Consider the following 284,637-nt stretch of genomic DNA (forward strand, 5'->3'; position numbering starts at 1 on the left):
AGCCGTAGCAGCCCGGGTAGTGTAATGATGCAGGCCAGAAACTTTTTGTATATTCTACCTTTCTGAATGGATTTCTAGTAAATTTTGGTATATATACACACAAGGGAGTGGTAGAATCCTCATTGTTTTGAACAGTGGTTGACAGTGGTCTCTATACCTAGCCCCAGCTAATAGTCTTATTGCGCGTTTTTGTAACCTGAATATTTTTGAGGAATCAACAGCATTACCCCACAGAATCGCACCATAGCTGATCACAGAATGAAATAATCCAAAATAAACATTTTTTAACATGCTCGAATTGAGGCAGTACCTGAGCTGTCTAAGCAAAAATAAGAGACTGGATAGTCTCTTACTCAATATATCTATATGAGGAGTCCAGTTCAAACGATCATCTAAAACAACCCCAAGCAATTTACAATGCTTACCTAACGTGATCTGATTATTACAGGAAATTATGAGGTTTTGTGTCTTCCCTTTATTCAGTCGAAGGTTATTGGCAGAGAACCAAGCTTCCGCTTTAGTCATCAAGGTTTTAGCATTATCAAGAAGACGTGAAATGTTGTTGTTTGAACTGATGAAAGAGGTATCATCCGCAAATAGGACAATTTGACATTTCGTCCTACTGTGAAAACATAGGTCATTAATTTAGATGATAAACAACAGGGGTCCAAGAACAGAACCTTGTGGTACTCCATGTTTTATGATTTTCAGTTCTGAATCAAAACTGTTGTTAAGATGGACAAACTGAATAGTATGATTGAATTTTATTATTTTTATAGTATTAAGATGGATGCCGCAGCAGGTCCAAGTAATGTACAAAGAAAGCGGAAGTTTATGTCGTTAGAAGAAAAACAGATTTTCTGTAGGGTGTACGAAAATTTTAAAAATACACTCCGTACAGTGGAAGCGGTAGCCCAGTGTTCATTTTAAACGGGAATATCCGAGTCGACAATTGAACGCATTGTACGTGAAAAAAGGTTACTGGGATTGTGCAAGTTCCAAAAGTACATTGTCGTGGTAGAAAAAAAAAATTGATTTGGACGAGGACCAGAAAAATTTTGTACGCTATACCATTCATTCTTTCGTTTTTGAGAATAAAGCGCCAACCCTCGAATACATTATTACAAAGGTAATGGATAATGATCTCGTTCCAAAAATGAGCAAAGTGAAGTTAAGGAATATAATAAAAGAAGATTTAAAATTTATATATGCCAAACGATCCCGTAAATCTGTCTTAAAAGAAAGAGAAGATATAGTCTCATGGCGACGGAGATATCTTCGCTCTATTTGAGAAATGCGTTCTGCTCACAAAAATATTCATTATCTGGACGAAACGTGGGTGAATGCTGGTCACGCAGTATCTAAGATCTGGCAAGATACTACTGTAACTAGTTATCGTCAAGTATTTGCGGATGGTTCATCAACAGGGTTACGCGCACCAACGAGTCGACTAATTACAATACAATTCAATACAATACAATACAATACAATACAATACAATATAATACTTTATTTTTCCTGAGACTTTTTTACAAGCATGGAAATCGTCATATACACAGTAAAGATTTTAGTTGAAAAATATCATGTGATAAATTATGGAGCATACATAAAAAAAAATTAATCAATAGTAGATGTAGGAGATAACTATATAAAACAATAAAAAAATACATAGTATAAACAGTAAAATATTAACAAGCAAACAATCGTGATGTCAAGCAGCCAGATCAGTTCGAAAATATTCATCGAGTGACTAAAAGGCATTTTTGTAGAAAATATTTTTAACGCTATTTTTGAAATTAATGGGATTTGAAATTTTCTTAATGAATGTTGGAAGTTTATTGAATATTTTTATGGGCATAACATGAGGTCCGTTTGACACAGATGTTAATTTGTGTACAGGAACTATCAGATTATAATTTTGCCTGAGGGTATAACCAGCAGCTATGCGGATAATATTCCTTTGCTGAAACTCATGGTAATGATTCTTAATGTAAATGACACAATACAAAATATACATGGTGATCACAGTTAAAATTTGTAACTCAGTAAATAACCGCTTACAAGAATCACCATATTTTTTGAAACACATGGTTCTTAGTATCTTTTTTTTGAGCAATCAACAGATCATTCAATTTGCTGCTATTACCGTAGCAGACTAAGCAATAATTTAGACTTGAGTGAACATAGGCATATTAGTAACTTAATAAAATATTTATAGGGACAGAATTTCTGAGATTCCAAATGACGAAACAATGCTTGGATAATTTTATAAAAATAGAGTCAATATGATCATTCCAGGAAAATTGGGAGTCAATGTTCAACCCTAAGAATTTGACTGATTTTTTCTGCACAATAGATTTAGTATTATCTCTAACTAATATACTGCAGTCCATTTCTCTAAAAGAGAAAACAATGGTATCAGATTTATTGCTATTTAGTACGAGGCCGTTTCTGGCGCAGTAATTAACCATATTAGTAACTGCAATATCAGCCCGGTCAGATAAACCTTCACAAGAAGAACTCAATAAGAAGGACGTATCATCAGGAAACTGCACAGTACAATGTTGTTGATTAATATTAGAGATGTCATTGACGAATAAGAGAAAGAGAGTAGGACCCAGGACACTACCTTGGGGAACACCTGTTGATATGTTACGATTTTCAGAATGATATATTCCAGATTTGAGCCTAACCTTAACAGATTGTGATCTGCCAGTCAGATAAGTCTTAATCCATTTCAGACTTTGGCCGCGAATTCCAGTATCATAAAGTTTATCGAGGAGAAGTTGATGGTATCAAATGCACGTGACAAATCAAATAGAATACTGATCGATTTTTCGCCATTTTCAAATTTGGATAAAACATGATTAACCAGAGAAAGAGTAGCATCTTGGATGGATAAACCAGATTGGAATCCATATTAGCTCTTTGCGAGTAGGTTATACTTTTTACAGAAGGATACACGCCTGTTGAGATAGGATTTTTCGAAAATTTTTGAAAATGAAGGCAGCAATGCAATACCTCTGCAGTTGGAGATTGAGTGCTTATCATTTTCTTGTGAACAGGAACAACAATAGCATGTTTAAGACACGAGGGAAATGAACCCTCAAGGAAAGGGAGATTGAGTAGGTATGTAAGTGGTTCAATTATTAGTTCAGCAACATACAACAATACTCTATCTGGTAATTCATCAATGCCACTAGAGTTCTTAGACGATATGGACTTGATGATATCAATAAGTTCAGTTTCGTCTAAAGGATGAAGAAAAAACGAGTTTGTTTTTATATCGTGATGATGTTGTCGCCCATATTGGTAGCGAGAGTGGCTTTTTAGACGATAGTTCACAAATTTTTTTATCCAAAAAAACGGGGGATTATCACGAAAACATGGACGCCCAACGCTTTGAAGGATGGTTTGAATCCCTTCTTTCACGAGTCGAGCCAAAATTCGGTAATAATAATGATAATAACAATAATTTATTAAATCCTTCATGATCATAAGTTGATATAGGATACGCCGACATTATACATACATAAAAATCTTTACAAAACGTGAGACACAACAAATAAATACATGAAAGTGTCACAGAAACACAAGGAAAACAGAAAAAAAAAGTATATTAAATAATTATACAATACACTCTCATCTACTAAGATATTCAGCGACATTGTAAAAAAAACCGTTGATTAGGAATTTTTTCAGAGTTTCTTTGAAATGTATTTCTTTATTTTCCCTTTTTATGTAATCGGGATGATTATTAAAAAGCTTTGCTCCTACGTAGGATGTACTGTTCTCATATAAATTAGTTGAATGTTTTTTCAACCTAATGAACCATTTCTTGTTGGATATGTATGAGAATCTGAATTGCGGAGATGTTTGTGTAAATGTAATGGATAATAATAGTAATGGATACCGCTTCTTATCACAGCCGATTAGTAGAACAGCTGCCAACTATGACCACCAGAAAAGCAGACATGCAGAGTTGGTTAGGACAAAAAGGAATTCCATTTTTCGAGGACATGGTTGAGGCCGAGCTTATGAGTGTCAATAAACAGCATCGTGACAGATATCGCCAGCATGTGGTGGATACAATAACTCGTGCTGAAGGCATCACCATTTTGAGACTTCCTCCTCAGCATTATAGAAATAAAAGACTGGTATGATGCTAATCTCTTGTCATTTAATATCTCAAAAACTAGCATCGTCACCCTCCACCCTCCTCCAGTTCTCCACACTAGATATCTACCTGGGTACTCAATTAATAGAAAACAAAATGTCAGCAAAATTTCTGGGATTACAAATTGATAAAAATTTGGATTTTGAAGGTCACATAAGTAACCTATGTACAAACATTTCATCAGGATGCTTCGCAGTCAGAGTATCAGCAAATGAATTGGGCACTAATATGGCCCAATTCATTTGCTCTCATCGATTCCCATCTGAGATACGGTTAACTGTTTTTGGGGAACAAGTTGCCAATACATGTTTGATAGGGTGTTTGTACTACAACAAAGAGGAATTAGAAATATGTGTAGAGTTGGATTCAGGGATTCCTGTCGACCTTTATTCAGAAAGCATAAAATCTTGACCTTGCCTTCCATACTTGTATTGGAAATGTTATGTCTGGTGCAAAATAAATACAGGAAGAATTTTCATTTCTCCACGACGAAATACCAGAAATAAGCTCATTATAAGTTTACCGATTCCAATATCATCAAAAATTGAGAGGTCTTTCACATATAATGGAAAACAAATGTTCAACTATTTGCCAATTGAGATCAAAGGCATAACATGTACCACTAAATTTAGAAAGTATGTAAAAAAGCTTCTGATTTCAAAGGCTTTTTATTCTTTAGACGAATTCTATTCAGACAGAAATTTAAATTATATTAACAATTAATTTTAATTATTGTGTTTGAGTACCTACTGGTATTTAAACTAAGTGACTTTTTTAACTTTTTGTTTGATGTTTACATTTAGCTCTGAACTGTATAGTTGAAAATGTTTACCGAGTTGATACTTACTGTTATTTTCTATGCATTCAATTTATGCATCTATTTTATGCTTTATAGTTTTTATATTCTCATACTTACATTTATGTGTTGCATGAGAATATTCATTATTATTATTACTTCAATATGTAGCATATATATTATTACTTTCTGACTACTTTTTCACCCCAAAATGCTGAAATAACCAAATGTTCAAATATTACTTTCAATTTGTATAACTTATATTCTTTAAAATAATAACACCTTTGACAATAAATTTCATCTTCAACAATATCTTTCAAGTTGTGTAGGTATCTTATATTTCTTAGAATAGTAACACTTTGTCAATGAGATTTCATCTTCGACAATAAAGTACATTTTGATTTGATTTTGATTTGAATTAATCTGGGCTCAAATTAAGGGTTACGTAGCTCGTGAAAACGTGACATATAAAATTTTTGATGTCGAACGTTTATTAGAACTCGCAATGGAACGGATATGGAAACAAGATTGGGCTAATGCTGTAGCCCATGTGATCAAGGAAAAAGAGAAAATGTGGATATTGGACGGGATCGTAAACACTGTTTTCGACCAAATAATAATAGATTTAAGTGTGACTGGGGATTCCTCTTCGGACGAGTCAATGGATTCTGAAACTTCATAAGCATACCATAGGTAATTATTTCTTTGCTTTGTAGTTTTCTTTCTATATAAAAGGAACATAATAATTGTTTTGTAAATTTTTCTGTTTTTTTGAAGTAGGTACTGTATTAGGCATAACAAGAAAATGTAATGATTTTTACCATTGACACCAGGTAGCGCCACCTACTATAACAATTTTTACGTAATTACCTGTGTTCAAATAAATAAAAATATTATTTTGGTACGCCTCTGCAGAGTTGGTAAGAGGATTATCCGTTGGTCACTTCAAGTGCGACGTTGCTATTGAATCACCTTCAATTGAAAATTGTTATAGTATGAGGCCTTTGACCATGTGTTCCATGATGATTTGCTGGCCAAAGTTTGATACTATGGCTTGTCGTATCATTTTTGTTTATGGATCTTCAGCTTCCTGAAATAACGTTTCCTGCAGGTGGTCGTCGATAGATATCTCACGAATATCTTCACTATCAACGCTGGTGTTCCTCAGGGATCCACATTGTCTCCAACCTTAAATAACAATAACCTCCAAGGGGCTATTGCTACAACTGAGGCCTATTTTGAGCCAAAAAATATATCGTTCTACAAAATATACCATTGGGGACTTTTTTGTAGACCTTTTTAAGGTACAATTTTTGAACTATCTCGTAGGGTGCAGCCAGCGTTTGCAATGTAAGCGCAAAATATGTGTTTATTTACGACATCACAACAGAAACCTCTGAAAATATAAATGTTTCACTACTATATTAAGCATATCATGTACATAAATATAAACGTTCCTCTTGAATTCCTCTATTTATCAAAAAACCCGCGTAGTTTTAAAAATCCGATGCGTAGTATTAAAGATCTAAGCATACATAGAGACACACTGTGGAAAGCGACTTAGTTTTAAACCATGTAGTGATTTACCTCATTTGTAATATATTTTGTCATGAACAAGCTTTAGATCCCTATGGCCTCTGTGATTATCTTGTTCATTTTTGACTTCACTGCATTTCCATCAATGAATACGAAAATTAACATTATTATTATCCTATGTGACATTCAATTATTTGAAATGTTCCCAAACACTCGTATACGTAATCATCTGGGTCTCCTTTATTTTCGCCGCAGGAAAACGAATGATTGCCGTTCACCAAAAAAAGACGCAAGACGAGAAAGTGGTTATCCAATATTTGTCTAATACAGGGCGCCTGAATGTGAAGATGACCTTCACCATTAACACATGCAACCTTGTGAATGTAAAAGTAGGTATTCATAAAGATGGGTATTAATGTCTTCCTAAATGATATAAATTTAGGTGCAAATTGGGAAGTCAGTCATATTGATTCAAGTATCTCAAATACAAAACATCATGAAATCTGTGGTGAGTACTCGTAATCATTGTTATCTATTAAGTTGTGTCAAAAGTTTTGTCCGCTTTCACGAGCCTACTTCGAACTATAATATCTCAGTGAATACTTATTCGACTTGACCGAAATGATGTCTTTTAAATCAGTACACTTTTACCAACGCAACACAAGTCGATTAATTTTGTCAGCATAAAAATTGCGTGATCGGGATTCGATGCGGTCGATGAATGCCTTTTTTGCCTGGTCCTGATTGGCGAAGGTTCTACTGGTGACAAACTCATCGAAGTGCTTGTAAAGCAGGATCGGATCTCTTCTGTCGACCAGTGCTGAGTGCTGCTGATACAATTTTCGGTACATTTTGTCGATTTCCTTACAATAGGACTGTACTGTGCCGGTTGCAGAAAGTTATAGTGAATCACACCTGCTGCCAGCAGCACCATTCAATGACCATAGTCTTTTTTGGTAGGTTTTCGCCTTTGAGAAGTGCCTGGGTGGTTCATTGGTGTCCAACCACTGTCCTGAACGTCTCCTGTTGTCATAGAGGATCCACTTTTCATCACACGTGACGATCCGATCTAAAACAGGATCCTTTTGATTGCGCAAAAGCAAAGAAGAACGGACTTCGAAACGTGACAATTTCTGTAGATAGTTTTAATCGTGATGCACTCACTTTTCTAGCTTTTTGATCTTTCCAATTAGTTTTGAAGCGTCAGAAACCGCATGAGTCCTGACCCTCAGTTCTTCAGCCATTACACGCACTGTTGGTGATGCGTCGGTCTCCACCGCGGTCTTCAAATCCTCGTTCTGGATTACTGAAGTTGGACCACTTAAAGGTTCATCTTTGGAACGAAATTTCGCAAACCGACGTCGAACAGTGGGTTTATTAACATCATTGCCAAATGCCTAGTTGATTTTTCGGGCTGTTAAGGCAGCGCTTTCTTCAAATTTGAATTTGTAGAAAAAATTGGCCTAAAATCGCTCGTTGACATCATTAATAAGTAATATTACTAAGTAATATTATTAATAAGTAATAATAAAATAGTAATGAGCTGAAGAAGAGTAAAACATTATTATTTGGAAACAAATTAACAGCTTTAGTGTATACAGGCCGTTTCTTTCATCATGTGGTAACATTATTATATTCCAAACCGTAACAAATACGAAGACGATTAAATGGGAAAAAAAGTAACTATCATCAGGAACAATACAATGGTCGATGAAAATTTACGAGGATACTTGCCGTTCTCGAGTTATACGGGAAAAACCAACAATGCTGTTTTTCGTTTTCTTCGAATGGAATTGTTATTTCGGAGATTATCAAAAAATGAAGAAAAATGTTATTGTATTCGAAGTGTTATATAAGGATGTAGTATTAAATATTCGATAAACCGTTTCGTGTTAAAATTGCCACCATCAACTATTTTTTTAAATACGGACCTGTCTTTTTCATTACAGATATTGATTGAGCAATAAATTCATAGTCCAATGGTGTATCACATTTGATATTTTCATAGCGTTTCATTTGAAATTACTTCCATCATCAGTGACAACAATTTAAAATTATACGATCCTGTCGTTTCATCTTTTATGAATTGTTTCGATTTCTCCGAAATATAATTCAAACAACCCAATAAATTCGACATGTAGGTATCCTAACACGATGAAAAATCGTACTTTTTGGTTTTGGAAATTTGTAATCCTTCTTTCAAGGCTTATTTATTTCTCCCTAATCAATCATAATTCGTAATATTTGTATAATTCTCAATCCTGGAAGTAACGAAAAGATCAGTTTTTGGTCAAAATTCGATTGTTGTATAATTAGGTATGATCAAATAGCATCTCAATTCATTTACCATAGGGATATGGAGCCACAAAGACATTGAAACAGACAAGATTTTGAAACTACACAATGATTCAATTTGAGCATCTAATTGCTCAATAGATTACTTGATAATATTGACGTTTTGTAATGAAATAAATTTTTTCTTATTAGTCTATCTAGTTTGAAAACATTGTCCAATTTGGGCCACTCTGAACAATTACTGGAAGATATTTCCTCATATTTCGAAGACTATGATCATGAAAATATCATTTTTGCTTTGGTATTAACTACTCTTCTGAACAGTGAAAGAGATTCGATGTTTAATGATTTTTACAATTTCAAGGCATGAGAAATTACATAATTAAACAAAATATGAGAACTGACATTGAAATTTGTTGCAGTACATCACATTGGCTTTTTTGGCTGTAGCATATGGCGCCACTACACCATTGAAGGATGCACCTTTGATACCTATTCTCAAACAAGACGCCGAGGTTAACTTTGATGGAAGTTACCACACTTCCTTCGAATCAGCTAATGGTATCGTTGCTGAAGAACACGGAGTTCTGAAAAATGCCGGTGACGAAAAGAATCAAGCCGAAGAAGTAGTCGGTTCCGTTTCCTACACATCACCTGAAGGAATCCCCATCGTACTCAAATATATCGCTAATGAAAACGGATTCTCAGCTGAAGGTTCCCATTTGCCACAGCCACCAGTAGATACAAACACTCCACCAGCCATCCCATTGGCAATTCTTCGTTCTTTGGAATGGAACGCCGCACACCCTGAACAAGAAAAAAGCAAATCCGCCTAAATGTTTCAACATTCACTGACTGAATTTTTATAATGAAATAAATAGAAACTATCAAAAATAACAGTTATTGTGGTTTATGGATTCTGAAATTCAGAGTATCTCAATCATTTTTGCATGTACCCGAATATAAGAGTTGAGTTGCACTGTTTGGAACCTTTGGTGTAGTAATGAATATTACTGAAGTTTTTTCCCAACACCAAATCGTTATTTTTAACACATCGACACGTGTTTCGATCACCAAGTGATCATCTTCAAAGAGGAAGATTAAAACTGTTTACTGATTCAGTAAACTCTCATGCCACACCTGGTTACTTTCACCACAATTCGAAAGTACTTCTAGATCCTCATTGAGATATGCAACCTCCTGCTGCCGGTGAAGATGTGTATCTGTGGTCGATGTTCTAAATTCCAAATGGAATGACGAAACATGTGTGCTGTCGTCAGCAAAGCAATATATTGGATTCTTGGATTTTTCCAATAAGTCGTTGATATACAATGGAAAGAGGGCTGGCAACAATATAGATCCCTGGGGAACACCAGCGTTGATGGTAAATCATTCGAGAGAAATCCATCGACGGCCACTTGCAGGAAACGTTATTTCAGGAAGCTGAAGAGCCATACACAAGAATGATCCGATAAGCCATAGCATCGAAGTTTGCCCAGCAAACCCTCATGCTACACACTTTCAAAGACTTTAAAAATATCAAGCGTAACAGCTCCTGATTCTCCATGTTCTTCGATTGCTTTATTCCAAATATGGGTGACATACGATAGAAGATCGTATGTTTGCGAGCGCTTTCGACAGTTGGTAGTACTGTCATCATCTGGCACTCCTCAAACTGAACTGGTCATCCTGTTATCTGTCTCTTTATACGGTCAGAGCGTCTTAACTCAGGTATTTCAGGTACTTTAGGTAAATTTGCCTGTATTTGTTCTTCATCAGGTACTCTTCTTCGTGTTAGATCTTCTCTAGGAATGTGTATGGTTTTGTTTTATATATTGAATGTGAGATCTTGTTGTGTTGTGTAAACAACTGTCGAAAGCGCTCGCAGATAATTAATAGAAGATATAAAGCCTCAAATCCTTTTTGTAGAATTTAATATTGAAATACTCAAAATAAAGGAAAATTACTTGCATCAATCAAATATATATATATATATATATATATATATATATATATATATATATATATATATATATATATATATATATATAATAGAAGGTGTTATCGAGTGTCTATGATTTAATTCAAAAAGGAAATGATTAGTCGGAACAACACTCAAGAAAAATTATTGGCAAAACCGCGGAATCTTAATAATTACAACACGAACACTATCAAAAATTAATCAACCTAACGCTCTTGAATGCAATCGGCTTTTGGTTCTTTTGGTCGAAATCCATGAAAAACCCATACAGGAAATATTGGACTTTTCGATAACTACCGCCATCTATATAAGAAGAGTTGGACTCTCTCTTCAATAATGTTTATATTCAGAACTGTATTGAAGTGAGGTGAAGCATTTAACTAAAAGATGGAGTTCGCTGTATTGTTTGATTCATTCTTTGAAATGAGATCAAGATGAAAATGTTTGGTAATAATTACTGATGGTGGTAACCATTATCGTGTATCGCGAAAAACGGATATTTTTACCGGTACACATCCGGTGGCTTTGCTATCAGTGGCATCAAATATCATGGAGAAAGCCGTACAGCACCTTAACCTCAAATATTTGGAAGGCTTTGAGATCTTGAGCGACCATCAATATGGCTTTCGTTAACAAAGATCAACAGTCGATCTTCTATCGTATGTCACTCATATTTGGAATAACGCAATCGAAGAACATGGAGAATCAGGAGCTGTTACGCTCCTGATTCTCCAGTCTTTGGAAGTGTGCAGCATGAGGGTTTGCTGGCCAAACTTCGATGCTATGGCTTATCGGATCATTCTTGTGTATGGCTCTTCAGCTTCCTGAAATAACGTTTCCTGCAAGTGGCCGTTGATGGATTTCTCTCAAATATTTTACCATCAACGCTGGTTTCCCCCAGATATCTATATTGTTGCCAGCCCTCTTTCCATTGTATATCAACTTTATCAACGACTTATTGGAAAAAACCAAGAATCCAATATATTACTTTGCTGACGACAGCACACATGTTTCGTCATTCCATTTGGAATTTAGAACATCGACCACAGATACACATCTTCACCGGCAGCAGGAGGTTGCATATCTCAATGAGGATCTAGAAGTACTTTCGAATTGTGGTGAAAGTAACCAGGTGTGGCATGAGAGTTTACTGAATCAGTGAACAGTTTTAATCTTCCTCTTTGAAAAGGATCACTTGGTGATCGAAACACGTGTCGATGTGTTAAAAATAACGATTTGTTGTTGGGAAAAAACTTCAGTAATATTCATTACTACACTAAAGGTTCCAAACAGTGCAACTCAACTCTTATAATCGGGTACATGCAAAAATGATTGGGATACTCTGAATTTCAGAATCCGTAAACCACAATAACTGTTATTTTTGATAGTTTCTATTTATTTCATTATAAAAATTCAGTCAGTGAATGTTGAAACATTTAGGCGGATTTGCTTTTTTCTTGTTCAGGGTGTGCGGCGTTCCATTCCAAAGAACGAAGAATTGCCAATGGGATGGCCGGTGGAGTGTTTGTATCTACTGGTGGCTGTGGCAAATGGGAACCTTCAGCTGAGAATCCGTTTTCATTAGCGATATATTTGAGTACGATGGGGATTCCTTCAGGTGATGTGTAGGAAACGGAACCGACTACTTCTTCGGCTTGATTCTTTTCGTCACCGGCATTTTTCAAAACTCCGTGTTCTTCAGCAACGATACCATTAGCTGATTCGAAGGAAGTGTGGTAACTTCCATCAAAGTTAACCTCGGCGTCTTGTTTGAGAATAGGTATCAAAGGTGCATCCTTCAATGGTGTAGTAGCACCATATGCTACAGCCAAAAAAGCCAATGTGATGTACTGCAACAAATTTCAATGTCAGTTCTCATATTTTGTTTAATTATGTAATTTCTTATGCCTTGAAATTATGAAAATCATTAAACATCGAATCTCTTTCACTGTTCAGAAGAGTAGTTAATACAAAAGCAAAAATGATATTTTCATGATCATAGTCTTCGAAATATTGGAAAATGTTTTCAAACTAGATAGACTAATAAGAAAAAACTTATTTCATTACAAAACGTCAATATTATCAAGTAATCTATTCGGACAAATTAGATGCTCAAATTGAATCATTGTGTAGTTTCAAAGTCTTGTCTGTTTCAATGTCTTTGTGGCTCCATATCCCTATGGTAAATGAATTGAGATGCTATTTGCTCATACCTAATTATACAACAATCGAATTTTGACCAAAAACTGATCTTTTCATTACTTCCAGGATTGAGAATTATACAAATATTACGAATTATGATTGATTAGGGAGAAATAAATTAGCCTTGAAAGAAGGATTACGGCAATACAAAAATTTCCAAAACTAAAAAGTACGAATTTTCATCGTGTTAGGATACCTACCTGTCGAATTTATTGGGTTGTTTGAATTATATTTCGGAGAAATCGAAACAATTTATAAAAGATGAAACGACAGGATCTTATAATTTAAAATTGTTGTCACTGATGATGGTAGTAATTTCAAATGAAACGCTATGAAAATGTCAAATGTGATACACCATTGGACTGTGAATTTATTGCTTAATCAATATCTGTAATGAAAAAGACAGGTCTGTATTTAAAAAAATAGTTGATGGTGGCAATTTTAACACGAAACGGTTTATCGAATATTTAATACTACATCCTTATAGTACACTTCGAATACAATAACATTTTTCTTCATTTTTTGATAATCTCCGAAATAACAATTCCATTCGAAGAAAACGAAAAACAGCATTGTTGGTTTTTCCCGTATAACTCGAGAACGGCAAGTATCCTCGTAAATTTTCTTCGACCATTGTATTGTTCCCGATGATAGTTACTTTTTTTCCCATTTAATCGTCTTCGTATTTGTTACGGTTTAGAATATAATAATGTTACCACATGATGAAAGAAACGGCCTGTATACACTAAAGCTGTTAATTTGTTTCCAAATAATAATGTTTTACTCTTCTTCAGCTTATTACTATTTTGTTATTACTTATTAATAATATTACTTAGTAATATTACTTATTACTGATGTCAATGAGCGATTTTAGGCCAATTTTTTCTACAAATTCAAATTTGAAGAAAGCGCCGCCGTAACAGCCCGAAAAATCAACTATGCATTTGGCAATGATGTTAATAAATCCACTGTTCAACGTTGGTTTGCGAAATTTCGTTCCAAAGATGAGCCTTCAAGTGGTCCAATTTCAGTAATCCAGAACGAGGATTTGAAGATCGCGGTGGAGACCTACGCATCACCAACGGTGCGTGTAATGGCTGAAGAACTGAGGGTCAGGACTCATGCGGTTTCTGACGCTTCAAAACTAATTGGAAAGATCAAAAAGCTATCAAAGTGAGTGCATCACGAATCAAACTATCTACAGAAACTGTCACGTTTCGAAGTCCGTTCTTCTTTGCTTTTGCCCAATCAAAAGGATCCTTTTTTAGATCGGATCGTCACGTGTGATGAAAAGTGGATCCTCTATGACAACAGGAGACGTTCAGGACAGTGGTTGGACACCTATGAACCACCCAGGCACTTCCCAAAAGCGAAAACCTACCAAAAAAGACTATGGTCACTGTATGGTGCTGCTGGCAGCAAGTGTGATTCACTATAACTTCCTGCTACCGGGCTAAACCATCACAGTACAGTCCTATTGTAAGAAAATCGACAAAATGTACCGAAAATTGTATCAGCAGCAGTCAGCACTGGTCGACAGAAGAGATCCTATCCTGCTTCACGATAACGCCCGTCCGCACGTTTCACAAATCCTCGTCCGAAAATTCAACGAATTTATTTGAAGGTGGTTGACAATGTTTCGTGGTGTATTTCATCAGTTCGGACTTTCATTGTCCAAAATAATATGAATCGATTTGAAATTCGTGAAAAATATTAAAAAGGTTAACCGAAAACAACAATTTTATTTGAACAAAAAAAACTGAAATTACAAAAAAAAATTATATTTTTCAGGAATTTCAAATCAATTTATATTATATTAGACAATGGAAGTCCGAACTGATGAAATATATCAACGAATTTAGCTTCGAAGTTTTGTTTCACCCACCATTCTCCCCAGAACTCTGGCCAACCGACTACCTTCTTTACAAGCACTTCGATGAGTTTGTCACCAGTAGAACCTTCGCCAATCAGGACCAGGCAAAAAGGCATTCATCGACTCCATCGAATCCCGATCATGCAATTTTTATGCTGACGAAATTAATCGACTTGTGTTGCGTTGGTAAAAGTGTACTGATTTAAAAGACATCATTTCGGTCAAGTCGAATAAGTATTCACTGAGATATTATAGTTCGAAGTAGGCTCGTGAAAGCGGACAAAACTTTTGACACAACTTAATAGATAACAATGATTACGAGTACTCACCACAGATTTCATGATGTTTTGTATTTGAGATACTTGAATCAATATGACTGACTTCCCAATTTGCACCTAAATTTATATCATTTAGGAAGACATTAATACCCATCTTTATGAATACCTACTTTTACATTCACAAGGTTGCATGTGTTAATGGTGAAGGTCATCTTCACATTCTGGCGCCCTGTATTAGACAAATATTGGATAACTACTTTCTCGTCTTGCGTCTTTTTTTGGTGAATGGCAATCATTCGTTTTCTTATATATATATATATATATATATATATATATATATATATTTAATATATATATATATATATATATATATATATATATATATATATTTATATATATATATAAAGAATACTCTTTGTTATATGGTCGAGCTTTCGAGAATGTTTATTCCCTTTATCAAGACATCTACAATAAATTGATAACATTGAAGCAAAATTGTAAAACAATAGATAAAAAGTACTTACTAACTTGAGGTTATATTAAAAAGTCGAAAATTTCACTGAGAAACACAAAAAAGTCCTTTTCATTATGTAGAAAAGTGTCACACATTAAAATTTTTTATGGTTTAAAGAAAATATATATATAAAATTTATACAGAAATAACATTTAGAGAATTTGAAATTTTAAATTTTATTTTAACGGCCATGCATGGCACTTACTAGTGGCGTGGTAGCAACTAGAAAGAAAGGAAACAGGAAATATCTGCAAATTGATAATTGACATTATGACATTTGAAGTTTAAAATTTGAAAATTGACAATATAACTAAACCAGGATTACCAAAAGGTTTACCAAACACTGTTGTTTGGTACAATGAAACATACATAACATACAATAAAACAGATTTACACTACAAATTAATAACAAAAATTCAATTAACACTGACATTAGGAATTTTATCTGAAAAATGGTAAGAACACTCAGTACATGATTTGGATGCAACTAAAGAGTAGCCAATCAGATTGATGAATTGAAAAGGAGGTGTTAACTTCTGAAAAATGATGAATTTTGGATTCAAAATTAGAAAAATTCGAAACAAAATGTGATGAAATGTAATCAAAATCAATCATTATTAGTATTGGTGAAAATTGGGTAACAGAAATCGTAGATATAATATGTGTGAACAGTAATAAGTGTCAAAATTGAAAAAATTTCAAAATTATTGTCATGAAGAGTAGCAGGCAGGAAAATTTTGTCTGGTTGCCAGGGGTGAATCAATAATGAGAAGCTTTTGAATTGACGCGAATTTTTTTGAAGAGCTGTTAGAAATAAAAAGGGAAAAGAAAGAGACAAGGCCGTTTTGCATATTTTTATCAATATAAAACCATCAATAGGAGCCAGAGTATAAATAATAATAACGAGAAAGGATTTTAGAGTGTCTGGAAGAATTCAAAATTCCAACCAGGGGAAAACCAATCCAGAGAAGCTGTACCAGTTTTGAGGTATTACAATATCATTTATAATTCCCAATCCATAAGAAGAATACATTTTGAAAATCTTGAACAATTCATAACCTCCAAATCGAATCAAAAGTTTTCCAGTCACAAGGAACTTCCAGTGTGAAAATCACAACTTCTGAACTTTTATTCATCAACGAACTTCATCATTTTATTTACAAGAACTATTATTGGATTTAATATTAGGAAAATTTGAAAAATTCACTGACATTTAGCACAGATATTTTTAGAATCGTTTCCCACGCACGAACCACAAACATCTTAAGTTTTCAAGTAACTAATTTGCCGTTACACGTAAATTTAACTGTACGGAACACAATTCTAAGAATATTTTTGTTTCAAATTTAACATTTACTGGAACATTTCTTAGCATAAGGTATTTTGGCGCAGTTTTAGGGTAATTTAAGTTTGATTTGACAAAACATTTACAAAATTTTACATTCATTATATTTTTTTTAACTTTGAGACAAAGTTTTATTTTCAAAAAACACAGACATACAAAATTTTATTCATAACACCTTTCCAAGAATTCTACTTTGAGAAAGAGAGCTGCATGAGCTTCGATTGAGCTGAGCAACTTTAAAGAATAGAGGTAAGATTTAGAGGTAAGGACAGGTATCTGCCATAGCACTAAGAATTTTGATATCACAGAAAATTTTCAAATTATTTGAACTATCAGAATAACAATCAAGAATCAAATTAATTAAATTATAAATACTCTTCTAATTTTATATTTTTATTTTGATCACTCTCATATTGATTTCAATCTAAGAGCCACCGGTAGACGTTTCAGCCTATTGGGCATCGTCAGTACCGAGCAGGCGGTCTTCGATTGAAGACAAAATGTGAATAGCCAAGTAAAGTACTGAATAAAAATAACTTCGTGAACGCAAGCGAAACATAAGTGGAACAACTTATTGGTGTGACACCCAAGTCAACTTGCCAAGTTTTTTATGTCAGTGTTGGTGGTTTGACCAATCAACCGACAACTGCAGTTGTTGAAATTTATTCATAACAAATATTTAAAATGTTATGAACTATATTAATGAAAAACCAGAATTATTACTGGTTTGGAAATCATGTAAATTTTTATCAATGTCTAATATGAAGGCATATATTTCACTGATGTGATCAATGTCTGATCTTCTATCAAAGCAATTATTTGATTTTAATATAAATGACATTTCCAAAAACAATCTTTTAGATGTATTTCTTTTAGTTGATAAAATTTGAGTTGAATTATACCCCATTATTATGACCTTCTTCTTTGGAGGTATAATTACTAAGAGCACATCTCTCAGGATAGGTTACTACCAAGGACCGTTATATAACATAGGATAGCTGGATGACTACAGATTTTCGCCAGTCGAGTAGAGCTCGGTGACGTCACCGCGGACCGATCTCAAAGTGTTCTCCATTACACATACGGAGCGAATATTACATTTTATATTTTTTGTTTTACTTTTGGGACATTTTTGTTCATTTAATCAATACAAATTGAGAAATTGATGTAGTAAAGTTTTTAAAAGAAAGTACAAACTTTATTCACGAAAATAGAACAAAAACTACATTAGGAAAGAACAATTAAATAAAATTCTTAATGGGTGCTTACTTTAACATACGTTCTTCGTTATTGAAAAATAAATTGTAATAAAGAAGTTAACTACATTTACATACCTATTACTATGTAATGATTATTTTTGAACATTAAAAATATAAATAATAATTTTAAGAATTATTACATAATAGTTTTTTCATTTTTTTAGCTAATTTCCGTTTCACGTCAGAATTTGGGGTACTGCAAATCTTGCGTTTACCTGCCCTTTTTAACTGACTGTCTAAAAACTGTTTTGTGTTTAAATAATTTATACGAATAACAGTCCTCAGTTTACAGAAGAGTTTGATTATATCCAAAGGTAAACTTTCTCTTTTTTTAATTTTTAAAGATAATTTTTTGACAACCATTGGGTCTCTCTCTAGTTTGTTGTCGCCATAGTAAATTTCAAAGTTCTTGTTCCACTGTTTAATTTTATTTAAAAATTCACTTGAGGGTTTAATAAGACCCCCAAATGAAAGCTGCTGTACCCATGATGGTATATTGGGAGAAAAATCAGATTTAATCTTATAAGTAAAATCACCTAGTTTTGGATGAGTCGTTTTAAATTTCTTTGCTATAAAACCAGCAATATACTCATAAGCATCATCTGTAGTTTCTGGTGATTTTGTATCGAGAGTTCCTGAAATGTCAGATGTTGAAAACGAACTTCCACTGCTACTACTTTGAGTTACTGTGCCATTAGAGGTGCTATTACATGCGTCTTCTTGAGGTAACTCGACAAAAACCTTAGCTTGTTCCAAAACTCTAGCGACCATATACTCCTCAGGAACCGTTTCTTGTGTGTTTACCTTGAAAACAAAAGTTAACATGCACATTGAAGCAATAAAAAATAAAATGTTTTTTATTACCCGAGCCTCTAAAATACCAGGATTTTTTCCTAAGATAATCATCCTTATTCTTTTCATGGCTTCTAATGGTGACGGGTGTTCATTTGGGCCTTGGCACCGTAGTTGGGAAAAAAAATTCCAAGGCAATCCTGATTGAGTTTGTGAGTACAGATGTAATGTACATCTTTACATTCGGCTGTGATATCCCGGTACAGTAACTTTAAAGATTCAATGGATATTATCATCCCTTTCTGAAATGTTTGTAAACATTGTTTTCCTTAGGCTCTCATGTCAAGTAGCATAGTTTTAACTTTATCTAAATGGTGTTCTTGTTCATTTAAATAAATTCCATAAGGAGCTTTCAAACGATTGGGATCAGGTGGTGTTTTTACATGACTGTTGAAAATATCAAACCAAGAATTAACATCGTTTATAAACATGCCAAGGTCTTCAGCAAGTTTTTTGTCGGGGCCAGGTTTGTATCGTAACAGAGCCTGTGCTGTATTGCGGGACAATAATTCGGCTGCTAGTCTTACGTTTTGTCGTTTACTTTTTTCAACAGTAATTGTACAGTGTAACAGTAATTTACCTGTGTATCAGTTAACTCTATTAAATTTTCCAACGATTGTTTACATATTTTAATATTTCCATCACTGTCTAGAACAAATCCTCTGTACGAAAGCCAATTACGGATGAGTTTAAGCAAATGTGGAGCATCCGCAAAAACATATATATTTTTTTCCGTCTGTGGATGGTTGAAATAGGTCTCATTTATATCAACAGATAAATCTTTCCACAAGCCAACATTACTGCTTCCACAGTCGCTGACAATTGCCACACACTGGTATGATATTTTATGCAATTGTGTAATAATGTTCATTAATATATCCTTCGTCATTTTTTGGTCGAAGCCTATATAAATAGGCTGCTTCCAAGTGGAAAAAAGGCTCCGAACCATACACACTTGCATTAAATTGTAGTTGCCTAGAACTTGATCTTCGCCAACATCATATTCTAAAGTAGATTTAACCTTTACTTCGTCGAAGGAAATTACTACATATTGTTCCATGATCGACATATTTTCTCCAGCTACTTTCAAAAAAGTGCACATCTTTCAATAAGCCTGGCTTTATAGTAATTTTTGATGCCCAACTCCTTAAAGTGGACAATGCTAGTAAAGGAAAATTTAGTTTAGTTCGCAAAAATACATAACATTTTCTGCTAAGATAACGAAGAGTAAAAGCAACAGCAATCTCTTCTGTAGTCCAATTCACGCGTTTCTTTTTGTTTAGAAGAATGGCAATTTGATTATCTGTCAAAAGTTTTTTCAATGCATTTAGGGCCTCTTCTTTCTGAGGAGATTTTTTTTCTTACTTTTCATTTTATAATAAACAAGCTGTTTTCTTTGTAAATTCAATCTTCGCTTCATATTTTCCATTTTTTTGCATAATTTAGAGTAATTTTCGCGGAGCTTTTCATACCGAATGGATATATCATTTTCTGATGCAATTAAAGCGTTGCTGATTATATGAGATGAACCTGCTAATGAGGATGGTTCACTTGAAATGGTAAGGTTCAAGTCGACTGAAGTAGCTTCTGGCTCCTTTTCGAAAATCTTATCCATTTCTTCTTTGTGACGTGTCACCTTTTCCTTTTTTAAATACCTTGCCTCTCGCGATGAATTTTTTGGTACATATGTTGTACAGGTTTGGGGCAGATTTAAACTAGGTACAGCACTTTTTTTTAAGCAGTTTCCTTACAGGCAATCCTAATAATTCGTTTCTCAGATCTCTTTCGTAATCATTGCTAGTAAAATGAACGGAACAAATTTGACTGATATCAGGATTCCATTTATCCGCTCTTTTGCAGCGTCTTATCCATTCTTTTCGTACAGTACCCGATACGAAATCATTTGCTTTAGGAAAGTTGTGGTAAACAATGTCTTTTCCGGTAAGTTTTGTTGACACACGGCAGTTGTTACAAACAAAAACAGCGCAACGACGTCCTGGCATGTTTATTGTAAAGAAATGCTTTCATTTACTAGATGCACGAAGAAGTATAAACACAAAAACCGTCACTTAACAACGTGTCTCATCGCGTTCACAGTCACACACCGCGATATTTCAACGGCTACGGGTCCGCGGTGATGTCATAAAGTAGTGGGGACTCGGTTCACGCACGACAACGTTGCTGGTATAGGGATCTGGCTATCCTATGTTATATAACGGTCCTTGGGTTACTACTATCACTTTAATGTGAACTGATTCTGTCTTTGAGTAGTCTTGACGTTTGGCCAATATATTCCCTACCTGTTTCCTGGCCTGTTTCCTGGTGGTATTTGAAGAGAGATGATGCTGGATGTACTATGCGAACAGCTAGTTCATGTTCATAGGCTCTGTTGGAAATTCTTCTATTGATCTGGCCGATGTAAGTTCTGGGATAGTTTGAACATGGTATTTCGTATATGCCCTATGCTTCATTGCGTATCGTATTCTTGGGTGTTCTTAACATAGTGGAGGTTTCGTTGTTGGCTGTGAATACTTTACGTTATGTTTCTTCAGAATTCGGCAAACTTTGTCAGTAACCCCATGGCTGTAGGGGAGAAAAGCTTTTGTCTGACTGGTCTGTTACTCGGGGGTGGGGTTTGTGTTTGGAGTCGTTGGATGGATCTTTGTATTTCATCATCATCATCATCATCGTTTATTTACACAAAAGAAAAACAGCAACCATAATAAGGCTATACATTTTGCAAATAAACATTGGGAAACCCACAGAAGCAACAGGTGTTGCTTGTGCGTGGTGTAAATAATGAGTATAAGGTTAACAAAAGGGTGAAATAAATATATACAGAACATTCAAAAACTTTGTAGACGTGTAAGTAGATATAAAATTAATCATATGTGGTATAAATAAAATAGATTAAAATAACCATTATAACAATCATAAGAACATCCGAGACTTTTATATATAAAATGAATCACATGTATAAGAAAAATCATTCGGATCACAAAACAATTGGACACGTGTAAGGATGAAATAGATCACATGGGAAGTGTAAATAAAATTTCTTACTAGTTGGAAATTGTCTTGCGAGAGCGTAACGGTTAGTTATTTTTTTTTTTTAATTTGAATAGAACATTTCAAATGGCATCATAAAATATTTGACCAATTTTCTCACGACGTTGGCTTCTAATTAATTTATCGACCGCTTTTGTCAGATGTGAAAATGATTCTAGGGAATGTATGCTATCTGGTAGGGAGTTGAATACAGTTGGTCCCAGAAAATTATAGGACCTCTGACCTACATTCTTGGATGCATATGGTATAATATATTTATTTTTGTGACGTGTGATATACTCATGGCTCGGCCGACTTAGTTTTCTCTTTTCCTTGAATTGATTTAGCACAAGTGTCTTATAAAATAATTGTCTTAGGTCGAACATCCCAGATTCCTCATACAACTTGTCACTACTATAGCGGAGAGACTTGTTCAACATTAGTTTTAAGAATTTCCTCTGTATTACGTTTAACGGATACAGGTAAGTTTTGGATACTCCTCCTCATCCTATTAGGCAGTATGTCAAATGACTTTGTACCAGACTATAATAAACAATTTTTTTTGTTTCAGATCCAATCTGTTGTTAAGTTGGCAGAACTTATAAAGAATAGTTCTTAATTTTTTCACCAAATAATTTATATGGAAGTTCCATCTCAAATGAGAATCTATTAAAACTCCTAAGTATTTTATATTTATTTATTTTATTTATATATTCGGGATACAAACAGAAAAAAATCCACTACAGTATCCACATAATTAAATTAATATTAAATTAGAGTAATATCTATACTACACATGTACACAGTGTCTAAAGTAAGGGATGAATTAAAATCAAATACAATAACAATAAAAACTGAATAATAGTTATTGACGAAATGTGGTGATTATAATTTATTAAAATAATCTTTCAATATTTTTTTGGCAGTAAGCAAAGAAGTATTAAAAATTTCGAAGTAGTTTGCGAGAGAATTACCCCATTTAACGCATCGACATAGAGGAGAGTTCTGCGAACAGTTTGTTCTCTTGAAAGGTAAATTAAATAATTCATGTGCTCTGATTGTTCTATTTGGAACATTTAAGTAAATGATTGATAATAACGATGGACAATTTATTTTGTTTGTTATTATTTTTTGTAAAAATAAAATATCTGATATGTTACGCCTATGTTCCAACGATACTAACTTGAGGTCTCGTCTAATTCGCAAAGTATCACTGTTTTCAGTAATTCGAATACCTTGTTTGTAAGCAACGAGTTTTAAAAATCGATTTTGAATACGTTCTAATACGTTCTAATTTGTCGTTGAAGATATTCTGAATGTATTTTGAATAGTTATGAATTGATATTGTGGCAAGGAAGATTTATAATTACAGAAAGGTAAGAAAAATGTCTTGTTGAAATTTAAGGAAAGTTGTTTGTAATCAAACCAATCTTTAATCATTTCCAGGTCTTTTTCTGCTTGTTCTTTGACCTCAAGCCAGGTTTCCCCAGAGTAGAAAACCGCAGTGTCATCTGCAAAACTAGTTATTTCACCTGAAGATCCTATAGAAAATAATTGGTTCACATATATACAGAATAGTACTGGACCTAAAACCGTTCCTTGTGGTACTCCATATTCAATTTTCCTTTCAGTACTTTTTATATTTTGAATTCTCACGATTTGTTTCCGATCTGTCAAATATGATTTCAATAATTTGATTGCGTTCCCTCTTATTCCAATGTTCTCCAGAGTGGTTAATAGTATGGAGTGGTTAACTGTGTCAAATGCTTTTGATAGATCGATGAAAACTCCTATTGACGGTTTGCTTCTATCTAGTGCTTTGTATATGCTATCAGTTAGCTGCAATAGTGCATTTTGGGTGCATTTCCCTTCCTGAAAACCAAATTGTGATTTTGATAATATTTTGTGTTTTTGGATAAATGAATTTAGTCTGGATTTAATTAACTTTTCTATAATTTTGCTGAAGTCTGTTATTAATCAAACTGGCCTATAGTTAACCACTTCATCTCTGCTTCCACTTTTATATATTGGAGTTACTATCGATGTTTTCAAGCATGATGGAAAGTGTCCAGTTTCTACAGCCTTGTTGAAAATATGCGTTATCGGTTCAGCGATGAATTCAGTAACTAATTTTAATGTTTCACCCTTTAAATTGTCAATTCCAGGTGCTTTTTGATTTTTAAGTCCTTTTATAATGCTTGAAACTTCTTTAGGGGTTGTAGGACTCAAAAATATAGATTTTTCGTTTATATATTCAGTGAATTTATGGTTTGATGCTCTATTGATTTTTTTTGCAAGTTCTTTTCCTGTATTGATGAAGGTACTGTTAAAAATGTCTACAATTTCATTCATATCATTAACCATGTTTCCATTTTCATTTTTCATAGATTTTATTTCAACTTTTTTCTGATCTCCACCAAACATTTCATTTATGTTTCGCCACAGGTTGGCAGCATTATTCTTGTTTTCATTAATTTTCTTTTATAGTATGCATTTTTTGTTTTTTCTATTATCTTTTCAAGCGTGTTTTTGTAATTCTTATACTCATCTTTGAGTCGTAAATTGTTTGGGTTGTTTTTGAGTTGTAGGTATATACTATTTTTTTATTTACCGATTTGACCAAAGATGTAGATATCCAATCTTTCCTTTTTTTTGGTTTCTTTTTATTGGTATATAACTGGTGCATTGCTCAGCGCCATATTGTAAATGTGCAACAAATCTCTCAACTACAATATCCAAGTTACTATCTGAGAAAATATTTTGCCAATTTGTGTTTTTTATATTTTCAATAAACTTTTTTTCATTGAGCTGTCTTATGGTTTTTTTCTCATATTTTTTTGGTTCAGTGTTTTTTCCGAATACTTCTTGAACAATAATGGTTGAGTGATCTGTTATATCTGTGAGAGTAACTATCGGGATTGAAAATTCGATATCTTGTATAGTACAGGGTTTAATAAAGATGTGGTCAAGACAAGCTGCAAGGCGCGTTGGTGCATTTATGAGAGATTTGTACCCGTACTCCGCCATGACTGTTAAGTAGTCATTGACGCTTTTGTCATTTTCGTCGAGGATGTCAATGTTCATATCCCCAACAATGAAATTATATTTATGATTATTCAATGCCTGGGTATCTAAGTAATTCTGAAGGTTCTGGTTGAACTGGTCTATACAAGTGGAGGGAGACCTGTAGAAGGTGTGGATAACTATGGGTTTACCAAAGAAATCTACTTCTAGTTTTAATAATATCGAACCATTGAAATGTATTAACTCGTGATCTTTGTAAATATCTGTCTTTATATATACGACAGTGCCATCGTTCTGGTTCAAATTTCCCTCATTATAAAGCATTTTATACCCTGACATGTTAAATATACTGTGATCTTAGTAGTTAGTTTAAGCCGATTTCAGAACCTCCCCCCACCACTTTCAACCTTGAAATGACCTCTACGTCACACGAAGTTGCGAAGGTGACTTTGAGGAGGTGTTATGAGTTTGTCCTTGAACGACCTTGACATGCGTCATACGGCAACGCAGACAAGGTGACTTTGAGGTGCTGTTTTGGGTTTAACCTTGAATGACCTTCATTCTTTTCCCATATTTTCGACAGGGTGACTTTGACTTCCAATGAATTCGAGCCAGTTTGGCACCCACACGATCTAACATAACCAAGGTGACTTTGAACGATTGTTTTGAGTTTGCCCTTGAACGACCTTGATCAACGTCACTCAACGCAGACAAGGTGACTTTGATGAGGCAGTGTTTTGGGTTTGACTTTGAATGACTTTCATTCACTTCCCATATTTTCAACAAGGCTTTCTTGAAGTTTTGAACCTACACAACACAACATAGTCAAGGTGACTTTGAAGGAGTGTTTTGCGTCTGACTTTGAATGACCTGCAACTACGTCACCCGATAAAGACAATATTATTTTGGAGTAGTGTTTTCGGACACCCAGCTTGTGGTGAAGAAGTACCCCCTCTTCTTCAACCACGTTCTATAAATGTTCGGAGGATCACCATTTCACATTCAGTTTGAATAACCCAACGTACTCGAATAGATGAGTGAAAGTAGTGCTGCAAAGTGACAGAGAGTATTACGTCAGGAGTATACACAGCAATCCAGGTGAACATATTTTATATTTGTATACCATAATTCCACTATATTCGAAATGGATCATTTGAAATTCAATATCGAAAAGATCAATTCTGCAATAATTCAACAAACTGTGGCTATGGAGCAGAAGCCTTTAATATCTTTGACTATCGATAAAGGTTATAAAATTGAAAAGATGTCGATGCTATCCACACGATATGGTAAATCCATTCAAGTAGTTTTGTTGGACGAGGAAAATAATACTTCTTTTAAATCATGGCTTCCAAAACGTGTCTCAGAACATTTTACGGAAGAAATGATTCACGAAGTGAATTCATCCAAAGCCAAATTCATTTTTACATATATCGGTCAAAGTTCTCAGGATTATCCTGGTGCTAAAACACGCTCACTAGTCAAATTCGATATTTTAGATTGAATATAACTTCAATATCTTTGTAAATAGTAGAAATATGGTATATTAATGTAAAATATGGATTAGCTCCCGCGCTTCAAACATGATAAAATTTCAAGTGAGTGTTTTTTTGCAGCATAATTTTCAAACTAATGAATGCATTTTGTGTATTTCCAGAGTACAAGCATGTGGATGCAATATTCAGCCGAAGAGTGGCCGGAAGCAGTCAATTTGGATTCTGCAATAAGGAGGTTGGCTTGGGAATTAGCCGACTTGAGTTTTGACGCTCTTCACTCATCAAACTATGATTTAAGTGTATGTTATGATGCTGAAGAGGTACGAAAACTTTTGGAGCTCAGTGAGAAATATGAACTTGGTGTGGCACTGTGCCATAAATATTCGTATGGAAGCGGAAATTTGGATGAGTTCTGTGAGCTAATGATTGAAGCAGACTTGAAGCATTTCCTTCACAGCATATCCGTTTACCTACCACAGAATATCATAGAGAAATATCAATTGGAGCCACAGAATCCCAACCCACAACCGGAAGAATCTTCAAATAATGGTGTTGTGAATATTTGAAATCTATTGTATACATTATAAAATCATGTTTCAATCCATGCTTGTCTATATCTGATTGTTTGGTAAATAAAAGGCAGAAGATAATTATTGAGTGTTTTATTATTTATCAATATCGAATACTCCATGGTGAATTACATGTCAATCTTATTACAATCCAGTCTGAACAGAGCCATTTAGGGCATTATAGGACAAAACAGCATCGTGTAGGATGAGTGCATATACTTTGGTGTTTGCTGGAAACTTCACCTTGCGTGTTTCGAATTCTATTTTGATGTCGACAGTAGATGACTTCATAGCATCGGGTTGGTGAGAGCAGTCGATGATAAATAGTGGATTGTTGCGAAAGCTACCAATATCCATCATGGGCTCACTCATAGCTTTATCGTAGTAGCTGCGTTGGAAGTTTTCATATGCATAGTAGGCTGACGAGTCTAACTTTTTGTCAAAATCTAGATTCCAACGCTCATATGGGTATACTTCAGAGTTTAGAGATAGTCGAATATTATTAATATTCGCATGTATGAATTTCGTCACATCTTTTGATATATTTTCAGATTGGTCGGTGCTTTGAAAGCCGATGATGATGTATCGAGGTCTTTCGAGGCTGTTGGTTGTCTTCACGGCCCAAATATCTGAGGATGTATCACGAAGTGTGGGTAATTCATAAAGGTCCCATATACGATAAGCCACCTTTACTTTTGCATTATTCGCATTTTTATTGATGCGGTTCAATAGCTTCAGTTTCTGACGATCTTCCGGCACGATGTGTCTGATTCTCCATTCTATTTTGTTGATTTCCAAATGAGCATCGACTTCTCCAATAAACGAATTTTTGAATGAGCGTGCAATAATCAAAATGAGCTCTTGCTTGACATTCAATACTCCTCTGTTGTAATCTTCAGCAAAACCCATGAGATACTTCAAGGGTAATTTACCGCTGAATACATTGCTGACGGAATCCAATATATCTTGTTTGTTCACATCAAGACCCCATCCTATTGGTAGTAGGGAATTTGCATGTGTTTGTCCAAATGATATCATCGTTTTCATTGTGGTAGTTATGCCGGGTTTTCGAACAACGGCCACTTGCTCTCCACCCATTTCATAGCGAATTTCGTCGAAGAGGAAGGCGAGGGCGTTATTGGATAGGTAGCACTGCTTCGTGTCATCAGATGGTGTGAACTTCCCCTCGATATAAATGTAACTGTCTGCAATATCGAGTATAAGGTCTTGAAAATTGATTGGAATTCGGATTTCATCTGAATTTTTGTAATATGGTGATCCATACGGTTTATATGTATGCTCGTGAAGGCTGATTAGGGAATGATCAAAGATGGGCTCCTCGAATACCTCCAGCTTATCACTTGTGGTTATGGTCGCCATGTTATTACTATTTTTTATATCGCACCTTCAAGCCAATAGATTTGAGAAAGTGTAAACTACTAGCGCTTAGTCTATATCTTGACCGTTTGGCGGGCGTACGTGGAATGAATCGACTTTTAGATTTTCTCTTCTTTAAATGCACATTATCATAGTCTCCACCTGATACATTACGCTGATTCAACTGCTGCCGCTGCTGTAATCGCTGGCTTTTAAAGCACAACCCCATTTTTTAGAAAAAATTATGGTGAAATCAATAGCCTTATCAATTATAATCATCTGCTCAGCGTTATGAAATGATAAATACTGAGTTAAAATTTCTTCAGCTCCTGCTTCATACTGATTTTTTTCACAGATGATCATCGCTCACCATCGTTTTTGCTCAATTGTTTGAATGCTTATCGAGGGTTGTTTTTTCATATCAGATTGCATCGATTTGATATCCTTCTCCATATGTTCACACTTTTTTACAATTTCCACTAATTTCAGCCCAAGCGTAATGAGATCTTCCCTGACTGATGCGGAATATTTTTCTACTCCATCTAATCTCAAATTGATTTTATCAATATCAGAATCTAATTCTCCTCTGATCTTTGAGATGTAAAAACCAACATATTCTCGATTAACACAATCCGTACTCTCTTTAGGCTCGGCTACATTTTTCAAACGTTTATTTTCCATATCAAAGTTTCCATCGGAAGTCAATTTGAAACCAACTCCAGGTCGTCCTCGCAAAACAGTATTTGAAACTGCCTTACTTCTACGACCAAACTTATCGATGCTTCCACCACTCATTTTTGTGATACACTTATGACGGTCGTCGATGTTGTGAATCAACATATGAGAAATGATGATCGTTATATCCTAATCAATTCCAATTTAACTATTATTTTTTCACCATTGAAATTGATTAGATTACCATTATCATCCAATATGCGTAAAGTGATATTGTCGAGGTACTTACGACCGCCAGGCTGGATTGGCATATAAATAATATTTTGCGGTTCCTTGGTGAGTTTGTAACCGGGCTCTACATCAATATCAAATTCAAAGATGCTATGGATTTCATCACCATTTGAATATGCTCCAGCTGTGACATTACAATCCACACGAATAATTCTCACCTTATTGATATTTACGGGCAATGTTGATTCATGAGTTTCATCGATGCCAAACACATCGGCTTCGAACCCTAAAAGTTCGGCAATAGTGTTTTCATGTTTGAGATGGATGTAATATTTCGACCCCATTTCACATTTCAGAGTGTTGTTGTTTGCGTGTAGGAGAAATACTCCATCGATATTCTCCTCAGCTCCATTTTCCAATTGCATTTCTTTGGATTTGATGAATTTTTGAATCACCTTATTGATTTCATCAATTTCATATGCTCCAGGTGGAATTTTTATAATGATAGGAGGTGAGTTAGCTTCTTTAGAATAGGCGATAATATTATTTTTCACATCCACATTGAATATGGAGTTGTAGGAATAGAAACCGTGTAAGCCCAGACCATAATTAGCGCCACTATCCAATTCGATGGGTGGGTAGAAGTTGGCGCTCAACTCGCTAGAGTGTCCCGACAATGAAAACGTGCGTGACATGACTGATGAATTTTCACTGACTCATGTCAATTTATTGCTGGCAGCAGAAATTGTGGAGTAATCGTCGTTTTTTAGGTGGTCTGTCCAGATGATCCATCCCATTATGTGTGACTACATTCACATCATTCACTTTACAATAACAACAGAAAATTTTTCTTGTAGGTGGCCCATCATTCACATCGGAATTATTGCTGTTGCCGCTGGAATCATTCTGATGGTCTTGCCAGTACTGATACTTTAAGACATCAATATCATTTTGTAGATTTTGTGGTAACTTATCCCATACAGATGCAATTTCATGCGATGCACACCCAATCAACACCTCTTTCGGCATATTAGCGAGTTGTTCTTTACTCATTTCTCGTAAAGTGCGTACTCTGGAATATGCGATCAATGAATTACTCATCCTCTTGATACTTTCCCTGTCCTGCGCTGGTGTTATCTCCATGTCTTGCTCTGTAGAAATTCCAAACACAAATGACCATACCATACTGTGTTGAATTGTTGTTTACGCTCATAGTTATATTTGATAATAGTGGTAGGATTTGAACCCCTATGAAAATAGTGAATCAATTCTTTTGGAGGGGGTAAATCACCGAAACTATCGAAATATTTCACAGAAGTGCTGCTTTTTCTGTATGCTACCCAATGCGTCCCTTGACCATGTCGACTATCCAAATTTACTACGGCAGATTCATATCGGAGTGGTCCCGATTTTGGCAAATCGTCACGCATATATACCCCCCGAAAATATGGAATCATCATTTTCTTAGCATGATAGTTGAGGTCGATGTTGGAGAGAGCTCTTTGAGGTAGCAAATCTATGAGTTTTTTGAAATTTGAGGTTTCAAATAGACTCCTAATCCTTTACGGTAAGGCTTCAAATAGATACCGCTTCCTCGTTTACCTAGAGCGATTGCCTCCATATTTTTATTATGTCGATTGGCCTCACTCAATTGTTCCCTACTCGCTTTCGCTGCTTGTACTGCTTTTGTTATGCCAGCTGTAGCACCAGCTAAACTACCTAGCGCCGATAAACCAGCAAAAATTGGAATGAGTGGTAGTATTCCACCAATTTTAGGAATTGGTATGATTCGCGGTGTGCGAATTTTCTTTTTCCCACCCGCAGCCCTCGTATATTTGCGTGCTGCTTTTAGTGCAATTTCAGCTGCTCTTTTAGAATTTTTGACAACAAATTCACTTCCGCCCGCTTTGTGTAGAACATCACGCACTTTCTTAACGATTCCAGAACCAAAAGCTGTCACCTTAGAATCTTTCAATAGTTTTTTTGATTTTTTTTTCTTGGTAGGACCCTTTTTTTTCTGTATTCGTGACTGCTTGGCTGCTAATTCGCAACCCATACCAAATCGTCGTTTTCCCTTCATTATATTCGTAATTAGCCAAGCGGCTCCTTTCTCTCCAATAGATGCGTCTTTTGCCTTGAATCGATTCCAAGCACTTTCTGCAAGCTCTTGATCTGCTCTGTGTCTAGCTGGAAGATTGTTAGGATCCTGTGAATATGCAATATCGTGTTTTCGGCATGCAGAATCCAGTTGATTCACACCCGGATCACCTCTCGCCAATCTTTTCTGCAATTTGGTGCCAGGGCCGCAATACTGATAGCCAGGTAAATGTAATTCGAAAGGTAGACTATTGATGAGGGAATTGACCAATCCCGTACCAGCTTTATTTGAATGTCGCTTAGGAGATCTGCATCGTCTCATAACCCCCATTTAAATAAAGGAATCGATTTGGAGACGTGCTTATATAGTCTCCAACTGTCATACAATGCGCATACTAAAGCAGAAGCACCAATTTTCCATCGATAATTTCGATGAAAAAGTGGGTAGCGGATCTGAAAGCGGTGTGAAACAGCGTCATGGATCCTTACTTCCACTATCCATTCGCGGTCTGATTATCGGACCTTCCAATTGCGGCAAGACAAATGTTATGATTTCTCTACTGACTCACCCTCTAGGATTACGATTTGCAAATGTTTATCTTTATTCAAAGTCCCTTTATCAACCCAAATATGAGTATTTACGTGAAGTATTAGCTCCAATTGAAGGGTTGGGATTTTACACTTTCGCCAATAATGCAACTGAAATAGTAGAGCCTTCGGATGCCAGAACCGATTCAATATTCATTTTCGATGATGTGATGTGTGAGAAACAGGATGTTATACGATCATATTTCAGTATGGGACGTCATAAAAATGTGGATTGCTTCTATCTAGCCCAAACATATTCACGAGTCCCGAAACAATTGATTCGAGATAATGCAAATTTTATTGTGCTGTTCAAACAAGATGATATGAATCTCAATCATATTTTTTCTGACCACGTGTCACCAGATGTGACATACAAGCAATTTAAAGATATGTGTGCGAGATGTTGGGAGAATAAATATGGATTTTTAGTAATTGATAAGGATCGAGAGGTGCTAGATGGACGTTATCGAAAAGGATTTGATGCTTTCATATATCCTTGACGTTCTTGAAACAATTGAATCATTCGAGTGCTAGATAGTGTGGACGACACTTCATTGCACACACATTTGAAGTGAATACATTATGGAGAGAAAAAATGATGATGAAATGTGTTTGAAAAGAAAGTTGATAGAAGCAACAGATGCCGTTCGGAAGAAATTTAATTATATCAAGAATAGTCGCTTAGGTGATCAATCAGCACTCGAAAGAATATATGAGCCAATAATAACTCCTTTGAAAGCAATATCTGCCAATACTGAAGGAGCATCTCAAATAAATCAGGTGATACAGACAACAAAGAGTGCTACACCATTCACCGCCAAAAATATAGTTGAAAGTGAGCTAAAACCGGAATTTGAAGAGGCTTTTTCGAAGGATCTTCAAGCTTCTTTATCGACAACTTCAGATTTAGAATCATCTAATGTGCTTGATAATGGTGATGAGGTACAAAAGCACATACAAAAGTTACTATCAGGAAATCCCTCATACGATACCGTCTTTGGAGTACACATGAACACTGAAACGGGAAATTTACAAATGGGTGTAGCTGATGTGGAGTTCATCAATGAGAAAATTGTGTTCAAGAAAAATGGTAAAACTATTGCCACTTATCAGGGTACCCCAAAACTATATAAATTATTATTCATGAAAGTACCGTCGGGAAATATCCCCTCTTCCGATATGATCACTTATGGTGATATACTCAAATTAACGAAGGCAGCATATAAATACAATGAAAGAAAACAGGGTCTATTATCAAATAATTGGAAGAAATATCGAGAAATAATCCTACCACTATTATCCAATGGAGACCCACTGCAGAACCCCAGTAGAGAAGGTGCCGGCATAATAAAAATGCCCACTCAAAAGAAATATATCAGAAATAAGCATATAGATTATGTTTATTGGAATAAACTCGAAGAACTGGTTGATCGCCTTCGATTGCTTTGGAGTTCACGAATGGCTGGTCATACCGGGCACGATAATGAAATATTGGCCATAATTGAGGAGTTACGTGAAGAAGGATTAGTCTATTGACCGTAATATAATGAACACAATGTATGAAGCTGACTCAGTTACTCACAGACGATCTAACTATGCATACCACAATTGATAAATTTGGGCGTAGAAGGGGTGGTGTTGGTAAACCACTTGTTGGAAGATCGGGTGTTGGATTCATTCTCACACCACATGGTGATTATGACATTCAGAATAAGCGGCTACAGAATATTGGTGAACCTGTAGACGATGAAGACTCTGTCACTAAAAGATATGTTGACAATCACATTAAAGAAGCCAAGGAATCAACCCTGAACTATTTCCAAGAATTCATTTCACCAGCGCTACGATACGTCAGAAAAAACATTGATTCAAAAAATACCGAACTGCGAATCATCATTGACAAAAATGCACTCATCACTTCAGCATTAGCTGATCGGTTGAGTAATGTGGAAAAGCGAATTGGTGTTGTAACCGAGTTGGTTGATACTTTTACTGAGCGAGTTATTGAAGTTGAACAGTCAGTCGTTAAACCTGCACGTGAACAGTAGCGAACTGAATCCTCAACTTCATCATTTCGAAGAAGCCATACAGCAGTAGTATGAGTGATGCAAAATGGCAGGTTGTGAAGGAAATACATAAGTCGGCGCGTCGAAATTTTCCCCGTCGAATGACAATAATAAAGGGATTTTATGACTTGTGGCAGATGGATCTGATGGAAATGCAACCATATGCTAAAGAAAATAATGGTTATAGGTACATCCTCATAGTAATCAACTGTTACTCAAAGTATGTATGGTCAAGACCGCTGAGAAATAAAACAGCTGATTCAGTTACTGCAGCTATGGCGAGTGTGTTGAAAGATGCGAAGTATGTCCCAAGGAACTTACAATCTGATCACGGTACCGAGTTTTATAATTCAAAATTTTCATCGCTAATGAGAGAGCACCGTATCAATCATTACTCAACATTTAGTACAAAAAAAGCTGCAATTGCGGAAAGAGTCATCAGGACGTTGAAAAGTTGGCTTCATAGACAATTTTCACTTCAAGGCAATTACAGTTGGTTGAATATTCTTCCTATAATTACCAGTCAATATAACAACAAAGTTCATCGTACCATTGGCATGAAGCCTGCAGAGGTAAAACCATCCACAAAATTGACAGTTTATGCAAGATCAAAGAAGCAGCGTGGAAAACGCGAAAAAAAAGAATTTAAAATTGGAGATATGGTGCGAATCAGTAAGTTTAAAGGCGTATTCGAAAAAGGTTATACGGCAAACTTTACAACTGAGCTTTTCAAAGTTGTAAAAGTAAATAGAACGTATCCTATAACTTATGCGCTCGAAGATGTGAACGGACAGCCAATTAAAGGTTCCTTCTATGGTATGGAATTGAATAAAACCCATGATCCCAATACATATTTGGTGGAGCGAGTTTTGAAACGAAAAGGACGTCGTTTATATGTAAAATGGCTCGGATTCTCCGAAAATCACAACTCGTGGATCAATGAAAATTCATTAGTGTAATAGCATTATTATTGTACTTGATGAAAAATAAAGTGGAATGTAATAAATTTGAATTTCATTATACATTTTCTAAAACTGTGGAATCTTTTATTCTTCGCTGTATAAATAGTTTCGAAATACCAAAAATTATACAAGTAATATTGTAGCAATGGATTTATTTATTTTATAAATCAACATACACTAAAATGATTTACATGAACAAAATGGAGTTTAAATCAACAGGTCTGCCCAGGGCCTATCTGGGTGTATGTCGATGTACGATTACCATGGATTCCTCGTCTCCTGATCTGCACCTCTCGTGAATTCGACTGGGCTGCCATATGCCCCTCTCTTAATCGTATAGAGCGAGAAGTGGGAGTAGTGTGGGGGGCGCTACTACGACCACAACCGAATCATATAAAAGTCGAGTCCCGATCCTGAACCTCACTCAGTATATGAGAGCATATCGAGATGAATTCCGAAATAATTGCCGCTGTATTAGCTAGGATATCACTTGATGATGAGAATAATTGGACGGATGAAGAGTCATTGAATGGGGATGAAATGGCTCCCAACATAGAGGGAATTGTAGAAGAGGAAGTTGAAATTATTGGAGGCGAGGCAATGACCTGAGTGATGAAGGTATTGTGGCTGATTCATCTGAAGATGATGGTGCCTTAATGATCGGCGTCCGATGGCTCAACGTCACCGACACATTAGAAGATCGACTGGATCTGTATTGTGTGACAGATGCCCACGTAAATATCAGAACGATCGATGGCGGTATCCAGAAGTTATGTTGGTGCTGTTTTCGATTTTACTCGATACGTAACAATAACGGTGGCTGGTATCAACATGTAAACACCCATGATACGGTCTCTATGATGCAGCTGGGTCAGTATTGGTGTGAGGCATGTGAAAGGCCGCTCACAAATTTCACAAGAGTATCAGCATGCATAATATGCAATAGTGTCAAACCTGTGACACACTAACCGTGGGCCTTCTGGTCAAAAAAAAAACAGCCCTTTTCAGGGCTACATTATTCATACAAACAGTAGTAGTAGTAGTACACCGGGGAATATCGTCTCGCGACATGAGATTCTTCTTCTCAGGTCTGAAAGTTGGAAAATTTCCACTTAGTAGTAGAATATGAAACTGGTTTACAGCTGAAAATATACATTTTCATTGAATAACTAGTATATTTTCGATTTTACACGGAAAAAAGTTATGACGAAAGTTGTATGAAATTGGATTTTTTACAATTGAGAATGAATATCAACTACACTCTGCCCCAAATATCATGATCCGCGTAGCAAATTACACGGCTGCCACTGAAATAATGAAGCAGCAACCGCGAATCAACGGCTGTGACAGAATAAATAAATTGATCCACGGATTAATCGCCACTGTCGCGGGCCCGCGAATAGTAAGCGGATCCATGATAATCCGCGGAATAGATGAAAGTTTACGATGTAGGTGAGAAATTAAATACACTCTGTTTTAAAGTTATGACGCGGTTTCAACCGCGGATCCGCGACTGCGGCGGAATGAATCACGACTCAATCCGTTGAATGAATCATAATTCGCGGGATGAAGATAGGAAACAGATGTGGTCCGCTTCGCTCCGCTTCGCTCCGCTCCGCTTCAAAAATTTTTCGACACGCGAATTGAATTAATTCGTGACCGCCGTTGAAATTATTCTGCGGATTAAATCGCGGATTCGCGGCCACGGTCGCGGATCCGCGGATAATTCGCAGATAAAACCGCGGATCCGCGGCCATGGCCGCGGATCCGCGGTTTTATCTGCGAATTATCCGCGGATTCGCGGCCGCGGCATACTTCAAGAGAATGAGCGATGAAGATAGGATGACCATCGTCTGTGTGATTGTACAATTATTTGTGAATGATGAGATTTAGGGAAGAGTAGACACTGCCCCAACCACGCAGTGCCCTGTGTACACCAACCAACAGTATGTGTACTCCTAGGAAAGGAATAGGAATGAGGAATAGAAATTAGGATTATTCTATAAGGATAGGGGATGGTGGTGGACTATCCTCGATGGGGATTGGTGGGTCAGGAGGAATATCTTCATCGTCCGAATCAGAATCATCCGTCTCCCTAGGAAATAGGTCCCACATCACTGATGGCGCGTCATAGTCCACCTCGTCGTCATCCCACAGGCCATCATACAGGTCAGCGTCAGAATCAGTATCCACGTTGGGATCCAGGAACTCGTTTTCGGAGACGTCCGCATCATCGGTGCTGGTAACTTGCATCACCTGCAGTCTGGTATCGTGCCATGCTCCGGGCTGCTCGTAGTGATGATGCCCTGTGGTGGAATGTACCTCACCTTCTTCGACGGTCCAGTTGTCAGGTGACCTTCTGGGCTCCAAAAATGCGTGTGGCTCGGTGGTGGAATCCGCTTGTTGATAAGTAACTGCCATGTTGAAGATATCTTATGAACGCTTCATTCCACATCATCCCCACTCCTCCCCCACTCCTTCCCACTCCCTCTCGAAAGTATAAAAGTAGAGAGTCTCCGATGGAACATTCAGTTGCTAAGCGGGATGAAAAGAAGAGAGGGAAGTGGACACTGCCCCAACCACGCAGTGCCCTGTGTACACCAACCAACTCACGTGTACTCCATGAAAAAAAAAGGATCTAGGGAAAGGAAATAGATGGAGGTTATGTCCCAACAACGTCAACTTTCTTCCTGATCCGCTCCCTGAGAGCCTTAACACGCTCGGCCATTTCGTCGACCTCCATGCGGTACCGATTTGTTGAATCTGCCTCAACACGGTACTCCTCATCGACCCCATTGATGCTGATTTCCACCTCAGCAATTTCAGCCAACAAACGCCGTTTCTGTTCGACTAGCTGCGCCTGTCGAACTTCAAATCGTCGTTTACGTGATGCAATTTCCGCCAATTTTGCATCGCTGCCCTGGATCGTCACCAGCTTCACCTTCCTCTCTTGGCATATTCTGTCAAGCTCAAGCACGTCCTCGACTAAGCTAGAGGTTCTCTGCGATGACGGTAACTCCAGGTGGCGGCCAGAGGGTTGGGCAGAAGTTATCTGCTGAACACTTGGCGTCGGTGGCGGAGGTGCTATGGGGCCGGCTGGTGGCTGATGAGATGGCTCGGTCGTGGCCTCCGAAGATGCCGTGATGGCTGGCTCAATGTCGCCCGCAGCAGTTAACATCTGCGGAGCCGTCGGTGACTGCTTTCTCGTCTTGGTCGCCTTAGACGTCGAGATGGTAGTATCTGACGTGGAAGGGGCCCGCCAGAGGGTCGAGGTCATAGGCGGCCGTCGATAGGGGTTGGACTCGTCCCACATCTTCATGTACTTCTGCAGCTCCGTCTGCTTTGGCTTCACCGACGACGCCACCTGTTTTGGCTTAGCGGAGGGCCTCCTCTTCTTAACGGGTTCGGGAGCAGCAAAGTCCTCATCACTACCGCTCGGAGCCGCTCTCTTACCGACAATCTTCGACCCCTTCTTCGCAACTTTGGCGGTGCTCTTCGTTTCAGAAGAAGGGGTGGTCGAAGGAACATCCTCCATCCAGCTGCTTCCGGGTCTTGGATCCGCCGTTACCAACACAACTTCTTCTGGAAGGGGGCTAAGTGGAGGTCCAAGTTGGAATTCAGTCAAGAAGTCCACTATATCCTGTGGTAGCTCCGATTGCTGCACCACCACGTCCTGCAGGATGTTGACCTTACCCTCCACGGATTTATCAGCGTCAATGATTGAAGACATACTGCACACTAGAAATTCACAAAATATTAGAATAAAGCATAATAATCAACATTACTTATATACTCACAGTTTTTATTCGAAGAAGATGAACACAGCTAGAGACCCAACTAAATTCGGTAGATATTCGAAGGCTAGAAGAAGCAGTTCGAATGATGAGTGCTCCTGAGCAGTCCCGCTTTTGTTACCTAAGCCACTCCTCCTCAACCCCCCTCCACTTACCACCTCCACTTTATCTAATACGGGGACTAAATGATGAGTCTGGCAACACTGTTATATTATATTCTCGCAGATTATGTGGATAGCTTGATATTATATATTCCAATATTATGAAAAATAGTTTATACCTCTTCAATACTTTGTGTTGGAATTGTAATGAAACAAGATGTATCACTGATATATTTTATTTCATAATCTATATCATAATTGATATTTACAATGGGAATAATATATATTATAATTTCAGAGCTTCGTAGGTATAGATTTACCACATTGAACTAACTAATCATCTGATTGTTCCTCCAATAATCTTATGAGTTGATCCAATTTTTCATCAGAATCCGCCTCATGATTAGGCACAGTTTTGAGGGCGTCGATAAGGAATTTGAAATTTACCTCAGGGCTGGTTTGGTAGAACTCAATATCCTTATGCCCCCACGGTAATGTTTTTGTGGTATTGGGGATGATGAATCGCTTATCATCCTTGTATGATAGCGCAACTTTATTACACATTAGAGTATACACATCGTGTAACTCACTTCGAAAAGTGCTCATCTTACGCAATATGGTACCACCTGATTCGACTATTTTCCTATAATCGTCAAGTGACATTTGATTTTTTATGACCGACTTTTTTATCCCTTTTGCCTTCTTCAATTCATCACTAACGGACTTGACATGATATGCTTTTGCGCCGGTACCATAAAAACTGATAATTGGATCATTAGGAAATTCGTCTTTCATATTTCCCAATATTGGTTCAGTTATAGGCATAGCAAACTGATTTTCAACTTTGTAGTTGGATGTATCGAATTTCTCTACATTGTCCCTCATGAAATCATAAAAGTTCTCCGTGAAAATTTTAAGAATGAGAGAGTCGGTATCGGTGTAGAGGAGAGAAGCATTTGACCCATAATGTTTTTTTATGAATTTATAAAAAAACTCATACATAACTGTTTTAGATAAATCAAGAATACTGAATCCAAGATATAGCGGTTTATTGTAATTTATTTTCACTTTACCCATATGAATGGCGACAAAGTCCTCTGAGAAAATTGAAAGCGTTTTAAAATTTGGCCGAGCGATGAGAGCATTTGCACCAGTTGCACGCTTTATAGACTCCCAATGAGTCACAAGCCGAATGTCATTTCTATTATCAACGTTTTCCATTGTTTTTCCAAAGACAGCATTTGTTCTTGTCTTGAAAATATTTTTATGATAAACATTTGTAGCTTGATTTCTCATTAGGGTATTAAGGTCTACATATTTCTTCAACCATGGTGATTGATTGAATGAGAGAACTCTGTGAGTCCTCATCACTATCAGTCCATTTTCAATTGCCTGCCTCAAAGCCCTATAATGAACAATGTATTTTCTCTTATCATTCAGATTAGGTATTAATTTGGGTATTTTTGAATTTGAACCGGGTGGAATTACGCTCTCTACAAGGAATGGCAGATCCGAATGTGCATCGTGAAGTTCTTCAGGGTAATGGACATCTACTTCCAGAACATAACCCTTAGGACCATCGTCTGGAACACCCATGATATCTAGTTGAAGAATTTCTTGTTCGGATAGCCATGTAAACCCATCTGTCGGTAATGGTTGGGACATACTGTGACCATAGAGGTTCGTAGCGTCCAAATAAGTGATGAATGATGATGCTTCATTTTCATCATAATCGGGTAGAAAACGATTATTAGCAACATGCTTTCTTTCAGAACACTGACTAATACCCCCACGAATACCCTTTTGGAAAAAAGTTATCATGTCAATATCCGTAAGCAATTCCAGCTCTACACCGGTGTATTTGAGCATGGCATCCCAAGAATGGCCAGGAGAAGTAAAATAGTGGGCTGGATCTAATTTATATTTATCCAGACATATATTACGGAAATTTTCGAAAATATCACATAAAATCAATACATCTGATTTCAAATACAAATCTGAATAGTCTCCTAACGTTTCACACTCGAACAAGGACCATACACGTTTTGCCCTCTCATAATCATCCTCAGATATGTGTTTCTCGTTCAATTGATCATAAAAATCGGATTTTGATGGTAGCTCAGTACAATCTAACGTGGTCAAATTTTTAACAAAACTGTAGGGAAAAACTCCTTTCTGTCTCATCAAAAGAAATTTTTCATTTTCCGGAAAACATTTTCGTGTTTCATAACATTGCTCATCTGACAAGCTCTCCCCTAACTGCTGCAGTGATGACGCCATGAATCTAAAGCTATCGATAAATCTCAGCTTTAGGAATTAGTTTTTCAATTTACCAAATTTATCTATTGTGGTACCCATCAATAGATGCTTAGTGAAAGAAATGTAATTTTCCTTTGTTTGACCGATAACCTCCACCTTGTTCTTATTAGTGCATAACTCTTTTATGAACAAGTGGCAGTCATAGCCGCTCAAGTTATGGAAAATTATTGGAACGAAATTTGGTAACTTGTAATTCAAATTACATCGAGAATGTGCAGCTCCATATCTTTTCTTTCCCGTCAAGTGACAATGATCTCTCACTTTGACGTCACCCAATTCGAAGGGTTTCTCACAAATACCGCAACTATCAGCAGTTAAAAATTCATTCTCCTCTGATGCTGTTAATGGCTTCATTGGCACGATACGATTCAAATATGTATAGTAGATGGCCCTCAGGTCAGACTCCAGCCTGGCTACAAATACTTTGGCAGCGTCCTCCCCACGATAAAGAACAAATTTGGAGGCTAAATCATCGAAAGAACAACGAATTCGGTATGAGAATGAGTATGGCTCGTGAATAAATGATTTATTTGTGAAGGAACGTATTGGATCCGGTTCATTTGTATGTATAGGCTTCAGAATTGATTCAAAATCAGCGTATACCACGAAGGGGACTTTCAACTGCCTTTCAAAATTTTCAAATTTTAATATATTTTCCGGTATGGCCCTACCACATTTATCAATTTTGATTTGCGTTGTGGGAATGGTGGTACAAATAAAATTGCAATCATTCAACTGATGTCGTAATAATTTGCGTTCGTCTGAAAAATACATCAAACAACCATCACAAAAATACATTCTATGCCCGTGGGATGAAATTTGTGATGAAACTAACCTTGATAGATCCTTTATCCAGCAATAGTGGCTATTACTAGATTCATCGGTGATGTTCAATAAATTTACATGGCGACCGAGTTTCCGCCGTGCGTAATAAAGAGGACCCACAATTTCATATTTCGGTTTGTTGTTTTCAAAAGTTGTTTCTAACCCATAAACATTGACTGAACAATCATTCATATTCTCAAATTGTGGAATATCACGTAATTTCATGGGAAAATCTATACCTTCAACATTAAGTACATCTCTGAAGTCTGGATATGAGCCTACTTCAGAAGTTCTAGTTTGCGCTGGTCGCAGAGCTGATGTCACCGCCCAAGCGAAGCAAAAATGGTCTTCATTTCTCACATTAACTACTGCCCTCTTCAAAGCGATTAATTCTGGAAGCTTGATGTAGGAGGATCCACTGAGAGGACTATATTTGTTGATGTTTACTTCGATAAAAACAACTTTCTCCAGAGTCCAACCTGTAAACACATTATTCGTTTAATGACTGAAATCTTTCATATTTATGTAGATAATATACCTGAGTCGCGTTCTTGAAATTCCACAGCTTTTGCAGACAACGTGTCGACGAATGTCCTATAAACCTCTTCAAGGTTGTTCGATTGATCAACAATTTGGTTTTGGCTGTTGAAAGACTTCACCTCTAATATTTCCTGCGTCTGAAGTATGTACCTCCCAAACAACTCCATGTTCACTTTCAAGGTGTTATGAACTTGCACCATTCGATCAATCAAAGTCACAACTTTATGCCTCACTTCATTAAAGAAAGATTGATAGTCTGAATGTGGATTCTTACTTTCGACCCTGTAGCTAACAATCCTATATTTAAATGCGCTGTTGATGATTTTCACACCATCCTCAAATTCCGTACAGGAATTTGTTCTATGCTCCAATGTTTTGAGGTGTGAATTCATCCTATTCACAGGTACCATTCTATTGCAATAGTTGCACAATTCCTGAACTGCACTTGGTTGGGCAGAATCCACTCTGGGCCGTTTTGCTGGAGGACCTGCATCATTATCCGGCCTGCAGGACTGCATTTGATGACGACGCATGTTATCTTTACGGCTGAAACTTTTACCACACCTATCACAGTGAAACATATTTGTAGATATATTCAATACGCGCGATATCAAACTAACTCCTGTGAATGAGTAGCACCTCTTTTATATGTTCATTCAAAAAGTGGGGGAGGGAAGGAGAATACACGAGCGCCCTCAAATTTACATCAGCAAAGACACATGATATTGTAGAAGGTCACTCAAAGTCAAACTGAAAACGCACTCCAAAAGTCTCTTCGTCCATGCGGCTGAAGGTCGTTCAAAGTCGAATATTCTAAATAACAACGTGGATCAATTAAGGTCGTTCAAGGTCAAACTTGAAACATTACCTCAAAGTCACCTTGCTTTTGTCGCGTGATGTGTGTCAGGGTCGTTCAAAGGCACTGCCTCAAAGTCACCTTGCCTGCCTTGTGTAACGTTGATCAAGGTCGTTCAAGGGCAAACTCAAAACAATCGTTCAAAGTCACCTTGGTTGCGTTAAATCGTGTAGGTGCAAAACTGGCTCGAATTCATTGGAAGTCAAAGTCACCTTGTCGAAAATATGGGAAAAGAATGAAGGTCATTCAAGGTTAAACCCAAAACAGCACCTCAAAGTCACCTTGTCTGCGTTGCCGTATGACGCATGCCAAGGTCGTTCAAGGTCAAACTCATAACACCTCCTCAAAGTCACCTTCGCAACTTCGTGTGACGTAGAGGTCATTTCAAGGTTGAAAGTGGTGGGGGGAGGTTCTGAAATCGGCTTAAACTAACTACTGATCTTGGATCTTTCTTGTTTCTGTGAGAACAATGCAATCAAATTCGAAGTCAAACTGTGTGATAAAAATTTTGAATTCGTCCAAGTTTTTTGCAATACTTCTGATATTATTGTGTATTATTTTGAAATTTTGTGTTTGATTGTTAATTTTCAGAACTTCATTTGTTTGGGATATTGTTTCTAAGGTAAAAGTATCTATTTTTGTTATTTCAAAGTCTCGAATATATGGATCCATTGCAGCCTACCTCAATAATATTTCAGAGAAAAATACATTTATATAATTTGCGAATCTGAATGTGTGCAACTTCATCTAGCTCTTAATTTATGCATCAAGAGAAATCTATATGATACAAAGGAATAGAGTCATTAGTTCAAAACGTAGACAAGATTGAAAGAAATAAATGTGAGGGAATAGTAACAATATCTACAATTCACTTATTGGACCTGAGTCTACTCTTAACTGCTTTTTTGTTTAATGGCCCTGTGGTTTGTTTAGTTGTTTTTTTATTGTACTTGTTTTCGGGGTGTTGTGAAGTTCATCCAAATCCGACGATATTTTTTGTTCTTCCTTTTTTCCAATTTTTGCTTGTTTCTCTTCGGCGTTTATGTTAGGTTTCCAGATTATAGGTTCTTGCGCGTCTATTTCAATTTCCAGTGATCTATTCAGGCAACTGTTTGGTGTTGGAGGGGCACTATTATGTTTTGTTGTTGTATCTTCTTCGTTTTGTAAGTTTTGTAAGTCATCAACAGTATAAGCTATATCATTCACGTAGAGCTTGTTTCCTTTAATGTAGCTCCGATCGCTGGTACTTCCTCTAGCTTGATTGAGGTACGTTCTTAGAATTTTATTTTAAGATCTTTGTTTGTCTGTTAAATCATGAGCGATGAAAACTTTCGAGCCTTTCAGTTTGCTGCAATTCTGAAGGATCTCATTTTTTCTTAGCTGGGATACCAATTCAAGTTTAATCGGAGAGTTATCAGCTTTACCCAGTAGAAATATGTTACTTATGTCTGATTCAGTTATGTCAACTGCTAGTAACTTTTTTATTTCACTACAAATGAAAGCAACAGACACCTCTCTAGAATTTCTATTGAGGCCAAAAATTATCAAGTTTTTTTTTCTGCTATCTCTGTCTAAAATCTCGACTTTATTTTTCAGCTCGGTATTTTCGTTCTGCAATTTTTCAATTTATTATTCAAGAATTCAAGTTTCAATAAAACGCGTGCTTCACTAGCCTCAACTGAGTTTTTCAGTTCTCTCCTATTTCTCACGATTTCATCAAATAACTGCTTTATAGTAATATCTGTTCCATCGCTGTTCATCTTCACGTGATATAAACTGTCGTGCGTGGTCGCCTTTAGTTTTATCGAAAGTTTGTCGATTATATCTGTCACTTTTTAGAGGAGACACTATTTGTTTACTGATATAAATTGTTGAAATTTGGCGTTATATTCAATATTATGGATATGAACTGAATATATTTAAATTGTTAGATGATGTTGATCATTTGTCTGCTTATCTAGGAGTGTTTCACTATTTAATACTCATTTTAACATACCACTTTTGTGTTTTCTAGCAAGAACTCTCTGCGATCACGTCTTTTCACTTAAGGATACCATACCATATATACCATACCATACCATATTTAGGAGACGGGATAGTCGTTTTGGTAAAGTACGGCTTTGAGTTCGTATAGTTCCCTGGATCTGTTATGGTTGTCAGTGAGTCTTGTAGAACGATGTATGAAGGAATTCAGAACGGAATTCAGCTGGGCAGGATGATGATAGGACTTGGCATTGATGAGGTAGCGGTTACTATGGATAGGTTTTTGGTAGACCGTGTGTGAGAAGGAGTTGTTGGACTTTGTGATGTGAACTAGCTAAGCTAGCTGTTCGCAAATCAGATCAAGCATCATCTCTTTTCAAACACCACCAGGAAACAGGCCACACAATAAGTTTAGAAAACACCAAGACCATTGCTACGGAGAAATATCTTCTGGCCAGGAGAATTCGGGAAGCAATCAAAATTGAAAAATGTCACAACTGCCTTAACAAGCGAGATGATTCGCAGAGACTACCACAAACATGGAGAACATTGTTGTCACGCAAGATACCTGAAAATAACTAAGGTAGCCGGTCAGGCAGGCCGGATACCTGCTACAACAATATACATATGGGCCCCGAACAACAGAGTGACCAGGACCTCGACAACCCTGCCCACCAATACATGGCGAGCAAGGAATTGTCTACACTGACCGTGAAAAGGCGGAAGCATTCGCGGACAACTTCGAAAGGCAGTGCAAAGAGAATGACGTCCCGTTCACAGACGAGGTAGAAGAAATAGAAAACCAGGTGGAAAGAACGGTACGGAGGCTTAATCGACGGACAGATAATGCGCAACCCCTGGCCCCGACATCGCCTGAGGAAGTGAAGGACATTCTGAGACGCCTTATCACCCGGAAAGCACCAGGCCCAGACAATATAACAAATCGAGCACTGAAAGTGCTGCCACGAAAGGGTATAGCAGCCATAACCAACATCATAAATGCTATACTCAGACTGCAACACTTCCCGTATCAGTTCAAAGAGGCAACGGTAATCCACATACCAAAGCCCAAGAAGAACCACTTGTTTCCAGCGAACCACCGGCCAATTAGCTTACTGCCATCCGTAAGCAAAGTGGCGGAACGTGTCATCCTGAAGAGACTAGAAGAACAAACCAGAGAGTTAGGGTTTTAGATCAGAACACTCAACAGAGCTACAAGTCCTGAGGGTAGTGGACTCTGCGACAGAAGGCTTCAACCTTGGCAAAGGATACAACACCGGAGCTATCTTCTTAGACGTCTCCAAGGCGTTTAACAGAGTTTGGCATGACGGGCTACTGGCCAAGATGAGCGATTTTGGATACTCAAATGGTAAGATTAATTCAGTCTTTTCTAGCTGACAGGCGATGCCGCTGCAAAGTAGCAGACGAATTATCAACAGTTCGACTACTGGAGGCAGGAGTCCCGCAAGGTGCAGTCCTTTCGCCACACCTCTACTCCGTATACACGGCAGACGTGCCCAAACCAGAGAACAACTTTAACAAGTTGGCGCTCTACGCGGACGACACGGCCCTGCTGGCGAGATCTAGGAGTCAAGCACTCGTTTCGAGGTACCTACAACAACAGGCAAACAGATTGGAGGAGTGGGCTAACCTGTGGAAGATCAGTATCAACCCTGACAAGAGTCAGGCGATACTGTTCACTCGCAGGTTCGTACAACCGGAAGGCAACGGCATCTTCAACGGACAAGAAATTCTCGGGGTCATCCTAGACAAGAAACTAACATTCCAGTACCACGTACAGCAGAGAATAGGAATAGCCAAACAGGCCAGAAGACGCCTGGCGCCGATCATAAAAAGAAGTAGTAACATGGCACTGAAAGTCAAGTTACTAATGATCAGAACGATTCTAATGCCAATAATACTGTATGCATGCACTGCCTGGGGCCAGTGTGCGCAGACATACAGAAAGAAGATCCAATCATTCATGAATGCGAGTGTAAGGGCCGCTGTAAATGCACCTCACTATATACCAACTAGATTCATATACAGAGATCTAGACCTGGACCCGCAATATGTGGACGTGTATATGAGAGAACATGCAGAAAGCACGTTCGATAGAATCAGATCGCACTTAAATCCAGCGTTCCGCGATCTACACGATGCGTTGAACATGGATGACCCCAGGTTCCGAGAAAGGGACAAACATCCAAGGCCAACGAAGCAGAATCAGAGACCGCCCCCACGAGTCGCCGTAAGGCGACTCCGGTAAGCATACTAAATAGACTTTCTTTCAGCAAGTTCACCGCAGAACAACTCGACCGCGATTCTAGTACTCTTATTAAGGAACGCCCGGCATTAAAAGTAAAGCCGCCGGTTAGTTTTTGGGGGCCCCCATGCGTAAATTCAGTTAGGAATAGAGAGATAAAATAATAATTCGATAAGAAGGTAAAAGCACCTAAAGGCTGACTTTCTACCAAAATGAGGATAGATGTCAATCTTGCTGAAGTGCCCAGCAGTAAGTTGAGGACCGCTCGGAGAGCGGGGGTGGATGGAGTGAGGTAGTAGGTTCTCCTCGCTAACAAATGAGGGGGGAAGCTCCTACTTCAGGGCACTCAACCCGGTGGGGGGGGGCATGGGGGGGGCAGAGTGACCAGTGCGAACTTGAAGTGAAACACACCAAACTTAGAGCTAGTAATGAGACTTGGGGACAAGGGAAATTACGACCTCGTCCTCGAGTCGACCTTCAGGCACTCTTTCAATTGTATTGCTAATTGCATATGCAGGAAATTTTCTGTGAAGATTCTTGCACTGACGCCTGTCGGATATAATCATCGACATAACCTTAATCTAGACTGCTAATCCCATATAACAACAACAAGTTTCATGACATTTCCAAATCACATGGGCGTATCGCAGGAAAGGGGGATTTTTTAAGGATATCAAGTGAAATACTTGGTTTTCTGCGAAACAAAAATGAACATTTGTATTATAAAAAGTACTCTGTATGACTGTTCCTGTTATCTATTGGCGAGTAGTAATAATAATAATACCGAGCAAAGCTCGGTCACCCAGGTAATCATAACATAAACATAAGTATGTTGTATGTTATGTTTTTTTTTTCAATACTTTGTTCTATAATAAAAGTAACTATGTGTTTTTTTAATTTATTCTATTTTTTATAAAACTTTTAATATTGTGATACCTTGATACTTGTCGTTTTCATTAACTCCTTTGCTTTTATACTTATAATAGCTTTTTAACAATTGCAGTTATGACAAATTTGCTTCAAGTCTTTTTTGTTTTTTCAATTGTCAATAAAAAAATAGAAAATAACAATTTTTTTATTTTGGCAACGGTAATCTATTTTTTTGCCTATTAAGGATAACTTCACCAAAGGAAAAAAATGCCAGGGATTTAGTTTAATAATTATGGGAATTTTTATAATCACTTTCAATTCAGAAAAATTTATTAATTAACAATTTTATAATTAACGTTAAAATTGGGATAGAAATTTTTTGACTGCGGATTATTGTTTATTCACATACGGGAGTCGGGACTATTTTTACGCAAATTTATTGATCTTTTCAAATCTTTTTTCAAATTTGCAAAATTTTGAAAATTTTCCGAGATATCAAGAAAAAACTAAAGCCCCATTTTTTTTCACTTAAATGTTTATCGGCGCGTTTTCGGACCCTTCTTTAAACTTTCTAGGCAAAAATACGAATCGAATGAGACCTTGGTCGTAATTTTTGGACAGGGCTGAAACATGTCACCAAAAAAGAGCTAAATCGAGTACATGTGAACCAAACTAGTGTAGGTATATCTGAGACTGGCTTCAACGTTTAAAGTTCATTTCTTGATTTGAAAATATCACCATTTGCGTCTTATATCTAAGAATGAATTCATACATATCCTGAAATCTATTGGAACTCAACTGTTGGTTTTCATCTGGAAGTGCTCTTTTGATTCTGAATTCCTCAAAGTTTTTCTAAACCAAAAATTAGAGTTTCGAATAATAAAATTAATATTCAACAATTTTTATTATAGATTAGTCTTCATCATTGAAATGACTAGAAGTCATAATTGTGATCATAAAGTGATTATATCAACATGGTAAAACTTTATAGGGATTCAAAATTCCATTGGGATCCATCATAGCCTTCAACTTTTTCATCAGTGCAATAGATTCCTTACTTTTGGAAAAGTGAACATACTTCGTCTTTTTGAATCCTATCCCGTGTTCAGCGCTCACGCTCCCTCTCAATTTTGAAGTGTATTCAAATACGAATGGTTCAATTTTATCCAGCATTTCCTGGCTGAATTTTCTGGTCGTAACATTAAGATGAATGTTTCCGTCACCTAAAAAAACATTGCAGAATTTATTTCAAGAATAGTTGGTCATCATTTTGAGAAAGGAAAAATTAAAAATATATGGGAAGAAAATATGGAAGTCAAATATAGTGAACAATCATCGGAATGCATAGCAGTTTTCCTAGACCTCGCTAAGGCCTTTGACACAGTATTACACGAAATTCTACTAAACAAATTGAGTCACTACGGCATTCGTGGTCTCGCACAAATTCTCATGTCCAATTATTTAACAAATAAAGTCCAGAGAGTAAAAATTGGGAATGAGATAAGTACGGAGTCAATAGTGAAAATCGGGGTGCCTCAAGGAACAATGTTGGGCCCAATACTTTTTCTTGTGAACATGAACAATATAGCAAAGTGTTGGAGTTAGCAGATCTGTCTAAATTGACCAACGGAGTGGAAATGAAATACAGCAGTGAAATACTCAATTGCAAAGTTATTAAAAAAACGTTTGGTATTATAGGACATGCATTGTTGCATTTTATAAATACAGCTTCGAGCACTGGCAGATTCCCGAAGGAGCTCAAGACCAGTGTCTTTGTGCCAATTCAGAAAGTCCCTAACACAAATAAATCCTGGGAATTTAGACCCATCAACACTTTTCCTTGTATTGAAAAAATATTAGAACTCGCAGTTTATAATCGACTTATTGAATATACATCATTCAAGTGAGTCTGCATTACAAGTCACAATATCAAAATGGAAAGAATCAATAGATAAGGGACATTATACCATAGCCGTATTTTTAGATCTTAAAAGAGCTTTTGAGACAATTAATCGCCACATATTACTAAATAAACTGCAAAGTATTGGTATCAGGGAAACTGTTTTGTTATGGCTGACTGATTATTTATCACAACGCAAACAGGTAACCAAAATAAAGGATTTAGTGTCATTAGTGTTATTTTCGGGGTACCTCAGGGGAGTGTTTTGGAACCTATATTATTTTCAATCTACCTGAATGATATAGATACCGTCCATGGTTGTGATTTCATGAACCTTTTTGCAGACGACACTTTGTTATCAATTTCAGTACGAGTTAGCAATGATATTCATTTTCAAACTAACACATAACTTGCTTTCAACTTATTTTGAAGAATTCAAATTCAAAATTCAAATTTCACATTCCTAGAACTAATTTGACTAGTACGATGAAGTCTATTTTATAAAGGTTTGAATGAGTATAACAAACTCCCACTTTCGTTGAAAGATTCAATAAATGTTTTCCAATTAAAAAAAAAACTCATGAACTATATAAAATATCATACTTGATTTTCGTTTTTCTGTTTGGTAATATATTTATTATGTATACCCTCATGTTGAAACCATTCTGGAATCATTGAAAAATGGTTTTTATTTTTTCTTTCTTCTATCATGTCATCATTTTTGTTATTTATGTCATTTATTTATATATTTTCAAAATAATGTATGTATATTAGGATGTCCTAAAGAAATCAATAAATATTATTATTATTATTAAAAATAGACACCTTATTTGTTATGCTGGGAGGATGTTGAACACACAATGAAACAAATTTACAGAATATATATGCATAGTTGAATTTAAATAAGCTTACCCTAAATATTAATAAGACTAAATTTGTTGCCTTTACACCAACGGTCAATAGTCAACCACACAATTTGTCTTTGAAACTACACTCTATAACCTGTCACAAACATGTATGTGGGTGTTCTACTATTAAAAAAGTATCATCAATTAAATGTTTAGGGGAAGCCCTAGACCAACACATACGATGGTCTGATCATATCATGCATGTAAACAAACGCCTTAGAACACTTATACACAGTTTTTATTCTGTAAGAGACATCCTCTCCAGAAAACAACTCATGATGCTCTACAATTCCCTAGCCCAGGGGTCTCCAAACTACGGCCCGCGAGCCAAATCCGGCCCGCCAGTGTCATCAATCCGGCCCGCGACAGCCATTGATTTACTGTCATCAATCTGGCCCGCGACAGCCAATGATTACCTAATTGTTGTTACTATTGCTGTGATAAGTTGAAGAAGAAAACACAGAATGATAATTACTCGGTTTTATTTACTTGCAAGGTAAAACTTAACGACAGAAATGATGACAAAGAAAACTCAACTTAAGTATCTAAGTTTAAGCATATTAATAACTAACAAATAATTGAAATGAATCACAGTAAAACAAAAACACTAATGAGATTTATGTAATTGTGATTTTCCACCGACAATACTTTGTAGTTGTGGATCAATTTTACTTGTACCAATTATCAAAAGAGATTTAAGATACTCATCGGTTAATTGAGATCTGTAAACATTCTTTGTGTACTTCATCTTGGAAAACGTTTTCTCACACAAGTAAGTAGTACCAAAAACAGAAAATGACCCACGAGCAAATTGATGCAAATTATCAAATTGTTCCAGTGGAAGACTCTTATAAAATTCCAACAAAGATGAATTTTGATATTTGTTCTTAAGCATATCACTGCACCGTAAATCAATAATTTCCATTTGGACTTCCGGAGCCAGGGTTTCAATGTCAGAATTAAAAGGATTTTGAAAAAGCTTAATTTCATTCGCAATGACATCAAAATCTGAAAAACGAGTATCAAAATTTATCTTCAAAGAACTCAAAGTTTCGATTGCAAAATTGACGGGAAATTCAGTCTCTGTATGCGATTGAAATAGTATTATTTTCTGCCTGAAGGATTTGGTATTAGTGTATAAATCAAGGAGAAGCTGATTTTCTCCTTGCAATCTCAAATTCAGTTCGTTCATATGATTTGTCAAATCGACATAGAAGGCTAACTTCTACATCCATTCACTATTTTCAAAATCGGCAAAAGAGCGCTGCTTCTCATTTAAAAAAATTTCGATCTCTGCTCGAAGATCAAAAAAGCGCTTAAGGACTTTCCCGCAACTAAGCCAGCGTACGATATGGTAAATCATTTTCTCCAATCTGTTGAATAAACTCGCGAAATTGTCGGTGATTCAGCCCAGTGGATCTGATGAAGTTACCAACTGATATGACTGGTTTTAGAACTTCAGACATATCCAAACATTTTCCGCACAAGGACTGTTGATGAATGATACAATGTAAGACTAATGGTTTTGAACCACCATCATTTTCTACAGCCTTTGACACAAGTCCACAACTCCTTTATTTTTACCATCCATCCATTAATGGCATTTAAAATATCTGCAACTCCCTTAAAAATATCTGCCTCAGTTGTCGTGCCGTTAATACTATCAATATCAAGTTCTTCATACACTTCATAGCTTTTATCTACTCCGCGAATAAAAATCAACACCTGAGCAGTATGTGACACATCTGTTGACTCATCCAATGCTAGAGGAAACCACTCATGATGTCAATTTTTGTCAGACAGTTGAGATGATATATTTTCTGCGATGTCTTGCACCCTCCGAGCCACGGTGTTTGCTGACACACTGACACTTTTAAATAAATTTACCTTTTCGGGGCATATTTCTTCGGCTACTACAATCAAGCATTCTTTTATCATTTCTCCATCGGTGAATGGTTTGCCACGTTTTCAGATTTCAAGAGCCACACGAAAGCTGGCGCGAGTTGCAGACTCTTGTTCAGTATTCGCTTTGGTAAACAAATATTGCTGCGATTTGAGTCCGCGTTTCAAAGCTCCAAATTTTTCCTTCCGCAAATTTCCTGTATACTTGGAGTAACTTTGAAGATGTTTCGATTCATAGTGTCGTTTAATGTTATAGTCATTGAGAACAGCTATGGTTTCATTACAATTTAAACATAGCGCCTTATTACTGGACTCAATCACAAAATACTGAAACTTCCATTTTTATTGGAACGTTCTGCATGCACTGTCGATTTTTCGCTTCTTTTCCATACTAACAAATCACACATAAAAACAATAAGTCAAATCCAAATACTTTTATTGGCGGGTGTTACTTTATTTCACAATAGACAGTTTCGCTTCCTTCGCCTTTCCAACGCAGACTAACTCGCAGTTGCGCCGCTAGCCTTTTTATATGCATTCATTACTGCCTTCTCGAGGTGATCGGAATACACTAGCTAGAACCAGAACTTTCTCGAACCAACGCGGTAATTCCAACTATTTAATTACGCCTAATGCCACCTAGCGGGTAGCTGAAAAAGATGGTATATAGTACCACTACTCGCCACTAGATGTCGTTAAGTGTCACAATACACAATAATAATTGAAATGCAAAAAAGCGTAAGTTTTCTTAAGTCACGCACTTTGCGACTATCCTAGTCTAGAAATATAGTTGAGGGCAGAAATTGACCCTTGGAACAAACTGAAAAAATAATTATGGCCCGAAGGCTTCAAAGTTTGGAGACCCCTGGTCTAGACAGTGAATTATATCCAACAGACAGAGGTTGTCTCGCAGATGTTACTATAGTTACACAATTACTCACCTACATGACCATACCCACAAACTCGCTGAGCAATATCTCCTACTCTTTCTCTCAAAACTGGTACTAAAGAGTAGAAATGTTTTGTTGGGAGGGAGATGTCATATTTGAAAGCGTACCCATCCTTCATAAGCCCTTCTGTAATACTCTCCCTCAGATCCCAAATAGCCTGTAAATGAGTCCTTTGATTATCATCACTAAATAATTGAATTTCAAATAGATAATATTTATATTTTCCAGTAATGTCCCCAGTAAAAATAGGACATCATCAAACAGTTTTGGAGACTGTGTGAGAGCCATTTTCCGGGTTCTCTGGCCGTTTCGTCTACTACTGTTATAGGCATTATCAAAGGCGATGTAACTCAGTTGTTGTTCCCGTTATTACGACAGCATCAACTACGATGTTCGTATTTGACTCGGGTTTTATATCATTATTAGTGGGCATGGTTTGGTTTCTCTTAATTGGACTACCTTTCATTGTTCGTGTACCTGCAGGTCAGGTAGTCAGATTTTTTTGAAGTCCGTTACCTTTTCATTTGTATAGAAATTATCCCCTACACAAATATTACAATAATCTATTGTTCAATTCTTCAATGACTTTTGATGAAATAGGAAGAATGAAAATTGGCCGACAATTTTATTTTTCATTGGGTTCTCCACTTTCAAAATAAGGGTGAAATTTTTGCACGCAATTTCTGAAATATATTTGTTTCAAAAGATGTATCAATAATTTTTTTCATGAGAGGAATCAATTCGTATTTCACTATTTTGACAACTTTTACTTATGAAATGATGAAACAACAAAAAATTAATTGGCATTCGACAATTCAGGTCATGCAAATGTAAAAGATGTGGAAATCTTAAATTGTAAAAAGTTAAAATGTAGTATACAAAAATAAAATGCAAAAAGAGTAAAAATGGTAAATGTTGAAATGAAAATGTAAACATCTAAAAAGTATAAAATTGCAACAAATGTTAGGCTGTGAAATGTGCCATTATTAGGCATGATTTTACAATATTAATAATGGAAGAATCTTATACAAATATTTGGCTAAAAAATGTTCCAATTTACTAGTTCCCATTTTAGAAGGTAGTTTCAACAGTGTTCTTACGTGGTATAAATAATTTTAGTGAAGAAGGAACACTTAGTAATGCCTTGCCTGGGCTAGGTGTTCTGTCATCGTATATGGTTATTGAATAATTCTGTTTGAAATCTGTCTTTCCGTTAATCAGCTGTCGCCCCCATATACAAACGACAACTCTCAGAAGTTGAGAAACTTGTGCGAGCTAAGGACTAACGAGGTCTTACCTTTATACTTAATTATAGGTATAATATCAATAAATACAGTTTAAAAAAAACAAAAAAACACGCTTTTAAAGAACATCGAACTAAAAAGTTGAAAATAATTTTTTAAATAAGCTTAAAACAATAACGAACGAAAAATACTAGTATTATTGTGGAAAAAGCGTTGCTAAAAAATGCGTTTGTTAATTAACAAACGCATTAGCGTCATGATTTTTAGAAAAAAAAAATGGTTTCTTAAAAAAATTTCTTTGTTGCTAAAAATGCGTTTGTTGATTAACCGCATTAGCAACAAAGAAATTTTTTAAGAAACCATTTTCTTTCTAAAAAACATGATTTTTTTCCATTAACATAATGCAAAAAAAAAATTCGAATTGCTTATAAACAATGTATTTGTTTATGATAAATTCATCAACAATAGCTGTAAAAAATTTAAAAAATATATTAATAATTAGTTTTTAGCCATGAGACATTGAAACAATAAAAAATTAGAAAAAAAATTTGTAATGTATTTTTTATAAAATTATAATTTTCAATTGTCAATAAAAAAATAGAAATTAACATTTTTTTTATTTTGGCAACGGTAATTATTTTGTGGCCTATTAAGAATAACTTCACCAAAGGAAAAAAATGCCAGGGTTTCAGTTTAATTATAGGGATTTTTATATTAACTTTCAATTCAGAAAAAGTTATTAATCAACAAATTTATAATTAACGTTAAACTTGGGATAAAAAATTTTTGACTGCGGATTATTGTTTATTGATATATCCCAACATTTCATGAATTTTTTCATTCCTCAATATTTACATTTAATATGTTTAAATGATTTTTTTTGTTTTTATGTCAGAGTGACGAAAGGCGCGCGGAAGCCAGACTACCCGCTTTTGGCTCTATTTTCAGGGCTCTGTAAAAATTATAAATACAGTTTCGGGAGTCGGGACTTTTTTCACGCAAATTCATTGATCTTTTTAAATCTTTTTTTCGAATTTCCAAAATTTTGAAAATCTTCCGAGATATTAAGAAAAAACTAAAGCCCAATTTTTTTTTCACTTAATTGTTTATAACTTTTGTAATTTTTATCAGCGCGTTTTCGGACCTTTTCTTAAACTTTCTAGGCAAAAATACGAATCGAATGACACCTTGGTCGTAATTTTTGGACAGGGCTGAAAAATGTTACAAAAAAGTACATGTTAACTAGACTATAGAATTTGAGACCTCAAACTTTATCATGTTGTTTGAGAGGAATTTTACATTCGTGAGCCGTCTGTTGAAGATTTATAATACTAGTGTCTAGAACTTAAAAAAATTATTTTTGACAATAAATCGGACTAGAAAGTGAAAAATAAATATAGTTTTGAATAACTAATACGCTTTCAAAGAACATCGAGCTAAAAAGTTAAAAATATTTTTTTAATAAACTAAAAACAATAACAAACGAAAAATACTAGTATTATTGTTAAAGAAGCGTGGGCGCTTTGTGCCATATTTTTGTATATCAGGCGCCCGTCGCTTTTTTCACAATAATATCAGTATTTTTCGTTCGTTGTTGTTTGAAGCTTGAATAAAAAAAAATTCAACTTTTTAGTTCGATGTTCTTTAAAAGCGTGTTTTTCAGTTTTTTATAAACTATACTTATTTTGTATAAACTTAATTCTGTGAATTGAATTGTATTTCATGATTGTTTCAAATAGTATGATTCTAAACACTCAATCATCTACATTCACTGTCTTACACTTACCTTCATTTTACTAGGTTCGTTTGTGGTAGTTCCATCTAGAGCCAACCCCTCCTCCATGACATCCTCCAAAAATTTATTCATCTTCTCTTCATCGTGTTCTTTATTGCTGCCATGAGTTTCAACAAGCATATAGAAAGGGTGTATGCTCAAAGGCGATTTCAACTTCAAATTTTCCGTTACTGACTCCAAACTCGATTCGTCAATCATTTCGCATGAAGACAGAATTTCTCCCAAGTCTTTTTTTGCTTTTTTCAATATTTTCAATACGTTTTCGAATGACTTCAAACCTAAAACGCAAACTCTAGAATGACCATAATTTTAAAACCATACGATTTCAACAAACTATATGAAAAGAAGAGATTGTCAAGTAGCGGAAGTTTATGGTTTTAATGTGAATCATCTAAGGATGAAGATCTTTTACCTAGAAAGGCTAAATTGACAGCTTTCGGTTTTGGTGGACATTGTATGGCTATTTTGGTTATAATTCCGAGGGTTCCTTCGGATCCGATGAAGAGATGTTTCAAGTGGTAGCCAGTATTGTCTTTCTTCAGGGTGCTCAAACAATCAATTATCTCTCCATCTGCTTTAACCTATACAACAAAATAAGTGAACGTCTCCAACATTAATTCATCATGTCTTCATGTAGGACATCCAATTAGGATATCTTTCTACCGTATTCTACTGGTAGTTGTCCATTTATAAGTCAGGATGATTACTAAGATGAGAGAATACCATGCTTCATGTCTATATTGACTAGGGTAAGTAATACCTTCATCATCAACACCCATCTAGACTAAGCCAAAAATAATAACTGAACTAACTGTATTTTTAGTCTAATCAACAAGTTCAAAAACATGAAAATGGAGATGAAGGTCCTAAAGAAATGAGCGATAGCTCATTCGATTCGGAATCACCTCTAGAAAAATGGTTTTGAAGGATTTTGGTGCAGGTGAAAATTGCAATTGTTATGAACAAAATAAGATTAAAAAAACTGGTATTTAGTTTTTCGTTAATGAGTCAAAAAATATTGATATTTGAGCAATTTTGAAAGAATCTCGTTAAAGAGGAGGAAATTTTCGATTAAAAAGTCATGACTCTCGAAACTGTATCTCCATTATTTATAATTTTAATTTGACGTTGAAAATAAGGTTCAGCGCGGCTGTTACGGCATGCGCGACCTGCCGCTAAAGAGAGTTTATCAAAAGAAATAAATTTTTTATAACATAAAATGTCATTTTGAAAATTTGAAAAAATTCTAGTATCTTCTTAACACTTGAATGAATCTAGTCCCGTAGATAAAAAAGTTTCATCACCATTTTTCAAAAAGTTATTCAATTGTTAACTAACAAATTTTCTCCCAATCTCCGTTGGCGTAAATAATGGGATAAAAGGTATAAATAATTGGCCTATAAATTTTAAACTTCGTGAACCCATTTTGATATATACACTGTGTCCGTAAAGTATGGAACAAATTCATTTTTAGCTGAACAGGTCATTTTAAGAAATAATCCTGAAACACGTCGATTTTTGATGTTAATTTACCGTATTTTATAATAATAATCTAATATACAGGGTGAATTACGTTCGAGTAATGACGTCACCGTCATTTTTTTTAAATGGAACACCGCCATTTTGTCTCAATTTTCGGATTACTCTAGCTGAGCTGATTCCAAAAATGTATCACATGTTGATTCCAATTGGTACAGGGTGGACAAAAATACAGTAGTTGTGTGTGTGCTAATAAAGTAACGCGTAACATTCTTTAGTAGGTAAATTAACAATATTATCAAAAATACTTATTGTCTAGCGGCAATTGGTTTAAATTTAACACCCCATAGTTTGCTACATGTTTAGAGTAATACAAATGAGCTGTTTCCAAACATGTTTGGTACTTGTGGTCTAGCAGACAGAATATGAAAGAAATTATTTCTTATCTACATTTATAAAAAACATAGTCGTCTAGTTTTTTGTGAAATATCATTATTTGTTTAGTCATTTATTGATGTTCAGTGACAGTTTAGAACTACAATATTTTTGGTATTCGTGAATATTCGAATGATTGTTTGGATTTAATTGGAAGCAGAAATGGAGTTAAGTGTAAAATAAATAATTGAAATATTTATGATGATTGGCTATGGAGATAGATCGCGAACTCAGATAGAAGAGTGCAATTTGTTCAATGATAAATATCCAGAAAGACCTATAACGCGTTCAACAGTCAGTAAGCTGGAAACGAAATTTCGAGAAACTGGTACGGTTGCAAATGTACGCAAATCAGGTCGTCCCCCTGCAAATGCTGATACAGCATTAGATGTTTTACTGAGTTTTGAAGAAGATGCGCACACTTTTGTTCATAAAATTAGTCGCGAAATCGGTGTTGGCAAAACAACGTTACACAAACTATTAAAGCTTGAAAAATGGCATCCTTATAAAATCAAACTTGTGCAAGAATTAAACGAAGATTATCCCGATAGACGACTCCAATTTTGCGAAGAAATGATGGATGAATGTCACCCTCTCTTGATACAAAACATTATTTTTTCTGATGAGTCCACTTTCACGTTAAATGGTGAGGTTAACCATAAGAATTGTAGATACTGGGCAAAAGAAAACCCCCACTGGATGCGTGAGCATCATACACAATACCCTCAAAAGGTGAATGTATGGGCTGGAATTGTGCGAAATCGAATCATTGGACCCTACTTTATCGAAGGTAATTTAAATGGGGCAAAGTACCTTGAGTTTTTAAGGGGGTATCTCGTACCTACTTTACGTAATTTATTTCCCAGCAGACGTAATCCAACAGGATGGTGCACCTCCATATTATGCTGTAGATGTTAGAAGGTACGTAGATGAAATTTTTCCGAACAGGTGGATTGGTAGACGTGGACCCACTGAATGGCTAGCGAGGTCACCAGATTTAAATCCTTTGGATTATTTTCTGTCGAGCCATGCTATTTATAAAATGAAACCAGCAAATATTGAGGATGTACAAGTGAAAATTCGAACAGAAATAAACAATATTACGCCAGAAACCATACAAGGTTCATCAAGAATTTGTACACCATTTGGGTTACTGTCAAATACAGCAAGGGCTGCAGTGCGAACATTAAATATAAAATCATGTATTCCAGCATATTCTGTCCGCTAGACAATAAGTATTTTTGATAATATTGTTAATTTACCTAATAAAGAATGTTACGCGTTACTTTATTAGCACACACACAACTACTGTATTTTTGTTCACCCTGTACCAATTGGAATCAACATGTGATACATTTTTGGAATCAGCATAGCTAGAGTAATCCGAAAATTGAGACAAAATGGGGGTGTTCCATTTAAAAAAATGACGGTGACGTCATTACTCGAACGTAATTCACCGTGTATATTAGATTATTATTTTAAAATACGGTAAATTAACATCAAAAATCGTGGTATTTCGGGATTGTTTCTTAAAATGTCCTGTTCAGCTAAAAATGAATTTGTTCCATACTTTACGGCACAGTGTATACTTCATACGATCCTGCGATAAAAGTTCGGGGTAGAACAAAGTAGCTGCAACAAATATGCTTGCCGTTCCAATCTTACTCTACTCGTTTGGAGCAGTGAAGTAGACTCGGGACGTAAAGACCCGAAAAATGATGCATCTCTATAGGAGTTTGCATCCCAAATCGTCCCTTCCACGGTTGTACTTCCCCCGACAACAGGGAGGTCGTGGACTTTTGAGTTTGGAGTGTCTACATGACAGAATGGTGCTGGATACAGCCTGTAAAGTCGTCAGGAGTTCGGATCCCCTTCTCTGCATGATCCGTGACCATGAGAGAGCAGGAATTGGAGCATTTCTCTTTAGGGCAGCTGCCCGAGCAGCCGATGAACTTGGTATAGTTTTCGACACTGGACGAGGTGACCACAACTCTGTCACCGAGTTGGAACCTGACCTTCGCTTTTCTCAGGTCGAGTGGGCTGAAGTCGGAAACTGAGGGGTTCATCATGGCTTGCCAGGATGGTGTCTTCAATACCTTAGTCTACCGCAGTCGCGTAATGGGTATAGAGGTTCCTGACATAAGGTGCAGGGCCTGCCGCGAGGCGCCCGAGACCCCAATGCACTTGCTATCAGCATGTCCAGCATATGCGGTCTCAGCCTATATCCATCGACATAACGCGGGCCTAAGAGTGCTATATTACCATCTACGACACTCTTACGGTATGAATGAGACACCGGTGTTGCCCTACGCTCCGGAGGATATTGAATCCGTTGTGGGGAACGAGAAGTGCCCCGACAGTTCCGATGACCAGATCTGTCGAAGTTTGTGCTGATACTTGCCGCGGAGAGAATTTTTCACTGCTGTTACATCTTGTAAGTGGCGTTGTTCCACCCCGAGGTAAGTATACGTCTCTTCGGCATCCAGATGATGTAGGTAGGATGCTTCCATCTACGAGCTGCACATCCTCTCCGTAGTCCCCGCATCGTCCTCTTTTGAGATAGACCACTGCACATTTGTCTATTCCGAATTTCATACCGATAGCATGCGTGTACTCTTCCACCACTCTCAAGGACTGATGGAGATCCATCTCTCCAGAGGCATAAAGTTTAAGATCATCCATATAAAACAAATGTGTGATCTTGTGCCTCCGGTTTCCGGGGGGCCACAGTTATACCCTCGAGTGTTTCTGAGCGCAACGGATAATGGCAATAGTGAGATGCAGAAGACAAGGGGACTGAGGGAATCACCCTGAAATACACCCCTTCTGGAAGAGATCCACCCTGTTTGGACTCTTGCTTGACCAGATGTTATGGTGAAGCAAGTTCGCCAAAGTGGTATCAGTTGTTCAATGCATCTCACTATGTTGTCGGGTACCGCAAGGCATCTGAGCAAATGCAAGATGAGCTCATGCGAAATTGTATCAAATGCCTTACGGTAATCGATCCAGGCCATAGAGAGGTTACGCTTATATTGTATCGAGTCCTGCGTTACACGTCTATCGATGAGCAGGTTCTCTTTACATCCATCGACTCCTCTCTTCGACACTCTCTGCTCATATATCCGTTCGAACACTCGGTCAACTGCGGTGAGTATTCATGTATATAAGATGCTCGTGAACAACTTATAACACAAATTCAAGCATGTTATCGGTCTGTAATTCTTAGGAATCAACAAATCGCCGCTCTTGGGGATAAGAACGGTCCGCCCCTCGACAAACCAATCCGGAATCGGCTGCTCTTCATCCAGCCATGAGTTAAAAACTCTGGCCAGATGGCGGTGGGTACTTGGTAGTTTTTTCCACCAATAAGTGTTCATCCCATCTGGGCCTGGAGCAGCAAAGTTCTTGGAACCAACAAGGGCCCTTCGAACGTCATCCGGGGTTATCGGGTTGCGCAGTTCATTGAGCTCAGGCTGTCGAAGCTCTCTGTTGAAAGCTTCGAACTGCGCTAGGGCTGGAGTTTCTAAGTTGAGCGGCTGCGGGTGTTCATAGATATCCTTCCAGAAGGATTCCACCTGATCAGTGGCCGGCGGATTATCCACAACACATGGAGGCTCTTGGAATAAGCTAGAAGGTTGCCGCGGAACCTAAGGTTTTCCGTGATACTTCTCGCTCGCCTCACTAGTGACTTCTTAGCAGCCACTAGCATTCGTATCCTATCAAGGCAGTGCTGTTTGGTGGTCAACAGCATGCCTTGACTTAAAGTGTGATGGATACGTCGTAGATTGGCGGCTATTCGTCGCACTGTGGGCTTGAAAGGCCTATTGGCCGCCTTGCAGTCCATCACACATTGGATACGAGACGCGTGTTGTCTCGCCGACGTGATCGTCGGCGTATTATTATCATTATAATTTTTTTTCCACCGTAGTATGCGCTGGTCTGGCTCTATAACCCGATACATTCGGGAGGGCGCGCCAGCATTATCAACCAATGACCACTCCCCACACCGTGGAGTAAGTGATCATTCGGTCCGAGACAAATCAATTATTATTATTATTATTTATTATATTGGAGTGCAAAAAATCATATCACACCTAAAAAGTTTCAGTAAGTGGAACAACAATAGCAAATACAGGTATTTACGTTTCCATTGAATCCGATATCCTTTGAATACGTTCTGGTTATGAGAAATGAGAATTGAAACTTCTTATGTTTCATATTACGAAAATAAAAAAAAAATAGCAACACTCACTGCCTCCACCCCCAAAACAGTTCCGTGGAGATTTCCATAGCGGAGTAACCTTAAACCTCCGGCATTGGTGGAAACATTACCTCCAATATGACAAGAACCTTTGGCTCCCAAATCTAGAGGCATCATCAAATTCTTTTCAGCTAGTTGGTTATCAAGATGTTCCAAGATGCAGCCTGCTTGGCAAACCAGAGCACCTAAAAATATGTCCCTCTTAGAAACAGGAAAGTACTTCAAGTAAACTTGGTCAAAATTTGACATATTTCGAGAATAATAATAGTTGTAGGGGGGTACTGTATCCATCAACACCTTGAAATTCCCGTCAAAATATTTCACATTGATGAGTAATATGCCTGACATATGAAAAAGAAACAATTGTTTCTGAAACCTTGCAACTTGGGAAGGTAAAACCGACAATTTCAGATCAGCACCAAGTTTTTAAAATATTTCTGTCGAACTTACAACGTACCCACCTGAGGTTTCATCAATGCTCATGACATTGTTCATCAACCCAGTCCACAATACCACCTCATCAAAAACTGGAACAGAACCACCAACTAAGCCAGTATTACCACCTTGCGGGCATACAGCAACACGATTATCGTTGCAGAACGACAATATTTTGGAAACTTCCTCGGTAGTTTTTGGTTTCAAAACGCACTGACTATACCCTGAAATTAAACAGAAAAAAGTTTCATTCCACCTTCGTGACACCAGCAAATGTTGAATCATAGTACCATGGTACACTGAATTGATAGTTTCCACAAATGTATGGCAAATTCATCTCTGCCCAAGATGAGTTTTTGTTGATTCCATTGATCTGTACCAATATCATAAATGTGAAAGATTAACTTGACGCAACACAGTAAGCCATTACGCGTCGCGTCTACCGTAAGACGACGGGGCATTATGCCCTGGAGAAAAATAGAGGTTCAAAGATTGCTTTGAATTTCGTCAGTATTGAAGATGGAAACCCGAAGTTTCGGGTTAATAAAAAAATTTTGAAACTTTTGTTTAAAGGTGTCATCACTTATACGTCCTGCGCGGCGAAATGAGTTAGTTGTACCAATTGTCTATAGTTGCGTACTATGAGACTAGCAGTCGTCAATATTCAGAGATTTGTTGTTCAGCAACAATTCCACCCCAAGGAGATTGCCATCAAGATAGGTAATCAATGTAACACTTTTCTGCTTCTACTGCCGAAAGCATTCTCCTCCTTGAGCAAAGACGATAGAAAAAGCGATGTGTATGCGGAAAATAAATTCATGGTTTGAACTATTCTTCAGGCTTCGTGGAATATCATCTACTGGATAGCATCCTCAAGGAATATCTACATGATGTTGATATCATTTATGTGCGTGATCATCAAAAGAAAGCCTTTCTGGATGACAGACTGCACCTTTTCAGTATACAGTGTGTCCAAGATAAGGATCCTAAGCATGGGAATCTCAGTACCTGTTGGAGATACAGCTTAGGTTAAATTAGGAAAAAGTTGTGTTCTTTAAAGCTTATTTACATGCCGTTTAGAAACTTGAAGAATTTTCATGGCCTGCTGAGATATTTGGGAAAAACGAGAATTTGACAATATAAATTTTATTTTTTTCTGACTTTATTTGAAAAGATATCAAAAAACGAATAACACTTTTCCATTGGCACTTTCAAGGTACTACACGATGGTATTTTTAGTTTTTATATCTGACGTTTCGTTTTCAAAAAACCATCATCAACTTTTATTTTTTTAAATAGCCCGAAAAAAAAGTACACCCTGTATCTGATTCCATTTTTTATTACGAATTCAACGATGTAACACATGCCATTGTTTTCATTTTAGTTTAAGGGAAAATTGCATTTTTTCTATTTTCAAAATGTATTTTTAAGTAGGTTAATAATGATTTTTTTAAAGTAATGAAAACAACAAAGAAATTAACGCATTTTTTATTTAATTCAAAGGAGCTGTTCAAACAGGTTTCCGTTATTTTCCAAACATAAGTATGATCTTCTAACTGTAGAACTTAAAACATCACGTAACATCTCTGGTGTAATACTGTTGAATGCGACAGTTACACATTCTCGTAACTGCTGTTCAGTTCCAAAAGAATGTTGGTAAACCCGGTTTTTAACAAAACCCCATATGAAGAAGTCCAGAGGAGTTAAGTCAGGGGATCGCGCTGGCCAAGAACTTCACTGAAGGTTCCAATCCACCTTCCAGGAAATCGCTGCGAAAGATACTCTCGAACTTATCTAGAATTATGTGCAGGAGCACCGTCTTGTTGAAACCAACAGTTATTGACCTGTGCCAGTGGTAAATTATCTAAACGGTCTTCTACATAGTTTTGCAATAAATGATGGTATCGTTCGGCGGTCAAAGAATTATAGTAAAAAAACGGACCTAGTATTTTAGTTCCTAAAATTGCACACCACATATTAAACCCAAAACGTTCTTGATGTCTTGATATTTTCTTAATACGCGGATTTTGCTGAGCCCAGTAATGCGTATTGCGGCGGTTGAAGATACCATTACTAGTGACCATACTTTCGTCGGACCATATTATTTTTGAAGGGAAATTATAATCTTCTTCACACGCGCGTGTATACCATTCGCAAAAATTTCGGCGCCGTTCGAAATCCCCTGGTTTAAGTCCTTGGCAAATCCTAAATTTATAGGGGTGATATCTATTTTTACGCAAAATAAATTGAGCTGTGGATTTGGCTACTCCTACATTATTTTCGATTTGCCTAGTTGATATTTCAGGATTCTCAACAACTGCTTGTAAAACATTATTTTGGGCTTCTTCTGATGATTCCTTTTTTCGAGATAAAACAGGCTTTTTAAATGAACCACATTCTTTTAAATTTCGAGTCAGCTCTAAGAAAATGGACTTACATGGCTGCTTTCTTTCTGGATATGTATTAAGATACATTGCTGCTGTATTTACAGTATTTTTGTGGCACAAAATGTAGCACGTTAGCATGTCAAACTTTTCTTCATGGCTATAATGCTCACCCGGCATATTCGACAATAATAACACAATATTATCTATTCAACAATAAACAATAATAACGACAACAGTAACAATAACTCTAAAAACAACAACTCGACAAACAGGCTAACAACAACGACAATTACTATTTTATCGTGTAATTAAATAATATTTGACAGGCTCGGTGACAGGTATTTACGTCAAAGCATTTGTTTGCAACGCCTACTTAAAGATTTTTTTTAAAATAGAAAAAATGTAATTTTCCTTTAAACTAAAAAGAAAACAATGGCATGTGATACATCGTTGAATTTGTAATAAAAAATGGAATCAGATACAGGGTGTACTTTTGTTTCGGGTCATATAAAAAAATAAATTTGATGATGGTTTCTTGAAAACGAAACGTCGGATATAAAATCTAAAAATACCATCGTGTAGTACCTTAAAAGTGCCAATGAAAAAGTGTTATTCGTTTTTTGATATCTTTTCAAATAAAGTCAGAAAAAAATAAAATTTATATTGTCAAATTCTCGTTTTTCCCAAATATCTCAGCAGGCCATGAAAATTCTTCAAGTTTCTAAACGGCATGTAAATAAGCTTTAAAGAACACAACTTTTTCCTAATTTAACTCAAGCTGTATCTCCAACAGGTACTGAGATTCCCATGCTTAGGATCCTTATCTTGGACACACTGTATACATAACCGTAGTGAATTTGGAAAACTTTGAAGATTCATGGTGGTGTGTTTCAAAATTGGAGAAAAACACTTCGTTCTGTATGGATCATTCTAAAGGGAATTCGTTCAGCTGCAGTCTCATTAACGTTTATATCTTATTTGATTGACTTTACAATATACTACCAAAATGAATATAATGCATATCACACTCATCTTTGTTTGAAAATGGAAACTTATCTTATACAGGGAAACTTGTCGAAAATATGCAATAACGGAAAATTATGTACGAGAGTTTATAGTGATGAATAAATATCATACTGAAAGATACAAGGTTGACAAAAAACAACTCTCATACATAGGACATTTTGGAAGTGAAGAAAATGATTCAATTCAATCTGTAACATTTTTTCATGGAATAATTTAATCATCTGATTGTTTTACCGCTTCTTTTTTTAAACTTTCACTACCAGTTAGCTGATCTATTTTGGAATCAATCAATTCTTTGGAAAATCATGTCGTGAATTGTACAAATATAAATCATTTTCTATATATGTCTGCAATTATACCAGAAATCTCAGAATAACATAAATTTCACTACGAAAACATAATTCTATTATATTTGAATATGAAAATCTTTAGACTGAAATGTCGACTTCACCTGAAATAATCCACTTGCCGAGTGAGTGAAATAACAGGCTGCAAAGATGTCTTGTACGATAATGAGATGAAATGTCGAGTTTTAATAACATAATATATAAAATTCTTTGAAATCTCTAAAAGAACCAATACAAATTAAAAATTTAAAAGAATAGCTCAAAGTGAAAATTATATTAAGCAAAAAAAACCTGAAATGAAATTACAATGAAATAAAATACAAGTAAAAATGGAACGTTTAAACAAAAAATAAAAATAAAAAGTCAAACCAAGTTACTTCACGTTTCGAATGTTAGTATCCACTATCATCTTCGCGTGATGACTGGACTAATTCCTCCGAAAGATGACCATTTCTGGGTCATTCGAGTACTCTCTCTCATCTCCTCTTTCCTTTCTCCGCTTCATCAGTTTGGTGGGAGGTGGCCGTTTGGCGGCAGTTGACTATTTCTCGCTTGATTATGGGTTTCCATATGTTGCGTATCTCTACGCTAGCTTGTCTGAATACATTGTTGGATAACATGTATGCGGCTTCTTTGAATTTCCTCCTTAACCAGTGTTCCTCCCTGTATATGATCTGAGCTTGGGACTACTCGATTTTATTCTGATGAGTCCAAACATGCTCTGCTATTCCTGATTTGCTGGTTTCTCCTCGCTGTGTGTGTTTCTTGTGCTCGGCAATGCGAACATTCAATGGCCTCTTAGTTTCACCGATATAGGATTTTCCGCGCTCACAGGGTATCCGGTAAATGCATTTCTTGGAACTGCAGTCCACGTTAGGTGGCCTGGTTTTCGTGAGGTTGCTACGGATAGTGGAAACTCCTCATGTCGTACTATTACGCCGACTAAGATGGAAAATCAAATTATTGGGGCGTAATAGAAATAACTCAAAAACAAAACTCTAAAATCAAAATTAGTCAGCCGGTAGAGGGTTGGTGGGTAAAATAAATTATTTGACACTAAATATAACAAAAAAACAATGTTTATTAATTTTCCTCTTTGGGTAAATACCCTTTTCCTGTAACAATGTAACCCTGGATAGAATTTCCGAAAGTTAGGGCCGTCGGTATATCGGAACGTATTCTTCTACTCTATAAATCCACGGTCGATCAGCTGATCGATTTTTATATTCTTAATATATATATATATATATATATATATTATATATATATATATATATATATATATATATATATATATATATATATATATATCAATAAATAGATGTTTCAAATAATACAAGAATGATATTATTTACGAATGTTTTTCCCCGTTAGTATATATACTATTGGTTCACAGACGTCTTGGTAAGTAGCTAGTTTTGATTTAAAATAATAAAGGTGTCAGTTCAATGCATAAGGTTAATTGATAACTAATATTTACTATGTTCTAGGTGGTAACTACAAAATACCACTACTTGCTCTTACGAGTTCACGGAGTATTCTTGGTGATATGAAATGTTCCTTATATGTTAAAAAGAAGCAAAAGTTGTACAAGGCAAAATTAATAAATGAAGTAGATCCTACTTGTATATTCCTTTGGAGGTTGTCCTTTCTTTTGCAATCCCCAACAATGGCTTTCTATACAAGGTCCGTTCAGTTTACCAGGATTGGGGGAAGTCTATACTTTAACAAGCAGAGGAAATCAAGCAAGCTCTATCTACTAAGCAGGGATGAAGCTGTCTCCAAGCGGTTAGGTGTAAAGCAAAGTTCTAAACATGCATGCTAGCTGAATTGGTGTATAGCTATAGGACATAATGATGTGGGAGCTGGTAATATCCTTCGTACAGAGAAAACGTAAAACTAGGTACTAAACAAAAAGAGACCTTCGATGGAGGGTGGTCTCGGAGAGAGTTTCGTCAGGAAACGTTTAAGGTTAGTTGAAAACCAAAATTCACATTGGATGGTTGAAATATCAATCCTATGACAATTTTCTTGATGGTTTTACAACTACTTTTTATTTTTCAGACTCAGAAAATCCTCTACAGTGTCACCGATAAAGTCCGCATCAAATGGAAAACTTTTTTATTTATCGTTTTATGTGAAATTTGATTTTGGCAGTAGATTTTGCTTAAGAAATGATGTCAAATGGCGTCTACAAAATATGTCACGTGATTTCCTTAACCTGTCAAAATTGACATTTAAAAAAAGAAACATCGAAAAATGACATTATTCTTCAAAATATCCAAAAATATCAAAGGATAAAAACATTTTCTTTTGTAATTTTATACCCACACACCAAGTTTCAAACCCATAAGTATTTTATATTTTCACTATTTTTCCGCACTCCTGCTTTTTCTACTTATCAAAATTTAAGCACACCTGTACTAAATCATTTATTTTAACTAAACTCGTCACCGAATTTCTTTTTTTGTAATATAATAATATTTTGAGAGCCTCTTTGATGTTAAAAACAAATTTTGAAAAATGAAAGTTGTCAAACTTGATGCAAAGTTCATCTAGTTTCAACGGGGCTTTCAAAACTATACAGTACTTGAGTTTTTTAATGAGCAAATGGCCTCACAATATGAATTAGAACAAAACGGAGCATTAGGAAACATCATTTCGTGATTCTTGAAGCCCATTCAATAAAAGAAAAAAACTCATAGTATTTACATTTACCTACTCCGCTAACAACACCAATTTAAAAAAACTGGGTAGGCTGTGAAAAAATATGAAACTACATAATGTGTTTTAGAAAACGTCACTGTCACTGAATAAATTAATGCCCGTTAGTTCAATGTAATGTATGCAAATTAAAATAATATGTTATCTTTACAAGAAAAAATTGAAATTGTGCTAATTTGTGGTGAAAACACATTGCATCGACAAGTGGCTGATATTTTTAACGCAAGACATCCTGGTAGACATGTACAGCAATCCACTGTAAGTAGGATTTTAAAAAAATTTAAACTGACTGGTTCAGTTGAAAATACTTTTAAAAAACGTCATAATCCATCACGCAATAATGATGAGGTTCAGTTGGCTGTCTGCCTGGATGTTATCGAACAGGGAAAATCAAGTATTACCAATATTGTAGATAGAACTGGCGTTAAAAGAGAAAGCGTAAGAGCAATTTTACATAAAAATAAATTCAAACCCTACAAACCCAAATTTATAAATACCTTAAAGGAAAGAGATTTCGATGTTCGACTAGATTTCTCTTTCTGGTACCAAGGAGAAGTAGAATTAAACAGAAAATTTCCTTACAAAATCCTATGGACCGACGAAGCTACCTTCACATGGTACGGCGTAGTCAGTTCCCAGAATTGTAGGTGGTGGGCTCAGGAAAATCCTCATTTTGTGATAGAATGTCGGGACCAATATTCATTTAAAACAAATGTATGGTGCGGTGTTTTAAATAATCAGGTAATGGGACCATTCTTTTTCAGACACAATTTAACTTCTCAGGATTATTTGCAATTTCCAAATACTGAGATCAGTGATATAGTGGACAATATGCCGGTTGAAATAAGACACAGTCTGTGGTATCAATGTGACGGGGCTCCTATTCATAGTTCAAGACAAGCCAAAGAGAAACTATTAGAAATGTTTAGGGGCAAAGTTATTGGGCGAAATATGGAGCAAATATGGCCGCCTAGGTCGCCAGATTTAACCCCACTAGATTTTTTCTTGTGGGGTTACTTAAAACAAATCGTTTATAAACAAAGACCTTTTTGTGACGTGAATCACCTAGAAACTGTTATTAGAAACTCTGAATTTCACTAGTTCGGACTTCCATTGTCTATTATATAAAATGATTTGAAATCCCTGAAACAAGTAAAAAAGGATAATTAAAAAAGAATAGTTGAAAATAACAATTATATTAAGCAACAATAAACCTGAAATGAAATGATAGTAAAAAACCTACAAGTAAAAATATAATAATTGAATAAATAAAAATTAAAGGAATGCAAAAGGAAAATAATAAAAATAAAAAAGTGTAGAGATTCCAAGTCACGTTAGTTCACGACGTTTCGATTGTTGGTATCTACAATCGTCTTCGGGTGATGACTGGACTAATTCCTCCGAGAGATGATGGTCCCAAGCTGAGATCTTGCACAGAGAGGAACATTGGTTCAGGAGAAAATTCAAGGAAGCCGCATACATGTTGTCCAACAACGTATTCAGCCAGGCCAGCGTAGATATACGAAACATATGGAAACCCATCATCAAACGAGAAATGACCAACTCCCGCCAAATCGGTCATCTCTCACGGAATCAGTGAAGCGGAAAATGGAAAGTAGAGAAAGTGAAAGTATTTCAACGACCTATAAAATAGTCATCTCTCGGAGGAATCAGTCCAGTCATCACCCGAAGACGATTGTAGATACCAACAATCGAAACGTCGTGAACTAACGTGACTTGGAATCTCTACACTTTTTTATTTTTATTATTTTCCTTTTGCATTCCTTTAATTTTTATTTATTCAATTATTATATTTTTACTTGTAGGTTTTTTACTATCATTTCATTTCAGGTTTATTGTTGCTTAATATAATTGTTATTTTCAACTATTCTTTTTTAATTATCCTTTTTTACTTGTTTCAGGGATTTCAAATCATTTTATATAATAGACAATGGAAGTCCGAACTAGTGAAATTCATCACGAAACATTGTCAATCACCTTCAAAATATTAGAAACTCTATTTTAAACATAAACCCTGTGAGTATTATCTGGAGTATAATCTGGACAATTATCTGCATAGAACGCGATGGAAGGCATACAGAAATGTAGTGTATTTAATGTCGTGAGTCTTTTTTTCGTGTTTTTTTGCTATTAGGTATAGGTACATGTTTATTTTCAGTTCCTTTTAATTAGGATTAAATTCCACTGTAGTTTTTGTTAAAAAAAACAATAAACACTCTAAGATATTGTTTCCTAATTTTCCGTTTTGTTCTAATTCAAATTGTGAGGCCATTTGCTCATTAAAAAACTCAAGTACTTTATAGTTTGGAAAGCCCCGTTGAAACTAGATGAACTTTGCATCAAGTTTGACAACTATTATTTTTCAAAATTTGTTTTTAACATCAAAGAGGCTCTTGAAATATTATTATATTACAAAAAAAGAAATTCGGTGACGAGTTTAGTTAAAATAAATGATTTAGTACAGGTGTGCTTAAATTTTGATAAGTAGGAAAAACAGGAATGCGGAAAAATAGTGAAAATATAAAATACTTATTATGGGTTTGAAACTTGGTGTGTGGGTATAAAATTACAAAAGAAAATGTTTTTATCATTTGATATTTTTGGATATTTTGAAGAATAATGTCATTTTTCGATGTTTCTTTTTTTAAATGTCAATTTTGACAGGTTAAGGAAATCACGTGACCTATTTTGTAGACGCCATTTGACATCATTTCTTAAGCAAAATCTACTGCCAAAATCAAATTTCACATAAAACGATAAATAAAAAAGTTTCCCATTTGATGCGGACTTTATCGGTGACACTGTATAATTTGAGAAAATCAGAACCAATGTTCCACTTTGATAAGCCCACAATAAAAAAGAAAAAAGGAAACAGATAGATTCTGGAGGTCAAACTAGGAATATTAGTGACATTTCATCAAAGTTGAGAATACTGACGATGAATGACATCCTTTCTGTCAAATTTTGAATATTTAGCAGGGTTGGATCTTTTAAATAACATCTATCCAAACAATAACAAACTAACCTATATGAAAATGGAAAGTTAAGGAATGGTGATAAAACAGATAATGTTCTTATTCTTTTCGGAAATTCACAATGAACTAAACTGGTATCTTGAATGAGAAAGCATTCAAAGTAGGAAAAGTACTTCTTGTGCTCATTGAACATTTTTTAAAAATATGACTTTATTTCAGATATTTTTCTGCTGTGCAACATCACCGAGTGACTTCAAGTTATTCATCCTGAATGATTTAATACATTTTATAATGTTTTGGCTTACGAGAGCGCTATTAAAGTTACGAGTCAACTAGGAGGTATCAGTATAATTGAACCCGTAACAGTACTTGTTCTCTGGAATTCGCCATTCTTGCTCTGCCTCGATTTTCTCTGGATCTGTTTCAACTTCTTCCGAGGACACGACGTGCCCGAAGAAATTCACCTTTCCCTGGAAGCAGCACCTCTTGGAATTGATCTGCACATGAACATTCTGCAGCCTAGAGAGAACACTCTTCAAACTCGACAGATGTTTGTCAAAACTTTTTCCGTTCACTATAATGTCATCAAGATACACCAAGCCTGTTTTCGAAATAAGTCCTCTCAGCATCAATTCTATCAAGCCTTCAAATATTGACACGGATTGCCTGCCACTTATCTATGTTATTCCTTTATTCAATATTTCTTTGTTACAGGGATACTGTTACACAATTTTCACTGTGTAGAAAGTCGAAAGCTGAACATGGACGATGATTAACGTTTCCGATAAGCTCCCCTGTCCAATTCATCCCAAGAATAAGGGAACATGTGAACCTGAGCCGATTCTGCCGTTACGATGGCCATAATCCATACTTGGCTATAATTCCAATTTGATATTTCATCCTTCATGAAAGCGATGGGGATCTTGACATCCACACCGTACAAATTACCGATAGTTTGTAACTCATGACAGGAACAATGGGAAGGATGATCCTTATACAAGGCGATACGTATTCAAGGGTACCCTTATGCATAGGCGTAATTCGGGGGGGCACGGGTCCTCCTCAATACCTCTCACTTCATTCCTTTACTATTACGTTTACCCGTAGGTTTATTAATTTCCAGATATAAAGTAGTTACTTTTTGTTTTGGTTGAAGTACGGTCGGTTTAGTTACCAACTCGAAACATTCAACATGGCCGTGGATCAAAGATGATATTACCAATAAAATAAAAGATTTCTAATCAAAATGGGCGCCAAGTGATTTGGCCGGCTTTTATTACAAAAATCACTAAACTATACAAGAGATAACTACAATATTCAATCCTAAACTAATACCCAGGGTGTGACCTAATATATATATATATATATATATATATATATATATATATATATATATATATATATATATATGGATATGATAAATCACGATAAAAAAAAAACTTCAAGGTCACTGAGTCTTAAAGTTCTACTCAACGATATAATGGGCCGATTCTTGCAACAACTTCGGTGGGAAGAATTGAATGTGAACAGGCAACACATCAATCATTCAATTCTTCTCAACTATGAATACGGTTCCTAGTATAACATAAAATATAGGCATCGGTTTGTCCTTAATTAATTCACTTCACAAAAATATGATCTTTCAATTCTTATGTTTATTGCTTCCGTAACGATTTTTTTTAAAGGAAAAGAAAATCCTCTACGAGGTACTTATCCTCGTCGATTCTATTATCCAAGTCCGTTGCATATAATCACCAGGTAAAAAGGTGTAGTAATACCAAACTTTAAGTAGTCGCAATACTTCGGGAAGTAAAACAGGCTAAAACTTCCTTCTGGATACACAACAAGTGTAGGAAACTCATAAATATGGAACGTGGTCCGTGAGAAATGAAACGTCTCCTTGTGTCGAGATCCCTAGCACAACAGGAGACGTTTCGAAATCAATGTATTATCTTAATCCAAACTCGTTTGAAACAAAGGTTGAATTCACTTTCAAATAACCCAAAAATGAACCAAACATTCAACCCTTAACAGCCTTTGAAATGTATATCCGCACTTTTGCGAAAATCAATCAATGATAGTTAAAAACACATTTACTAGGCAGATATCTTCATGATTTTTTCCAGAAATCGCTATCTCATTTACGTCGTTTCCAATCAGTACCGAGCCCAAGAGTTTTTGTCGCATAGAAAAAAAAATTTATGAAGAAGTAACTACTTTTATAGGGTGTTCGTGATACAGGAAATATATTCAATTGAAGTTGAATCGATGCAAGGAATTAATTAAACAGAAAATATCGTAACATTACATAAAATAAATTAGAAAATTTAATAATCTTTTCTAGTCTATCAATTTTGTTTTTTTTCTTATTACTGTATGATGGAAATGGCGATTATATTGTACCTATATATGTTGGGAATCCTAGCGGCCACAAAATTTTTTATCCCATTCATCCTATGGGATAAAAAATCCTATTCATCGGCACAAAATTCTCTTGAGGTCTGTCATTAGATAACCATATTGAAAAAATATATAATCCGCTATTCTGTAGCGACGACCATCTTAAATTTGCATCTTTTTGAAAGTGTACTACCATTCTAATACTCAATCCCTGTCATTTAATACCTATACTGAGGAAGTTGTGAAAAATGCGTAACCCACTATTTTGTAGCTACGGTCATCTAGAATTTACAATGATACAGATTTCATTGAATTGTATTGTCATCAAAACTAAATGTGTGTACCAAATTTCAGTTATCGAAGTGTTCGAAAAGATGGTAGTCGGTTGACGCGAGGTCTGGAGAGTATGGTGGATGCGGCAGACCTTCGACGCTCAATTTGTTTAATTTTCAGATGATGCTTTTCTATTGATCAATTCTAGTTCTTGCAGACGCAAGTTATAGTGATACCTCATTTTGAAGGGTTTTCAATTTTCTGTACAGCCATATCTTCATTTTTCAATTTCATGCATGCTTAAAAAAACAATTGAATAAATTGTGTTTATCTAAATCATTTATTGAAGCGGTAGCAATCAATGTGCAACTAACGGAAGTCTTTAGATCAAATGTTCAAACTGACAGCCATTTGTTTCTTGACACTAACAAAGCCGTTGCTGAAAGTTATCAACCACATCTTGAATGGTTTCGGGGTAATACGTTCTAGTTCTTCTCTAATTCTAATTTGCAAACTTTCAATATTGTTTGGTCTGCTGACTTATACTTTAGATTTTAGGTTACCCCACAAAAAGTAGTCAAGCGGTGTCATGTTGGGAGAACGGGCTGGCCACTCTATGGTACCTCGTCTACCAATCCATCTGTTGAGAAAAACTTCATTCAGGTATGCACGAACGTCAGCTGCAAAATGTGGTGGAGTACCATTTTGCTGATACCAGATACTCCTATCTATTTGACTAGGATTATCATTATCTGGAAAGAGTCTTTTCAGCTTTGGAATTAAAAAATTAGTCAAAAACTCCAAGTAAAGTTCACCGGTTAATGTTTCGTTGAAAAAATATGGTCCAATTATGCGATTATTCATAATTCCTGCCCAACGATTCCACTTAAAAAAAAAGCTGACTCGTCGGAAAACAACATATTTTTCTCAAACGAAGGATCCCGCAGACACTTGGCTTCCATTATTTCGCATTATTCTGCGATCTGAATCGTCTTCTTTAAGTTCATGTACTAATTGTACTTTATAAGGATGATACTTTTCACTTTTAAAAACACGCAATATCAAACTTAGACTTATGTCGTAATCGGCGGCAAGTTGTCGGGTAGGTTTATGTGGATTCTCCTCGATGTCTACCAAAATATCCAATTTCTTACATTCAATACACTTCTGCCTGGTTTTGAAATATCTTTGACAATCCCAAATTCACGACATTTCGTTTTTATTCTACTAACGGTACATTGAGAAATGTGATGATCAGGATATTTATTATTGAACATTTTACTTACATTCTTCTGGGTTCTAGTTTTGTCCCCACATCCTAGTAGTATTAACATTTCCTTTGACGTTGAATGAGACATTGCTAGAACTTTTAGCCTATTGTCTGAAAGTAATACTGAACAAGAAACACAAACAATAACTGCAAAACTGTTTCTCATCAGCAAGTTCACAGAAAATATACAATTTCTTACTGAACTTTCACGGCTGACAAACAAAGGTTGGTAAAAACAAACAAAAAAATTGAAAGTGCATGGCATATTGTACAGCGGACAGATTCAATGGAATACCTACGTGATACCTTTCAACAATTTGAATTTTTTTATTCATTATGACGCATGCACGAAATTAAAAAATAAAGATATGGCTGTACAGAGAATACCTTTCAAAATGAGGTATCACTTGACCCCCTTTTGCATTTAAAAAAATTGGAGGGGTGGCTGTCACGTTGAGGGGGGTGAAGGAGGGGGGGATTTGTTCATGTCACAGAGTGTCTTTTCGAATACATCATTCGACGTGTTTCAGGGTTTTTCTTGAAAATGGCTAATAACGTAGAAAATGAATTTATCCGTGTTAGGAATCACACGTTAAAAGGTAAGACCTCGTTAGTCCTTAGCTCGCACAAGTTAATCAACTTCTGAGAGTTGTCGTTCGTATGGGGGAGGCAGCTGATTAACGGAAAAACAGATTTTAAACAGAAACAGATATAGTGCTCAATGTAAACTGATATTATGTCAAAACAGAGCTGACCTCATTCAGAGCGCTGGGAAACAGTAGATATGACACAAGAAATGCAGCAATCCTGGATGTGCCGAATTACGGTCCCCAAAAAACAGAACGTTGCCCAAAATATATGGCATCAACCTACCAAACTACATTAACGTTAAAACTAAGTGAAACAAACAATATATCATACAATAATACAAAATCCCTGATATCTTTAACGAAATAAAACTGAAGGCAGATCAAAATTTGCTGTTTTTACATCAAAATTCGTAAAAATTATGAAAAAACTAATCGATAAAGTTTATTGTATGATTTTCACTATAAGGGTTTTACAAAAACCGAGACACGTGATGACCAGTCATCACCCGAAGACGATTGTAGATACCAACAATCGAAACGTCGTGAACTAACGTGACTTGGAATCTCTACACTTTTTTATTTTTTATTATTTTCTTTTTTGCATTCCTTTAATTTTTATTCATTCAATTATTATATTTTTACTTGTAGGTTATTTCACTATCATTTCATTTCAGGTTTATTGTTGCTTAATATAATTGTTATTTTCAACTATTCTTTTTTAATTATTCTTTTTTACTTGTTTCAGGGATTTCAAATCATTTTATATAGTAGACAATGGAAGTCCGAACTAGTGAAATTTATTCATTTCAGTTTGATCGTTCATAAGGGAGTTTTTGAATTTGTTTATTTCCATACTCTCTCACAGGTTAAGTTTCGAACCTTTCTTCTGGAAATGGAGGGGTTTGTATTCATGGTTGAACTCATGTCCCTCTGAGACTAGATGAGCGGCATATGTGGAATTTATTTTTCCGTTCTGATAACTATATTTGTGTTCATTTATGCGGGTTTTGAACGTTCTTCCAGTTTGACCTATATAAAACATCTCAGCCAGAATAGAGCTGAGTGGGTTTCCCATTATGAGACCTCTGCAAGATGAGTAAAACTTTTCATTGAATTGGACGTAATTCTGTGACAAACATACCGTAAGCAAGTCTAATATTCCATTTCAGTAATCGTTTCATTCGGTTGTAATTTATAAGTAACTCTCAGTTATGCTTGAAGAAACTATTGTATAGCGAAACACGTGTCGCGGTTTTTGTAAAACCCTTATAGTGAAAATCATACAATAAATTTTATTGATTAGTTTTGTAATATGGATTTTCATCAAGTATTGGCCAGTTCTATTCAATTATTGAAAATTATGAGTCTGGTCCGTTCTACCTGCAGGGTCCGTTTTACCTCCCGTTCCCCTAACTATATTAATTATATTGACTACAATTTGTGTAAAACATTTTCAATATTAATTCATCTAATAAATATGTTTATAAACTGTACTATACTGACTCGTTCTATATTATGCTAGACATAAACTAAAGAACTAATGAACTATTATTATTATGGAGCTACAAGAACACATGACATTAAAACGGACAACATTTTTGAAACAACCTACTATAATAAACTCTACGACACTGGCCAGGTCACCAACAAGAATTTACAAAAAGCAAGCATTACCTCTGACATTCCTGATCCAATCGACATTGAAACCCTCGCAGTCTGATGGATCGGTAATCACACGATCCGGACCGAGGAGATCCTTGAAGAACCCCAAGTGATGTTGGTCTAGCTTGGCGTACTCGCCCCTTTTTACGTGAGGATATCGATCCTGAAACGAGAAATTCGGCAAATTTTCTTTGTTCGCAAACTCCTACACATGTTCGATGTACAATGGTGGCAATTATCGATATGTGGGCTGGCGGAAGGAAAAATAAGGGGAGAGGGTCTAATGAGACAAGCGAGTAAGTGCGTTATCCATGGGGATAAGGCGTGTGTGCCGGAAACAGTTTGAACGTGTTTGTTTTTAAAAAAAACATTTCGAACATTCGGTGCAAAAAGAATCTATCGCACTCTTCTTTCACATACCAGAACTATAACAGTATTTTTGATAACTATTTGGCCAAACAAGTTGGCCTCATCAAATGTACTAATACACTTGTCAAGTACAATTAGCAGATAATTCACTGGTGAAAATCCCGCTCATTTAAGAAGAGTGGTTTGAAATGGAATCTTTATGTCCGTTAATAGTTCTTTTGTCATACTACCACTCTTAGTTTTTCTGCAAACACTTGGGATGACGTTATTGATGATGCAAATAACGGATTGGAACAAGTTAAAAAAATGACTAGACCAAAACCTACTCAGCTTGAATGTAAAAAAAAACTAAATCCATTTCATTTTCTCTGATTTCAGGTGTGAAGAAAAGTATTAATGTACAGGAGAATAATTGCCAAAAATGATTAACATGCAATTGTCCGAAAGTAGAGGAATGTAATAGTAAGTAATTAGGTTTCACTATTTCGGACATCCATTGTCTACCATATGAAATGATTTGAAATCCCTGAAACAACTAAAAAAGAATAATTAAAAATGAATAGCTGAAAATAACAATTATATTAAGCAAAATACACCTGAAATGGAATAATAGTGAAATGAACTACAAGTAAAAATATAACAATTGAATAAATAAAAACAAAATAAAAATGAAAGAATGAAGAAGATAAAAGTGAAAAGTGTAGAGATTCCAAGTCACGTTAGTTCACGACGTTTCGATTGTAAGTATCTACAATCGTCTTCGGGTGATGACTGGACTGATTCCTCCGAGAGATGACTATTTATAGGTCGTTCGAGTACTTTCACTTATCCCCGCTTTCCATTTTCCGCTTCACTGGTTCCGTGGGAGATGACCGTTTTGGCGGGAGTTGACCATTTTTCGCTTGATGATGGGTTTTCATATGTTGCGTATTTCTACGCTGGCTTGGCTGAATACGTTGTTGAACAACATGTATGCGGCTTCCTCGAATTTTCTCCTAAACCAATGTTCCTCTCTGTGCAAGATCTCAGCTTGGAACCACTCGATGTTGTGTTGATGGGTCCAAACATGGTCTGCTATTCCTGATTTGCTGATTTCCCCTCGCTGTGTGTGCTTCTTGTGCTCGGCAATGCGAACATTCAATGGCCTCTTAGTTTCACCAATATAGGATTTTCCGCACTCACAGGGTATCCGGTAAATGCAATTCTTGGAATCGCAGTCCGCATTTGGTGGCCTAGTTTTCGTGAGGCTGCTAAGGCTAGTGTTACCGGATCTGAAGCAGGTTCTGATGTTGTATTTGGAACCAATTCTTCTTATCCTCTCCGATAATCCTCTGATGTAGGGGAGGGCAAGCACTGGTTGTGACGGCTTCTCTTCCTTGCGAGGCTCCTGCTGTCTTCTAGCCAAAGTCTTTTCTACCATTGCTTTGGAGTAGCCATTCCGTTGAAGATCATTTTTGATGATGTCTAGTTCCTTCTCGAGACCTTCCTTCGTATTACAGAGCCCAAAAGCACGGTCTAATAGAGTCTTGATGATTCCTCTTTTAGTCGATTGATGGTGGTTGGATTCGTGGTTCAGATACTGTCCCGTATGAGTGGGTTTTCGGTATACAGATGTTTCCCACTTAGTGTCGGTCCTCTTCACCAAAACATCTAAGAATGGCAATTCGTTGTGGATTTCCTTCTCCATTGTAAAAGTGGTGGAAGGTCTCACGCTGTTGATGTGTTTCAGGAAGGCGTCTAGTTCAGTATTCCCATGGTTCCATATTATGAAGGTGTCGTCAACATATCTCAACCAGACTCTAGGTTTCTTGTGGGCTTCTTCAATGGCCAGAGTTTCAAACCACTCCATATATATGTTGGCTATGACTAGTGAAAGTGGTGATCCCATTGGCAGTCTCTCATCTTGTGTAAAGAATTCGTCCTTCAGTTGGAAATAACAGTTTCGTACACATCATTCTAGTAATTCCATAATTACATCTATAGATAGATTCGTTCTCTCTTTCAGGTTCCCGTCTTCGGATAGCTTTCTCTGTATGATTTGGAGTGCTTCTTCGACCGGAACGTTGGTGTAAAGGCTTTCCACGTCGAAACTAATTAGTTGATCTTCCTGTGTGACCTCAATTGACCCTAGTAGTTCGACAAAATGCCTTGAATTCTTCACAAAAGACGATGTTTTTCCTTGTAATGGTTGTATTAAGGAAAGTAAAAATCTAGACAAGTTTTGAGTAGCCGAATCTCTAGAGCTGATGATCGGTCTAAGTTTTAGGTTTTATGATAGACCAAAATTTATGATGGAAAAAATATGTTGTACCTTTGACTGACATACTAAGACAGCTGAATAGAAAAATGTGTGGATTCAGAGATCAAATTTTTGTACTCCAGAATATTTCTCAATTCATAGAATTTTTCAGTTAAAAGTCTGAGTCGTTTTACAACAGTTTATGTACTCATACCATATCATATGCCGATCCACAATAACTCCCAGATACTTAACCATTTTCGTTCTTTCTATAAGAAAACAATTGCAGTCTGTTATATTAGTACAGTCTGTGTCATGTATAATACGGATTATGTTATTTCCAAATTGATCATTCTGCAATAGGGTGAATGTAATAAATTTAGTTTTTTTACATTCAGACTCAGAAGGTTGTGATCAAGCCATATCTGGATATCTTTCAGTCCCTTTTCTGATTTTTCATATGCCTCCTTCCAACTACTACCGGTGCTACGGTGCTGTTTAAAATCTGTTTAAAATCTGTTTTAAAATCTGTTTTTCCGTTAACCAGCTGTCGCACCCATACGAACGACAACCCTCAGAAGTCGAAACTTGTGCCAGCTAAGGATTAACGAGGTCTAACCTTTTAACGTGTGATTCCTAACTACTACGAAGCAAATAACTCCTTAGAAAATAAGGTTCAACTGGACACAATATTCATGGACCTTCGACAAGGTGGACCATGGTGTTTTGCTGCAAAACTTATATCGATTTGGACTATCCGGCAATATCATTATTATTTTAGGAGCTATCTTCAGGATCGATATTTTGAGGTTTGACATGGTGGAAATACCTCAGGCCAATTTCATGCTCTTTAGGGGTACTCCAAGGTTCAAATTTGGGGCCCTTGTTCTTTTTGTTATTCATTAATGACTTGCTAGATTATATCGAGCACTTAAAATGTCTGCTTTTTGCTGATGATGTGAAAATTATCGAACAGGTGAGATCAATCAGAGATTGCTCCGCCCTACAGAAAGATTTGAATAGTTTATTGGGTTGGAGTGTTCGATGTAAGTTAGATTTCAACCTAAAAAAATGCCAAGTTATGACAATTACCCGCCAAAAGGACCCCATTTCTTTTGACTACCGCGTGAACGACGAATCGCTAAAAAGAGTGCATGAATGTAAAGACTTAGGAATAACCTATAATTGCAAATTATCATTTGAGAAATATGTGGAACATATAAGAAATACCGCAAATCGAGCTTTAGGATTCATTTCAAGACAGACTTCTCTTTTCAGTAACAAAGATTCCATAAAAGTACTCTATTTCACGGTAGTGAGATTTAAACTCGAATACGGTAATGTAATTTGGAATGGAGAATACCAAACAACCTTACAGGAACTGGAAAAAATACAGAACAAATTTCTAAGGTACCTATATTATAAGAAATATCGTAGTAAACCAGATTACAACAGCATCAGAACATCACAATTGAAAACTCAATTTGAAATAACCTCCTTGGACTGTAGGCGAAAAATCTTTGCACTAATTTTTATATATAAAATTATTAATAACAATATAAATTCTGCAGAATTATTGTCACTATTACCAATTAATGTACCTCCCAGACCTACGCGAACGAAGCTTAAGTTCAAGACTCCCTTCGTGACTGTTACTTCCACATCCCCCCTCTTAATCATGCTCCGTCTGGCAAACGACATAAATTGCTTGCAAGATACTAATTGGAATATGTCTATCACAGAATTTAGATCTGTATTCCGTAGAAATGTTGAGAATTCATCAGTTTAGCAAATAGTTTTATTTTTCTTGTTGTGAGATGTAATAAGTACTGCTCGTTGTTAGATATTAATACATCCCCATAATATATTTTATTGTTTTATACATATAACATATAATTTCAAGTGCTTGTATATTCATGTATATTTCTTATAAGTCATCCTTGTAATGAAGCCATCAGGCCTGTTAGGGTGAAATAAATAAGTAAATAAATAAATATGAGTGCTAATCGTCCGCATATGAAATGAGATGACCCCCAAAATTGCTAATGATAGTAAGGGGCCTTAAACTGTTTCCTGTGGTACTCCTGTTTTAACTTTCATTGCTTCACTCAGGCTATTATCATCTTTGAACTTTTGTGTCCTATGTGATAGATAGTCTACCAAAATAGTATATGTTAGGCCACGTATACCATTCCCATGTAATTGTTTTAATAGCATGCCGTGATCAACGGTGTCGAATGCCTTAGCTAGGTCTAGAAATATAGCTAAACATTTTTCTGATCTATACAAAGCTTCAATTATTTTTTTGTACAAAATCTAGTACTGCTTTTTCGGTATTGGAGTTGCTAATGAAACCGAACTGTCTGTTGGTATTTTTTTGCATTGAGGTAATTCATAAGTCTACTTTTTAAGGATTGTTCAAATATTTTAGCAAAATTATTGATAACTGATATTAGTCTATAATTTCCAATGCCATCAGGCTTACCTGTTTTATATATGAGGATGACGATTGACTCTTTGAATTGAGGTGGTAGTTTACCATTTTTATAGATCGAATTCATCCTGTGAGTTAATGGAGATATAATGAATAAATGAATATTCTTTTTTTAGCTTTCGTACAAAAATATGTTTATTTTGGAGCTCTCACAGTTTCGAGGAAATGCTATCAGGACCAGATAAACAAATGATTTTTAATTTGAATATAATTTCAGTCAGCTCATTTTCTGTAACTGGCTTCAGAAACATGGATTCCTGTTGCATGATGTTTTTGAGAAAATGATCAAGAAAGTTTTCAGTTTTTCAATTTTTTTTGCCATTTCAGTTCTCATATTATTGAAGTAGTTGTTAAAATTATTAGGATTATCTTTTTTATCAGAGATTGGTTTTCCGTTTTGATTTTTGAACGTTATATTACCGATTTTTGTTTTAATTGAAGTGTTTTTCTAGTAATTTCATTTATGAGTTCCCATATTTTCTTGCAACTCAATTTATTTCTATAATATTGATTTTTCGCCAGCTTTATAATATTATTTAGTCGAATTTTGTATCATTTTCCTTTTCTGAGGTATATCTAACTAATCATTAATTTTTCAGGTGATCTCTTTGCCATATTGAGGTAATCAGATCAGTAGTGATCCATGGTTTGAAATGTGTCTGCCGCAGTAGCAGATGAAACGTCAGGTATAAAACCTGCAGATCACGGCTAATGAACCGAAAAACATTGGACAATTTGTAAGCCTTCAGACAATGGGAAATACAAGAGTTACTATTTAACTACCTTCTTTCATGAACTAAGTCCATGGCTAGGTTATAAAAACAAGTGTTGAACTGGATTGCCGCAGATCATTTGCCTGGTATATTTGTAATTGGTATATTTGGAAGAAAGAGATTTATTGACAACTAATTCAGAAAATTTTTGAGTGAGAAAGTTTTAATCATAATCTAACAATCTCCCTCTCTTTCCCAACTCTCCAATCATTATCAATAATCTCAATCCGATTAAACGCACACTCTACTACAAGAAACAGTTATTTATGCAGCGTTGCCAAATCTACAGCAATCACTGAGTATTTTTCTGGGTTTGTTAGTTTCCACAATCTGAGAAAAAAAGTGTTTATCGGTCAAGTACAAGCGACTGAATTTTAGATTTTATGCGAACACCACAAGTCAAATGAAAAAAAAAATGAAGACCCGATTTGCTCGAAAAAAATGGGATTTTCAAAAACTATATTTACTTTAGGAAAAAGCAGTGCCGTAAAATTGTTTTTCTACGGATGCTATTCACATATCACATATTCACATATTCATAAATTATCAAAGCGACTATCCACGTGTATATACATGATAATACAACTTAGAAACACAATAACAACGGATTGTTTAAGAATAGCTTGTTTCGCCATTTTTCACAGCATAATGACATATGGACTAATAGTTTGGGGTTCATCATGTCATCTAGATATGATATTTAAACTAGAAAAAAAAGCAGTGAGAATTATGGCACAGGCTTAATATGACGATCATTGTAAACCTCTTTTTAAAAATCTCCGTAAATTAATTCTGCGATCTTGCTTCATATATGAATGTCTGTGTTATGTTAAAAATTTAATAAGTAAGTGAAAATAAATTGACTAAGTAGGAGGACATACACTACCATGATACCAGGGCCAAAACAAATGTAAGGCTGCCCAAATATAGGTTAGGTAAATCGCAAAACTCTTATTTATATATGTCTTTGAAATTTTTGTTATGTTACCATATGAATTTCAGACTCGAAGTCTGAAACTCATATGGTCTTAATTTTTAGTCCATGAAAATTAAGAATATTCTTTTACAGAATTACACATTCGAAGAATATTTTAATTATTTCGACGGCGTGTCTAATAATTGTGTTACATTTTGTATACATTTACGTACTATTTATCCCACTGACGTATGCGAATACTTTTTATGTATGCATTGCACGAATAAATTCTATTCTATTCTATTCTATACAATGTACCACTTCTCTCATCGCTTTCACATGTTCAAAACGAGAGATTTCTCACACAGTCAAAAATATCCGCCATTACAGTGAGAAATAATTTCTCACTGTTATCACGATAACCCAAGTCAGTCATAAATTGTTACATGTCAGATTGATATGACACATTCTACATGTTGACAACGCTACGCCAACGATTCGCGTGCAATATACAAGTAACCCATTGTCGGCGTTTCCATAACAACAAAACCGAAGCACTGCATAATCAACTTACCCAACGAATATAGTTTTATTGTTGATTGTTATAGTATAAACAGTTCAGATTTATTAAATATTGAATATAATGGAATTACAGGAATTACTTTACAAAATTGTTCAAATATAACTGTTAATTACTATTTTAAATTAAATGTAAAAATGATTTAATGACATACAAGTATTATTAGACATCTACTTTATTGTCCAAGAAAATACAATCTTATTGACAAAGCTTGTTAAAAAATCTGGTATATATAGCACTACAAAGAATAAGAGAAAAGAAACAATTCACAATTTGAGCAAAACATTCACATATCTAATAGATAAAATATATCAATAGAAATTAAAATTTAACAAATTGTAGACAAAATAGTTTGTATAGTCCCTTTTAAAAGATGTAGATAACAAATATATACAATTTGAACATAAGTTCACGTGCCATGGCAATAAAATAATATAATTTAAAGTATAAGTGTCAATATAAACAAAAAAAAACACCTATATTAAATCACTGCAAAGTTCCATTGTAATATTCATCAAGATTGTAGTACGCTTTAGTTGCAAGGGCATCTTTAACAAGATTTCTGAACTTTTTATAACTTTTCTCCTTCCTAATTTCGTAAGGTATGTGATTATACAGCTTTTTACTTTCATAAATTAAAGAAGACTTTGTCTGGCTTGTTTTTGGAACAGGAAGATGTATTTTATTTTCAGTTATGTGCCGGGTTATATAACTTGTAGGTTCCGGAGTTCCAACCATGTTATGTTTTTTCTAAATCAAGCAAACAGTTTCAAGAATGAAAATACACGTAACAGTGAGATTTTTTTTCTCTCAAAAATAATGGTCTGCATGACTCACTTACCCCCACCTTGCATAAGTATCTAACCGCTCGCTTTTGCAAAACAAACACTAAATGAAAAAGTTATTGACTGCAAAATCTCCAGAAGGCAACACCATATCTCAAGTGAAACTCAATCAGGGAATGATATACTCTTTTTGTTGTGGATGAACTCAGTTCATTTGAAACGATTCGAAGTGCAGAACATCCTGATGCCAATTTTTAATTCAAAGCTGAAATATGTTGATCAAATTTTAATTTGTTATCCATGAAGATTCCCAGGAATGTGGATTGCTTTTTATTCTCAAGAATTTGTCCATTCAAGTATACATTGTTAATATTACAGCAGAAGGTGAGTAGGTTTGTTTTTTTAATATTTCAGCACAAGTAGTTCGCGTCACACCATTTTTTCACAACTTCTAAATCACTAGAGATAGTTTCTTTCATATTAGAAGTATTTTTTCCATGCCAAAGGAGCGTGATGTCATCCGCAAAGATGGTTAAACTTCCTTGAACTGAGAGAATCACCAGGTCATTTACATAAATAAGGAAAAGAATCGGGCCTAGTACTGATCCTTGTTTGATCTTACTAACTGTTTTCTATCACTTAAGTAATGCCTGAACTAGTCATTACACACTCCTCTCAAGCCATAGTAGTTCAACTTTTGCAAAAGAAGTTCATGATTTACACAATCAAAAGCTTTGGAGAAGCTGATGAATGTATTTTAATTTTCATTACTTGAAAACAACGCAACCGTAGAAAAAGTACAGTGTACAATGCGTGAGAAAATAACATATTTCTAACCCGCTTCTGCGCTCGTGAGAAATATGTCGTTTTTCTCACTTGTTGTACAATATACTATTCATTCAAAACGATTCAGTACAAATCCCGCATGGACGCCACTAGCATGAGTAAAAAACATGTACAGAAAATCTTTTGATGTATGAAATATGTGTACTACGTTTCGCGTAAAAAAGATTTTTTCTCAAAAGCTCAGCACTCTGTAGTACAAAAGTTAAGAAGTTCACGACGTATGTTCATATGAAATTTTTTCTCAAAATGATTCAAAAAATAACCTCTTCGAATGACAATCCCAGTTCTTTTTATCGAGTTTGAAGATCGTCGTACTGTGTGGAATTTCATCCTGACGTTTCACTAGATACTTCAGAGGTGCTCTCCTTTCGGATATGATTCAATATCCAGCGTGGCATTACCCTTGCAAGTAGTTGTCTTCCGGTAGGCATTCACCAGAACATACTGTGTAGGTTCGTTGGGAGGGTTGAATGTTTCGAAGTTTTATTGCGGAATATGACTTGTTTGGATTTTTTTCCAGAGCAAGTTAACCAATATTGCAGAAAACTGCTTCATCCAGAAAAAAATCACATGAAGTTACTATGGAACGAATAAAACCGGCAACACCTTTCTACAAACCCTGACCTACCTTAGTAAGCTGCGGCAAAACTTCGGCACTGGCGAGTTCCCTTCGCTGAGAAGAGCATACGAACGAGGGTCGGATCCCTAGGGAGACGGGACGCAGGCCGATCAACGGTATTATTCCCCTTGGCAGCATGATTCGCGATGCAAGGATAACTTGGAAAAGGCAGAACGATCCGTCAAATCCTAGAAGAAAGTTCATAAGTAGATTATAACTGCATTTTAAATATTTTCCTCACAAATATGTGGTTGGTACAGAATATATTTATCCGCCACAAAATTCAGTATTTTTTCTTCGTTACAACAATTAATTCGTTTCCAAACAGCATAAAACTTCATAGTTGTCCTGAAAACAGGACAACTATGAAGCCGCCAACGTTATCAACATGAGTTCCCGCCCGCTCACGGGAATAGAGGAATCCTTGTTGAGAAAAGATCTAAATTTCCCATTGCGCCAAAATCTGCGTCCACTTTGGAGATAATTACTGCAGTGGAATCTACCAGTTCCCTTATTGACCAGACCGAGGCAGAAGAGTTCAGATGCAAAATTAGAGAACATCTGGATCGAGAACCAGTTCCAACATCTAACATCAGCAATGAAGAACGTAGAGCTCTGAACGGCCTACATAGAGACAACACCATCAAGATCCTACCTGCAGATAAAGGAAACGCTACTGTGGTAATAGATACCGTTCTGTACGAACAGAAGATCGAAGAGGTTCTTCAGAAGGGACGATACACAAAGATCGTACGGGACCCTACTGCATCAATCGAAAGGAAGTTGTACCAGATTTTGAAAAAACACCAAGTCTATTTTTCGGACAAAGAAAGATCATCGCTAACACCACTTGTATGGACTACCCAAAATCCACAAGAAGGACGTTCCGCTTAGACCGATCATCAGCTCCAGAGATTCGGCTACTCAAAACTTGTCTAGATTTTTACTTCCCTTAATACAACTATTACAAGGAAAAACACCGTCTTTTGTGAAGAATTCAAGGCATTTTGTCGAACTACTAAGGTCAATTGAGGTCACACAGGAAGATCAACTAATTAGTTTTGACGTGGAAAGCCTTTACACCAACGTTCCGGTCGAAGAAGCACTCCAAATCATACAGAGAAAGCTATCCAAAGACGGGAACCTGAAAGAGAGAACGAATCTACCTATACAAGTAATCATGGAATTACTAGGATGCTGTGTACGAAACTGTTATTTCCAACTGAAGGACAAATTCTTTACACAAGATGAGCAACTGCCGATGGGATCGCCACTTTCACCAGTCATAGCCAACATATATATGGAGTGGTTTGAAACTCTGGTCATTGAAGAAGCCCACAAGAAACCTTCATAATATGGAACTAGACGCCTTCCTGAAACACATCAACAGCGTGAGACCTTCCATCAATTTCACAATGGAGAAGGAAATCCACAACGAATTGCCATTCTTAGACGTTTTGGTGAAGAGGACCGACACTAAGTGGGAAACATCTGTATACCGAAAAACCACTCATACGGGACAGTATCTAAAGCACGATTCCAACCACCATCAATCGACTACAAGAGGAATCATCAAGACTCTATTAGACCGTGCTTTTGGGCTTTGTAATACGAAGGAAGGTCTCGAGAAGGAACTAGACATCATCAAAAATGATCTTCAACGGAATGGCTACTCCAAAGCGATGGTAGAAAAGACTTTGGCTAGAAGACAGCAGGAGCCTCGCAAGGAAGAAAAGCCGTCACAACCAGTGCTTGCACTTCCCTACATCAGAGGATTATCGGAGAGAATAAGAAGAATTGGTTCCAAGAACAACATCAGAACCTGCTTCAGATTCGGTAACACTATCCGTAGCAGCCTCACGAAAACCAGGCCACCAAACGCGGACTGCGATTCCAAGAATTGCATTTACCGGATACCCTGTGAGTACGGAAAATCCTATATTGGTGAAACTAAGAGGCTATTGAATGTTCGCATTGCCGAGCACAAGAAACACACACAGCGAGGGGAAACCAGCAAATCAGGAATAGCAGACCATGTTTGGACCATCAACACAACATCGAGTGGTCCCAAGCTGAGATCTTGCACAGAGAGGAACATTGGTTTAGGAGAAAATTCAAGGAAGCCGCATACATGTTGTCCAACAACGTATTCAGCCAAGCCAGCGTAGAAATACGCAACATATGGAAACCCATCATCAAGCGAAAAATAGCCAACTTCCGCCAAAACGGTCACCTCCCACGGAACCAGTGACGCGGAAAATGGAAAGCGGGGATAAGTGAAAGTACTCGAACGACTTATAAATAGTCATCTCTCGGAGGAATCAGTCCAGTCATCACCCGATGACGATTGTAGATACTAACAATCGAAACGTCGTGAACTAACGTGACTTGGAATCTCTCCACTTTTTATTTTTATTTTCTTTTTTCATTTCTTTATTTTTATTTATTCAATTGTTCTATTTTTACTTATATTTTATTTCACTATTATTTCATTTCAGGTTTATTTTGGTTAATATAATTGTTATTTTCAGCTATTCATTTTCAATTCTTCTTTTTTAGTTGTTTCTGGGGTTTCAAATCATTTTATATAGTAGACAATGGAAGTCCGAACTCATCATCATGAAACATTGTCAATCACCTTCAAACAAAAGCATAAAACATATATTGGATAAACAAGTAATGGGTGCAATTTTCTTTCTCTCAGCAGTTTATAATGACTTTTTTGCCAGACGAAACCCTTACTAATAGAGAACTAATCAAACCTTTACGCTTTCCAGTATTCTAAAGGAGAATCTGAATCGTGATTGATAGATAGGCTTTTACTTTTATAGGACATGTACAAACAAAATCTGAATAAACAAGTAATGGATCCAATGTTCTTTCTCTCATCAGTTTGTAATGATTTCTTTGCTGGACGAAACCATTACTTATAGAGCTCCAATCAAATCTTTCCACTTCCCAATATTCTGAAGGAGACTCTGAATCGAGATTGATAGATAGGCTTTTGCTTTTGTAGGACATGTACAAACAAAATCTGGATAAACAAGCAATGTATCCAATTTTCCTTCTCTCTTCAGTTTATAACGATTTTTCTGCTAGACAAAACCCTTACTAATAGATCCCCAATCAAACCTTTCGGCTTCCCAATTTCCTGAAGGAGACTCTGAATCTAGATTGATAGAAGCTTCTGCTTCTGTAGGACATGTACGAACAAAATCTGGATAAACAAGTAATGGATCCAATTTTCTTCTCCCATTAGTTTCTAACGTTTTTGCTAGACAAAACCCTTACTCATAGAGCTGCAATCAAACTTTCCCTCTTCCCAATATTTTGAAAGTTACTCATTCTAAATCAACATGCATTTCGATCAGACCATTTCACTAATCAGTGTCACATACTCTTATATGAGAAAGTGATTGATAGCATCGAAACCGGATATAATTTTTAGGAAATTTATTTGTTCTCAGTCCAGTTTTCAGCTGCGTGTCGCATGACGAGCTGCTTCAAGGCGTATATAAGTATTTAAAAACACACTTTGATGTGAGATTTTGACTTTGAACCTTCAAATTTTAGTTTTTTTTTTTTACTTTTTTCAGCTCATTACTATATGATTGAACCAAAGGTCTACCAAAACAGACCAAAAACTGCCCCACCCCTTTTCGAGTTTTGAAATTCGAGCAATTGAATAGTAACTAAATCTTCTGTAAAGATCAAAGGAAAAATGTAAAATGTATAATTAATATTTGAAATTTCTAGGGATCGGCACGAGCAACAAAATCGTTGTTTTGGCAAATAATTAGCAACTATTTAGCTACAAATTGATGTATTTTTTTGCAATTTTGCTGGATTCGCCATTCTTGCCTGATAGGGCTCTACTTTTGATGCTTTATAAAGCTCAGATCATTCCTTCTTTGGAGTATTGTTTTCATACATGGAGCTCCGCCCTCAAACATATCCTGAAACTGCTGGATCCTATCCAGAAAAAAGTCATCCGCCTGATTGGAGACGGAAATCACCTGTACCCTTGATCGGTCGGAACAACGAAGAAAGGTGAGAGATTTGGTTCTCTTCTATAGATACTTTCACGGGAAGTCTTCAACTGACTTGGCATATTTGATTCCACCAAGAGCGGAACATATCAAAAATACGTGACAGACTGTGGCTGCTCATCGTTTTGAGGTTCAACTCAGTACATCTCGAACTTCACTGTTTAAGAACTCTTTCATTTGGAAAACTGCGTTTATGTGGAATTAATTTCCTGAGAAAGTTTTTCCAAAAGAAATTAATCTCCAGTGATTCAAATCCAACGTGAATTGCCAATTTCGCACAGGCGTTTCAAGAATGTTCCTTGAAAAAAGTGTACACACCTTATGCATTTTGTACAGATTTCAGCAAAATTTCTTCTTATCATTTATGACTGAAAGCCAGTGAAACTAAAACAGTATTGCTTTCAAAAACAAAAAGTTTTGCTAAGCAACAACATCGGCCAAAAATGAGTAAAAGGTAAGTTGATTTACTAGACAGAATGAAATACAATAGATTCGAATGAATCCAGTAAAATGTGGGTAAAATGTTATCACGTTGAAACAGAATTAAATTCGTTTTTGAAGAAAGTCAATCAAGGGAAATGTTATTTGAATTGATGGGGTTATATTTTTAGGAGTGATTAATTTTTAGGAAAGAAAGTTTTTGGCTTTCTACTACTCCATTTTGATACAAAAAAAGGAAAGAAGATGTATCAAGATGGAGTAGTAGAAATCCAAAAACTTTCTTTCCCAAAAACTAATCACTCCTAAAAATATAACCCCTTCAATTCAAATAAGATTTCTCTTGGCTGGTATTAAATCAAATAGGTGAATGAATGTCATTACGATGTCATCGATGACATAAGCAGATCAAGCTTATTCCGTGACATTGAAAATCGTAATTCATGAATGAAGTGTGTGTATTTTCTATAATGTTATCCAATTTGGTACTGAAGAGCCTTAGGGCAAGTGTCTCAAGGCGAAACATCGATGTATACCAGTGAGGATGACAGTGTTCCATGTAAGTGCAATTTGTTACCATTCATTTAAAATAGAACTCATGTGAATGATATCTGATTTTTATTCCACAACGAATGTTTGAAATACAAACTGAGTAGAGAAAAGTATCTTTTGTATAATTCAGTGTTCATTTGTTTCGAAAGATTTTTTTCTTTCATGTAATTCAATGTTTCTGGTTCTGTCTTTCCTGGAACGGCGAACTGGACGGATGTACCAATAACACCCTCACAATATGACTGGCAATATGCTAGTACAGTAATTGATGAGGACAAAATAAGATGGGCTATATCGGGCTTTTCCCCCTTCAAGTCACCAGGGTCTGACGGTATAAGACCAGCCCTACTTCAGTGGAGACTGGACACTCTTATGCCACACCTGGTTGGAATATTCAGAGCCTCTCTTGCTCTGAGGTATATTCCCAGTAAGTGGAGAGAAGTAAGAGTAGTATTTATACCCAAACCAGGTAGGATGGACTACACCCTACCAAAAGCATTCCGACCAATTAGTCTCACATCGTTTTTCTTAAAACCCATGGAGAGGCTATGTGAGCGGTACATAAGAGATGAAGTACTTGTTAACAACCCACTTCATCCAAATCAGCATGCATATATCCCGGGAAGGTCTACTGATTCGGCCCTTCACTATGTGGTTGGCAGAATCGAGAGATCATTTGACAAAGAATCCACCCTAGGTATATTCATAGATATTGAGGGAGCGTTTGATAAAACAACCTCTCCAACAATTACCCAGCAACTACACTCCAGGAATGTACCCCTGGTAGTAGGAGAATGGATACTCCAGATGCTCTCTAGCCGAGCAATAAGTATTAATGTAGAAGACATCACAGTTAAAGGACTGGTCATGAGGGGATGTCCACAGGGAGGGGTCTTATCACCCCTTCTCTGGAACATAGTTCTGGATACCCTAATTAATCACCTTAACAAAAATGGATTCTACAAAATTGTATACGCAGATGACATAGTTATCTTGCAGACCGGCAAATTTGTAAACACACTGTGCGATAGAGCGCAGGATGGGCTCAAATTGATAGAAACATGGTGTAAGGAACACTCACTGTCGATCAATCCCAAGAAGACTGAGATGGTCCTTTTCACCAGGAAAAGAAGTTTAACGGGCTTAAAACCTCCCGAAATCTTCAAAAGCCAACTAAACTTCTCTGAAGAGGTGAAATACCTTGGTATTATCCTCGACAAGAAGCTAACATGGAACTCTCATCTACAGAGTAGAGCAAAAAGAGCATACGTGGCTTGTGAGCAATGTCGGAGGACAGTGGGACGCGCATGGGGTCTTTCACCCCATGTAGTCGCCTGGATCTACACTGCAATAATAAGACCTATGTTAACGTATGGAGCCATTGCATGGGGACCGAAAGTTCTACAAGCAACGGCCATCCAAAAAATATATCAAATACGGCGACTGGCTTGTTTAAACATCACAGGAGCCATGAGAGCAACACCAACCGTGGCAATGGAATTAATCACGGGTCTGACCCCACTGGATCTGTACGTTAAGGAGGTTGCGTTAATGGACATGATACGATTGCACACGGCTGGTGTAAACCTGGAAGTAGGAATGGGTCGATTGAGGCTGGGCTTATGGCGGGAAGCGCTTACTGCGCAACCTCTGCTGCAGGCAACAAGTGATGCAATTGAACCCAGGTTTGTGTTTAATAAAACCTACAAAATACAAATTAAGCAGAACACAGAGTCAGATGCTACAAATGCAATACGGATTTATACAGATCACTACTCCAGATCACTAAACCTAAGGATTAAATGGGGAATGGGAAGAAATACCAGCGTGGTCCAAACAGAACTGGCTGGTATCTCAATCGCCACAAAAGAAATAACCAAGAAACGAATTTCGGGCAAAAACATAACAATCTGCACTGATAACAGACAAGCACTTGAACAGACACCGTGTTACTTCAGGGCTAGCACTAGAGTGCCACCAAGATTTAGCCAAAGCCTCGGTAGATAATAACATTATCCTGAGGTGGGTTAAAGGGCACGAAAGAAGTAAAGGTAATCGCATTGCCGACTCTTTAGCCAAGGAAGTGACTGGACTAAGAATTTTAGGACCAAACGGCACCCACGGCCTGATGACTTCGACAATTGCGGAACTAGTCAAATGTTACACCCATGCTCAATCTTTAAAGAGATGGGATGAAATCAAAGGATGTAATCTTGCCAGGATCACCTTGGGCGACCCTGGGAAGCTGGCGCCGAAGAAATATCTGGCGATGACCAGGAAAAATCTACGCCTTACAGTAAGATTTCTGACTGGCCACTGTCAGCTAAGGAAACACCTACATAATATGGGGCTAGTGGACACACCTCTATGCAGGATGTGTGAACAGGAAGATGAGACTGTCAGGCATGTCCTGTGCGAGTGCCCGGAGTTATCGTCAATAAGAGAGTGTGTGTTCGGCGAGTCTTGGCCTACACCTGCCGATGTAAAGGAGATGTCTCCCAGCGACCTGTCCACCTTCCTGGAAAGGACAGGATGGACGACGACCTAGGAGGACAACTCCTTGGGAGGATGTACAATGGGTCACATGTGGTCTAAGTGCGTGGGCTTACACTCACCCTCCCTACTCTACACATACAGATTCAGTTTGTGTCTGAAAGTTACTTCTTTGCATGATTTACATATCCATGTGTAGGGTTACTTTTTTTTCAAATTGATTACTTCCTTCCTTTCTTTGGAAGATTCCCTCATCCTTTTTTTGTATCAAGATGAAGTAGTAGAAAGCCAAAAAGTTTCTTTCCTAGAAAATATTATGTTCTACTCCGTTATAATAGTTCATTGAAAATGCAGATGAAAAGTTTTAGAAATTTGAAATTTATACTAACTTCCAAAAAAGTTTCATAACATGGTGTAATGTTTGTTTGAAGGTGGTTGACAATGGTTCGTGCTGCATTTCCTCAGTTCGGACTTCCATTGTCTAATATGATATAAATTGATTTGAAATCTCTGAAAGAATCTGTAAAACAAATTAAAAGGATTAGCTGACAAAACAAATTAATTAAGCAAAAAAATGAAAATACAATGAAATAATATACAAGCAGCAAACCAAAAAAACAAATGTTATTTATTTTAATTTCAGTTTTTTGCTTGATAAAATTGGTTTTTCAGCTAATCATTTTATTTTTTTTACATATTCTTTCAAAGATTTCAAATCAATTTATATCATATTAGACAATGGAACTCCGAACTGATGAAATGCAATAGGGTAATGAATATAAAAACATAAAATACAAAAAAAACGAATTTTTGTATATCAGCAGAAAGGTATCATCAAAAATATGTATGTTTATTGGGAAATTGTATAGAATTTAAGAAGTGGGTTTTTAGTTTTTCGGCAAAATTCAAGAATTAACATAGAAATACTTACCTCAGCGAAAAAAAGGGAAATATCTTTTAGAGAATTAAAAGTTACTTAATTTCTGATGTCTGATGTTAGGAAACATATTTGGTAAATTACCTGGTATCTAGCTCATTTCTTCAACTGTCTGATCAGAAATCTTAGAACTATAATTTCTTCAAACGATCCTAGATTACACTGTGTGCCAATAGAAAAACAATGTGCCTGTTGTAGAAGATATTGTTCGAAAATAAAGTTATGGCATCTTCAATCCATAGATAAGAATCAACTAGCCATTAGGATATTTAAAGATCGTAGTCTACAACAACTGAAACGTATACACTTTCCAAACTTTTATTCAATTCACTGTTCACATTCAAAGAACAGTCTACCAAGATGATTATTTCTCGATAATTCTGTTTAAACATAAATAAAGGACGTCACAGTAACCTTTGTAGATAATTCTAATCGTCAGTAAATATTTACAATTTCAAATATCTGCAATTTGCATTACTGAAGAAATGTTTTTTATCAAGAGACGTTTATCTTTTATTTATAAAGATAATGTAGTTTGTTTCAAATAATGAAAAACGTATGTACGAATGTATCATGCTGTGTTATTAATTATCCATGTTATAAAACTTTTGATGTCTGCTTCGATAAAAATGAAAATACAATATAATATTAATTCTCAAGGGAACAAAAATCAATTGCATTTTTGTTGCGTGGAATTTCATGGCTGTTTTTTCCAACAGCTCTAATTTTTGAGATACAACTATTGACCTATTAGTGTACTTAACTTTCATAAAACCCAGTGATTCTTTTACATATTAATTTTTTGTAACAATGACTACATCGAGAAACATCTATACAAACGATCCCGTTTCATTTCGATTAAATGAAATGAGTATTCACATACCGTGTGTAAAAGCCAAATGGAATCTGTTTTAAAATCTGTTTGGCCGTTAATCAGCTGCCGCCCCCATACGAACGACAACTCTCAGAAGTTGAGAAACTTGTGCGAGCTAAGGACTGACGAGGTCTTGCCTTTTAACGTGTGATTCGTAACACGATTACAGAATCATCCCAGCTTCAGCCAGATAAATTCTCTCGAGATAAATATTTGGTCGAGGCGGGAATCGAACACACGGCCTTCCGAGCGTGAACCGGGCGCACTACCACCGCGGCCAATTCTACAACGAATAAATTCATTATAGTTCGGTTGAATTAGACAAAAAAATAAGAGTGACGGTATATAAATTTACAACAAGCACAACTTTTTGATTCGTCGTATCTCAGAAACGGTGGCTCTAAGAAAAAAAAAAGAATTGATACATTTTTTTGTAGAGAATTTTATGATCTACAATTTTTATCTGAGGTTATTTTTTGATAAAACTTACCGTTTTCCTGAATATCGCGACAAAACAATTTTTTTCGAGATTTTTGACCTTTGACCTCGAATACATTTTTTTCCAGGCATCGCAATCATTGGAAATTTTGAAATCTTATTTTTAACTATGTTTTGAACTATAACACACGTTTGCAGCTTGTTGTAAATTTATGTAGCTTCCAATATCTAGATTGACCGGATTATTATTTCGATTACGGTTCATATCGGAAAAATGCTACCCTTCCTTCAACCCCCGTGGAATGACAGGTACAACCCCCAATTTATTCTCTTCATTCTCTATTCAAAAATGTTATCGTTCTCAAGTTTATTGCATCAATTAAGATAAAATAAATTAAAATCATTCGGTTACTGAAATTCGATAAAATACACTAAAAACTTATTGCAATATATAGAATAAAGAAAATACTTTTGTCTAGTTTCTATTGTGTTTATTTATTCGTTACGACCGGTTTCGGCTTATAAGGCCATTTTCAAGTAACTTGAAACCGGTCGTAACGAATAAATGAACACAGTAGAAACTAGACAAAAGTATTTTCTTTATTCTATATTCAACATGAATTTCTACAAAATAAATAATCGAACGAGTTATTGCAATATACTAAAAGTTATTTTATGTTGAGGTATTGATAATAAGAAAGTAAGCAAAAACCATAGCAATGTTCTTTTTAGATGGTATCCTTTAAAACACTGTAAATAATTTTCGTGGCCACGTTAGTTTAAAATGTCTTGTCAACTTGTTTCGCATGTTACATTAGTTGTCAGTATTTTAATTTATGTTTAAAGTTTGTTAACTTCAAGTCTGATGAAGTAGCTCGCCTATTTCATAAGAAATTTCCTAATTTACCGCCCATATCTCAAGGAGCAATAAGAGAAGCAGTTTCGCGAGCTGGGTCCATGTGGGGCAGATAAAGATGCAGCTGCCAATGCAATGAGTGATGAACTCCAATTAGATGTGATGCTTGAGTTTGAGGAAAACCCACAAACATCGAGTAAAAAGGCATCCACTATATTCAATGTTAGCCATACATCGATAGTTAACATGTTAAAAAAAATGAAATGCATTCCTATAAAATGATACCCACTCAGGAGCTCGTGGAAGACGATTTTGATAGAAGAACTTATTTTTGGGTGCAAATGATGGACATGTTGGATAACAATATCATTCAATGAGAAGACGTTATATTTTATAATGAGTGTACTTTGTCTCTTAACGGTCATGCTAATCGGTAAAATTGCCGCTACTGGTCAACGGAAAATCCTCACTGGATGAGAGAAGAACACACGCAATTCCCTCAGAAGGTTAATGTTTGGACAGGGATTGTAAGAAACCATATCATTGGTCCCTTTTTCATTGAATGGCAAAAATCCAAAATGATATCATTCCAAGTTTAGCAAATTCATATCCATTGAATACGATATGGTTTCAGCAGGATGGAACACCATCACATTACCAAGTTAATGTCCGGCAATACCTCGATTCAACATTTCTCAATCGGTGGATAGGGAGGCGAGGATCGATTGAATGGCCAGCGCGATCACCTGATCTTTCATCATTAGATTTCTTTTTATGGAGATATGTGAAGAGCAATGTGTACAAAACTAAACCTTCAGATTTGAGTGACTTAAAAGAACGAATAACGTTGCGATTAGGTCGGTCACGTCTGATTTGTTACATAATGTTAGAAAACAGTTTTATTTGAGATTAGGATGTTGCCAAGACGTTTTGCATTACATTTTAGTTTTTGAGTGTATTTTATCGAATTTCGATAACCATATGATTTTAATTTATTTTATCTCAATTGTTGCAATAAACTTGAAAGCGATAACATTTATGAATAGAGAATGAAAAGACTTTTCAAACGATATTTCACAAACCTATACCTCTCATTTGAAAAATTGGGGGTTGTACCTGTCATTCGACGGGGGTTAAAGGTAGGGGTAGCATTTTTCCGTCAAATTATAATATAAATTTGACGTATTTCGGGATTTTGTTAAAATATGTACGGTAACCGAAATAACGAATTTATTCCATTTGGCTTTTACACACTGTAGATCTTACAGTTCAAAGTAGACTTATAAAAACAGACTTTCGAAACAACCTAATATTAATAGATATACCTATATTATTATTATGCAACGGTTTTTAGATATATCAATCTGAAGTATTCCGATTTATCTCTTATCCTAATCAAAGTATGAAGATCAAGTGGATGTGAAAGTTATTGCAATACAATTTATATATGAATTGGAATATAGAATGGTTTCTATATTCATAATCAATTTAAAACTCAAATTCCGACAGAAAAATATTAGGCAGAGATTAGTTGACATATTGAAAAATGGTATTTCACTACAGAAAATCAACTGTCAACGGTTTTTATTTCTTCACTAAGTAAGTGAAGTAAGTTAGTAAGTGTATATACTAATATGTATACATTAATAATTCAATGTATAAAATTTACAAAATGACTATGTTTGATCAAGTTTAATGTAGTAAAAGTACGAAAAAGCCTAATGCCAACTCCATCCACCCGTCAATAAAATTCACCACTGAGAGGGAGGTAAATAATTCAATAAATTACCTGGACTTAACCATTACGAAAAATAACAATAAACATGAGTTTGCAATTTTCCACAAACCATCGTACACGGACATTATCATACATAATTCCTCCACACACCCGTACCAGCATAAAGTTGCTGCATTCAATAGTATGATTCACAGATTATTGAATATTCCACTGTCTGATAGGGATTTCCAGAAAGAGCTGAATTTGATCAAACAAATCGCGATTAATAACGGTTATAAGGTAGATATTGTAAACTCCATTCTTTCCAAAAAACGACAAAAGCAAGCCATGGATCTGGTCTACCCATATTCAAGATGCGATAACGTGAGTTATAAGACATTGACATATGTGGGGGAACCAAACAGGAATATTGCCCGTTTTTTGAAGAAAGAAGGCGTAAACGTAACTTATAGAACGAATAATAACCTAAGTAAATTTATTAAAAACAATAAGGACAAAACTTTGGTGTCGGATAGATCAGGAGTATATAAGCTGACTTGTGGCTCCTGTCCAAAACTGTATATTGGGCAAACAGGAAGAACATTTTTCCAACGAATTAAAGAACATAGGAGTAGTTTTGTAAATAGAAAGACCAATTCCACATTTGCAAACCATCTTTTAGCAGAAGGACACGAGTTCAATCATGAGTACGAGGTGTTACATTTAGAAGAGAAGAGTTTGAAACTTAATCATCTAGAATGTTTAGAAATCAATAGATTCAGGAATTCGGGTAATTTACTGAATGATCAATTAGAACTCAATAACTCTCCGTTACTGAATATATTTTTTCAAATGTGAAAATGGAACATAAGTGCAGGTAATTTAATTCGTTAGAAACTCAGGTAAAATATCAGCTACTTAAAATTCAGGTACTTCGTTTACAGGTACTTTGATTTCAGGTACTCCATAAACTATATATATATTTAGTATTGAATGTGTAGAATTAGTTGAAAGACACGCCAGATGAAGCCATTGTATGGCGAAACACGTGTTGCGTTTTTGTAAAACAATTTAGTGAAAATCTCACAATAAAGTGTTTTTGGAATACGTTAGTTATGGATTTTCATCAAGTATCGGCCGATTCCATCATATATCATAAAGCCTAATGTAATTTACTAACAAACAAAGAGATCAATTGTGTTGATGAGACGTGAGAAGTGGTGCTTCCAAATATTCTCTCACTTCATAGAAACTATGCCTTCAATAAGATATTTTTCACTTCACGTTTGAAATGATAAAGATTGGAATTTTTGATATCTGTATGGAGTTTGTTGTAAAGACTCAAGCCCAGAGAGTTGCGAGATGAAACAAGTAAGTCTGTAACGAGGAGGTTTCAACTGAGTTGCATTTCGTGTTGGATAATTATGCAAATCAGAGTGTGTCATATATTCATTTATCGTTTTGTGAATCATAAATAAACAAACAAGGTAGGGTCAATATCCTATATTTTTTAAACAGTGGTCTGCACGTTTCTCTAAAGGGAGCACCATCTAAAATTCTCATTGCCCTCTTTTGGAGGCGAAAAACTCGTTCTAACTGAGTAGAGTTTCCCCACAATAGTATGCCATAGCTCAAGTGGGACTTAAACCATTTTGAGAACATGGCCGTTCAGAATTTTTTTCAATTGTCTCAGGAGAAATGACTGACTGAAAAGTTTTTTGCAGAGTTACTCAATATGAGCTGACCATGAGAGAGTGTCATCTAAAATTATACCTAAAAGTTTTGTACTACCTTTTCTGACTCATCAACGTGTGTTTTAAACGTAATCCTTTGAGATTTCTCGATATTTAGTTTCAAATTGTTTGACGCAAACCACTTCTCAGCCTGCTTGCCAGATTCCTCAGATAATGCGTGCAACTTCTGAATGTTTTTATGGTGATTGATGATCATCGTATCATCAGCAAAACAAATGCAATGTTTGGGAGAAAATTGATAGAATATATCGTTCACATATATTATAAACAACAGAGAACCCAATACAGAGCCCTGGGGAACTCCATGCCTGACTATTTCGTATGTTGAATTTACGTCATTTATAAATACTGTTTGCTTTCTGTTATTTAAATATGATTTCAGTAGTATCAGAGGTACATCCCTTATTTCATAAAACTCTAACTTCTCTAGAAAGAGATCATGAGATACACAGTCAAACGCTTTCGAAAGATTAAGCATAGTGACTTCAGTGTGCACACCCTCTTCAAATCCCTTTACTATAGTATCAACTAGTGGTCTAATTGCTTGAGTGATTGAACAACCTGGCCGAAAACCAAATTGCCCCTTATTAAGTGGTTCGTGTCTCACAAAGAATTTTAGTAATCGTTTCTTCAAAATTATTTCAATAATTTTCCCAAAGATGGGAATTATTGATATCGATCGATAGTTCTCAGCCAAGTTTTTATCACCTTTTTTGTATACCGGTGACACCTTTATTAATTTCAGAATGTTAGGAAACACTCCTTCACTGAAACAACGGTTTATTGAACATAAAAAAGGGTCCATGAGAATATCGGTAGTTTCCTTGACTACCCTAGCATTAAGACAATGTACATCAAAACAGGCAGAGTTTTTTAAAGTTTTTATGGCGTGCAAAACCTCACTTCTTGTAACTAGTGCTAAGAAAAAGGAGTTTTTGGTTTGGGAATACCTCGAAGAAAGTTCATTGCATGGTGATTCGTCTGCGGTAAAGAATTTATTATTTCTTCTGCAATACCACTAAAGTGGAAGTTGAATTGATCGGGGCTTATAGTTGATGGGGTGGTTTTGATATTTTGATTTCTCTCATAATTGATCAGAAGCCACGCATCTTTGGCCCAGTTCTGTGAGTTTTGAAGAAATTGATCGTAGGATTTTTTTTCGCTTCGGATAAGGCGGATTTATGTTGTTTTTTAAAAGCATTGAAAGTATGAATATTACTGGAGTTTTTTTCCCAACACCAAATCGTTATTTTTACACCTCGACACGTGTTTCGATCACCAAGTGATCATCTTCAAGAGGAAGATAAAACTAATAACTAGTCAAAACTAAAGCTACTTATACTAATCAGGTACATCATACAGGTAGGTAACCAGTAATACCACCCATACAAGTGTACCACCCTAAATTAATTTTACAATTGGCCTTTCTATTATTAACAATATGTCCTTATGTATGTTTAAATGTTACAGCTATATATAGAACAATTTTCAGCTATATAAAATTAGTTTCACAATATTGCCTATCTAAATATATTTACAGTGTGTCTTTTTGTAGTAATCAGTAAACCCAACAATATTATTTCAACAAGCTATATAGTATGCTATTTGGTATTGGTCCGTTGTCGTTATTCATAATATTATTACGTTTACTTATTTCCACACTCTCATAGGCATCTAGTTGCCTGTTGTTGTTAACTTGTCTAACTAATCTTAATGAACTAAAGTCTATGGAATGGTTTTGTTGCAAAATATGATGGGCGACTGCTGATTTTTCAAATCTTCCATATTTTAAGTGTGCTATGTATTCCTTATATCTCACTTTAATAGATCTTTTTGTCTGTCCATAATATTTTGCATCGCAGTCCTTACATTCAATTTGAAAAATCAGCAGTCGCCCATCATATTTTGCAACAAAACCATTCCATAGACTTCAGTTCTTTAAGATTAGTTAGACAAGTTAATAACAACAGGCAACTAGATACCTATGAGAGTGTGGAAATAAGTAAACATAATAATATTATGAATAACGACAACGGACCAATACCAAATAGCATACTATGTAGCTTGTTGAAATAATATTGTTGATTTTGCTGATTACTACAAAAAGACACATTGTAAATATATTTAGATAGGCAATATTGTGAAACTAATTTTATATAGCTGAAAATTGTTCTATATATAGCTGTAACATTTAAACATACATAAGGACATATTGTTAATAATAGAAAGGCCAATTGTAAAATTAATTTAGGGTGGTACACTTGTATGGGTGGTATTACTGATTACCTACCTGTATGATGTACCTGATTAGTATAAGTAGCTTTAGTTTTGAGTAGTTATTAGTTTTATCTTCCTCTTGAAGATGATCACTTGGTGATCGAAACACGTTTCGAGGTGTAAAAATAACGATTTGGTTTTGGGAAAAAAACTCCAGTAATATTCATCACTACACCAAAGGTTCCAAACAGTATATCACAAGTACATTGGAAGTATGTTTGTCGAGGGGATCACCAGACGAATCACTAACAATTTTTATGGAGGCTAGGGTGTTTCTCATTTGCGCTAGTTCTTTTGTGAAGAAATTAACTGGATGACTTTTTTTATTTTTGATAGTTTTTAGAGGAAAGTATTTTTGGACCATTGAACTATATGTATTGACTGAATTAGATGTGAGGTCTTGTAAGTTCATGTTGTAAAAAAGATTCCAATCTATCTCAGACAGAGATTTTCTCAACAATTCTATACCTTTATTAGTAATGTTCCTCTTAAACTTACCGTCTGTTGTCGAACGATTCTTATTATTTTTTAAAACAATGAATTGCGCAGAATGATCAGATAGGCAAGGATCGACAATACCCACCACATAGTCAGAGTTCAGAACATTTGTTAATATGTTATCAAAGTTGAGGATCTTTGGTTAACTCTGGTATAATCAGAGATTGTCATTTTGAGCCCAAAAGAATCTACCAAATCTGTCCACTCTTGGGAAAACCTTGTTTGTTTACTCAAGTCAATTTTAAGAGCGATAAAAATCGTTTCAGTTGTGGATGACACTTTTAATGATATAAGACCAAGAATTACTTCATGATATAACACCAAGAAATACTTCGTTTTCATCAATCTTAGACCGTAATCAGCTCTTTATTATAAAAAAACATCAGATCTCACTCAAACAACTTTCATTTCCATCCAACCAAACTTTTGATCACAAAATCTGATAAACTTTCCTCTGCGCCATTTCCATTCAACGACGGTTTCCAATTCTTTCAGTAAATCAAGTTTGCATTAAAAATTATTCAGACATCTGTGCGCCTCGATACTGCTAAATGTGAAAGAGACATTATACGGCACTTGCCATAATGAGAGGCAACCCTTTGAAGAGAACGAGGGAGAGACAGGAATATTTATCTCATTCCTTTGATGTTTTTATTGAACGCGGCACGTGACTGTGACACTCGGGCACGAGACGTCGGTTGACCAAAATAAACCGTCACTGACAAACAAGGAAAATGTTTGGTAAAACGATTGAAATTGGTGCGTGAAAGCATATTTAAATAATGCATTATTTTTGCATAAACGAAATAAAAATGGAAAAAAGCCAGCACTTACTACAGAAACTGCGAAAAAGAAAGTTGACCGAAAAAGGAAGAAATCACATGACGGAAGAAGAAGGCTAGGGAATCTCCTCTCAAACTGGGATTTTAAAGAAGAAAAAGTATAAACTGAGACAGGAAAAGTCAACAGATCCATTGTAAATAGCAGTCCCGGTAGTTTTTTTTCCTGAGGGTAACGCTCCTGCTCGAAGTGTGGGACTCCATGGCTCTGTCACAGCCTACCTACTAAAACCCCTCTTCAGCATTCAAGTGGCTCTTTCTGGAACTGCTTTGGAGCAAAGTCTACTAGCCTGACTCCATCCGGGGTTTGGATACTGAAGATGCTGTCATAGTAGAGGTTCCATAGAGTAGGTCCTAATACGGATCCCTGAGGAACTCCACAGGTTACTTTCATTTTTGTTTCCACTCCTATCCTTAGCCATCTCTCTTCGAAGTAGCTGATTAACATTTTAAGGAGGTACGGGGTGATCTTTCTCCTGTGGAGCTCCTACAGTATTCCGTTCCACGGTGTTGTGTTGAATGCGTTCTGCACATCGATGCTTATAAGAGTGCACAGCTTCCTCTTATGGTATGGACCGTCTCTGGTCCCGGTAGTGGCTTGGAAGATGCCATGTTGAGTTCACGAACACATCCGAAAGGAAGAACCAAATGATCTTAGTTTACAAGAGGAGATGGCAATGATAGAACCAGACGAGCATATCCAGGAAAGTCGTGAATGTCTCGAAACACAGTCTGAAAAAGGAACCAAACATAATATTCTCATTGTAGGCGATGAATATGCTAGGGACTTTGCAAAAGTCCTGAAGACCATGGTGAAGAACAACGAGTATGAAAATAGACGAATCCATTGAAACAAAGGTAGAAATTTTGGAACTAACAAAAAATACTTTTATTAAGACTACACAATATGGACAGAGTGATTTTGTCTTCATCATGTTCCACTCTAATAATATGAGTAACAGTAAAGCTTTAAAGTCGAGTTTGAAAAACGTACTTCCAATTGGAAGATATTTACATTATAATGGAAAAACAGCAATCGGTAGATCACAAAATTGCTGATGCATTTGTTCAGGCCATAACTAATTATATTAAACTCAATAGGAACTGTAATATCAGATTTGTAGTTGACTCTAAAGTGAAAAATAGCAAAATGTGTGTCTGTGGTTGTATTAAAAGTTTTATCTTAGACTCTAAGAATGTACATCATACCCTTAAAACAGTGAAATACTATCTAACAAACCATAGTGTAAATGATCCAACGTTTTTTCGTGAATACAATACAAACATACAGAAATGATGACATTCTTGATACCAATGTAGAAAATGCACAGTATATTACCATATGCCATCAAAATGTACAATGTCTCTCTAATAAAATATTACTCTTAGATAATTATTTCGATACAGAAAAATGTGATCATCTGTCACTGTCTGAACATTGGCATATCAATGAAGCAATTGATCACTTTAAGTTAAACAAATTCTGTCTGTGCTCATCCTTTTGTAGAACTACAATGAGAAACGGTGGTGTTTCTGTTTATAAAAATGATAATTTCAGGGGTAACGTTCTAGAGCAGGGGTCTCGAAACTTTGAAGCCTTCGGGCCATAATTATTTTTTCAGTTTGTTTCAAGGGCCAATTTCTGCCCTTAACTATACTTCTAGACTAGGATAGTCGAAAAGTGCGTGACCTAAGCAAACTTACGCTTTTTTTGCATTTCAATTATTATTGTGTATTGTGACACTTAACGACATCTAGTGGCGAGTAGTGGTTCTATGTACTATCTTTTTCAGCTACCCGCTAGGCGGCATTAGGCGTAATTAAATATTTGGAATTACCGCGTTGGTTCGAGAAAGTTCTGGTTCTAGATAGTACTCCGATCACCTCGAGATGACAGGAATAATTGCATATAAAAAGGCTAGCGGCGCAACTGCGAGTTAATCTGCGTAGGAAAGGCGAAGGAAGCGAAACTGTCTATTGTGAAATAAAGTAACACCCGTCAATAAAAGTATTTTGATTTGACTTATTTTTTTATGTGTGATTAGTTAGTATGGAAAAGAAGCGAAAAATTGACAGTGAATGCAGAACGTTCCAAGAAAAACTGAATTTTCAGTATTTTGTGATTGAGTCCAGTAATAAGGCGCTATGTTTAATTTGTAATGAAACCATAGCTGTTCTCAAAGACTATAACATTTAACGACACTATGAATCGAAACGATATACAAAAAAGGTAACCAGAGTGATCTGAATAACTATAGATCAATTAGCATTATTTCTAGTATTTCAAAACTATTCGTGCTGAATATGAAAAACCGGCTGTGTGCTTTCTCCGAAAAATATAATCTGCTTTCTTCATCGCAGTATGGTTTCATTAAAAAGAAAAGCACAGAATCTGATCTCTGTGAATTCCAGAGCCATGTGATGAAACAACAAATTTGTGATGGGCCTATTTCTGGACTTCTCACGCGCTTGTACCTGCGTCGATCATAAACTACTGATTTCTAAGTTATCGAGATATGGTGTCAGGGGAGTACCCCTGCACCTTCTAGAGTCTTTTCTAGATAATAGAAAGCAAGTTGTGAAACTTAATCAGTCTTACTCAGATACCTCAAGGAGATCCGCAAGGCTCGATTCTGGGACCATTTCTCTATGTAGTTTATGCAAATGACCTCATTAGATATCTCAACATGACTGACAACTATAATATACATATGGTGTGTTATGCCGATGATACTAATGTACTAGTAGCCCAGAACGACCTGAATGCAATAAAAATTGTAGCCGAAAATACTCTGGAACATGTGCTGAAGTGGTCGAGAAACAATAACCTGAATTTAAATACATCAAAGACTAATGCTTTGTTAATTACTCTGCGTTGGCACAATCTAAACTTCAGACTTTTTGATGGTACCCCCAGTGAAACAGAAATGTCAAGCATCGGTTAGAATGCTGGGTATAACTTTTGACGCAAACTTAATCTGGACTCCACATATTGACAATATATGCACAAAACTGCGAAAATCGTGCTACTCTTTGAGATTTATGGCAAATCATTGTAGTGAAGAGATGCTGCTGATCCTGTATCATGCTAATTTCCACTCCCACCTGAAATATGGCATTTTAAACTGGGGAAATTGCTCCTGTGTAAGTGTTTATTTACTCTGCATAATCATGCCATACGAATATTGGCAAAACTAGGCTCTAGAAATTCGTGCAGACATTTTTTTTCTAATTAAACATCCAGCAATATGGCTGAGGGCAGTAGGATGGCCTCCGCCATAGTACTGTCCTCTTTCACAAAAGTTATTTTTTAGTGAATGAGTGCAAATTATTTGATATTTTACCCGAGACTGTGAAAAACTGTAAAAACATATATGTGTTTAAAAAGATGAGAAAATTATCCATATTACTAAAAAATTGTTACACTTTTGAAGAATTCCTAAACTAGAACTTTTTTTTTCTTTTTTAATCTTAGTGACTTGGTAAATCATTTATTTATTACGTATTGTATATATACAGCTATATATTATATATTATGTAATGCGCCCATTGACGTCTTTCACAATAATTCTGTCATTTAACCCATTTGTGTCATTGTGTACACCCTTATTGATTGAAATAAACTGGTATGATTATTATTTTTTCACCGTAGTGGGCACTGTTCAGGCCCTATCCCTCGAAGCCCCGATACATTCGGGAGGGCGCGCCAGCATTATCAACAAATGACCACTCCCCGAACCGTGGGGTAGGTGATCATTGGGTCCGAGAATCATGTGCCCTGAGCAAGCGCAGTGAGCCAAGAATGACAGCCTTCAGCATCTGTGCGGATAGGATTTCTGCCTTAGTGCGGCAAGCCGGTATGATCTTAAGATTCGAGAGTAGAAAGGACATCATTCCACCAAGGACTCCAATAATCAGAACAACCATCTTGACAGAGTGATCTGGATAGAGTCTGCGGAGTTCGAAGAGAAAATCTCGATATTTTATCCGTTTTTCCTTCTCTTTTCTGACGATATTCGTCTCGCCAGGAGCTGAAAACTCAACGACAAATATCTTTTTGCTCTGGTGGTCGAGAAGTACCACATCAGGCTTATTAGCTTGTATGAGCCTGAGGGAGGGAAACGAATAGTTCCAATAAATTCGGCACTTCTCGTTCCCCACAACGGATTCAATATCCCCCGAGCGTAGGGCAACACCGGTGTAGGGCAAGAGTGTCGTAGATAGTAATATAGCACTCTTAGGGCCGCGTTATGTCGATGGATATAGGCCGAGACCGCATATGCTGGACATGCTGATAGCAAGTGAATTAGGGTCTCGAGCGCCTCACGGCAGGCCCTGCACCTTGTGTCAGGAACCTCTATACCCATCACGCGACTGCGGTAGACTAAGATGTTGAAGACACCATCCTGGCAAGCCATGATGAACCCCTCAGTTTCCGACTTCAGCCCACTCGACCTGAGAAAAGCAAACGTCAGGCGCTTTAAAAAGCCATGGTCTCCAATGTTATTGAAGAAGACCCCATGCATTGGCTTATCCTTGTGTTTCCGCAGAAGTAAGGTAATCTCTGCGGCTTTTATCTGAGTTTTTTTCTGAACAGGTTCCAACTCGGTGACAGAGTTGTGGTCACCTCGTTGAGTATCGAAAACTATACCGAGTTCATCAGCTGCTCGGGCAACTGCTCTAAAAAGAAATGCTCCGATTCCTGCTCTCTCATGGTCACGGACCATGCAGGGGCGGGAATCCGAACTCCTGACGACTTTACAGGCTGTATCCAGTACCATTCTGTCATGCAGACACTCCAAACTCAAAAGTCCACGGCCTCCCTGTTGTGGGGGGAAGTAAAACCGTGGAACGTACGATTTGGGATGCAAACTCCTATAGAGATGCATCCTTTTTCGGGTCTTTACGTCGAGTTGATACAGCTCCTCCCGAGTCCACTTCACTTGTTGCAGCAACTTTGTTCTTCCCCGATAGTTCCGATGACCAGATCTGTCGAAGTTTGTGCTGATACTTGCCGCGGAGAGAGTTTTTCACTGCTGTTACCTCTTGTGAGTGGCGTTGTTCCACCCCGAGGTAAGTATACGTCTCTCCGGCACCCAGATGGTGCACCCACATCCCCTCCGTAGTCCCCGCATCGTCCTCTTAGTATTATTATTATTATTGTGTGATGTTCACTAAACAGTCTATAAAAGGTGTTTCAGTGTGAAATAGCTCCGAAATTATTTCACTTTGGTACAAGAACCTAAAATGAACAGGACTATCACAAACAAGATCAAGAAGAGGTACTTCTACACTTGAATAATAAGCTTCTTAAAGGAAGTCCAGGAAAACAAAGTGTAGTTTGAGAAATAAATAGCAACTTCTGATCGAAAACACCGTCAGTGCAGCTCTTAGAATATTACAAAGGTAAGTTAGCCGCCAAGAAATATCAGTATCAATACCTTCAGGGAATTACCTTCAATAAAGATCTCAGAAATGTAACAAAAGCTTTATATTCTTTGTTTTTTATATTCTATATTTTTGTGTATGGCCATTCTCAAGCCACAGAAAACTAGTTGTAGAAGCCTGTGAAATAAATAAAATCACAACTGCTACATTCATTACTATGCCCAATTGTGTGTCTTTAACTAAATTTGAAGTTTCTTCATTCGAGAAAACGATTATTCTTCCAAAACTAACCCTTCATAGATCAACCATTAAAAACCACCCTCAGCGACCTTGTCATTTGCACCCCAAATCCGAAGTGATGAATCTAAGGGACGCAAGCGATCGAAGGGAGAACAGAACGGACACGTATAACTCAGTGACGACCAACCCCAACCCCTGTGCAAGTGCAAGCAATTTATGCCCCTCGGATATTACGTTCGTCTCGCTAGTATTATCGAATCAACCCTCTTAACCTACATTTTCAAAAATTGGGTCATGAGGTTCGACAAACAAGTTGAAGGGATTCTGAATTTATAATGCTTGATAGAAGTGACTTTCTTTCGATGAAGAAGTTATCATTTGGACAGGGTTTTAGAATTATATGAAACGCAATCTACATAAGCTGAAAAGTCTCGGACCTAACATATAGATGGCGCTAGTCTTATTGCATTTACCGCTTTTTCAGTTAATACTGACCTTCAAAAGAAAGCTGTTGAAATGTCATGTTATTCCACTCAGAAGTTTGTGAATTATTGTGATGAGAGTGATGCTACTTTGTTATTTTCATAACAATGGATCAAAAACAATTTCATGTTTTAATTTTACACTTCTTCTTGATGGGAAAAAATACCGTTACAACTAAGCAATGGCTTGAAAAGTGTTATAAGAACTTGTTACGTGTTAATTTACTTTTTATGATTTTCGTTAAATTACCGAGAAAAAAAATTATGTTAACTTATTTGTTGTTATAACATTTTTGAAATAGTACTTCCATGATATTCGATAAATTCTAGGTTTCTGTACCCTGAAAATGATACGCTCTGTATTTTCAATTTCCTGTAGATATCATTCATTCACTTTCCATCAATGTTATCTAGTTCTTCAAAATATAACATTACATCACTGTTGAGTTATACTGGCAATCTGTGTCACTTCTGTTAAGTCATATCACTGAAAAGTTTGATTAAAAGGGTTCACCTGTGACGTCATTGGAGATGGTTTTACTTCGAACAGACTATCTGTGACATCAATAACCATGACGACCAGACAACCGTAATAATTAGCCCACAGTAGATGACAAGTTGACATATATTTGAAAGGAGGATATCCTTTCCTTTTTTTTATCATGACGCATGGCTAGAGCGGAATTCAAGAATTGTGCTCACATTTTGGATAGATTTGCCATATACGTATTAGGAAGTCTCATTTTTGAGAAAAGAAAGAAATACTCACTTCAGTGTTTTGGGATTTGAATTATTCTATCTTCCTAATTAAGCCGTAATCGTTAGACTTCACTTTAAGCCATCCACTATATTCAGGCCTGTTTCGCTTTATGTTCCTCTCCCTTCTCCCCTGGTGAAATCCCTTCTCCCCTGGTGACATCTTGACGATTCGCTTTCAAAAGTAGCTAACCACATTATTTACATTATTAAAAACCCCATTATAGCCACGGAACGTTGCTTCTATCATTTAGAGACGTTTGCAGGTTATAGACTCCGCTCCATTAGAAACAACAAATGAATAATAAGGGAGGGAGCCCAAGCAGGGATTTCGGGATTAATATACAGGGGGATACTTTGTACCCGGTTAAGTACCTCCACCAAATATGAGCCCCATATATAAGGCTGCCCGTGAAGGATAAAGGATCAGATTAGTAAAACAAAATTGATCATCAGAAATTCTCGAGCGCGTCATATAAAGGTAGGGTGAGTTAATTACATGCTATAAAGTGTATATTTCAGTAATCAGACAATTTGAGAGTGACGTAAAGAAAGGGGAGGGCAGCAAAGTTGTAAAAAAATAACGTCATTTCGACATTCTCGAGCGTAACAAATTTTTTTTTCATTTTGAAGAAAATGATTCAAGGATAACGAAAAATATATAATCTGACGATTTCCGCAAGCTGAAATAACAAAAATTCATCGATGAAGTTTAATGCGTGCAGCCAGCTGTGTAATACCTACATTTCCCTCTCCGAGTTTCTTTTCCTCTATTCTCTATTTACTTTTTCTCTATCTATTACTCTCTCACTCCGTCCCCACTCTGAATTCTGTTGCCATGACGCCATCACATTTTATCACAGAGACTCGTTCGTGATGAAGATGAAGATGATGATTAATTAATCAATTAATTGATGGATGTAGCCGTTACTACATGGTAGGAAATCATAATGAACTTATATATTGTATAAGTTTGAAAATGTCCTTATAGGACGAAACTGCAGTAACGTTAGTTACAAATAAAAGTGGTAACAAACAAAGAAAGTTTCATTTCTATTTTCTTCATTAATTAATCAATTGATTATAAAAAAAAATAATTTTTTTGAGCATTTAAAAAAATATTTCCTTGTAAATACAAGTATTCTACTCAAAAAACATACACTTATTTATTTGCTTGCTATTTCCGGAGCTTTTCAATTAATTAAGTTCAATGAATGAAAAAACATTTTTTTTAAATATTGTTTTTGTCAGATTAAGCGATTCCCTCTAGATAATCGTCAGATTATGAGACAGCACGTCCAAAACATAAAGATGAACCATACATACCTTAATCTGACGCGCTTGAATTTTTCAAAATGGCGAATTTTGTTTGCACATTATAATAATGGCTGCGAGTTTGCGTCAGATAGAAATCGTCAGATTATTGGATGAGAGCTTTTTTTTGTTGCACTTAACACCCCGTTAGAAAATCTGAAGCGCTCGATTAAATTTTTTTCTTTTCACTTTTAACCCTTACGTACAACCACCCACATCATGCAAACGATGAGATTACCATACCAACATTATTCAAATTACGTAGGACATTGATGCTATCAAAAAACATACTACAAAGAAGTTTTTTTTTACTTAGGTCCAAAACTTTATAATGAATTACCAAAAACCCTGAAAAATATACATAACGTAAGAGTTTTGAAACGAAAAACCAAGTTATGAGTTCTCCGAATCCCCCGCCTTCAAATACATCAATATGTTGATGTAAAAAACATGTATTACTTATAATATTTATTCATTTTTTTTTTTCACTCTGATACATAAGTTTGAATCAGACTTGGAAATGCATTATTTTTCTTGTGATCATGTGTTATTTTGGGTATATGTCTAAAAATGTATAGCTTATAGTTAAGCATCTCACGCTCAAGGTTTACCTTTTGTGAGTTATCTTAATTTATTTGCAACGCATTATTTGCATACTAACTTTGAATAACTGTGTAACTTGTGTGTGAATAAATTATTATTATCATTATATTATTATATATCTGACGCGCTCGAGTATGTCCATGCAACAGTATTTTTTTTATATTTCAAAATCTACAGCCGCTTGAAAAGGTATATATTATATAACATTTTTTTTCTTATCATCTGAGCTTTGCAACCTAATATGTCCCAATGACGCTGGAGTAAATTCCCATTTTGCATCGTGGGCTCCCCTGCTAAAATGTTGGTTTCCTGACTTCAAACGCGGTCGTAAAAACACCGATGATGCAGAACGCAGTGGACGTCCACATGAGGCAGTAACACCAGAAAGTGGAGTTGCGTGAATTAGCCGACTTTGTAGAAATGACAAAAAGAACATGTTGGCTTTATATTGCCGCGCGAGCTCACTGTTGACCAAAAACAAGAACGTCTTTATGATTCTGAGCAGTGTTTGGCCATGTTCAAACATAACAAACCGCAATTTTTCATCGATATGTGACAATGAATGAAACTTGGATCCATGACTTCGCTCCGGAATCGAAACGATCGTCATCTGAGTGGAGATCAACTGGTGAACCTCGTCTAAAGCACCCGAAAGCACAACAATCGGCTGGAAAGGATATGGCCTCGGTATTTTGGGATCTCCGTTGTGTAATACTCATCGACTATCTTGAGAAGAGAAATACCATAAACAGTGAATATCATATAGCCCTACTGGAGCGTTTGAAACGACCGTGTTAGGAATCACACGTAAAAAGCGTTTTCTTTTTTGGGCCCGGGACTTTTTAGCAAACATTTCCTATGCCAATCAATTGATGCCCGATTCTCTATTCAATTCCAGAAAAACTAAAATTATATTCACTTGCCTTGAATGTGAAGCTGATAAATGATTGTGTCTGAAACAATTACGAGATAAGTAAAGATACTGTTATCGAGGTCTTGATAATACTGACTCTGTATCTATGGAACGACATATTTATTCTTTTGTGGAAGTTCAAGGTACCAAGTCAGAATGAATTTTTTATTATACTCCGTGGTCTATTACTCCAGTTTACTTCTAACTCCTTTCATTGTATATTCGGTCTTTTTTCGAAAAACAGAACGTAGTCGGTATAGCAACAAAGGTAAGATTGGTAAATATCAGGTCCATTTGTTCTAACAAGTTTTTTATCTATTCCAGATTGGCTTTACCCCATAAAATATTTCATAGCCAAAAAGCAAGTGAAAATATATCAAGATAAGTATAAAATTCATCACAAGGACTTGGGTAACAAATTCGAAACTGAATTTGACATACCGACAGTAAAGGTTTGTACATAATCTGGGATTGTTCCATTTGATTGTACTTCTTTGTAGAACACCAATTCCCACAGTTTTCATGGGACAGATCAGAGAGGGAATAGTTTGTTGTTGAGGTTATCTGTTGGACCTGCTGAAATTGCCGAATTGAGTTTGTATTTGCAGCTAGCAGATGGTAATTCATATGTACTCCCAGGTAAGAATCACTCAAGATTCCTAGCTGAATGCAAAGAACAGTACTCACGGTGTTATAAGGTGTTTGAGAAATGTGTGTATGGTAAAATGTTCAATGTTTTGGACAAGTTCAACACGGACTATTCTGATCATTTCAATTTAAGAGCCACCGGTAGACAGCTGTTTCAGCCTATTGGGCATCGTCAGTACCGGGCAGGCGGTCCTCGATTAAAGACAAAATATGAAGCAAGCGAGACATAAGTGTATTTATTATGTCTATATTTAAGGTTTAACCGTCAAGAATGATGTTTGCAGACTCTACAATAATTATCAATTTTTCCTATAAGGAAACCTTTATCACTATGTTTTGGTCAGGTTCCTTCTAGAGGGGAACCAAATATAATAAACTTCATATGAAATTTCGATAATTATCAAAACAGGGTGGTCAACAGAAATAATATATATGAAATTCAATAAACTGTCTAAAGTGAATTTCCCCAAATGGAACCCCCCATTTTTATGATTCAATCGTATTGAGCATCAAAAATAAGCATATTAGTATAATATGATGCTTTTCAAAATCTATATCTAGTCTAATCAAAAAGTTCAAAAACATGAAAAATAGAGATAAAGGTCCTAAAAATATGAGCGATAGCTCATTCGATTCGGAATCACCTCTAGAAAAATGTTTTTGAAGGATTTTGGTGCAGGTAGAAAATTGCAATTGTTATTAACAAAATAAGATTGAAAAAATGGTATATAGTTTTTCGTTAATAACTCAAAAAATCTCAATATTCAAGCAATTTTGAAAAAAGCTCGTTACAGAGGAGGAAATTTCCCATAAAAAAGTCCTACCTCCCGAAACTCTATTTCCATTATTTATTTTTTTAATTTGACGTTAAAAATAGGATTTCGCGCGGCTGTTACGGCATGCGCGCGCTGCCGCTAAAGAGAGTTTATACAAAAGAAATATTTTTTCATAACATGAAATGTCATTTTAAAAATTTGAAAAACTCTAGTATATTTTTAACACTTGAATGAATCTAGTCCCGTAGAAAAAAAAGTTTCATCACCATTTTTCAAAAAGTTATTCAATTGTTAACTAACAAAATTTTTCCCAATCTCCGTTGGCATAAATAATGGGATAAAAGGTATAAATAATTGGCCAATAAATTTTAAACTTCGTGAAACCCTTTTGAAATATGTACTTCATACGATCCTGCGATAAAAGTTCATAAAAATTTATTAATTTGTTTATTATGATTTTTTTATAACTATTGCAAAATGAAATATCTAAACATTGTTGATACATTTTTTTATATTGATATTTAGCTATGTTTGTTTTCACATTAAACAATGGCAGTTATTAACATAGGATATGGATTTTTTACGTAATTTGCTTAATAAATTGTTTTAAACAAATAGAGGTATTCAATAATTTTGAACAATTTCTTTTTGCTATTTTGTTGTCTAGAGATAATTAGGCATGATCAAAAAAAATTCTTAATCATAATTTACACTTTCAAATAGTATGGCGAAAAAAATGTTTTCATTCATTATTCAATTGTTTATTAGTTTAACAATTTGTTATACATAAATATTGACCAACGTTACATTTTTCTTCTGAAGCAGAAAAAAATTATAAAAACAGCTATACATGAAAAAGTGCCATGAAAAATTTTTTCATTACCGTATCGTATGATATTAGAACGTACCTATTATTATAAATAAAAAAAAATTATAGCACTTTTTTATATATAGCTGTTTTTATAATTTTTTTCTGCTTCAGAAAAAAATAGAACGTTAGTCAATATTTGTTCATAACAAACTGTTAAACTAATAAACAATTAAATAATGAAGAAAAAAAAAATTTTTGACAAACTATTTAAAAGAGTAAATTATGATTTTTAAAAGCAACATTATTTCTAAACTAATTATTTAAACAATCGAAATTTAAAAAAATCGATTTTAAATAATTAAAAATTAAAATTAAGAAAAAAATTTTTTTTGAAATCATAATTATCTCTAGACAACAAAATATCAGAAAAAAATTTTTCAAAAATATTGAATTTCTCTATTTGTTTGAAACAATTTATTGAACAAATTACGTAAAAAATTCATATCCTATGTTAATAACTACCATTGTTTAATGTGAAAACAGACATAGCTAAATATCAATTGGAAAAAAAATTTAACAACAATTTTTAGAAATTTCATTTTGCAATAGATATAAAAAATCATAATTAACAAATTAATAAATTTTTATGAACTTTTATCGCAGGATCGAATGAAGTATAATATATCAAAAGGGCTCCACGAAGTTTAAAATTTATGGGACAATTATTTATACCTTTTATATCATTATTTATGCCAACGGAGATTGAGAAAAAATTTGTTAGTTAACAATTGAATAACTTTTTGAAAAATGGTGATAAAACTTTTTTTCTAGGGGACTCGATTCATTTGAATGTTAAGAAGATACTAAATTTTTTCAAATTTTCAAAATGACATTCTATGTTATAAAAAAATTATTTCTTTTGATAAACTCTCTTTAGCGGCAGCGCGCGCATGCCGTAACAACCGCGCGGATCCCTATTTTCAACGTCAAATTAAAATTATAAATAATGGAGAGTTTCGGGAGTCGGAACTTTTTTATAGGAAATTTCCTCCCCTTTAACGAGCTTTTTTCAAAATTGCTTCAATATTAATATTTTTTGAGTTATTAACGAAAAACTAAATACCATTTTTTCAAATCTTATTTTGATAATAACAATTGCAATTTTTTACCTGCACCAAAATCCTTCGAAAACATTTTTCTAGAGGTTATTCCGAATCGAATGAGCTACCGCTCATATTTTTAGGACCTTTATCTCTATTTTTCATGTTTTTGAACGAGTAGGCTAATCATTGCCACTAAGTGGTAACTGAGCAGATGAAATGTATTACTTCGTTGGCATGTTAACCCTCTTCGTCTAATAATTTTACCCGCTGACGAGGTCCTATAATTTCACTGGATTATAGATTTATCGATTTCTCTTCCAATAGTGAATAAAAAACAGAAATGAAACATTTCTCAAGTCGAGATTGTTCAAATAAAAACTAAATTTGAATACTTCTAATTAAGATATTGTGAAGAGTTCAGTGTTATGTTTTCTATTTCAGGAGTAAATAGCGTTTTACAAACGAATCTCACAAAAAAGCAATGGGCAATCGGCGGAGCAAAAATTGAACTTCTAGAGGAATTCAGAAAACTGAGAATTATTTTCAATGGATTATTGAGAAATATTTCATATACAACACAAGAAAGAATCGAACATGTGCAGTTCAATTTCATGTATGTTATTAACCATATTAGCGAAAAACTCCTGCAGACAAATTATTATCAATTTTAGGATAAGACTATTGACTAATAATGTCTTATTTAGGAAGAAAATTTTTCACCGAGCTTATATAACTCAAGTTAAAAATGTTATTATATTTAACGATCCTGTTTTATAACACAAATTCTAACAATTTTCTTTCCTGTACTACTTGTGCATATTCTTCGTTGACCGTGCCATATTCTTCTGGATATAATTTTTATTTCAATGTTCACCTTTTTCGTTGCCTGTGATCTCTGACAATCTCAGCACCTAGTCTCGACACCCTTGGGTTTGGGTTCATCAGTTGGTATCCTAAGTTCGGCCCAGCTGCTACTAAAAATATTGATTCGCCCATTTTGTTGAAGCCTCAAACTGATAATCTGGTCCTGGATTATGGGTTCATTATCAAATATTAGCATCTTCCGACTATTGTACCAACACGTCAAAAATTTGGAGATCCAAGACCTCTCTCTTTCTTAGTCCTCTTAGTAAATGCTGCAAGGATTTGGATGAGCTTATTGAGTCCTACTTCTTAGCCCATCTGGATCGGCGTTTCAGGGAATAATTCACAACAACAATTTTTGAATCAGAATATAGGATTTTCAATTATATCCAAGCTTGTATTGACGTAATAATCGTTCAAAAAAATGGAATGTGCTAGAATCAACTACAGACTGAAATTGTTGGGCCCCTTCCCTAATTATTGTCGGGTATACATTACTAACACTTTTTAATGCATTTGTCGGTAGTATACTGGAATATAGTGCAATGGTATAGTCTCCTTATTATTTAGTTCATAAAAATGAAATAGAAAAGGTACAAAAAAAATTCTTAAGATTTCTACATTACAAAAAACATGGTGAATATATTTTCAATCTTAGTTAGAAATTAGTCAATTCCTTGAATTAACATCCTTAGGATTTATAAAAAAATTGCTTCTCTATCATTTTTCTATAAGCTATTGCATAATAAAGTAGATAATCCAAACTTGTTGTCAAAAATTTATCTGAACTGCAGAATATACTTCTATAATAGAAGGAAAGATATATTTGTTTTGCCTAAACCTCGAACCAACCTAGGTTTAAATTCCCCACTATACAACATTAAAAAAAATATCGAAATGGAGATGTTATCCTTAGAAATTATTACTAGTTGTAACTGAGAGTCTATTTAATTTAAAAAGTCTATTTGTCATTCACAACTGAAGGTATCTTTGAATCTGATTTTGATTCAGGTGATTTGGAGTAACTTTAGTTAGTTGTTGTATTTTATTGGTTATGGTTATTTAATTAGTTTTTGTTACTGTAATCGATCATTGGAACTGCTTGTTCTGTAGATTACTTAATAAATAAAATAAATGAAATAAAATATACCAATATTTTTTTGATATGCAGTATATGCATCTGAATATTTCCTTCATCATTAGATATTATTCTTCTCCTCGTAGTAATTTCCAGGAATTTATTTACAGTTTTTGACAAGTTTTTCGTTACATAAAGTTGTGGGGGCCCTACTTTAGGCCTATGCCTCTTCAGGGTTAAAGTTAGTTTACTACAGTATCTTATCTATCTAAATCTAATGTACCTTAATCTATCTCAATCTGAGTTATTGGTTAATGTTAACAATATGGTTGGTAACAATGCTCTTGATACTATGTTAGTAGGGTTAATCTAATGAAGAATGATGAAAAAATAAAACTCTTTCTCATTTTAGATTCACTGCAATAGCATCTCCATGTTATATTCCTCAGGACATTGACGAAACTCTTCTTGCTAATGCCTTGGCAACGAAAGCTTGGAAAGATGGATCATGGGTGAACAATTTGTGAGTATCAGAACCAAAATCCGTCATCTCAGAAAAGAACAAAATAAATGAACGATTTTGAATGAATATTGTTTTAAGAATATTGTAATTGATTATTATTGAACATTGAATATATTTCATGCCAAAGTTCAAGGCCCTCTGTTATTAGATTTTCATGTATCTCAGATTGTTTTCGTTTGGAAGAGTGATAATTTGAAGATAAAAAGAATGATATCCCACATTTGTCAACAAATGTTACGATTGATTTGTACTTATCCTCTGAATCAACTAAATGGCTAACTGAATATTTTGTTCTCCATATATGTATCCAGGAAGTACTAAAAGTTCTATATATTTTGAATTGTGAAATAATAAAGGAAATTGGGAAACTTTAAAGAGCCATCTTGTATTTCTGATTATACAGTGTACCCAATAAAGTGTGCACCATATGGGAAACTTTTTTTTCGAAAAGTTTCAATGAAGTTCAACTTCGGCACTTGTTTATGCTTCAAATTTAACTTGAAATAATACGGCCAACTGCGACCCACTGACGTTCAGTGTTTGTCAAATTCAGCTTTGTTTTTTGAAAAAAATTGAAAAAGTGCATTTCTAGATCGAATTTAACAAAAAGTTACTTGAAAAAGTTGTGTTCACGGCAATTTTATATCCATATGCCAAATTTTATGCAACTAGGATGAAGTTAACGTTTTGCTTATTTTTGACAGATATCCCCTTTATTTTAAAAAACAAGTTCGGTCAATTGTCATCAATTCATGTATACATAACAAACTCATCATGGAGTTTAACTTTTCTGATACATTTTTACTCATACGGACATTTTTAGAGAGAAATTAAAAAATTGCTATAAAAATTTTAACATGACGGGTGCAAAGTTTCAATCACTTGGCTATTTTCTTAAACAAACCTTTGATTTCGAAAAAGCAACTAAAAAAAGCAACTAAAAAAAAAACATATAATTTCGATAGAACTATTATTATTATTATAAATTTTAAACAACAATAATATTATAGAAAATACAAAAAGGTACAAAAAATTACTTATTGATCTAAATGAGGTTGTCAAACCTCCACGTTCAATACAAATTATGATCCTTCTACTGACATCTGTAACTGCATTTTTAATAAATCGGGGATTTATATTTGCACAGCACTAGCGAATGGTATTTTCCAGATGTTGTATGTCAGTAAATGATTTACTTCGGTACACTTTTTGTTTCAGGTAACCCTACAAGAAAAAGTCTAAAGGCGTCAAGTCGGGTGATCTAGGTGGCCAATAATGTTCCCAGTTACGTCCAATAACTTTTCCTCTGAACATTTGTTGGAGGGACTGTTTTACAGCAACCGTGTAATGTATCGGTGCGCCATCAAGCTGATACCATAGGTCGTATTTAATATTTAAAGGCATATTATCTAAAACTTCACTAACCTCATTATTTAAAAGGTTGAGATAACCGACAGATGATAAATTTTCCCTAAAGAAAAATGGCCCAATTATTTGGTCGTTAAGTATCCCACACCATACATTAGTTTTAAAGGAATACTGATCACCACATTCAACTGTGAAATTGGGATTTTCTTGGGCTCACCATCGGCAATTTTGAGAACTTACCGTTCCATTTGAAGAGAACGTTGCCTCATCTGTCCATAAAATTTTATACGGAAACTTTACATTTTCTTCTCTCTCTCCTTGAAACCAAAATGAAAACCCCAAACGGACATCAAAATCTCGTTCTTTTAAGGTGTTAATGAATTTTGGTTTGTAAGGCCAAAATTTATTCTTTAATAAAATTTTTCTAATAGTTTCTCTCTTGTAATCGGAAGGTATTTTTTAAAATATCGGTTATGCTCGTTTGCCCGTGTTCAATAACTTTCAAACAAATGTTAAGTCTCATCATATTTACTTGGAGTGTGCTTTTTCTTAAATTGATTTGCTACGGATCCTGTTTCTCTGAATTTCGACATTATCCTTGACACAGTAGTATGTTGAACATTTTTTCCAGGATGCCGTTCATTAAAAATGTTAGCTATTTGCCGGTATGGTGTATTCTCACCACATATTAAAACTATTTCTATTCTTTCCTGAAGAGACAACATTATTGCAACAATAACTGTTGAAAATTTGACAAGTAAATCAACAACTTGACACTACCATAGCATGCATTTTGTTTGTCAAGACCTACTTGAGAATTTTATTCAACGTGATTAAGCATCCTTACCGCCCTAGTTAGTGTTTATAAATAATCTGTAAATACTGAATATTGAAATTTTAATGTAATTTCAACTATAGTAATTTTATTAATACTTATTGCAGTTTTTGAGTTGTGTCTGCTTTTTAAAAATTAAAGGTACTGACGTTTGTTTAAGAAAATAGCCAAGTGATTGAAACTTTGCACCAGTCATGTTAAAATTTTTATAGCAAATTTTTAATTTATCTCTAAAAATGTCCGTATGAGTGAAAATTTATCAGAAAAGTTAAACTCCATGATGAGTTTGTTATGTATACATGAATTGATGACAATTAACCGAACTTGTTTTTTAAAATAAAGGGGATCTGTCAAAAATAAGCAAAACGTTAACTTCATCCTAGTTGCATAAAATTTGGCATATGGATATAAAATTGCCGTAGACACAACTTTTTCAAGTAACTTTTTGTTAAATTCGATCTAGAAATGCACTTTTTCAATTTTTTTAAAAAAAAGTTGAATTTGACAAACACTGAACGTCAGTGGGTCGCAGTTGGCCGCATCATTTTGAGTCGAATTTAAAGCACAAAGAAGTGCCTAAGTTAAACTTCATTGAAACTTTTCGAAAAAAAAGTTTCCCATATGGTGCGCACTTTAATGGTGACACTGTATACTACATGAGCTGAAAAGTTCGTAGGTTAACACCTAGGTGGCGCTACTAGTATTCACTCCATGATATTAGTTTACCCTAACCTTCAAAAGATATGGGTGCAAATTTCACAGCTGTCGGACTATTAGTTTGTGGGATATAAAATTTTGAGGGAAGCAACTTCAGTTAGTTTAAAGAAAACGGATAAAAAAGAATTTCGTGTGTCAATGAAGCATTGCTTTTTGCCGAAAACAAATACTGTTGCAGTATTGATATGAGTTGGAGTATTTTGAGAAATTTTGGATATGTATCGCACCCCATAATTAATTTTTTCATGGCCAGACTTTAGTGGAATATAATGACTGTTATCATTATATTTACTTCGATCACCAAATATTTCGTTTCAGAGCTGACCAATCAGGATATATTCAATTTGGTGCATTGAAAGGCTTTATACGAGGAGACTTTTACCCAGAAGAGTATTCAATGAATTTATCAGCATGTAGATCAAAAGTAAATGGAATTGATGATATATTCATAGCGGACAGAACTGTGAAGATCTATGTAGTCGATGTTTATGGTAACATGTTCAACATAATCATAAAATCATTGGAAAATGGTTGTTCTCAGTAAGTGAAGAATCCATACTTTTTATAGAATATAAACAATATATGTCGTAACCACATGAAATAACCTTTAAAAGACATTTTTTGTGGAGGACTCTACTTATTATCACCCAGGAATTTTTCGGGGTGTACTTGTCAGTTTGTCCTTCATCACACCTCAGCAAATTCTCTATTTACTTAGCTTGGTTTACTTTTCAGATAAATGGTGGAAGGTTATATACCCAAATAAACAATAAGAAGTATGAAATAACCGATATTCAAACTGGTTTTCTGGCAAATATCATTACGTAAAGCTTTTCTGTAAAGGCGGTATTACTATTATTATGAACAAAGTTTGCAACGCAACGCTGTTATTAGAATATTTGCCTAACGTCATTGGTTGGGATAAAACAAAGAAGACCAAACCTTGAAACGTGACAATTTCTGTCGATCGTTCAAATCGTGTGGCATCCACTTTTCCAGCGTTTTGACCTTTGTGACAGGTTTTAAACTATCAAAAACCGCATAGGAACTGATTCCCAGTTCTTCCTCCATTCCACGTTAGTCTAGTTCACATGTACTTTTTTTTGTAACATTTTTCAGCCCTGTCCAAAAATTACAACCAAGGTGTCACTCGATTCATATTTTTGCCTAGAAAGTTTAAGGGAAGGTCCGAAAACGCGCCGATAAAAATTACAAAAGTTATAAACAATTAAGTGAAAAAAAAATGGGGCTTTAGTTTTTTCTTAATATCTCGGAAAATTTTCAAAATTTTGGAAATTTGAAAAAAGATTTGAAAAGATCAATGAATTTGCGTGAAAAAAGTCCAGACTCCCGAAACTGTATCTCGATTATTTATAATTTTTACAGAGCCCTGAAAATAGAGCCAAAAGCGAGTAGTCTGGCTTCCGCGCCTTTCGTCACTCTGACATAAAAACAAAAAAATTATTTAAACATATTAAATGTAAATATTAAGGAATGAAAAAATTCATGTAATGTTGGGATACATCAATAAACAATAATTCGCAGTCAAAATATTTTTATCCCAATTTTAACGTTGATTATAAATTTGTTAATTAACTACCGTAGAACAGTGCGTTCATCAACACTATCATTGTCAAATGCCTGGCTAATTTTTAGGGCTGTTTCGGCAGCGCTTCGGTTCAATTTGAATTCATAGAGAAAAATTGGACAAAAATAGCTTAACAACAGCATCAATTTATAGAGTACAAAATTCTCTATCGACCAGTACAGTGCATTTCATTAATGCCCCCCCCTTTTAATTTCTGATCGGGTCGACTCAAAAAAATTGAAGTATGGGATAATGAAATCGGTTCCTGTCTATCTGTTTAAAATCTGTTTTTCCGTTGATCAGTAGTCGTCCCCATACGAACGACAACTCTCAGAAGTTGAGAAACTTGTGCGATCTAAGGACTAACGAGGTCTTACCTTTTAACGTGTGATTCCTAACACGGTTGCAGAATCCTTTCAGCTTTAACCAGATAAAAATATCTGGTCGAGGCGGAAATCGAACCCACGGTCTTCCGATCGTGAGTCGGGCGCACTACCACCGCGACCAACTTCACAGTAAAATGAATGCATGAAAACTTTATTTTGGAGTGAAACTGACGAAATTTTCAAGATGGCGGCTGGGCGCATCTGGGAAAAAAATTAAATAAAAAGGGGGGTTTTGTGACACATGTTTTGTAAGCTCCTGAAAAATGCTTTCCAACCCTAGAATATAATGTCAATATCTTCCACTACTACAAAATGGCGAAACTTTCAATAACTGCCTGAATACATTGTCATTTCACTATATAATATGAGGTAATAAGCTTGAGGTTAGTTCAGAAGATACTCGAACTGGTTGCCTTGAACTTCTTGACATATGAACAGCCTATCCGATATTTCACACCGAACATTTTTGAACACAGTAACGTCAATATCTCAACAAATATTTATTATTCTCTGTCGTACATCAAATATTGAAGCAGGTTCAGTTTCGTACACCCTTTGCTTCAAATAGCTCCATAAAAAAGTCGAAAGGTATCAAATCTGGCAAGCGGGCTGGCCATTCTGTAGGACCTCGAAGGTCAATCCAACGACCGGGAAAAGTAGTATCCAAATAGTTTCTTACTTGTCTTCAGTAATGTGGTGCTCCATCTTGTTGAAATACAATATCCATATCGAATTCATTGGGATTCGACTCGAATATTTCATTGATGAGAGGGTCAACACTAATTTTCAGCATATCCGAATACAGTTCCCCTGTTGAATTATGATCAATAAATAGAGGTACTACAATATGGTTTCCCAATATTCCTGCCCAAACGTTTTTTTTGAACACCTATTTTCCCTTATGATGCACTGTTTGGAACCTTTGGTGTAGAAATGAATATTACTGGAATTTTTTCCCAACACCAAATCGTTATTTTTAACACCTCGACACGTGTTTCGATCCCCAAGTGATCATCTTCAAAGAGGAAGATTAAAACTGTTTTAATCTTCCAAACCTATTTTCCCCATTGGCGGTGGTAATCTTAATCTAATAACTTCCACGATGTAGTAACTTTATAGTACTTCCATCTATCAGAATATTCACAAATATGATGTTTTTTTCTAGAATGAATTACGGTTTCGCATACACGAGTGACAATAAAAGACTGCCAATAAAAAATGTTGATATTAAGCTGGAACACCTTGGTAAAAATAAAATTATTCCAGAATTGATAACTACTCATATAACAGTGAAAAAAAGAGTGTACAAATGCGTTTTACATTTAGACACAAGCAAAATATCAATATTCAAAAATAGAAGTAAATATGGCTATGAATGTTACAATGTACCTTCAGAATGTGACGTGAATATGAACCAAGGAAAGGCACTAGTTGAATTCTGGTATCAATATGAAGGTAAATATTTAAACATTTATTATAGTCACTGAAATATAGAGCGATTTCAGGTGAAGATATATTCATCCCAGAGAAAAAACTGTTTCCAAAAATAATAGAAAACCCACCGTCCTTTTTGTTATCGGAACTAGGCAGTGAAAAATCACAAATTCTGGAAATCACTGGTGGAAAAGGAAATTCGTTGGCTCTACTAACTTCATTGAATTCTGGAGACGTACAAATTTTGTCAATGACAATGTTCAAATTTAAAAAAATTAACTATTTTTTTTTAGTTTATCGTTCCTAATGGATTCATAATCACGACAAACGCATACAAACTGCAAATAGAATCAAATCCTCTACTTTCGTGTTCTATATCAGTCCTGAACGACATTTGTTGTGGAATATATGGAGGCCAATTGGAAGATGCCTGCCAAAAGTAAGTGGAAACTATTATCATTGCTGATACTTGGTATAAGTTTGTACAGAGTGGGCCAAATTGGGTATTTTTAAAACTAGATAGTTAAAAAATGATAACTGTGTCTGAGTATCAAATTTTATGACAAACTTAATGGTGAAAACCGCATGTCGATATCTATCATGGTTTCTAAGCATATTTTTGAAAAATGTGCATTTTCGAAAAGTTGCTGTAACAAAAAAAATGTTTGTTTCTATGGAAACATTTCAGAAGCACCGAAGCATAGAACTCAATGGAGTCAAAAACTCATTTTTTCAAATGAGATATTGAGAGTTATTGATGGAAAACTATTTTTTTCAATGATGCACCATGTATATTCCTGCATATTCAAATAGAGTTTAAAATTACCTTTTCAAAAATGTAGCACACTTGATGCTTTGCTAGAGTCATCTTTGAAATACAGGGCTTTCAGGTTGGCACACTTGATCACGTAGGTTAGATTAGGTTAGGTCCAAAGTGAGTTGATCTATTCGACCCTCCACCGCAACTCGCAATGGTTTATTGTGGCTTACACCTATTCACACTCGACCAAATAAACCTAGCTTCTTAACGAAGCCGATTAGTTTGTACGGTGAGTGGTCTTTCAGGTCTTTCGGCTCTGCCGAACTCTAAAGACCTGATTTGGTCCGCAGCGGGGCAGGCATAAAGTATATGCTCTATTAAAGAGGTAGTATGTAAGTTAATTCTCTGCTTGATCTACACATCTTTATATCGAGTGGTTCAACGAAAAGTATGCACCTTGCTTTTCTCCTGTTTTTGTAACTTAACGCAAAAATGCTCGGACAGGTCAATTTTGCTTTTGAGGGAAACACATTTTAGGTGTATTTTTCTACCTGTTCCTTCAACCCCCTAGCGAGGGTGAGTAACAACCCTAAAATTTCAAATGGAAAGTGGGGTCGAATGATATATTATTTGAAAGGGCACAAAATTCTCTTTCCAATGATACCTGATTAGTTGTATTTACTTGAATAGTTATAAAAAAAGCAAGAAGATTTACTCGATATTTTTGGTGTTATTGAAAATTCGGAAAAACGGCATTTTTATCACTATTAAATTCCTCAATTTCTCTCGTGCGTTTTTTGGACAAATAACAACAGCAGTGTACAAAAAGAATTTAAGCAAACGTTCATTGATTCAGTTCGGTTGCTTTTGAAATAATTTCAACTTTACTGTAAAAATGGTTTATTCCATTCCTGAACAAGTTGAAATTGTTAAACTTTATTATCAACATAATAGTTGTGCTAGACTTACTGCTCGCCTCTTTAATAACAGTCATCCCGGAAAAATGTAAATGATTCGTACGTTGCCAAGTTAGTACAAAAGTTTGTCGATACCGGATCTGTCTGTAATGTGAAACACCAGCCACGGAAACTGATCAGAAATGAAGCAGTGGAAGTCGCTGTTTCGGGACATGTTGAATTGGATCATACTCAAAATACCCGTCAGCTTGCTGCAGCCTCAGGTGTCTCCCGTTCGTCCATAATACGGATATTAAAAGCCTATAAATTTCATCCGTACGAAATTAAATTAGTACAGGAACTCAATGAAGATGATCCTGATAGAAGGCTGCAATTTTGTGAACAATTGAGCCAGCTACTAATTGATGATCCGCACCTATCATTCAACACGTGTTTTTCCGATGAGAGTACATTTTTTTTGAATGGAGCTGTGAATAGGCATAATTGTCGTTACTGGGATGACAGTAACCCACACTTATTCCGAGAGGTCCATACCCAGTACCCTCAAAAAATCAATGTCTGGTGTGGCATATTAGGTAGTCATATCGTAGGGCCACTTTTTATTCCTAGGAATTTAACTGGTGAGGTCTACCTGAACATGATTGAAGATTCAATTAATCCTCTCATAACAGAAATAATTGAAAATGACCAAAATCATAATGATGATCGGCTTCATTTCCAGCAAGATGGAGCACCTCCTCACTATGTTGCTCCGGTAAGAGAGTTTTTAGATGACCGGTTTCCTGGACGGTGGATTGGAAGGAGAGGCCCTATCGAATGGCCTGCCAGGTCACCTTATTTATCGCCTTTAGACTTTTTTTCTTTGGGGACACTTGAAAAATAAATGTTTTGCTACGCAGCCCGAGTCCACAGAAGATCTTTGCCAACGAATTACAGGAGAGTGCAGAAGTATAACACCGGATATCCTACAGAATGTTAGGAATAGATTTGAACAAAATCTGTATTATTGTATGGAAGCAAATGGGTCACATTTTCAGCACTTGCTGAAGTAGAATTCTACTAATAATCCAGTCATTTAAGCTTAATTTAGGTAAGAATCTCGGAATTCGAGATTCCCAGCTGTGAATCTGTAAATACTTGTATATTGACACCCTAAAAGTTGCCTCAAAACCTACATATGGTAGGGTGTAAGCAACTATTAAATTTCAAATTGAAAGGTCACAAAAATCGGTTTTTTGCGCTTTTTTGGAAATATCTCATTTCCTATGGGTTTTTTGCTATTTGTATTTATTATCAATATTGTAGAATACAAAATTCTTTACAAATTTTGTTTAAAAAAAATGTTTATACGTGAACCGTTTTCGAGATAGAGGGCGGAGAGCACGCGGTCACAGCATCACTTCAGGTCAACCGGTGCCTCCGGTCGAAAACGCGCCATATATAGTTGATGAACTATCGATAAATCAATGATTATAAATATTTGTCAATTTTTATTAACTATTATATTATATTTTATCATTTTCTTCATGCATTAAATCTATATCTATTCAATAATAGTGATAACCGTTTACTAAAATTATGTGACGTTCATTATTGATGGCGGATTTCTTCTTCATCATGTTGTATGGAGCAGAGAAGATACTTTTTCTCTTATTTTTGATAAATACATGAATTATTTACAAAGGCATTACAGTTCCAAAATAATTGTTGTATTTGACTACAGTAAGAACGTAAAAGCTATGGAGCAGCAGAGAAGACCTGCTGCACTTTCAAAAACGTATGAAGTTTGTTTTCATAATTATCCTCATTCTAAAAAACATATTTTATTTCTGCACGCATTAAGTGGCTGTGACACAACTTCTGCGCTTTTCAAAAAGGGAAAAAATCATTTCTAAAAGTTTTTGAGAAACTGACAAATTTGGATGAACTAGCTGCAGCATTTGAGGAAGTAAATTGTTCGGCCCAGAGATTATTAGAGAGTGGAACTCAAACCTTATTAGCAGTCTATAATGCTCCGAAATCTGTGAAAAGTCTCGATCATCTTCGTTATATGCATTACGTCAAGTCTACAAAACTTAATAAACCTGTGCAGCTTTCAAATATTCCACCAACAAGTGCAGCTGCTCATCAACATTTCAACCGTGTATATTATCAAGTTCAAACTTGGTTAGGACATGATTTGGAATCCCAGGTATGGGGTTGGGCAATGCGAAACGATTTTCTGGAGCCTATCATGACAATTTTACCACCTGCTCAAGAAGATTTGCTAAGTACAATTTTCTGCAACTGCAAGAGTGGTTGTGGTTCGCGATGCGGATGCAGGAAAGCGGGCTTGCAATGCTCTTTAGCTTGTGGCCAATGTAATGGGCAAGCTTGTCTCAATGCTCTACCATATCAGAGCGACATTAACGAAGATGAAACCTTTGACTCCGAAATCATGGAAGAACTTGAGACAAATGTCGTTGAAAACGATAACGAAGACCAATTTGAAATTTACCAGCAGCCAGAAGACGACGATGAAGAGGAAGAAGATGATTAAAATTATAAATTGTAGTTTTTGTACCCTTTATTCCATTTTTTTACTTTCAATAAAAATAAATATATTCAATGATATTTTTTAATAAAAAGATTAATTCATAATTTATTTGTTTTTTTTTTCATCATGTAAGAAGTTATAAATATTAATTAGGTTAAAATTCAAATATAATTCCTATATTTTCATTAACCATTCTGCAATTACATGGGCAGGTAAGTGTTGTTAAATAAATTAATACTGAATAAAAAGTGGATAAGTTAGGAAAAAAATGATAAAATATAATATAATAGTTAATAAAAATTGACAAATATTTATAATCATTGATTTATCGATAGTTCATCAACTATATATGTCGCGTTTTCGACCGCAGGCACCGGTTGACCTGAAGTGATGCTGTGACCGCGTGCTCTCCGCCCTCTATCTCGAAAACGGTTTACCGTATGAAAAATATTTTTTAACAAAATTTTTAGAGAATTTTGTATTCTACAATATTGATAATAAATACAAATAGCAAAAAACCCATAGGAAATGAGATATTTCCAAAAAAAGCGCAAAAAAACGATGTTTGTGACCTTTGACCTTGAAATTTAATAGTTGCTTACACCCTACCATATGTAGGTTTTGAGACAACTTTAAGGGTGTCAATATACAAGTATTTACAGACTTACACCTGGGTATCTCGAATTCCGAGGTGAACTTACTATAATGACTGGACTATAAGTCAATTACACATTTCAAAGTACTGGGTTGTAGTTGTTTTTCTTCATAATACCTACATGTTTGAGTGAAATACAACAAATTAGGTATCATTGGAAAGATAATTTTGTGCCCTTTCAAATGATATGTCACTCGACCCCACTTGCTATTTAAAATTTCAGGGTAGTTACTCACCCTCGCTAGGGGGTTGAAGACACAGGTAGAAAAATACATCTAAAATGTGTCCCCCTCAAAAGCAAAATTGACCTGTCCGAGCATTTTTGCGTTAAGTTACAAAAAAAGGAGAAAACCAAGGTGCATCTTTTTCGTTGGAACACTCTGTATAGAGTTATTTTTTTGAAATTAATTGCTTTCTTCTTTTCTTTGGAAGATTCCCACATTTTTTTCTGGGAAGTTGGAAAAGTAGAAAATATGAAACGTGTTTCGATTTTTACCTATTTCATCATTTTCAGTACAGTTAATTATTTCAAAAATTCCACGATTTCATCCAAAATAGTTGATGTGATAAAAGAAGAATTAAAGAAAATAACTGAAGACGAACATGTAACGAGTTGGGCGGTAAGATCTTCAGCGATAGGAGAAGATTCCGAAGAACTGTCAGCAGCTGGTCAAAATGAAACTGTATTGGGTTGTCAAACCGAAGAGCAAATTATAAAGGCTATACTTGCTTGTTGGGCTTCTTTATATACCTACCAAAGTGTACAGTATAGATGGTAAGTAACTATTAAAACTATTATTGCATCATTATAACCTATTGTCAGGTTGTTTGAAAAGTGTTTCCATTTTAATGACAATTTATTCTGAATTTCACTAGTTCGTACTGAAATAATAGTGAGATAAATTACAAGTCAAAAGTTGAGATATGTTGACGACACCTTCATAATATGGATCCATGGGAATACTGAACTAGACGTCTTCCTGAAACACATTAACAGCGTGAGACCTTCCATCAATTTCACAATGGAGAAGGAAATCCACATACGGCACAATATCTGAACAACGAATCCAACCACCATCAATCGACTAAAAGAGGAATCATCAAGACTCTATTAGACCGTGCTTTTGTGCTCTGTAATACGATGGAAGGTCTCGAGAAGGAACTAGACATCATCAAAAATGATCTTCAACGGAATGGCTACTCCAAAGCGATGGTAGAAAAGGCTTTGGCAAGAAGACAGCAGGAGCTTCACAAGGAAGAGAAGCCGTCACAACCAATGCTTGCACTTCCCTACATCAGAGGATTATCGGAGAGAATGAGAAGAATTGGTTCCAAGTACAACATCAGAACCTGCTTCAGATCCGGTAACACAATCCGTAGCAGCCTCACGAAAACCAGGCCACCAAACGCGGACTGCGATTCCAAGAATTGCATTTACCGGATACCCTGTGAGTGTGGTACATTGGTAAAACTAAAAGGCCATTGAATGTTCGCATTTCCGAGCACAAGAAACACACACAGCGAGGGGAAACCAGCAAATCAGGAATAGCAGAACTTGTTTGGACCCATCAACACAACATCGAGTGGTCCCAAGCTGACATCATACACAGAGAGAAACATTGGTTTGAGAGAAAATTCAAGGAAGCCGCATACATGCTGTCCAACAACGTATTCAGCCAAGCTAGCGTAGAGAAACGCAACATATGGAAACCCATCATCAAGCGAAAAATGGCCAACTCTAGCCAAACGGTCATCTCCCACTGAACCAGTGAAGCGGAAAAAATGGAAAGAGGGGATGAGTGAAAGTACTCGAACGACCCATAAATAGCCATCTCTCGGAGGAATCAGTCCAGTCATCACCCGAAGACGATTGTAGATACCAACAATCGAAACGTCGTGAACTAACGTGACTTGGAATCTCTTAACTTTTTATTATTTTTATTTTCATTTTTTCTTTATTTTCGTTCAATTGTTCGATTTTGACTTATATTTTATCTCACAATTATTTAATTTCAGGTTATTTTGCTTAATATAATTGTTATTTTCAGCTATTCATTTTTAATTCTTCTTTTTTAATTGTTTCAGGGATTTCAAATCATTTTATATAGTAGACAATGAAACTCCGAAATAGTGAAATTCATCATGAAACATTGTCAATCACCTTCAATCAATTTCTTCTATTGTGTCGTGGTCAGGGCCGGATTCAGGGTAGGGCGGGCGGGGCTACTGTCCCAGGGCCCCCAAATTAGAGGGGACCCCATAATTTCAATAAATAAAATATTCAAATTTTGACGGGTCAGCAACATCCAAGTTTTTCCTAACAAACATTTTTTTGCATTTAGACTAACATCGTATAGTAAGTAATGAGTTGAAAAGAGGCTAACACTTTAAATTTGGAGAAGTATCAGCAGTATCAATGTATAGAAACTTTTGAAACAACCTAATGATTGATAAAGATATACTATTCACTTTGGATAAACCAGCTATTATTAGTGACGATGGTTTGAATGGAAATATTTATGAAATATATTTACAGGCAGCATGGTTTACCTATAATGACAGAAATGGCAGTTGTGGTACAAAAAATGATACCAGCAGATTGTGCTGGTGTTTTGTTTACTTGTAATCCATCTACCTCAAATCCGTCACAAATGGTTATAACATCGAATTTTGGACTTGGAGAGGTAAGAACTATTGGTTGTTTCAAAAATTTTGTCCTTTTCAATGTCATGTATTATTGTAGCTCCATATCTCGAGCACCAAATTTTTATGCTGACTGAATAAATCAACTGGTGTTATGTTGGCAAAAGTGCACTGATTTATATTAAATTGAATAGGTATTCACTGAGATAAATAACAATTCGGAGTAGACTCGTAAAAACGGACAAGCTATGTGATACAACGTTATATTTTTGGGAAAGAAAGTTTTTGGCTTTCTACTACTCCATCCTGTTACAAAAAAAATGTGGAAATCTTCCAAAGAAAGAAAGGAAGTGATCGAATTTGAAAAATGTAACTATACAGTGCCGTTGTTTAATGTCCCCCTCCAATTTTTATTTTTTGAATGGGTCAACTTAAAAACTTGAAATTTGGGATAATGAAATCAATGCATGAATACTTTATTTTGAGTGAAATTGACAGATGAAACTTTCAATATGGCAACTGGACGCCATCTGGGGAAAAATGAAATAGAAAGGGGGGTCTTGTGACACATCATTTTGAAGCTCCCGACGAATACTTCACAAACCTAGAATATAATGTCAATAACTCCAACTACTACAAAATGACGGAACTTTCAATAATTGCCTGAATACATTGACATTTTACTACATAATATGAAGTAATAAGCTTGAGGTCAGAGATGCTCGAAATGGTTGCCTTGAACTTCTTGACATATGAACAGCCTATCCGATATTTCACGCCGAACATTTTCGAACACAGTAACGTCAAATATTTATTATTCTCCGCCGTATATACAATATTAAAGAAGGTTCAGTTTCGTACACCTTTTGCTTCAAATAGCCCCATAAAAAAGTCAAAAGGTATCAAATCTGGCGAGCGGGCTGGGCATTCTACAGGACCTCGACGGCCAATCCAACGACCGGTAAAAAATAGTTTCTTACTTGTCTAGTGCCAGAGGTGTCAAATCTGGCGAGCGGGCTGGTCATTCTTTAGGACCTCGAAGGTTCAACGACCAGGAAAAGTGGTCCATCTTGTTGAATTACAACAAGATGGAGCACCACCATATCGAATTCATTAGGATTCGCTTCGACGATTTCAGTGATGAAAGGGTCAACAGTAGTTTCCAGCATATTCAAATACAATTCCCCTGTTGAATTTTGATCTATAAATAGAGTTCCTACAATTTGGTTTACCAATATTCCTGCCCAAACGTTAAATTTTTCTGGATATTGGGTATGTGTTGCCCGAAAAATGTGAGGGTTGGTGTCACTCCAATAACGGCAATTTTGTCTGTGAACATTGCCGGTAAAAAAATATACATTCGTCACTAAAACAAATATTGTGGAGATAGGTAGGAAGCCTTGCAATGGTTTCCGTCATGATTTCGCAGAATTCTGTTCTTCGATCAGGGTCATCTTCAGTTAATTGGTGTATCATTTTAATTTTGTATGGGTGATACCTATTCCTCTCAAAAATCTTCACATAGTAGAAGAAGACACCTCACAAACATGCGCGACGGAATAAGTAGACTTTTCATGTTTTACTACCGCCTCACCAATTATTTGCACTTGCTGTTCTACCGGAATGGACGGATGACCTGGGGTTTTTTTGTTATGTACACTACCGGTAGTTATGAATTTGGACACAAGTTCTCTCAAATATTTTATACATATAGGACGATTCGGAAAACGTTCATTGAAAATCCTTTCGAGCCCGTGAAAGTTACGCGTCGCACTGTAAATAAAAATCGCTTCAATTTTTCCTTCCAATGGATGAGAACTGACTATTTTAGAGATTGTTAACGTGGTAACTTTTTACTAGTAAAACCGAAAACTAAATGTGAATATTCTGACTGAACTATTTTGTTCATTGTCGTACTGACATTTTTTGTCATTTTTATATACAAAAAATAACTTAACAAACCTTATTGGGTTGTTGGAATTGCCATATGGCAGATAAAAAGGAGTGTTTCCAGAAATATCGACATTAATGTGTTTGTCTTTAGGAAATTATTAAATGTTCCGCCATTGACTTGACTTCATATTCTAGGGTTGTGGAGTATTCGTCAGGAGCTTCAAAATGATGCATCACAAGACTCCCCTTTCCTTTTAATTATTTTTGCAGATGGCGCCCAGTTGCCATCTTGAGAGTTTCATCTATCAATTTCACTTTAAAATAAAGTATCCATGCATTAATTTCATTATCCCAAATTTCAATTTTTTGAGTTGATCCGTTCAAAAAATAAAAGGGGAGGCATTAAAAAAATGCACTGTATACATAGATGTATAGATCATGCAAAGAAGTAACTTTTCGACACAAATCTGAAAGAAAAAGGCTTCTTCAAACAGCTACTTCCATATAAACATTGAATTACACGAAAGAACAATTCTTTCGAATTAAATACTTTTATATGAACACTGAAATATTTTTTTCTACTCAGTTTGTATTCTAAACATTCGTTATGAAATTAAATCAGATATCATTCACAGGGTTTCTACACAATATAATAAATGAAAATAAAAATTTTACTAATTGAACACTGTCATGGTTATTATGGCAGATTGAATAAATGACAACTATAGTAAAACCAATAATGATTGAGAGTAAAGCGCGTTGTCATATCTAAATTTTACGTTACCAGTTTATAGCAGAATCAAAATATAGTAAGCAGTAGAGTTGTAGGTTGTGGCAAATTATAGATAATACACAATACTAGTACGATTAAAAGGTATTATTTATGACAAAAATCAGTAATGAGCTTGTAATGAGTAATACTTATACATTTCCTGATTACTGATCAGTTAAAATTCATTATTTTCTGTATAGTGTTAGATATTTATTACAACTAGTGGCAACGCTGTACGCAACGATATTTCTGTCTTTGTCTCTTTACCGTAACTTCCATCTCATCGTTGCAGTCCTCACTAATGTACTTGCAGCCATGAGCGTATCATTGGTTTGTGAATTATACAGCGTGAATTGTACGTTTTACAGTTAAGTTAGTTAACAATCGACGTGTTGTGATAAAAATTGGTGAAAATAATAGTGCTAATAAGTGTTTAAGCGTTACATAATTATATTTCTACGCCGTTCTCAAACTACTCAAAAAATGGGAGACATGGTCGGGCCTTCCACGTCGAAAAAGGTAAAACGGTCGGAGTCTCGGTCAGTAAGAGAAAAACAAATTGTACTGCGAGTATTTCACTGTCTTGAAAGAGATCATCAGCCACCTAAAGATGACTTTGTGCATATGTGTTGTAATTCTACGTGTGTACCTCCGAATAACCAACCGGGCATTTCTACATCATTAAGTTCCACAATTACAAAAGATAAATTAGTTGATATGTGCTCTGATTATACCGGTGTACCAAAATCATCGATTTACAAAATACTAAGAGAAGCAGAAATTCATGGGGACGTACAAATGCCAAAAACTAGTAGCGGACGAAAAAAAATCACAGTTGATAAAGAAGCCAAAACCAGTATACGCAGAACTATTCACAGTTTCTTTTTCAGAAATGAGCTGCCCACACTACAAACAGTTCTGGAGGCACTTAGCGATCATGAATTCGTCCCAAAACTGGGTAAAGAAACTTTTAGGAAATTTGTACACGAAATGAAATTTACGTACGATAAAGTTGACAGGAAAAGCATTCTCATTGAACGTCAAGAAATAAAAGCATGGAGAAGAAACTATCTAAGAAAATATGATGAATTCCGGAAACTCAAAAAAAATTGTACTTCATGGACGAAACATGGGTTAACCAAGGACATACGGTCAAAAAAGTATGGCAGGATGGTAATATAACAAGTGCACGACAAGCCTGTATTGAAGTTTGTCAGTTGGGTTAAAACAGCCATCTGGAAAAGGTAGTCGTCTGATAGTTACGCATATAGGAAGCGACAGTGGATTTTTACTAAATGGTGAATTAATATTCAAATCTAAGTAAACAGGCGACTATCATGAAGGGATGAATGCGGAGGTGTTTGAAAAATGGTTTGAAGGCATCATTCAATTTGTGGAACCTGGGTCTGTCATCGTCATGGACAATGCCCCATACCATAGTCGACATTTAGAACCATTACCGAAACAATCATGGAAAAAAGCAGCAATTCAACAATGGTTAATTAATAAGAACATCCAATATAACAAAGATAGTTTGAAGGCAGAACTACTTCAGCTAACAAAATTACACGCAGACAAATATAAAAAATTCGCGGTGGATGAAATGGCGTTAAGTCGTGGAATTACAGTTTTAAGGTTACCACCATACCACTGCGAATTAAACCCAATAGAATTAATCTGGGCCCAAGTAAAAGGATATGTGGCACGAGAAAACAGAACATTTAAATTAGTGGACGTGCAACATCACCTACAAGAAGCTATTCGAACTGTTTCTGCAGAAGACTGGAAGAAATGCATGCAGCATGTTTTAAAAGAGGAGCAAAAAATGTGGGACGTAGACAACCGTATTGAACACAATATTGAACCAATCATAATTCACTTCGATGATAGCGGTAGCAACAGTTACTCGAAAGCTTGAGAATAGTTATAAAGAGTTCACTTATCAATTGCTGCAAGTTATATATATATATATATATATATATATATATATATATATATATTGGTTATATATATATATATATATATATATATATATATATATATATATATATATATATATATATGAAAGTTATTGAGTGTCTTGATATAGAAACACAAGTTAATATCGGACATAGCACTCATGAAAGTGGCAAACCATAGACACGTGTTTCGGCTTTTGGCCCATCATCAGTATGGTGCAGCCAAGTGTAAGGATGGGTAACACTTGGTTACCAAAAGATAGAAATACAAATGCACGGAGCCACCAACAGGAACCAACCGCACATTTGTGGTTTCAGTTGATAGATCTCGTGTTCACAAGAAAACTATCAAAATCACCACGGAGGCAGCTATAGCTACCTGCGTGACATCCGGGTCCAGGAAATTATACAAATATGAAAGTTATTGAGTGTCTTGATATAGAAACACAAGTTAATATCGGACATAGCACTCATGAAAGTGGCAAACCATAGACACGTGTTTCGGGCTTTTGGCCCATCATCAGTATGGTGCAGCCAAGTGTAAGGATGGGGAACACTTGGTTACCAAAAGATAGAAATACAAATGCACGGAGCCACCAACAGGAACCAACCGCACATTTGTGGTTTCAGTTGATAGATCTCGTGTTCGGTCAACTGGGCTTACTTCCACTCTCAATCATTATTGGTTTTAGTATAATTTGACAGATTCAGCTTCAACAAAACGACCGTTTTCAATTGTCAAAGTTCGGAGGTCCCCGTTGGAAGACTCTGTAATATAAATCTTTTGTAAAGTTAACAAACAGGCCGAAGTATTGTCCAACTTATCATAATCTACTATTTACTTATTTCAGACTGTTGTATCTGGATCCAGCGATCCCGATACATTCTTTTTGAGTAGATCTTGGGATAATAAACTTTCTGTATTGGAAAAAAAAGTTGGTGCAAAAAATTCAATACTAGCGATGACGTCCAACGGATCGACGGAAATGTATACGGAAGAAAACAATAATGAAAGTTTGAGCTTGACGGATCAACAACTTTTGGAACTGGGGAAAGTTGGCGTTTTATTGGAAGGCGCATTCGGGAGTCCCAGAGACATTGAATGGGCTTATTACAAGGTACTGGTTGAATACATGAAATTTTTTTAGTGAGCGCAATCGAATAAATAATTTATATTATTAGACATACGAAATATGTTGCAGAACTTGTATATTTTTACGATTTATTTTGATATAAGAGAATACTCGGTGTGTAAAACTGTTTCAGAATAACTGTTTATATTTCTGAAACGTGGTGAATATTTCTAGAAATTATTGTTAATTATAATAATAATTAGAATAATAATTGTTCTTATTGATAGGTAAGAAAAAAAATAAAATGTATGAAATACAATTTATACAATTCACCATCATATCTATCAAAAGGCAGAATTTAATTTCTGATCTTATCACTAATGACTCAAATCAGAAGTTGCTCTTCCTATTAACCTTCGAACATAAATCTCAACAAATCATCTTGAATATTACCCAACACCAAATCGTTATTTTCACACCTCGACACGTGTTTCGATCACCAAGTGATCATCTTCGATTTGGTGTTGGGAAAAAACTCCAGTAATATTCATTACTACACCAAAGGTTCCAAACAGTAGATCACAAATCATCATGAATTATATTCGAAGATTCTAAAGACAGACATAGTATCAAAATTACGATCTACAATCACGAGATTGAATGTAGCGATGAACTTTAATGTTTGGGATTTGATATCGACTATAAATTAGGCTTTCAATCACATGTCAATTCACTAATACGTGAAGCTTATGGATTATAATAAAAATTGACAAATATTTATAATCATTGATTTATCGATAGTTCATCAACTATATATGGCGCGTTTTCGACCGGAGGCACCAGTTGACCTGAAGTGATGCTGTGACCGCGTGCTCTCCGCCCTCTATCTCGAAAACGGTTCACCGTATAAAAAATTTTTTTAAACAAAATTTGTAGAGAATTTTGTATTCTACAATATTCATAATGAATACAAATAGCAAAAAAACGATTTTTGTGACCTTTGACCTTGAAATTTAATAGTTGCTTACACCCTACCGTATGTAGGTTTTGAGACAACTTTCAGGGTGTCAATACACAAGTATCTACAGACTTACAGCTGGGTATCTCGAATTCCGAGATTGTTACCTAATTTAAGCTTAAATGACTGGATTATTATTCGAACAGCCATTTCCTCAGTCGAAACGTGAAAGTCATTTAATGCGATACTTTAATTTTTATCATATTCTACAACTGCGATATCGTCTGTGGCCTTGTCTCGATCAAATCACGTCATCAAGTATAAAGAATGTTGAGAATGCATGTACAATATTAACTTTTGGTTTCATGCATCCGACTGGAGGGCTGAAAATATTTAACAGAAAATGGTTTCAAAATAGCTAACATCGTTTATAACCCCAGAATATAGCAATAACCTCAACAGCTTGTGAAGAAGTTGACATATTGACGTGATACACATGAAAGAACTGATAGAAGTCTCATACCGGAATGAATATTCTATTCCACAGCATAAATCCAAACAGTTTGGGCGATCCTTCTATATTATCAGGCCGTTATTATCTACAATAATATCGAAGAAAATATGAAACAGCTTTCTTTATTGTCTTTCCATTGTAGATTTGAAAAAAATTGCCTGAATAAACAATAAACTTGAAGTCAAGTAACCAAAAATAGTTATTCAGAATATTTCCAGTTTATTTGTTTTTCAACAGTTTCCTGAAAAAAATCATTTTCGAAATGATATTACATTTGTATGTATCTGACTGCCAGAGTGGTCCCAGCAATATTAGAAAATACACAATCAAGTTAGAAGACGCTGCGTTGTTCAGTATTTGTTTGGCAGACATTAATAGCGAACGTTTTCGGTGAATTTGTGAAAATGGAGAAAATTGGTCATCTTTATGTCATGCGAAAGGCCTAAGCCCAACCAACATTTATCTTGTGGTTTGATTCTTGAGGATGTTCGTATATTGCAGATGTTTTGTCCAAACAGACGTGTTCACGCATTCTTATTTCAAAATTTCTACCGGTTTGGCCTGTGCGAATGTTCTGCAGTATATACAAAACCGAAGAACCTACTACTCTATAATTTTCATTTATAAACTAGTGAATAATCTGATTGACTGTCCCGAAGTACTCTCTCACTTCAACTTTCATGTTCCACGAATCAATTCTAGAAATGAACCAAATTCTAGAACAAACATATTACTCAAGTCACCAGTTATTGCAATGAGCAAACTTCACAGTCAACTCTGTGAAAATCTCGACATTTATTATGAACCTATTGGTCAAGTTAAGAACCACGTTAAGAAACTTTTACACTCTAGTCAAAATACATGAGCCCAAATTGAAAGTTATTCTACCATGTGAGCTTATTACTACTACTGTATTACTGCTGAATTATGTTTTTTTTGTAATACACCTGAACTATATTTTTACTTGTTAGCTCTATATCTCTATATATTTTTTCAATTACTCTCCTAGCTTGCTGCACACAAGTGTTCCACCTAATTTTTTGCCTAACTCTCCTAAATGTTTAATTTATTTTATTTTTTGTTTACTCGCTTCAGGTGTTTCTAGTTGATAAATTAGTATTGTATTCATGTACAGTGCTTTTCAGATAAAAGTATCCACCTTTAATAACTTTTGTAATACTGGTATTTAGGAAAAATCCAAAAACACGTCAATTTATGTTGGAAGGGGCAAGCATTATGGCTTATTTAAACTTACTGGAAAAGCCACCCCTTCACTCCTAGCATCATCCCTTTTTTTAAATTACTTCTCATATTTTTTATGTAAAATTTAGATACTCCTCTTTGAGCTGATTTCAAAAATGTATAATACTTGTAGGTTGAAGTGGTTAGTTTATGAGATAAACAATTTTTCTTTTAATAGCACAAATTTTACTTATTTTTTACTTTCACCTTATTTGCCTGTAATAAAATGGGTTGTACAACAGTTCAAACTCTTTAATCTTTTTAACTGTGCTATTTATTATGAAGTTACAATAAGTGTTCAAAATGAGTACCATTCACTTCCATACAATGGTATAATTTATTTTGAAATGCCTCTCTGACATTGCTTAATACGGCTGGATTTAATTGTCGACATTCATTTTCTATCCTCTCTCGTGAATCATCCAGAGATTCTGGTTGGGTAGCATAAACTTTTGTTTTTAAATACCCCCATAAAAAGAAGTCTAGGGGTGTTAAATCCGGTGACCTAGGTGGCCACTCCATCATCTGCCCTCTTCTACCTATCCAACGAGCGGGGAATGTTTCGTTTAAAAATTGTCGGACAGGCATAGCATAGTGTGGGAGAGCTCCGTCTTGTTGAAATACCAGTAAATCTTCGGAAAGGTTATCATCATTTTCTATTATTGTTGTAATACGTGGGTCAACCCCTTCCCTGAGTAACTCAAGATATGATTCACCATTTAAATTTCCGTTGATGAAGGAAGGTCCGACAATGTGGTCACCTAGGATACTACACCAAACGTTTAACTTTTGGGGATGTTGTGTATGGAATTCACGCATAATATGTGGATCACTTTCAGCCCAATATCTACAATTATGCCTATTTACTAAGCCATTTAATGAAAATGAGCATTCATCAGAAAAGCAAATATTGTTTAACAATTGTGGATTGTTATTGATAAATTGCGTCATTGATTCGCAAAACTCTAGACGACGATCAAAATCATCTTCATTCAACTCGTGCACCAACTTAACTTTGTATGGGTGGTACTTGAATTTATGTAGAACTCGGAAAACTGTAGAAGATGAAACACCGATCGCTCTACTTATTGTTGACAACGATTGGGGTTGTTGAGCCTCTAAGCTGACGTGACCTAAAATTGCCACTTGGATTGCTTCGTTATTTACGAGTCCCTCTCGCTTATGCACTTTATTGCAAGCAGACCCTGTTGCAATAAAGTTGAATTACATACTTATGAGTTGCATGTCTTACGTCATGTAATTCGTTAAATATTCTAGCAGCAGCTCTTGCACAATTATTATTTTGGTAGTATAAACCTACAATTTCAATTCTTTCTTGCAAAGAGTAAACCATTCCAGCGAAACAAAATAAATAATGTATCAAAGTACACTATCAATAGTGACTACAAATTCTAGTTGACAATGTCAAACTTTAATAAAAAGTAGAGTTTTTTGTTGTTTGCATTTTTGAAGTAGAATAAATAGCACAGTTAAACAGATTAAAGAGTTTGAACTGTTGTACAACCCATTTTAGTACAGGCAAATAAGGTGAATGTAAAAAATAAGTAAAATTTGTGCTTTTAAAAGAAAAATTGTTTATCTCATAAACTAACCACTTTAACCTACAAGTATTATACATTTTTGAAATCAGCTCAAAGAGTAGTATCCAAATTTTACATAGAGAATATGAGAAGTGATTTAAAAAAAAAGGGATGATGCTAGGGGTGAGGGGATGGCTTTTCCAGTAAGTTCAAATAAGCCATAATGCTTGCCCCCTCCAACATAAATTGACGTGTTTTTGGATTTTTCCTAAATACCAGTATTACAAAAGTTATTGAAGGTGGATACTTTTATCTGAAAAGCACTGTATATGTGTATGTATGTATAAATGTATATGTATTGTGTGTATATAGGCAGATATAAACTGTAACATGCTTGTTAATAATATCAATAGGTGTTGTTATTGGGATTTATTCCTGTTTAGACATTAAACAATTTTTTTTTAATTCATGATTCTTGATTTTGCAGGACAAACTGTATTTACTGCAATCACGTCCGATCACGACCCTGAACACATGGACTGATTTCGAGCTCGATCACGAAATGGATACTCCTCTGGTATCGGAAAAGACAGTATCCACTGTGGGCAATACAAAAGAAGTGATTCCCAGAGCAGCAACAGTGCTATCACAAACGAGCTGCTTACTGTGTATCAATAAGGCCATGCAACTTTATTCACAAAAAAATACCGACCCAATATCACAAATGGGTGTTTTGACATTCCAGCATAACATCATGGTAGATGTCGCACTGGTAAGAGAAATTCAATTATACGAACCATTCGTCCTTTAGTTATTGAAAGTTCTAAAATCTCTTCCACTTTCTCTGTTCACTTTCACATGAAGATCACATTTAACATTATTTACTCCATTTCCTGTTTTTACTGAACACAATTTAGTCTCTTCACAGAAATGTTTCCAAAGAGATACAAATGAGTTCCAAAATTTTGGATCTAGCTGTGTTTGGCCATTCCGTCCTGGATGAAAAAATGAATGAGATGTTCGTAAATAAACTTGGAGTCACCTCTGCTTTGGATGCCATTATGGAGTTTTTCCGAATATTCAATTCTGCCAGAAAAATGAAAGAGACTCTAGCCGAAGCTAAGCAGTTGGTGAACAATTTGAATCTAGATTACAAAGAGAACGAGCCACCTTCGTCAATATTCAGGAGAATTGATGATGCTCTTGAGGATGTTTCCAGAGTATCGATTTGTCACTGTAAAACCACTTCTGTGTCAGTTCTTTATCAAGTGATTGTAATGAATATTCTGTTGGGAAGAGAAAAAGGTAAGAACAGTCGTTTTTACGTGTTTCTCTTTCCTTATTAATAATTTTTGTGTAGTGGTTCAGTTCTAGCTGTGATTTCTGGTACTGCTATCGGTTTGTCAAAGTTGAGGGCACTTTTGATAGCTTGCTTACAAAAAAGAAAGTGCGTTAGAAGCAATAAACAAGAATTCAGGCATATCTTCATGTCATATGGGTAAATTATGAACAATTGAATCATTTTCGAGAAATGCTTTCATAAAAAAATCCAAGGTATTTTTTACTCGCTTTATATTAGCTTCACCTGTATGTATGTATGCATATTTGTTTGCTTGTAACTCCCAAGCTCGGGATCTGAAATTGACAGATTTATCGACATTATTATTGCTTGATCTATTCGCGGGCAGATGGCGCTGTACGTACAGTCCTTGATAAGTTGTTCAGAAAGTTTTGAACGAAACGGAAGATACGTTTTAAAATCTAATTCGATTATTTGAAAGCAAACCAGAATATGGATTTCAACAATAAAAACTTTATCGTAAATTGTACACCTAAAAAATTCAGTTACTTGAATATTTCAAAAAATCTAAAAATTAGAATTAAGGTGCTTGACATACATATCAAATCAAAAGATTAATATGAAAAATAAAATTATTCACTGATTAATAATATTAACATTTTTAATGAAACTTCAAATCAAAACGTCAAGACTGATTTTTTTTTAATTATTACTCCAACCGCCCTCTGTTGGAGACTTACTATACTACCTGCATCTCAGTATTGCTATAGAATTTAGGACCTCAAACTTTATTATGTTGTTTGAGAGGAATTTTACATTCATACGCCGTCTGTTGAAGATTTATAATACTAGTGACTAGAACTTGAAAAATAAAATATTTTTGACAATAAATTGGACTTTTTTCACAATAATACTAGTATTTTTTGTTCGTTATTGTTTTAAGCTTGTTTAAAAAAAAATTACTTTTTAGTTAGTTTTAGTTTGGTTCAGTTTAGTTAGTTTAGTTCTTTAAAAGTGTGTTTTTTAGTTTTTAAAACTATATTTTTTTACTTTTTAGTTTAATATGCTATAAAAGCGTGTTTTTTAGTTTTTTCAAACTATATTCATTCAACCATGGATTGTAAACTTTGACTGACCCTCTATACTTTCTGCTTATGAGAAGATGAGTTAGGTTAGGTTAGGTAAGGTTCAAAGTGACTGGGTCTATTTGACCTTCCACGGCAACCCGCAAGAGTTGCCGTGGAACTAAACCGTGGAAATAAACCCAGATTCTAGTCTCTCTCTCCAGAAAAATGTGGAGAGGAGGTAGATCTAGAAGGACTAGTACTCCGGCCATCGTTAAATCTTTTTTTTAATTTCAGAATTGACTGTGGAACATTCAACTGATTTTGCATTGATTCTGTCCTCTTGTGAAGATGTAGTATCTGCGGAGGTTCCCAAAAGACTTGAAGAAATGGTTGAAACGATCAAGAATCAGTCACACAGCAATGAATTCTGTGAATTGAAACCAGAACAAGGCCTCGACTGGTTGGAAAATAACTGTCCTGAAGCAAAGAAATTATTCGATATTTTTCTGCAAGAACATGGTCATAGAAGTGCAGGAGAGGTGATTTTACATTTCAATAAAGTAGAATAGAAAAGAGTAGTGTAGAGTATAAAAAAGGCAGAGTAGAGTAGTATAGAGTGGACTTGAACAGAATATGATGAAGTAAAATAGGGTCGTGTAGAATACAGGGTGTGACGAAAAGGTAGGTCATATATTCTGGGATCAAAAATAACTAGATTGGATATAACCTACGATAATGAAAATGTGCACACAAGATAAATGACGATTTTTCCAATATTTTTTTGAACTGATTAACATTTTGTAATGAAAATGGATCCACAGCTGTTTTTCGTAAGAGCATCTTTTTTATATAAACCCCTTTAAAAATTATAAGGGGACATTGAACCCCTGGTTGTGACACAATTGGTTTATTGCATAATTTTTGAAATATTTCTGCCATTCATCAATTTTTCGAAAAGCCAGTTTTTATCGAGATGCGGCAAAAATTTTGAGTAACAAAATTTAGGTTAGAATTAACTGGGTATTCAGTTATTTTCAGGTACAAAACATACTGGGTGGGTCCTCAAAAACTTGACATGGAGGTTTTGGGTACTAATCTTACAAATCCGAAAAAACGCTAAGACAAGTCAATTTTTATTGGGGGGTAGACAGTTTTTTCCCCATTTACAGAGTCGTCACTTCAACCCCGGAGCAGAGGGGTGAACAACCCTTAGAACATCGTTTGAAACATCTTGGAATTCTCTAAACAATGGTGTACATTTTCTTAAATTTGGACGTATTTAAAAAAAAATCTTTCCGATAATCAACTTTTTCAATATTGTTAATAGCAACAAATTGTTGTATGCCACTGCTCAGTTGAAATGTATTTGGAACCCTTTCATTTGTTTCTTACGCTACTTTTTTGTTAATTTTTCAGTTCTTCTCTGATAAGAGGACTATTGCAATTGAGAAATGGTTAAAAATGCTGTTTCTATTTCTCATTTTTATGTTAAAAGTGATATCTACATTATTACTAGTAGTGAGTACCATAAAGAATTGCTAAAGAAACAATGGTTTACCCAACTGCCGAGAGGGTTGAGTTGATTGAACTGTACTATGGAAATAGACGTTGTGCTGCGAGAGCCGCTGAACTGTTCAATCAATATAATGGGAAAAATATGTTGCGACAGTATGTTTTCGATTTAATTGCAAAATTTCGCGCAACTGGATCTGTAGCGAATAAAAAACGGCAATTCGAACCACCAGTAACAAATGAGGCGACACGAGTGGCCATTCTTGGGCTTGACCATACTTTGAGCACAAGAAAGTTAGCATTTATTTTCGGGGTGTCACGAACTAGCATTCGGCGTATTTCAAAAACCCACAAAATGCATACTTATAAGATTAAATTAACGCAATAACTGAATGAAGACGATTTCGATCAACGCTTGCAATTTTTCGAGTTAGTTAGTGAACGAGCGGTGGAAAATTCACATTTTGTTTTCAACATTTGCTTCAGTGATGAATGTTATTTTTTTCTAAATGGCACAGTTAATCGCCATAATTGTCGCTATTAGGCTGATTCAAATCCTCATATTTTTTATGAAGAGCATACTCAACGTCCACAAAAATTAAATGTATGGGCTGGAATTTTTGGTGACCGTATTGTTGGCCCATTGTTTTGAGAAGGCAATTCAACCGCACAAATGTATCTGGAGCTTCTGGAAGAAACTATCAATCCCCTTCTCACTGATATTATCGAAAATGACCACAATTATCGGGAGGACCTGTTAATATTTTAACAAGATGGGGCTCCTCCGCACTATGCTCTGCTCTGTATTTAGATCAGACTTTTCCGGAACACTGGATTGGGAGGCGGGACACTATCGAATGGCCACCACGATCATCAGACCTTTCGCCGTTAGATTTCTTTCTGTGGGGTCATTTGAAAAGCAGAAAACGGTTTTGTAAGAAATAAATCTATTGAGTCAAACTTGTTAACTTACACTCACAAAGTATATGAGGCACTTAAAAACAAATCTCAATTGGATACTATCTATACAGACTTCCAAAAATACTTTCAAATTGTTCAAAAGCTATTTGGAAAACAGAGATTCTCTTGTAAAATATCATGGTTCACATTCAAGAAAATTTGAAGTTACCTCTGGAGTCCCACAGGGATCAAATTTAGGTCCCTTATTTTTGTTCTTTTTATAAATGATTTGCCAGCAGTGCTGGAATTCTTAGAATGCCTAATGTTTGCTGATGACCTAAAAATGTATAAACAAGTACAAACAGTGAGGGATTGTGTAATGCTACAAAAAGATCTATAAGTGGAGTTGTGAAAATAAATTATTTTTCAATATTGATAAATGTTCAGTAATGTCGGTTACGCGCAAAAGAGACCTTATTCTCTTCAGTTATGAACTGAATAGGGCCCTCTTGAAAGGAATACAAAAATAAAAGACTTAGGGATTACATATAATAATACATTATGTTAGGGTTTATTATCAGGCAAACTAGAAATTTCAGCAATATACATTCAATCACATTGGTTAGAAGTAAATTGGAATTCGGATCAAATATATGGTTTGGCGACTATAACTCCACATTATATGAAAAACTTCAGAATAAATTTTTAAGATATCTTTACTTCAAAAAATATCACGTATGGCCAGACTACCGTTTAGTGAGAACATCTCATTTGAGAGATGAATTCAGGATACTTTCTTTGCAAAATAGGCGCAAAATATGTGTAATATAATTTCTTTAACGGCTTCTTAATAATAAACTTAACTCACCTCATATATTATCGTCAATTAATTTTCACGTTCCAGCCAGAAGGACAAGATCAAATACAATGTTTTATATTCAAAATTTCTACTCCATAGGTGCCCCACTTACAGGTATGTTGCGTCTCGCAAATGAACTGAATGTAATAATTGATATAGATTGGACAGATTCTCTAACAAATTTAAGGAAAACAATCATTATACAGCTAGTGGCAATGTCTTTGTAGGATCATCACACTTATTAATCGACCCCGAAATAAATGAATAAATAAACTCTAAATTTATTATGGTTCGTCCAAATTAAAAAAATATATACACCATTGTTTAGAGAATTCCAAGATCTTTCAAACGATGTACGACTCGCCCCCAGTTCCCTATTAAAATTCCAAGGGTTGTTTACCCCTCTGAGTTGAAGTGACGACGCTGTGAATAGGGAAAAAACTGTCCCCCTCCCATCGCTGTCTGAGCGTTTTTGCAAGATTAGTACCCAAAACCTCAATGTCAAGGTTTCGATGGCCCACCCTGGATGTATAAATTTACGGTATTTCCTAAAATGCATGTTCAAAATGGATTCCATTTTCCTGAATATATTCGGCACCGTTTTACAAAGGAAAACTGAATTTTTTGAAAATAGCTTTGCACTTTCAATGATTCGATACCTCAGTTGTTGTTCGTCAATTATTTCAACAGAATACATCCCAGAATCAAATGTCAATACGGTTAAGCTCTGGACTTCTGGCTGGCCAAGAAATAGGTGCATCAGCCAGCCCCTTGCTGGCTGATGCACCTATTTCTTGGCCAGCACCCTTGCACCCTTGCAATCCAACGTGCAGGGAACAGACCGAAAATATATTCCCTAAATTCGTTATCAAATACCACATATTATGCCTCATTCCTAAATTTACCTCTTCCAAGTATTCTGGCGAATCATTTTGTAAGAACTATAAGTAATTTGCACCATTTGGATTATTTGTAAGGAACACTGGTTCTATTGAATTATTATTCAAAATACCTGCCGAAACATTGACTTTGAGTCTTTCGGCGGTGAGTCATTTTTTTGTGCGTTATGGTGATTCGTAATGCCACATATATTGAAGGGTCCTTCATTTTCAAATGAAATATGAATAATGAAATTGATATTTCGATTGTTTTCAATTGAGAACCAGTCGCAAAATACTATTCTTTTGAGAGAATCTTCATCTAGTAATTCTTGGACGGTTGTTAAGTGATAGTAATGAAGCTAGTGTCCTTCAATCTTCTCTAACATGAGAAATCTTTCTCTCTTTTCTCTCTCTCAATTTCACTGTATTCTAAAGAACGCAGCAACGGAATTCAGAAACCTTTTCCTACATTTGACAAACTGTCAGTTATATCTAACCTATATCGAGTTATTTTTGACCCCAGAATATGTTATGAACTATCTTTCTGTTGCACCCTGTATGGTAGACAAAATTTTTTAACCAGATGCATGTTTATAGCAAGCCACGAAGTGAATTGATCATTGAATGTATGAGCGAATGCACAAGTTTTCAGCAATGTTGAATATTATGAATCAATTTGCAGTTTGAAGTTAATGAAGAATCTTGGGCAGAAAATCCATCGAAGGTCATATCCATGATTCAGGCTAATATAAAACACGAGAGAAACACGAAAAAGGAAAGGATTCTTCCACTAGATGTTATTAAAAATTTGGCTTCACCAAAAAGTGAAATCACAAGGTAATCCGCGAATAAACTTGTAATTCTATGTATAGTTAAAAAAAATTGTGACAGCCTATACTCGTATGGGAAATTTGATTCCGCTTGAATCCGAATGAACCGGTTTTTTCTTGAGAAAGAACTTCAAGGGATTATTGATGATTATATTCCATTTTTTGTTTCAGGAAACTTCTCCTAATTCCAATAAAGAAAATGAGAGTTGCAGTAGGTATTCGAGAACAAACGAAATCAGAGATGGTTCGGGCTTTCGACAAAATCCGACAAGCCTACAGACATCTGAGTCAAGAAATGGTATCCCACGGTCTACTTCCATCAAAGGATTTGATATATCATCTAACTCATAAAGAAATCGGTCAAATCATTCACAGTCGAAACCCTGTTTTAATCAACAAGTAAGTTAGTTGGTTCAGTTAAAAATGATCAATACGGTTACACAACCACCACATTCAGGTAGTGGTGGAAGGGGTCCGGATACCACAACGGCACCAATAAACATGCTGATCACCCCAATAGCTTTGAATTGCTCATATTGGTGGTATATTTGTGCCCTTATCGAGCTAAACTAAAGTCCAAAAGGAAGAGATAATATCTTTCGAATGTACCCACACTTCTTTTCGTGGTTCCAATGTAGACCGACCCGCAGCTACAATGGATCCGGTATACCCCGGGTATTGTTATAGGTCTCTGGGGTCCTTAGCTAACCTTAGACTTTCTCTGATAGCTTTCGTTGGACTTAATATTGATTTCACGTTGGGTTTCCCTGAAATTCTCTCAAACCGGTCTGTTAAATTTTTAACATAGAGAAGGAAACCTCCCTTGAAAGCCTAGCTGGGGTTCTCTCTCCTGGGTCATATGGCCCGCTCTAATTCTCCTCCGCTGTACCCATTCCTTTTAAAAGCATTCTTTAGGTGATTGAGTTCCTTAGGAAGACTATCAATGCGTCGGGCCCTCTCAACCAACGATTTAATTACCCCTTCCTTCTGTTGTGTCTGGTGGTTAGAGTTTTTGATCAGGTATCTGTATCTGTGTGTTGGTTTGTTGTACACTCTGTAGCCCAATGAATCATGTTCTAGAATCCTTTGGGTTTCTCGTTCCATCATGAATTGAATTTTTGGATATACACATAGGAAGAAATTTCTATCAGCTCGGTATATTCCAGCTCCCAATTGTAATAGTCCTCTTATCAGACAAGAACTAAAAAATTAACAAAAAAGTAGCGTAAGAAACAAATGAAAGAGTTCCAAATACATTTCAACTGAGCAGTGGCGTACAACAAATTGTTGCTATTACCAATATTGAAAATGTCAATTATCAGAAAGAACTCTTTCAAATGCGTTCAAATTCAAAAAAATGTACACCATTGTTCAGAGAATTCCAAGATGTTTCAAACGATATGCGACTCGCCCCCTATTCCCTATTAAAATTCCAAGGGTTGTTCACCCTTCTGCTCTGGGGTTGAAGTGACGACGCTGTAAATGGGCTCTCAATAAAAAAGGTTCTATCTGAGCGTTTTCTCGGATTTGCAAGATTAGTACCCAAAACATCCATGTCAAGTTTTCGATGGCCCACCCTGTATAAATGAATTAATAATTGTAATCCCACGGTTTTCAAATCGTGGGTTTAGTCCGTGAAGACTTCTTCAACATCTTTCTTTTGATTGCAACCAAAGAACTCAATCGTTAGTCAGAAGGAAAATTTTTGCCATCAGAGGGAATTGAGTTATATTAATTCATGTATATTTTTCAGAGCTATGAAGCGACGTAAGTTATATCAGAAATGGGACAAACTGAAATTTCCAGAGATAATGTTTGGCATTCCATGTCCTGAAGATGTAGTATCCACCCTTCAGATTAACTCTTCGGAAGAAACTTGTAAGGGAACGCCAGTCTGTACAGGTGTTGTGCAAGCCAGAGCTTGTGTCATCAATGGTTTAGATGAAATCCATCAATTGCAAACTGGTATGAAGCATTTAGAAACCTTCTCCATTCGATAATTATTCAGCGAATCACATCTTAGTTTTTGCTAGTGAATAAAATAGAAATAGTGATATGAATCAATTGCAACTTGATTTGATTTTAAGTTAAGATTGAATAGAAGGGGGAGAGTTGCATAGTGAATCCATTTTGAGAAAGGAGTAAAGTGAAAACTCCTCAACTGCTCATACGAAACTAGCTTCCCTTTGGAAATGCAGAACTACAATAGCATCGTCTAGTATTGCTTCTTTTCGAAGACAACGGTGTTTCTTGGCATGCCATGAGGGTTTACTGGCCAAATTTCGATGCTATGGCTTGATTGATCATTCTTGTGTATGGCTCACCAGCTTCCTGAAATAATGTTTCCTGCAAGTGGTCGTCGATGGATATCTCTGGAATACTTTCACTATCAACGCTGGTGTTCCCCAGGGATCTATACTGTGTTTTCGAATTGGTTTGAAATTAACCAGGTTCTATTCAATGCCTCAAAAACCCAGGCGTCGGTTTTCTCCAAAAAGATAAATGTCTCCGAACCAGATATAATGTCAGGTCAGACAATTCTGCTTTCTGCTTCTATAAGTTTGTTGGGGGTTAAAATGGACACCAATATGTCTTGGCACAATCATGTCGCTGGAATTGCAAAGGCTGCTTCACACAATTTTGGAACACTGTTCTGAACCTGAAAACTATACACACCTCAGCAACTTTTGATTCTTCGTAAAACTCAGATCAGATCTTCTTTGGAGTATTGCTCTCATGTATGGAGCTCTGCACCCAAACATACCCTAAAGTTGCTAGATTCCATCCAGTAAAGAGCGATCCCCTGATTGGAGACGCGAACATCACGTGCAACTTTGATAGCCTGGAACATCGAAGAAAGGTTGGGAATATGTCTTCTAGACATACTTTCTCGCGAGGTGGTTAAGTGACTTGGCACAATTGATTTCACCAAAAATGGTACATATCAGAAATACGCGACTTACTATGGCTAGTCATCGTTTTAAGATTAAACTCAGTACACCTCGAACTTCACTGTTCAAGAACTCTTCCATCTAGAGATCTACGTTTATGAGGAATAAACCTCCTGAGAATGTTTTTCCAAATGAATTTAATATCCAGCAAATCCAATGAGAATCGCTACATTTGCACAGGCACCGCTTTGAGAGCGCCTTAAGGATTTTCCTATAGTGCTTGTGTTTCGTCAATAAAAAAAAATCTGCAAAACCACGTATGAGTGAAATTTATTTGAAAACTACTATAAGGGTTGGGGGGGGATGTTTCTGAAATAGATTCATGTCTATTAATTTATTTCTTTTTAGGGGATATACTAATAACATACAGTACTGACATCGGGTGGTCTCCTTACTTCCCAATGCTTTCAGGGATCGTTACCGAACTGGGTGGCCTCATTTCACATGGTAAGTTTGAATAATATATGTTTTATACAGTTCGTTTTTTTTAGCTGATCCTACTATCTCGGAAACGGTAAGACCTACAAGGTTGGTTAAATTGGATTCTCCATTACGCGGAACAAGAATAATCTCTTTTCAGATCGAGAATATCAGTGGTGGTTTTTGAAATATCCGCCAAAAACTAGAATTGTCGAATTTGGTTTTTTTGGGTCTATCGGCTTTATTTTGAATGTTACAAAAACAGGCAGAGGAACTTTCAATACTGTTTCAATACAGTTTGCAATGCGACGTTTCGTTCATTAATCAAATCAAATCAAATCAAAAATATACTTTATTGTCCAAGAATAACAATTCTCATGACAAAGCATACAGTCACCATAATAACATCACAAATATACAGTTAGCAAGGAGATCATAAATACACATAAATTCACACATGATTACATATACAAAAGCAACAAGATTTACACCACTGAGCCAAATAACATTGAACAACAAAACTACGATGTGCCAATTAAATGAATAAAGTAACATGCCGGAAAAACAAACATTTTGTACATGAAATTACAAGGACTACCTCTAAATATATAAAGAATTAGGCATACGTTATATGACCGTCGCCAAAGATAGAGATCTCAGCAAAAAGAATCCTGAAAGTATTCTTCCAGGGTATAGTAGGCCCTCCCAATTATGAGCGTTTTTACAGATTTTCTGAACTTGACTTCGCTTTTGATGACACGCAAGGTTAGGGGAAGGTGATTGAAAATTTTCTTGCCCTCAAAAATTAGAGAGTTGCGAATGAGGGTTGAGGAGGGAATTGGAAGCGAGATCAAGTGAGGTTGACTCAGAAGTAATTATAGCTTGGAATTTCTTGTGCATGAGGCAAGCCATTTCCAAAATGCAGATACAAACCAATGTCAGAACTCCATGTTGCATAAACAAGGGACGACAGGATTCACGGTAATCAGAACTACATAGGTATCTAATTGCCCTTTTTTGGAGAGAGAATACTCCTTGAAATAAATACTGAGCACAAGCGCCCCAGAAGCAGATTAATCCAGTCATTTAAGCTTAAATTAGGTAAGAATCTCGGAATTCGAGATACCCAGCTGTAAATCTGTAAATACTTGTATATTGACACCCTAAAAGTTGTCTCAAAACCTACATATGGTACGGTATAAGCAACTATTAAATTTCAAGGTCAAAGGTCACAAAAATCGTTTTTTTGCGATTTTTTCGGAAATATCTCATTTCCTATGGGTTTTTCGCTATTTGTATTTATTATCATTATTGTAGAATACAAAATTCTCTACAAATTTTGTTTAAAAAAATTTTTATACGGTGAACCGTTTTCGAGATAGAGGGCGGAGAGCGCGCGGTCACAGCATCACTTATTGTTGAAACTGCAATTGAAGAATCAAAGTCTAAAAAAACTTCAGTTATAATAGGACAAGATATTGATTTACTTGTCATTTTAATTGGGCGTACACTGTCTTACGATCAAGAAATTTTCTTTAAAAAAGTTGGGAAAGGTAATATAAAAACGAAGATATACTCGACTAAAAGTTTTGATAATTATCCTCATTCTAAAAACATATTTTATTTCTGCACGCATCAAGTGGCTGTGACACAACTTCTGGGCTTTTCAAAAAGGGAAAAAAATCATTTTTAAAAGTTTTTGAGAAACTGACAAATTTGGATGAACTAGCTGCAGCATTTGAGGAAGAAAATTGTTCGGCCCAGAGATTATTAGAGAGTGGAACTCAAACCTTATTGGCAGTCTATAATGCTCTGAAATCTGTGAAAAGTCTCGATCATCTTCGTTATATGCTTTACGTCAAGTCTACAAAACTTAATAAAACTGTGCAGCTTTCAAATATTCCACCAACAAGTGCAGCTGCTCATCAACATTTCAACCGTGTATATTATCAAATTCAAACTTGGTTAGGACATGATTTGGAACCCCAGGTATGGGGTTGGGCAATGCGAAACGATTTTCTGGAGCCTATCATGACAATTTTACCACCTGCTCCAGAAGATTTGCTAAATACAATTTTTTACAACTGCAAGAGTGGTTGTGGTTCGCGATGCGGATGCAGGAAAGCGGGCTTGCAATGCTCTTTAGCTTGTGGCCAATGTAATGGGCAAGCTTGTCTCAATGCTCTACCATATCAGAGCGACATTAACGAAGATGGAACCTTTGACCCCGAAATCATGGAAGAACTTGCGACAAATGTCGTTGAAGACGATAACGAAGACCAGTTTGAAATTTACCAGTAGCCAAAAGACGACGATGAAAAGGAAGAAGATGATTAAAATTATAAATTGTAGTTTTTGTACCCTTTCTTCCATTTCTTTACTTTCAATAAAAATAAATGTATTGAATGATATTTTTTAATAAAAAAATTAATTCATAATTTATTTGTTTTTTTTTCATCATGTAAGAAGTTATAAATATTAATTAGGTTAAAATTCAAATATAATTCCTATTATATATTTATAATCATTGATTTATGGATAGTTCATCAACTATATATGGCGCGTTTTCGACCGGAGGCACCGGTTGACCTGAAGTGATGCTGTGATGCGTGCTCTCCGCCCTTTATCTCGAAAACGGTTCACCGCATAAAAAATTTTTTTAAACAAAATTTGTAGAGAATTTTGTATTCTACAATATTGATAATAAATACAAATAGCAAAAAACCCATAGCAAATGAGATATTTCCAAAAAAGAGCAAAAAAAACGATTTTTGTGACCTTTGACCTTGAAATTTAATAGTTGCTTACACCCTACCATATGAAGGTTTTGAGACAACTTTTAGGGTGTCAATATACAAGTATTTACAGACTTACAGCTGGGTATCTCGAATTCCGAGGTGAACTTTCTATAATGACTGGACTAGATTCCATAACGAAGATGAAATTCTATTAGTGCGTAGTATACGTTCTTCGCTATACCCAAATTCAACTCATTAGCAACGACACGAACCGCAAATCAACTTGAAGATAATCGATTGCATAGTTTTGTAATATGGTTACCAAACTTCAATTTATTATTTATTATCAATCAGAAGCCCCAGAAATTTATTATCCGTAGAAATGGAGATTTGTTCCTTGTCCAAATAAACATCATCTAAGTCGCCTTTGAATGTTATGATATTTGTTTTGCTTATATTGAAAGTTAGAAGATTGGAATCACACCAATTCTTAACTTTTTCTATATCTATGCTTATGTGGTAGTTAAGCTCTGAAGAGCTTTTGTTGTGCCATAGAATCGATGTATCATCTGCAAAAATAGTAATTTCACCATTGATGTCTAAGTTGGTGAGGTCGTTAATATAAATGAGAAATAGAGTCGGGCCCAAAACTGATCCTTGAGGAACTCCACTCTCAATCAGTTGCTTTCCAGACTTACTACCATTAAATGATACAATTTGGCCACGCTCCGATAAGTACGACCTGAGCCAGGACAGTACCGTGCCTCGAAACCCATAAACTTCAAGTTTGCGGAGCAGTATTCCATGATTTACACAGTCGAATGCCTTTGATAAATCACAGAATATCGCCGCCGCAGCCTCTCGTTCATTAGACTTCTTCAACAGTTTTCAATGCGACGTTTCGTTCATTAGACTTCTTCAACAGTTTTTTTTAAACTAATCAATACAATTTAGTATATGCCAAATCGTCCATAAAAATCTCTGCCAGAATAGGACTAAGTGGGTTTCCATTATGAGACATTTGCAAGATGAGTAAAACTTTTCATTGAATCGGAAGTAATTCTGTGACAAACACACCGTAAGCAAGTCTAATATTTCATTTTTCACTACTGGATTGATAGAGTTTTTGTCCAATACATTCTCCACAAAAGTAATCGTTGCATCAGCTTTTTTTATACAGACCCGTATTGTGATACATAGCTGAGTTTGTTATTACAGTAGTTACAAAAATCAATGAAAAAAACTATAGGTCACTATTCAAAAAAATAAAGTTGATGATGAAATCTAATGAACGAAATGTCGCCATTACAAACTAGTTTATATCAGATTATAATGAATATAAAACAGTATTAAGAGTTCCTCTGCCTTCAGCTGTAATATCAACAATTTATACTTGAATGGACAAATTCTTGAGAATAAAAACCAATCTGAATTCCTGGGAATCTTCATGGATAACAAATTAACATTTGATCAACATATTTCAGCTTTGAATAAAAAATTAGCATCAGGATGTTATGCACTTCGAATAGTTTCAAATGAACTGAGTTCATCCACAACAAAAATGGTATATACTTCCCTGATTGAGTCCCATCTGAGATATGGTATTGCAGTAAACTTTTTCATTCACAGTTTATTTTGCAAAAGTGAGCGGTTAGAAAATTATGCAAAGTGGAAGTGCGTGTGTCATACAGACCATTATTTTTGAGAGAAAAAATTCTCGCTGTATTTTCATTCTTGAAACTGTTTGCCTGATTTACAAAAAACATAATATGGTTGGAACTCAGGAACATAGAAATTACATAACCCGGCAAGTAACTGAAAATAAAACATATCTTCCTGTTCCAAAAACAAGCCAGAAAAAATATTCTTTAATTTATGAAAGTACAAAGCTGTATAATCACAAACCTTACGAAATTAAGAAGGAAAAAAGCTATAAAAAGTTCAGAAATCTTGTTAAAGATGCCTTGCAACTAAAGCATACTACATTCTTGATGAATATTACAATGGAATTTTGCTGTGATTTAATATAGGTGTTTTTTTATTGTTTATATTGACACCTATACTTAAAATTATATTTTATACTGGGATATATCTTATTTTATTGCCATGACATGTGAACTTATGTTGAAATCGTGTATATTTGTTATTTACATCTTTTAAAAGGGACTATACAAACTATTTTGTCTACAAGCTTTGTTAAATTTTACTTTCTACTGTTATATTTTATCTATTAGATATGTAAACTTAGTTTTGCTCAAATTGTGTTTCTGGGAATTTGTGTTCTTGAATTGTTTCTTTTATTTTTATTCTTTCAAAAAAAATTCAAGAAAATTGAAGATAAATTTCTTCAAATATCATAAAACTTTTTCATAATGAACAAAATGTCAAAATATGGCAAATAAATATTAAAACTATAAAGAATTTGAATACCAAATTGCAAGATAAAACGGATGCTACCAAAAAGTCAAATGTGATTTATAACATTCCTTGTAACAATTGTAATTTGGATTATATTGGAACAACATCTAGAATTCTTAAAGATAGAATAACTTCACATAAAAGTGATATAAAGCTTAATAAGAAATCATGTGCATTAGCGCAGCATTCTATATAAACAGGACATAAACCAAATTACTCTAATATCAAAGTTTTACATACAGAAAAAAAAATTTCCAAACGCCTTTTTCTTGAAATGGTTGAAATTAATAAGTATTCTAATTGTATGAATAAGAGAACTGACATTGATAATCTCAGCAGTATATACTGTAACTTACTGAAACTACACCAAAAATCATATTGATAATAATGAAAATTATATCAGTCAACTTTCCCTTTAGAGTCAAAGATTATCAAATCATCATGTCCATTGCAAAATGACATTTATGTGAAGGTATGACATTTGTCAAACCAAAATACTCCATTAATGTTTAACTTTTTTTGTCGAATTATATGTTCAATTAATTGTTTTTTACTCATTTTTACTGTATGATTTGTAATTTTATTCATTGGCAAAATAACCCACAACTCAATAAATTATAGGCACTGAAAAAGCTTCCCACTAGAAACGAAAGCTTGGCAAAGTAAAGCAGAGTTTTGATTTTTGATTTTTTGACTGAGAGACCCCGTTATTCGATTTTACTGTACATTTTTCCAGTCGCTAAGATTCTCAAAGAGGGCGTAGAGCCAAAAAAACGAAATTTGACACAAATAGTTCTTGGAGAATATTTCAAAACAATATTATCGATTTGAAAAATGATTATTCTAGTCCTCAAAACAGGAAACTGTTTTCTAATTCAACCGACCTAGTAGGTTTTGCCGTTTCCGAGATAGCAATAGTAAGATCAGCTGAAAGGCAGCCTGTATATATTTTTTTATGTTTTCTTTCTAGGTGCTGTTGTAGCTAGAGAATACGGTTTACCATGCATTGTTGGAGTCAAGAATGTTACAAAATATTTTGAAACTGGCGACATGGTTCTATTAAATGCAAAAACAGGCGAACTTGGACGAATTCAAATGTAAAAGATATAATTAGTAGAATTGAAATTATTTATTCAATTTTATTGATCAAAAGTTTACTATGATTTTATTTGATAAGCAGTATAATATAAAAATAACAATAAAAATTAATTGACGCTCCAGTGGCGCATTTGTTTCTCAGCTGCAGGAAATCCCGGAAAAACCTGCAGCACCACATCATCTGAAGATCTTGATCTGCCAATATCCTCTCACTCATGAAATAAAATGTAAGGTGTCTCCAGAGGCTCCAATAAATTTAAGACTTCGCCAGAACACTTAGTGACACGACTATCGTCAAAATTAAACCGGTCCTTTTCGTCTTTGACCAATGCGTAATAATGACTGAATTCAACGCCAGAACCACAGTGAACAATGACTGCATAAAGATTATAATAGTGATCGGCTAGATTGAAGTGTTCATCTATTTCTAACCTTCGAAGGAGTTTGGTGCTTCCATCAGAGATTGAGTCTTGTTTGAAGATCTTCAGTGTTATTATTAAATTGGAATGTGTCTCAGCTATACCTGTTTCCTTATAACAGTCACTTAGTTTGGCGCATGTTTGGCAATATAGTCGATCATCACCTGTTAAAAATTCCATTTTCAGATGATTTAACAATAAGCTTTGCACGGACTGGTTATATCAGGAAACGCTAGATGAAGTTCCAGAAATTCACATACGTTTTATCTACCTCTTGAACATTTACTACAAAGTAAACAAGTGAGGATTTTTTCAGCAAAAGATTTACATACACACGACAAGATAGACGTACGGAATCATTCAATCCAGAGCGGTCAGGAGTATTGATTCTGATATTTTATTTGCTCACGAAGAGTATTCAACAAGAACTCCAAGAATTCAGAACAATCCTCTTGTTGTTCTAACGAGTATCTAGTGGACTTCAAAGACTCCAGGAAATTAATTGGAGGGAAATATGATATATTTGTACGGAACTGCAGCTGCATGAACAGGTGTTTGAGTAGAAGTTGATAAAATGATTTTTGGGTCATGAAACAACTTTTTTGTTACTTTTGAAAACGATACTTGGCAATAATGAACAATGAACTAGTACGCCTTTGTGAAATGATTGTTATAAATGGGTAAAAATAGTACTGTTCTACTTATGAAACAGATCGATTCGTCGGTAACAATTATTCAGAAACATCGTTGTGAGTTGTGGAGATGAAAAACGTGAGAATTATCCTAAACGTTTTTTGCATCCATCACGAGTTAGTCAATTAGTTAGAAAAAAGTCTGTCTGTTTGAGTGGGAAAATACGCGATGGGGGCGATGAAGATACATTTTCAAAACACACCAGATCAAAAGTCAATGATCAACCGACCCGTTTCAGGTGATTATAAAAAAAATAACCAAATTTGACAATTTTGTTTGTTCACGTGCTCATTCATCCAGAAATGGGCATCATCGCTGAAGATAGTTTTTCAGAGAGAGAAAAAGTAGTCGTGATTTAAATAAAATTTATGATAATCATTAATCCAAGTTAACTCCAACTCTGAAGGTCATTGAATTCTTGATGGTAAATAGTATAAAAAACCCGTAAAAGCATACGATCCTAAAAAGAGTTGGGACAACAAGAATCATACGGAAATGTCTAGATGCCCTATTATAAAATAAGTCCGGGTTGGGCTATTGCTGGAGACTGCCCGAATCCAGGATCAGAGAGTCGAATTGGAGGATCGTGAATCAACAGCGCTTTGGGTTTCCTTGATGGTTTTGAGAAATACCCTCTATTTGTTGAACATTCCTATAAAGACCATCATATGGAAAGAATTGAATATTCAACAATTGACTCTGTGATTCATTTACTCATCAGGGAAATGAGTGAAATTATTAAAAAGTCGAGTAACCAATTGAAACTCTCAAGTATTCCTTGTTCAATTGTTATTCTTGGAGTATCTCCTATCCCGGTCAACTTTAGAAATAAAGACGAGATAGTTTCAGCTATAAAATCTATACAACTTTCTGCTAATATAAAAAACTTATCGATGAGTCTGAGTGTCAGCCTTCTCATTGATCGTGCTTTTTTATTTTTCAATGGTTATGTTCATGATAGTGCGTTACTTTTTTGTTGTTATTATTAACTATTTTTAAATCATACGTGACATGCCGTTGTGGCTGAATAAAAGTTTGTGTTTATTTTTCAAACACCTTCGTTTGATAGGTAGGAATGTAGCTATGAACAAGTACGTACTAATAATATTAGTTATTTTGTTATTAGTTTATTATTAGTACCTATGTATTATGTATTACCCGTTAAATAGTAAAATCAATACATATAATGATTAATTAACTGTGGATTATTTCATTTACGTTGCGTTACGTGGCTTCCCTGTGGGTAGCTCGCTGTTTATTCCAAAATTAACAAACTAGCTCAACACATTGAAGAGGTTGGCGACCACTGGTCTACAGTAACACGTACAATGTTGCAAACAGTATTTCTGGAAATTCCTGAAGATGGCGTACGTATCAGAACTTGAATATGGTAAACCCAGCACTTATTATTAAAATTCTATAAAAGATCAAGAACCGACCTGCACCCTTGCCTTCACAGAATCACAGCCAGTCGTTCCAACTAGGCACATATACCTTTATCTTGCAAAGGGTAAGGTAACGTTACAATTTTTAGGAAAGAATATATTTTGGGAAAGAAGTTTTAGGTTCTTCTCCACCTTTTTACATAAAAAAGGAAATCTTCCAAAGAGAGAAAGAAAGCAAACAACTCATTTCCAAATAAACTTTACAAAAATGTGTAACTTTCAGAGCCAAACTGAAAAAAAAGCCTGCTCGAAACAGCTACTGTCATATAAACATTGATTTACAGGAAAGAAAAAATACTTTTATGTGAACATTGAATTGAACAGAAAACAATTTTTCGAGTGTTTAGAATTGTCTGTAGAATTCAATGTTCATATAAAAATTGTTGGTTTAAAATATTTTTTTCGTGTATTTCAATGATTTATACCACTTCAATGTATTTTTTGTAAGCAGTTGATACCAACCTTTCCAGTATGACATTCATTTTTTTCCATAACACAGGTCTGCGATGAAAAAATTGTAGGATATTTAACTGGTGACTTGAACAGTATTTTGTGTGCAGATTACGGAAAAAATAGTAAAAAAATTCTATCACCTATAGATGAGTAAAAAATTTCACCTGAAATTTTCTTATCAAATGGGTTTTTAGGTTCGATATGAGTTCGATATTTCTGTATTATATAGCCTATATAAGCGGTAAATTGAGTCTGAATTATGGAGCTATTATGATGAACAATGTGAGTGTATATCTAAGACAAAATACAGTTTTAATCTATTTATGTCAATAATAAAACGAATCTAAACTGGGAAAATCCAGTTCCTACTGGAACAAGGCATGTATGTGTTTCATTTTCACGGTACCGATTTAGAGAAAGGGAATTTATCCCTTTTTTTACACAAAAGGGTGACCTAGTTTTCTGTATATGTTTCCATAACGCCATAACGGCGTTATGGAAATGTTCAACATAACATATGAACCAGAGAAATGGAGACTTTTCATCGATTCATCAAAAAGAAGTTTGAAAGCTGTACTTCTTCACAATGGAAACCAATATGTTTCTGTGCCTGTTGGACACTCAGTACTTTGAAAGAATGCTACGAAAATCTTGAATTTGTTCTTAATAAGCTCAGGTACTCTGATCATAAGTGGACCATTTGTGGAGACTTGAAAGTTATTTCAATGTTACTAAGTATCCCAAAAAAATCTTACTTCCACCACTCCATATCAAATTGGGGCTAATGAAACAGTTTGTGAAAGCATTAGACAAAGAAGGAGATTGTTTCAAGTATCTTTCTGAAAAGTTTCCTGGTCTATCCGATGCTAAACTAAAAGAAAGAGTCTTCGTTGGGCCTGACATAAGAAAACTTTTTAAAGATGAAAGCTTTGTCACTAAAATGGAAATAAAAGAAAGAAATTCCTGGAATTCATTAACAATTGTTATAACAGGCTTTCTTGGAAACAAAAAAGATCCAAACTACAAAAATTTGGTTGCTGAATTGATACAAAACTACAAAATGTTGGGCTGCAACATGAGTGTCAAAGTCCATTTCCTTCACTCACATCTGGAGTACTTTCCCGAAAATCTAGGGGCTGTAGGTGAGGAACAAGGAGAACGGTTCCATCAAGATATAAAAGAAATCGAACGCAGATACCAAGGTCGGTGGAATGTTAACATGATGGTAGACTACTGTTGAATGTTAAAAAGGGAAAATTCACAAGAACACAGCCGAAAAAGTACAAAAAAAAGCTTTGACGGAAAAAGAAAGCGTTTTTACAAAGACTTATAATCACTTTGCAAACACTTGTGTATCACTATTATGCTTAGTTTAGCTATGTAGTATTGTCTTTTTGCTTTTACTTCATGTTAAAATAATAAAAATAAATCCGCATTTCCTCGTTTTTTTGTACTTTTTCAAATAAATCATCCTCATTTTGTAGGCAAACCTTACGTGATAGATAAAAACAAATGTCATTTCTAAAATCAGCGCAAAAAACTACATAAAGATCAGTTAAGGAAATCAAAACAATTTTTTTTAAGTTTTTTTGCAGACATGTGTAATCTGTGACCCCCTCCCGTGTCTACCAATAACTTTGAAATACTTCACCGTTTAAAATTCTCTATAACTCATTTCAGTTCGCAAAATCATTTTTCTTCCCTCTCAACTCACAACCACTTTGTTCTTGTATTCATCTTTCAATAACAATCTGCTTCACCTCTCAGAACGAAGCAAAACCCCATCCATTACGTTTGACACCGCATCTCTCTCTATTAATATATCGTATGCAAATATGATGCACGGTACCCCAAGGGGGATCCACCATATGTTCCGCAGGCGTATGATCAATTCATCGTTGCGTGGGTAATGGCATGTCACGGCTGTATACATAATGGCGTCGCCGTCTATATAAACTCCTGTTTGCGTGTCACGGCCAGACAAAATAGGGGGTCGAAATGTACCCCACTTCGTGGAAAAGAATACGAAAAGATCCTGAAAGAGTTCATTTAGATAAGTACATTAGGAACTAGGTCGGATCCTAAAATATTCAACACTGTTATTCTTTTTATGCTATCCAAAGTAGACTTCTCGAAAAGACATTTTGACGATTGTGAATGATACACTATCAGTTTCTATGGACAATAGTGCAGAGGAAGATTAAACTTCCTCTTGAAGATGATCACTTGGTGATCTCCAGTAATATTCTTTAACAATGGTTTATTACATTAGCTTTCATATAGCACCCCTGTCGGTGATAATACAGGTTTCTGTCTTGATTGAGTACCTGAATTTATAATTCACAATGCGGATGTGCAAATTTGAAAAGCGGTGAGTGAACTAAATCGATTTGATCATTTGACAGGTTGCACCCCAATGTTTATGCTTGTGAATTTCCAAGGATTCTTAATAATTGAGTTTGTAACCCTTCCTTGCATAGTGCAAAATTTCCGTATGGTTTAGATTCGGGAACTCGTAGTTGCATGCCAAGAAATGGTTTGAAAATGTCAACCCACATAAACACTATTACACTCCGGAAACTGAAGCTTATAAACTCCAGATTTCTCCAATTTGTCCACCTTAACTTTGGCATTGAAAATGGAATCAGATAACCTGGCATGTGGTCTGGATGCCACTTCCACATTTTTTTTTCTCAAGAAACCCGCAATTATATCTGTTCTTTCTCCAAAATATGTTACAGTTACCCATTTCTTGATTTCTGGTTGTTTGACCTGAGGGTATATTAATCTGAATTCTGTGTAAAGTGAATTAACGGCTTCGTTTTCTGACTAACTTCTGGATAGTTGAAACTATTATTATGATCTATCTGTGAATTTCACTAGTTCGGACTTCCATTGTCTACTATATAAAATGATTTGAAATCCCTGAAACAACTAAAAAAGAAGAATTGAAAATGAATAGCTGAAAATAACAATTATATTGTTCATTCATATTATTCATTCATATTAGTGAAATAAAATTCAAGTAAAAATAGAACAATTGAATACATAATATATATATATATATATATATATATATATATATATATATATATATATATATATATATATATATAATTAATTAATTAATATATTTGATTTTGTGGATTTTCTCTCATTTATTTACTTACAGAACAGCAGATGTCTCTGATCACACTTGTTCCATAATCAGTTCCCTTTGTGATCCAGATTGTTATCATTTACAAACTAACACACCTTTATAATATAATGACATGACAACTGTCATTGTCAAAATGTCAACTGTCTTGTGCCTCTCTCTCTTGTTTCTGAATGCACATGGCGTTTACCGGTATTCCCATAATTTTAAAACAAATAACGATTTTTATTAAAAGTTTTAATTCATTATTCTTCTTTGTATCCAGTGAGGTGTCTACCTCTTTTAACTTGATGACTATTTTATTGTATTGACATGTTTCAATTGTTCAGATATAAGATTCTTTTCGACACGGCCAACCTCACTAACAGTAAGTTGTTAAAAAAAAATTTTTTATATCATTATTAAAATTAAAAAAAAAAAACTTTTTCATATTGTATTATCACCATAAAACATTTGTAGCTTTTCCCTGAAGATGATAATAAATTTTATCGAAATATTGGAATAACTTGTGTTATAAGAGTACACTTCCGTTCTGCTGTTCACCCAAAGAAATTCCCAAGTTTTGTTCTTAACTAGTCAGCAAAGACTGTCCTTCAACTATATATATATATATATATATATATATATATATATATATATATATATATATATATATATATATATATATATATATATTTTCTCCCCATAAGGATTATTTTCACAACGTTTCGGCAAAGTCTCATTTGCCATCTTCTGGTGATGTCTGGTTTTTTCAACTAGACTAGTTGAAAAAACTCGACTACTAGACTACTTGAAAAAAACTCGACTACTAGACTAGTTGAAAGTACTCGAATAAAAATAAAAAGTGGAGAAATTCCAAGTCACGTTACTTCACGACGTTTCGATTGTTAGTATCTACAATCGTCTTCGGGTGATGACTGGACTGATTCCTCCGAGAGATGACTATTTATAGGTCGTTCGAGTACTTTCACTTATCCCCGCTTTCCATTTACCGCTTCACTGGTTCCGTGGGAGATGACCGTTTTGGCGGGAGTTGGCCATTTTTCGCTTGATGATGGGTTTTCATATGTTGCGTATTTCTACGCTGCCATGGCTGAATACGTTGTTGGACAACATGTATGCGGCTTCCTTGAATTTTCTCCTATACCAATGTTCCTCTCTGTGCAAGATCTCAGCTTGGGACCACTCAATGTTGTGTTGATGGGTCCAAACATGGTCTGCTATTTCTGATTTGCTGGTTTCCCCTCGCTGTGTGTGTTTCTTGTGCTCGGAAATGCGAACATTCAATGGCTTCTTAGTTTCACCAATATAGGATTTTCCGCACTCACAGGGTATTCGATAAATGGAATTCTTGGAATCGCAGCCCGCGTTTGGTGGCCTGGTTTTCGTGAGGCTACTACGGATAGTGTTACCGGATCTGAAGCAGGTTCTGATGTTGTATTTGGAACCAATTCTTCTTATCCTCTCCGATAATCCTCTGATGTAGAAAAGTGCAAGCACTGGTTGTGACGGCTTCTCTTCCTTGCGAGGCTCCTGCTGTCTTCTAGCCAAAGTCTTTTCTACCATCGCTTTGGAGTAGCCATTCCGTTGAAGATCATTTTTGATGATGTCTAGTTCCTTCTCGAGACCTTCCTTCGTATTAAAGAGCCCAAAAGCACGGTCTAATAGAGTCTTGATGATCCCTCTTTTGATCGATTGATGGTGGTTGGATTCGTGGTTCAGATACTGTCCCGTATGAGTGGGTTTTCGGTATACAGATGTTTCTCACTTAGTGTCGGTCCTCTTCACCAAAACGTCTAAGATTGGCAATTCGTTGTGGATTTCCTTCTCCATTGTGAAAGTGATGGAAGGTCTCAGGCTGTTGATGTGTTTCAGGAAGGCGTCTAGTTCAGTATTCCCATGGTTCCATATTATGAAGGTGTCGTCAACATATCTCAACCAGACTTGAGGTTTCTTGTGGGCTTTTTCAATGGCCAGAGTTTCAAACCACTCCATATATATGTTGGCTATGACTGGTGAAAGTGGCGATCCCATTGGCAGTCCCTCATCTTGTGTAAAGAATTCGTCCTTCAGTTGGAAATAACAGTTTCGTACACAACATCCTAGTAATTCCATGATTACTTCTATAGGTAGATTCGTTCTCTCTTTCAGGTTCCCGTCTTCGGATAGCTTTCTCTGTATGATTTGGAGTGCTTCTCCGGCCGGAACGTTGGTGTAAAGGCTTTCCACGTCGAAACTAATCAGTTGATCTTCCTGTGTGACCTCAATTGACCCTAGTAGTTCGACAAAATGCCTAAATGCCTTGACTTCTTCACAAAAGACGATGTTTTTCCTTGTAATGGTTGTATTAAGGGAAGTAAAAATCTAGACAAGTTTTGAGTAGCCAAATCTCTGGAGCTGATGATCGGTCTAAGCGGAACGTCCTTCTTGTGGATTTTGGGTAGTCCATTCAAGTGAGGGGGCTTACTGTGGTGCGGTGTTAGCGATGATCTTTCCTTGTCCGAAAAATAGACTTGGTGTTTTTCAAAATATGGTACAACTTCCTTTCGATTGATGCAGTAGGGTCTCGTACGTTCTTTGTGTATCGTCCCTTCTGAAGAACCTCTTCGATCTTCTGTTCGTAGAGAACGGTATCCATTACCACATTTTTATTTTTAGTTTCTTTTTTCATTTCTTTATATTTTTTTATTTATTCAATTGTTCTATTTTTACTTGTATTTTATTTCACTATTATTTCATTTCAGGTTTATTTTGGCTAATATATTTGTTATTTTCAGCTATTGATTTTCAATTCTTCTTTTTTAGTTGTTTCAGGGATTTCAAATCATTTTATATAGTAGACAATGGAAGTCCGAACTAGTGAAATTCATCAAGAAACATTGTCAATTACCTTCAAACAAACGATGAACTATCTCTGTAATTATATCAATTTTCCTAGCTAGATTGTTAGCAGACAAATGCAGTGAGAATGCTCCTTGCAACATTGAATTGTAGGCTGCTAATTTATGACTGTATGGATGGAAAGAATCGCTTGACATGGTGATGTCTGTATAGCTAGGTATCATGAAAATAAATATTGTTTTCAGCAGGTTTTCCGGTGCAGGTGGGAGTAAAGTCTAAATAGGTTTTAATGCATTGTCGACCAACTCCAACCCCAGTCTTTTGGATGTAGCTGATAACCAAGCCACACTTGAACTTGGTAATATACCCGGAAAAGATGTTGATGAGCAGCAACTGAGGTTGGAGGAAGACAAGCTAATTACACCTGTTTCTTATTTTTAGTGTTTTTCAGGAAGCATGCATATCGATACTCACCTAAGCAGGTGGTTTTTTTCGGAGCTTTGTACATAGAAAGAAGAAACTGAATCCCGTTTGGTGATCATTTCTTGTTGAGTCAAATTACTTTTTTTGAAAAGTTCAGCACATTGAACTAAATCTTGTTCTTCAAACATTTTAAAGACTGTTGCTTTACCCCTCCTGTAAAATGCAGACGTCGTATCACAGCCAGTTATTGCGTGTAAAAATACTACATGATTTTGGCTCTTTGCAAAAGTAGGTAAACTTTCTGACGAATATATTTCGGTTTGACTTTGAGCTTTTCCTGGCTTTAGAAAGAAAATAGTTTTTTCAGGTGGAGTTTGAGCAGTAAGACGTTCGAGTAAGTCTACATCTCCACCAACAACAATAGTTGTATTTGTCAAATTAAATTGCTCCATAGTTGTTTCAATAATCAGTAGTTCGGCATCGTTATAAGCCTGTTATAAGCCTGTTTAATAAGTTTATTAACGTTTAATATTTACGTTAATAAACTTATCCTTCAACATTGAAATGAACCGAGAGTTGTTGTGAGCATTTGCAAGAAATGTCTGTTAACTGGTAGGAACTGTCATAAGTTCATCAAATAGAATATTGGAAGATGAAGATGTTGCTGAAGTTCGACGAAGTTGTTCTGCAGCTTTGATATTTCTCGTGCAATCATCATAGCCATCAAATACGACCGTAATTCTGGCACCAAAATGTCTACGCACATACCGAACGTATTTATCTAAAATAATGCTAAATGTTTCTTCACTATCCCACACAACACGATGTAGTAAGTATCCACCGTCAATGATGTATGTCGTATTATAATATTGTTAATTTCAATATTGACCTGAAAAATTGAACAGGGAGACAGATGTTGGCTCAAGGTTACACTAGCGTACAAATTAAGGGACTGGATTCCATTCTACCTGATATTCTTATATTTATACTTATGTATACCAATAGAAAAATATTTTTACTTAAATTACAACTTCAGAGATATATATACGTGGCATACTTATGCATTTAATGAAGATTACAACTTTTACAACTCGTCGTATCTCAGAAACGGTGGCTCTAAGAAAAAAAGTATTGATACATTTTTTGTAGAGAATTTTATGATCTACAATTTTTATCCGAGGTTATTTTATGATAAAACTTACCGTTTTCCTGAAAATCGCGAGAAAACAATTTGTTTCAAGATTTTTGACCTTTGATCTCGAATACATTTTTTCCAGGCATCGCAATCATTCGGAATTTTAAAATCATATTTTTAACTATGTTTTGAACAATTACACGTGTTTGCAGCTTGTTGTGAATGTATGTACCTTCACTCTTATTTTTAAGTCTAATTTGACCGGACTAACTAATCCTACTAATATTATAAATGCGTAAAGTTTGTGAGGATGGATGAATGTAATGTATGTAATAACGTTTTTTACCCTTTCCTGCTAAACAGCTCAACGAATTCGAATGTAAGTTAGTATATATATATAGATCATGACCTGGAATAACACATAGGGTAGGTTTTCACGGTAATGCGGGTAAAACAGGGGAGAACATCTTCAAGAGGAAGATCAAAACCTAAAGATGAGGTGTTGGGAAAAACTCCTGTAATATTTATTTACTTATAACTTACAGTTGATAATACTCTTTAACTTTCATTGTAACAGAAACCTAATTTAATATGTTTTTATGTTTGAAACGTATTTTTATCTTATAATGGCCGTTTTCACACTAGCCGACACACCACCGACACGATATCGGCCCGACATCGGCCCGACAACACTGGAGTAAACATAGCATTTAATACAAGGGAGCGCTTTCAGACTAGACGAAATGTCGGCGTCGGGTCGGTATCGGTGCCGCCATGTCGGCGGGCACCACCTGCCCCACTACTATCGGCCCGATAATTTAGCCACCGGTTGTTAGTTGTTTGTTCGTTCTTCGTTCTGAAGTGTTTTTAAAATGAGTGTATTTAAGTATGACATAGTAACTCTGATTGAATTAGTCGAATCAAAGCCTTGTTTATGGGATAAAAGTGATGAGGGAAACAAAAATAAAATTCTTCGTCAAAGGAGCTGGAAGGAAATATTTGAATACCTAGAAGATGGATATGACACATTAAATACGGAAGAAAAGAAAAAAGTCGGTAAGTACGTACAATTTTTAATGTACCTTTTTAGTTTAGTACATTATGTACATTGTTGGTTAAGAATCCTATTAGTTCATAATAGCCTTAGATTTTTGATAACTGCCAAGGTAACTTGCCTTCATCACTCACAAAATAGTTGGCAAAAGTTGTGCGAACACCTCTCCCGGTTTTTCCTGTTTCCTTCGTCTTCCTGGTTAGGTTTTGGAATTGAGTTCCTGGAACTATCATTTCGTCATCATGTCCTCCCACGTCTCTCGACCGAACTATATTGTGTAAAACCACACAAGCTTTGACAATATTTTTGGAAAACTGTTTAGAAACATTTAAAGGTCTATGGAAGATCCTCCATTTGTTGCTGAGGATGCCAAATGCACACTCAACATACCTGCGAGCTCGGTGTAGTCTGTAATTGAAAACACGTTGCTTAACACTCATATTATTACTTGAAAACTCCTTCAAGATGTGTTCGTGAATAGCAAACGCACTGTCACCAAGAAAAACATGTGGCACTTTTATATCTTTTGGGGGAAGACCCTTCGACGGAGGAATGTCTAGTTCTCCAAGACTTAACTTTCTCCAAAATTCTGTACATTGTAGAATGGAAGAGTCACAATCCTTACCATATGCACCGATATCAACATAGACAAACTTGTAGTTAGCATCTACAATAGCTAACAGTACTATGGAATAAAACTTTTTATAGTTAAAATGCACTGATCCAGCATGAGGAAAATTTTGTATCCGAATGTGCTTGCCGTCTATCGCGCCTAGGCACATTGGAAAATTTGCTTTTCTTTTAAACTCGTCTGCGACTTCTTCCCAGTCTTGCCGTTTCATTTCTTTTAGGTATTCGCCACAAAATATGTCCCATATTTTACTGCATACAATATTAATTATATTGCTTAATGTAGAAATGCCAATCCTAAATGTGTAATGCAAATCTGTCAATGTGTTTCCTGATGCCAGATACCTGTAACAATAAATGTAACTATAATACAGGTATAAATACGGTAAATTATTACAGAACTAGTTGTTACCCGCAGCTTGAAAAACAAAACAGTTGTTTGATAAGCATAACACTACAAAATGATTCTTGTTTCAGGCGATGTCATAATGAAGAAATGGGAAAACATAAGGGATGCTTTCATACGTTCTCAAAAAACAAAAAGTGGACAAGCTGCAAAAAAGAGTTATATGTACGCCGAACACTTGCAATACCTACTGAAATCAATCCAAAAAGATGACACCATAAACAACTTGACTCAGGCTGTGCAACCAGAAGATGAAAGTGATACACAAATTCAACCTCTATCTCCCTCAGAAACCGAGGTAAATGATCATGCGATTCTTCCAAATGATTCACAAGTAATATGTGCTAACGTATCTATTAACCAAAAGAAGAAAGTAAATAGACCTCCTGGAAAAAACTTGAAAAGACGGGAACCTGACTTCATTGAGCAAGAAATTCTATCTGAAATTAAAAAGCCTGCACATGTACCTACTGATCACGAGTTAATGCTGCTCTCGTTTAAGCCATACATACGTGACTTTAACGAATCTGAATTACTTGATCTTCATATGGAATTTCTGGGGGCTATTAAATCTATAAAAGACAAACGATCACGTCCAAGCTCAGCTGCTCTTTCCACTTTTAACTATCCAAGCACCCACGACTTTGTTTCATCTGGTAATTCCGTCTACCTCCGAAATGATGAAATGGGAAGTTCTGCTTGGCCTTAAACCTAAGCTGATACTCAAATATTGATATTACCATAGATTAAGAAATACAGTACCATTGTAGCAATGTAATAAGTATAGGTAACTTTTTTTGGGAATTTTTGTAATCTGAAAGCATAAATTAAGTTTTCATCAAATAAGATGTTGAACTAATATTTACAATCCACTTACCTTAATGTTACTGACAACATTTCTTCAGGTGGTATTGCCATTCGGAATTTGGTGTCTTCTTTCTTGATAGAATCACGCAAGTTCACAACTAAGTAATCAAATGTAGCATTACTCATTCGGAAAAAATTAAAAAACTTTTTTTCCTCCGAAGCTAATTTCTCAAATAGAGTGTAGAATGCGCCTTCTACATACCGAACTTTAATGATCGGGTGGACCCAATACTTCCTCATGTATTTCCGCCTCTTAGATCTTAAATGCAACAAATATAACAAATACAAACGTCTGTCAGCCATTTTTTCACGTTTATAAAACACAGAGCTGCTACGTCGAATTACTGCCACCGACTGTCTGTCTGATGTGAAAGCACATCCGATTTTATCAGGTCGGCATCAAATCGGGTAGGTGTCGGGTCGGTGTCGGGTCGGGGTCGTGTCGGCTAGTGTGAAAACGGCCGTTCATGCAATATATGCTGCACTGATGATGTTGAATTGAATTCTAGTTAATTTTCAACAAAATTTTTTAAAATTTTATTTTCTAGTTGGTTATTATTGTTAGATGCCATATGTTTCATTTCTCAGTATGTATTAAAATTCATGTTCCAAAGATTAGTTGAAATTTAATTTATTGAATTCTATTAAATTTGGTAAACATTCTTGACTTATATTATTCTGATATGAAACAACTCCTTGAAAAAATGATTCAGGTCCATGTACACATTCCTCAGTGAGATATGACAATTCTGTTATACATTGAAATATATATTTGGATTCGACCTTCACACAATAACATATAATTGGATTCGAAAAGAAAAGTATTTTGGGCTAGTTTGCCCTTATCAATATGGTGTAGTCAAATGGCATAGATTGGGCAATTACATGGTTACAAACGAAAGCGCAACTATATGCAGTCATCAACAGAAGTCAGTCGCACATCTGTGGTTTTCGTAAGAAGATCTAGGATTCACAAATAGTCTAGTTCACATGTACTCGATTTAGCTCTTTTTGGTGACATTTTTCAGCCCTGTCCAAAAATTACGACCAAGGTGTCATTCGATTCGTATTTTTGCCTAGAAAGTTTAAGGAAAGGTCCGAAAACGCGCCGATAAAAATTACAAAAGTTATAAACAATTAAGTGAAAAAAATGGGGCTTTAGTTTTTTCTTAATATCTAGGAAAATTTTCAAAATTTTGGAAATTTGAAAAAAGATTTAAAAAGACCAATGAATTTGTGTAAAAAAAGTCCCGACTCCCGAAACTGTATCTCGATTATTTATAATTTTTACAGAGCCCTGAAATTAAAGCGAGTAGTCTGGCTTCCGCGCGCTTTTCATCACTCTGACATGAAAACAAAAAAAAATTATTCAAACATATTAAATGTAAATATTAAGTAATGAAAATTTTCATGTAATGTTGGGTTACATCAATAAACAATAATCCGCAGTCAAAAAATTTTTATCCCAATTTTAACGTTAATTATTAATTTGTTAATTAATAACTTTTTCTAAATTGAAAGTTAATATAAAAATCCCTATAATTATTAAAAATTTTTTCCTTTGGTGAAAATATCCTGAATAGGCAAATGAATAGGCAAAAAAATAGATTACCGTTTCCAAAATAAAAAAAATGTTATTTTCTATTTTTTTATTAACAATTGAAAATTATAATTTTATAAAAAATACATTACAATTTTTTTTATGTTTTATTGTTTCAATGTCTCATGTCTAAAAACTAATCAATAATTTTTTTTTTATTTTTGAAAGCTATTGTTAATAAATTCATTATAAACAAATACATTGTTTATAAGCAATTCGAAAAATTTTTTTGCATTATGTTAATTGAAAAAAATCATGACTTTTATAAAAAAAACTGGTATCTTTAAAAATTTCTTTGTCGCTAAAAAATGTGTTCGTTAATTAACAATCGTTTTTTGCAACTAAATATTAAAATTAAGGAACTGGTTTTTTTTCAATCATAAATTCTATTGTTCTTTGAAGTTTTGAAAAAAACTTTTTTTTATTCTTTTTTTAATTGTTTATTTGAAAAAATTGTTATAAACAAATTATTATTTTTTTTCAATACTTTGTTCTATAATAAAAGTAAACTATGTGTTTTTTTTAATTATTCTTATTTTTATAAAACTTTTCCGAAATATTAAGAAAAAAGTAAAGCCCGATTTTTTTTTAAATTGTTTATAACTTTTGTAATTTTTATCGACGCGTTTTCAGACCTTTCCTTAAACTTTCTAGGCAAAAATATGAATCGTAATTTTTGGACAGGGCTGAAAATTGTTACAAAAAAAAGTACATGTGAACTAGACTAAAAAGGCAGCTGTAGCTACCTACGTGGAATTTTCAATTCGTAAATGGTAACAATAGGAATGCTCTTATATATAAATCGAAGAGAAATATTTATGGGACATACTTTGCTTTTATTTCAGTGCTATGCTTGATAAAACTTTCCCTGTGATACATAACACTTAACTTTCAAATTAACATAAAGGCAAAAGTGAAACATGTCCATTGTGAAATGACAATGAAATATATGAAAATATAAAAATACAGTGAAAATGTAAATATACAATGTGGAAACACATTATTAATAAGGTGAATATTACATAAGTTTTTCTGCAAAATTGCGTTACCTATCACAGAATTTTGAGTCTCTTTTGAGGAAATTTACTCAAAAGAGTAGTAGTTATTTAAAATCACATTACTCATGCAGAATTATTCCAATTCATATTTTACTGTTTCATTAGTATTTATGGGAAAATACATAAGTTCTCGTGTTATTCTCCACTAAATCAACGGTTTTTGTTCTACATAATTTATAATGGACTGTCTTCGTTACAACAACTGTTGTATTTTCACATGACATTACGTTGGTTATTTGTGGCCAACGTAATGTTATGTGAATTTACACAAAAATTTTTAACAGTGTAGGCCCGAGACTTTTCAGCCCATGTAGTAGGCTTGGAAGGGCTGGAAAGTGGTAGATGAAAAGAAGAAATGTTTAAAGAGATCAATGTTATCGAAACTGAAAGGAATCTATCTGTATACGATCAAGTGACTTTTGTATTTTCCCAGGTGAATGCAAAAAGTTGCAAGATAGTGGAAAACAGTAGACTGGGAAGGGCTGGAAAGAGGTAGATGGAAAAAAATGTTGCTGAAAGATATCAATGTAATTGGAATGAAGGGGCTATATCATACGTTCACGTGACTTTTGTACTTGCACAGAAGAATGCAAAATCTCCTTCCATGAACCCATTAAATTTTCCGCCAACCTGACGCATTCCGAAGCGATTAATTTCGTCCAATCTCGAAGCTGACCTACAAAATCGAACTCCTTACGACCCCACGCCTACCCAGTTCCTTCATTCAACTAAAATAAAAAAGCGACGACGGAGTTCACATGTCTCCCCTCGATGCGTGCGGACTCATTCAAGTTATGATGTGGCGCCGGGCGCATTCGCGACCGCGAAGCCAATGACGGCGGTATCGGTGACGGGGGCAGCGGGGCGAGGGGGCACGCTTGCGCGCCCCTGGGATCATAGAGCATTGGTTTCTTTACGAGAGGGTGAGATACCCTCGGAGCGTTCATGAATCGAAATTAAAGACTCTCGAAGTATGGAAGAGTTGTAAGGGTTTACGAATGAGTGCCTGTGGTAATGACTCGATTTATTCAATCGAACTTTTCTGAGGCCCTTTTCATAACACTGGTAAACACACAGTTTGCTGCCGGATTTTTTCTGTTTCTAGGTAATTTGGGTCTGCTGAATCCAAAAATTCCACCAGATTTGCTCCATCAGATCGTTTTTAGAAAATACGACAATAGATCACATTTCTAACATATAAGGTAATTTCACGCAGCACTACATAACAATATACAGTGTCACCATTAAAGTGCGCACCATATGGGAAACTTTTTTTTCAAAAAGTTTCAATGAAGTTTAATTTCGGCACTTGTTTGTGCTTTTAATTTAACTTAAAATGATGCGGGCACCTGCGACCCACTGACGTTCAGTGTTTGACAAATTCAACTTTTTTTTTTTTTAATTGAAAAAGTGCATTTCTAGAACGAATTTAACAAAAAGTTACTTGAAAAAGTTGTGTCTACGGCAATTTTATATCCATTTGCCAAATTTTATGCAACTAGGATAAAGTTAATGGTTTGTTTATTTCTGACAGATATCTCCTTTATTTTAAAAAACCAAGTTCGGTTAATTGTCAACAATTCATGTATACATAACAAACTCATCATGGAGTTTAACTTTTCTGATAAATGTTTACTTATACGGACATTTTTAGAGAGAAATTAAAAATTTGCTATAAAAATTTTAACATGACTGGTGCAAAGTTTCAATCACTTGGCTATTTTCTTAAACAAACCTTTGATTTCGAAAAAGCAGAGGCAACTAAAAAAATGCAAATAATTTCGATAGCACTATTATTATTATAAATTTTAAACAACAATAATATTATAGAAAATACAAATGGGTACAAAAAATTACTTATTGATCTAAATGAGGTTGTCAAACACTTATAGCCTACATTTCAGTATGTCGTCCTCCACGTTCAATACAAATTATGGTCCTTCTACTGACATCTGTAACTGCATTTTTAATAAATCGGGAATTTATATTTGCACAGCACTCGCGAATGGTATTTTCTAGATGTTGTATGTCAATAAATGGTCTACTTCGATACACTTTTTGTTTCAAGTAACCCCACAAGAAAAAGTCTAGAGGCGTCAAGTCGGGTGATCTAGGTGGCCAATAATGTTCCCAGTTACGTCCAATAACTTTGCCTCTGATCATTTGTTGGAGGGACTGTTTTACAGTATTGGTGCGCCATCAAGCTGATATCATAGGTCGTATTCAATATTTGAAGGCATATTATCTAAAACTTCACTAACTTCATTATTTGAAAGGTTGAGATAACCGACGGATGATAAATTTTCCCTAAAGAAAAATGGCTCAATTATTTGATCGTTAAGTATCCCACACCATTCATTAGTTTTGAAGGAATACTGATCACCACATTCAACTGTGAAATTTGGATTTTCTTGGGCCCACCATCGGCAATTTTGAGAATTTACCGTTCCATTTAAAGAGAACTTTGCCTCATCTGTCCATAAAATTTTATACGGAAACTTTACATTTTCTTCTCTCTCTCCTTGAAACCAGAATGAAAACCCCAAACGAACATCAAAATCTCGTTCTTTTAATGTGTTAATAAATTTTGGCTTGTAAGGCCAAAATTTATTCTTTAATACATTTTTTCTAACACTTTCTCTCTTGTAATCGGTATTTTTTATAATATCGGTTATGCTCGTTTGCCCTCATCATATTTACTTGGAGTGTGCTTTTTCTTGAATTGATTTGCTACGGATCCTGTTTCTCTGAATTTCGACATTATCCTTGACACAGTAGTATGTTGAACATTCTTTCCAGGATGCTGTTGTACGTTGTACGAGGTCAGCTCAAAAAATGAGGCGCCTAAATTATGATTTTTGTCAAAAAATGTTTACTTATTCATCAATTTCTATTTTGTCCCTTTCAAAATAGTCTCCCCTAGATGAAATACACTTGTGCAAGCGTTTTTTCCAATCCTGGAAGCAGTTCTGATACGTACTTTTTGGTGTGTCCTTGAGCCCTCTAAAAATTCGGTTTTTACCTTCTCAACCGTCGCAAAACGTCGTTCTTTCATCGGTCTGTTCAATCTTGGGAACAGGAAAAAGTCGCAGGGGACCAAATCTGGTAAATATGGTGGCTAACACATGATTACGTTGTTGTTTTAGGCCTAAAAATTTCGATCAGGCAATGACAAGTGAGCAGATGCATTATCGTGATGCGAATGATATTAATTATTTTTCCACACTACCGGAGGTTTTCTTCGTCTCGTATATTGAAAGACTTGAATCTAAACAAAGCAAATTCGTCACCTATATCAATAGAAAATTCTTTCATAATTTCGAAGATCCATTACAAATTGAAATACAACTCAATCTGATATCTTTGGCGGATAAATGCCAAATAGCTGATATTAATTTCCTATATAAAATAATAAATAATTGTTTGGCCAGCAGTTTTATATTGAATCAACTTTTGAATAATGTACCTCTGTATAATACCACAGGGTTATATTCATTCCGGACAAATCAAAGTAAAACTAATTACTATTTGAATTCTTCTCTAAATAGGTGATGTAAGTACTATATCCAAATTAATAGAAATTGACATTTTTTCTAATTCCCTCGTAACCTTCACCACATCTCTCGAACGTTCATATACAATCACCATTTTTATATCTAACTATTGTAATTTGCACTAAACTGTATTAATATTCAAATCAATTATTGTTATTTTCACCTCATCATTTGTGAATACTCTTTTTGGGTTTGTCCCGTTTTGTATTCCACTGAAAATAAATAAATAAATAATGCTTCTCGCAAACGGGGCAAAACTTCAAGATAATACTCTTTATTGACCATGTGGCAACAACTCCTGATGGACTACGCCAAGGTAATCGAAAAAAATAATGAGCAAAATCTTGACATTTAATAATTGGCGTGGTTTTCTTGGTTTTGGCTCTCTTGGGCTCTGCCATTGATGCGATTGGATGTCATAACCATATACCTATGATTCGTCACTAGTTATGACCCTTTTAGGCAAATCTGAATCGCCATTGACGTCATTCAACAATTCCTGAGCGATGCTCATGCACGTTTTTTTTGTCAAAATTCAGCAATGTTGGAACGAACTTTGCTACTACACGCTTCATGACTAAAATTTACGAAAAAATTGCATGGCATTAGCCAAACGATATGCCAACATCCTCAGCAACATCTCTGCTAGTGATTCGACGATTCTCATAACAATTTTCTTCAATTTCCCAACTTTTCCATCGGTTGTTGATGTGATGGGGCGTCCAAGGCGAGCGCCGTCATTCACATCTTCTCGACCTTCTGTGAAAAGTGGTTCACTTTTAACATTTTTCTGACTCAGAGTACAATAAACGTATGTCACTGTCAACACTTCAAATATTTTCGGGCACTTAATTCAATTTTTTACGCAAAATTTAAGGCAAATTTTTTTATCTATAATTTTGATTGCTGAAAATCGCTGAACACGCAAAATACTTTCAACTTTCATTCTTCTCATCAACAAACTAAACATGCTAAACAGCTGAAACTGTGAACATATGCTCAAGACGAGTGTACCAATAAAAAAATTAAAATCGCTAATCGAATGTACTTATACTTGTAATTATAACATCTACCTTACAGACTTCGTACTTCATATCCTGAAGACGTCAACTTGATAGGTGAAACGCGCGTCAAGAAAACTGTTACAGTTCGGAAACAGTGCTTTCTTTGAATGGATTTATCCTTTTTTTTTAAGGACAAAACACAAGCTCTACAGGAAATTCCGTAAGGCGCTCTTGGAGCGGTGATGTGCGAAAGTAGTGATTCACGTTGGATATGAATCGCTGGAGATCAAATTCACTTGGAGAAACGTTCTCAGGAAGTTCATTCCACATAGATGGAGTCCTCCAAATTGAAGAGTTCTCAAACAGTAAAGTTCGAGGTGTACCAAGTTGAATCTCAAAACGATGAGCAGCCACAGTCCGTCGCGTACATCTGATATGTACCGCTCTTGGTAGAACCAAATGTGCCAAGTCACTTGAACACTTTCCTTGAAAGTATCAATAGAAGGGGATCCATACTTGTGAACAATACTCCAAAGAAGGTCTTATCTGAGTTTTATAAAGCATTGAAAGTTGCTGAAGTTCCTACAGTTTTATGGTTGCAATTCCAGCGACATGATTGTGCCAAGACATATTAGATTAACCCTTATATGGTGTAATCTCAGGGCTAGTACTAGAGTGTTATCCTGAGGTGGGTCAAAGGGCACGACAGGAGTAAAGGTAATCGCATTGCCGACTCTTCAGCCAAGGAAGCGGCTGGACTAAGAATTTTATGAGCCAGTGCCACCTCCGGCCTGATGACTTCGACAATTGCGGAATTAGCCAAACGTCACACCTATGCTCAATCCCTAAAGAGATGGGATGAAATCAAACCCTGGCGACCCTGGGAAGCTGGCGCCGAAGAAATATCTGGCGATATCCAGGCTTAACAGTAGGATTTCTGACTGGCCACTGTCAACTAAGGAAACACCTCCATAATATGGAGCTAGTGGACACACCTCTATGCAGTTTGTGTGAACAGTGACCTGTTCACCTTCTTGGAAAGAACAGGATGGACGATGACCTAGGAGGATAACTCCTCGGGAGGATATACAATGGAATATATGTGGACTAAGTGCGGTGGGTTCACACTCCCCCTCCCTTCTCTACAGATACATATAGCCCTTCACCACTGTAGGTAATAATAGAGGGCCTTAGCTTGATTGAGTACCTGAATTATGTGATGCACTGTTTGGAACCTTTGGTGTAGTAATGAATATTACTGGAGTTTTTCCCCAACACCAAATCGTTATTTCTAACACCTGGACACGTCTTTCGACATAAACACTATTACACTCCGGACACTTGGACACTCAGGCTTATAAACTCCAGATTTCTCCAACTTGTCCACCTTATCTTTGGCATTGAAAAGGAAATGAGATAACCTTGCATGTGGTCTGAATGCTACTTGCACTATGTTTTTTTCTGAAAAAACCCGCAATTATCTCTGTTCTTTTACCAAAATATGTTAGAGTTACTCATTACTTGATTTCTGATCTGGCGATATATTAATCTGTAAGTGAATTTACGACTTTGTTTTCTGACTAATTTCTGTATAGTATCTGCGTTGAAACCATTATTATGACCTATCTCTGTAATTATATCAATTTCCCTAGCTAGATTGTTAGCAGACAAAGGCAGTAAAAGTGCTCTGTGCAGCATTGAACTGTAAGCCGCTAATTTATGACTGTCTGTTACAAATAAAAGTGGTAAAGAACATTGAAAGTTTCAATTCTCTTTTTTTCATTATGATTTCCTACCACGTTTCAACGGCTAGATCCATCAATTTATTGAAACAATATTTAATTTTAACATTGAAAATAGAGTCTATCTAGACATCAAGTTGATATAAATATAAATTCCTGTCAGACCATCATCACAGTGAGCAAATCCACATACTGAAATAGAGCTATGCTATTTTCTTATAGGCTGATATCATAACTCAGATTTGTGCGGGAGTGGTCAAAACACGTCAAGTAATTTGCGTTTGTGACATTATGAAAAGCCAACAATCTCTCACGCCCAATCATCTCAATCAGCCATTAGCAGATAACAATAAAAGAGAACATACACGTCAGCTACGTTCTTTCTGTCACACAAAACATAACCGTTGTGGCTAGTCTAAGACACGAGTAATATTCCATTTACTCCCGATAAGCGTTTAGACTGTGAATCCCTGGTCAGTTATCTCGCAGAAGTCGCTCGTGACTCCAGAGCGATCGGGCGCTCCAATCAGTCTCCGCAGGACAAAACGCGCAAGCGTCGCAGGATCAACAGCCATGCTCGGGCGTACGCTTGGATCCATATCTGGGGGACTCCAAACATCTGTTGCCACACCGGCAACTATTGGTCGCAACGCCCCACTCTCTGTCACAGTGACGGAGATTCTCGGAAGGGTCATAATGGTGGAGATATTTGGAAATTTTAACACTGACATTTAGCTGGGTTTAAATTGAGCAGTTGTCTGCTTGCTGATTTTTCTTTAAGTGTGTTTTCTTTGAAATGAAACTGATATCAGCCCTTTGCGAGTCACCGCTTAAATTATTGATTGTATGGAGATGTTGTTTCAGATTGAATTTCAGAGGTTTCATTTAATGAAAATTTAGGCTCTAAAAAACTCAAATGAAAGACAAATTAGAATACACAGAAACTTTTAAAGTCCCCATCAAGAAATCTACAACAATGTAATCTATTTAATATCTGTTTCGAAAAATGTATCCAATGAAATATACTCTCGAAGGTACTCAAAAAATCTGCGATTAAAACAAAATAATACCTACAGAGAGTTGCCAAGACAGGAAGTAGATGTGTATGTGTGTGCAAATTCAAAAATAATATGTCAACAAAACAAAATCAACTGTTTAATGGGAAGTGTTACTATTCTAGACACTATCACCAAATAGAAACATGATTCTGCTGAGTATTTTGTTCACATTGTTGAAGCTTATTGGAAAAAAAGCAAGAATCCAATATATTGCTTTGCTGACGACAGCACACTTGTCTCGTCATTCCATTTGGATTCCAGGACGTCGACTACGGAGGCACATCTTCACCGGCAGCAGGAGGTTGCATATCTTGAGGATCTAGAGGTGATTTCGAATTGGGGTGACAATAACCCGGTTCAATTCAATGCCTTGAAGAGCCAGGCATCGGTTTTCTCCAAAAAGATTAATGTCTCCGAACTGGATATATTATTGTCAGGATAGACTCCGATAAGTTTGTTGGGGGGTTGGAATAGACACCAATAGTTCTTGGCACAATCATGTCGTTGGAATTGCAAAAGCTGCTTCTCAAAAGCTTGGAACACTGTTCTGAAGCAGAAAACTGGACACACCTCAGCAACTTTTGTTGCTTTATAAAGCTTAGATCTGACCTTCTTTGGAGTATTGTTCTCATGTATGGAGCTCCGCTCCTAAGCATACCCTGAAGCTGCTGAATTCCATCCGGAAAAAAGCCATCCGCCTGATTGGAGACTCGAATATTATTTGCAACCTTGATAGTCTAGAACATCGAAGAAAGGTTGGAGATGTGTATCTCTTTTATGGATACTTTCACGGAAAGTGTTCAAGTGGTTTGGTACAGTTTGATTTCACAAAGAGCGACGGACTGTGACTATTGTTTGGACTTCACTGTTTAAGGACTCTTCCATTTGTAGAACTACGTGTATGTGGAATAAAAAAACTGATATGAAAGGGTGTATTACACATCCTATAATACTTCAAGAGGTACAGAAAGAGAAAGGTACACGTCTCCTTAATCGTCTTTTTGCACATAATCAACCCTCTGTACCTACTCTTATCAAACGACTTAGTCCCTTCAATCACAATCACAAAACAACTGGACTTCACATATGTCGCTGTGAACCTGTATCCACATGTTGCTTTTCCCTGGTGCACAAAGTGGGACAATGTTAGAGAATCAGAGACAGTTGAAGAATTTCTATTACGCTCACTTGTTGAAGTTTATATAACTACAGAGGCTTATGTTTATTTCCAATGATGAAGTAAAGACGATTAGTTATATTCTCCATTTAGATCTGAACATAGTAAAAAATAACTATAAAGTAGGTATTTTCTTTTCGTCCCGTGTAGAGCTTACTACTAGTCAACGCTGCTTTTTTTGTTCTCAAAAAGATTTCTTGATCCATATCAAATGGAAACCGTTGCCCCAAACAACGCACCTATTAAAAACTCAAAACGACGCATTGAATAATAAAGCGGGAAGTTTTCTATTTTATATGAGTCGATGACAATATGAATGTCATTGTACCTATTATTGAACACAAAACAGAACAGAAGTTATTAGATAAGAAGCTAAAAATGTTATTTAAGTCTACGAGAGCACTACAAAAATCAGTGCATTTCACTGAATGGACAATCGAGTAATTATAGTCTGATGGGACACTGATTACGTTTTGGAGTATTCATTTGACTTCAAATTATTTGTAACTATAATTTTCCATCAGAGAGATCTTTGCTTACTGGGGGTTTGGAAAAAGGTTCCTTTATCATGTCTGCTGCTTCTCAGTATCTATTTGTGATCATTAACTTTTATCGTTCCTGGACCATTCAGTAGTTTTGAGTGCTACTATGCATATGTAACTTCAATTAGGAATACAACAATTTGGAGTACCGAAACCATGATGCATATAGCATCTATTCATACATCATCGTTACAGATTCCACGAAATGTTACTGGAGTTTTTTCCCAACATCAAACCGTTATTTTAACACCTCGACATGTGTTTCGATCACCAAGTGATCATCTTCAAGATCTTCCTCTTGAAAGTTTATTTCTTACTTCAAAGGAATTGAAGTTAGGTGATAGTGGTATTTCCTGCATCTTGGATGAGAATTATGGGAAATGTATCATTTTTATGTTGCTTTCGAAATATTTAATTTTGAAAGCAAAAAACACTATTTTTATAGATATGATTTAAAAGTGAATATTTTCACCCAGTGTTCTTAGGAAAGGGGAAAATCTCATGGCTTTTTCCTGCATAATGATGGAAAAATAATAATAAGAAAGTCAAAAGGTTTTTTTTCCAATTCTACTCACATGTTTTTAACAAGACATTAGTTTTCTAATGAGGCTGATGGAGTTGACATTTGTTTTGACGAAAAGAGATTTCAACCTGTCCAACCAAACAACATAGTGCTCCAAAACATAATCGTGCATAGTGCACGTGATCTCCAGACAAGGCTGCTTGAACAGAGTCGCACTAAGGAATGACCGATTTTTTTTTCAATAATATGCAGCTGGGTATAGGAAAATTTTTCAGATGGAGTGTAGGGACACAAAGTATCAGTTTCTTACCCAATAGATGCAGATATGCGTGGTGACCTTGCATTTATCAGTGTTTGGGTTCCTTCTTTTGTTGGATGGATATAGTTTGGTGCGTATAAGGACAGGTGTTAGGTTTACGTCTAGTGGAAGTTATTATGTTAAAACTAACATTTTTGCCAACAGTTTTCTAATGAAGCGTCTTATTGGATTATGATGAGACAAATTCAAAGACCGTGTACCTTTATTCTGTTTCGAAATTCTAGTAATCTTTAAATTGTTACTGGATATATAACAGCTATTGATATACGATAGGTATTATCTACAGCTACAGCATGAAAACTCAAGTAAATGGTTATGTAGTGATTTGGTTGGTACTTAGGTTCAAAGTGAGTGGGTCCATTCGACCCGCAAGGGTTTATTGTGGCTTAGATGGTACTTACTCGAAAGTAATAAAAAATAAAAGTTTTATAAGAAATATAAAAATAAAATATCTTTGAGATCTTCACTTTTATTGAGTTTTGAAATTTTTGAATCACATTTAAATGATGTAGACATTGAAAGAATATTTGAAAAATTATTAAGAAAGAAATTCCCTAAATTTACTTCATCCACTCTTTCATACATCATGAAACCAAAGAACAGGGATGATATTTCAATTTCATTTATCGATTGATAAGAGAGTATCTACATCTAAATCTTTCCCAAGTACTAGGACGAATAATAAGTGTTTGATAAGAAAGACTAGTCATATCAACAAATAACAGTTTTTCTGAAAACTAAGTAGGTACTCGAGTTATTCAGTGCTCTACTTATATGAAATATCAATCAAACTGTTTACTTTGTTACACTGTTTGGATTTGTGAAGAACTGTGTCCTCTTTTAATAGTGGCAACTGCAATTTTTGAATAACATTCGTAACTGTTTGTTACTAACAGTGAAAGTTGTCCTTATGCAATACCAATTTAGAGGCGTGCACTAATCTTTTGAGTTATCCATTTTGAATCTTTAATTCATCCACCTTTATGAATGGCGAACCACCTACTAGGGCGCCACTGAACAATTGAAATATCTCCCCTCTTGCATCCCCTCCTGCAGAGTTGGCTTCTCGAGTTCCCGCCCATAGTTATCCAACGTACGTAGACCCTACTGGTTACCGAGCCCCACCAATCAAAATCCGTTTTAATCTTCACCAAGAGGGTCTTTTTACAGGGCAAAGACACGGACCAGTCTCGCGTAAGTTACCTAGACTCTCCAAGTTAAAAAACTTATTCGTGAAATCTTAAAATAGTGCGTTACGAACTTGTGTTGTGTAGATATAGCCAGAGGATTACTTACCCCGTTTTCCACAGAGAAAAGCACCAAAAACAGTGAGTAAAGACACAGTTTACTTCTCACAGCTGGAAATCGAGACAGCCATGAACGGAAACCGTTCAGAAAGGGGACGTGTTAAGCCCGGGCGAGTCCATTTTCGGAGGGAACTCGTCTGACGGGTGTGGTCGCTTGAGTTTCTCTTCCATTGAAGTTAGACTGTGCGCTCTCATGGCGCCTAGCGAAACGCTAGTAACATTCTAATCGCGCATAGTAGAGTCTAGACGACGCCGACTTTTTCTGACCTGTCTAAAATTTAGGACTCACATTTTTGCATACTTGTCGAATAATAATTGTCTAACAAATGGGATACAACACGCAGAATCCATCTTGCGAATAAGTTAGCGCGCTTTTGATTAGTTAATAAGTAGGCGTTCTTTGGAAGAGCGTACGTTAGGGTTTTTTTCGCTTGCACATCAGTTATTTGTAGATTATTTTATCACCTTTCCAGTTGATACAACGTAACGTTGTACTATGGCTGACATTTTTTTTTGCAGAGACGTCGTATTCGCCAAAAGTGTTTACTCTGCGCAAATGCGAACAGAATGTTATCCAACATAATTTATTCCAGGTATTTCACAAACGTTTCGTTCCGACTTCATTGTTGTCGGAGGTTGTAATTCGGTTTTGAACAATCAGTTGCGTTGGAAAATATTTTACGTAATATGCAGCTGGTGAAAGTTTATTTCAGTCTATCTACCTCAATACACAACAGTGTTAAATCTGACAATCAATGAAAATACGGGGAAATTGTCAAGTGTATGTAAGTGTGGTGCATTATAAAAAAGTTTTAAATTATATAAATATTACTAGAATTATATATTCTAGTACCTACATTAATTTTCACTAAAAAACAGTTTACTTCTTGTGTCGAAGTTTATCGAGTTGTTGACCGTGGTTTATCATTATTATTATAAATACTTTATACTTTACAAAATATACAAAATTCCTTGGAACACAAATTGACAATAAATTGTCTTTCAATAATCACATCGAATACCTACTTGTTCACTTCTCTGAAAAAAACCTATTTTGCCTTCTTAACAATGAAATCAAATTTTTTGAGACATAATCTCTTGGATATATATTATGGTCTAGTGTTTTCTAAGCGTAATATAAATATTATCATTTGGGGGCACTCATCAGAAATAAATAGAATATTTATAATGCAAAAACGGATCGTTAGACTAATTTTTGATCTCAAATACACAGAATTTTGTAAGAAGACATTCAAAGACACAAAAATTTTCACATTACCATCTTTACAAAATATTAAGCTACGTTCATGTACATTCCCATTTGCTAACAAGAAATGAGGAAATTCACTCTCATCAAACGAGACGAAGAAACGACTTCGCCACTTTATACCGGGGCAAAATACACACATCGGAAAAGTCTAGGGATATTTTTATAACATACTAAATATCATAAAAATAAATGCATGAGGTCGTTTAATTTCGATTAAATTGGTACACTCGACCACCCTGTAGATTTCTATGGGTTGAACAAAGCCTGCAAAAACGGTAACTAATCTTTTATCAAGTTTCTTACAAACTGTAGGTTTTCGGCTAAAATGAATAATCTGAAAGTGTCGAGTTTGTACATTCTATGCAGTTCTTGCTCAGCAATTAAACTGGAAATATTGTGTTTTAACATGGCTTACTTACCATTGGCTGAGATGAATAGAGCTGTAGGGCTTCTTCAAGGTGGCATGCGACAAAATGATGTAGCTCCTCGTTTGGGGGTCTCCCAAAGTGTTATCAGTCGATTGTGGCGGCGTTTCCGTGAAACTGGCAGTCCAGCCGAACAACATCCAGGGCGAGGACGCGCTACTACCAGACCGATTTTTGGTCTTAACCGCAAGAAGACAACCGACAATCACAGACCTGAATTGGTTAACGTGTTGCAGCAGACGCACCAGGTAACCATTGGTCGTGATACTATCAGAAATCAACTGCATGAAGCAGATCTCCACAACAGAAGGAGACTTAGATGTCCACCTTTGTCGAGAGGCAATCACGGTCACATATACAGAGGTGGTACAGTAATGCTATGGGGCGGAATCATGATCGGCGGCAGAATCGATCTCGTTTTTCCAAATCGCTCCCTCACAGCTCGACAGTACATCGACACCATTCTTCTACTTATCGTGCGTCCGTTTGCTGGTGCTGTTGATGAAAACTTCCACTTAATGCACGATAATGCTCGTCCACATGTCGCGCGTCTAGTGACTGACTGGCTCATCAACGAAAGAGTTGATGTATTGCCATGCCAGCACAATCACCGGACCTGAATCCCTTCGAGCATGTGTGGGACATGCTTCAACGAAGAATTACTCCGCATATGGGGAACATTCACACAGCATTTCAATTGAGAGAGCTTTTAATCGCTGAATGGGTAAATGTACCTCAACAAGACATTGACAATCTCATTTTGTCGATGCACGACAGATGTAGGGCCGTAATAAACCAGCGTGGAGGTCATACTTTGTACTGATTCCAATTTTTTTTGTATTATGATTTTTTTTCGGGGTGCCAAAGAAGAGCCATATTTTTTTTAGTTTTGCTTATATGCACACTCAGTATTTTTGACCATTTAATAAATTTTGTTGTAAGTTACATTCGTTTAATAATCACCCGTCAACTTTTTTTTTCCTAAAGCGATCTAAAAAAAATTATTGCCATTTTTAAAAATATCCAAAAGTCAAAGACTTTTTGGTAACAAGTTGTTTTTATTCCCTGAAAGAATATGAAAATAATATTTTTGTGTAACATGTGTTGTTATTGATATAAGTGATATTAGATAAAATATCTTTTGTAAAATGTGACGTGTCATATATACATTCTTGTATCAAAAATGATGAATAAATTTGATTTGATTTGATTCAAAGAGAAACGGACTGGTTTAAGTTTGACGATAGTCGTGTCACTAAGTGTTCTGGCGATGTATTGAATTTATTGGAGCCTCTGGAGACACCCTACATTTTATTCTATGATGGAGAGGTCATTGGCAGATCAAGATCTTTGGATGATGTAGTGCTGCAGGTTTTTACGGGTTTTCCTGCAGCTGAAAAAGCAAATGCGCCACTGAAATCAATCGAGTCGTCCCGGAGCGCCAATTAATTTTTGTTGTTGTTTCATAATTTCTTTCTTTTTTTACTTCAATAATGCTTTTACATACCTGATAAAATATAATGTAAACTAAAGTATAAAAAAAACACTGAATAGAAAACACAAACAATGGTTGAAACATACATACACATTAAATATTCTAGGTTGAAAATGATCGGTATAGAACTCAGTCAAACTGTAATAAGGTCTACTACTCAAAATTGATTGATAACATCAATATTGTCTCTTTAGTTAATCGGCAGATGGTTAAACATCTACACACCATTGTAAAATAAGAAATTCTTGACCAGAGGGATGGGTAATTTCAAATTGTTTTGTATGCTCTGACGAGTTGTGTTGGGCAATCTCAAGTTCCATCACATGTTTTTTAATCAAACACACCGTCTCCAGAATAAAAATAGCTACAACCGTCAATTTTTTTCTATCTATAAACAGTTACCTGCATGGGTCACGAGGTTCAGCTTTACACAAGTATCGTATAGCCCTCTTCTGTATTACAAATTACAGACTCCAGCAAATTGAGGCTACAAACACTCCAAAAAGGTATACCGTACTCTGCCAAAGCGTGATATGCTGTTTTCGCAGTATAAGCTCCCGCAGTTCTCTAGCAATAACTCTCACTGTATAACAGCAGGTGGAACTTTTGCTTTTCTTCTTTCAGATTTGAGTGTCAAATTTCAATCCGCCGTCTATATACAGTCCCAGAAAATTAGTACACTCCCTGTTCTCAATGACACCGCTCAGATAAATTCTGAAATGAACATTTGAAAGTCATAATATTTGTTTTAGAAATATTACGGGAGAGTAGATTGGAATCACCCAAGGCTTAATTTTTTGTATATCATGAGCTATTGTCTCATTTTGTATATCTATACTTTTACTTTGTCACAATATAGTGGTGTCTTCAGCGAAAAGAGTGAATGTTCCAGATATACTAATGTTCATCAAATCGTTAATATACAACAGGAACAATATGGGACCGACATCCGATCCCTGAGGTACACCAGTATTCATTTCAATACTGTTTGAACATTTAGTCATTTTTACAATCTGACTGCGACCATTGAGATGCAACTCAACCACCGTAGTGTTATTTCTCTACATCCAGAGATTTTTAGCTTACGTAGCAGTATTTTATGATCAACGCAGTCAAATACTTTTGTAAGGTCACTAAACAGTACTGCAGCAGCATCTCCAGCATTCATATTGGAAGGAGAATATTCCATCATGTGTGCTCTTGATGCTCTGGAATCCAAATTGATTTTCCCTATACTGTTATCGAGAAGGAGAAATTTATTGAGTCTTTTCTTAACTAGTTTTCTAATTATTTTTGCAATAGTAGGGATGAGAGATATTGGTCGATAACTTACAGGACCATCTTCACTTTTATATAAAGGAATCACTATCGACAATTTTGGATAGGATGGAAACCTGCCATTTGTAGTGATACAAGAGTTTTTAGCGCCTCCATTGAAAGATTTTCAATAATTTTGATTGAAACTTCATCATAACCAGATGTTGATTTATTCCTTATGTCACTAAAAACTTCAAACAGTTCATCAATATTCGTATCATCCAATTGGAGATACTCATTCGTTGATTGATTATTTGAGTGTTTTATTTATTAGTCACAGTTATTACATAACCTACCAACCACTCGTTCTGATATAAAACATGCCACTATACGACGGTCAACAGTACCTAGTAAACATCAACGATATAAAAGAGTGTAAAAACCCTACTCAATATTACTATCTATTTTCGCTTTCAAAATATCTAAAATAATCAAAATATGAAAAAGAAAAAATAACAATCATGTTGCAAGGTCCTTCAGTAACCATATAGATACCCAACTTCGATTGTTTGAAGACATACAAAAAGTCAGTTTGAGAATCGAATTAAATGACAATTTACATACTGTATATGACCTGCTAGAGTCACAGACATAGATCGCTTCACCAAAGCTAATATTTTGGCAATAGAGTATCTAATACGGTTGACCATGTATGCGTTTTTACTCTAATGAAAATGAGACCATTTTACAAACATCTGGGGATCTATTTACTACATCCTAAAGCTCGATTCTTTATGCTGTCAATAAATGACATTCTAAAAAGCATCTACTCGGATAGATATAGTCAATCTATTCTAATCCATATGGTTTTTATGGAAAACAGATCTACAGAAAACGCAGTTTTCTGTAGATCTGTAGATCAAACCAACAAAAATGCCTGTCTTTTTGGGTTTGGCCAAGGCATTTGATATTGTTGATAATGTACTCCTTCAACGTATAGCTGACACTGGTGTGAGGGGTGTTACTTTAGAAATATTTGAGGACAATTCGACGAATAGAACACAAATTTTCCAAGGTAAATGACCCTCTCAGCGACCCACTAATAGTTACCCGGGGCGTACTCCAAGGAACTGTATTGGGACCCATCTTATTTCTAATATAAGAAGAACATTTTCAAAATGTATAATTTAAATGGTGAAAAAACGGCATTTGCCGATGACACAGATATCACTTATTTTGTTGGAAAAACGTGGGAAGAAATATGCACTCAGGCTGTAATAGGCATCAGAATGATTTTCAACTGTTTCAAAAATGTCGCTTTATCAGAAACACAAACTTGAAACACATTCTATATAGATTGTTTCAAGTTTGAAGACGCTGCGTTGTTTAATATTTGTTTGGCAGCCATCAATAGCGAAAGTTTTCAGTGAATTTGTGAAAAATGGAGAAAATCGGTCATCGTAATGTGGTCTTTCGATGGTTATCGCTAACGTGGGAATGAGAGAAATGGGTCTAAAATATATGGGAGAGCTCACATCACTACCTTCATAGATCGGTATGACAATTGATGTTTTGAGAAAAGGCGAAAATATGCCTTCTTTGAAGGATTCATTTATTAGAGATACTAAGTTGGTTCAGGGCATCATCTGGAAGATGATGTAACGTTTTTTTTTTAATATGAGAGTTTGCTAGATTTATTAGTGGATCATAGGCTACGGTTAAATTTCTTGACAATTCATCTGCAACTGAAGAATGGTACTCATTTAATGTGTCCGAATTCAACTCCAAATTTATTTTCTTTCTGGAATTCTTTCCTAAAAGTTAATTTACTATCTTCCAACTTTGCTAGCTTTATAATCTTTCGATATACTGATCTGTACTTATTGTAGTAATTATGAAAAAAATCGGAATTTGTATAGTTTCTGATATAATGCAAAGATCTCAAATTTCTCGCAAAATTTTGCAATCCTTTTGTAAGTCATTGCTTCTTTTGTTTGTTTTTGATCTTTCGAATGGCAAAAATATTATTGAAAATTTCAAGGGGTTCATTGTGGAAAACTTGAAAACTTTCTTTTACTACTGTAGTTGATTCCCAATTTGTTTGCTGAAATTTCAAATGGAGTCAGTGAATAGCCTACCATATCTTAATTTCTAATTTTTACATTTTGAATTGATGTTACCTGGTATGCAGAATACAGCTTTATGGTCAGAGAGGCCTCAGATACAACCGAACATGTGATTATCTTTGTATCTGAGTTACTGCAAATATAATCTATAGCAATCTGAAGCATATTCGTCATAACTGCAATAGTTTAAAAGTTATTATAATTATATAATTATAAAGGCGAAGGAGCGAATGAAAAAGACAAGTATCAAGGTATCACAATATTAAAAGTTTTATAAGAAATAGAATAAATTTTAAAAAATACATACAAATTAATATATTATTAAGTAGTTTTTAGCCATGAGACATTGAAACAATAAAAAATTAGAAAAAAAAATTTGTAATGTATTTTTCATAAAATTATAATTTTCAATTGTCAATAAAAAAAATAGAAAATAACAATTTTTTCATTTTGGCAACGATAATCTATTTTTTGCCTATTGATTTGCCTATTCAGGATATTTTCACCAAAGGAAAAAAATGCCAGGGTTTTAGTTTAATAATTATAGGGATTTTTATATTAACTTTCAATTCAGAAAAAGTTATTAATAAACAAATTTATAATTAACGTTAAAATTGGGATAAAAATTTTTTGACTGCGGATTATTGTTTATTGATGTATCCCAACATTACATGAATTTTTTCATTCCTTAATATTTACATTTAATATGTTTAAATATTTTTTTGTTTTTATGTCAGAGTGACGAAAGGCGCGCGGAAGCCAGAGTACCCGCTTCTGGCTCTATTTTCAGGGCTCTATAAATATTATAAATAATCGAGATACAGTTTCGGGAGTCGGGACTTTTTTTACGCAAATTCATCGATCTTTTCAAATATTTTTTCAAGTTTCCAAAATTTTGAAAATTTTTCGAGATATTAAGAAAAAACTAAAGCTCAATTTTTTTTCACTTAATTGTTTATAACTTTTGTAATTTTTATCGGCGCGTTTTCGGATCTTTCCTTGAACTTTCTATGCAAATATACGAATCGAATGACACCTTGGTCGTAATTTTTGGACAGGGTTGAAAAATGTTACAAAAAAAGTACCTGTGAACTAGACTATGAATCCAGTTCGTTAATAAAAATAAGAGGGTTTGACAATGGTGACCTGGTAAATGCATAATATGTAAGTATTCACTTTCTTATAAAAGCTAATGTAAAATTCGAATACTTTTTCTTGTAATAAAATGTCAAATTTAGTGATATATTCAATAGGTTTCTATTTTTTAATCTGTGGAAAAGTGAAATCTTATGTAGTTCGATAATTATTTGAACCAAATATTTGTATAATTTGTATAATTATTTGAACCAAATAATTATACAAATGATAAACATAAAGGTGACCACCTCATCAATAAATTCCTTGATGATTATATTGCCCCAAAGCATCTTTTAATGATTTTCTGACGAATCTCCTTTACAGAGATGTACTGTCATCTAAATATTTAGAAATACATTCTACTGCATTAACAATGATAGCCTGGAACCGCTGCAACCCGGTCCTTATCAACGAAAACCGGGGTTTTGGGAGGTATGTGAAAATGTTGCAAACAGTTGTTTGTGTTTGTTTAGGTTTTAAATAAGCTGGCATTCATGCCTGTAACTTTATGCGTATAATACCAACACTTTACCGACGGACCGTCTGTTCTACGTGACCAAATTGTGCTGGCATTAGAACAGTGAAAATAACCTAGAAATGAATTCGTCAACATGTATTAACAATGTATAATATCATTGGATGACGGTCATTCTGGATTCGCAAGTAGCATCATGACAACTACTTATTGTTGATGATATACGAGGTATGCTCCGAAAATAACAGGAATTTCCAAATTTCATATGCTTGGAGAGTCCTATCGTCGTTTTTTTTATTATGTTTGTATATAAACAAAATTTAGGACTGTTTCACTCAATTCAGATGCATACTAATGAACTCAAATTGCTCAAAATAATCTGCACAAAAAGTTTTAATTGTGAATGCCCGGGAAAGCTATGGAAAACGTGAAAACTTTCCAAAAAAAAAAGCTATCTCCATGTTTATAATCTAGATGCATCAAACTCGCCTGAAACCTTCAGAGCGGCTTGAAATGCACATAACTTTTAATAATAATAATAAGACTTTACTGTCTGAAGACAAATGTCCTATGAATATAAAAATATAAATAAAATACAGGGCTTTTCATGATGAGCGTTAATTAGCCATTTCTGACAAACTATTCAACGGATAAACCTGAAAATTCCACGGTGTGCATAAGTCAATATGACCTACACGCCTAAAATATTTCAGACGAAGCGGCGTTGTCGCTTCTACATTAAAGTAGCGGCTTCTTTGATTTTTCAAATGGAACACCCCGTATATAATATTATATTATGATTCATTATCACTTTGTCAACAAATTCATATACTATTTCCCTATACCTATCTATTACCATTTAGAAGATATAAATTAATTTCGATATTTTTTTTACCAAATATGAACTTTTATAAATGCTGATAATCTTGAACTCTCTTGCACTAAACGAGTCATATTTTCATTTGCCTCATACTGGGTCTTCAAAAAATGCAGATACTTTGATCTCATGAAAAAATTAGTGGAACTCAATTTTTTCAAATGGAACACCCTGTATATTTCAACATTTTTGAGCTCTACATCCAATTTTAGATTAACTTTGTTCAGATAATACTATTTCTATTTTGAACCGTTTTCGAGATAAACTGTTTCAAATGGCAATTTACATGGTTTCTTTGTTCATCACTCATTTCTGTAAAACAGATTTCGTTTGATGTTTCTCAATTAGTCACAGATAATACAATGAAAGATAATACAATATTAAAATACTCCTCAACCATCGAGTGAAACTTCTCTTCAAACAATAGTTTTATTAACGCTGAAACACGAACTGAAAATAATAAACCCATAAATTAATGAGTTAATTTAATCGTCAGTGTATTTCAGAAAATGTTCAAACACATCTCCACCTCTACTTAAACAAACATGTAATCTCTTCAAAAGATTGTCATGTGTAGCGCTTCTGATTGAGTCTGGAGTCAAACTATTGAAATCAGTTGTAACTCTCGATTTCATATCTTCTATTGTCGTTATTGGAATAGAATTAACCATATTTTTAATGAAACCCCACACGAAATAATCTAATGGATTGCCATCTGGTGTTCTAGGAGGCCAACGAAAAGGTCCATTATTACCAATACATCTGTCTTCGAAGATTTCGGTTAAAGCTTCGCTGACTGGATGAGAATTATGGGGTGGAGCACCATCCGTTTGGTACCATACACGTTCTCTTCCTGGTCTATTATTTAAAATCATTTGAATTCCATTCCTCAGTAAATCTTCATATTTTGATGCATTCAAATTATCATCATAAAACTCGATATGGAAAATTGACTCATTCTTTATGGCACAAAATACATTGAATTGCCATCTTTCTTGAAAACCCCTTTGGCGGACAACATGGGGATTTTCTGACGCCCAATAATGACTGTTATGTCTATTGAAAATACCATTTTTTGTGAACTTGGCTTCATCTATCCATATGATATTGTCAAGGAAATGTTCATCCTCTTGAATCTTGACAAGTAACCATTCAAAGAATTCCACTCTACGAGGTAAATCAGTCTCTTTCAAACGTTGTACACAGTAGAACTTATAGGGATGCCATTTATGCTTATTAAGAATTCGACAAATTGTCACGTAGGGTATACCTATCTCTCTTTCAGCCTCGTGCAGAAAAGCATTTGGAAATGCATGAAAGTATCCCAAAACTGTTATACCATTGTCATCATCATCCACTTTAGTCTTCTTACGAATGATTTTTGAACCGAAGGTCCAAGGAACCTACAGTTTTTTAGTAGTCGATATACCACATATTCGGCTTCGGAAGTTGTGGATATCTTTCATGAAATACTCGGCATGTTCTACTTGCAATTCTATTGCACTCACCATAAATTATAAATAAATTCAAGAAATCTTCATAACTGTAACCTAATCTTGACATTATTCTATTATAATTGGTAGCTATCACAATCAGTTAAAACCACCAACGAAAGGCTGACGTTGAATAATTGGTTTATTTATTTTTCCAAAGCACACTATTAAAAAATATTAATATGTACTGTTGTACGTTAGAGACCAATACCTCAATGTATACAAATTGTAACTTTTCTAAGGTAGGTACATACCAATTTCGAATTGACTCATCTGAGACAGTTAAAAAACTGGATCAAAAAGAACTATTACTAAGTATAAAAAAATGTTGAATATCCAAAATAAGTGATGAATTCAAAAAAACGAGCAGGAAAACCACGTCAGTTTCCGTTTGAAACAGTTTATCTCGAAAACGGTCGAGAATAGAAATAGTATTATCTGAACAAAGTTAATCTAAAATTGGATGTAGAACTCAAAAATGTTGAAATATACAGGGTGTTCCATTTGAAAAAATTGAGTTCCACTCATTTTTTCATGAGATCAAAGTATCTGCATTTTTTGAGGACCCTGTATGAGGCAAATGAAAATATGACTCGGAGTGAAGATCGTCATAGTATCACTACACTCCATTTCAAATTTGATCGTTTTAGTGCAAGAGAGTTCAAGATTATCAGCATTTATAAAAGTTCATTTTTGGTAAAAAAAATATCGAAATTAATTTATATCTTCTAAACGGTAATAGATAGGTATAGGGAAATAGTATATGAATTTGTTGACAAAGTGATAATGAATCATAATATGATATTATATACGGGATGTTCCATTTGAAAAATCAAAGAAGCCGCTACTTTATAGTAGAAGCGACAACGCCGCTTCGTCTAAAATATTTTAGGCGTGTAGGTCATATTGATTTATGCATACTGTGGAATTTGCAGGTTGATCCGTTGAATAGTTTGCCAGAAACGGCTAATTAACGCTCATCATAAAAAGACCTGTATACACAAATATGCACAGCACAAAAAATTATAAAATCTAATAACAAAACAAAACCGTTGGATCTTCCTCTTGGAGATAATCACTTGGTGTTCGAAACACGTGTGGAGGTGTTAAAATAGCGGTTTGGTGTTGGGAAAATACTTCAGTAATATTCATTACTACATAAAAGGTTCCAAACACTATATCCCAAGTTCTCTATTCAGTTTGTATTCCAAACATTCGTAATGGAATTGAGTCAGATATCATTCACAGGATTCCTACACAATATAGTAAATGAAAGCGGTAAAATTGCACTTACATAAAACGTTGTCATCCTCACAGGTGGACATCCGATGTTTTGGCTCAAAACACTTGCCTTGCCAGCTCTTCAGTACCAAATCTGGATAACGTTACAAGAAAAAACCGTCCATTCATGAGATATTGTATAATAGCATGTATAATAGCATAATAGCATTACGGTCCAAAACTGCACAATCTACTCCCAGTAGAAATGAAAACAATGAAAAAATTAATAAATTCAAAAAATTGAAATATATACTGGAAAAACAAAATAATTTTCTACATGGAATAATGGTTCCCATACCATCTGTATCTTTTCTTACACAAGCATATACTCAACTTATACCTACTTCTTTTTGTTTCCTTTATAAGTTTTTTTTATGATTATATTATTATAGTTTATTGTCTTGGGACTGTCACATTGTTTCTGTAAAATGTACGTAAAGAACAATGTAATATACAGTAATTTTAATGAAATAATTTCAAAAGTGAAAGTCACTCAATCTCAATCAAGATAATTGAATTCTAATAACTAAGTCATACAATAAATTGAATATTATCTTAGAAATAAATTTGATTTTATATGTGCTTCAGATGAATTTGAATTCATTGTTTACTTTGTCTGTAGTAGCAGATACGATGAAACGCATTTTCAAGAGATCGGCGATTTTCGTACATCAAAACAAATGGATCACAGAATTTGGAGATGACAGATTCCTCAGCACATCAACAGCATTTCACCAATTAACCGATTGTTGGAGCCATTACCGATGACTTAAAAAACCATCATCAAATATTCCGATGTTTTTCCAAAATGTAGTCACTTTGTATGTCGGCAGCAATCGGAACAATTTTTTTTTCATTTCTATGTTTCTTCGTAGAGAAATCTCAAATACAAAAACCAAAAATACACTAATGTAGACGGAATGTGGACGGAGTTAAAAAAATTGTGGAACCATAATTTCAGGATGTCCTTACTGATTCATTAAGGCCGTAATTTGAGAAATAATTGGACTCATACCTAGACTACATCTTTGTCATAAGCTGACAATGAAAGTTTTTCTATATGTTTCAGTTTTGAACCTCGTTATTTTTCAAAGTGGCCGAGTGAAGCAGATTCTCCCTCCGCCACAGGGTTTTCAATTTTTTTTATGGGAAAAATGCTCAATTCTGATCACAAACTCACTGGAATCAAGCAAACCAAAATATGAAAGAAAAAATAGATAGATATAGCGTATACGTACGTATAGCGGCATCTGCCCGCGAATAGCTCAACCAATAATTGATAGTTACCTACAGCGCCATCTGCCCGCGAATAGATCAAGCAATAATTCTGTCAATACAGATCTCGAGCTTGAGAGTTACAAACACATACATACATACATACAGGTGAAGCTAATATGAAGCGTGTAAAATAATAAAAATGAAAGCTAAAATTGTACTTCGCAACTGTGTTTTGAACAGGTTTTAAAAATTCACTGAATGTAAGCATATGAAATAATAACAAAAGTCAGTCTAGAAAACATTCATGAGAAGGTATTTCAACGTAACTGTGGTCTGAATAGTAAATCAATGGATCCCATAAAAAAACAAGGTCATTCACAATGAAATGTTAACGTTACTTTCTGATTGTTCGGCGAATTTCTAGGTCATACAGGACAGGTAGAATTTCGACAAGCTGGGATTGCATTTTACCTCTAATACTCCCGTTACCTTCCACTCGAAAATCTCAAAAACGTTAACTGGTATTGTCATGGATCATTACTCACCGGATAAATGATTAGATGAAATAACAGACTATTAGTTTTAGATGGTAATGTTGAGAGTGGATATCATTATCACTACATAAAACAAAGACCCCCGTCGCCTCTGTGTGTCTGAACATCATAAACTCAGAAACTACCGAACAGATTTTGTGTGACACGACATTAAAACGGACAAAACTTTCAAAACAACCAATAAATAAATAAAACATAATTTTTTGGTAGGAAACAAAAATAGAATTCATCTTCAGGATATAAATAAGCAACTGGCGAGGTTCAATAAATTATAATATGTGTATATTTCTGGAGTTTTTTCCAACACCAAATCGTTATTTTTAACAAATCGACACGTATTTCGATCACCAAGTGATCATCTTCAAGAGGAAGATTAAACTGGAACACTTCCCTAAGCTAACGCTATTTATGCTATACAGGTATACCATACAGGTATACCATACAGGTAAACCATACAGGTATACCACACCTAAATTAATCTTATAATTTGCCTTATCTATTATTTTACAATATGTCCTTATATAATGTTTAAACGTTATAGCTATATATAAAACAATTTTCAACTATATAAAAAATTAATTTCACAATATTGCTTACCTGAATTTATTTTCACAATGTGTCCTTATGTAGTAATCAGTAAATCCAATAATCAATAATGGTATTTTAACAAGTTATACAGTATGCTATTTGGTATTGGTCCGTCATCGTTATTCATAATATTATTATGTTTACTTCTGTACACTCTCATAGGCATATAGTTGCCTATTGTTGTTAACTTGTCTAACTCATCTTAATGAACTGAAATGGTTTTGTTGCAAAATATGATGGGCGACTGATGATTTTTCAAGTCTTCCATATTTTAAGTGTGCTATGTGTTCCTTATATCTTACTTTAATAGATCTTTTTGTCTGTCCATAATATTTTGCATCGCAGTCCTTCCATTTAATTTCGTAAATTCCAGACTTTTCCAAATTCTCGACTTTATCATTTGAACTTCCCAAAAGGCTCTGTAGTGTATGACTTGTTTTAAAAACCACCTTCATACCTAGTTTCTTGAAAAGTATTTCCAAAGTTCTTCGTATATTGGTGGTATGTGAGATGTATTTATCTTGGTTTTTGTCCTTTCTGAAAGTCGAGATTTCGTCTGAATGAACAGGGTTCAAACTGACCACAGTTGTACGACTGCCTCCTGACAGTTGGGGATGATGTGCACATTTGGGATATTTTGGGCTATCTAGGGTTTTCAATACATGCTGTTGCACTACTAAAAAGTTACATTTGCAATCGTTTTCAAAGAGTTGTGTATAAGAACGAAAAATCTTATTTAATACAAATCAAAAACGGTGTTCCTCAAGGTTCAATATTGGGCCCTCTCTTGTTCGTTTTATACATATCTCAATTTCATAGTGGTCACTGAAGTTTGCGACCGTGCATTGTTATACCGACGATACTCAGCTGTATAGTCGAAGTAACCGATATAGTAATCATAAAGCTATCGCTATCAAAGGCTAAAGCTAAAGCTATCAAAGGCCAAAAAAACCAACACAAAGAACTAATGCCGCTAGGAATTAGTCCACGTGGACTGAAGAATTGGCGGTTCGTATTGGATAATTTTCACTAACCGAGTGTTATGATTGGCTGAGGAGTCATAAAATTAAATTTTAAGTCATGTTACGGTGACCAATAGAATTCAGCGATGAGTACTTCCGTTGTGTCGTCAATGTTCAGTTCAGGAACTGATCGCGATTTGAGTGTTGAAATTCGATATTGGTGCAGTTATAATTACTTGAAATTTTTGTTATTTGTTTAAAATGTGGCGTCCTTGGACAAGTACTAATAGTAATAACGAGTGTGATAACAACGCAGACTTTTTCCTGTGTAGTGATTCCAATGGCGCTGGTGAACACTGCGAAAAAGGGATACCAGTGAATAAGGTTCGGATGCATTTGATATGTTTCAATGTATATAAGAATCTACATAATAAGTTTGGTTACAAAAGCAATGAGATTCCGGTCATAACGTGAGCTGCTGTGACAAAACTCTTCAGAATTGGATAAAACAACTAGGATTAATATTTAAAATAATAAACAAACGTCAATCAGTTATGGAAAGCAGAAGAATAGTGGAAATGCGTAACATATACGTAGGACAAATAACTAAGTATATAGACAAGAACAACGGCAAATTTTCTATTTAGATGAAACTTGGTATGACACTCACGACGCAGTTACGAAATGGTGGACTGATGGTTTGAGAATGTGTACGACTAACATGCCTGCAAACAAAGGATCGCGACTAATCATTGTGATTTGCGGAGGAAGTAAAGTATGGGTTCAGAATTCTTTGAAATTTTGTGGAAAAAAAATTGAGGACTGCAATGTTGACTACCATAAGAACATGGAAGTTAATATTTTTGAGGAATGGTTTGAAAACACATTTATCCCAAATTTGGATGCGAATAGTGTGATAGTTCTTGACAACGCTTCCTATCATTCGCGACAGCTCATCAAAGCACGGAATAAAAATTCGAGGAAAGATGAAATACAAAGTTTTTTATGGATAACTATTTGCATTTTGAAATAACCATACCAAAAACCAACTAGTTGACGTTTTACACACAAAAACATTTGAAAAAGTGTATGCCCTTGAGAGTATTGCTGAAAAGTATGGACACACCATACTGAGACTTCTCCCTATTTTGTGTTTTCAATCCCATCGAGTTGATTTGGGGAAAATTGAAACAAAGCATCAGGCGTAAAATAATTCTCCAAAATTTGATAATCTGTCTGTTCTGTCTGTTTTTCCGTTAATCAACTGCCGCCCCCATACGAACGACAACTCTCAGAAGTTGAGAAACTTATGCGAGCTAAGGACTAACGAGGTCTTACCTTTTAACGTGTGATTCCTAACACGGTGATAGAGCTAGTTAAAGAAGAAGTATCTAATATTACCAAAGAATACTGGCAGAAAAGGATTAAAAAAGTAATTTTAGTTGAAATAGTCTATATGGACATTGGACACTTCCATGTCAATGGTGTTAATATATCCATTATTGATTTAAATGACAACAGTGATAGTGAAACGGATAATATTGAAGAGAAATTATCAGAAGCTTTCGAAAAAAGTTAGTAAACTGTTTTTGAAGCGATCGATTGTATATATAAGTAGTAAAGTCAGGTTAGGTTAGGTGATTCTTATGTAAACAGAAATGATTATTGAATAACAAAATTAGTGCGCTCCCTAACTATTTCATTAAAGGGGAACTGCTGGAAGTTAGGGGGCCCTATATCTTTCACTTTAACTATACATGGAATTCGGCGAGAATTCAATTAACGAGGCTCTATGGCAAAATAATACCGATCTCGATATGTTATTATTCTTGTCAACGAAATTTTGCCTATCTGTTAATGCATCCAAATCTAATAGTATGCTCTTTGGTAGAACAGCGGCGAGAAATCTTTGTTCTGGCTTCATAAATTTTGTAATAGATGGAACAGAACTTTCCTTGAAAGGAGTTACAAAAAACTTGGGCCTATATCTTGACAACAGTCTTCGTTTCAAAACAAACACTTCGCAAATTCTAAAACAGAGTTATACAAATTAGAAAATGATATAATTCAACAGAGCATTTCTGAATAAAAAAGTATACTCTGCGATGCTTTAGTTACTAACTGCTGTTTTCTGTATTATCCGTTTTTTGTGAACCTCTCATGTATGACAGGAAAAGTCAAAAGACAATGTACTAGAAAATTTAGCCCAGCACATTTATGCTGTCCACAATGATGCGAATTGTCAAGAATATACCTGCAAGTGCTTGTTTCCTTCCTAAATACACACATCGGGAAAGTCTAGGGATATTTTTAAAAATGGCAATAATTTTTTTTTAGATCGCTTTAGGGAAAAAAAGTTGACGGGTGATTATTAAACGAATGTAACTTACAACAAAATTTTTTAAATTGTCAAAAATACCGAGTGCGCATATAAGCAAAACTAAAAAAAATATGGCTCTTCTTTGGCACCCCGAAAAAAAATCATAATACAAAAAAATTGGAATCAATAAAAAGTATGGCCTCCACGCTGGTTTATTACGACCCTACATCTATCGTGCATCGACAAAATGAGATTGTCAACGTCTTGTTGAGGTACATTTGCCCATTCAGCGATTTAAAGCTCTCTCAATTGAAACGCTGTGTGAATGTTCCCCGTATGCGGAGTAATTCTTCGTTGAAGCATGTCCCACACATGCTCGAAGGGATTCAGGTCCGGTGATTGTGCTGGCCATGGCAATACATCAACTCCTTCGTTGGTGAGCCAGTCAGTCACTAGACGCGCGACATGTGGACGAGCATTATCGTGCATTAGGTGGAAGTTTTCACCAACAGCACCAGCAAACGGACGGATGATAAGTAGAAGAATGGTGTCGAGGTACTGTCGAGCTGTGAGGGGGCGATTTGGAAAAACGAGATCGGTTCTGCCGCCGATCATGATTCCGCCCCATAGCATTACTGTACCACCTCTGTATGTGTGGACTTCCTGGACGTGTCTCAAACGTTCATTATTTCCAGGTCGTCTCCACAGTCTTACTCGACGAGAATCTGGATTCGTCTGTAAACAAAACTATGGCCCAATCATTTGCATCCCAGTTTTGATGTTCTTGACACCACTCTAATCTTCTACCGCGATTGCCTCTCGACAAAGGTGGTCATCTAAGTGGCCTTCTGTTGTGGAGATCTGCTTCATGCAGTCGATTTATGACAGTATCACGACCAATGGTTACCTGGTGCGTCTGCTGCAACACGTTAACCAACTCAGGTGCTGTGATTGTCGGTTGTCTTCTTGCGGTTAAGACCAAAAATCGGTCTTGAACTGCAGTTGTAGCGCTTCCTCGCCCTCGATGTTGTTCGGCTGGACTGCCAGTTTCACGGAACCGCCGCCACAATCGACTGATGACACTTTGGGAGACCCCCAAACGAAGAGCTACATCATTTTGTCGCATGCCACCTTGAAGAAGCCCTACAGCTCTATTCATCTCAGCCAATGGTAAGTGATGGCGTTCCATGTTAAAGCACAATATTTCCAGTTTAATTGCTGAGCAAGAACTACATAGAATGTACAAACTCGACACTTTCAGATTATTCATTTCAGCCGAAAACCTACAGTTTGTAAAAAACTTGATAAAAGATTAGTTACCGTTTTTGCAGGCTTTGTTCAACCCATAGAAATCTACAGGGTGGTCGAGTGTACCAATTTAATCGAAATTAAACGACCTCATGCATTTATTTTTATGATATTTAGTATGTTATAAAAATATCCCTAGACTTTTCCGATGTGTGTATATCGTATTCTAGCCTTCCACATTGGCTCCTGTTTTCCAAAACGTCAAGAAATGGAAGTTGTTCTCATTTTATGACTCATACGTGAATTTTATTAATGACATCTGTTATTTGAATTTGATTCTCCTGGTTCAAGGTCCGAATAATGTTTATCAAGCCAAGCCTTGACTTCAACAGTGTTTTTTCGCCAAAAATCAATGCCTTACTGACACACGAAATTCCATTTTATCCATTTTCTTGAAACTAACTAAAGTTGCTTCACTCAAAATGTTCTATCTCACTAACTAATAGTTCAACAGTTGTAAAATTTATACATGTGTCTTTTGAAGGTTAGGGTTAGCTAAAAATCATATGGATTTATTACTAGTAGCGCCATCTGTGTGTTAGCCTACGAATTTTACAGCCTGATACTAGTCGACGATAAAATACATAACAAAACAATTGAAATAGCTTTCAGATGAGGGCATCCTAATTAACAAAATCGTTGGAGCAATATTGTCGTTCATAAAGGTTTCCGCAACATTATTCATCATCATCATGCATGTATTCCGTAGAAATTTGCATGTCCACAAGCTGCGCATGACATCTTGCAGTCAACAGAATTTCAATATGAATAGGCAATTTACGAGCCCCGGAACTTTTTCTTTATTTTTCATGGCGAAGGAACGCTAATCACGAGACATGCAATGCGGGTTTCCTAATTATACCGTTCCCAGACCTGCAATTTTCGCCCTTATACAAGACAATTTTGAGACAATAATAGAGTTCACAATGGACACTATTCCAAATGTCTCACGAGAGAAGTTCGCCAACTTTCGTATCAGATATCCGATGTAAAAATTGCAGGAAATTGTTCCCCGACATAAAAAACAATCGCTCGAAATCGGCGGATGTACTTGTTGAATTGAAATCTATAGAACATGCTAAGTAGGTACGCTTTTGTTTTTGTTAATTCGGCAGTACAGGTGTGTGAAAGCATAGAAACACCATTTTATTAGTTATGACTTTCATTGTCTAATATATAAAATGATTTTTAATCCCTAAAAGAAACAATACAAATGCTATTGTTTTTAATTTTTCATTTGTATTGGTTTTTTAGGGATTTCAAATCATTTCATTTAATATTAGACAATGGAAGTCCGAACTAATGAAATTCATCATGAATCATTGTCAATCACCTTCAAACAAGCATTCAAACACAGTTGGGGTAAATGATATGGAAGTATAAGGTTGTTTTTAGATCAGGTGTAAGAGGGGTACCACCTGATTTGGTGAGATCTTATCTTATAGATAGGAGGCAAGAAATGAGAATTGGGCAATGTACAAGCGATGATTGTGATATAAAGCAGGGAGTTCTCCAGGGTTCGAATTTAGGCCCCTTTTTTTTCTTGTTATTTGCTAATGATCTAATTACGTTCATCAGTAAAACAAACTCGGTATTCGTTACAAGTTATGCTGACGATACAAATATTTTGATTGTTGAAGACAACATGGCACTCCATAAAACTCCTGAGGATATATATGACAAAATCATATTGTGAGCTGAAAAGAACAATTTGAAACTCAACAAATCTAAAACTAACACCATATTGTTCAGCAGACGTGGTCAAAGGGGTTCGAATGTGCTACTATATGAAAATAGTGAAAAATCAATTAGTCCTGTAGAAACTGTAAATATGCCAGGAATTGTTCTAGATAAAAAATTAATATGGAATCAACATATACCTTATGTAATGAACTTAAGAAAAGCTGTTATTCTATTAGATTCATGTCAAATCATTGCAACTCTAGTATACTCTTAACATCTCTTAAAAGGATATTTCTCCTACAGAAATATACTGTTAGAATAATAACTAAGCTAGGGTATCGTAATTCATGTAGAGATGCTTTTAAACAGCTAAAAATTCCTACACTTGCCAGCACCTTCATACTAAAGGCTAGTGCATAGGTTTCCAAAAAATAAATCTAATTTTCAGTCCTCTCTCCCAAATCATAACCACAATACTCGTTCGAAAGATCTAATCGTACCAAACGCCCATAGAACTTCTTTGTATGAAAGAAGCGCAGAGTATAGTGGGTGTAAATTATACAATATGCTTCCAATAGCTCTTCCCCAAATATTAATGTGTTCAAAAGCCAGCTGAAAAAATGCTACTTCAAAGGACGTGTTACACCATTCAAGAATTTACCAATCAACTAACCTGAGATCTTGAGCTTTAGCACATTTGGTGAAAGTGTTGACTTTCAATAGTTGAGAAATTATGTGTTGATTATATTTTATTGGCTTTTTTATACTCTATAACTAGTTACATTCATACCTATGTTACTTTTATTACTTACTTACATACTAATGTATGTTTATCACTGTTTGTGTTAGTGTGTTGTTTATATATTTTGACTGACTTATAATATAGTTACGTATTATTTGGACTAACTTTTATAAAATGATTATATGTAGTTATTTATATTTATATGTTCTAACATTTACTTTTATAATTGACATTTTCTTTGTTTATTGTGCATTGATTTCTGTCAACTGTACTTTTTAACCAAAGAAATGAATATTATTTTTATTATTTATGAGCCTACTTCAAACTGTGACATCTCAATAAATACTCATTCAGTTTTATAGAAAATTGAGCCATTCGAATCAGTGCAGTGTGGAAAAAGTGAAGAATAAGGGGGCTCCTTTATTCATGCCGGTATCCAGGCCGGGTGGTTCGGATAACCACGTAAGGGGGCTGTATATGTGGAAAAAAACAAAAAGTCACCCTATTAGGAGGCGACTTAATAAAAAATTGAATTGTTTTTATGATAAAAAAAAATTTGACAAAAAATAGGTGGCAGCATTGCTTCGAGCAAGACCTCTGCCCCCCGACGAAACTCCTATCAAACTTAATAGGAGGAGTCTGGCCAAATGCGCCCGAGTGGGAAGGAACGGCCACTAATATAAGAGAGAGAGAGATAGAATCAGTGCACTTTTGCAAACGTAACACAAGTCAATCAATTCCGTCAGCATAAAAATTGAGTGCTCGAGATTCGATGAAGTCGACGAAGGCCGTTTCTGCCTGGTCCTCATTGGCGAAGGTTCTACCGGTTGGCGGAAGGTATGGAGAGAACGATGGGTGAGGCAAAACTTCGACGCTCAATTCGTTAAATTTGTGATTTGTAGTGAAACGTGCAGAGGGGCGTTGTCGTGGAGCAGAATCGAACCTCTTCTGTTGACCAGTTCGGCCGCTGACCACCATACAGTAATCATGATATTTTTGGTGGATTTTCTCCTTTGGGAAATACCTGGGTAGTTCAACCACTGTCCTACTGTTGTAGAGGATCCACTTTTCATCACACGTGACGATCTGATCGAAAAAAGGATCATTTTGGTTGCGCAAAAGCAAAGAACAGGCCTCGAAACGTGACAATGTTTGTCGATCGTTCAACTCATTTTAAACTATGAAAAAATGCATGTGAACTGACGCCCGGTTCTTCCGCCATCCCACGCACAGTTTGTGATGGGTCAGACTCCACCAAGGTCCTCAAATCCTTGTCCTGGATTACTGTAGGTCGATCACTTCATGGCTGATGTTCGAGGCTTAAATCCCGGGAACGAAGTTCCGCAAAAACAACTTCGTCTATCACTACCAAATGCCTGGGTAATTTTTATGAATGTAAACTAACTTGACGAAGCTATTGTATAGCGAAACACGTGTCGCGGTTTTTGTAAAATCCTTTTATAGTGAAACTCCTACAATCTGTATCTGAATGAATAGAAAATGGAGTCCTTTACTAGGGATGAAGAAGGCAATGGTAATTTAAAATTATTTTTGGATTTTAGGCGAGTGCTGTGACACCAAGAAATATATTCAAATTTTGACCAACGTTTGTGTATAAGACACGCAGTTTCCATTACAAAAAGAGCCACAACTGTCAATATATTTTTTCTGCAAATAACTGCCTACATGAATTGCCCGGTCCTAGTTTGAACACATATCAAATGGCTCTCTTTTGCAGTTTAAGTACTGAATCCCCAAAAAGGAATGGCATATCTCAGTTGAGATTCAATTAATGCATAATATGCGTTCATAGCCGTGGCAGTACCAAGTTCCCTTGAAATAATTCTCATTGCATAGCACCCTGAGGAGATTTTATTCTTCAATTGGTTGACGTGTGCTTCAAACTTCAATTAACTGTCAATATAAAGGCCCAAAAATTTTGTGCAATCTTTATTTTCCACCTTCTCATTTTCTAGAGGCATATCTTCTAAAGTACATTTGAGAGTTATTATATTTGTTTTTTTTATATTAAAAGAGGGTAGATTCGAGTCGCACCAAGACTTGATTACATTAATATCTTTGATTATCTTATTATTCAGATCTTCAATAGTTTCACTATGCCATAAAATGGTGGTGTCGTCTGTGGGTCCCAAAACCGATCCTTGTGGCACTCCATAATCTATATTAATATATTTTGAAATTATATCACTTTTTACAACTTGACTGCGCCCAGTTAGGTAGGATTCGAACCAATCCAAAGTAACACGCTCACAGCCGTAGCAATGTAGTTTCCGCAAAAGTATTTTGTGGTCTACATAGTCAAAAGCCTTTTTTAGGTCACAAAATACTGCTGCAGCTCCGGCATTTATATCTGAATATACCTCAGTAGTTTTTCAATTATTTTTGCTAGGGTCGGGATAAGTAATATTGGACAATAGTTAGAGGGATCATCTAAGTTTCAGGGTTCATTCCTGTGTGGTCATCTGGATCACCTGTGTGTCCCACTGTCCTCCGACATTGCTCATATGCCACATATGCTCTACTCTGTAGGTGAGAATTCCATGTTGTATTTCATCTCTTCAGATAAGTTTAGTTTGCTTTTGAAGATTTCTGGAGCTTTTAGGCCCGATAAACTTCTTTTCCTGGTGAAAAGGACCCATCTCAGTCTTCTTGGGATTGATCGACAGTGAGTGTTCCTTACACCATGTTTACCTATCTGCATGATAACTATGTCATCTGCATATTCAATTATGTAGAATCCAGTATTGTCAGTCTTCTTGGGATTGTCGACAGTGAGTGTTCCTTACACCATGTTTGCCTATCTGCATGATAACTATGTCATCTGCATATTCAATTATGTAGAATCCAGTATTGTTGAGGGCATTAATTGATGTATCCAGAACTATGTTCCAAAGAAGGGGTGATAAGACCCCTCCCTGTGGACATCCCCTCATGATCAGTCCTCTCACTTTGATGTCTTCTACATTGATACTTATTGCTCTACTAGAGAGCATCTTGAGTATCCATTCCATAATAGTTGGGAAGTTTGTTTTATCAAACGCTCCCTCAAAACATACAATAAACTGTATTAATCATGTAGTTTTAATATGGATTTTCATCAAGTATAGGCCAGTTATATTCAAGTACTAAATTAGTATTTCATTAAAATCATGCAACGAGTTGTTTCAAGGTAAATTCGCAAATTTCTTTCAAGGTACCTGGAATTTTATGAGATATAAGAGAGAAGTTAAGAGGGAGAGAGGAAAGTTTGTGAGAAAAAAAGGATCATACAAAGAATGTAAATGTAAATCTTGACAATTTTACTTTCAACTTTTCTAGATGAGAGGCTTCAGTGTACATCATTGAAAACCATTTTGCAACCCATTTCATAACTATTTCAATACTCTTACTAAATTTTTCAGTTTCAAAAATCATATGCTTCAACCTATTGTTCACTTGAGAAAAAACTGCTTCCAAAACAACATTCAAAAACAAGTCAGCATTCATTTTGTTAATTCAAATTATCTAATGAAGCGCCTGCACATTAAAATTAAAATAGATGAGAGTCGTTTGTATAAATAACTCTAGTTAACGCTGATGATGGTATATTTATAAAATTTTGTCGCCGTTGAAATAATCGACAATGATTAATGGCTATATTTGTTTTGAATGGCCTTATCAAAACTGATGGAACTAGCTTTACTCAGTAACATTTGTGGTCTGGTGGTTTAAGGGTAAAAGAAGATTGGTTTCCCAGATAATTTTATACAGTGCTGTCCATTCATTGTGCAACTAGTTCTTTGTCCCGTCTGAAAGAAATATATCGCCCAAAGTTAGTGCATATTAGATAATCATATTAGATGAACTAAAGATAAATTCAAGTCAACCAGCAACACATGTTGAGTCCATTCAATATTTCGAAAATGCTGAATTACTCCCATAAAATATTTTTGTGATCTAATTTAGTAGTAGGTAACCAATAATGACAGCCAAATAAGTTCAGCAGTACTATTCATAAATTTACTGATTTAAAATTACAGGAATACCATTGAAAATCATCGACCCATTTCTATTGTATCTATCTTTGGTGAATTTTTCGAAATGATTATCAAAAACATGTTATATTTCTATTTCGAAAAAGACAAACTTTTAAATCCCGATCAGTTTAGTTTCCCTGAGTCTTGCCCTATTGTATTGGTCTGCATAGCAATGTAAACCTGCCGGGCTTGAGCAAGAAATTAGACTGAGTCTCTCACCACTTACTATACTTCATGAATATGGTGTAAGAGTGAAGCTCTCTCTTTTCTCACATCTTATACACAAGATCAAAAACAATACGTTGATCTAGGACAGGGGTCTCCAAACTACAGCCCGCGGGCCAAATCCGGCCCGCCAGTGTCATCAATCTGGCCCGCGACAGCCAATGATTACGTAATTGTTGTTACTATTGCTGTGATAAGTTGAAGAAGAAAACACAGAATCATAATTACTCGGTTTTATTTACTTGCAAGGTAAAACTTAACGACTGAAATGATGACAAAGAAAACTTAAGTATCTAAGTTTAAGCATATTAATAACTAACAAATAATTGAAATGAATCACAGTAAAACAAAAACACTAATGAGATTCATGTAATTGTAATTTTCCACCGACAATACTTTGTAGTTGTGGATCAATTTTACTTGTACCAGTTATCAAAAGAGATTAATTGAGATCTGTAAACATTCTTTGTGTATTTCATCTTGGAAAACGTTTTCTCACACAAGTAAGTAGTACCAAAAACAGAAAACAACCCACGAGCAAATTTATGCAAACTATCAAATTGTTCCAGTGGAAAACTTTTATAAAATTCCAACAAAGATGAATTTTGATATTTGTTCTTAAGCATATCACTGCACCGTAAATCAATAATTTCCATTTGGACTTCCGGAGCCAGGGTTTCAATGTCAGAATCAAAAGGATTTTAAAAAAGCTTAATTTCATTCGCAATGACATCAAAATCTGAAAAACGAGTATCAAAATTTATCTTCAAAGCACTCGAAATTTCGATTGCAAAATTGACGGGAAATTCAGTCTCTGTAGTGTGGCTGAATATTTCACATGTTTCAAAATGTGTGAAACATTTTTTACGCAATTGCGATTGAAGTAGTATTATTTTCTGCCAGAAGGATTTGATATTGGTGTATTAATCAGGGAGAAGCTGATTTTCTCCTTGCAATCTCAAATTCAGTTCGTTCATATGATTTGTCAAATCGACATAGAAGGCTAACTTCCACATCCATTCACTATTTTCTAAATCGGTAAAAGGGCGCTGCTTCTCATTTAAAAAAATTTAGATCTCTGCTTGAAGTTCAAAAAAGCGCTTAAGGACTTTTCCGCAACTAAGCCAGAGCACGGCAGTATGATATGGTAAATCATTTTCTCCAATCTGTTGAATAAACTTGCGGAATTGTCGGTGATTCAGCCTGATATGACTTGTTTTAGAACTTCAGACATATCCAAACTGCAATCAAGCATTCTTTTATCATTACTCCATCGGTGAATGGTTTGCCTGCCACGTTTTCCGATTTCAAGAGCCACACGAAAGCTGGCGCGAGTTGCAGACTCTTGTTCAGTATTAGCTTTGGTAAACAAAGATGGCTGCGATTTGAGTCCGCGTTTCAAAGCTTCAAATTTTTCCTTCCGCAAACTTCCTGTATACTTGGAGTAACTTTGAAGATGTTTCGATTCATAGTGTCGTTTAATGTTATAGTCTTTGAGAACAGATATGGTTTCATTACAAATTAAACATAGCGCCTTATTACTGGTACTCAATCACAAAATACTGAAAGTTCCATTTTTCTTGGAACGTTCTGCATTCACTGTCGGTTTTTCGCTTCTTTTCCATACTAACCAATCACACATAAAAACAATAAGTCAAATCAAAATACTTTTATTGGCGGGTGTTACTTTATTTCACAATAGATAGTTTCGCTTCCTTCGCCTTTCCTACGCAGACTAACTCGCAGTTGCGCCGCTAGCCTTTTTATATGTAATTATTACTGCCATCTCGAGGTGATCGGAATACACTAGCTAGAACCAGAACTTTCTCGAACCAACGCGGTAATTCCAAATATTTAATTACGTCTAATGCCACCTAGCGGGTAGCTGAAAAAGATAGTACATAGTACCACTACTCGCCACTAGATGTCGTTAAGTGTCACAATACACAATAATAATTGAAATGCAAAAAAAGCGTAAGTTTGCTTAGGTCACGTACTTTGCGACTATCCTAGTCTAGAAATATAGTTAAGGACAGAAATTGGCCCTTGGAACAAACTGAAAAAATCATTATGGCCCGAAGGCTTCAAAGTTTGGAAACCCCTGATCTAGGAGATAACAGAACATTTAATCTAGAGCCTACAGTTAACGGTGTTACGCAAGGATCTCTGCTAGAACCTCTCCCATTTATAATTTTCATCAATGAAGTTTTCTCCAAGTTCTGCCTCATAGATGTGTCTTGTATGCTGATGTATTATTGTTTGTTCAGACTTCAGCCAAAAATTGGAAAAATGTGCCGAAAGTCAAGCTGAACAATAGTTCAACACCAATATTCTTGAACTCAATATACGCAGAGGCTAAAATTATCTTCAAATAACGCAACTGTAGCAGAAGAAACTGCCCAACTTGATGTTTCCCTAAATTGGAAGAATTAAATATGAAATTATCCACATATATATTTTTATTGAGGCAGTTTAGAAAATTTGTTTCTCTTGAGACATTTTTCGCGACCTACTATGCCTTTGTGACACATAAAAAGCAATAAGAAATGTGGGATATCGTGACAGATGTCGCCCACGGTCCAAGCAATTTGGAGTCATGATTCTTGCATCAATTTTCATGTCGTATAAGCACGTGGTGCTTGGGATTGAAAATAGTAGATATAGTTTATAGTATTTGAGATAAAACTTGCTTCAACACTTGCAGTCAACTAAGTGAATAAAGGGCACGCCCATAATACTGCGTAATTGTAATTGAACTTGTTATTCACGTCTTATATCGAGTTCGATTCAATCAAGAAATATCAATAAAACAAACAATATAGTTTTGAACTGAACTAGTCTCCCCCAATTAAACCAAATAAGTCTCTCATCAGAACCTGAAAGTAACACAGAAATAAAATAAATAATTCATTTCTTATTTTCCATTTCCAGTGTGTCGGCACGATAACTGCCATCACTTCGAATAAAACGAGTCAGTAAAGTTTCCTTGGAACTTTTATGGAATAATGATCTCAAAAAATTATCTGTTGATTGAGTTTTTCTTCGCACCTCCTAAATGCTTAAAAGGCAGAACAAGTTGACTGGGATGCTGACTCAGTACTGTACAGATAAAAATCGAACGTGACAGACGAATAAGCTTACCGATTAATTGGTTGATGAAGAAAGAAAGCGCATTGACCTCTGTCAAATATTTATAATTATAATGTGATGCTATACCCATTCTTGTCTGCATTGAAGTTTTGGTGGTTTTCCTATAACAGTAATCGAATCTATGACAAAGTTTTCCATTTGTGAGGTTGAAGTTGACGAAAAAAGTATTGATGCGCTGAGTTTCTATCCCCGACACCATCAAGCTGACGACATTGTCAACGTACTTTTATCTGTACAAAAATCCTGTTGTTCTTGAACCTCAGCAGGTGTGTTGGCGAACATTGCGATGAAGTTTCAAAAATCTTGAACCATTCAAACTATCACTTACACTTGAAATTCAAAAGAGATTGCTTCAAGAAACCCGAGACTATTTTCTAGTACAGAGATTTAACATCGCCATACAACCTAGTTATCTAATATTAGGTTAGGTTAGGTCCAAAGTGACTGGGTCTATTCGACCCTCCACCGCAACTCGCAAGGGTTTATTGTGGCTCACACCTATTCACACTCGACCAAATAAACCCAGCTTCTTAACGAAGCCGATTCGTTTGTATGATGAGTGGTTTTTCAGGTCACATGGTAGGAGTACGGCTCAGCCGAACTCTAAAAACCTGATTCGGTGCCCATCGGGGCAGGCACAAAGTATGTGCTCTGCTGTTTCATCATTTTCCAAACAGAGGCGACACACACTGTCTTCCGACAGTCAGATTCTCTGCCTATGATGATTCAAATGACAGTGACCTGTAAGAAGGCCTGTTAGACATCGTAGTTCATCCCTACTGTAGTCCAACAACTGTTTTGTATCAAGCTTCAAAGGATGAATAAACGCCTTGGAGTGAGTCAATCTTGGAAGATTCTGGCAGAAGTCCATAAATCTTGTTGCCATCCAGGTATTTAATCTTTGTTTGGCAAAGCCTAAAGCGATGCCAATGACAAGTTCTGGTCCGATGAAGCTGCTTGTAGTGCCCTCCTTTGCAAGGGAGTCATCAGCCTCATTGCCTTTCAGGTCAGTATGGCCAGGAATCCAGACCAGAGATAATCTGCTAAGTCTTCCTATCGAGGAGAGCCGTTGTTTTTGGCAATTTGCTACCAATATAGACGTTGCTCGGTAGAAGCCAAGAGTTTCCAACGCCGCTTGACTGTCAGAGAATATTTTTATTGACTTGTGTATGAGGTTGGATTTATCCAATCTCTCCGCACACAATTCAATAATGTAAATTTCCGCTTGAACAGTCGCATAGGTTCCTAGGCAGGTTGATATCTCTGTCCTTGGTCTACGACTGAAAACACCTGCACCGAAACTGGAAGGTGTTTTTGATCCATCTATGAACCAACAACTATCTTAATCTAATGCTGCTCAGCTTCGGTTGGACGTTTGTAATATTCCTCTGGTCATAATTCCTTGATCTCAGTGATCCAGTGTCTCGCATAAAACACGATGAGCTGACTGTCCCTTTGTCGAGCTGTCCACAGTAAGCGTACACGTTATACAGCGTGACTCACGGTCGATGGTAGGTTGGACGTTTCTGTAAAACGCAAAGCATGATTTTTCTGAAAATTTCACCTTTCACATTTCCTTGCCTGTTCTATCGATCTAATATATTTTCAGCATTACGGCGTTGCCACTTCCGTCAAAAAGTCCTAGCAACTTTATTTTTTTTCAATGGAACACCCCGTATATTAATACATTTTTGGAATCGCTCTGGTATTTCATTACTTTTTTGTTAATAATGTCCTATACCTATCTCTATCTGTTTTCGAAATAAAAAATGAATTGTGCTAAATATGGTCCAAAACATAGCCTTAATTGAAATTAAGTACATCAGTACTCTCAATTCATGAAAAGTTGATATTCTGATGATAGTTTCGTGTAAAAAATTCAACCAAATGTATCCTGAATTAACACCAATGAACGAGAGGAAGTTTGTAAGGTTACAAAATAATTTCCTTAACTATGGCTCAAAGTTTCCAGAGAACAACTGTACCAAAAATCAGTCATTTCTAGGTAAAAAGTAGGATGTTGTGGGCTAAAACATGTGAAAGTACAGACAATAACAGAATAGGATGATTCAAAATAACAAAATTGTAAACAAAATATCACATTTTCACAATAAATGCTGAAAATGTTGTCCATTACATTCTAAATACTTTAAAATGTTTTTTGTACGCGACTTGTGGTTGCTTTTTCAATTTCCTGGGGATCCAGATCTTCAATACTCCGCATTATTCGCCGTCGCAATTCTTCTTTGGTAGGCAGTGGAGTACTGTATACCTTTTCTTTTAAAACACCCCATTAAAAAAAGTCAAGTGGCGTGAGATCGGGGGATCTCGGTGGCCAATCCCACGGCCCTAAACGCCTAAACCAACGATCGTCGAAGAGTTCGTCAAGTTTCCTGGAAACTTCCTGGGTGGAATGAGCTGGCGCTCCGTCCAGTTGAAACCACGAATTCCTATATTCCTCTAAAGGCAAATTTTCAAGAAAATCGGTTACAGTCGTCCTTAATATTTGGAGATATCTCTCTGCATTCAGTGTGTCTTCATAAATAAAAAAGCTAATTTTATTGTTCTTCAGAATACATTCAGGTCAAATTTTTCTTGAAAACCCATTTCTTTTGTAACATGAGGATTATGATCAGCCCAAAAATGTATATTCCTTCTATTGAAAATACCATCCCTCGTAAATTTTGATTCGTCGCTCCAATATATTTATGACAAAAATTCCCGATCTTCCTGTGTATGAATCAAAAGGGATTCACAAAAATGCATTCTACTACCTTCGAAGTCTTCTGCTTTTAGAGCTTGAACTTTGGTAAATTTATACGGATGCATTCCGTGATTTATCAAAATTCGTTGTACTGAAGCATGTGATACACCTATATCTTTTTCTGCACTGCGAATGGAAGCTTCTGGATATGCATAAAAATATGCCAAAACGTTAACAGTATTGTCCTCATTTGAAGTAACAGATTTTGGTAATGTTGAAGGCGCTTTTAACATGGAGCCATAGTTGAGGAAATTATTTTGTAATCTTACAAACTTCCTCTCGTTCATTGGTGTAATTCAGGGTACATTTGGTTGAATTTTCTACATGTTCTGGCAATGATCTGATCACACTGTCCGTGTATAATAGTTAATTTCATAAGAACTTCGTTTGAAAAATCAATATTTACATTCATTTTTGGCGATTTTTTGAAACACCGTCAATAACCATTTATCAATTATTTGTAAAAGTCACCAAACTGTCATAAGCTAGATATTTCCACGGCTACCTAGAAATCAAATTCTTTAAAAATTATTTTTTGTACAACTGTTATTGAAAATCTCTTTGACAGAAACACTTCAATCAGAACACCTACCAAAAAATCATTTAGAAAAGTTCACACATGCAGTTCGTGCTATTGGTAATATTAAATCCCTGTGAAGTTACTGACGATGACGAAGTAGTATTCAGTCCAACTGTAGAAAGTCCTTCATGACTAACCAATAATCCTCCTTAAAATAACGTGAGTTGGCTGTAGTTGTAACACTGCCTTGTAATCCAAAGATCGTGTGTTCAAATCCCATGGACCCTATAATTTTTTTTATTATCAACAGTAACGTTATACAAAAAAATTTGTATGATACATTTGTTAAAAGTGATTTTATTTTGCTCGTGAGTTTGCTCCACTTACTAACGCTCGTTTTGCAATAATCCCCACTCACAAAATAAAATACCACTTTCAACACTTGTAGGTAAAACGTGAATAACTATTTTTCCACAAAAACGGCTTTATTAAGAAAACTTGAGGATTTAGGTATAGGAACATGTATATCATCTTGAAGCATTTTTCACCATATTTCAATTTATCCAGTAATATACAGGGGGTTTCATTTGAAAAAATCAACTTTCGACTACTGTTATGCACAATGGAAATAATAGTAATTTTAGCACGCCCTGTATGATATGGAGTCGAATTTCTTGGTGTTATTTGAATATTTCGAATTTGTCCAAACTATCATCAAAATATCAACTTTTAATGAATTGAGACTACTGAAGTACTTAATTTCAATTAAGGCTATGTTTTGGACCATATTTAGCACAATTTATTTTTTATTTCGAAAACAGATAGAGATAGGTATAGGATATTATTAACAAAAAAGTATCAAAATATCAGAGCAATTCCAAAAATGTATTAATATACTAGGTGTTCCAATTAAAAAAAAAATAATTGCTAGGACTTTTTGATAGAAATGGCAACGCCGCAATGCTGAAAATATTTTAGATCGATAGAACAGGTAAGGAAATGTGAGAGGTGAAATTTTCAGAAAAATCATGCTTTGCGTTTTCCAGAAACGTTAACCTACCATCGACCGTGAGTCATGCTGTATATCTGTATTCTGTACATGTGTCGTCAAAATGAATGGTGTCCAGTATTTTGTTGAAGCATTCATTCATTTTCTCTTCATTTATTGTATAGATTTTCTCCAATTGGTCCAGATATATTTCCCAGTTCGCTTGATTTGGTGTTTCTACAATGATTACCAAAATTAAAGTGTGAACACTGTACACCCAATTGACATGAGTTTATATCCTTCTTTCTTGCCATATCTTAGTATTACAGTTAGAGCCTGCTGCACTAATCTTTGTACAGGACGAATATAAAAAGAGGAGACTCATGCAGGGGGGCTAAATATAATTGCAAACCCCATGAAATTTGCTGACTATACCATCTTTTCAATCATTTCGATAACTTTCTCACTGGTAAAACATTCGCCAACCTTCGTGTGTGACACAAGGATCAAATTGTGGATCAATATTGTTCAATCTATTTGTTAATGACATTGGAAACTGTTTATAGTACGCAAAGGTTTTACTATTTGCAGGTGATTTGAAATATTATCCATCAGTTAGCTTAGACAGTCAAATTCTCAGAAAGAATTAGGATTAGAATTAGAAAATGTTGAAATTCAATTTCCAAAGTATATATCTTTCAAAATGAAGACATATTCCAACTTTAATGGTCAAAACACTTTAAATAATCTTGACTCATAGAACTTAACACACGTTGAAGTCGACTGTCCTTATTTTTTAGAAATTACTAACTTCAATGTAAAATCTTATAATACAAAAAACCCCCACTTTTTTGCATTAAAAGTAATAGCACTAACTATGATTACAACACACCGATGTCCAGATGCATGAGATAATTTAATAGGTGGGGAATGGGAAAAAATACCAGCGTGGTTCGAACAGAATTGGCTGGTATCTCAATCGCGACATAAGAAATAACCAAGAAAGTAATTTCTGGCAAAAACATAACAATCTGTTCACATTCAGGCGGCGGCTAGACGGTTGTATTGAAGCCGAAGGAGGCCATTTCCAACACTTAATTTAGTGCAATTCGTCAGTCTAGATGTTAGTGTTATTTAATATTTGTTGTTATTGTTACATAATTAGTAATGAAAAATTGTAAAAATAATAATTTCCAAAAGAAACATTTATTTCCCCATATTATTCCTTGTGAGGTCCAAGGATATGCAATTAGGTCGACTTTTTTTTCTTAAAAACTAAGCAAGATACGAAAAAGTTGTATTTTTAATTGCTTAATCCAAAGAAATAATAAAAATTGCACAAAAGTCAGTGATGTACATTTTTAAGTCAAAAATATTCGTTCAAATCCATTTTTTTTATTTTAACAGGATTTGCGAACCCATATTTATATGAACATTTCGTCTTGAAATTACCTGAAGAATCGTTTGTTAAATTTATGGTACCTACTTAAATAACACCCTGTATAACTTTTTAGAATATTTAGTAGTTCACTTTCATAAATGTAATGTATATTGTTTCTAATAGTAAATCCGTGAATGAATGAATAAATAAATCAGGACCAGGTAAAAATGGCCTTCGTCTACTCCATCGAATCCCGAGCACAGAATTTTTATGCTCATGGAATTAATCGACTTGTGTTACGTTGCAAAAGTGCCCGGAAACAAATGGCGCTCATTTCTATTAAATTGAATATTCACTGAGATATTACAGTTTAAAGAAAACTAATAAAAACGGACAAAACTTCTGAAAAAACCTAATACTATAAAAACAATGTTTCTCAATACATCTAAATGAGCATTTTATTCAGACATAAATTTGTTGACATGTCACTGAAAAAAACTATAGATTGAGGAGGTAAATGCCTGCCTATTTTCATGCCAGAATATTTTGAAAACAAAAAAAAACATCATACAGTGACTCAGTGCGCCCTTGAGAGAAAGTGCTTGGAATTAAAGAGCCGCACATTCCTTTGTTGAAAAAGAAATCGAAAGTTGCCACCTTACCAAAGCCATAAAACGTAGTCGGTACCTCTGACACTTCGGCAAACGTAAATGTAGGCGATATTTTTTGCGCTACTGTTTACAAGATCGAGCCGTATCTGGGTCAACACAACGAGGCTGGCCTTGAAAGTAAAAAGCGTCGGTTTTCTCTCTTTTCGCCTTCTTTCTCGCTCCCACACTTCTATCTGTGTAACTGTGACGGCTCTGTTGTAGTGTGGAGCCCGTCGAAACAATTGATTACAATCGTTGAATTTCTTGACCTGCTTAAATCATAACAGAAACAATGGAACGGGACGAACGATGAAATAACAGTAAAATATTTATTCTCTATACCTACATCATGTTGAAAAAAACATAATTCAGAAAATATCAACTACTAGCAGCCCGCCCTGGTTCTGCACGGGTGCAATGCTGATACTAAATATACATATAAACGCGCGTGATCGCTACTAATTATAAAGTGCTAAAGGGCGAAGCGTGGCCTTCAACGGGCTATTTATAGGCACGCTAGCCCCCCCCCCCCCCCCCGGTCGGTACAGAGGCCATATTGCTGTGTGTCAATTTTAAAACTTACAATGGGCTATATCTCACGAACGAAAGCTGATATCGAAAAATGCTTGAAACCGTTTCTAGGATAGTAAGGGAGAACTAAAGTGACATGACAGAGAACTCACCCCCATCAACCCCCTAGGCCCCACCCGCCACTTGTGATACATCATTGAAAAGACTATAAAAAATGCTATCCAATGGTATGAATAATAATTGTACAGGGTGAAGCAATGATTGTTAAACTTTGCCTTAAATGGAATATTTGATAAGGTTTTTGTTGAACTACAAATTTACCAAAAAGGTAAATTAAGTAAATGTTCAAAATGGGTTCTGTTGTTTTGTGAACAATAATACAGCCCATTGTCAAAGTCTGCACGAACTTTAATATCAGCCGGCTTACTACGACTTTCTTTATTTGTAATGCTACCTCCCGGGCTATTATTCTAAATAATAAGTGTCTGTCGATACTTTTTTTGTTAAATAAAAACTTAATTTGCCGTTTTTGCAAAACAAGTTATAAAGATCTATTTTTTTGGGTTCTGTCATAGTCAATAATTTTTGGTTTGTTTGAGACTTTTAAATGTCACTCAGCTGTAGTTGTCACGATGGTTTACACTAAATAGGCTGTATTATTGTTCACGAAACAAAGGAACCCACTTTGATTATTCACTTAATTGACATTTTTAATAAATTTTCAGTTCAACAAAAACCTCATTAATAATTCCATTTACGCCAAAGTTTCACAATTATTGCTTCACCCTGTACAATTATTGTTTATACCATTGGATAGCATTTTTTATAGTCTTTTCAATGATATATCACAAGTAGGGGTTTGCAATTTAATCTTTTTGTGTTTTGGTGGGTGGGGCCTAGGGGGTTGATGGGGGTGAGTTCTCTTTCATGTCACTTTAGTTCCCCCTTACTATCCTAGAAACGGTTTCAAGCATTTTTTATATCAGCTTTCATTCGTGAGATATAGCCCATTGTAAGTTTTAAAATTGACACACTGTATATTAAATGCACATTTATCTCGTATCAGTCAGCGTTTACAATGTAAGCGCAAAAAAATGTGTTTATTTACAATATCACATAAGAAACCTCTAAAATTATCAGTGTTTCTCTACTATATTGTGCATTTTATATACATGGCTCATCATCCACAACTAAGTCGTATTAATTGCGCAGTTATAGAATAACTTTGAAGTCAGCAGGGACTCAGCATTTCCTGTTTACCAGTCCAGAAATAAGGCACAAAGATGTATTCAAAAAGTTCATATTTGAAACCCAAATATTACAAAGTGGCGCAGTCTGTAGGATTTCTAAAACCGTATAAACTCCAAGCCAACAAAGAAGAGAGGCACCAGAGAAGCTCCTGCGGTGATTTCCAGATCTTCAATGAAAAAAAACCAAAGAAAGCAACTCAAGTGCAAGAACGGTCTCTTCAACACTGAGGAAACACGCGTAAGTCGCAAGCTGTTACTCATCCGCAGTGGAGTTCTGCCTTATAAAGTATGATTTCATCCTCCACATCGAAGGGAAAAGTTGCTGCAAGGTATAGCATCAACTTTTTCATACAAAGGGGAGCTGTTATATGATATTATACAATGGCTCATGATCCAGAACTTCGTCGTATTAATTGCGCAGTTACAGAATAACCTGAAATCAGCAGAGACTCAGCTTTTCCTGTTTACCAGTCCAGAAATGAAGCACAAAGGACTTCCAGTGGGAATAACCTATAAAAGCAGCCAGACCCGAAGCCCCGGTGTCCATTTGGCCGAGCATTTGTCCCAGTTAAAGTTATTAGTATTATCTTGTGAAACAAAATAAAGTTGTATTCAAAAAGTTCATATTTGAAAGGCAAATTGAATAAAGTGTCGCAGTCGGTAGGATTTCTGAAAACGAAGAAACTCCAAGCCAACAAAGAAGAGAGGCCTCAGAGAAGCTCCTACGGTGATCCTCAGATCAAAAAAAAAGAATCAAAGAAAGTGGAAGGACGGTTTCTTTAACAATGGTGTGAAAAATTAAACAAAAATCGTATTAAGAGTTGAATTTGAACATTCGAAAGATTGAGTAACATTATTCATGGTTATCGATTGATAAAGAGCAGCATCTATGAATTTTCCAGGCGATCTCAGCAGGTAAAAATAGTGTAAGAATATGAAAAAATGCATATAATTGAAAATTGAATTTTTTCGCTTACAAGATTGAGATACATTATTCCTTATGATTGACGAGTTTTCCGGGCCGACTGAAGGGGTGAAAATTTACTTTATACCTTCATCTTTGAAATAGAAATATGTTGATTCTCTACTTCTCGAACCTCATACAAAAAAATGTGAAAATCTTCCAAAGAAAGGAAGAAAGCAATTAAATCTAAAATAATTGTTATTTTTTTCAATTTTAAAACGAATAAAAAAAGAAAAAAAAACAACGAAAACATCAATATTAATCGCGATTATAGGACCAAAATTGTAGAAAACTCGATTATAAAAACACTTTTTCATCACAATACAATAAGATTTCACCCCCTCCTTTTCCCTTGATGAGGACCAAAATTGGGAGACATTCAATTTTTTACTTCTTTCATTTAAATTAATTTAAATTTTTTCGTAAAATTGAGAATAAACGTGATAATACGCTGATAAGATTGTAGGAAATTTGATTTCAAACAACTTTTGTAATAACTGTTTCTCGTGTTGAATTGAAAATAAATCAGTTATTCAATATAAAAAAATCAACCCTCTAATTCAAGATGACGGATTACAAAAGGGTCCAGTACCCCCACAGATAAAAATTTTTGCGGTTTCAAATCCTAATTCGACTGGGCTATTTGAATAGCGCCGTCATCAGTAGACATTTTTTCCTTCAGATCGTGGACATTTTTTAATCCTTTCTATGGGAGATATTTTATTTTTTTCCGTCACTGTATATTACGAAAAAAAATTAAGGAAAAAACATTCTTCGGCCATCTCAGCCACGTGGTGGAAATAAAAATGAGCTATGCACGCACGGGCCCAGCTACACAATATTTATAGATCGTTGACCCTGGTTGGCATCAGTCGGCAAGGACAGCGCAATTTACTCGACTTTCTAATGAGTTTTTAACTTCAAAGGGGACCCTTCTTCCAGTAGACGGTTGAGTTTCCAACTTTTTGGATATCCGCTTTCCTGTCGAGCTCTTGATAACGACCTGACCTTGAAAGTGACTCTCGTTTTATTCGATGTTGCGAAAATCGAGAATGATTTGCTTCACAGATTTTTATTCAATTTGAAGTTTTTGTCCATAAATTTTGTCGAACGCTAATGACTTCTGTCGGTGTGTACAAATTTATAAGCCAGTCGAATTAGGTCAAAAAAGGGGCCACCAACGCATACATTTTTTACTGTCAATTTTCTCTTGGAATTCTTCGTTGTAGGGGTCATTGGCAGTCTAAGTTTAAGTTCTCAGGGTACCAGACCCATTGTGTCATCTACCATCTTGAATTTAAGGGTTATTTTCATTTTTACACGAAAAATAGTTTCTAAAAAAGTTGTATAAAACTAATTTTTCCTCGGATTGATATTTTTGGAATTATACCCGAAAAGAAGGGGTGATTTTTTGTTCATTGAACAATTTTACAAAGTTGTTTAAAATCAAATTTCCTACAATTTTAATCTCAATCAATTTTTTTGTAGGATCGCTATATTTTGATTTATACCCGAGAATCTAATGATCTTCTGATTACCATGTGGTGAGCTTTCGGGGGGTGGAAACTTACTTTTTCATTTTTCTGTCACAATATTTAGTTTAACATTTTATTTCAATGTGGAACATTTTGGTATAAAAGAATTGAAATTGCCATTGGAAAAGTTGGTAGAAAGTATGAAAAACAGAAAAAAAATTGATTCTGTTTTTTTTATCAGTTGTTCGCATTCTGCAACACATTTTTCCATTGTTATGTTACTTTTTACATCATTTAGAAGTTGGTACATCGCTAATTCAACATAAAACAGACCCACTGTTGATTTTGAAATAAATATTTTCATCAGATGAAAGATGTATTTTTCACAAAATTAAATGTTGTATGGAATATTTGGATTAAAAAAAAATACTGTACATTGAGGACAGACAATAATGGTTTTCCTGCTTATCTAATTAATAGAATCTATAACAAACACAAAACTAAATTTCTTAATCGTAGTTTAACCTCTACCAACAACTCCAATGAATATTTTTCTATTTCTTATTTAGGTAAAGCCTCACAAGTTATTTGAAATATTCTCAGACGGTACTGTAGTGATATTAATTTTTTCTTTTTATACTATGGATCCTATTTCCAAATTGTTAGTCAATACTGAAGATGAAGTACCAATCTCCCATAAATCAGGCGTTTATAGAATTTCTTGTCCACAACCCAATTGTTCCGCTCAGTATGTTAGACAAAGTAGTAGGAAAATTAAAACAAGAGTTCTTGAACATGTTAAAATAATCGATAATTTCAGATGATAGATGATTATAACATAGAAAGTTCGTTCTCTAATCACATCCCTTATTACAACCATAGTTTTGATATTGATTCTGAATTGGATATTTTACATATTTGCCAAAGAGGCACTTTACTTAATTTACTTTAAATTTCTGAAATAAACTCTGCTATTAATAACCCCAATGTTATCTCTCTTAGTGAACAAGTACATTTTGATTGCCAAAAATTTTTCAATTCCCTTAATTTTAACTAAATTTTCCCTGCCTTGATCTTCCATAATCCCTTATTTTATTTATTTTATTAATATGGTTGTGCAGTTGTTTGTTGGCTCCACTTGTTTGACACCTTTTCTTCATTCCATGTATGGACTATAGATGTCTCGGATGCTGGTTGGGACAATTGTTCTTTCAACCTTATTGATCTCACAATTCAATTCATAGGATTACTTTCACAAATTATTGTAACAAGCTGGCAAGCATAGATGTTATGGGATTTGTTTGCTCAGAACACGAGTTGATATGTATATGGTGGTCCTTCTTCTGTTGTGTTCTGTATTTGCAGGTGGCTTGTTACTGTTCCATGTCATCTTGATTTCGTTTCTTTACTCAGAGTAACAAAAGACAATAGAGAGGCCTTTTGCATCCTTACATGAAGGCGGCATAACTTTGTTTGTTTACGGTAAGTAAGTTGGACCATAAAACAGTGGCGGTTGGTTTACTTGTTAATAGGAGAGATAGTATATATTTATAAAATAAATCATTTCAGGTGAAAATGTATTCTGTTCAAATAGTTCCTAAAGGAAATCTGATTTATAATTAATGATTATGGAAATGAGGCCCGTTTTTCCACCACCTACTAGATTTTTATTTATGTATGGCTTCATAATAAAGCGCGTGGTTTACTGGGTTGAAATTAAATTGTTTCATATGAACTAAATCATAACAATGACAAATGTCAATTTCAAGAGTAATTAACTTTGTTTCATAAAATCAGATGAAGAAATTTGTGATTTATTCTCAGATTTGATAAACAAGCGGTACGGTTTGTGAGGTCCTATATGAAGAATTTTCTATTGTAAATAATCATTTCATTCAAAATTGATATCTAGGGCTCTTTGTGGAACAACATTATGAAAGGGGATATTTTTGATGTTTTTAATGATTTTTTTTTATCTTATTCTTATAAAGTTTTTGAAACTAGGTTTATATTATTTAATTATCTGACATATCCCAACCAAAAAAAGTTAAAAAAAAATGACACCGTCATTTCTTAATGAATATTGTCTGTATGTAACTCGAGAACCTCGTGCAAAGAAAGAAAAAACAAAACGGGAATCATATTATTTGTGTGACAAAAGTTAGTTGTTAAGTGAGCAATAACAGATTTAACACCGGTTGCACAAGAATAACTATTTAGTATACAAACTGAACATTGAGCAGAAAGCTTTTAAATCTGTTGATCACAGAATGAATATGACCTATGGCACACACATGAAAAAAATATTCATTTTTGAATACATTTTTTTTTACATTAATGATTTTTCGTAATTATAGAATTCGTCAGCATGAATTATAGAAAAAAAAAGTTAATGGCTGTCCACAATGACCCCTAAATACCATTAATAATGAATCAGATTTCCTGTAGGAACTATTTAAACAGAATACATACCTGAAATGATTTATTTTATAAATATATATATATATATATATATATATATATATATATATATATATATATATATATATATAATATCCCTCCGATTATCAACTAAACCAACCGCCACTGTTTTATGGTCCAACTTACTTCAAATGTAAACAAACTATCCATAACCCCTCATTACCCGCCACCCCCCTCGCCCATAATTTGTACAGAAAAGGATAGAATGATACCCGTTTCAAAATACATTTATTGTATTGGTATAGGCATGGCAACTCTATGTCCTTTATTACTCTGAGTTTCGTTATATATTTTTGACAGTTGATTCTTCTTTCTCATTCAATTCAGTTCGGATCTCTTTCATTAGAATTCGTTTTCATTGGCGTTTTTGTTTCTCCATGTAAGTATTTTATATACCTACTTCATTGTTATGTTGTTCTTCTTTTATTGTAGAATTTTTAAATAATTAGCTGATGATGAACCTATATAGGTTGGAAACATGTACTAGTTGATGATTTACCGTTCTAACATCTGAGGGTGATAATAAATTGTGGAGACGACTTTGAGTTTTTATGCTTCGCAAAACACAAAAGGTTAGTTTCTACCACATATCGTGAAAAACGAATGACTTGTGTAAGAGAAAAAATTAAAAATAAAAACCTTCAATTTTCACATCTATTTTTTTTTTCAATAGGTTACTTCCTTAGTTTTGATTTGATTCCTACTTATACTTATCCTGGATCCACTTTTATTTCTTTTTTCCATCATCAGCAGAACATTTTCAAACCTTCATAACAATTTCCACGATCTTTGCCTTTCAACAGATTTCTGCACTGTCTGTAATTTAAATAACTAAAATCCTATCTACAGTAGGTATACCAATTCCGGAACGAATTCAAAATCTATGCCATAATTTTTAAAAATCCGAACCTACATTGTTTTGAATCTTAAAATCAGTTGCATCGCTTTTGAGATATGTTTTAGTTTGGAAATCACTGGAAATATAAATAGTTCCATTTAATACTTACCCAATCAAGTTATAATCTTCTCTAGAAACTAGTTAATCCCAATGGGCAAACATAACCTCACACTACACCAAATTTCCACTATAATAGGTAGTAACAAAAATCACGTTATATAATTAGTAAAACCTTCACTTATATCGAAAAATGCAGCAGTCATTCGGTCTTTGTTTGAAATAATGATAATTCATTGTTTAGCATGAATAAGCAATAAGTTTTAAGTTTGGAGAAATTACATGTGTCCCTCGGATATCTCTAGACCTGTATTATTTGTCGACGCAAAGGATGACGGCACGTTTGCCGCGTGACTAATATTTGCGACGTTGTCAGAATTCAATGGAGTTCAACTGCCTTAATTCTGCTTCACACATTTCAACTTATGTTAATAAGTTGGCCTCAATACCAAAGGTCCATGTTTTTCATTGTTCTTACTGGTTAAAATAATAATAATAATAATATCGTTTATTATGCATAAAAATACATTTATACATAAAAGGAAAAGGGTTAGCCAAAAGCTATCTTCCACCCTTTCCAAAAATTATACAGTAAGTATAAGAAAATAATTATAAACATACTTATTTAGTATCATAACAATGAAAGAGAAGAGAAAAAAATAATATATCATCTAGTTGCTAATAAATCTTAATTTTCTTAACATTATTTTGGCCAATTTAACAATTTCATTGCACTACCTTACATTGAATTTTAAATCTTTTAAATTAGCTCTGAGCAGTAAGTATCTGTGTTTTTATTTCTTTCTTAAATTGATAAATTTGTATGATTTAAAAGGGGTAAAATTTTATTCAGATAGGAAGGGGCTATATAAGAAAAACATCCTTGAAATTTGGAAGTACGGTGTCTAGGTATGTTGAATGAGTTAATTCTCAAATTGACCATATGTATGCCTGCTTAGTAAACTATATAAATAACAAAAACATTTTTATCAAATATTGGACTCTGTACCTCATATTCAGCTCCTTCATTTTTAACAAAAATGGGGTGACATGTTCACGATATGGTATACAGTATACGAATCGCATGCAGGCATTTTGTATACGTTGTAACTTCTGTTTGTTATATTGCGGCAAAAATTGTAATACACCGAACAACAATACTCGATATGGGGGTAAATAAGAGTTTTAACTAACCTGAGTTTCATTTCCTCTGATAACTGATACTTGAATTTATATAGCGATTTGAGTTTGAGGAATGATACTTTGAAAATAGTTGTCATATGTTCGTGGAAAGACAAAGAGCTATCTATGGTTACGTCAAGATATTTAGCACTGTCTACCCAGTCAATGTCTGCGTTATCGAGAGTGAGCCTAAAGTTACACTGAGTTTCTACTATTTGTCTTTGAGACCCTATGCATAAGGCCAAAGTTTCATTTTAATTGATTTGCAGGCCATGATTCTCCGATTATAGGAATGTTTTGTGCAAATCTGTGTTTATATTGGCCACGCAACTTTCTGTATCGGTGTTATGAGAAGATAAATATAGCTGTACATCATCTGCATATAGATGTACTCGACAATGTGATAAGAAAGTGGGGTAATCAAAAATAAACACTGAAAACATCAAGGGTCCTAAAATACTTCTCTGCGGTACACCCGAGACTGTTTCTTTTAGGGATGACCATGAGTAATCATCCAGTTTGACCCTCTGTGAGATAGCATTCATTCGTTAATTTAGTTACGCAAAAAGAAATTACTGATATCTTACATTATGTCTTTCAAGTTCAAGATTCGTTGTAGGGGATTGATTGATATTTCCATTGATGGGGTTCAATTACCAAATAGAGACGTAACGAAAAATTTAGGCCTTCATCTCGATTATCTGCGATTCACTACGCATGTTTCTCAGAATCTTAAGAAGGGTTATACGCATCTAAAACTAGTGTACCCGAATATAAATCTTTTGGAGAAAAAAAATGAAATTTTACTCTGCGACTCACTGGTACTATCTCATGTCAATTATGTAGATACTGTGTCCAGTGTCCAGGACACTTCAAAAACTGCAGAATTCGTGCAAAAGGCTCGCGCAAGAAAACGTGAGCATGTGTCTCAATACCTACTTGGAACGACTTGGGTGGCTGGACATGGATTCATTCTGCTAGTAAATTCCATAAGGTCATAACCAAAGGATAACCTGCTTACTATTCACTGGATTATGCTTTAGAACCAATATACATGACCTGAATTTGAGATTTGAACATCTGAAGTTAAACATAAAACCTCTCTTTTTCGAGGCTCTTCTTCTTATAACATTGTGCGCTTATAATATGTTTCAGTACGGTCCTTTTTCATATTATTGATCAGTTGATATGGATATGATGGAAGAACAACTCAGTAGCACTTGTGCTAACTGAACAGGTCAGGTAATCTTACGCTCACAGTTGATGTCAGATAGAACTGACTTACAAATGCCATCGATATGGGAATCTTGCACCTTCAACATCCGACAACTTTAATGAAGAATCAACCGGAATATCTACAATAAGCCATCATGGCTGCTACAACCGTGGGAGGGCGTGACCCTGAAAAGGGTTGCAGAAGTGCGCTGCAATACTGAAAAGGGTTGCAGAAGTCCAGCTTCCCATACGTTCGTTTTGCCTACCTACCTGACGAAGTAGTCGCAAAAAGGTCGTCAATCAGGTCTTTACTGGATTGTGGAAAATGTATCATGGTCTGTCAATCTTGCAGTGGAAATTCAGGTCCTTGTATTAGAGCATATATCATGTGCCCCGCAGCGGAACTATTGAGGTTGTCAGCTTTTGGCAGAATCTCACTGCTGCCAGCTGACCTGAAAGATCACTAGCCAAACAAAAGGATCGACTAGATTTATTTCGTCGCACTTCAATATGTGTGAGACACAATGAATCCAAGCACCCAATGAACCATCGCGCCCAATGAACCCTCGCGCCAAATGGATCATCGCACCCAATGAACCCCACACCCAATGTACCTTCGCACCCAATAAACCCACTTACTTTGAACCGCTTACTTTCGTACCTATTACTTCAATATCTGGCAAACTTCATGGGTTATCTCTGGCGAAACCAAACTAGCAATCATAACGCTGATGTTGACATGAGGCAAATTAAAGGCAAGTATCCGATAATACAAGCAATGTGGCAACGTCGGATATGACTATCGAAGTAAAAGCACGCGGTAGATTCGGACGGGTCCGTTTTGCCCTCCCCTCCGATCAATACACACCCCCTCGTCTAATCAGTACACAGCATCATGCTTCAACTTGAACTCTCTTTCTCAGTGAGGGTTCGACACAAATAATTGGAAACTATTGTTATAGCCTGTCTATAGTGTATATATATTTCCTTTGTTTCTGAGTCAACTGCAGTAACTGACACTAAAATAAAAATAAATATAAAAAAATCAAGAAGAGAACAGCTCTGTAGTATAGAATTATAGTCTTCTCAACGAAACGCTTCTTATTGTCTACTCGATCATATACCGTGTGACACAGACTCATGGTATACACCCACTTTTTCTCCTTTAATTCTCTAGCGATATTTCTGAAACTTGGAACATTGAATATGCTCACTAGACGGCACTTTTTGAAATATTTGTGAAACAAATTCAACTTCCGGCTTTTCCGGAAAAGACAACTTTTGATTTTTAAATGGGACATCCTATATATCATCACAAGACCGGTTAGGGAAGATAATGAGGAATCCAACGATGCCAGGTTTGATGGTGTTATCTTTAATGACTACGGAGATATCGTCATTTATTTTATTCATAAGCTCACTGAGTGGGAGGGAGAAAGTTGGAGGGACCCTCCACAAAAAGTTTCTCTGTCCTACTCATTGAGCTTATATGTAAAATAAATGGCGATATCTCCGTAGTCATTAGAGATAACACCATCAAACCTGGTGTCGTTGGATTCCTCATGATCTTTCCTAACCGTTCCTTGTGATAATATATAGGATGTCCCATTTGAAAATCAAAAGTTGTTGTCATTTCCGGAAAAGCCGGAAGTTGAATTTGTTTTACAAATATTTCAGAAAGTGCCGTCTAGTGAGCATATTCAATGTTCCAAGTTTCAGAAATATCTCTAGAGAAATAAAGTCTGTGTCACAGGGTATACTAGTTTGATTCTGAAGTTTTGTCTGTTTTTATGAGTCTACTTTCAACTGAAATATCTCAGATATTACTTATTCAGTTATTCAGTCGAATTATTCCTTCAGCATACAAAATGGTTACTCGGGATTCGATGAAGTCGACGAGGGCCGTTTTTGATTGGTCCTGATTGGCGAAGGTTCTACGATTGGCGAAGGTTCTACCGGTGAGGAATTTATCGGAGTACTTATCTGTATCTGTAGAGTGGGGAGGGAGAAAAAAAAATGTTATATAATATATACCTTTTCATCGGTGGGGGAAGCCGCTATAGATTTTTAAATATGTAAAAATATACTATTGCATTGACATACTCGAGCGCGTCAGATATTGATAGCATCAATGTCCTACGTATTTTTAATAATGTTGGTATGTTAATCTGATCGTTTGCATGATGTGGGTGGTTGTACGTAAGGGTTAAAAGTGAAAAGAAAAAAAAATAATCGAGCGCGTCAGATTTTCTAAGGGGGTGTTAAGTGCAACAAAAGAAAGCTCTCATTCAATAATCTGACTATTTCTATCTGACACAAACTCGCGGCCATTATTATAATGTGCAAAAAAAATTCGCCATTTTGAGATACTCAAGCGCGTCAGATTAAGATATATATGGTTCAACTTTATGTTTTAGACGTGCTGACGATTATGTAGAGGGATTTGCAATCTGACAAAAACAATATTTAAAAAAAAATTTAAATCATTGAACCTAATTAATTGAAAAGCTTAGGACATAGCATGCACAGCATGCTATTTCCAATTGATTAATCAATTGATTAATTAATGAACAAAAAAGAAATGAAATTTTCTGTTTCTAACCACTTTTATTTGTAACTAAAGTTACTGCAGTTTCGTCCTATAAGGACATTTTCAAACTTATATATTGTATAATATATTCGAACTTATATATTGTATAAGTTTGAAAATGTCCTTATAGGACGAAACGTTAGTTACAAATTAAAGTGGTAAAAAACATAGAAAGTTTAATTTCTCTTGTCTTCATTATGATTTCCTACCACGTAGTAACGGCTGCATCCATCAATTAATTGATTAATTAATCATCATCTTCATCACAAACGAGTCTCTGTGATCAGCTGTGATAGCGTCATGGCAACAGAATTCAGAGTGGGGACGGAGTGAGAGAGTAATATATAGAGAAAAAATGAATAGAGAATAGAGGAATAGAAACTCGGAGAGGGAAATATAGGTTCACACAGCTGCACGCATTAAATTTTATCGACGATTTTTTGTTATTTCGGCTTGCGGAAATCGTCAGATTATATATTTTTCGTTATCCTTGAATTATTTCCTTCAAAATAAAAAAAAAATTAGCTACGCTCGAGAATGTAGAAATGACGTTATTTTTTTACAACTTTGCTGCCCTCCCCTTCCTTTACGTCACTCTCAAATTGTCAGATTACTGGAATATACAGTTTTTAGCAGGTAATTAACTCACCCTATCTTAATCTGACGCGCTCGAGAATTTCTGATGATCAATTTTTTTTTACTAATCTGATCCTTTATCCCTCCCAGGCAGCCTTATATATGGGGCCCATATTTGATGGAGGTACTTAACCGGGTACAAGGTATCCCCCTGTATATTAATCTGCCGCGCTTTAGTAAATCCCGAAATCCCCGCTTGGGCTCCCCTATTATTAGTCTCAACTAAGATGGCAACTTTAAGGTGTCTCACGCCGGTCTCCACGAAGGTTTTGGAAGGTGCAGCGACATTATTGTCGTTGTGCGGCTTCTTCAACCTTCTTGGGGTTCCCTTCGTGGAGGTGCTTGAGTTAGGGCGCTTTTATGCAGGGGCAATCGGTTCCTTGACTTTATTGAAGGCAGAACTCTTGGCACCTGCCGCAGAAAGTGCCCTTGCTGTTGGAGATAGAGCTGGGAAGTTGCTTGGCGTTTGTATTACATCACGAGGTGATATGCTATGTCCATCCTCATTCCGAGCGGTAGATTGGGGCGGACATTTCTGTTCATCTCCAGCCACCGACTTAGATTGAGGTGAGCTCTTTTGTCCAGCCTCGGGATTGGTTTTTGTTTTTGTTGTGTCTGTTTTTGTGTTTTTTTTCATTCATGTGTAGCATGAAAAGAGTCTGGTAGATCCAAGCATTACCAAAGGAAGGCGGATCGTTCTTAACAGAATATTACCCTGCGGCCATTCAGCTGTCGGCACAATTCCTTACACCGTTGCTTGGATAGGCTGGTTTACGGTGGTATGTTTTGCAAAAGCTTTTGGGCAGTTTTAGTTCCTCTCACCCTACTTATTTCTGCCACTGACCAGGAGTCTGGCGACCCTGTCCTTAAGGCCACATTAGCTTCCCCGACAGGGCCCTCTATCCCCTTGCCGTTCCCCTATCCGCCACCTGAGTACGCGCCCGATAGGTATCCCAACCCACAGAGTGCTTGAAAAGATGGTAGTCGGTGGGCGATAAGTCTAGGGAGTATTGTGGGTACTTTGAAGTTCAATTCAGTATCTATCAGTAGTAGTAGTATCTAAACGAATATATAGAAAATGAACGCTGAAAAATACGATGCCGTAGTAACAAGAATAACACTTGGTGATGTTGAAAGATGGTCCAATGATGTGGGAGAAGAAATTCCCAACTCTATTGAAGAGGTTCTGGAAATTGTTAATGAAGTCGTCATCGTCGGTGAAGAAGTGAACGTTGGAACCTTGGTGGGTGTGGAAGCTGATGACGATGATCAAAAAGATGAGGGTTCTAGTGCTGTTGTGGACGATCTGGAAAACCTGGATGAAGGAATCGAGGGTGATTCTTCAGAGGATAGCGGCCTTAGGTGGTTGAATGTTATCGATACATTGGAAGATCGGTTAGATATATACTGTGTAACAGATTTTCACGTACGAATTCGAACGATTGAAGGTTACACCCACATGCTATGTTGGTGTTGTTTCCCTTTTTATTCCCATTGGAATAATAGTGTAGGTCGGTAAGAACTTGTCGACCTCCATTATACCGTTTCGAAGATGGAAATAAACGTGCGACAGACTTCTGACGAGCTTCCACCAGCCGCTGACCACCATGCAGTAGCCATGGTCTTTCTTGGAGGGTTTTGGCCTTTCGAGAGGGCCTGGACAGCTTATCAGTGTCCAACCACTGTCCTGAACGTCTCTGTTGCCGTAGAGGATCTACGGCAAAGAAAAACAGTCCTCGAAATGTGATAATTTACATTGATCGTTTCCACTTTTCGAGCTTTCTTAGAGAAAAACTGGCCGAAAATCGCCTAACGACATCATATAGTACTAAGCCGAAAAGAGACAAACAATTGAAAAACTCAACAGCATCAATGTATAGAGTACAAAATTCTTTAACGATCAATATATATCCGACACAGAATAAATATGCTCTGAGATCGGTGTCTATATGAAAATTCCATTTGAATCGCTGTACATTAGTCATTTGGAAAAACGGCTTCGGGAAATTTATTTCTTGAGGATGCCGTTCTCTAAAAGCAAGAGCTCTCAAAAAGTTAAATCAAAGGGTACTGAATTGAATCTAGAAGAGATGTTTACAGTCATAGTTTTCTCTGCTCTGTCTAAAATAAATACCTAATAGCTTTCCTTAGGTTTTGTTGACTATTTAAAGTTGCTCAGACAGGTGTCCTTGTCTGGAAAAAATCTATAAGCCTCAGAGTACGCTTAGAAATATGGTCCAAGGCTTCATTTGATCTTGGCAAAGCATTGAAAGCAGGTTTGTCATGGATGCCACGTATAGGGTTGGCCTCCGTGAAAGCGGAGGTTAACGGATACTGATGCGGAGGGGGGTATAGAAAATTGATTCATTAAATGAAAATTATATAATTCAGTCGTCACAATCTTACTGATAACCAATACTTGGCTGTTAATAGTATTGTGACGCCTGAACATGCTATTCAGGTAACGACACGAAAAAAAAGATTTGTTGAATGAAATAAAATTCACTTCATTCAAAGAAATAAAAGTGTCATATATGCACGACAAAATATTTTGTTGATGCAAGTAAAGAGAATTCTTAACTCCTAACTATTTCTTCAAGCATATGTTCATTGTATCAAACAAATATTTCATTGAAACAATCGCATCCATTAGTTATTTCAATTCAAAGAAGAATTGAATTCAAGTAATATTTTGTCTAATTGATAGCGAGAATGATTTAGAGTAATTCGAATATTCTATTGAACAAACAAAATTTAAAGATGGGTGAAATAGTGGATCTGATTGAAATAATCAAATGTATTTTCTATTTGAGTAAAATTTATGTTGAAGAAACATAATATATCTGCAGGATGATGGAGAACTTTGCTTGTTTTGATAATGGCAAAATTTCCACCAAAGTAATGATTTTGTTGAACAAATAATGAATAGTAGTTGAACGAACAATGTTTATACCTCATTGTGAGTATCTTGCTGATAGAGTAAAGCATTTCGAAAGTTCAAAATAAGTATGAATAATGATGTACCAAATGAAATAAAGTTACAAATCAAAATCCTTCCCTCTTGTTCGAATTTGGTTATTGGATTCAATTAACCAAATATTATACTAATCTGAGTACCAGCATCTCGTTGGTAGTAATTTTCAGTTCTACTGAAAATTACTTTTCTCTTCTCCAAAACTTCAATATGTTTTTTAAGTTTATAGATAAAAAGCATCACGTATAGTTTTAGTATATTGAGAAAATTACTTTTCGGCAGAATCAGAAATACAGAGTCAGTGATTGAATTTACATGAATCTCCAATCAAAATAGATCAAGTTATTGAATTATTGTGAGAATATATTATAGTTTGTTCAACAACTCGATTTCTCAATATATTAAATACACTTTGTATCATTTTCTCAACTGGATTATTGATCTACTTACGTATCACGATTTTTTAGTCAGCTGCTGATGGGAGTCTTGCGGATAATATTTCATATTCAATACTGATTATGTAACTGCCATGGAAAATTATTCAACGTGAGAATGAGCAAAATATAAATAAAAATCGAGAAATTTTAGTACCAAATTTATTCAAACAATTAAAAAATTATAATAGACTTCTACAAATATTTAAATGAAAATATAAATTTTTCACAAATGGTTAATCCTAATATAAAACAATAACATATTTTATTATTTATTATTATTATTGGTGATATCTACTAAAAAACAATTGCAGTTGATTTCGAAACCTTTCACTGAAGTAATGATCTAAAATGAAAGAGAACAGAGATTAGTGATAATCTACATTTTCGCAATAATACTATTGGATCAATTTCTACTAACTAGCTTAGATATTATCCCATAGAAATATAAAAATATGATTGTTGACATTGTATACCTACACCTATTTCTGTGGCAAACACCTCAATTGTATTTACTCTGAAAATGTCCAATTCCTTCGTATCCAAAGATCAAAGGTCAAATAGGTACCCAGTGTATGCATACCTACCTACCTCTCAATGATAAGCATTTCACTCGACAACTTCTACTTTCTTAAAAACAGAATTGAAAACATGGAAGCTTTCTTTCAGTCATTACATTAAACAATAAGAACTTCAAGCCACTTTTATAGATAGCTGTCGAGAAAAATGTATGGGCACGTGCTTGAAAAAAACGATGTCCGTTTATCCAATACATGCTATTCATAATTATTTCAAAATATGGAATGAAAGAAAGTATATTATCAACATACCTGTGAAAACACTGAAAAACTTCAATCCATCCATCTACATCCATCAAAAGGAAACTGTAAACCTCTTCGTCATTTCCTTGAAAAACACAAAACACATTGTTGATTCTTATTCCATTCGTGATTAGTTTACGGTTCTTGCGAAAATGCAAATGGTGCCGACCGGCACTCTATTCCTTAGAAGTATTTCAACTATATCATTTCTTTAAAGGAAACAATTCAATTTTTCAAACCAACAAATAATAAAAATATTGAAATGAAATTATCCATAATCTTGAAATTATTTCCAAAATTAGTTGAAGGTATTGATATGTATTGTAGAAGTGAAAATAAATATTCAGTTGATTCAATTATATATTAGTGTCAAAACAGCACCCCATAGTGTTAAACTGAATTGGAAAGTTTTCATTCAGCAGACGTACTTTTGATTTGATGAAATTATATTGTTTGACTCAACCGAATTATTTTGAGAACTCAATAAATGTTATTCTTGAAATGATCCACAATTCATTTGACTAAGTAAAAGACCTTTTGAATTCAAATATTACAGAAATTAAAATGAGAATTTCATTTTGTGTCCGCAAAATTATCATCTAATCGATACAATACACACGTCGTTTGGAATGAATTATATTTAATCAAAGTGATGAAATAAATTAGACTAAATAAATTTCTTTGAAGTAACAAATCTGTTTTTTCCGTGGAGGCAACAATACAACATTGTTGACGCCTGAAGATGCTATTGTATAGCGAAACACGTGTCGGGGTTTTGTAAATTGTCAAGTGTGAACTTCACATTGAAATGTTTTTTAATACGTTATAATTAAATTTCACCAATTATTGGTGAGTTCTATCACATTTTTTATAAAAAGAACATTTTCTTTGTGAAAAATACTTCACGCAGTAACCTATCGGGCTGAACTAAAAAAAATGTCCTTTCCACACATATACCTGTGGAAACTCTGAATTCGCCCACAAAAAATCGTTGAATATGGTAACACAATTCATTTCACTCATGAAAAAAAATTAACGTCTCCACAATTTCCGTTTTCCTGGTCAATTTCTTATACGAATACGTAATATATCTTTCATGTTACGCGGTAAACAAAAAAATGTGAAACCAAAGACTCTGTGAGGCATTTTATTATTGAACTATATAAGACGAATGAGCTTCCATTGTACTGAAAATGTTCATTAAAATTGCACGAAGGTGAATCTGACGCTGTGTTTCTCCAACAGGATTTAAGTGTTTCCTTCCAATATAGTTTCTTCTTCCCCGTCAGTTTTCTCCCAGGTCCTTGCTCATTCGGCGTAAAACATCTGCACGGAAGAGAAATGATGATGCTAGCAGTATTATCATTATTTATATAACAGGGAATATCTCAAAAATATTGTGACAACCTTCAAAAGCAGAAACTCATCAAATCAAAAAAAAATATTAATTCAACAGCCTGTAGAAGACTTGAATGAAACTGACTGGTGAAATATCAATCAATTGTCAAATCAATTCGAAATAATCTGCAATTCAAAATTTCGAAATATTATTTTTAATCATTAATTTTCCAAACAAATTGAATTTTTTTGCTAGTAAGCATAATACTATTCAAGATACCAAGGACCAATAAATATGTTTATTGTTAGTCAGTTTAGAAAAATTCGACCTCAAGTCTGATTTACTAATAACGTATGGGCAGGAATTTACAGAGCTAGAATTATGGGTCCTTATTTATTTGACGGAATTCTGAATGGAGAAACCTCACCAGTTTTTTATGTCGATTTTCGAGGACTATTTGGATAATCTACGTTTGGCTAACTATTAAAACATCTGATTTCAACATGATGATGCTCCACCGCACACTACCAGACGAGTATCTATTACCTGACTGAAAGGTTTCGTGATAATTGGATAGGGAATAATGGGCCGGTGAGGTAGCCAGCAAGGTCTCCAGAATTAAGTGTTATGGATACATTCTTATGGGGTACACTAAAAATAGAGTTTATGGTCAGAGGGAATATCAAAATATTGAGGACCTTCAACATAGCATTGTTAGAGAGTTCGGAAGATTGAGGAGAAGGGAAATTATTCGTGCAGTGAATATTATTCGAAGAAGGGCACAGTTGTGTTATCATGAAAAAGGCCAGCATTTTGAGCATTTGCTGTGATTTACTTTTGTCTTTACATTTTTGTTAATTATTGCTATTTGTTCAAAGTTCTATTTTCATTGAAAAAGACACAATGTCTAATTTACCTCATACATACCTCATTTATTAAATTTTGATTGTTGTTTCTGTCTCCGTATTTTTTCATTGGCTTTTCAAACGAACCAAACTCGGTGAGATTCTGATCCAATAACTTGAACTGGGTTCGATGTGGTTGTCGTGTTTCGGGATACAATTTTAAATACATTTCCGATGTCCTAACACTGTTTCTATCGTATTTGTAATACATTTGTATTATATCTCTTTTTTCTTAATTCGTGAAAGCCATTTTTCGCCAAAAATTCAAAGACTTGTACAATAACAAAATGTCAGTTTTTTTATCGATCTTTTTTGGGTAATTGTTACCTTCCACAATCTTTTACGTTTCGGAGGCCAAAATCTGCCTCCGTCTTCAGAAATGGATAAAAAATTCGAATATTTTCTCTGATTTTTTTTCTCCGCAAAAAATGACTTTCGTTGAATAACAAAATGTCATTGAGTGTAACAAATTGAAAGTCAAATTTAGAAATATCAAAGTCAAAGCCTATTATAATAAAAATTAATTTTTTTCAATATCCCCAATTTTTCGAAAAAGAATGATAACTTGTGATACATCATTGGAAAGGTAAACTCTGGTTCCATTCAGAACAGAAAGAATCCAATGTAGCGCCCATAAGAAAAAATAAAGTTGATGATGGAGTCCGGAAGGAGAACCGTCGAATAGCAAATCTGAAAGCACCATTATGTAGCAGGGAAAAATTGGCAATGTGGAAAGGCAATTTACTTTCGAATCCATCGAAAAATAAAGCCAGAAAAAAATAAAAACCATTTTCCGAAACTTCTGTTTTATTCCGGATATAATGGGAATTTCAGAACCTTCTCAGCGGTACATTATCAGTCTGGTAAATGCGCAACTTTGCCTCAATTTCACCATCTTCGTATCTCTCATAGCTTCCGAGATCCCAATGGTGAGGATCGAATTTGAAACACCCTGTAGAAGCATATTCATCTGCTGTTGAAATATTGTGTGACTAAACCGAAAACGTACATTATTTCATCAGTATATTCAGTAAGGCAGGACAATAATAATCTCAATCTTGGGTGCAATTCCGTTTTTCCCAGAGCACTTCGACACATTTTAAACGCATCTACGGTTGGCCTGACACTCTCTATTCCGGCACGAATGACATTTTTGCCAATCTGGGAGTGAAACGCTCTCGAGACCCTAACACGAATTTTTAATGTCTTCCAGAAAACTACCGAAGTGTGCTGGGGTAAAAAGGTTATCAAATATTGAAGATGAATATACGCTTCGTCGGATCCACTCCATAATATACGAGTTCCCAGAATTGAAAATAGTGGTTTAGCAAAGTAGGAAATCTGACATGGTGTTTAGATTGTGACCATTAATTTTATTCATGAGAAATAAAGGACAAATTCAGAGGTGAGTCGCGTGGTAATTTGAAAAATCATTTGTGAAAATTGTGATAAAAGCACATGGGGTTGTTGGAAGAACATTTTTAAATAAACACTTTTTCCAGAACGAATAATGAAGTGATATCTATTCAAAATTTCTGTGTCATTAGAAGATTCTACATACTAGAGGAGTCCATTTTGTTAATGTGTTCTCTAAAGATGGATTAATTCATGCATCACCTCTTGAGTCGTAAGAAATTTGAGTATAAATTGAAAAAATAGTTTTTTAAGCGAGATTAGTTTTTTGAGGAAAAGCTCTTGGATTTCTACTACTCCATCATGAAACAAAAAATATGGGATAGGATTAAAAAAATAACTACAAAGAAAAACTATTTCTGAAGATATGAAGCGTACACAGAAATTTCTTTCAGATTCAAACTAATAAAAAAGGTCCGCTCGAAACAATTACTTCAATATGAACATTGGATTACACGAAAATAAGTGTATTACTTTTATTTTTTACTACGAACGTTTTTATAGAAATTCATTAATGGAGTTACATGTAACCCCATCATTTTCACCGTAAGATTTTTCTCCTCCGGTGATATGAAGTCATTAAGTTATGCTTTGTCTTGTAATTTTATTCAAAACAGTGCTGATGAGATAAGATGTGTGTCTTTTTCCGATTCTTCGAAGTACACCATTTTCAGCTTTTTGCAACTGAAGTTTATATGCTCATTCCTCTCAAGATGTGAATCAATAATTACTCCTAAATACTTCACTTTATTTTCAGGACGAATTAAGTGTTGATTGCCTAGGTCTATACAGGAAAAGAGTGGTTTGTTCGTGCTATTACAGCTGAATGGCATATATTGGGTTTTTCCAAATTTATAGTTAATAGCTTAGATTCAAGCCAGTTTTTTATTGTATCAAAGTCTGATTCTACAGTTATTTGCCTTATGAAATATTTTTGTGTTCTCTGCAAATCCTAAAATGTTTCCTTTACTTTCTAGGAAAAATAAGTCATTTATGTACAGATTGAATAGAGTAGGTCCAAGAACCGTACCCTGAGGTATCCCAGTGTCAATATACTTCTTACTGTTTATAATTTCATCTGTTCTCACCGTCTGTACTCTGTTCGTGAGGTAACTCCCGAATAGATTCAAGGTAGTACCCCTAATGCCATTATCTTCCATTGTTTGTAGATGCTAATATTGCATCTTGGGTAGATATATTTTCTCTAAATTCAAACTGATGATCAGATATTAAATTGTATTTTGAGATGTAAGATGTTAGTCTTTTTTTGAGTAATTTCTCGAAAACTTTAGTTAGATGTGTTATCGACGATATGGGGCGATAATTTGTCACAATATCTGTATTCTCCTATTTAAACAAAGGAGTAAAAAATGAAAAAACAATCATCTTTTCCCTTTATCGATTTTCGAAATTTCGAGCAATAACTGCTTTTCTGAACATTTTTTGGAAAAAATGTCAAATTGGACAGGGAAGAAAAATCACTTGATCGGTCACATGCATGTCATTTGGCATCATTTTTAAAGCACAACCTAATGGAGATATTAAAAGTTGCTTAAAGAGATGAACAATACCTGTGGACTTTTTCGATTTTAAGTTGGCAATCACTTTTTTTATTTCACTTGTATCGGTTAGTAAGAGGACGAATGAATTTGGGATCGTTTTGTTCATTATTATGTTTGTGAGCTTATTTTGAAATGGTTTGAGTTCCTTTTGATGCTACATTTTTTAGGCTGGAAGGTAGACAATTGCTATTGCAATTGAGCCTGCTAGAGATGGCGTCCTTTCGAATAATTTTGTACGATGTTGTTGTAGTTTGATTAAATTCCTGTTCCTTGTCGCGTAATTATGACATTGAGAGTTAGTTTCTAATTCAAGTTCGCATTTTTTCACAAAGAGCAGACAGAAATATAAAGAGAGCAACAAAGGCCCTGCTGAAAAATGTATAAGTGATCAACGTATTGAACTGTGAAATTAGTCAAAATGAAAATCTAATCACGACGCTTCTGAACTCCCTGGGAAACTATTGTTGTGAGTAGCTCAAAACCGAATACAAAACAGTCTGGTTGTGCACGTCTACTCAAAATATCCTGAATACATACTTTTGAAGCAATTATAATTTTGTCGGTTTGTATGCGTTCGGTATACCGAAACCGATCCCCTTGCAAAGAAGCTACCAGGAACAAACACTCCAATTACGGCTCTCTCTCCCATTTAAATATCCTGGTAAAACCTCATATTAAGACCCTCGCTTTTACATAATTGAGAGAGCCTACGTTTTGCACATCTTGCATCTGCGAAATGTTCCTGTTCTCGGCAATTCGTACGATGACAACGAGGGATTAGGTGAGGGTTTCGATTTGAGTGAATTATTGTATGAGTTGTCACTGTAAGGACCTGTAAGGACGAATGGTTCGTTAGAGAAGCTGGGAGGAGAACAATGCGAACTTTCCTCGAGAACTGGAATAAGATGCGGGGAAAACTTTTTGATACTTCAGTGACTTTCTGTGCGGAAGATGGTTTCGTGTTCGTCTCCGACTTTGAACTTGAAATTTCGATTTCAATCTCGAAATTTCGAGTTTAATTTTGAAATTTTCAAACACATTGTTCGAAATTTCAACTTTACGACTTTGAACTTGAAATTGCGACTTTAAAATCGAAATTTTGATTTTAATCTTGTAATTTAAAAATTAATTACGACTTTAAACTCGAAATTACAACTTTAAACTCGAGATTGAGATTGAAATTCAAGTCGAAATTTCGAAATCGAAGTCGAAATTACGACTTCAAACTAGGAGTTTTGACTTAAATCGCGTGATTTCGAAATTTCGACTTTATTCTCGTCTCTTCAAAATTACGACTTTAAACTTGAAATTTTGATTTCAGTCTCAAAATTCCGACTTCAATCTCGAAATTTTCAAACTCACACTTTCGAAGTTACGACTTCCAACTCGATATTACACCTTTAAACTTGAAATTGCGATTTTAAACTCGAAATTACGACTTTGAAGTCGAAATTTTGATTTTAATCTGGCAATTTAAAAATTAATTACGACTTTGAACTCAAAATTACAACTTTGAACTTGAGACTCAGATTGAAGTCGAAATTTCGAGATTAAATTTGAAATTACGACTTTAAACCCAAAGTTTCGACTTTAAACTCAACTCAAAATTTCGATTTCAATCTCAAAATTTCGAGTTTAATCTCATAATTTTCAAACACATAGTTCGAAATTTCAACTTTAATCTCGAGATTATGACTTTGAACTCGAAATTACGACTTTAAAGTCTAAATTTTGTATTTCATCTCTTAATTTAAAAATTATCACTCTGATCGAAATTACGACTTTAAAATCGTAATTTCGAGTTTAAAATAGTAATTCGAGTTTCAAAATTACGACTTTAACTTGAAACTACATCTTCAAACTCGAAATTACGACTTTGAAGTCGAAATTTTCATTTTCATCTCTTAATTTAAAAATTATTACTTTAAGTTTGAAGAATTTTAAGTCGTAATTTCAAGTTTAAAGTCGTTATTCGAGTTTCGAAATTACGACTTTGAACTTGAAATTGCGACTTTGAACTCGAAATTACAACTTTAAACTTGGGATTGAGATTGAAGTTGAAATTTCGAGATTACATTTGAAATTACGACTATAAATCCGAAGTTTCGACTTTAATCTCGTAGTTTTGAAATTACGATTTTCAACTCAAAGTTTCGACTTCAATCTCAAAATTTAGAGTTTAATCTCGAAATTTTCAAACACATAGTTCGAACTTCCAACTTCAATCTCGAAATTATGACTTTGAACTTGAAATTGCGACTTTAAACTCGAAATTACGACTTTAAAGTCTAAATTTTGATTTTGATTTTGTAATTTGAAAAGTATCACTATAGACTCGAAATTATGACTTGAATAAACTCTATGTTACGATTTCAAACTCGAAATTACGACTCTGAAGTCGAAATTTTGATTTTCATCTCTCAATTTGAAAATTATCAATAAATTGATGGATGTAGCCGTTACTACGTGTTAAAAAATCATCATTTCATATTTGAAATTACGACTTTTAACTCGAAATTACGACTTTAAACTCGAAATTACGACTTTAAACACTCAGGATTTAGATTGAATTCGAATTTTCGAGATTGGATTCGAAATTAAAGTCGAAACTACGACTTATCTCGTGATTTAGAGTTTGAAGTTGAAATTTCGAGATGAAAGTGGCAATTTTGAGAGAACTGAATTCGTAATTTTCAAAAAGCGAATAACAAAAATATGTGGCCCGTTTGCGCTTTCGTATAAAACCATGGAATTTCAATACCGAACATTGACCAGCAAGAGATTGGAGAAAGAGAAGATGAAAATCATGGACCACCAGGAATATTTTCTGAATATTCATAATAGACCTTTGAAGTCTTCAAAACATACAAGAGCGAAACCGCTTCACTACGTCTGGGTACACATGCATATCGCATACAAAATTTAATAACTTATTCGGACAGAAATAGCACCCTCGACATCGTATTAAAAATCCTAGCGTCCTTTCCAGGATTCATTTTATTAGAAAATGTGGAAAGTTTATTACCCCAACATAATATAATGAGATGAAAACTTGGGACGAACTTTGTGTTCCTTCATATTCTGTATGAAAAGTTTATTTCGTAGACGTTGCTTCCACGTTTCCTTGATGAAACTTTTTCTGAAGATGAATGAATGAATTCGTTCCTGAAATTCAATTTTTTTTTTCGATAGAGTAGACTTTTTCCGTTCAGTTTTCATGATTTTAGTCAACTTGAAACAGTAATTATTCAGGTGTACGAAACCGTTACCAAGAAAATGATCGTAAAGGAAGAAAAAAGTGATATACACTGATGAAATTTGCCGAAATGTTCGATTCAAATTTCGCGGGCTACGTTTTTTTAAGAACAAAACTGGAAAATCCTTAAGACGCTCTTTAAGCGGTGCCTATGCTTGGAGATTAAGTCCATTTGGAAAACCGTTCTCAGGAAGATTATTCCACATAAACGCCGTTCTCCAAATGAAATAGTTCTTAAACAGTGAAGTTCGAGGTTTACTGAGTTGAACCTCAAAACAATGAGCAGCCACAATCCGTCGAGTATTTCTGATATGTACCGCTCTTGGTGGAATCAAATATGCCCAAGTTACTTGAACACTTTCTGTGAAATTATCTATAAATGAGTGACAAATCTCCAACTTTTCTTCGACGTTCTAGGCTATCAAGGTTGCTAGTGATGTTCGCGTCTCCAACTAATAGCTCTTTTCTGGATGGAATCCAGCAGCATCAGGGTATGTTTGAGGACGGAGCTCCATACATGAGAACAATACTCCAAATAAGGTCTGATCTGAGCTTTACAAAGCATCAACATTTGCTGAGGTGTGTACAGTTTTCACGTTCGGAACAGTGTTCTAAGCTTTTGAGAAGCAGCCTTTGCAACGCTGGCAGTGTATTACATCTGAGGAAGACTACTTTGAAGTTGTCAAAGAACAAATAAATATTTTTTGAAAAAAATTAAAATTCACCTTATTTTTTGAAGTTTCGGCTAATTTTTCACTCTATTCCCGAATTTTTCGTCTTCATTCAACAGAGGTATCGTGGATTCGGCTAGCTTAATGCTAAGCCAGCAGAAAGAAATGTTTTGTTGAATCCAAGTAGGTTCCTATTGCCCTCTATCGCCGATTTTTTATATGTGGGTTCTGTTAGCGTATTCAAAAACACTTAATTGAAAGATTTTCACTAAACCGTTTTACAAAAACGCAACACATGTTTCGCCATACAATGGCTTCTTCAGCATCTTCTTCTTCGAGTACATACACGCCCGAAGAAGGCATTGAATGGCGAAACACGTGTTGCGTTTTTGTAAAACCGTTTAGTGAAAATATCACAATAAAGTGTTTTTTGAATACGTTAGTTATGGATTCCTTCATATGATTTTGCTAGCTTTACCGTTAACCTGACAGTATCAAATCGAAATACTTTACTTTTTGGTAATATTGATGTTGTAATAGATTTTGCAAAATCAATATTTCATTGTCATTGTTTAAAAAAAAATCTGTTTAAAATCTGTTTTTCCGTTAATCAGCTGCCGCCCTCATACGAACGACAGCTCTCAGAAGTTGAGAAACTTGTGCGAGCTAAGGACTAACGAGGTCCTACCTCTTAACGTGTGATTCCTAATACGGTTGCAGAATCATTCCAGCTTCAACCAGATAAATTCTCTTGAGAAAAATATCTGGTCGAGGCAGGAATCGAACCCACGGTCTTCCAATCGTGAGTCGGGCGCACTACCACCGCGGCCAATTCCACAACTTGTCAATGTCATTGAATATTTGGGTGACTACCTCAGGCACAAGTGGTAGAAAAATAACTTCAAGTGTGGGAGAAATATATTGAGAATTTTGGAGTATTTTTGACTACTTTGACCTCCCATCGCCAAATTTCAATGTGTTTGCTTTTTCAAAAAATCAGTAGTTTTATCGTGGTAGAATCAAATCAAAATACACTTTTTGGAATGTTCGATCTTTCTCATTTTAGGCTTCTTCATGGCATTAAGTTTGGGTTGCTTCAGTGCCCTATTGATTGATTTTTAGGTCCTCTATCAAATTAAATATTTGGATGACTACCTCAGGCACAAGTGGTGGAAAATAATTTTTTGGATGAAACCCTTTAGTGTGGGAGAGGAATTTATTGAGAAATTCAGGGTCATTTTAGGCTCCTTTGACCCCCTATCGCCAAAATTCAATGTGCACATTTAAAAAAAAATAGTTAATCTACCGTCAAGTGGCAGAACGAAATCGAAATTCACATTTTGTAAATTTTGTTTATTTCAGGCTTGTCATTGCGCTATTTATCAATTTTTCGCTTCTCTATTTAATAATATTAAATAGACACATGTGATAGAAACTGCTCATTTTTGGCTCCTGTTTTGTCTTCTTACGTCGAAATTCGATGTATAGTTTTGAAAAAAAAAATCAATGGATTCTGATAACTTTACTGTTGAGCTGGCAGAACCAAATTAAAATACGTCACTTTTTAGAATCCAATTGTTACTGGATAATGGAATATTTGACGACTTCATCATTTAATGATATCATTCCGCCCTACCAGATAGCAATAGATGTGAGTCGTCCTGTTATTCCCTGTACTTTCTTCTGGAAATTAAATATTTCGGAAAGTGAAAGATTTTTATTTAGTCACTAATTGAAAAAAATCACAGGGGAAATTCTACATCAGTTGTTTTGTCGTGGCAAATCCATCAGGCTGAATCGGTGCATCTTAATGGAGTAACCAAGAAATGGAATGATCAAATCTTTGATATGAAGTTTGAAAATACAGAACAAAACAAAGTTTATTGAAAAAAAAACTAAACAGCACAGAGTTTGACACTGCAGTGGCAAAACCTTTTTCGAGCATACCTCTGGCTAAACCTAGACATTTGTTTCAACTTGGTTTATCAATTAGTATATGCTCTTTCAATATAATACAAGTTCCATTCAACCTCGGCCTACCACCCCTAATTTTCTTCTCTCTAATCATGACTCCGGCCATGAAAGCCTCTGTTATTATATGCTTCTTTATATTAGGTTATTTCTAAAAGTTTTGTCCGTTTTTATGAGTCTACTATAAACTAATAAAGCGAAATTTGAATCAGTGTACTTTTGCCAATGTGATATAAGTCGACTAATTTCCTCAGCATAATAGTTGTGTGCTCGGGATTCAATGAAGTCGACGAAAGCACTGAAAAATTACAAACCGCAGACACGTGTTTCTGGCTTATTGGCCTCATCAGTTCGGTTTTGCTAAGCAAGGCTGAATTGAGATTATTAACTTTTTATGGAAAACGATGAATTGCTGGAGATGAAAATACTATAATCTATGTGGTGATTTCAATAGATGAATGTGTGGCGTCTAACTCCTGGACTCTATACTTACTAGACCAAGTATCTGCTGTTAGCAATTTTTGAGTGATTTTTCCATTAACTTTCTTCATTTTGTAATTGAAGTTTTGATTCTATTTTGGAATGATTGAGAATGCCACTCTCCTATTCGGAGTTAAAAATTGTAATGGTTCTTCATCTTTGAAGTTTTTTAATACCTCAGTGTTTTTTCATGATCCTGTATTTCTTCGTCCAAATTTAAAATTTTCGCGGAGATTTCCTTACTGAGTAAAACCTTCTCAGTTTAGTACTTTGTAGACTTGATAAATCACAGTCCTTTAATCTGTTCAGGAATAAAAATTTTCAGATCTTTCATTTCATATAATTTTTTCACTTCACCGAAAAACGCCTTGAGTTATTTGGGAAAGAAAGTTTTTGGCCTCCTATTTCTCCATCTTGATACAAAAAATATGGGAATCTTCCAAAGAAAGGAAGGAAGCTATCAATTTCAGAAATCAACGCTACAAAGATATGTAGATCATGCAAAGAAGTAACTTTCAGACACAAACTAGAAAAAATACCTTTCGAAACAGCTATTTTCATATGATTACACGAAAGAAAAATATTTTCGAAACAAATACTTCTATATGAACGCTGAATTATACGAAAAACACTTTTCTCTATTTCCTTCATATTCCAAACATTCGTAATGGAATCGAATCAGATATCATTCACAGGATTCCTACACAATATAATTAATGAAATGATTCGAGAGGGCTTTTTTCCAGTTTGTGTCTGAACTCCTTTGCAAGAACTACACATTTTTGAAATCGATTGCTTGGAATATTCCCCACATTTTTTTTTAACAAGAAGGAGACGTAGAAGGCCAAAGCCTCAAGTTAGTTACACATCTAATTTCATAAAAGTTCCAATGGATTGTAGTTCAAGAAAGTGTCACTGTCAGATCATTCTAAACTTCATCTCCATAATGGACGGGAATAATTATAACCGGACTGTAATTCAAGAAGATTTTTCCCACAAGCTAAGCTTTCTTCGCTTCGCTTCTGAATTTCTCGTCGCGTTGAGAGGAATTCTCGTTAACAAGCATTCGTCCGAGCACAATATGAAATTTAATATGTTGCGCTCAGATTCTTATTAGTAATTAAGAACGAGTGTCGTTGACATAATAATTTTATATCATCAGATAAACGTCGTCAGCTTCGCTTTCGGGGAATAAACAGACACCAGTTTCGTGTATTTCATTCCACTGGGCGATGAAGTGAAAAGTGGCAGAAACTTTCAGTCTGTAGGTTCGAGTTCAACTTAGGATTTCATCTAGATGAAGGAAAGCAAAAATGATTGGAAATTGATGAGTTTCATATGAACTTCACAAGAAAATCTTGATTTCAATAGTTAATGGAGATGTACGATTACTACAGGAAAATCCCTAAGATCGTTTACTTAGATTATTCATTATGTCGCTAGCAGGAATGCTGATTTCTTTTGTTATCTATCTATTACGAAGCAGTGTAGTATTTGCGAGACAATAAATTTTGGCCTTACAAGCCAAAATTTATTAACACATTGAAAGAACGATTTTTTGATGTCCGTTTGGGGTTTTCATTCTGGTTTCAAGGAGAGAGAGAAGAAAATGTAAAGTTTCCGTATAAAATTTTATGGACAGATGAGGCAAGTTCTCTTCAAATGGTACTGTAAGTTCTCAAAATTGCCGAGGGTGGGCCCAAGAAAATCCCAATTTCACAGTTGAATGTGGTGATCAGTATTCCTTTAAAACTAATGTATGGTGTGGAATACTTAACGACCAAATAATTGGTCCATTTTTCTTTAGGGAAAATTTATCATCCGTCGGTTATCTCAACATTTTAAATAATGAGTTTAGTGAAGTTTTAGATAATATGCCTTTAAATATTAAATACGACCTATGGTATCAGTTTCGCGAGTGCGGTGCAAATATAAATCCCCGATTTATTAAAAATGCAGTTACAGATGTCAGTAGAAGGACCATAATTTGTATTGAACGTGGAGGACGACATACTGAAATGTAGGCTATAAGTGTTTGACAACCTCATTTAGATCAATAAGTAATTTTTTGTACCCATTTGTATTTTCTATAATATCATTGTTGTTCAAAATTTATAATAATAATGATAGTTCTATCGAAATTATTTGCATTTTTTTAGTCGTCTCTGCTTTTTCGAAATCAAAGGTTTGTTTAAGACAATAGCCAAGTGATTGAAACTTTGCACCAGTCATGTTAAAATTTTTATAGCAAATTTTTAATTTCTCTCTAAAAATATCTGTATAAGTAAAAATGTATCAGAAAAGTTAAACTCCATGATGAGTTTGTTATGTATACATGAATTGATGACAATTAACCGAACTTGTTTTTTAAAATAAAGGGGATATCTGTCAAAAATAAGCAAAACGTTAACTTTATCCTAGTTGCATAAAATTTGGCATGTGGATATAAAATTGCCGTAGACGCAACTTTTTCAAGTAACTTTTTGTTAAATTCGATGTAAAAATGTACTTTTTCAATTTTTTCAAAAAAAAAAAGTTGATTTTGACAAACACTGAACGTCAGTGGGTCGCAGTTGGCCGCATCATTTAAGTTAAATTTTAAGTTAACTTTTCGAATAAAAAGTTTCCCATATGGTGCGCACTTCAATGGTGACACTGTATAAGACTCTCTCTAAGATTTTTAATAATGAGGGGAGTATTGTTATCGGCCTATAGTTTGTTAAGAGATTTTGATTGCCAGATTTATGGATAGGAATTATACGTCCCCTTTGGAAACACTACTTTCAACAACGCTATTGAAGATTATATTCAGAAGTCTTATTAGTTTTTCCATATAACCTAAAACCTAAAAGTACCAAAACCAATGAAAGTATATGAACCACTAAAAGTATAAAAACATTTGAATGCATAAAAACAAAAGTAAATCGAATAAATTTGACGTAAATCATTCCAACAGGACACATATACCACTTGCTCTAAATTAAGAAATGAGTAAAGAAACGTACAACAGAAGCTTGGTTAGATCTAAAAGAAAAAGTTCAAGTGATTTGAAAATCTTTTTAATGTAACTGACCAATGAAAATCCATATCAATATAAGTAGATGAATGAAATTAATGAAATCATTAAAACAATCATTTCAATGAAGAAACATGAAACTGTAAACAAATTTTTAGGAAAGTATAGGCATAAATTCTTTCTATGTGAAGGAATCGGATCATTTTGAGAAATCCACATTTTGACAGAACCTAAAAATTGTTATTGCATAATGGAATGTATACTAATTTTCCTCAAACTGTACCAAATCACAAGAAAAACTTAATTTAACAGTTTATTCACAGGGATTTGTAATTTTGAAGTAAAATTATCTCACTGTATATTTCTTACTCGAGGGAAGGTAATGTTATTCTTGTAAACAAATTGAAATATTTTGTAGTCCTATTTTGACTTGTCTGTTTATTGCTAATTCCACCAAAACGGTTATCCCTCCTAAAGCGTGAGCAAGTTTCAATCTAATAGTTGATCTTGAGTGAAATTCGTTTTATCTCCGCACCAACGTATCGCACAAACACAATTTAAGCCAGGAAGGCACATTCTGGAGATAAAGCCACAAGGAAGGCAGAGTGTGGGCTTTTCAGATAATCTTAACCGTCTGTTCTCCGGTCCTGCTGATTACGCAGAGTTTACTGCCACACAATTTCTGTCTGAATAACAGATTCCTTGATTATTCCGTCAGAATACATCTTGGAAGATGAAATATATCTTCTCCTACATATGTTGCAAATTTTATTCAAATTATAGTCTTCTCAACGAAACGGCTTCCTATATGGTCTACTCGATCATACATATCAGGTTGTTTCAAACGTTTAGTCTGTTTTTATGAGTCTACTTGAAACTGTTATATCTCAGTGAATATTTGTCATGTCATAAGGCAACTTTTTCTGAGAGAATTTTAAATGATTTTTCGAAACATAATTTTCAGACTGAAATCAACATTATAAGGAATTTGAAATCAAAAGCAATTGCCATTTCCAATTCTGAGTTCCATAACAAAAATCTCTAATTAATTGGAATTATCTAGTAAAAAATAATTTTCCTGGAGCTCTCATTGGAAAAATAATGAAAGAAAGAAGTTTCTCCTCCCAAAATACAGGGGTGAAACCCAAATATCACAAAATTCCATTTGTACAAAATGTAGCTGATAAAATTGGAATGCTACTCAGTGTCTGTTCAGAATATGACACAGACTACAGCAGTGTATTTATATATATATATATATATATATATATATATATATATATATATATATATATATATATATATATATATATATATAGCTGATTCACGGTGGATGGCACATTAGACGTTTCTGGTGAACCAGACAACGGATCACTTTGAAAATTTAATGGAGGGCATATTCGGACATTCTCTAGCCAACTAAAATATTTTCGACAATGCGTTGTTGCCGCTTCTATTAGAAAGCAGTAGCAACTTTGATTTTTCAAATGGAACACTCTGTATATAATATTATTTTTGGAATCTCCAACAATTGCCCGACAACTTTTCTTGATATTTTCCTATACCTATCTGTTACCGTTTTCGAAATAAAAATTAATTTCAATTTTTTTCTTCGAAAATCATGACTTCTAAAAATGCCGATATCTTTTAGTTAAGAAGTACTATGATATCAAAATTTGGTTTGGAGTTAGGTGATACTTGGACACTTCCCACACGTCAGCCTAATCTCCGTTACTTCAATACAGGGTGATAAAAAAATACAGTTTTTGCTTGAAAAAGTTGCTGAAATTTGATTATTTTAAATGGAACACCCTGTATATTATTGAAAATTCGGAAAGCTGCTGAAATTTACTTTCTTTCTATGTATATCATACCTATACCTAACTAGTCAAGTTTCGGACTTATGAACATTTATTTGTGAAAATGTCCCTTCAGAATGGTATTTCCATTCGGTATTTGGTAAGCAGGCCATGATTACTATTTGACAGTAGCGTTGTGACATTCTCCTAATAATATCGACATTTTCGTCACTTCAGAAGTTGCAAATACCTTCAAAACGATGGAACAAAATTATTCAAACGAAGTTCTTATGAATTTGTTTATTATTTTTGTACAGTGTGACAAAATTATCAGCAGAACATGTAGAAAGTTCAATGAAATGTATCCGAATCTACCGCCAATGAACCTCAAGAAATTTATACGAATTCAGAACAATTTCAATATGTTTGGATAAATTTTAAAAGCACCAAGAAACTTGCCTCGACAAATTGTCGGGCAATTGTTGGAGATTCCAAAAATAATATTATATACAGAGTGTTCCATTTGAAAAATCAAAGTTGCTATTGCTTTCTAATAGAAGCGGCAACACCGCATTGTCGAAAATATTTTAGTTGGCTAGAGAATGTCCGAATATGCCCTCCATTAAATTTTCAAAGTGATCCGTTGTCTGGTTCACCAGAAACGTCTAATGTGCCATCCACCGTGAATAAGCCTGTATATATATATATATATATATATATATATATATATATATATATATATATATATATATATATATATATATAAGATAAATAGATTAGTACTTTTTGATCATTCCCATATTGATTCCAATTTAAGAGCCACCGGTATACAGCTGTTTCAGCCTATTGGGCATCGTCAGTACCGGGCAGGCGGTACTGACGATGCGATTGAAGACAAAATGAGAAAAACCAAGAAAGTACTTGATAAAAATAAACTTGGAAAGTTTAAAAACATTTTTCTTACTCGAAAGACATCAATTATCCAATGTGGTTTATTCTATCCCATATTCCAGTTGTGAAAAGATTTACATTGGACAAACGACTAGAAAATTAAAATTTGTCAAATTCTTGGGTTTTGCACCTGTGCTATCTGTTTTGTGGACTCAAAATTAATCTTGTGACCTGTTTGTAGATGGTGTTGAAAGAGGGCAGATGAAGTTTGTTTTGTTCTTATCGAGTTTTTGTGCTCCTGGGTTCTGTCAGATATACGTCTGTTGGTCTGACCGATATATTGTTGACCACAGTCCTCGCATGTGATGATATATACTCCTTGCGAAGACTGTGCTTCCAGAACCCAGGAGCACAAAAACTCGTTAAGAACAAAACAAACTTCCTCTGCTTTCTTTCAACACCATCTACAAACAGGTCACAAGATTAATTTTGAGTCCACAAAACAGATAGCACAGGTGCAAAACCCAAGAATTCGACAAATCAGGGAAGCTATCGATATATATATATATATATATATATATATATATATATATATATATATATATATATATATATATATATATATATATATATTTGTGGTTTCAGTTGATAGATCTTGTGTTTACAAGAAAACTATCAAAATCACCACGGAGGCAGCTGTAGCTACCTGCGTGACATCCGGGTCCAGGAAATTATACGAATATGAAAGTTATTGAGTGTCTTGATATAGAAACAGAAGTTAATATCGGACATTTGTGGTTTCAGTTGATAGATCTTGTGTTGCCCATCCTTACACTTGGCTGCACCATACTGATGATGGGCCAAAAGCCCGAAACACGTGTCTATAAATATATATATATATATATATATATATATATATATATATATATATATATATATATATATATATATATTTATATTTTTTTACCATATACATATACTATATATATATTTTAGTGTCATAGGCGTACTGCATTCAACTTATTTACTCTCAACGAATTGAATAAATTAATTTATACGACGAAAATACAATATTGTTGAAAAATATCATTCATAACAAACAAAATAACAAATCTATGACAAATGTTAAAATATGTCCAGTAGTAACCAAGACATTCTCCAACAAATAGGTAATTAGTTGAAGGGAATTGAAAACACATTGTTTTTTTGAAGGTGGTATAAATGAATATTCCTTTGAATTATACTGTCAACAGACACATCGCACCCATCAATAAGACCGACTTGGCTTTTTAGCGGGGTTATTCGTGATATTCTTCAGTTTACTTAGTGAGCGCGTTGAGTAAACAGTTAAACAACATGGAAGCACCATTAAATATAAATTAAAAAACAATTGTTATGAATGTATATAATTCTTTAAGAATACAATATCCGCCCGAAATAAAAAGTAAGGAGGAATTAGTGCAAAAATGCGCGAGTATGACCGGTGTCAATAGATCGACAATTTTTAGAACTCTCAAGGAACTCAAGGAAAACAAAAGCTTTTTCTAGCCGAAAGTATCCACTGCTAGAAAGTGTTTGGTTATCGATGAAGAAGTCAAGAATTCTATTAGAAGAACAGTACACTCTTTTTACATAAATAACGAAATACCTACATTAAATGAAGTTTTGTCAGTTATTCGTGATATAAGAAGAACTCGATTATGGAAGATATTACATGAGCTGAATTTCACTTTTGGAAAGCAAAATAGAAAGAGCATGTTAATAGAAAAATCAGAGATTGTAGAATGGAGAAGAAACTATTTAGGAGAAATAAAGAAAGTCAGAGCACTAAGTAAATCTATTTTTTATTTGGATGAAACATGGGTCAATGAGGGTCATACCGTCTCGCAGGATTGGCAAGATCAGAACATCAAAAGTGGAAGACAAGCCTTTATGGAAGGTTGGTCCACTGATTTGAAAATTCCAATTGGAAAAGGTTGTCGTCCTATTGTTACTCGCATAAGCACCAGTGAAGGATTCGTGAAAGATGGATTGATGGTGTTTGAATCGAAGAAATATGAGGATTATCATCAAGAAATGTATGCCACAGTATTAGAAGAATGTTTAAAAACATACTTGTAAAACTTCCACAGGGATCCGTAATAGTAATGGATAACGAAAGTTACCACAGTAGACGAGTCGAGAAGCTGCCGACGTCGTGTTGGAAGAAAGCAGATATTACTGAGTGGTTACAAATGAAAGCTATTTCTTTTGAATCGGCCATGTTGAAAGCGGAGCATCTCAACTTGTTTAACGTCATAAGTCAAAATTCGTTAGGTATGTCACCGATGAGATGGCGAAGACTAAAGGAATGTCGGTTCTTCGGTTGCCGCCTTATCACTGGAATTGATCCAATAGAGTTGGTTTGGGTTCGAGTTAAAGGATTCATCGCAAGGAATAATAAGACCTTCAAGCTGTGTGAAGTAAAGAAATACCTACACAGTGCTCTGGAAACAGTCGACCAAAAAGCTTGGGAAAAATATATCCACAAAACAATCAGAATCGAAGCAGAGATGTGGAATCTGGATGATCGCATAGACTCATTATCAGAAAAAATTATTCCATTTGTCATCAATCCTAATGAAACTGATTCATCCAGTGAAGAATCACTCAACGAATCCCTGTAGACTTTTTTCAGATTAAAATTATCACAACGTCTTATTCGAAATAAGTATTCCTATTAAATCTATAAAATTGTTTCTGAATTCAATAAGAAATATGAATTTTCATTTCCAAACCAACAAGAATATATAAAGTGTATCTCTCAGTGCAGCCACACTTTTTCACTTCCTGAAAGTGTCAAAGTCGAAGCCGAAACGTCAAACAACGCAAAATTTTGAACGCAGTTCAACTCGAAATCAAATGTTCAAATTTCTAACCGCGGAAATTTATTCTATTTGTATACTCATCTGGTAATGTTTCGAATACTTTATCCGTCTTCATTATCATACCGACGAACAATTTGATATTATCAGTGTCAATGATAATAATAATATCAAATTTATTTACATTAAAGGACGAATCATAACTACAAATTATAATATTTTATAAATCTCTAGAAGGTAACAATTCTAAATAATAAAAAACTATTTCAATCATAAACTGTCCTTCCCAAAATAAAATATTTAATTAAAATTCGTTTTCACCATATTTTAATTATCTTCTCATCATACAGAATATATCAATGGAAAATTTATAATAATACCCCCAGTCCGACGCCTATTAATATTATCTCCATCAAGAATATCTGAGGGATTATCGAGTAGCTTGCCTTCATGTAACATTTTATCTCCGATTCCATTTTGACTTGTTGATGAATGACCAAAACTTATAAGGGTTATGGATAATCTCGCTCTCAGTTTTCTGAATGAATTTTTTATAAGCTATTCTAATGGCTATTTTGATTAATACTATCATTGCCAAATATTTGCTTAATTTTTCGTACTGAATTTGAATTCGTATCAATCTGTATATACCACACGCAGTAGAATAAATATTCATTAAGATATGGAGCTACAAAACCACATGACAAAGTCGTATTTTAATTGATCTTTACAACTGGCGTCAACCCCTGTTCAAAGACATTTCAATCAATATATCTAGAAATACTTAAGCACGCATTTATTTCACCACCAAACTTTGGACAGCATTTGGGAAAACTCGCCGAATTATTTAAGTTCAGACATTCAACAGATTTCTCGAGGGATTCGAATCAGATATCAGAGGGCCTAAGGTTTAATTCCTTCTGAAAAGTGTCATGGGGCAAATTACAAAGTTTGCATCGTGAAAGTTAGGCAGTTACGGAAGGAAAGTCCTTGTACTTCGTACGATTCTTATGTATTCCACCCCATGATATATATAGTCGTAGGGTTAGAGAAAAGGGGGAGTACATTTGGTGTCTTGAAGATTCAGAGAGAAAAATTTGACGCGAGGCGTTCTTTTCGCAGTTATATCCACAGGCAGGTTGTCATTTGCTTTCAGTTTTTTTCATTAAATATTCCAGGTGTTTGTGTATATAGATTGTTTTATATATAACCTTTTATATATAACCTACTACCTACATCTTTACCTTTACGTACGGAGCCATTGCATGGGGACCGAAAGTTCTACAAGCAACGGCTTTCCAAAAATTACATCAAATACAGCGATTGGCTAGTTTAAAGATCACAGGAGCCATGAGCACAACACCAACCGCGGTAATGGAATGAATTACTGGTCTGAGCCCTCTGGACATGTACGTTAAGGAGGTTGCGTTAATGGCCAAGTGACGATTGCGCACGGCTGGATTAAACCTCGGAGTAAGAATGGGTCAATTGAGGCTGAGCCAATGGCGAGAAGTGCAAACTCTGCTGCAGGCAACCAGTGATGTAATTGAACCCAGGTTTGTGTTCGAATAAAACCTACAAAATACAAATGAAACAGAACACAGAGTCAGATGCTACAAATGCTATACGCATACATACAGACGGCTCAAAAACCAAAGAAAACTCAAGATGTGAAGTGTACTCTCTAGATCACTAAACTTAAGGATTAAATGGGGATTGGGAAAAAATACCAGTGTGGTTCAAACAGAACTGGCTGGTATCTCAATCGCCACAAAAAATAACCAGGAAAAATTTCTGGCAAAAACAGCAATCTGCACTGATAGCAGACAAGCCTTATTAGCCTTGAACAGACAACGTGTTACCTCAGGGCTAGTACTAGAGTGTACGACAGTGTTAAAGGTAATCGCATTGCCGACTCTTTAGCCAAGGAAGCGGCTGGACTAAGAATTTAAGGACCCAGTGGCACCTACGGCCTGATGACTTCGACAATTGCGGAACTAGCCAAACGTTCCACCCATGCTCAACCCCTAAAGAGATGGGATGGAATCAAAGGATGCGATCTTGCCAAAATCACGCTGGGAAGCTAGCGCCGAAGAAATATTTGGCGATGACCAGGACACACCAGGAAACACCTCCATATTATGGGGCTAGTGGACACACCTCTATGCAGGATGTGTGAACAGAAAGATGACCAACCAACCTGTCCTTCCTGGGAAGGACAGGTTGGTCGATAACCTTTGGTTCGTGAAGATTGAAAATCTGTATCATCCATAGTTTCATACCTGACTGGAGTCTCCAGAATTACTTCAACATGCCAAAGGCTTATAGACAGGTACTAGATGAGGTGATAAGTTAATTGTTCACTTGATTAGTGAAATGTGAGGAGAAACTAATGAAGTATTCCTTAACAAAATGGTTAAGACTTTCACGGCTGAGGTTTTCAGTGTCATTGCTTTTCGAGTTTCAAAGCCGTGAATTTTTGGAATTTCTTCGTGACGTTTCGCTGGCGATGACTACCTTTTAGGCTTCTTAAGCGTATTTATGCCTTGTCAGGTAATCAGGTATTTGTATCTGTATTTGTACCTGCATTAGTACCTGCACTTGAACCTGGAACATCAACAATCTTGCTGTCTGTTGTCCTGTTCGTTGTTCTAGAATCCCTTAAAATGGGGTTCTATATTCGATTGAGGTTCTTTTCGGTTGAAATTCTCCGTGTGTTTATGGATCTCTATTGCCTCCCGTACCAGTCGGCTATGGTATCTCTGGTTGGGGAAAATTAGTTCTGTATTTTCAAATAAAATTATGTGATCTTTTGGACTTCGTAAAGCGTATTTATGCCTTGTCAGGTAATCAGTTGTATTTGTACCTGTATTTGTACCTGCATTTGTGCCTGTACTTGTACCTGCACTTGAACCTGGAACATCAACAATCTTGCTGTCTGTTGTCCTGTTCGTTGTTCTAGAATTCCTCAAAATGGGGTTCCATATTCGACTGAGGTTCTTTTCGGTTGAAATTCTCCGTGTGTTTGTGGATCTCTATTGCCTCCCGTACCATTCGGCTATGGTATCCCTGGTTGGGGACAATTAGTTCTGTATTTTCAAACAAAATTATGTGATCTCTCAGACTTCGTAAAGCGTATTTACGCCTTGTCAGGTAATCAGGTATTTGTACCTGCATTTGTACCAGTACTTGTACTTGCACTTGAACCTGGAACATCAACAATCTTGCTGTCTGGTGTCCTGTTCGTTGTTCTAGAATTCCTTAAAATGGGGTTCCATATTCGATTGAGGTTCACCGCTTCTTCTTTTCTGTTGAAATTCTCCGTGAGTTTGTGGATCTTTATTGCCTCCCGTACCAGTCGGCTATGGCATCCCTGTTTGGGGATAATTAGTTCTGTGTTTTCAAACAAAATTCTGTGATCTCCTTCACTGAGTGCGTGTTCTGCCACAGCTGACTTATCCGTTTGGCCTAGTCTGCAGTTCCTTTTATGCTCCTTTAGTCTTGTTCCCATGGATCGTTTGGTGATTCCGATATATACCACACGTGCACGGTATGCGATAGACCCCTGCTGCTGATAATGGGTCTCTTTTGTCTTTAGCCGACCTGAGGCTTTGTTGTATCTTCCTCGTGGGTTTGAAGACTGTTTCGATGTCGTGTTTGCCCAATAGTTTTCCAATTCTGTCCGTGACCCTAGGGATAAACGGTAGATACGCGCGTGCAACCATCTTATCCTTTATCGCTCTATGAATCGTTGTGCCTTTCGGTGTTGGGGGCGTTCAAGTGATTTAGGAATGGTTCAGGGCGTCTCTTCCATGTTTCCAGATGACGGAGGTGATTACCTGACAAGGCATAAATACGCTTTACGAAGCCTAAAAGGTAGTCATCGGACAGCAAGCCATGATGGTTAAACCTCTAAAGAAGCTATCCACTTGCGCCAGTGAAACGTCAGGAAAAAATTCCAAAAATCCACGGCTTTCAAATTCGAAAAGCAATGACACTGAAGTATTCCTTATTCAAGAAACACTTCATTTTGTGAATTTTTAGTCAGCAGGGTAACTCTGCCATATCTATAACAAGAATTCATAAAAAAATTGTGAATTTGCGGATCAACTTAGCGAAAATTTGTAGACTGCTGTTACCCAACGTTGAGATATATACGGCAGAGGAAGTACACCTCCTAATGGAGCCGTAAAAACCGAGTTGGGCATCGCGTCTCAGCGTGGGACATTCCAGCGAGCAAAAAAGCCGAAAAACTACATCTTGTCTGCACTCAACCGCACGCCGAGCAAAAACGAGCTAAAGTTTAGCCAAATATAAAATTTCGTCTTTCTCAGAAAAGATCGTAGAACTTATCTAGAGACAGAAGTCAGAGGCGTACTGGAGTTCATCTCATTATAGTAGTGAATTTGAGAGTTTATTTAACATTTACGAGCGACCCGCCCCGACTCCGCACGAGTGCAATGTTGATACTAAATATAAATTCACACACCGGAAATTCAAGTGCAGAGATGAATCTAATTCATTGACTTTCGCATTCATAAGTATAGATGATTAAAAACTACAAGGGATTCGTACTGGAGCCATTGTTATTTATACTTTATATTAAGGTTTCAGTTCAGACTCCCGCTGAAAAACAAACTTTGCGATTGTTTGACGGTGGTTGACAATGCTTCATGACACATTTCATTAGTTCGGATTTCCATTGTATAATATGATATACATTGATTTGAAATCCCTGGAAGAATCTGTGAAAAATTAAGAAAGTTAGCTGAAAAATAACAATTAAATACTCGCAACAGCCAAAAAATAAAAAAAAACTAATAACACGAGATGAAAATTAAAAAATTATCAACAAGAAATGAAAATTAAAAATTAAAAGATTTCAAACTAAGTTTCTTCACGACGTTTCGATTGTTAGTATCCACAACCGTCATCGGGTGATAACTGGACTTATTCCTCAGAGATCTGACTATTTATAGGTCATTCGAGTGCTTTCACCTATCCCCTCTTCCCTTTCTCGGCTTCATCGGTTTTAGCGGAAGCTGACCGCTTGGCGGTTGATGAGAGGTTTTCATATGTTGTGTATCTCTACGCTAGCTTGACTTAATGCGTTGTTGGACAACATATATGCGGCTTCTTTGAATTTTCTCCTAAACTAGTGTTCCTCCTTGTGATGTTATGTTGATTAGTCCAAACATGCTCTGCTATTCCTGATTTGCTGGTTTCTCCTCGCTGTGTGTGTTTCTTGTGCTCAGCAATGAGAACTTCAATGGCCTCTTAGTTTCACTGATGTATGATTCTCAGCACTCGCAGGGTATCCGGTAAATGCAATTGTTGGAATCGCAGTCCGCGTTTGGTGGCCTGGTTTTCGTGAGGTTGCTACGGATAGTGTTTCCGGAACTGAAACAGGATCTGATGCTGAACTTGGACCCAATCCTTCTTATCCTTTCCAATAATCCTCTGAAGTACAGGTACTAGTTGTGGAGGCTTCTGTTCCTTGTGGAGCTCTTGCAGTCTTCTAGCTAAAGCCCTTTACACTATCTCTTTGGAGTAACCAATACGTTGAAGGTCTTTTTGGATTATGCCTAGTTTCTTTTCGAGACCTTCCTCTGTATTACAGAGCCCGAAAGCAGGGAAAAACAGATTTTAAACAGACAGATAATTCTCTGATGTAGGAAGTGCAAGCACTGGTTGTAAAGGCAAAGAACAGATCTTTGCGAGGCTCATCCTGTCTTTTTGCCAAAGACTGTTTCACCATCTTGAGACCTTCCTTCGAATTACGGAGCCCGAAAGCACGGTCTAATATAGTCTTGATGATTATTTTTTCAATCGATTGATGGTGGTTGGATTCCTGGTTTAGATACTGTTCTGTGTGAGAGGGTTTTCGATATACATATGTTTCCCATTTAGTGTCTGTCGGTTGGTCCTCTTCACCAATACGTCTAAGAATGGCAATTCGTTGTGGACTTCCTTCTCCATTGTGAAATTGATGGAAGGAATTAGTTGTTGATTTGCTTCAGGAAGGTGTCTAGTTCTGCATTCCCATGGTTCCATATTATGAAGGTGTCGTTTTTGTATCTTAACCAGACTCGGGGCTTCTTCAATGGCCAGAGTTTCGAACCACTCCATATACTTTGGTTATAACCGGTGAAAGTAGCGATCCCATTGGCAGTCCCTCATCTTGCGTGAAGAATTCGTCCTTCAGTTGGAAGTAGCAGTTTCGTACACATCATCCTAGTAATTCCATGATTATTTGTATCGGTAAGTTTGTTCTATCTTTCAGGTATGATTTGAAGTGCTTCTTCGACAGGGACGTTGATGTAGAAGCTTTCCACGTCGAAACTGATCAGTAGATCCCGCTCTTTGACTCCGATTGCCCCAAATAGTTCAACAAAATGCCTCGAATTTTTCACAAAAAATGATGTTTTTCCTTGCAGGGGTTTAATTATTGGTATACAAAATCTGGACGAGTTCTGAGTGGCTGAATCTCTGGAGCTAATGATCGGTCTGAGCGGAACACACTTCTTTTGTGGATTTTGGGTAACCCACACAAGTGAGGGGGCTGTGGTGCGGTATTAGCGATGATCTTTTTTTTCCGAAAAATAGACTTGGTTTCAACGTCTGGTACAACTTCCTTTCAATTGATGCAGTAGGGTCCCTTACAATCTTCCCAGGGTCTGGTGTAGGTGGTTATAGGATTGTATAGTAAATTTGGCTCAAGTTGTTTATGTCCCGTCTATCATTCATTGTGTTTGGGTTTCAGACGAAGCGGCGTTGTCGCTTCTACTATAAAGTAGCGGCTTCTTTGATTTTTCAAATGAAACAACCCGTATATAATATCATATTATGATTCATTATCACTTTGTCAACAAATTCATATTCTATTCCCCTATATCTATCTATTACCGTTTAGAAGATATAAATTAATTTCGATATTTTTTTACCAAACATGAACTTTTATAAATGCTGATAATCTTGAACTCTCTTGCACTAAAACGATCAAATTTGAAATGGAGTGGAGTGATACTATGATGATCTTCACTCCGAGTCATATTTTCATTTGCCTCATACAGGGTCTTCAAAAAATGCAGATACTTTGATCTCATGAAAAAATGAGTGGAACTCTACATCCAATTTTAGATTATCTTTGTTCAGATAATACTATTTCTATTTTGAACCGTTTTCGAGATAAACTGTTTCAAACGGAAACTGACGTGGTTTTCTTGCTCGTTTTTTTGAAGTCATCACTTATTTTTGATATTCAACATTTTTTTTATACTTAGTAATATTTCTTTTTGATCCAGTTTTTTAACTGTCTCAGATCAGTCAATTCGAAATTGTATGTACCTACCTTAGAAAAAGTTACAATTTGTATACATTGAGGTATTGATCTCTAACGTACAACAGTACACATTAATATTTTTAATAGTGTGCTTTGGAAAAATAAATAAACCAATTATTTAAAGTCAGACTTTCGTTGGTGGTTTTGACTGATTGTGATAGCTACCAATTATAATAGAATAATGTCAAGATTAGGTTACAGTAATGAAGATTTTTTGAATTTATTAATAATTATTAATTATAATTTATGGTGAGTGCAATAGAATTGCAAGAAGAACATGCCAAGTATTTCATGAAAGATATCCACAACTTCCGAAGCCGAATAATAATGTAATAAATCGACTACTAAAAAACTGTAGGTTGAATGGAACCTTCCGTCCAAAAATCATTCGTAAGAAGACTAAAGTGGATGATGATGACAATGGTATTATAACAGTTTTGGGATACTTTCATGCATTTCCAAATGCTTCTCTGCACGAGGCTGAAAGGGAGATACGTATACCCTACGTGACAATTTGTCGAATTCTTAATAAGCATAAATGGCATCTCTATAAGTTTTACTATGTCCAACATTTGAAAGAGACTGATTTACCTCGTAGAGTGGAATTCTTTGAATGGTTACTTGTCAAGACTCAAGAGGATGCACATTTCCTTGACAATATCATATGTACAGATGAGGCCAAGTTCACAAAAAATGGAGTTTTCAATAGACACAACAGTCCTTATTGAGCGCCAAAAAATTCCCATGTTGTCCGCCAAAGGTGTTTTCAAGAAAGATGGCAATTCAATTTTTTTTGTGCCATAAAGAATGAGTCAATTTTTTATATCGAGTTTTATGATGATAATTTAAATGCATCAAAGTATGCAGATTTACTGGGGAATGGAATTCAAATGATTTTAAATAATAGACCAGGAAGAGAACGAGTATGGTACCAAATGGATGGTGCTCCACTCCATAATTCTCATTCAGTCAGCGAAGCTTTAACCGAAATCTTCGAAGACAGATGGATTGGTAATGATGGACCTTGTCGTTGGCCTCCTAGAACACCAGATGGCAATCCATTAGATTATTTCGTGTGGGGTTTCATAAAAAATATGGTTTACTCTACTCCAATAACAACAATGGTAGATATGAAATCGAGAGTTATAACTGCTTTCAATAGTTTGACTCCAGACTTGATCAGAAGCGCTACACATTTGAAGATATTACATGTTTGTTTAAGTAGAGGTGGAGACGTGTTCGAACATATTCTGAAATACACTGACGATTAAATTAACTCATTAATTGATGGCTTTATTATTTTCAGTTCGTCTTTCAGCGTTAATAAAACTATTGTTTGAAGAGAAGTTTCATTCGATGGTTGAGGAGTATTTTAATAATTATCTTTTCATTGTATTATCTGTGACTAATTGAGAAACATCAAACGAAATCTGTTTTACAAAAATGAGTGATGAACAAGGAAACCATGTCAATTTCCGTTTGAAATAGTTTATCTCGAAAACGGTTCAAAATAGAAATAGTATTATCTGAACAAAGTTAATCTAAATTTGGATTTAGAGCTCAAAAATGTTGAAATATACAGGGTGTTCCATTTGAAAAAATTGAGTTCCACTCATTTTTTCATGAGATCAAAGTATCTGCATTTTTTGAAGATCCTGTATGAGGCAAATGAAAATATGACTCGGAGTGAAGATCCTCATAGTATCACTCCACTCCATTTCAAATTTGATCATTTTAGTGCAAGAGAGTTCAAGATTATCAGCATTTATAAAAGTTCATGTTTGGTAAAAAAAATATCGAAATTAATTTATATCTTCTAAACGGTAATAGATAGGTATAGGGAAATAGTATATGAATTTGTTGACAAAGTGATAATGAATCATAATATGATATTATATACGGGGTGTTCCATTTGAAAAATCAAAGAAGCCGCTACTTTATAGTAGAAGCGACAACGCCGCTTCGTCTAAAATATTTTAGGCGTGTAGGTCATATTGACATATGCATACTGTGGAATTTTCAGGTTGATCTTTTGAATAGTTTGCCAGAAACGGCTAATTAACGCTCATCATGAAAAACCCTGTATATGTGTACCATGTATATGTATACCACGACCCAGTAAAACAAATATTTCTTGAGATATGGAGCTACAGAAACACATGACATTAATACAACCGTATATTTCAAATATTATTGACAGTTTTTCAAACTACATTATTAATGTAGCGAGTCGAAGCAACTGAATATTAGAGATAATTTCTATTGAAACAAGTAAATGATGAAAATTAAGAAAAAAATTTATGCAAAATACTGACTAATCAGTTATCAAAAATGGGATGTGCAAAAAAAAGTGGGCTATGATGATATAAACATAGGCAATGTCCAAACGGACAAAACTTTTGAAACAACCCAGTATGAGAGCCGATCAATTTCTGCAGTGGATTTAAAATTTAGTATGTCACCTAACATCCCCTACCCACGAGTCTTTAGCGTTAAAACGTCAAATTTCACCTAACGCCATACGTCACCATCGCAGAGCATCAAAACCGACAGCGACGGTTTCATATGATGTCGCCCAGAGAAGCTGAAGAAAAACGAGATTCATTAGATGCCACCTCCGCAATCCAAACCCTGGGGTAAGCCGTTTCGCCCCTCGTTCATCCCCCCAGAACGTTTCCATGGGGAGAAACGGGTTCGTTAGTGACAAATTTCGTCCCTTTGCGAAATCGGCGGTACGGCAAAGGTATATACAGGTATTACCGTGCGGCGACCGGTGAAATGAGCTTCTCCTATTCTTGGGGAATTAATTGACGTGACACTGATAGCTATAATTGTATCCCTGCCTCGGGAATTCACATCAAGATGATTGGATATCTTCAAGTAGAGTGGAGAATATGTGTTGGTTCTGCGAATATTGATATAATAATAGTAAAGTATTTTAATATTAATATTTGTTCACAAAAAGGAGTCGAAGCTGTGAAAACTTCTAATTATTATATGCGAGCGCTTTCGATAGCAGGCTGTATTATCATCTTCATAGCTCTACTCAAACTGGACGCTTTTTTTTCTTGTTTGTTCTTGCATACGGTGAGAATTCCTTAGTGCAGGTATTTGTCCTCTCCTGTCTTCCGGATGTAATGGTGTTTCTCTAGGTTCATTGCTTCTAGAAATGTGTATTGTATCGTGTAGTATATTGAATGTTAGGTTTTGCTTTTTTTCAATTTGTATTTGTTCCTCGATAAGTGAATTACGACTTTTGAATTTATGGATGTTTAGGTCCATACGGTTTCCTTTATTAACTTGTTTTATGAGTTTGGAACATGAGTGGGGAAAAATTATGTTTGTTTTGTATGGCGTGTGTTGCGAGGCTGAATTTACATGTTATTTTGTTTATGTATGCTTTTTTGTGCTCTTCGTACCTTTGGATCATTTTTTTCTTAGTTTGGCTGAACATCAACATCACTCACAAGCCGAATACGAAAATAACATAAAAAATAAACAGCTATGAAAAAGAAGAAGACAAAGACCAAAACGGGATATACAGTATACAATGCTCGGGCTGCAACAAATTCTATATCGGACTAACCAAGAAAAAACTGATCCAAAGGTACGATGAACACAAAAAGGCATACATAAACCCAATAGTTTATAAATCAAACCTCGCAATACACGCCATACAAAACAAACATAATTTCCCCCCACCAGAGAACATAAAACTCATAAAAAAAGTCAACAAGAGAAACCGTATGGACATCTGGGAAAACCTAAACATCCGTAAATTCAAAAGTCATAATTCACTTATCGAGGAACAAGTACAAATCAAAACACAACTAAGGCTAACCTAACCTAATTGAATTTGCCTGTACTTGGGTTACATCAGGTAATATCCTTTCTGTTGGTGTTTCTCTAGGTTCATTGTTTTAGGAATGTGTATTGTATTGGATCCGGATGAAAAGAGAGAACGAATACCTGCACTGAGGCGTTCTAACCGTATAAAAAAACAAACAAGAAGATAAAACGTTCAGTTTGAGTAGATCCATGAAGATGATAGCACAGCCTGCTATCGAAAGCGCTCGCATATAATGATCAGGAGTTATTACAGCTTCAAATCCTTTTTGTGAACGAATGTTAATATTACAATACTGAAAATGAAGGAAAATTTGTTGCATCAATCGAAAAAATAATAGTAAAGAAATGTTTTTCTTCCCAGACGTCCAGCAACATAATTCAGCAACAAAAAAGCTGTCTGGGTGTTTTCAAATGATTTGTATGTAAATCTAAAGCAAATGAACTTCAAAACGTTCAAGCCAGTCTCTATAGTAGGTTTAATGGACTGACGCCTATCAGAAAACAACTACTCCCCTGGCTAATACCACGAAGGGCGTTGGATTATATCCGACAGGCGTCAGTGCAGGAATCTTCACAGAAAATTTCCTGCCTATGCAATTGGCAATACAACTGAAAGAGTCGACCTTCAATTATGGAACCGGCACAATTGGGGGCCGGTTTCAGGCTTATTTGCATCAATGCAAAATAGAAAACATCATCGACCTAAAGTCAATGATATTCCACAATTGAAAATCGGAATTCTTTCAGAGTATTTCATTCCTCTTCCGAAGTTGGAGCGAACATCACAAAATGTCACTCCATTTACTGGACGAAGTACTAACATACTAACGCCTGTCGGATATAATCAAACGCCCTTCGTGGTATTAGCCAGGGGAGTAGTTGTTTTCTGATAGGCGTCAGTCCATTAAACCTACTGTGCAGGTATATAGAGACTGGCTTGAACGTTTTGAAGTTCATTTGCTTTAGATTTGTTTACTGCCAGTCTTCAAGCAATACCGACTATACGACGCAAATAAAATAATTTGTAGTGTCACCTCAGGATATACTTATCATTAAAAAACATTCTATACTTCAAAATAAGAAGACTTCGGTGAAGAATCCTGCATTGACACCTATTGGATATAATCCAACGCCCTTCGTGGTATCAGCCAGGGGAATAGTTGTTTCCTGATGCCCCAAGTATCCCCACACAATTTGTGAAGTTTTTTCCTTAGACAAATTTCGGATATGCGGTTGGTTACCTCGTTCACAGGCAGATGGGGCGATGACACACCTGTTGTTTCTTGTTCGCTTCAGTCTACTTCGAGGAATGACACTCTGAAGGAATTTGATGTTCAATTATCGGAAATCATCGACTTTATGTTCAGAATAGACACTACCTTGCATTGACGAATGGCCAAACAGCCCGAAACCGGTCTGCAACAAGTGTGTTCCAGTCTTTGAATTGAATCGTCCTTGGCAACTTATTATGGAAATTTCATGAGAAATGTACCTACTCTCCTACTTTGCTGCACACGTCGAACATTCAAATGCTCATCTCTAGGCAAGAGAAGGAAAAAATTTACGTTTCTGTCGGAGTTGGAATTTTTTTTTCCATGAAATAAACTTCCAGAACTACCAATATATGTTTAGAAAATATGTTTAAAATATATTTCTTTCATTAACCAACTATCGCACCCCTACGAACGACAACTCTCAGAAGTCGAAACGAGCTAAGAACTAACGAGGTCTTACCTTTTAACGTGTGATTCCTAACACGATTTGTATACTTTTTTTCATTCGTTCGGTTTTATTTCGTAGGCAAAATTTATAAATATAACAAGTTACCTACTAGCTGAACTTTTTCTCTTAAGTTCAAATTACATAGTAATTTGTCGAATTGAATTGTTTTTTTTACATGGATTCTAAGGTATTTCTGATGAAGAAATACTATAAAAAATCAAATTAATCTCGTCAAAAATTACTTTCTGCGCTTTTCTATTCCAAAATTTCTGTCAACAATATTCTCTGTCATTCAGTGAAAATGTTCAGAGCAAAACCATCAAAAGTTGGATGCAGAATGGGCAATGAGTTCAAGAAAAAAACAAACCCAGCGAATATACCAATTAAACAAGTTCTCAATCTCCGTTCGCCAACACTTAGGAATATGATTATAGGTTATATTTTGTATAGGGGCACAGCCGAAACCTATGATCATTTTCCAAAACGATCATCAATCGGGTGCTGGCCAAATTCAAAACACTATTCTGCAGTGATTTTGAGCGAACCTTGGTAGCATGGAAATTACACCAAAACACTGATATTAAGGAAATTAAGACTGCCGGCTGAATGTAACTCAGAGAAAGTGGAACTAAGCGCCGAAAAATTGCCTATTTGACGGACATATCGGAAATCTTATGTGAACATGAGTGTAAGTACTCCTGTTCTGAAACAACTGTTTTGAAAAATCTGACCATATGTCGCTTCCAATGAAAAACAACTCTCTTAAGTTGAAACGAACATTGCGAAATCATTTATTGAGATAGTTGACATTTACACTTAACCCTTCCCGATTTTTTATTTTGCCATGGTCAAAATAAAAAAATAATCGTTGAACTGGGCAGATATCTTGAAAGATATCCCTGATCAAAGAATAGAATTCTGTGAAATCATGACGGAAAACATTGCAAGGCATCCTACCTATCTCTACAATATGTGTTTTAGTGACGAATGTACATTTTTTTTTAAACGGCAATGTTCACAGACAAAATTGCTATTATTGGAGTGACACCAACCCTCACGTTGTCCGGGAAACATACCCAATACCCATAAAAATTAAAGTGTGGGCAGGAATATTGGGAAACCATATCGAAGGATATGTATTTATTGATCAAAGTTTAACAGGGTAATTTGTCGCTCTTTGTTGACCCTCTCATCACTGAAATCGTCGAGTTCCTACAGAATGGCCAGCCCGCTCGCCAGATTTGACACCTTTGGACTTTTTTATGAGGCTATTTGAAGCAAAGGTATACAAAACTGAACCTGCTTCAATATTGGATATACGGCAGAGAATAATAAATGTTTGTAGAGATATTGACGTTACTGTGTTCGAAAATGTTCGGTGTGAAATATCGGATAGCCAGTTCATATATTAAGAAGTTCAAGGCAACCATTTCAAGCATCTTTTGAACTAACCTCAAGCTTATTACCTCATATTATGTAGTTAATTAGGCAATTATTAAAAGTTGTTGAAGATATTGACATCATATTCTAGGGTTGTGAAGCATTTGTCAGGAGCTTTAAGACCCCTCTTTGCATTTAATGTTTCAGCTGCCAATTTTACTCCAAAAAGTATTCATGCATTAATTTCATTATCCCAAATTTCAATTTTTCGAGTTGATTCATTCAAAAAATAAAAAGGAGGGGGCGACATTAAAGAAATGCCCTGTATAATATGTTATGAGATATACAGTGACGACGTAAAAATTCTCCTCCCCCCCTTACTTTTGAACCACCTGCATATGCAGGAATAACTTCAGTGAAAAATCCTGCACTGACACCTGTCGGATACAATCCAACGCCTTTCGTGGTATTAGCCAGGGGACTAGTTGTTTTCTGATAGGTGTCAGTCCATTGACCTACTGTGTAGGGTGTTGACACTGGCATGAACGAATTGTCCTTTTAGATGATACAGATTCCCAGTTACATTTTGTGCCATGAATATTGGACCTATGGTATGGCCACCCAAAATACCAGGCCATACGTTGATCTTCTATGGAGTTTGAGTATGACCCTCTCGGATTTACGTCTGACCAATAACATACATTCTGTCTATTTACTGTTCCAATAAAAAATAAACGTACTTTCGTCACTAAAACAAATAGTTGGATGGAAGAGGAATTTCTGGCTTGATTTATCATGCGCAGACGGTGAATTCTGCCATTTGTTAGGTTAGATTAGTATCTCCTGTACTGAGTAACCTTTCAATAAAAGCATTTATTATTATTATTATTATTATTATTAGATAATGTAACCGGGATTTTGGGTTATGCGGTCAGACAACAAAACTGCAGTCTTCTGCAGAAGAAGAAGAATTTTTAATTCATATGGATGGTTTTTAAGATATTTTTTACAGTGGTCGTAGATACGCCATAACCCGTGGCTACCGTTTTCGTTGTTTCCTGCGAATTATCAACAACAGCTGCCAGAACGTCGATTTGTTGTTCTTCTGAAATAGATTTTTTTCAGATTCTTTTTTCTTCGTTACGTTGTTTACTGACCAATTCCCTTAAGCAAGATATTGTATTATTTGGGAAGCACTCATTGAATATACTTTCTGCTTCATGGTAATTATGCCTAGCTTCAGCGTAAATTGAAATTGCTTCGGTTTTTTCTTCTAAAGGACGAGAACGAGACATTTGAAAATTATAAAGAAATACTGAAACCTATGAAAACTGCCAAAAGTATCGATATGATTAACGTCAATATTAGACTGACATTGAAATGAAATGTTGTTTGGAGTCTCCAGAAAAATAGCTAAGGTATAAAAATCTGGAACAAGAAACCTCAATTTAAAATTCTAATAATATGAGTACCTGTTTTACAACAAAAATTGGCTTTTCAACCAGGAGTTTGTTAAATATTTGGAGCAAAGTTCACACGCTTGTCACTTTGTAATGGCTTGGCCGATTTTCACAAACTCAGCGGTGTTGGATAGAGAATCGGAAGGCCTTCAAAACCAGGAGCCACGCGACCCCCCTTTACATTAAATAAAAATTTGATGGTGTCCTCTTGACACTAGCTAACGTGATCACAAACATTTTCAAGCCAAAACGTAAAAGTAGTACTCGACCTCGATAGATTGTTTCGTTCAAAAGTTAAGGGGGCGAAGAATTTTTACGTCCCCACAGTATAATAGTTACTTCGCGATCATCCTCGAAACATAATCGTTAGGAAGTCATCTCAATGAATGCTGGAGCTACATATATGAGTTTGGCGACCGAAGGGAGGGCAATAAAGCGATTTGGAAGGTGCAGCAGACACAATAAACATAAAATTTAAATTCCGTGTGTGTTTTCAAGACTGGTAAGAAGCAATAAAAAAGTGAAATATGCCTACGGAGACCAGGATAAAGGACACGTTTTAGCACTCGGCTGCTCCTGTCGAATCGAACAGGCGACTCTAAAATACAAATGGCGGTCGTTGTCGAGCCATCGGAGAAATTCGGTCTGTGTTTTGTTCTCGACATGACCTGTCAATTTGGCTGTTTGTCTTTCAAACGATGCGTGGCAACGGGTGAGGACCCTTATTGGTTCAGGATAATAAATTCGTTGTTTTTTCCATTATAGAAGTGCTCCGGCGATCATTTGTTTTTACTACTTATAAAACGTGCTTCTGTGGAATTTTCGCGAAGGGGAATAAGAAAGCACGATCAATTACACGAAATAAGAACTCGATACCCTGTATAGGACGTGTACAATTTGCTGAAAATAAAGTCGAATATTTTTTTGGAATTATAATCTATAAGTCTCGAAGACAATCCATAGAAATCGATAGGATAAGAATATACAATACAATTTCAGGAATCAACTACTCAGGGAAAAACATATTTTCAGTTTGAAGATGAATATTATAACATTCATTCTATCAGATAAAATCAAAGTAACAACAATACTCACACAAGAACAATATTTGTCACTATCTTTCAACATCCTTAATGATGTAATGTATTATCAATCAATCAATAAATAAAACTTCTTCAGAAATCCAACAGAAAGCTAACAGATTGATCTCAGACCTAGAAAGGAAGAATATGATTTCGAAAGAAGAAGGCTACTCATCAAAATTTATAATGGAACAATTAATAAATTTTATGGTTTACCGAAAATTCATGAACCAACACTCTAACTCAGACCTATTATTTCAGGTATCAATAGCCCCAATAGGAGTGTAGCATAACTTGTCAATAACATACTCGCATTATCATATAACAGTAATGATTATTATTTTGTTTAAGACTCTTTTGAATTTTGCTCCTTTATTAATGAATTTCAACTTCTTTTCGATGCCAAAATAATCAGTATAGATTCCGTCTCATTATTTAAAAATATCACAGTAGAATTAGCAATAGAGAGTATTTCCAAACACTGGACGGATATTTCTTTACATTGACAAGTAAGTTTTCACTGAATTTACTTTTAATTACTAGTATACAATACAATTATGTTCAATTCTTAACTTTTCTCTTACAATATTTTACAAATTTCTGGAGACAGAAATTCAATGAATTTTGGTGCACAAATCTTGAGATTTAAATTTCCCACTCTTTTGAATTTCAATACATGTACAGGGTGTCTTCGCTGTACTTCTGTACAATATAGTATGTCTTCGAAGAATAGGATAACATCGGTTTTATCGGTTCATTTTCTATGTGTAATGATATGATGGAGGCAAATAATGGCTGTGGAGAAAAATTCGATGACACATTCTGGTGACACCTTGCTTCTTTCGATAGATTGAATATTCATGAGTTATGTAAGGTATTAGTGGTAGCGACAGGGATATTGGAATGATTATGCATTCATAAATGTTTGTTCCAAGATATAGGGGACAGTTCGTTGAATGTAGTGCGTAAGTCAGTTGCTGTTTGGAATATTATTGAAATATAAGGGTGTTAAAGTGTAATTTCAGTGTATTATTTCTAATCTAAGTTCATATATAGTAGTATAGCTAACGTGGTTCTAGATACAATGGTAACCATGCCATCGAGCTGTCCATCGAGAGCGTAAGGGGTGCGGTTGTTTGGGGTGAAGAAGTGTGTCAAAAAGGCCTTGTTGGCGAAGAACAATGGTGGTGTTGACAAAGTTCTTGAGCAACCCTTGTTCTTGTAGATCGTCAATGACCAGAGGGTTGTGATGGTCAATGACCAGAGGGTGTTGTAAGAAGAGGCCTCGGCAGGTGTAGGTTAGCCGTGTCGTATTAGAGACCTTTTGGCTCAGTGAATCATCTTCGGCGAACCCTCTTCAGTCAACCCTCTTCGGCCAACCCTCTTCGACCAACCCTCTTCGGCCAACCCTTTTCGGGCAACCCCTGTTCGGGCACCCTCATCAGGCAACCCCTTTTGTCAGTGAATAATATGCTCAGTAAATAATAGCTTTCTCAGCCTAGGTATATATAGAATTCAACCACATTATCAGATTATTACCAGTTCAGACCTGTTGTAAACCAGTTCAAACCTGATAAAACCTGTTCACAACCGGTTCAAACCGGATCAGAACCAGTTCAGCAGACCTGATAGAAGCAGATCAAGTGTCCGTCCAACCTATCCAAAAACCTGATCTATTCAAAAACCTGATATAGACCAATTTGACCCTGTCTCGCGTGACAATTTAGTTGTATGCCTGGCTAGTGACGTCACTGTTCGTCACTGGTACACCACGGTTGGATGCCTGGCTGTCTGTCTCGTAATTAAGTGCAACAAAGTATTCATGTTTACTTATATATATGACCTTAAGGTCAGCTAATCTGGTTTATTATCAGGCAAACAACAAGTATTCCAACGAAAATATCCTAATTAACTGCAACAAAGTTGTCTCAAGGTCAACTGGCGCACCGACAAACTCATCGAATAAAACACATTGGCGTACGCCTGGGTACATGGTTTAACGAAAAGGGGTCGCCTGATGAGGGTGCCCGAACAGGGGTTGCCCGAAAAGGGTTGGCCGAAGAGGGTTGGCCGAAGAGGGTTGACCGAAGAGGGTTGGCCGAAGAGGGTTGGCCGAAGAGGGTTGGCCGAAGACGATTCACTGAGCCAAAAGGTCTCTAATACGACACGGCTAATCTACACCTGCCGAGGCCTCTTCTTACAACACCCTCTGGTCATTGACCATCACAACCCTCTGGTCATTGACGATCTACAAGAACAAGGGTTGCTCAAGAACTTTGTCAACACCACCATTGTTCTTCGCCAACAAGGCCTTTTTGACACACTTCTTCACCCCAAACAACCGCACCCCTTACGCTCTCGATGGACAGCTCGATGGCATGGTTACCATTGTATCTAGAACCACGTTAGCTATACTATTATATATCATACTCGTCATTAAAAATTGAAATCATGTACAGTATAATAATATTCGATAAATCATTTTCCCCCTCAGTTTCATAACTTTCATTTGACTTTATGCGAATGAATGAAATTTTTCCACACACCTTCGCAATACCCCACAAAAAGACAGATTAGTAATTCTTCCGCATTACTTGGAAATTACACCGTCTCGTGATTAATCGAACAATCACATCCCTCTCGCAATCCTCGTTCCACCCGAATAAATCATCCGGGCCACATGTAAAATACGGCGCGCAAAAAAGGCATATTGTCAAAATCCATCTCTTCCATTTGCCTCGTATTTAAATGCTAAATTATTACGCCTATAATACTTCTTTTGTCCCTTTTGCCACAGTCACGTGATCGAAATGGAGTGGATATTACTGTTCGCTCTTTTTTATGTAGACGCTGATGGATTTTATGATGGAACTCCAGATTTGAAGGGAATCGCCCGTAAACGCCACCCAGAGGAGGTGCATGGGATTTATCCTTCGCAACCGAATGAATTTGGAAGATAGACATTCGAATTCGATTTGGGTGATGAGGAAAAAGTTTTGGATTGGAAACGGCGAGGCAATGAAAAAGCGTCACATCCGACTGTAGACTAGAGCCGAAGCCTCCGAAAAAGATAAAAAGAGAAAGAAAATATTAGTGGGATGAAACCCATTGGAAAAGGAATAAAATTTGATAAAATCGAAAGGGAAAATAATTTACGAGCGATCTGTGGTCGGGAAGTGAAAGGGGGTGAGTTTTTAAGGGTAAAAACCGGTTTATCGCGATTTCCGGCAAAAATACAAATCCTATTAAAAAAAGTTGAGCAGCAAAGTTGTAGATACTGAAAAGATCTACAACTTTTGTGTACACACTTTTTTCAAGTTACCTCAAAATTTATGCGAAAAGTTCAAATAACAGATTTTTCGGTTTTTTATAAGTTCTTTTTCTTCACTAAATTTGATGAAAATTTACCTTTTTATGTCCCAAACACACTATTATTTTGGATCGAAAATATTTATTTTTTCCCCTTATTTTGTTCGATATCGGGAAAGCACCCCAATTTTCAATAATCAATAAAAAAAATGTATGGCACTTTTTTATATATAGCTGTTTTTATAAATTTTTTTCTGCTTCAGAAAAAATATAACGTTGGTCAATATTTTTTCATGAAAAATTGATAAACTAATAAACATATAAATAATAAATAAAAAATTTTTTTTCACAAACTATTTAAAAGTGTGAATTATGATTTTTAAAAACAAAATTATGTCTTAACTAATTATTTAAACAATCGAAATATAAAACAACCGATTTTAAACAATTAAAAATTAAAATTAAGAAACACCATTTTTTTTAATCATGATTATCTCTAGACAACAAAATAGAAAAAAAATTTTCAAAAATATTGAATTTCTCTATTTGTTTAAAACAATTTAATGAACAAATTACGTTGAAAAATTAATATCCTATGTTAATAATTGCCATTGTTTAATGTGAAAACAGACATACCTAAATATCAATTGAAAAAAAAATGTATCAACAATTTTTAGATATTTCATTTTGCAATAGTTATAAAAAAGCATAATTAACAAATTATTAACAAATTATAATTAAAAAATTAAAATATATATATCAAAAGGGCTCCTCGAAGTTCAAAATTTATAGGCCAATTATTTATACCTTTTATCCCATTATTTATGCCAACGGAGATTGGGAAAAAATTTGTTAGTTAACAATTGAATTATTTTTTGGAAAATGGTGATAAATTTTTTTTCTACGGGAGTCGTTTGATTCAAGTGTTGAAAAGATTCTAGATTTTTTTAAAATTTTTAAAATGACATTTTATGTTATAAAAAAATAATTTCTTTTGACAAACTCTCTTTAGCGGCAGCCCGCGCATGCCGTAACAGCCGCGCCGAACCCTATTTTCAACGTCAAATTAAAATTATAAATAATGGAGATAGAGTTTCGGG

At 35.3% G+C, this 284,637-nt stretch overlaps 9 protein-coding genes across 13 annotated transcripts; 5 read left to right on the forward strand and 4 right to left on the reverse strand.

Annotated features, from left to right (window-relative positions):
* The first annotated feature begins 4,159 nt into the window (after window positions 1-4,159).
* On the forward strand, window positions 4,160-5,655 carry LOC141481891 (uncharacterized). Its single transcript, XM_074174235.1, has 2 exons — window positions 4,160-4,250; window positions 5,471-5,655. Exons 1-2 carry the CDS (start codon window positions 4,160-4,162, stop codon window positions 5,653-5,655), a joined length of 276 nt encoding a protein of 91 aa, XP_074030336.1.
* A 1,207-nt stretch (window positions 5,656-6,862) lies between these two features.
* LOC111509822 (endocuticle structural glycoprotein SgAbd-2) lies at window positions 6,863-9,701 on the forward strand. The gene is made up of 2 exons (XM_023165653.2): window positions 6,863-7,017; window positions 9,227-9,701. Exons 1-2 carry the CDS (start codon window positions 7,006-7,008, stop codon window positions 9,638-9,640), a joined length of 426 nt encoding a protein of 141 aa, XP_023021421.1. The 5' UTR covers window positions 6,863-7,005; the 3' UTR covers window positions 9,641-9,701.
* Window positions 9,702-12,160: 2,459 nt separating this feature from the next.
* LOC111509818 (endocuticle structural glycoprotein SgAbd-2-like) lies at window positions 12,161-15,365 on the reverse strand. The gene is made up of 3 exons (XM_074174045.1): window positions 15,309-15,365; window positions 15,190-15,255; window positions 12,161-12,635 (listed from the first exon to the last, which is right to left on the reverse strand). Exons 1-3 carry the CDS (start codon window positions 15,348-15,350, stop codon window positions 12,222-12,224), a joined length of 522 nt encoding a protein of 173 aa, XP_074030146.1. The 5' UTR covers window positions 15,351-15,365; the 3' UTR covers window positions 12,161-12,221.
* A 10,688-nt stretch (window positions 15,366-26,053) lies between these two features.
* On the forward strand, window positions 26,054-28,641 carry LOC141481809 (uncharacterized). Its single transcript, XM_074174046.1, has 2 exons — window positions 26,054-26,778; window positions 26,838-28,641. Exons 1-2 carry the CDS (start codon window positions 26,764-26,766, stop codon window positions 27,240-27,242), a joined length of 420 nt encoding a protein of 139 aa, XP_074030147.1. The 5' UTR covers window positions 26,054-26,763; the 3' UTR covers window positions 27,243-28,641.
* A 9,188-nt stretch (window positions 28,642-37,829) lies between these two features.
* LOC141481810 (uncharacterized) lies at window positions 37,830-41,366 on the reverse strand. The gene is made up of 2 exons (XM_074174058.1): window positions 39,039-41,366; window positions 37,830-38,979 (listed from the first exon to the last, which is right to left on the reverse strand). The coding sequence occupies exon 2, from the start codon at window positions 38,969-38,971 to the stop codon at window positions 37,904-37,906; it is 1,068 nt and encodes a 355-aa protein (XP_074030159.1). The 5' UTR covers window positions 38,972-38,979; window positions 39,039-41,366; the 3' UTR covers window positions 37,830-37,903.
* A 71-nt stretch (window positions 41,367-41,437) lies between these two features.
* LOC111512973 (uncharacterized) lies at window positions 41,438-44,112 on the reverse strand. Its single transcript, XM_023169137.2, has 2 exons — window positions 42,819-44,112; window positions 41,438-42,759 (listed from the first exon to the last, which is right to left on the reverse strand). The coding sequence occupies exons 1-2, from the start codon at window positions 43,399-43,401 to the stop codon at window positions 41,453-41,455; spliced, it is 1,890 nt and encodes a 629-aa protein (XP_023024905.2). The 5' UTR covers window positions 43,402-44,112; the 3' UTR covers window positions 41,438-41,452.
* Window positions 44,113-49,680: 5,568 nt separating this feature from the next.
* Window positions 49,681-233,578, reverse strand: LOC111514684 (D-2-hydroxyglutaric acid dehydrogenase). 3 transcript variants are annotated; one of them, XM_074174056.1, is made up of 9 exons: window positions 233,427-233,578; window positions 89,410-89,588; window positions 79,792-79,942; window positions 64,131-64,328; window positions 63,661-63,854; window positions 57,907-58,075; window positions 57,486-57,772; window positions 54,447-54,612; window positions 49,681-50,018 (listed from the first exon to the last, which is right to left on the reverse strand). In XM_074174056.1, exons 2-9 carry the CDS (start codon window positions 89,536-89,538, stop codon window positions 49,765-49,767), a joined length of 1,548 nt encoding a protein of 515 aa, XP_074030157.1. In that variant the 5' UTR covers window positions 89,539-89,588; window positions 233,427-233,578; the 3' UTR covers window positions 49,681-49,764. The 3 variants fall into 3 exon arrangements, with proteins under 3 accessions (XP_074030157.1, XP_074030156.1, XP_074030155.1); XM_074174055.1 differs by lacking the exon at window positions 233,427-233,578 and adding an exon at window positions 190,782-190,918; XM_074174054.1 differs by lacking the exon at window positions 233,427-233,578 and adding an exon at window positions 97,954-98,228.
* LOC111511504 (rifampicin phosphotransferase) lies at window positions 116,929-163,507 on the forward strand. Of its 3 annotated transcripts, XM_074174047.1 has the most exons (20): window positions 116,929-117,086; window positions 117,143-117,270; window positions 117,319-117,457; window positions 120,598-120,769; window positions 122,511-122,621; window positions 125,860-126,081; window positions 128,681-128,970; window positions 129,021-129,184; window positions 129,243-129,388; window positions 134,332-134,592; window positions 136,354-136,501; window positions 141,935-142,201; window positions 146,899-147,183; window positions 147,329-147,716; window positions 149,073-149,317; window positions 153,613-153,767; window positions 153,932-154,159; window positions 155,514-155,725; window positions 157,060-157,158; window positions 163,258-163,507. In XM_074174047.1, exons 1-20 carry the CDS (start codon window positions 116,975-116,977, stop codon window positions 163,386-163,388), a joined length of 3,903 nt encoding a protein of 1,300 aa, XP_074030148.1. In that variant the 5' UTR covers window positions 116,929-116,974; the 3' UTR covers window positions 163,389-163,507. The 3 variants fall into 3 exon arrangements, 2 of the variants coding, with proteins under 2 accessions (XP_074030148.1, XP_074030149.1); XR_012465191.1 differs by lacking the exon at window positions 155,514-155,725 and having other exon boundaries at window positions 163,258-163,398; XM_074174048.1 differs by lacking the exon at window positions 125,860-126,081.
* Window positions 174,571-176,887, forward strand: LOC141481808 (uncharacterized). Its single transcript, XM_074174044.1, has 2 exons — window positions 174,571-175,007; window positions 176,113-176,887. Exons 1-2 carry the CDS (start codon window positions 174,824-174,826, stop codon window positions 176,748-176,750), a joined length of 822 nt encoding a protein of 273 aa, XP_074030145.1. The 5' UTR covers window positions 174,571-174,823; the 3' UTR covers window positions 176,751-176,887.
* Window positions 233,579-284,637: the final 51,059 nt, after the last annotated feature.

This window comes from Leptinotarsa decemlineata, unplaced genomic scaffold, assembly GCF_025532065.1.
Source record: "Leptinotarsa decemlineata unplaced genomic scaffold, Ldec_3_MD MMD2_tig00000505_RagTag_RagTag, whole genome shotgun sequence".
In the NCBI taxonomy this organism is placed as follows: domain Eukaryota; kingdom Metazoa; phylum Arthropoda; class Insecta; order Coleoptera; family Chrysomelidae; genus Leptinotarsa; species Leptinotarsa decemlineata.

Bases quoted from the DNA above. Each gene is read 5' to 3' on its own strand.
- LOC141481891 (XM_074174235.1), top strand. From the start codon at position 4,160: ATGATGCTAATCTCTTGTCATTTAATATCTCAAAAACTAGCATCGTCA. The intron at 4,251-5,470 runs GTACTCAATTAA...AACGTTTATTAG, and splicing joins CACACTAGATATCTACCTGG to AACTCGCAATGGAACGGATA.
- LOC111509818 (XM_074174045.1), bottom strand. From the start codon at position 15,350: ATGACCTTCACCATTAACACATGCAACCTTGTGAATGTAAAA. The intron at 15,256-15,308 runs GTAGGTATTCAT...ATATAAATTTAG, and splicing joins GCAACCTTGTGAATGTAAAA to GTGCAAATTGGGAAGTCAGT. The intron at 12,636-15,189 runs GTGAGTACTCGT...AATTTGTTGCAG, and splicing joins AAAACATCATGAAATCTGTG to TACATCACATTGGCTTTTTT.
- LOC141481810 (XM_074174058.1), bottom strand. From the start codon at position 38,971: ATGTCTTCAATCATTGACGCTGATAAATCCGTGGAGGGTAAGGTCAAC.
- LOC111512973 (XM_023169137.2), bottom strand. From the start codon at position 43,401: ATGTTTCACTGTGATAGGTGTGGTAAAAGTTTCAGCCGTAAAGATAAC. The intron at 42,760-42,818 runs GTATATTATCTA...ATGTGTTTACAG, and splicing joins ATTTCAAGAACGCGACTCAG to GTTGGACTCTGGAGAAAGTT.
- LOC111514684 (XM_074174056.1), bottom strand. From the start codon at position 89,538: ATGCTGCCAAGGGGAATAATACCGTTGATCGGCCTGCGTCCCGTCTCC. The intron at 79,943-89,409 runs GTAGGTCAGGGT...TTCTCGTTTCAG, and splicing joins TTTTGCCGCAGCTTACTAAG to GATCGATATCCTCACGTAAA. The intron at 58,076-63,660 runs GTGAGTGTTGCT...TTTGTTGTATAG, and splicing joins CTGTTTTGGGGGTGGAGGCA to GTTAAAGCAGATGGAGAGAT.
- LOC111511504 (XM_074174047.1), top strand. From the start codon at position 116,975: ATGAATTTTTTATTATACTCCGTGGTCTATTACTCCAGTTTACTTCTA. The intron at 117,087-117,142 runs GTAAGATTGGTA...TATCTATTCCAG, and splicing joins TAGTCGGTATAGCAACAAAG to ATTGGCTTTACCCCATAAAA. The intron at 128,971-129,020 runs GTAAATATTTAA...GAGCGATTTCAG, and splicing joins ATTCTGGTATCAATATGAAG to GTGAAGATATATTCATCCCA.
- LOC141481808 (XM_074174044.1), top strand. From the start codon at position 174,824: ATGAGTGTATTTAAGTATGACATAGTAACTCTGATTGAATTAGTCGAA. The intron at 175,008-176,112 runs GTAAGTACGTAC...TTCTTGTTTCAG, and splicing joins GGAAGAAAAGAAAAAAGTCG to GCGATGTCATAATGAAGAAA.